At 37.1% G+C, this 268,361-nt stretch overlaps 2 protein-coding genes across 6 annotated transcripts; one reads left to right on the plus strand and one right to left on the minus strand.

Annotated features, from left to right (window-relative positions):
- The first annotated feature begins 54,224 nt into the window (after window positions 1-54,224).
- On the plus strand, window positions 54,225-202,254 carry tox2 (TOX high mobility group box family member 2). 5 transcript variants are annotated; one of them, XM_088608239.1, is made up of 10 exons: window positions 54,225-54,870; window positions 117,467-117,562; window positions 131,709-131,768; window positions 154,984-155,229; window positions 174,841-175,077; window positions 184,690-184,917; window positions 192,478-192,558; window positions 197,698-198,090; window positions 198,857-198,993; window positions 200,700-202,254. In XM_088608239.1, the coding sequence occupies exons 1-10, from the start codon at window positions 54,766-54,768 to the stop codon at window positions 200,737-200,739; spliced, it is 1,623 nt and encodes a 540-aa protein (XP_088464365.1). In that variant the 5' UTR covers window positions 54,225-54,765; the 3' UTR covers window positions 200,740-202,254. The 5 variants fall into 5 exon arrangements, with proteins under 5 accessions (XP_088464365.1, XP_088464368.1, XP_088464366.1 ...); XM_088608238.1 differs by having other exon boundaries at window positions 54,226-54,870; window positions 200,697-202,254; XM_088608242.1 differs by lacking the exon at window positions 174,841-175,077 and having other exon boundaries at window positions 200,697-202,254.
- Window positions 202,255-223,263: 21,009 nt separating this feature from the next.
- LOC148647999 (large neutral amino acids transporter small subunit 1-like) lies at window positions 223,264-261,922 on the minus strand. The gene is made up of 11 exons (XM_088607733.1): window positions 261,522-261,922; window positions 257,643-258,089; window positions 256,960-257,085; window positions 239,515-239,620; window positions 238,938-238,982; window positions 237,483-237,606; window positions 236,604-236,707; window positions 235,671-235,767; window positions 226,914-227,063; window positions 226,265-226,439; window positions 223,264-225,619 (listed from the first exon to the last, which is right to left on the minus strand). The coding sequence occupies exons 1-11, from the start codon at window positions 261,589-261,591 to the stop codon at window positions 225,552-225,554; spliced, it is 1,512 nt and encodes a 503-aa protein (XP_088463859.1). The 5' UTR covers window positions 261,592-261,922; the 3' UTR covers window positions 223,264-225,551.
- Between the last annotated feature and the right edge of the window lie 6,439 nt (window positions 261,923-268,361).

Below are 268,361 nucleotides of genomic sequence, written 5' to 3' on the forward strand. Positions count from 1 at the left end.
AGTGATGCTCCTAGGTATTGATAGTTTGTAAAGACTACATGGGAGTCTAAAGTAGCCAGATAAGGAGACTTTTAAGGAGACTTTACTAGAAATTAACAAAGTTTTGGGGAGCTTTGGATTTCCTTAGCACACCCTTTATAGTCTCCACTGGATATCATTCTCAATTTATGTATCCTTGTGAATAGAAGGGTCATTTCAGTAGTTTGGTTAGATCCTAATGAATGCAAGAGGAGATGAATACATATATAAAGATTTGGGGGGGCTCACCTAGCTAATGGACAGGGGGATGCGAGAGAGATACACGAAAGAACATCCCTTGCATTAGACTTATACGTGTTGGAGAACAGAAGTATGTGAGGTTAGGATCTAACCCTCATCCCAAATTTCTGTTATAATGTTATAATTCCATAAAGTACTCTCCCATACAGAGTGCTGTTCTACTCTCATTTCTATTTAAAATTCCTAACACTGTAAAAACCGGGGAGCCAGCGGGTAGGTATCTACTTTAATGTACATATGTAATCCACAAATGCTCTAATAGTATTTCTTACTATTATAAAGAGTTCAGCTGTTAATACAGTTAATAGTTTGGGTGAGAAGAAATCACTTAGTATCCTAAATATCAGTATCTTCAAAAACTCAATCACTAGAACTCAAGATCTGCTATATACAGTATGAGCAACCAATTTGAAGTGTTGTGGCAACTAATTGATCTCTTTGAGCAATCAAAATTTAACTGATTAATCTTTTTTGGGAGTTCTTCATTATTAACATCATTGGTTCCTCTCCACACATCCATAAAGTTGGTACTGTTAATACCACAAAATACAGACCAGGATTAATTATTAGCTTAAAACAAAATCACTGAACTTTTAGCAGAGAATCAACATACAGTAGAACTATGTTTGTAAAAAGTGAGAAGAAGCCGAATAAACCAAATTCCAAAAGCTTTTGTACTGTAGTGCACATTTTGTTTTATGTCATAATGTGACATGGGAAAAAAATCTTTTATATTATTTTTAAGCTTTAAAAAATAGGGAAATATAATATAATATAACTCCAAACTAGAACTAAAATAAGTCTTTACGATGTGTGCGGGGAGTTGCCACTGAATCTGGGGCCCATTATGGTATAGACAGGATGGCTAGTAGCTTTATTCATCAGAGCCCATAATGCTATTTATTTTAGACACAGTACATAAGAGCTCTGTTTTTTATCTTTATTAATTATTAAGAGTAATCTTGTTTCATTCCTTGCCAAAGTTAACAGCTAAAGTTACCTGATTATTTACCGGTCACCATTGGCTCATTTGAACAAGGATTCTCAAGGGACCATGGAATGAACAGAGGGTTAACAGTTCTCATTTGTTTCAACAAGGGAACAAATACAGAAGGAACCTGTTTTGTATGTTGATGGTTTCCTTTGGGAAATATGTGCCACTTAGCATTGTTGTGTTTCTTACAGGAAATGTGATTATCAGAGCCAGTAACCTGCAGAAAATGAGTGCAACAGTACAGTAATAAGCACAATGCACACAATAGACACTTCCTTTAATAAAAGTTTATCAGTGGCACCTTGCATTTCCCCCTTTGTGCAGGAATTTGTTTTTGAGGATGCAAATATTAAATTACAGTAAGAAGGCACATATAATTATCCATTGAATACTTTCATGTAATACTGTTAATACAAAGAAGGCAATACTTTGCAGAAGGGGTAGGTAACCTTGGGTTGTCAGGACTGCTTGAAACAATCTCTTTAACATTGCTAATATTATGTATTTAGCAGAATCCTTTGGTTATATTCTGAAATACAGTTTCTTAATTCAGAATATTGAGATATTTAAAGAAAACACATACTGTCTGCACCAACTATACAAATACCCTCCCTGTACCATATACAGGCAAGTGTCATGGTGCTCTTGTTGTTCTTCCAGAGCCCTGTAGATAATTCTTAAGAAAACTAACATACAGTACTGTAGTAGTGCAATACTGTACATCTGTATATCTTCTGTAGAAGTACCACTCTTGCACAGGAGCAACACTTGTACACCCCCATGCTCCTATTGCCTCCTTTCTAACTTACATGTAATATTGTGTGTATTCTGTACTATAGGCTTCTCTGCTATTTCTGCTTGGGTTGGCCAATGCCACAAACTATTTCAGGAAAACACAGTTTATAAAAAAGACTTCTGATAGCTGAATGAGAGGAAGTCAGATGAGGATGTTCTGTATATCAGTGCTGCACAGACTGCTTCTTCAATGGACTTTTTAGTACAGTGTGACATTAATTTACTTCCCCTACCCCCTTCCTGGCAATCAATTTTTCATACTGTTTGTACTCTTTGAAACTAATGAAAAAAATTACTGTTACACAACTAGTTAAATGGTGAACATTTTCTTCTATGTGCACATCATGATGCTTGCATTCTTTAGTAATAAAAAAACATTTTTAAAACATTTAGAAGTCCTATTCTCTGACTAATAAATGCCTAATTTATACCTTATAACCGAAAGTTATATAGCATTTATTACTGACAAAAGGTATGCACTGCAGGTACTGACAAAACCTTTATAGATTTATTATCCATAATTGGCATTACTTACATTATTTTGGGTACCTGGCACAGTCATACTGACATGATAATCATCCCTTGTACCACCTACAGATATTTCCTCAAAGTGAAACAACAGTAATACACCAAGACACCTCTCTCAGCATAACCCTGTCAGTTTCTATGCCATGGACTGATTTCTGGTTATTGACGTGGAGATATGTAAGTTTGGAAACAATAGGGATATTGTGGAGTGAATGATCAAACTGGATGCAGATAAGTATTTGAACCATTGCTGAATTCACTGACCTACGAATGAGTGTAACACATATGCATTCAATCTTCACGCAATGCAATGCTTAATTCTTAATTCAAAGAATTACTGTATTATCATCATATGTAGACTCTTTTGTTTATATGGAAAAGTACTCAATTACCTAACATAAGAGTAACATAAGTTTCACTAGGAATAATATCAGTCAAGAATTAAGTGTACTGAAAGGCTTATGGAGTGTTTTAGTCAAAATTTGGCTTAACCCTCTTGACTGAGGGCTAATGCGCTGGCCATAGGATGAGGAGTCTAGGACCCCCAAAAAAGAAGCAAGCAGGATCCCAAACCACCAACGCAGAATTAGGGAAAGCATAGAGAAGGGGAGAGAAGTGTGAAGTGTTCTGTGATATATATCTTGAACTGTGGGTCATTGCAGCAGTTGGATAGGGTATCTGTGTAGGTTTATGTAAGCCAGCGGCTGAATTGCTTAATGAGATAGGCATGCCTTGATGAGCTGCTGAGGAGGCAGCTTCAATCCAGAAGGAACGGCCAAGATTGCTCAGCAGCAAATCCAGATTTTGCGAGAACTTCTTACAGATTATAGAGAATGCAGTTAGAAAGACAGTACAGGACTTTGCATTACCAAAAAGAGGATAAGTGGGCTGAAGATAATGGAGTGGAGCTTCTTAAGGGCTGATGGACGTAGACTTAAATGGTCTACTATTACTATTACCTGTCATACCTGGATCTTAATTTATATTAGAGGAGAGGTGGAAGGATTGAAAACATTTCTAGGAGGTACAGTATGAACTGAGGGTGAGAGGTGCAGCTCCATATAGAACAGTATTTTAAGTCAGCTGGAGGTAGTGATGGTGATTTAGAAGAATACAAGATCTGAAAGGGGAGGAGCTGCACAGGGATCCTTTTAGCATCCAGGGCTAAGATCTTGAACTTGGGAAACGAGAAAGAGAAATCAGCAATAAAATAAACCAGGACGTGAGCTGCATCAATTAAAATGATTCTTAAGAGAAAGTCTTTGAGATGACTGAGGAATTTCATAAGTTGAAAGTGCCTCCTTTGTTGATTTTAATGGTAACACTATCTGAATGGATAAGGTCCCATTCAGATAATGACTGTTTCCAATTGTGTCCCTAAAAAGAAGCAGCAATGGAAATTGGAAACTGTTTGGATAAAGTGGAGGAATGATAAGAATGAGAGATGAAGGTAAACAAAAACCCAAGATGTTGCTAACCACTGACTTTGATAATAGCCCCCTAGGCAAAAGGACTATGACTGTCAAAAACTCTTTGGAAAGAACAAAACTCCTGAAAAAAACAACCCTTTATGTTGAAAGGTGGCTCCTTCCTGATTTACCAAGAAAAAAATTACTGGATTGATTTTGTCAGGGAACTGATCAGTAGAATAGGAGGATACTTATGCGTAACTGTGAATCCTGCAGAATGTGGAGTAGCACAGGGACAATCCAAAACACATAATCCAGGGGCTTGGTCGATTGGAGAAGCAATGAGTCCAGTAACCAGGGAAATCCAAGAAACAAAATCCAAGGAGCGTGGTCAAAAAGGCAGGAGCAAAGATAAGGAACCAGGAGATCAGTCAAAAAGGTTAGAACCACACACAAGAGAATACTTTGGGAGGCTTCTCAATAGTGAACATAGGTTGGTGTGTGAGGGAACTTTAAATACTGAAGGGAAAGGGACATGGTTGGATAATACTGTAGGTCTGGGAGTGAGAATTTGTGGAACCTGGTGCATGTGGGAACGTGATGGGTTAAATTATGAATGAGATTGTGAAACAGTGCGTTTAGGAATGTAATGATGTTTGCGAGGGAGAGTGTGGGCCGTGACAGATTTAATAAATGAAATATATCTAATAGAAGAATTAGCATTTTTACTATAAAGATGATAGATAAATAAATTTGTTAGGAAAAAGTCATGTGTCTGTGCATGATATTTATATGCAATATTGCACTGTGCAAATGTGGTCTGTGTACAACATTTCTGTGATTTATTTCTAATATACTGTATTTCTATCTTATCTTAAAATTAAATTATCTAACAATCTCTACATCACCATACTAATAAAAATGTAGATGTAAAAATAGAAAGTGTTACAGTTTCCACTTTCAAATGTACACTACTGACAAAAAAATGATATTGGAAAAAAATGTTCATAATGTATGTGTTTAACATATAGTTTTGATATTTCATAAAGGTGTATTGGGTCCATTATAGTGTTTTGCTGAACTCATGAGCCAAATTTTGAAAGCCCATATTGTCACAGTCTTATGGCTCTTCACACAGGCTCTAAATCATCCTACCTGTATGCTTGAATACTCATTATCAAGCAAAAACTGGTGTACTTGTGGAAATAGGACAGTGCATCTGCAGTCACACATATTTTCCTCCTGGTAGGCTTTCCTAACTGCATCATCTCTCATCTTGCATTTAGTTCCAGTATTTAACTTAGAAGATTAAAATCTGATCATTTCATCTAGTTCTTTAGATTCAAGCCAGCATGTATTTGCATAATACATTAGTCCATTACATTGCAATACTATATTAAAAGAGAGCACATTTAATATTATTCATTTAAAATATATATTGTGTATGTCAAACTGGTACTAAAAGAAAATTTTGTATATTTTATTACATTTTCCTTGCTCTTGTGGGGGCAAATGGGTTTGAAAGGTGTGCAGTTAATTCATTGATGTTATAGAAGCTTTAACTAAAGCTATTAATTAATTAAATAACAATATGATGACGGTACTTTATGTCATCTCCAGATCAATTACAAGAGTAATTAAAAAATATTATAAAATGCATTTAACTCTCCATGAACAAATCTAACATTCCCAGCATGGTGAGAACATTACATATTTTTATTTACATGTAGCAAACTATCTGTATATTACTGCATTGAGAATTGTCTAAATGCAACTTTCTGAAAAATGAAATTAAATATATTTTGAGGTTAGAGCAGACAGCTGCATCAGTGTGCAGCTGCAAAGGACAAAAACAAATAAAAAATCACAGATTATTACCTTTCACTCTTCACCTCAGATTTCATCAGTGTTCCTTCACGTGAACCCCCAGATATTCTCAACCTTTGTTTCTTCTGCTTTCCCTGCCCCCTCTTTCCCTCTTGTGTGCCTCTCTCTCCACCTGTGCTCTGCCTCTCGTCTTCACATGACTGAGAAAAGGAACATAAAGCAGCTGAAATAATGCATTTGACTCCTTTTTTTGCTTTTCAGTCTGGAATTAACATCTGCTTTTATGGTTTTTACGTATATTCTGTGAACCCATTTGTTCTGATGGAATAAGAAGTTAAGAAAAAGAATGACTGTTGCAGCCTAGACCCTTTCAGATAAGGCTTTTGGTCCCTTTTAGACCCTTGCAGTCTCCATGTTGTGATAAAATGCTCAGGATTGATGGTGCTGGCAATCCTTGTGCTTTTCACTCTCACTCTATTAGTATCACCATCAATATTCTCAACAGGGTGGTAGGTGCCAGATATTCAAAATATGTTCTGTGTTATGTGAGCAGACTATATGAGAGCAACATCACATGAAATAGAAGCTGAAATATGAAAGTTTTGATTTCTGCATTTCGGATAGGGAGATATATCTCATTATATCTCATTTCTAATCAATGCTTACACTAAGAAGACTAAAGAAGAAACAAGGTTTAAGCCTAGGTCTCACACAGAATATCGTTTTATTTTATTTATTCATTTTTAGCCTTTCAGTGAGACATTACAACAAGTATTGTTGACTTTAAATGCATACCATTGTAGCCTGTCAACATTCCCACTATCCCAATGTTTTACCTCCCATTGCTTGAAACAGCCAGGAATTTCAGCAAACAGCCTGTCTAACGGGTTAATTGGACTCACATTTGTTTCTTGGTCTAACAGCAATTGGACAGAATAAAACAACATACTTATTACTATTGTCATAGATGTTCTGGTGGTAGGCTTTGTAGTACATTGAAATGCAAAATTGAGAAATGCAGTACTTTTAGTGTGCTAGTGGTATTCTTTCTCCAATAGGAAACTACTACCCAGGAAATACTAACAGGTATCTTTTTAGTAATCTTCTTCTATATTATTTTTCCTCCATGGTGATGATTTAAAAAAAAAATCAGAACCATATAAGCATAAATGACACTATAAAATAAACAAAATACAATGTAATTAAATTGTTTTCATAATCAACTCCATATGCCTTATCAAGCTATTGAATAGCTTTTAATGTCAAAACTGTTTCTAAGCACAATTTCCTTAACTAGTCAGAATTAAATAACACTGGCAGCAATCCAGTAAACCCAGAAATATGTTGTAATGAGCCTTTTTATAAATGTCTGCTGCTTGATAGAAATTTCTTGTACATATCTCAGAACCACTTAAGTCACTCCTTCACATAACTTTTCACAATTGACTGTGTTTGGTAAAGGTCACAGTTAGTTGTTGCTGTTTTTGTGCATGATATATTAGTTTTGTTGTGTAATTTAAAGTGGCTCATGAATTTACAATATTTTAATATTTTCACATTCCTAAAATTGAAAGCAAATGTGTAAGCAATTATAGTGGAATTCAGTTTTAACTTTCTCTTAATGGGAGAGTCATTCCAAATAGAAAAATGTTTTTTTTTCTTTGCCCAGATTACTTTGTGGTAATCACTGGTCACTGGTGAAAGAAATCTCTAACAGAAGAAGAAATGACCTTAGATTTTTTCAGACAGACTTACATACACAGATACTTTTCTATGCTAATAACAAGCGCCTTGTTAGATTTAATATACTGGATCTTGTGTGTTTTGCCACATTCCATATATTGGTTTGGGATTATTTCAAATCATCAATCAAGTACTGTATATTTAACAAGATATAATCTTGCCCTTTAGACTCCCGTACTTCATTGATTATTTTCAGTACAAATCTCTTCTTCACAGTGTTACCTGTAGCACCCTCTCTTAATCTCACCATCTGGCCACATGCTGCAAACCAGTTTGAATCACTCCTGTGGAGACAAGTCTATTTTCATATTCAATCGTGTTAAAATAGAGATTCAGGGTGCAAAAAAATCATAAGTACCTAAAATATTGTCTCTGTAATGATAATGAAACATTTCTCATGCTATACAGTATATGAAACCTAGAAAAAGGGTGTTAGACCTTGCTATTACGATTAGTGTAAGAACAAAAGTACTGTTTCTTATGGAAATATTTGTTAAAATCTCTCCTTTTGTAGAGGTTATTTTACTTAAACAGAAGAAGCTGCGAGTGTATGAAAGGTTAAGAAGGTAGTGATGTGACTTTATTTGGCATAAGTTAACTGAAGTATAAAGCACTCTGTAGACTAAGCCAAATGGAATTTTATTCAGTCTGATGGAGAAAGTTAGGCCTGAATGAGCAGCAGGTTGCAAGTTTTATTTCATATGGATGTTAAAACTCCTAGAATGCTAAAAGTAGTCTTCCTGTGTCTAGTCTTTACCATTCTGCCTTTTTGTAGACTTTTTATATATTTAAGAAATTCAAAATGTGATCTTACGTTTGGGAAGATTCCCAATTTTATGTAAATATATCCTTTTATTTTCATATTTTCTTATGTCCTTTGAAGCTCTGGGCCAATGGTGGCAGAAACTCAAAGCTACTTCTCCTTTGTTTTTCTGAGCCCAACCCTTTTTCTATCAAACTGTATACATTTTTCAGGCAAAGAAGCACCCTAGCAGTATCCAGTAAAACAAAGAAATTTTTTATCTTCACAAATTAATACAGAGCTACTGTATGCACATCTCCAATCCACTGCCAGGTTAGTCAGAAACCATCACACCAGCTGAACAGAAATCCATGAAAAGCTACTCCCTAGCTTTTAGCCTTGAAAAACTTGAGAGTGATAATTTATAAAAGAAATTAATAGTATTTTATTTATGTAGTTCAGGTGGGTAGCTGTGTCAGCATGTGTAGGCTGCAAAGGAACAAGTAATAGGTTTATTCTATGCTGAAAAAAAGAAGAAAGAAAACACAACGTTTCGGCTGTGGAGCCTTCTTCAGGTGTGAGCATTTTATTTATGGTTCAGGTGAATAAACACAGTAAATGCATAGAAATGTTTAACAAGTGTGGTTCCATTTGTATTTTTATTGTTCTAAATGAACTTTTAACCATTTCCCATCGATATGAAAAAATCTAAGAAAATGTTTCTTTAAAATCTATAGCATTTTTATCTTATGGTAAATAAACAGTGTCAATGAAAGAGAGTAATAAGGAAGTATGAATAAAACATTTGAATCTTGAAGCTTCTCATCCTCTGTCAGACCATTAAGAGTCCCTCTTTTGTTGAGTTTTTTTGCTTTTTAAATTCAGCGTCTTTATCTTGGACAAAACTCCACAGGGCTTTTTGCAGATTGTTAAATACAACTTTGAAAGCTGAATAGGAAATTACCCAGTACAGATTGTTTTGTGGAGGGCCTGTGTTTATCTAAATTACCTCAGTCTGTTTCTTCCCAGAGTGAAAACTGCTCTGATTTCTGCGGTTCAAGATTGCCCTTAATTGCTTGCGTCAATGGAACATAATTGTCCGTGCAGAAATTTTCAATACATAGAATGGTTATTATTCCAATACTTTGTTAATATATTGTACACCCAGACAAGAAAGCACGTCCTAAGTGGTGTACCTGGGGATTTTAATCTTTTCTTGTGTGTTTTGTGATGGTGGAAGTGAAGGAAAGATTTTACAGCTGTGTTAAGAAGGCTGAGGAGTTTATCCACTTCATTAGGTCTGGTAAGTGCATAAAGAGTAGTTCCCCTACACAAAGACTGATTCTCTGAACCTGATTAGTGGTTTGGATCACACTCTGATATGTTATGGGGAATTTCAGGTTATTCGCTTCGTAAGTTGGATACCTTTTTCTCTACTCAGGCTTTGCAGCAGTTTGCTATCATCAAAGATCCAAATCTTTAACTATCTCTTCTGACACAAATAGCAATCCCAGAACTTGCTGGTGGTTTTCTGATTGTCAGGGGTTTCTTTTGCCTACTGTACCTATTGTTGTAACAGAAGAAATAAGGTTCTTGATCCCGAGATGAAGTGAAACAGATGAGTTTATTGCATGCAAGGAACAATAAAGCCGAAGTCTTGTTTCCCGCAAGAAACAACAAAACCGAAGTATTGTTCGCCGTACTGGTACAAACTTTTGGGTTATATACAGTTTTCTTCTCCGTTTCTGACGTCACTCGGTCTGATGGTAAAGAGGGGGGTTCATGGTATTTGGCCAGTTTACGATGTTCTGGGCAAATGGTCAGTTTAACATTACACCCAGGGGGGTTCCTAGCTGGCATCTGCAATCCTTATCAGTTAACCCCCTTTCCTGCCATAAACCCCAGCTTGTGACTTGGAAGTCTAAACCCCCTACAGAAAAGATTAAATTCAAACCCCCGTCTTCACATCTTTCTTCATTCCCCCCTTATAAAATATGGCATACGTCAGTGTAGCCTATTTTTATACATACAATGTCAGGGCAGATCTTTCCTTTCTTGGCGAACAGGTATGTATTGCCATGACATTGTACGTTCCACGGTTATGGCAAGATGTGATACATGTTTTTGTGCACGTGATGATTACAATTATACATATAAACAATACTACTCCTACAGATAAACACTATAAAAAGGTTCCACCCCAGGCCCCAAACACAGACTTTACCCAAAACCCAATTCCCCAATTTTCAGTATAATAGTCCTGATATTTCTGTCCCTCATTGTAAATGTGTTGGGCCAGATCTGAGATGTGCTCAGAATTATCAGGAATATATGTGCAGCATTCAGTGCCAATTACTGCACAAGTTCCTCCTTGGGCCGCCAGTACATAATCTAAAGCTAGTCGGTTCTGCATGGCCACTGTTCTGAGGGCTACCATCTCATCATTAACAGCCTTCAGACTAGATGAGGTAGACTTTGCTAATTCTTCTAAAGTCGAGGCCATTTGAATTAACTCTCGACTCAGAAAGTTCATGCCGGCTTGTGGAAATATTATACCTAAATAATATTCCCAATCAGCCAATTTTCTTTGTGGTCTGTGGCTAGGTCCGAAGGGGCTGTGGGTTTGAACACGGATATGAGGAACCACATATCCTAAATAACATGAGCCAGACCACTGGGCTGGCAGCCATGGGTAGGCTCGTTTTCCACAAATGAAATATGTTCCGTTTGGCGCTCCCCATGCCTCTGAAAATAAGAAGCTTATACCGAATTGTGGGGTGTGCCGATCCCATCCTGGAATTTGGGAGGTAGAGGTGGATATATTTGCAGCGCTGGTAAGGTTGCAACGACTCCATCCAACCAAGTGCAGACCAATTAGTGTGCTGAAAACATATGTTTCCCTCACGTTCCTTATTGAGAGTCAGGTATGGTGGTGTATGGCTTCTGTTATATTTAGGAGCGTAAGAGCCTGTGAAACTCGTGGGCTCTAAGCCTCGCTCCTGTAGATATTGTAATGTTGTGCAGGTTAAAGTCGTGTTATGGCAACCCCCCATAGTTTGTCATATTAAAATCTCCTAAATTATCCCTCCAAATGATCATGCCTATGACTTCCTCGCGACGCCAAGTAATGGCTCCCATAGGAAGTCCTCCCTGTACATATTTGGGTAATGCGGCACACACCCAGTAGGCACTTTGGTTGGTTTTCTTAGCTGTCAGATAGGAGAGGCCTAAAAAGGAATTAATTCCATGTTCTCCTTTGTGGGAGAGATGATCATTAATTCCTGCGGAACATAGTCCTACAGCAACAATTATTGTTATAAACAGAAATGATTTCATTCTGAGTCTGTAAATGGGGATGAGGCTCGTCGGCAGTGTGGCGCGTGGATCCAGCGATCTTTTCCTTCCACTCGAACCACAGACTCGGTTGTCAACAGGATCTGGATCCCACCTGGGCTGGAGAACCTGTGAAGGAAATTTCCTGATCCACACCCACTCTCCTGGGATGAGGTTGTGCCCTCCTTCAGGTGGTGGTCCCCACGCCTCCAGGACCTGCTCGCGGGCTCCTTGGGTGGCCTCTGTCAGCTACTTGCAATAATACAAAGGAATGGTTGATCCCTCTGAGGAAACCCCAGTCTCAGCACCTGTAAGAGAACTTGTTTCAAATTATTAAAGGCGGCTTTTGCTGCAGGAACCAAGGCAATCTTGTCCTTGTACTGCACTCCCCCCTTAAGCAGATCTGTTAAGAGTTGTGCTCACCCTGCAAAAAACATATTACCCAGGCCCTGTTAAAATTCCACAATGCTAGACACAAAAGGGCCTTATCATAACTGCTTCTATTAGACACTCTAAAGCTGAAGCAACTCAGACTTGTGGGTTTCCTCGTCAGGGGAAGCACTCAGAATACCATCAACATACTGAGTGATCACAGCCAGTTGAAGCCACGTGATACCCTGTTCTGCATAGTCATTCTTTGTAATGCATAATATTTCAACCCAATAGATCTGGGATCAAACCACCCATTAAAATCTGGTACTCGGCAAGTAAAACTTGCTGTCCCAATACTCCTGTGGCCTCCTGCCATCTTCCCCTATACATTGCTCTATAGTACACTGTTGAACAGAGGAGTGAAACAAGCATGACAGTAGTGCTCCAGTATCCCCTAACAGAGAAACCACCACTCCATTAACAGTACATTTTTAACCACTGGACTGGGACAGACTTAGGGAGGCTACAAGGGATTTACAGGATCTAATCGTTAGGTAAACAGATTTTCTCACAAGACGTTATTCTCCCCAGTCTCGATTCTAAACCTACAGCGTTTCAGCATGTCTGGTTTCGAGACATTCGAATAAAACCAAATTGTTTCCACTATTGCAACTAATTGTATAAATTACAATTTATAATAATTTCTAATAATACAAAAACTGTTTAACTACTTTTACGTCCACCTGTACTGTACTTATACGTTTCAGACGCTCTTATATTTTCCAATCTCCTTAAGTTGATTTTCGTCAAGTCTCTTTAGTTACGTCTCTAGCCAGTCCCGCTGGCTAAACACACTCACACCGTCATTTAGTAGACCAAAACTCACAGTTACACACATACATGCCGGCACACAAATTCATAAAACACACATACACATCGAGAATATATTTTTCTCTTCGTAATACAATGTGCTGTATTCTTGTTTTACTTCTACATGAATCATTTTAATTCCTGAAGCGCACTCCAGGTTCGCTGCATTTCCAATTTCGGGTGCGGTACTTTAGCCCACCGGTCAATATCTTACGGTTTTGGATTTGATCGTATGGGGGAAATCAGGGAAGGTAGGTGCGATTGCAGACCCCCTCGACGGGGTGCGAGACAGTGTTAGAGTGGCGCTGTCATCAACGGCACCAGCCCCTGCTACATCAAGTCCTTTCCCACTTCGAGTGAGAGTACAGACCTGCGGGCGCCCTCCCTCTAACAGGGGAGACCCTGATCCGTCTTTATCACACTCATACCAAGTGTTATCCCAATCAGACCCCCCTTCTCCATATGGCCACTGAGGGAATTGATCCCAATTTTTTTCGTTTCCTGCCTGTTTGTTCCCCTGTGGGAGAGCAGGATATAACTTAGTCGCCGGCTGTAGCACATTAACCAGTGCAGCGTGACCAGGAGTTAATTCCTTCTTTAATTTCTCATTCTCCTGTACTGCCTCTTTTAGCTTTTTTTTCTATACTCTTTCGTAGCGAATAAAGTATATTTTCCCCGTAAACACACTTTTCAGTCACATCCCAATTTCTTTCTTTTTCGTCATGTATCTGCCACTACTGGTGCCGGCCGTGCACCAGGGTGGGAGCTACATGCTTGTGCTTTTGCCAATCAATACTCATATATGCTTTCTTTACAGGCGTCTTCGCCCCAAATTCCCTCTGACAAACTCAGCTTTTTCCATATTTTTCTCCTTCTTTTCCGTCAACTTACACTTTTCCGATATTTAAACGGACCCTTCCACCACTTTCTCAAACCATCAGTTAGCGCACATGTTCGGTCTCTTTAAGATTTACTTTTGTCGTGTGTGTGAGGTAACAGCTCATTCAGTAGGGGGATGTTTTCACTTGGAAAAACCTGTGCATTCCTGCACTCATTCAGCTAAGGGCGTCTGTTACCTCCAGATCTAAATGCCTCTCCGAGACTTTAGAGAGGACTTACACCGCACTGTTCACAGGTAAGAAACGAGACCTCGAAAACCCCCTTTCTTGATCAGTAATTCACCATCCCCAGAACGCCAGCATCGCTGCTTTTGCCCCGGGGTGGACTTACGCACTGAGCTCAATCAGGGCGATTCTCGGGTCTCAACGTCCCCCAAATCCTGCCACTTAATGCCCCGCTCCCCACTATGAGGTGCGCCCATGCCAGTGTCGCGCGTGTGTATATGTATTTCACAAACAAGGAAAACACCAAAAACATACATGCATATATCTCCTCCACTCCTGCTTCCTTTAAAACAAAAAAAAACCACGCCACGCCAATCTGTGCACGATCAAGGCGTAGCTAATTTCAGGACCCCGGGCGTAATTAAAGCCCACACCAATCCTGGATTATACGTGCATTTAATTCACCACTCAGCTCCAGAACCCCGGGCGCAATTAAGGCCCACACCGATCCCGAGCCACAGAACTCCGGGTGCAATTAAGACCCACACCAGTTCTGACCTTCAGAACTCCGGGTGCAACTAAGACCCACACCAGTCCTGAACTACGTGCATTTAATGCACCACTTGCTCTAGAACCCCGGGCGCAATTAAGGCCCACACCGATTCAGAGCCTCAGAACTCCGGGTGCAATTAAGACCCAAACCAGTTCTGACCTTCAGAACTCCGGGTGCAATTAAGACCCACACCAGTCCTGAACTTCACGGTAAGGGTCCAAAACCCGTTCAAAACTCCACGCGCAATTAAGGCATACACCAGCTTCGAACGCCTGTACACAATACCGCGGAACCCCTGCCAGACCAAATTCTGGGCTTACAGCAAACAACCCATTACGTACACCGGTGCCTTCCCCGGGCCAGAGGAATTCAGAAACTCACGTTTACTCCGTCATCTCGGGCGATTCTCGCAGGGAGCAGAGATTTCCCAATCGGTCAGAGAGATTCGGGACTTTTAAATAAAAGAGGAGTCCTTACCTCTTAGTTATGTGTGCGCTGACCGTCTCTCCTGCCGATGGGAAGTTCTGCGCCTTCTGGAGCATCCGCCGACTACGCCAAATTTGTTGTAACAGAAGAAATAAGGTTCTTGATCCCGAGATGAAGTGAAACAGATGAGTTTATTGCATGCAAGGAACAATAAAGCCGAAGTCTTGTTTCCCGCAAGAAACAACAAAACCGAAGTATTGTTCGCCGTACTGGTACAAACTTTTGGGTTATATACAGTTTTCTTCTCCGTTTCTGACGTCACTCGGTCTGATGGTAAAGAGGGGGGTTCATGGTATTTGGCCAGTTTACGATGTTCTGGGCAAATGGTCAGTTTAACATTACACCCAGGGGGGTTCCTAGCTGGCATCTGCAATCCTTATCAGTTAACCCCCTTTCCTGCCATAAACCCCAGCTTGTGACTTGGAAGTCTAAACCCCCTACAGAAAAGATTAAATTCAAACCCCCGTCTTCACATCTTTCTTCACTATGGAAACCCCAACATCACGCACTGCATTTGTAATTTGCAAGCAATTGATATTTTATTTGATTCTGGGCCCAGGTCCGTAGAGTCAATGCAAAAACCAAACCCTGTCAGCACTTCTCAAGAAATCTATTAATACAGAAATTGTTTTTAAAATAAAGTTCCTTGGAATTTGGAATACATAAGTGGAAGCTGGATTTCAGCAGTACATCAAAACCTCTGTTTCTTAATTTTAGAGTGAAAAACATGTAATGAGATCAGTATTTCCCAGATAATGTCAAGATTAATAGCAACTAGCACATTGATCTCATCAAGAAGAATAAATGTTGATTTATCTTGTTCTTTTGAATAGAATTATTCTCTGCATGGGTAATCTGCACAGGACTGAAGATTTACTGTCAGTAGTTGCTGAATTTAATTAAGTCCTTACGGTCCTTAATCCAGCATTAGTTTTGTGTATCCTGAAGTTAGAAATATCTCTTCACCTGAAAGAAGAGTTAAGTTGATCTATTTAAGGTTTTAATTATTTCTTCCCATAGCCTTCGGTTATTGACCATTTAAAGAGTCGTAGACATCAAGCTGGATGCCAAAATGCAAGGGTTGGGCACATTTGAATTACGTGGTGCAAATCACTAGAATGATACACATCACCTGGTTGTTTGAGATCCCAAATATGCATCCCTGGATTTTTCTTATGAACAATTGAGTATTTCACATTGTCTAACCATAATGATTTTTATGATTTTCTCCAATTTCCTTCACGGGATCAATAAAGTATCTATTTATCTATGATCTATACTTGAAACTCAGCCCTGTCCCGTAAAAAAGCAATGTTATATATATATATATTATATATATAATATTATATGTTATATAGATATTTACTATACAATTGCTAATAATGATAAGGACACATAGAATAGTGGCAGTGAACGTAAATTGAAAGTTTGATACATAACTTCATTAGAACAAAGGATTTAACTGTAGATTTAAATCAGCAGGTTCCTTTTGTATTGTTTAATTATTTTTGAGTTAATAGTTATGAAAGGTAATTAGCATGACTATGATAAAATTATTTGACACCAAATGAATGGGTATTATAAAGATGAAAAATCAGACATAAAGAAAATGTAACAAATGCAGGCTGACATCAGAACTTTTGTTTGTCTTAAAAATTCCAAAGGATGAAAAAAGGCTAAAATGACTAAAATCCTAAACTTAAATATAGAGTATCATGAAGCAGAATCAGCTGCTTGATGGTCAATCTACTACATACTCTGAATTTTGAGATGAGAATGTTTCTTTGTAGATCAATATACTGTACAGTATATTTGCAGAATTACTCCTCACATTTGAAGACTTAATAATATGTTTAGGAATAATATATTATATTTGTTTTGCCTAACTTTTTCTGTAATTTAATTTATTGTGTCTTAGTAAGTTCCAAAAATTCCAAAAACATTTTCTTTTGTCTCCCTGACATTCCTATTGATTTTACAAATGTTGCCATCAAGTCAAATAACCTTGTGCACATTGTGATAACAAAATACATTGACTATATTCTTTAAAACAAAAGGCTACTTCATTCTGCTTCTTGGTGGTTATAATGAGTGAAGGCCAATTTCCAGAGAAGAGTATAAGGGAGTTGTTTTTAAAGAAGTGCAGAACAAAGAATTAAGACAAAAAGAGAAAAAGAAACCAACCTAATGACAAATCACCTTGTGAACCGCAGATATTATTTTTTCTAAAAAAAATCTGTGTTTTACAACATCAAAAGATCAGGTATTTTGTTAACACATGACTCAGATCTTTCTCTCTGCATCCCTATGCCTCTTTTTCTTGTGTTTTGGTAGTTTTGAAGCCTGATACAAGTATATGTTCCAGTTTAGCTTCAGACTTAGTGTACAGAAAGTGTGGTTAGGAACTTTGAAAGTAGTGAAAGGATGTTTTCCTTTCTTTATAACAGACACACTCACACCAATATGAAATACAGTAGCAACAATTTAAAAAATATCTTAATAAGTAGAGTTAGTTTACCATATCATTCTATAACAAGAATGCTAAAGTCAATCATACAAATTGCATACTTTTAAGGTCAATCGAAAAGGGGACAATCAAAAAGAATGTTAAGTTATGCAGACCACTGAAGCTAAGCACGTATGAGCCTGGCCAATACCTGGATGGATACCTCCTGGGAAAGCTCAGGTTGCTTCTGGAAGAGATGTTAGTGGAGCCAGCAGGGGACGCTCACCCTGCAATCTGTATGTGTCCTAATGCACCGGTATAGAGATGGGAAGAACATACTGTTAAAGGTCGCCATCCTTTGGATGAGATGCAAAACCAAGGTCCTTACTTTCTATACTTTCTTGATTAAAAATTCCAGGGGTTTCTCGAAAAGAGTAGACATATTTACTTCAGTGTCCTGGCCACATTTGCCCTTGAAATTTACCAATCATGTCTTTATAATCCCCATCTATGAATTAACTTCATGACTTTGATCTCCTCCCCACTGAGAGTTGGTGTGTGGGCTGCAAATTGGTGGTGGTAGAGGGGAGTCCCCATTATCTGTGAAGCGCTTTGAGTGGAGTGTCCTGAAAAGTGCTATATAAGAGAAATGAACTATTATTATTATTATTATTATTATTATTATTATTATTATTATTATTATTATTATTATTATCATTATTATTATTATTATTATTATTTTATTTTATTTATTTATTTTAATGAAAACCAAAGGAAAAGAGAGAACCTCAAAGGACCAGGTAAAAAGTATTTATACAGTACCTAGATATCAGGAGAATTAGATAGAAGCCACTGTACCAGCCCATGATAATGGATTATTGGAATAACAAAAGCATGACTAATAGAAAGTGATGGTGAAGATCCAAATGGATCTGCATTGGGATTATTACTAGGATGAAGTTCATCACTGTGAAAATATCTGGAAGATGTTATTTAGGGTTGATAACATAGAGGGTTACAATCAGATACCAAAAACATAAACATTAGTTATATCATGAAAAACAGTAAACCTGGAGAAACTATGAAAAAGACTTGAGTGTCATGTTGACATTTCATTTTCACACATCTTCCAGATACTGTGCAGACACTGCTTATCGACTGCGCCATTCTGTGCCTCGAGTTTGACAGGGACAGATGGTATGGCTGTCTACTTCTAACATCTCATTAAGACAGTCTTCTCGCAAGCTGGGTCCTCGTTATATCAGAGCTTTTCTCATTTTATTACAGATTACTTCAATTTCCTACCATTTAGCACTACCCCCCATCCTCAGACTTCACCCCACCTTCCATGTTTCTCTACTGAAACCGTTTCATCGATCTCCTCTTTCACACCCCACTCCCCCCCCCCGGCTCATTGATGGATTACGTGCTTACACAGTCAACAAGATTTTACCAGATTCTCACTGGCATCGTGGGGCTCTTTAGTACTTGGTTGATTGGGAAGGATATGGTCCGGAAGAAAGATCCTGGGTGACCAAAAAGACTATCCTCGATAACACCTTCATTCAGGATTTTCATTGTCAGTTTCCCAATTGTCCTTCTAGGGTGTCCAGAGCCGCCCCTTGGGGGGGGGGGGCGGTAATGTTACATCACGCACTATCCCTTTAAGAAGGTGTAGACCTTTCCGGAACACTTAACCACTCACCTTTCCCCTGTCATCACCACACCCCTGGCACTTCACTATCAGGAAGTTCTCTTCATTCACTCCCTGTTCAGTATTCTGGTAGTTTTACTCCTGATACTCGGTACTCATTTGTTGGGGTTTGGATTCTGGTTTTTGACTGCTTTTCTCTCTGACCCTGCTTTTGGATTTCTCTTCTGGCTGTTGTCATGGGTATTGCATCTTTCGGCCTTCGGACTTTCTGGATTATAATGACTTTTGGTTTACAACTTTTGCTTGGCGATTTTTGCTTACAGCACTCCTTTGGATTTTTTGGCTTTGGAAATTTTGGCTTGGACTTTGGAATACGTTTCTCTGTCTTGGTTCACTTCTCTCCATAGGATCCTCATTAAACTCCCTGGCTATTGTAACAATGTTAGGACAGATATAGCTTTATAAAAATATTCCTTGCACTGTTTTCATATTTTGTTGCTTTAAACATTGCAGACATGACACTCTATACTTTCAAAACAAAACACAAAAATAAGTAAATCTATAAGTAATAACAATGTCAATGTGATAATTGCATAAGTATTCAAATTTGCTGTAGCGAACTTAAATTAATTTTGTCACAAAAATAACTTTGATGAAGCACACAGCTAAGCAGTCTCTGTGTGAAATTATGGTGGTTTCACAATAAATACACCTATTTCTTGAAGGTTCCTCAGTCAGGAACCTTTTTAAGCAAAGGTTGTTAAGAAAAGGTTCAACCATGAAGACCAAGGTGCTTTCAAAACAAGTCAAGAATAAAGTTATATAAAAGCACAAATCAGGAGAAATGTATAAAATCTTTGAGTAATGTGAAAAAGGTCCCTAAAATGGTCTAGAATTTCACATTTAAACAAGATGATGATCCAGAGCACATGGCCAGATCTACACTGGAGTGGCTTAGGAATAAGAAAGTTAATATCCTTCAGTGGCCCAGTCAATGTCCTGCCTTGAATCCTATTAAGAATGTCTAGGAAGACCTTAAAACGGTCGTCCATAAGGAATTCCCAAGCATGGGCACAAATTGTAGCAAGCTAATGTGCAAAGTTACTAGAGATTTAGTCAAAATGATGCATGGCTATAATTGCTGCCAAAGGTGCTTCCAGCAAATATTGAGTTCACAGATCTGAAAACTTAAACAATCAACAGTGTTATTTTTTATCACAGCCTTAAGTCTTGAGTTTGTGACATTTTGTATTTTCACAAAAAATGGGACTCCATCTGAAGTGTCTGAATAATTAAAAGTATATTGTTAATTCTGTAGAATTTAAATAAAGAGGTGTGATGTTAAAATTGTACATACTAATAATACCTAAGATCATACAGGTCTTGTCACTATATTCTAAAATATATTTCTACTCTGAAATTAGTCTAATGAAGATCTGAGAACAATTCTGTCTTTAAAGCCCTACTATAACAGGTTAAAAACTTATATTTTTAGTCTTTATCACTGTTGACTGTGAGGAGACCTGATGTAAATATTGTAGATCCTCAAGAACATCAGCAAAGTCAACCCAGTGGAGCTGGATTTAATCACAACAGCAAAACGAGTGAGAGGACACACATACAGTACAAGGACATGAATTTAAAACTAGGGGCAAGACGCACTTCTTTACACAGAGGGTTTTAGGAGCTTGAAAAAAGCTACCCAGCCATGTTGCTGAAGCTGTTACGCTTTTAATATGTGATCTGGATTAGATCATTGTATCATTTAGCTTGTTGGCAACAAAACTACAGATGAGTTGAATGACCACCTCTTTTTGTGAGTATTCTTATGTTCTAGTGTGGTCTGTCAGAAGAATGGTATTATCTTGTTTTTTTGCATTCCAGCAAACAATGCACTAGAATTTGAGATGGCTGAAATGTTTAATATAAAGCACTGAATATTTATATTTGTATGGCTAAACCCATTTTTGGTCATAGATTATGGAGGTACCAATTCTTCATACTCTACATGCTTTTCTTTTTGTATGTATGTATGTCAGCCAGTTGTTAGTAGCTCATTAAAATTTCAGCCCTGAAGTAGAACACCTCCTTTAAGTGGGAAATCTTCATTTTTAATATTTACAAAGGAAAATTTATATTAAAACATGATACTAATAACTTCTCTACTTTTGTGTTTTTAAAGTAAATTGAATGATTGTGCGAGATAATCTGGGTATTTTTTGTTCTGTTGTTTGCTTTCTATTAAAAAAATGTTTTATATGTAGACTTAGTAATATGAAAGAAGTCAATATCCATTGATAGATTCTCTGTGAATCCTTCACAGTGGTGTCTAGAAAAGGTGTAAATTCAGTCAATTTTTCATACTTGGAGAATATTACGGTTGCTTTCATTCTGGGATGATTTTAAGAACTCTGTAATATGAACAAGATTTGCAAAGAACTTACTTTCATTGTATTCAGTTAATCAGAGTAAAGGGTGATTTTTTAAAAGGCTCTTTGTGTATCAAGGAGCTCAGAAAGCCTCTAACTGCTTTTTTTCCACAAGATAAAAAGAAGGTCCTAAATTAATACAGAGTACTGTATTTCAGACTCACTGCTACTTAGATCTTTTGAACAGACCACTTAATTTCCTGTGTTAAATTAATAGCAAATGGCAGTGCGCCCTACAAGAAACTGAATACTGAGAGCATTTCTCTTATTGAAAGGCATTCTCCTGATGAAGAAATCCAAATTGTCTAGAGTTGCATTATCCCAAGGGTCTTATTTTGTAGCTGCTGCCATGTTGTTTTTAAGGAAGTGAAAGCTAGGATAATTTGAAACCAGATTTTTTAAAAATTCAATTTAAACCAGTTTCTGTGTTATACTGTATATCCTGTTGAAATATAAACCTTTAGCTAGCAAGCTTCCTCTAAAAACAGTGATTTTTTTAATTAAATGGAGGACTTATTTAAGGTTTTAGAGCTAGAAGGTTCCAGAACCAATAATTAAAATTTCAAGAGAGTTCTGCCACGGGGTTCTAGTTGACTTCACAATTTGTAGTTATTTCAATTGCCAATTGTCTCAAGAACAAGGGGCAACATATTCTCATTATTGAAGATCACAGGCTTGGCAAGGTCATCTTAAGATCAGACATAACAGTAGCGTGCCTTGTGCTCCTGTGCAGTAACTGCTAATTTATTCACAACCACTTCATTATAAACTATACATCTGGCCTTTAGTTACTTAAATAGATATACAGTATAGTCATCCAGAGTCTACAACAGTACTAAATCTTTAAGCAAAGAAAGCCAAATAATATATTCTCTTCTTTACTGTGGTGTAAAGACAATGGCCAAGACAGTGCCTTCATTATGTCTAACATATACAGTAGCTGTCAACAGAATGTACATTTCATCATGAGCAACTACAGTATGTGATGCACAAAACTTTGTCATGTTTAAAATTAATGTCACTGCTCCTTCTCCAAAAGCAAACTTTATATTTTTTACCCAGAATTCCCACCTTGCTTCCGTGTCTGTGTGTTTAGGATAAGAACATAAGAATTGTTACAGTGAACTTAGCCAATTGTTTGGTAACAGTAGCTAATTGATATGACCATTCCATCTTGAAGAACACCATGGTAACCATGGCTTCATCAACATGGTTGAGCGGCTTGTTCCAGATCCTCATCACACTTTGTGCAAAGAAGTGCATGCAGATTAAATGTATTTTCTTTTTGTGGCCTCAATTTAATGTTACACTGTTAATATTGTATTCACTTCAATGTTCACCATGTATTTCAGGATTTATAAATACTTTGATCAAGTCTTCTTGTTATCTTCTCTTTTCAAGATAAAAGAGGTTAACCTTTTTTAGTTTGTATAGGACATACTGTAAGATATGATCACTTTATTGGCCATATACAAATTCTTGGATTAGGAATTTGTCTTTTTGCATACCTCAACTTGCTCTGCATGAGACATACAGACATGTAGAGAAGCTTGGGGTGAGAGCGCAGGGTCAGCCATTTATACGGCACCCCTGGAGCAGTTGGGGTTAAGGGCCTTACTCAGTGTCACAGATGTTGGAAGGGACGAACTGTGAAATGGCAGGAGAGTGGAAAAAGGCCCTATGCAAAGCGGCGGAACGGGGAGATAGCCCGGGCTCAGCAGCGCAAAGAGTTCTGGAATTGCCGTATAGAAACCTGTGCCCTCAGCCCACGGACAGAGTGGCGACCTGGTGCTAGCGGGTCTCAGGACATCTGAACGTCAATGCTGAGCGAAGGTGAATGAGTGACCCGGAAATATACAGTATAGCCCCAGAGGGAGAGACACCAGAAGGACAGCAAAGCACAGGAAACTAGGGACAGGACAGAGTAGGAGCGCCCTCTGGTGCAGAGGGCGTGACACTCGGGGGCCCAATGGAGTAGGATTTCTCCAAAAACCAGCAACCTTCCAGCCACAGGCGCAGATCCTTAGCCACAGAGCCACTGCACTGCCTAAGGCACATCACTTTAAGCCCCAGTAATGTTCTGGATGCTCTTCTCTGGATAAATTTTAGAGCAGCATTTTATTGTTTGCAAAATGGTGATTAAAACTGTATACAAAATTCTTAATGATTTCTCACTATACAAGGTTAATATAAAATAATTTGATTTAAATCCTATATTTTAAAATATGTATGCTAACATTCTAATTGCTTTCCCAAATATTCTAGAGGAGGTGAATGTGTCAACATAAACACATACTCTCATCAGCTCATTATTTCCCATTTAGCATTTATAATTTATGTTTTCATTTAATACTTTGTAGTTGACTACATTAGACATCATCTTCCAAGTGTTTACCTGATCTTGATTTTTGTCAGAATCATTCGAAATAATTTTGTTTGATAATACCTCTGTTTTGGTATCATCTACCATCTTTCAGTAACTAACAGTATCTAACAGTTAACAGTTACAAGTATTCCAGAATCCAGATAATTTACTGTATATAAAATAAGAATAGTCTTCTTCCAATCTATTAATCAACTGCCAACCCAAATATGTGGGTTTTCCCAAATTCTCATTATTTGAGAATTAAGCTTTTATAAGGAATTTTGTCAAAAGCCTTCTGCAAATTAAAATCCACTATGTCGTATTTTCTGTGTGTGTCTGTATTGGATGCACAAGAGAGAGTCAAGGTTACTGGAATATTTGTGCCTTCTTTCATTTGTACTCCATGTTTTCACCCTGCTTTATTTTCATTACCCCGCAGTGGACATTGCTTAGTTGTATGAAATGTCTCTTGACTATTTTTGATTGGTGGTGTTGGTTACTCTCACAAAACATTTTTATACTTCCAAGAAAAGTACAGCAGAAGGATATATTGCAGGACTTAAATATGAGCTTTAATGGATTGTGTGTAATTTGCAGAGTGATATTAAAAGTAGCGTAGTAAATCCCTAAAAAAACAAAGGGTACAATTAGACGGGAAAAAATCCTGGGAGACTGAAGAATCCTCCTGTAAATCACCATTTGGTTAAACTTAGATTATATGATTAAACTTGATTATATGTTGCATAATTCACCCTACAATTGAAATCCTCTGTAATGCCATTGGGTAATTAGAAACACTTCAGATTGTAACAGCAGCGTTTCTATTGTGCTACTAACATGTTTATTTTGTTTCTAAAAGTTTTTAAAAGGTCAAGTCCCCCACAAAACAAAGCTGCCAATGGATTGGTATTCATTGTGAATGAAAAATAAGAATCTAAAAATGAGTGTGTAATCTTTTACTACAATAATATGTAAACCTTTAGAGAGAGATATTGGTTTATAGTTTAATTGTCATTTGTAATGCATATAGACAGTATCTATGCATTATCTACATTATCAGAATAGCATTCCTATTATGTTGCATAATTTCAGGCACAAACTAGTTAGCTTCAACTGGATTTAAAGGTAAAAAAAAATCATACCAGCCTGAATTAGTTTTAGACAGTGTGGCCTTACCTGTTGAGCTACACTGTTGATGTAAAAGTAAGAAAAGGGTTCTGCTTTTATCCCACCTGCAAGGAACCCTCCAAAAAACTAAATTATACTTTTGATTTTTCTATTCCACATTTAGCTACTGCTGAGGCCACATTCTAAAGGCCCCTGTAATTAACTCTAGAAGAGGGTGACAGACCTGAACTTCTGTAGAAAGTGAGTTCAAAACAGCTGAAATGTAAATTTCCATAAATGTATATCTCTGAAAAAACCTTGGAGGAAGTGGGGGATGTAAGGTCTTTGGTGCACATGGCATGCAGGTCATTGCTCCCCTTTTTCTCTCTGTAACAAAGAACAAAGGAGTTAGTATGTGGAGCTGGAATAATGGGGGTACTGTGGCATTTTGCAACTTTTGTCCCACTTGGGAGTTTGTTATTTGACAGTTTTTGTTCAGGACATAAGAAAGATGTGTTAAAACTGATTTTTCTAGTTCTGAGTTTGAGAGACCAAACAGGTCAGCCCAGCAGCAATTTTAGCAGGTAGCCCCCCACTCCACTGCCATATTTTGGCCAGCCTTCTGCAGCGGTCCAAAGGGGTGATTCTTAGATATGCCCTGCACAGTGTTTCCTGCTGTAGAGATTTAAACAGGTCTTGTCAAATACAGATTAAGCTGTCCCCGGGCATCTTTAATTAAATGAGCTCTCTTGGCATGTACTGTAGAGCAGCCTTGGTGTGACAAGTTAATTCTGCCACACGTTCTGAGACTCTCCTTACCAAGTGTAACATCCCTTGGTTCATTTGACAGCAAACGTCTGAATCTGGGGAGAAAAAAAAGTTGCTGACACATAACAGGTTGAGCTTAGAATGGCTGGTCTTCAAAAAAAAAATCATCTACTGTTTTGCACAAAGGCTGTTGCAATATATTGTACCACACTAATACTACTTATCTATATCAAAAAACATTCATGGGGAAATAAGACGTTCTACAAAATATTTCTAACCTTGCCTTACCTTGCTCAATACCAATAATAAATGCTAAATGCTTTTTTCTAGGCATAGTATCAAGTATCAAGTATTATTTTTTTAGTAGCTGCAGGAAGAAAAAAAACAAGGTTAGAAAAGGCATTTACTTATTTAAGACTTATAAGCTGTGACAAAGGTAATACATATTTTTGTAACTGAGAAAGATCCCACTCCTCCATGCGTTGTAATCATTTACTATTACACAACTATACAATCCTTCGGGGCAGGTCTGTGAGGTGCCCACTAGTTGGTCATAGAGTGGGTACATTTTTTTCAGTACTACAACTACAAAAGAACCATTGAGGATGAAGATAATTGTATCCAAGAAAAAATTGTAAACCTCCTAACAATAAAACAGAAATGACTGAGGTACTAAATAAGTATTTCACTCAGGTGTTCAGTAAGGAAAAACAACATGCCTCAGGCAGCAGAAGGTGTCATGTCCCATTGCTGTGATGGAGATGGTCTGTTTTCATAAGGTGCTCTGCTCTGGGTGAGCTGAATGAACCAGGAAACAGAGCATACACGGAGATGCTCAGCAGGCACCAGCATAGTGCTGCAGCTATCAGGGGTAAATTGGCAGAGCATGATGCAGGCAAACACAGTTAAGGGTCAGTGGTCAGAAACTAGTGATGGTCAAAGCCAGAAAGTCACTGTAGCAAACCACAGTGTGAATGTCTGGGCTGCAAGATCAAAGCATGGCAGGGTCCAAGCTGAGATAAATACCGTAGACAGTAACTAGCACAGGTGGTGATTCAAGGGACATGGTTGGGAACAAAGCAATTTCATGAATCCAAGCAAGCATGATACAAGAGACACGAGAATGTAACTTGAGGGGCTCTGAACAACACTCATAGAACAGACTTAATGTCGGACCTTAACTCTTTACCAGATCCCTGAGTATTGTCCACAGGTGATGCAGGTTTCCTGTCAGAATGTGTTTCCATGGTAACTGCCATTGAGTGACAGATTAGTGGATGTGTGTCTGGCTACCAAGGCAAGTGCTAGTATACCGCAGCAGGGGTAAATCTGACAGAAGGACAATGTTCTGCATTGGATAGTATTAGCATACAAGTGGGGAAAGTGTTTTGGGTACAATGATTACTTAAAATTAAGAAATCTTAGTGTTTGGATTGAGAATGGATTATTAAAAAGTGGGTACAGATAAGGGATGAATACAGACATTGGAGTGAAGTAATTAGTGGAGTACTTCATGGATCTGTACTAGGATTGCTTCTCTTCATAATTTATGTCAATTATCTCAATTCTAGAATAGTTATTCACGTTTGCAGATGATAACAAATGGTTACGAATTTGGAGGATTAGGAATCATTGTAGAAGCTGTAAATGAAATTCAAAAAATATTTAGATAAAATTTGCAATTGAGTAAACACATGACAGGTGACATTAAATGTAAACAAGTGCAACATGCTGGCAGTAAACACATAAATAATAAAAACAAAATGTGAAATGCTTAGCTAGAAGAGCCTACGTATGAAAAAGACATAATTTACATCTTCTAGACATTAAAAAAGGCTAACATAATACTAGGATATATAGTTAAAAGCAAATAATTTAAATCAAGGAACATTAAGTTAAAACTGTAAAAAAAGCACTTTAGTAAGACCTCATTTAGAATATTGCATACAATTTTGATCTCTACATTATAGAAAACATATTGGATCTCTGGAATCCATCCAGATAACAGCAATTAGATATTTAAGGGGCTATCATACACTGACAGGCTGAAAGAATTGAACTTTTTATTCTTGAACAGAGAAGACTACCTTGATACATGTATTCAAGATATTCAAAGACATTGACAGAGTTAACCCAGTGGGTTCCTTTCAAATGAACAGTGAAACTAACCAGAGGAGACAAGCAGAAACTGTTTAGAAGTGCATTTAAACCTAAGAACAGAGGGCACTTCTTTTACCCAGAGGATTGTGGGAGTATGTAAAACAAACCATGTCATGTTGTTGAAGCCCATAACCTGGTTTCCTTTAAGAAATAGCTTGATGAGATCCTTGGATCAATTAACTAACACCAAATGGGATAACTGGGCCACATGGCCTTTCTTCATGACTGTTCATATGTTTAGAAATTAATTAGTAGCCCCTGTACTAAAGTTGTACTTTATTTTATTATTGTTACTCATAAAAGTCTCATCCAGATAGCACATAGAAATGTAATATAAAAGAGGCACTAAATACTAATGTTTGACTTTGATTTGTTGGTGCTCAACGTTCTCTGGTGTGTGCATTGTACTTTGCCTGTACAACTGAGATTATCATGTAAATGACTCTTTTAATTTAGGTGAAATAAAAGCAGCACTGGGAGACTACACACTGTATGATTTTATTATACCAGTGTGAAATTTTTCTCTGTGTTTTATAAAGCCTGTGAATATGTTAACTGAAAATAGTCAATCAAGAACTGCAGTTGAAAGTATAATAAAAAATACTCATACAGTATGTATATATTTATACATTTATATTTCCATGCAAAGTGCCTCCTGTGCAATCACACTTTGAGGCAAGCAAACATCTGTGTAGGTGCGAGACTCATATTGTAGGAGCACATGGGCACACTCACAGAAACATTAATGCAAACTGAAGAAAAGAAAAGCTGTGTCCGTTAGTTAACACTTGTGTGTGGGTAGGGTCTTCTTTGTTTTTGTTTTAAATCTGAGAGTGTGCTGCAATGGACTAATGTCCCATTCATGGTGTATCCTGCCTCTATCCCATTGCTTGCCAGGATAGGTTCTGCTTCAATTGCAATCCTGAATTGCATTAAGTGGTTAAAATGGATGGATTTGAGGGTATGGCAGAGCTCAGAATTGTTCACTTACTTTCACATAATCTCAATCACAAAATCTGAACTAAACTACAAAACTAAACATGCTTGATGGCATTACAATTTCTCAAAAAAAACATGGCAAATTGTTTTTGGTTTGTCTGAAGGTCCTTGAACAACTACAATGAATATCAGATTTGATTCACAGTACAGTTTTAACTTTAAAGAATTTTGAAAACACACTTTCTGCTATTCTAAGGAAAAAAAGGGTCATGTAAATTGCAAGATGCATGCTCTTCTACAGATGTTTTAAGAACTCTTCTAGTTCTGCCTACCTTCTGAATTTTAAATTAGTAAGCTGCAGCTGGTTCCAGTGTTGTATTCCACTATACATGCCCACAGTTTTCCATATACTGTAAATGAAATGTGTTTTGAGTGGAGAAATAGACATCACCCAAGCCAGTAGGCACTGCACCAGTCTTTCATTTTTACATTGTATTGTGCTCCTCTCCTGACCCCTCCCCCATGCTTCACCTCATAGTATGAGCAATAGACTAAACTAATTCTTGCCCCCACTCCCCTTTCCCAGCTGTGACAAGCAAGCAGCTGTAATTAATGAGAACTACATGAATAGGTCACTACTGGCCATGAGGCTTTGGGCCCCACCTCATTGTTCTGATCATTTCTCCTCTGTTCTTGTTTAAGCACCTCTGTTCAATGAGGGTTTATTTGAGCGGAATAACCACGCGGTGTTATTTTCCTCATCAGATCATCACCCACAATCCCTCTGGGCAGAGAACACAGTCCTTTGAAGCAGCATTTGCTTAATAAAAAAACACTGATCTGGATCTTCCAGACATCATGTTTCCCACAAGGCTATAGTAATTTAAAGACTGCATTTAGCAGTAGGCTCTACTACACTTGTTTTTTTAAATCCCAGAAGGGATTAATTTCACTAAAGTATGTGGATTATTATACTGTAAAGGCCACTGAATCCATTGTAATGGGCTTCCCTGAGAAACTTAACTTCTGTTCTTTTTTTCATTCTTCTAAAGATATTTAAGGGCACACTTCTTTACATTTAAGTAATGCTTTTCATATCCAGTCCTCATCAAAGCTCTGCCAGAATCATTGAGAAAGGATTTTTAATTGAAATACAAAACACAACACAAATGGAGGCTGTGTAAATGCATGCACAGAACTAGCAAAGTCATCATCATCACTGTAAGGTATTCCCTCAATAATATTATTTGAAGCAATTCATGCCTTTTCTTAGCACATTGGTCTTCAGAGTCTTCTTTAGATTTCCTTGTATAAATATATATAAATACATATTTTGGCTTCCTCTTCAAGACCAAATCATATGTACAACATATGTGCAACACTATGTAAAACATGAAGAGGACATACAGAAATACAAATATTTATTGAAAATACTGTACACTCATACTTTTCTGACATACAGTATTTCCACTGCTTTCTGATTCTGCACTGATTCTAAACTCCTATAATGGCAATAGTAGGCAAATTTAGCTCTCTGTATATGTGCTATATGAAAAAACAGATATAAATATATACATAAAACTATGTATGTATATATTTGTATCTGCTTTTTCATATAGGGAGTATTTGGTGAGTTCATATACTGTAGTACTTGCCACCAATCCACTCTTCAGTGATTCATTTAATCATGCAAAAAACAAGATAACATAATCTGTTACTGTACTTTCATTTATGAAAGTGCTCTGCTTAGCATTGTAAGCTACTATAGCTGTTTTGCAGTACTCTGATCACTCCAGGTGATGCTTGTGTTTTACGGTTCAATTAAAACAGGTTTAGCAGTGAAATTATATATCTAACTAATTTACTCCATATCAGAACTAAATTGAGTCATTAGGAAGCAACATTAGGTTTTAAAACAAGTCTCTATAGGACTGCAGTGAGCACTTTAGAGGTAGGAGGCTGGAGCTGCTCAGTGTTTGCCTTATAATCCTGCTTCTGAGAGGCCTGTGCTGTGCTCACTGATCCAGTGAAGACAACCATGCAAAAGGTAGACTGGAGTCTCATGCCCTGACTTTTTACTTGTGTTAATCTAAACTCTGTGATTAGAGGATTATTATTAGGTGACTGGGAACCCTCCAAACACACAGTTAAAATAGGTGGTCTCAAATGTGCTAAGATATCCACAGTTTCCTTTTGAGCAGCAACCCCTGTAGCATATAGGGTGCATGCAATCTTGCTGTGTCTGTTACACCCTCTACTGAATCAGCTGCCAAATGGGGGCTGTGGGATTGTAATGTAAAAAGAAGGTGATGGCCCAATAAGTGTCTTATTTCAGAGGAGGCATATATATTGTCTTCCCCTCTGAAAGGGGGAGCAAAGTTGTTACACGTAGAAATGAAAAAAAAAAACAATTACAAATTTTGGTTCATCTGTCTGAAGATATTCCTGGACTAGTGCCGCTACTATTGTCATAGGATAACTGTCATGCCTAGGCTGGGAGCAGCTCACATCCTGCTGTTGCCACAGTCGACCAGAGCATTCACACAGGGACTCAGCCTTCCACCAGCCCCATGTGTATGAAATTGGGTTGCTTCTCAATTAGACCAACTGCCTATCAATCCAAACATCTAAGCAGGACATTTAAGGCTGGAGTCTGGCTAGATCGGAACTCTGATATTGATCCCCAACTGCTGTAAGGCTACTACTGTCAGGTCGGGCAGATAGGGTGTATGGATCCTGTGCAGGACTCAGGAGAGAGAAAATACCAATCCAAAACACTAAGCAAAGAACAAAACCAGGAAGCAAGCAAATAGGTCTGTACACGGGAGAGACAACGAGAGGGCAACAATCCAAAACGAAAGGCAAAGTCGAAAACGAGGAGCAGGCTAGAAGATCAAATACCGAAGTGTAGGCTTAGAAGAGAATAACGTGCACTTGGGAGCTATAGGAATATCCGCAAATGTGAGCAGGGAAGTGAGGAAAGAGGAGAACTAAAATAGTGATGGGAGTAAACGGTGATAGGTGTATTACTTGCAGCGTGAGCATTTGTTAAAGAGAATGCGCGTGGGAATGCAAGACGGGACAGAGACACGAGTGGAATGTGTAACAACTGCCTACTGTACATGCTTCTAAAAAGACAACTTTTCTCCTTCACAATTTAAGCACCAATCTACAGTAGTATCCCCTCTCCCTGGAAACCCTCTTGCCAGAACTTCCAATATCCAACCCTACACTGGCCTTGCTGCAGAACCTGCTAGTCCTACTGTCTGTACCCTCCTGGCAGACTCCTTTCAGCAACACTACTGCCTACTTTTCCAGACTGCTCCCCTCCCACTGCCTGCCGTTATTCCTACAGACAGTTCTCATCCTGCAAACTACAGCATTCATTCACTCCAAAACTTCAGCCAGCCTGGTCATTTCTCTTTCTACACCCTACTTGCTGGCTCACCACCATCTCGTCTTTCTGGGATCTCCTGAAGATCCCGAAGTCTTGCACTTGGGTCTTGCACCCAAGTCTTGCACTTGTCTTCTCACTGCAGCATTGCAAATGCAACATTAAGAATAACCAATTCCATCTGAAATACCTATTTTCAGTTCCTTTCTCTGAAGATTTGGCACATAAGGAAGTAATGCTATTTAAATTGCACCAGTGATTTGATTCGCATGTCCCTCTGAGAAAGTCTAAAGATGTTTGCCAAATATTTGAAAGCTCTACTGTAGGCAGTCCCTAATAATAAAACAGTATTCCCCAAAGCCATTTTAATGAAAGTGAGGAAAGATACTGTATATAATAGGTTGCAGAGTTCTTTATACTGCGTTTCTCGAAACAGTGTGTGATGCCACGAGGGGTGTAGTCCTCAAGGGGCTCTCAGTGGGTGATACTTTCCCTGAAGCATTATATAATTCACAGACACTCTTGCCCTTACCAAGATAGTTGACAGAGGAAACCATTTACAAAATGGTGTGTGCCAGCAATCAATGTAAAAAGGTACATCTTCATGCCATATTCCTGCCTATGCAAGTCGATTGTTGAGGCAGAAGAGAGACTGATGCTGACTTGGCGGAAGGGTGAATGCTGACTGAAAACCAGAACTTGAGTGAGTAACTTGAAGTTTTATATGACAGACCAGAGGAAGAACAGACTTGGAGAAAACAATATTTGCTGTGGAATTAGGTTGTGGGTGAGTAAAACCCTTTGTTTTGTTTATCTGTAAATCGTGCTCTGCCTGTGTAGAAGAACAACCTCAGCCTTTAAGTCTTTAAGTTAAGCCAGGAGCTCGGAGAAGAGCTAGGCTTTATTTTAGTTTTATTTTTCCCCATTGTAAATAAGGAAGTTTTATTTTACAAGTTATTTGACTTTGCTAGTTTGTCTTGGGGTGTGTCTCTGGTTTGGACCATGCCTACTTGTGTGCCCAGTGGTGACTGTGCCCCCTGTGACATCACAAGTGGCATATTAGTACATCTTTAGGGTTCAGTTTTGGTTATCCTTCCTTATTAAAATTAATTTCTTAATTTGATATGTTAACCCATTATTGTTCAATGCCGTTTCTGAATAACTATGTTCTTAAGTGCCCAGATATTTTAAGGAACTTTAACTACATTACTTGAGAGTCAGGATTTAAAAATTGATAAATTGATCTAAATATTAGATTTGAACTAGAAAACCTGATCTGTAAAAACAAAGATGAAAATCTTTAAAAATTGCTAGTATTACTAATTCTGGGCAGCTGGAAAAATGAGGATCTGTAGTCCTTTTCTTTGGCATTGTTCATGCATTACTGAAGGAAAAATGTTTAAAACTTAAGCCTAGTGTAATTCTTTATGTATAGCCTTATCTAGTTATGCCTAGTTGACTGTGATAATATTACTTTTAATTTGGCAAAAGTAAACAAACTGAGAGTGAAGAGACATGCTGTACTTAATGAAATGGCTCAACAAAGGGACCCAAATAATGCTTTTCTCTTTACAAAGCAGTTCTTTTTTATCTTTGCAGTTTTGAGGAATTTCTTCTTTGATAAATTGGTATAATTGGTATCTTTATTTTTTCATTTCCTATCTTCTGTCTTTTTTCCTCTAGTGTGGTTTGCTAACAAACTGTTGAAGAAAAGAAAAATTGAATCTGAAAGGGTGTCTCTAGGCCTATTTGGAGGAAATGTGAAGTGGAAGAGTATCAGGTTTGCAAACACCTGAGGCTAGAATGTGCTTCAGAAAAGAGCTTGTGTGATTTTTATTTAGTTCCACCTCACACAATTCCTAGAAAGTCAGCCTGGAGGCATTTTTTCAGAGCCTATCTGCTGAAATTCTTGCTTAAAATCATATGACTAGCAATAAGCTCCACCCACCCTCATATCATCCATTTAAAATATCCCACTTTGCATAGGCATATTTCTGAACATATTGTAGACATTCTGAAATGCAGCTTCCCTGGAATAGAGAGAATTAAGGAAAATATACATTTCCTCTTAACTCTGCTTCTTCTTTTATTCTCACAATTTAGAGTAGGACTTGCAGTGGTGATATGTGACATCCTTAAAGTTGAGCTTCAGGTTTCAGTAGAAGCCCTGGAATTAAAGGTTAATCCGATCACTTTTATGATGGTGATTTGCACCATCAGAAACCAAAAGCAAGAACATTCCACAAAACAGACAGTGAAAAAAAACAAAAGAAATTATAGTGAGGAAAAGCATTATGATCTAAGATGGTGTTTTAAACAGTTCATATTATTCATATTACCACTATAGCACTGCACCACACTAAGAAATGTCCTTACAGCATCTCCCAAGATATTGAATTACCTGTTTCTGCTATTTTATACCCATAGAATCAAAATGCATGTTGAGAACCACTGAAATGTCATTTTTCAGCAACAGCATGATGCTGCAGTTTCTTTGCTGTTGTTCATTAATCTATAATTAATATAAAGTAATCTATTTTGCAAAGTATAAAATGAAAGGTTCATATGAGATTTTATATTAAAGATACAGTATACTATACAGTATATTCTTTTTGTAATATTTTGTAATGGCGTCTGTCTTAAAATGATTCTTGCACTCTGTAATTTAGAGATGTATGTAATGTTTAATCATTTCATCAACATTTATTATTCTATAAAGTAATTTAATGCATCCATCTTTCTAGAGGGATCTGAAACCTTTAATAGACTACTGTGATATATAGAGCTGCTTCATATACTCAGGGTGATCAAGACACAAGATTTTAGGACAGTAATTCTTGCTAAATTGAGAAGTGTGGAGAACATCCTTAGATACCAAGGAAAAAATTGTTCTGACAGGACTGGAGCAATACATTAACAAAGACTGAGAACCTAAAGTTGGCAAAAACATTACATTTTGTGTCAAGCTCTTGAACTTTTATGTTTTGATAAATAAATGAATAGAGGTTGTCATGCAAAAAGCATAAACACGGTATCTTGAAACTAAAGACTATTGTTCGGTTTTTATTTCGTATTCGTATCCAGGCCATCCTGCTACGTTTCACTTATCCATCCACTTCCAATTCAATTTGCAGTGGAGCCAGAGCTTATCCTGATAAACAACATTTAAAAATCAGGATACACCCTACACAAGACACTAGTGCATCACAGGGCAGACAAACATACTCACACTTAAGGCTAGTTGTCCCAGGAGCCAAGAAACAGTATATTTTTGGATTGTAGGAGAAAATCCACTCAAACACAGGGAGAACATACAAACTCCACAGAGATAGCACCCCAGGTCTGTGTTTGAACCCAAGGCCCTGGTAGCACTAACCACTGCACCACTGTGCCACCCTGTTTCACTTCTAATGCATATTGTTTCCTGTATGCTGAGGTTTTTACTGTATATTTAAATACAGTTTGTAAAAAATATTTCCTTTTTTAACAATTTCCAAAATTCTGTTCCTTTTTGTTAGCATTTCAGATCATAGAAAGCAGTCTTCAGCCACTCTATCACAAAAGGAGAGGCCCCACATAAATTTCTTAATCACTCCAGTAATTCAGTCCTTAGGCAGAATGAAAAGAAACACATATGTTTCTTCCCATCTGTATTTAAAGTGCACTGTCTTTCTAGCTAAAAGAAAGTTAAAAATAACACCCTAAAAGATGTTATTGTGCATCACGAACTTTAGAGCACAGAAAAATATAACAAAGAAGAAACCATTGGACCATCTTGTTAGTACTGTAGCTTGCTAATTCAATGATTTCATCTAAGGGTTCATAAATGTGTTCCAATGGCTTCAGATTATTTTTGTCAATGTCAGAATATAAATTTACAGTTCACTTACCTTTACCTTTATAATGTGCTTGGAACTTTTGGAACAATAGCTCTAAGCAAGCATTTTGTACACAGAGACAAGCTGAAGACTGACGATGCAATCAATTGTCTGTATTTGGGCACCTGCCATTGAAGAACAATATTCTCTTAAATCACTCTGTCAGTGCACATATGTCACATGGGACACAGTAATGAAAGCCAGTCATTTTGCTTTACATTTATACTAAATCATTTTAATCTGTTTGCAGGGATTATTGAGATCTTAAGTGGATTTGGATGTTATTCTTAAAATTATTATCATAATCATCTATTGTATTTATAAAGATACTGTACAAAGAGTATATTGGTGCTAGCTGATCTATATATTGCCCATACTTATCTAGATTTAAAATAAAAATAATAATGTTGTACTTGTCATGAAAATATATACAGTAACTAGAACCTATTGAAGTAGGACCTATATTTATACCGCACGTATCCAGCACTACAATATTAGTACTGAATTATATTGTAGAAGTTAATTTAGGTAATCTCAAAATATGTGTTACGGCAAACAAAGGTGACTTGCACCAAACAGCTGCAACAATGAATGCCCTGCTGCAATAAAATAAACAAAGAAAGCCATAAACAAGGAAAACACACCATAAACAAGGGAAAAAACTAAAAGTGTCAAGCAAACTCCTGTTACATGTTAATGTGTGAAGTACTATAGTAACTTTTGTCTCTGTGTATAAGAGCTGGAAACCTTTGCAGTTTGCCTGTTCCGCAGGTCAGGCCCAGCGCGTGCTGCTGTACTTATTGAGGCTCAATAAAACTGAATCGGCACAAGACTGTGTCCTTCTCCTCTGATGAACAATTTCCCACAACACTATATACTGGTCTCAGAATTCTAGATGCCACAATTGTTCTGAGTTCAAAATGTACAATAGGGCCCAAGACTGATGAGACTGTGGCAAAGCTATCATATTCTCATCTCAAAAGAAAGCCGGAATGTTGTCAAGTCAGGATGAGCCTCCAGGAAGTGTGAAGAAACTCAAGGCTTAATAAATGTAGTGGTGTGCAGGAAGGTTACCATCAATCATCACAAGCAGAGTTCTGTAGCAAATCTGCAACACCACCACACTTGACCTCCCCATTGATCTTGGAATGCAGACTTGTGGCCTCCCCAGTCATGGCCTGTCAGTGACGGGGTGTTTGGCTTTAATATCTTGCTGGGTTAAAGTACATGGACGGCAATTAACAGTGCACTGAGTCTAGTTTCCAAAAATTCAATAACACAAATAAATTGTTGTCTTGAGTGAGCATATTGGTTTCTTTCTGTATTTCTCTTTTTGATTTTCAGTTGGTTTTCATTCAGCAGGTTATATGCCTAATCAACTCATTAATAAAATGATTTAGTGTTTATGCAACAGTCAAAGCCACACAAGCACATCATTTTTATTCTTAATTGACCAGTTAAGCAGAATGACACAAACATATCTTAATTCTTTATTTTTCTAAAACTGTGTAAATAAAATAAGTTTACAGTATTTTAATGCTTGCTATATTTAAATATTTACAGTATGTCACGTTAAATAATACATTATTACTTTTAATTAAGGGTTGACAAAAACTGACACTGCTTTCATTATGAGTAAACAAATTTAGTTGTCTATTTGTCTTCTCTAACACTATTTATTTTAATTTATTAACTTGTAAAAGGTGAAATGTCTAAATCAAGTGAGTTTAGAGCCAAGTCTTTATATATTCTCTCTCCTTTGAGAGACACATGGTGCATTATGATAAGATAACTGAGATTTTTCTTTTCTCATTTGTTACTGTTTTAATTGTTTCCTTATCTTATAATTTTGTGCACTTTTGTCCTTTATTAGTAAATTGCTTATTCCTGGGAAGGGCTGCAGTAGCACAGAACCTATTCCAAAAGCACAGGGCACTGCACAGGACTACCTGAGCAGAACTAAAAAAAGCATAGATTCATTTATTTAAATCACAATTGCATATCAATGTAATATAAATTAATGCAATGAAAAACAAAGCAATGCCAATAATGCAGAATAAACCTTCAATATTGTCATATTCTAAATCATTTGCATGCCCTTCTTTTAAATAGAATTTGACTGCTTAGGCTTGTTATTATCATAACCATGTTTTTTCAAATCAGCATATTAACATACGTTTAATGTCTATTATATGAAATGTCTTTTTTTTTTCCAAATTATTTCACCATAACATAATGTTGACATAACATTTTGACATACTGTGAGCACAATAATATGCCTGATTAATTCACTATTAAACCAACATGTCCTCTGGTCCACATACTTCCATAAACTTATGTGAAGGCAGATCAAAGAACGAAAACAATTCCATCATGTAGCATTTCCTTATGCTGCCTGATAAGCCTCTTTGAAAGCATGTCACTCATAACTATTTTTAAAGCTTGTTTAACATGCATGGACACCAAAAATAAGTCAAGTATCAGTAGTTTTGAAGACCGGATGCATTTTTTTCAAGAGGATAATATATATAAATAATTTCATTAAAGAAACTTCAATTAGATAGAATCCATTTTCTGCCACCACTGCTTTGGTTTGAGTGGCAGTTACAAGCCATGGAATGACATTTATTCTTTTTGAAATTTCCTGAAAAATAATTCTATAGCGTTTATGAAGGACATTGTGTCAAAAGAGCATGGATATTGCCAATGAAATAAAGGAAAATGCTCCAGTGGCCCTATAAATAGACTTAAACATTCAAATTAGGGACATTGGTAATTATAATCGTAACAAGTAACTTTGGATAAAAGTATCATTTAAATATACTGTAAGAAACACTTTCTTTAGCCCCGGCGGCCAGCATCCCTGTTATGTGCAGGGGAGGGCGGTGCCGTCACCACACTGCAAACAGATCGTACAACCTGTATATCGGCCGTTCCGTTACACTATATTCATGAATCGTACAGGATCATAGGATGTATAGGCCTGAAGACTTGTCTTGTACAGTGCCCTGATAAAAATCAAATTAATTACACTAATTTTTATAGAATCCCATTTTCGCCAGTGAGGCTTCCATAGTACCTGGATGAAATAGTGCACGGTGGGCTTTAAAAAAAAAGTTTTTATTTAAACACCAGAAATACAAAAAACAGAGACAGAATATGAAATAAGATACAGAAATAGATACTTCACATCCAGAGGAATTCAGAATTATAAAAGCTGAAACTTATACTTTTTACATATTTCCATTGTATGTCCTTTTTTACTTAAAAAGAAGGTCTTCTTTAGCTCAGTTGGCAAGACCTGGGTTCGAGCCAATGCAGTGAGGCACGGACTAGGGTGGGAGCATCAAGGACAAAAGCCCTAGAACCCAAATCCGTTATAATAACAAAAGGACAGACAAATATGGGCTATTTCGAAGTCGCAAATGTGAGATATAAAGTCGCAATTACGAGATATAAAGTCGGAATTCTGAGTTACCATGGCGCGTTTTTTTTACTCCCTGGCGGAAACGGGCTTCCATAGTACTCTGTTATTGGACATAGACAAAGTAATGAAATGGCATGTTTTGTTCCTCAGAACTACAATGTGCATTTTCACAGCAGGATATCAGTTTTATTTTGACAAGAAATGCTAGTTCACAGCACCTCCAAAATGTATTGCTGTCGGGGGACATAGTTTATGTTGCTCACCTGTTCATTATAACCCATGTTCGTGGATTCAGTACTTTATAAAGCTTTATTATACATTATTGTGAATTTCTTTATTTTTTGAAGTGAACTTTAGCTAATTGACATTTTATGTATGTGGTAATAGTTTGTCATGGAATTTGGTTTAGAGCCAAGGCAAGCTCTTAATGAAAGCATTCTTATCTAGTAAAAGAAAAAAGCTTTAGATCCTGGAGGATTTTAAAGCAGTATTACCACACTGAAGCCTGATCTTCAGATCTTTGTAACTTAGCAAGGATGGGCCTAGCCAGTACTGGGAAGGATGAATTTTAAGGAAAAACAGTTTCTTGAATGAGGTTTCCGAATCAAACAGTGAATATTCATATCTCAAGGCTTTAATAGATACAGTATATGGATGTTCTATCTACTGTATTACTATCTTCCTGCATAGTGAACAGCTATACATTAAAATAAAAATCAGGACATCAGGCATGTTTGGACAGCAATGCACAAGTGGTGGCAGTGATGAGTGCTTTGGAATGCTTGTTAGAAAAAGTGTCAATCTGAAGCAGTTTTAAAAAATACTTTAATGGATTTGGAAGAAAAGACATACAATGAGTTCTTCATTTTCTGGGTTCATTTAATCTTGAGCTTATGGCTATTTAAGGAGGTACTAACTTTGGTTTCTTTGCTTTGCCTGTCACTGCCTCAGCCTCCCCAGCACACATATGTCATCATGATTAAAAAAGCAGGGGCAAAAACAAGAACAGAAGAAAAAATTATATCAGCTCTCTTTCACATCAGATTTACTTCTTGAGTCTGTCTTATTTTTTTGCCTTTGCATTTAAAAAACTAAGATGGTGTTTGTTTTGAACAGAGTAAAGGCAGAATTCCAATTTACATAGAATGAGTGAATAAAATAAGTTTTTAGGTAGTGCAGTACAATGTTTTCAATTCTGTAGAGGTGATGCTAAAAACCAACCTAATCTGGGATGAGCTGCATCAGATGGACTTTTGCTAACTCTTACATTGTGTGTTTTAAACATCAGAAACAATGTCTTGAGAATGATAAGACCATGAGGTGGAGAACCTCTGTACTGTATATCTGTGATACACAAGCTTCAGCGAAAAGAGTTTCACTTATTAACTTCAGGACATAATGCAATTTTAATTATCTACCTCACCAAATAGTAATCACCATTTTTCATTTTTATGATAAGGTTAACATTAACACTATTCAATGAGATATTCACATACTATTTGATACTAAAAATGTGGAGAATGTGCTCAATTAAATCATCTAATTTTTATTTAGCATTTTGTTTTTGTGCTTTATTTATGCATGCTTAGAAGGAAAATGTGTTTTGACAAACACCCTGAATTTACATGCTTATATATTATTTATAAAATAATAGATAAATGTAAAATGGTTTTTAAAAATTTTAGAGATCTTCAATACAATGGATATATTTCTTTATCTGTCATCTATCATGTTGAATTTAACTTGTGGTATGATAAAAAGAAGCACATTGCGTATGTTAACACATTTTGCCAGCTGAATGTTTCACAAGTTTATCTTGTAAAAAATATTTCAGCACTGCAGAATCCAGTAGTATCAGCTCACTGCTAATTAGGCATGATTTAAAGAGACTTTCTATTTAACCTGAACACCAAAGCTCTGTTTTTATTGCCTGTTATACAGTAAGTCTTGTTGTTGCTGTGTTTGAAGAAAACAGCTCTAACATTTAGAAACTTTTTGTTTGTGAGCTAACAAGGCCACAGCTCGCATGTGTGTGCTCACAGTCCTAGTTAAATTTAGCATTGATAAGAATCACTACTTAATTTATGAGAAACCTGAAGTATATAAATAAAAACAACGCTTTGTATGGTGTTACAAAACGTGTTAAAAAAAGAGTGATGGTTTCCCACTTCAGTTTCCTGTCTGCACTTTGTCTTGTTCAGTTTTTTCTCACAAAAGCCTTATATATTTTTTCTATGATTTGTGTTAATGTGCTTTACAATTCTAGAATTGCTGTGACCTTATTTTTTCCCTGTACATATTACATTTTAGGTGCAATCCCTGAATAAAACCACTCTTTATGACAGGAACCTCATGCCTTTAGTCTTCAATGAGTACTACTAAGATGTAGACTTTTGTCCTCACAGTAGTGTGGAGCCAACTGCCCACGAAGAGAAAAGCTATACACTGAATGGCATATTATTCTACCCGAGTGACCAGCCCTGTTAATATTAATGTTGTTCTTATTGTTAATTGTAATTTAGGCAATGTACAGTATAAAACTGCAAGCAGCACAATTCTGAATATACTGTACTTCATTGTGCTAGAAGACAGAGAGACTCTTGCTTATGTTTTATTTGAAGGTGACCTGATTTTACTTACAATATATGTACAGTATACAGTATGTACAACTATCCATTTTTCTTACACATACATATACATATACTATATGTACATTTAATACCTATATGTACTGTATGTGAGTGTGTAGGTTTAATATCTGAGATATCATAGTTTTTCATATAAGGAGTAATACTTTGTCAAGCCTGTTTAAGAACATTTTTAAATAGTTTTTTTTTATGAAACTTGATATTCAGGACATAGGATTACTGCCACTGGCTGATATTCTTAAATCAGGTGATATGACCACAGTTTGTATTGTAGGCAATTTAGTATAATTGCTGAAAATGTCCCCAGAGCATTTACTGTATCTAGTGTATGTGTGGGCTGAGCTTCACTCTTTCCATATGACTGGTGTCATGCGGTGGAGTGTCCAGAGAGCTACAGTACAGTGTAAAGGGCATTGGCACAGCCACAGTGTAAGATTCCAGTTTGGCTCATCAGCCTGCACACAACAGGGAGAAAAAACTTCTGCTTTTACAGTATCTGTTACTACACTGTACATGTTCAGTTTGTTGTGTGTGTGGAGGGGAGAAGGGTAACATAGCAATAAAGCCTACAGTAAAGTATTGAAATTCCAATGTATACGATACAGCATGGGAAATTAAAGTTCACATCATGCTTCCTTACCAATCTTTCAACATAAACTTAGCTATCTGTGCCCTACTTTCTTGCATTTTTCATCTTTTATCTCTCAATGCTTTATTATGTGGTGCCAAAGAGCACCACAGTATACCACAGTACATTTTCTTCAGGGAAGTGTGTCTGTATTTACACACAGTTTGGGAATTCAATTTCTGTTTAAAGTGTTCTTAACCACAAAATCCTGTCTAAAAGAAGTATGAGGACAAAAACAAAAATGTATCTCATTTAGTCCTTTTGATGGAAATAAGACAGGTTAAGGTTAAGATCTTTAGGCCAAAAGAACAAAATATTTTTATGTGTTCTAACTCTGTCTCATACAGTGCACTGTATACGAAACAAGAAAAGAAAGATAATTTCAGTCTGCTTTCTTCAGACATCGTTCTCAATCCTTTAAATAAACTCATAGTTAAGATTCAAGATTAGAGCTGCTCATCTGGTTTCAGTTTAGAAGATGACGGGAGGGTTTGGGAGCATAATTCAATTAAAATTGGATGAAGTCTGGGAGGGGAAAGGGATTGGGGAGTGTACAACAATAATCCCAGGACAATTGCTATATGTAAGAGACGGATTGTAATAATGAGTTCTGCTAATTGGATTCAAATATTCAGTCTTCATGGAGTAATGAAAAACATTCCCTAAATTTGATAACAACAATGGATAATTGTAAATTAAGAGTTCAGTTTCAATCAGTTCTTAGAATCACAAATCACACAAAAAATACATTATGGTTTAGAAAATGATTTCTCCACTGGACAAAAAAAGCCTGGCCAGTCATTTAGTAGGCCTGTATGAAAGTTTGGAAGCAGAATTTCTTAATTATTGCTTTAATGGTTTGTTTTTGTTTGTTGCATTTTAAATCCAATGACTCGGTCAGTTGATCTGTAGAGAAGCACGAGCATCTACAGTACATAAACCGCATCAAGCTCAGAGCTGAAAAATAAGCATCTTTTGAACTTTAATTTATACTCTGTTAAGAAGTCAGTTCACTATTTATTTTTTGAGGAACTTTATAAATGTCAGAGCTTGTTTGCTTAGTAGAGTCTTAATGGTTGTTGTCTGCAAAGCTCCTGTTTGAGAGTGACTTATTGACACGATTTATATAACATTTATATAACACTTTCATCCCAAAGGATCTTAAAGTGCTTTACATATACATGGATCTAATTTATACATCACTCAATTAATTGGATTTATAATAACAATATCTTGCATTTCTACAGTTCTTTTCATCATGCATAGCACCCATTTCTTCTACCACTGAAGTCCAGCATCCATCAAACGATGTATAGCAGCACTACTGCACCATGCATGGCAGCTCCAGTGTATAGCACATCATATAGAGAAGTGAGAAATTGCTTCACCACTTGTTTTGGGTGAAAAGTTTAAGGAAGATATGATTGTAAAAAACCTAAAGTAGAACACCTCTACTCTTTCAAACTATTTTATGGTTTTTAATTTTTAAGTATTTAGGACCTCAGATTAACATCTCATCCAAAGAACAGCACCTCCTACAGCCCAGTGTCCTCTGTCACCATACTGGGGAATTGATTTGGAAAATTCTGGTCCAGAAAGAAGAGCTTCTACAGTACTACTGGTCTACCCACACTACTTCCAGATAAGACTAAGGCTAGTCTTGCTTGGCTTTTGAGGTCTGACAAGATCAGGTTATATTGTGGTCCATGAATGTGACCCAGTGAGGGTATGTACAGTATGTGATCAGCTTTTCCTTGATAGCTATTAACAGATATCATCTAATGAAAAAAAAACTAAACTTCCAATGTTTTATATTTATTTTGTACTATATTTTGACATTAAAGAAAATTTGATGAAAGGGCTGCTGTGTTGTTCTAATATAAATGCAAGTCTTTGTAAATTTCGTGGTTTTCCAGATTATGATATCTTCGAACATAGGACCATTTCACAAAAAAACCTATTAGTGTATGAACTTCAGCAATGCTATCACTCTGATACAGATGGAAAAAGCACATTGTGTTTCTAGAGGTGTTTATTAGAGGTTTCTAACTTTTCGATGTTTTAGCATTTGTGACGTTAGACCTTGAGTCAGTGCCTATCACACTTCTGTTACTTTTTGCTCTAGTTATTTGTTCTAGTTTATAACAAAAGTTTATTTTGGCAAAAAATGTATTTCTAATAGTTTTAGCTTCATTTTCCTTACATACTGTATACTTCTTTTTATAACGGTTTCCCTTCCCCATTATGCTTAACCATACCTCTTCACTAATGTTGTTCATTACTGAAGTTTACTCTGCTTGTAGAATAATATAGCATCAAAACATTCTGCTATCTTAGAAACTCTAGACAAAAGTGCATGAGGAGTTTCAACAACACCTCAGCTCAGCTGTGCAGTGCTGTTAATTTATATTTTTTTCATTTTTATTGACCATAGAATATAAATTGATTGCCATACCATCTGTATTTCCCACATGCAGTATGATATCGTGGTGCTTCACGGTTTTCTGTTTTTCATCCTTAATATTCCCCTTTACCAGATGCAGCTTTTATTGTAGCAATAAAATGAAAGTGTATTTGTTCTACTAATTGCCAAAGAGGTTCAGTAATTAAAGGATAATAAAGCTTTAGTAGTAATTAGTTTCTGTTGTTTGGTTGCAGTCCATCAATTGTTCTTTAATAATTCTGATCATTAGCATTCAGTAGGCAGTTTTGTCAGTGCTAAGGGATGTTGGGATAGGACCACTACATAAGCACTACACATTCCATTCCCATGAAGGCATCGTATCCAGCCACCAGTTAACCCTGCACTTTCTCTCTGTGTCGTTGCAGCTCCAGCAGGTGATCTTGAGCTCCTCTTCTCAGGCTTCTTGTGAGCTCCATCTGTGACTTTTATTTAACAAATTCACACTGTATGATGAGTCCTGCCATACTGTGTAATAACCACCTTGAAATAAGCTGGATCTGAGGGGCAACAGTGTGCAAACTGTGAGGAAAATTCACTCCACCACATAAAGAACGTGATATACAGAACACTACCAGCAACAGAATATCAACTGTTTCTTTTTTCACCTCTTCTCTTCCTCAAGGACACAGTTTCACAACACAGAAAGGATTTTTTTTTCACTGAATGAGCTGGTAAGTAAGGTACAGCAACAGAAAAGAAGAGAGATGACATTGAATGTGAAGACTTCTGTAGTTACCTTGTTGGCCCTGGAGGTCAAAGGCAGAGCATTCTGTGTTCTATATGAGTTGGACTGGGCCATAGAACACATTTTCTGAATTGAAAAATCAATGATAAAATAAACCTAAACCAATAATTGAAAATAAACCACCCCGAGCTCAGCTGTGTCTACACAGGGCTGCCTGCACTTTGTAAGGACCATCATCTGTGCTTCATAGTAACACATGATGGAATCTAGTGTCCAGAAAAATGATCTACCAATTTAGAATTTTCTTATGGCCACAAAGCAGACAATGTGTTGCTATAAAATGTCATATGTTTTTGACATTTGAAAGAAGAAAGGAAGAAATTAAAGAAAGGAAGAAGAAAGGAAAGATTATATTTTACACACAATAAGTGGTTCATCAGTATGAAAGTTAGTGTGTAAAATTTGATTTCAATATGTATCTACAATTTACATACTATTGAGTATGTAGTGACAACTACAAACTTATGAGTGAAACAAGGACACAATAGTACAATAGAAGTCAAATTAATTTAGGATGGAGGATAGGAAATACTCTCTCACTCAATGAGTTGTAGAGTTGTGGGTACTGGGAACAGCCTTCTTAGCCATGTGGTTGAGGCACAGGCTGAAAATGGTGAAATGAAATTTTACTTTCCTTAGCTTCTGTATGAGATGAGCAAGATGAGCTGAACGGTTTCTTCTTGATTGAAACCTTGATTGCAACCTTTCTTATTTTCTTAAGAGGATATTCAGTGTAAACAAATAGCAAAATAAAACCATTACATACAACTGTAGAGATTTGGATTAAACAGTCAATTTGCATGATCATGTCATGAGAGGGTTGTCTGAATTGTAGTAAACCATGTGAACCTGAAACCAGCACTGCACTGAGATGGTGTCAAGTAGTTGGAGTTAGTTCTGAATGAAAGCCACTTAATTGGTAAACACCTGTCAAATAAGACACAGTTGGACTGATTGAGTAATTACTACTTTGAGGGAGTTAAGTTCCTTGTAAGGGAAAGAGGCTGTCAGGATAGGTTGTGTGTGGAATTAGACAGACCTCTGGACTAATTAAGAGGCTTATAAGAACATCTCAGAGGAAAAGGGTTCCAGTCTGGTGTGCTTGTGCGTGTGCGTGTGCTTGTGCAGTAGCAACAGATGGTGCTTATTTACAGGGCTGTTGGATTCAGCAAGCTAGAGATGCTGAGAAAATATACAGAAATACAAATTCAATGGCATTGAAGTGTGCTGTCAAGGAAAAGTGTTGACCATCTGAACCGGGGATGACTAGAGGTGTTGGCACTTGAAGTGGGGCATTGCTTGGTAGCTAAGAGAGGAGTCTAGATACTGTAGCACAGGTTGATTCCTGAGTACTTCCTGGGCCTTACCATCAGCAGATAGATAGTTAGTCATGGTGATAAAAACAAAGATGAGGCTACTGCTGTGTAAGAGATGCAAGTGCTGATTACAGAGAGGTGTCCCTGGCCAAATAGGATAAACTGGATAGTTAGTTTTGCACTCTGCATGTGTGACTTCTCATAGCATTTTTTAATATATAGATATGTATAAAACATGGTAAGTGTCCTGGAGACCCCCAGATTTCTAAAATCAGTTCGTAACTTTGTAAGAACAAAATCTTATTATGCTTTTAGCTGTGATGTTATTGCTTGCCTATTTCTTCACAGGATAGGGAGTTAAATATGAGTTGTGAATCCTAATTCATAACATGTCAAACATCATTACTATTGAACACTGTCTCATGATGTAAAACGCCATCAATGAAAGGGGAATGGGTTAAACAACCCTTGTTAAATGTTTTACTGTATGTATTTCAAATCCACTGAGGCCCCTTATTAGATAAAAGATATCTGCAGTTTAGTTGTGAGGGATGAAAAAAGACCTTATCATATGTACTTTGGAGAATATTAAATTATTAGTCAGCTGCTTCAGAGTCACACCTGGACAACTGCTTTCTCTGATTGCATGCCTTGATCTTTTTTCCTTCTTAATGCTTTTGTTAAGAAATTCCTTTTTAGTTTTTTACTAGGATTTGTTTGTTTTGCTGTCTAGGTTATGAACTGGTACAGTCTCTCCATACCAAAAGGGAATGTTTAAATTCTGGAGTTGATTGGATCTGTCAAAACAACCATTTGCAGGAGCTGCTTGTGTGTTTACCTACCTGCCTCTCACTATGCCTCACGGGTTACACTTTACAGAACTAAACCAGTCTCAACTTGGCATTTATGCGACAAAGGTGCTCAGTTGTACAATTTCAGGTGGTTTTTGTCAAAGCAGGTCAAAACAGAATCAACATACAGTATCCCAAACAGTGAGTCATGGTTATTTATGTTATAATGGTACTTTTAAAAAATTACAAATGAGAGGAAGCTATTTGGTCCATTTCTTGTTTGCTTACCACTAGTTTATTGATCTTAGGATCTTGCCTTCCTCTTTCTTTGAAGACTGGGCAGTTTGCTTTAGGCAACCAAAAGAAGTGCCTCCTTTTTTCCACTGCTAAATGCAAGTTAGCTTCCACTTTAATATGGTCCTTGAACCTGAGGCAGTGTTCTGGATTGACTTTGAATTCTAGGTCAAATTCAACATTAGAGAGTGATTAAAGAACAACTGAGCTCAAACCCATTGCATCGTCAATTTCTTTTGACCAAATTTTGTGGAAAATGCCATTCCTAATTCATTGAGTGCAAAGAATGCAGTTTACACACATGGAAAACAGTTACTTTTCCATAAAAAGAACATGTAGATTCAAAGACTGAACAATTAGTGGCATGTGATCCACGATAGTAGTGAATAACTCCCACAATGGTCAATGTATTCTACATACTGTACTGGTAAACTCAGTTAAAGCTATTCTTTAAAAGTGACTTGTTTTTCTCAGGTTAACAAGGTAATACATTGGTAATGTAAGTGTCAGTCTAACAGACAGACACATTTAAAGGCACTCAATGCATGAACAATATGCTGGAACATTTTTCCTCTCTTCTGTATGTCATGCAAGTTCTCTGACAGCTGAGCTATCAGTCTTTCCCACATAGCACCCAAACAATTTCTGCCTGCTTTAATGACAAATGTGCAGCTGTTTCAGATTAAGCAATTAAGGATTGTTGGTATAAAATAAGGTCTGCCCTGATTTGAAAATCCACTTGCCAAAATTAATTTCTGCTGCTGGTGTCTGGTATTTCAAACTGAGAAGGATACTGCACAGAGTGTTTAGTGTGTGTTTTCACTGCTGATGCACAACATTGAAAAATATATATCATTACTAGGGTCGTAGACAGAGGCAGGAGAAGAAACTTAATGTTCAGACTGCTTGGATTCCTGTGACAGAGTGTTGGAGAATGAGAATTGGGCTTATAGTAAGACCTAAATCTGACTTTTTCCTAGTAAGTTGAAAGCTTCCCCCCCCACGTACAAAAAAGTAACAGGCTACAGGAAAATAGTTAAGGCTGTGACAAAAAAATATAATGATTTTCCAAAGAAACCATTTGCTAAAACTTTCAAAAAACATAATATTTTTATACCTAACTTATAAATTGCTGGTAAAACTTTGATATGCTTAATGAATATATATTGGAAATCCGTCTTTTCTTCTTTAAATTAATGTTTCATTAATGTTAATGTTTCATAACTTCCTCACAAAGATGACTTGTGATGAACTAAACACATTCTTCATTACATTGTATTTATACAGTCATTGCCTCCCCGATCGTATGTGAACACAGGCTGGCTGTTTTCACAGGTACTGGGTTGTGGCATAGATTAATATGTTTTAGATTTTATCCACAGACATCTGAAAGAGACAAAAGTTTGATGCTGGATTCTCTGCTTGTTCTTCGCTGGGCTTTACATCAGAAAATGACCATATAATTATTGTTTTCAGCCTGTGCAGGTGGTAACTGAGGTCAGGTTCAAATGAGATCCTTCAGTATTCCATTAATTTTCTAAAGAGAATGTTCTTTAGTTAGGATGAATCCACATGGTGGTGCAGGAAATGCCCAGGGACCATCTAACATTTTTTTAACTAGGGAATCCATAGCTTTGTGGAGAGATGACAGACGTGTATGGCTGTAGGTGATTGTGTTAAAAAATTAGTCTTCCCTACCAGTGAGACGGGTTTTCTGGATAATTCACTGATTGACTCATACATACTGTATATACACATAATATTGATTTATTTTGTTGACAGTTTTATACTTTTAACAGCTGGGGTATTTTACCAGAGCAATCTGGTTGAAAAATCTTGCTCAGGGATATAACACCTTCCCACTTGGAATTGAAACCCACAACCTTCGGGTTATAGGTCCCAAGTCCCTGACTACTACTCCCTCAATACAGAGTTATATGTAAAATTAGAATAATTCCTGTATTTTCTTTTGTTGAGTTGTGCACAGTAGCATTTGTTGTATTTACTCTAAAATCTTCTTCATAATACGATAACCATATTAAACACACAGAACGAAAAATAACTCACTTCGCCCTCAGGACATGCTTGAATTAAATCTTTTTTTTTCTATTTCATCAGCACTTTCAAGAAAAAAAACTTTAAAACTTTGAATAAATGAATTGATCCATTCCTAGCTCCTGCTGAAATTCCCATTTCTGTTTGATTCTGCAGTCAATTGGAGAATCTGCCATTACCAAAAACAAAATTGTAAGCACAATGAAACATTTTAGATTTGCCTATGTGAATCTTTTTTGTATCCAGAGTAAAGTTAACATATTCTGCAATACAGGATTTCAGCAGAATGTATCTCACCAACATTTCAGTATTTTTCAGTGTACTTTTTGTGCAATAATATTTTTGTTAAAACAAAATGAAAGAGGATTCTAAATAAATAACAATTCTGCATCCACAATTAAATATGCAGGCTCCACATTTATCAACTGGCCTTCACAGAATTTATATATGGCCATGTTATTGTTGCATATATTAGTAGCTGCATTATTTTCCATTTTTGAAATAAATCTCTGAGCATAATCATGATTACTATAGTGTGTATTGTTAAAAGTGGATAAATATGTCCCAAATGAAAAATACTACATAAAAATAATGGTAATAATTTTACAATGCACTCACAAAGAATTATTTCAACTTTAGAAAGTGTGATTAGTAGCAGGAATAATTTTTCCTCTAAAGCAGTGTTTTCCAAACATTTTCTGTGAAAGACACATTTTTAATGTCCCAAACATTTTGCTGCCCACTTAATTATTTTAAAATAATAAGGACTAATATTGCAACTAGATTATAATTTTAATGAGAAACATTTGATTTCACTTTTTTAACTAGAATTTCAATGTGAGATGTTACTTTTTACAATGAGAAAACTTGAATATTTGGTTCAAAGCTAGAAACAGTTACACAAGGCTCCTGATCCAGACTTTTTGATGTGATCTCTTCTGATTATTTTGAACACTTGAGACCTCGCCCTTGCACACAATTTGGGAATCACTGCTCTAAGAAACTTTTTTCTCTTTATTAAATGCCCTTTAACTTTCAGCACCAATAATTTATTATTACTTTCCATAGAGTTCGAAATGTTTCTATTCTGGAAGCCCACATATCATTTAACCATGCTGTGTAACATGGGGTTATATGGGATATGGGGTTAATGTGTTGTGGCATGTGTACTAGAATATACTAGAGTCTGTACTAGGGGATTCTGAGATAGTTTTTTACTGAGATGCTATATAGGGTAGGTTGGATGCTGTTCACCTATAGTCTATTGGAATTTGTGTCCCGTGAGTAGCCAGGCAGGAGCTATAATGGAACAAATAAAGGTTTATTCCATGCTGAAAAGAGATGAAAAGAAACGTTTCGGCTGTGGAGCCTTCTTTGGGTCAGAGCTATAATGTTCTGACTCCCTGTTAATCTTTACATTGCATTGGAAGCAAGCTGGAGCACCACATTAGATGAAAATTATAGTCTTTTTGACATGTACCATTCTGCCAAATGTTTGTAAATCTCATAAAGAAACTGAAAAAGGATCCAGAAGCACGTAAATGCACTACCAATACCAGCAGCTCCTGAATTCTTTTTTTTTATTGGCCAATTATTCAGTCCAGAATCTTCTACCTTCATCAAGGTAGAACAATAACATGCACATAATGAGACCTTTACACAACACAACAATAGCTGTAAATTGAAAACGTACAGTATATGAATTATAATATAATTATATTATAATCTTATCACTATGCACATCCCCAGATATATTTACACAGCCCAAATCCAATAAAACTTGTAATAAACATTGTTCTATAACCATATAAAAGCCCAAATAAATGAATCAAAAGTTAAGACCTTTAAGTTTGTAAAGGATGCAAATAATTAGTTATGAAACAATTAGTTATTACAGGGATAATTCTCTTTTAGATAATTCTAATTTTGTTCAACTACAATTACAAAACTACATTGTTCAAGCAGTTTGAAAATGTATTAATTCCTATACATCAAGGTGAGACTTCATCTGTCAATCACACAACAAATTATCACACATTCAATTCAATTATACTCACTATTTCTAGATCTTTTCAACTACTCCAGAACGTACCCTTTCAAAGTCGGAAAAGATTTTGAAAAGGTAAATTTGAACCAAAAATCTGATGACTACAGTCTGTGGCTATGCAGTTGCCCTATGCAGGAAAAAAGAACACTCCCACAGTTTGGTTTCCGGACAACTACAGTACGTTCAACCAGTCCTTGGCTGAAACAGTTCAGTAAAATCACTTGCTGAAACTGCAAGTGTAAAAAACATCTCCCATACATGAACGCTCTAAGGTGACTTTTGTCCAGATGGAAGAACACATTAGATATCTGGGCAAAAATATTTGAAGAAACAGTATATGGCATGTAAAAGAAGGGAATTTTGGCACTATTAACTTTGTTTTTGATTTTATTTTGTTTTTACTTACTGTTTGCAAACATCTTACAAATAAATTGCAATCACATTCTCACTCTCTCTACACACAATGTGAACATACAGTATAGAAACGGTGATAATAACTGACGTCTTATTTGACAGGGACACAACACCAAAATGTGTAGAGATTTATATGCTTTAAACTGTTGATGGTGAAAGGTTTGGAAATCTATGCAATTGGGTAAAAGAGCTTGTGGTTCCTTTGGGCATTAGCCCAGAAGGTTTTATTCATGTCATGTCTTCCCATGCAGACTTTCCACATATATATATATACTGCATATATATATATATGCAGTATACAGTATGTGTGTTAGGATGTTTGATTTGAACCCCTGGCTCAGCCATGTCTACAATTGCCTGATCTGCATAGCCCAGAGAAGAAACTCATTATACCAGAATGTCAGTTCCTCACTGCAGGAAGTGTAAACACTCTTGAGAGTATTAAGTCTTGTCTTCTTTTTGGTTGTATATACAGTAATTCAATACCTTTAGTCATTTTTTATAATTATTGAAGCACATAAAAGAAAACATGTTTCACAAAATTAAGTTGCTGCTAAATGTTTTTACGACCTGTTTTTGAATAGGAGGTTACTGATAATGGAATTGGCTTTTGAATTAATGGGTTTGCTGATTGCCATTAAAACCAGGAATTACTTAAGCTTTTATTCTGATGCAAAGGGGGTTCAGAAGATTCAACAAAATCTTGCTGGAAACTGAACAAGATCAAAACCCAGTCCTGATGTATCCTTAGCAAAGCCTGAAAAGTGGCTATTGAAATGAAGGACAAAACAGTAAACAAAAGTGCAACACTGAGAGCCCATCTCAGGGAAGCCAATGTTATCTAAGTACCAAATATTTTGACCACTTCTTTATGAAGTGACAGAAAAAAGGCATAATAGTAACATCATATATAGTATATGGGCGTGCTTATATTTAGAGAGAGTGACTAATCATTCTTTCTATGTGCATGTTTGCCTGCACACACATTACTGTATATTCGTCCTGAGAATGTCTTGTTAAACCTGCAAAATGAAGTAAAGAAGCCCACCCTTCAACTTAATGGCAACAATGAAAACGACTATTACCCTGAATACACACTGCAGCCCGCGTTTTCTCCTGGGCGGCTGTACAAACTGCACTACAGTAGTGTTCGGCTAATGTGAATCGCACAATAACAGAAACTGGAGCAGTTGCCAAGGCAGCGAGCTCCCCTCCCCCTTCGGCTCTGTGTTCCCTCTATTATCAGCAGAGGTCGCATGGCATTTAGCATGGAGAGGAACAGTCGAAAAGAGACTCTCTCCTGAGCTGAACGCATGGATAAGCACTGCTGCATGACAAAGCTAAGAGGGAGTGCGAACGTAGCGGGAAAATAGAAACGCAGAGCCGACAGACTGGGGGAAAAGACGAAAGAAAATCAAATCTTATTAAAGGAAAGTAAAAAGTTAATGTGCACTTGGGACTACAGCAACTAACACATTTGATTAATATTGTCTTGTTACTTTTTTTTATAAAGGACTGGAATATTTTACTTTTTTCCTACAACACATTTCTTGGCATCTTTTAATACAATACAGGATCCAGTTTATAAATTAAAAAAGTCGATTGAGCATCAGTCGTGCAAGCTTGTTGGTGCTGAAGTTAGAACGCGAACGGATGTGAGGAAAGGGTGCACTGAAAGACTCAACCCCTTTTCTCTTTCTCTCCGTCTGTTTCTTTTTTGTTCGGTTAAACAATAGAGAGTGAGAGAGAGAGTCACAGACATTGAACCTGCTTTCATGCCGTCAGTCTTGCGGACTCTGAGATGGACGTGAGATTTTATCCAGCACCCCCTTCTAGCGTGGGTTCATGTTCATTACCAACTGATCCAAGTTGCCTGAGCTCTTTGGACTATTATCACTGCAACAAGGTAATTAGGAACTAATGCGTTTATATATTAATTGTACAGTATCGGTGTATTTAACCTGTTTCCACCATCTTTCAATAACGTGTCACATTTTGCAACTCGTGTCAGTGCTGGTGCGCTGCTACTTTGACTTGTTTTTAATTGTAGGTGTTTTCCTTCTTTCTGCAGCCTGGTACCGCACGGTAGTCCAACATGCTGACCGGGTTCTCGGTTCCAGTCGGAACCGTTTAGATACTGTTCATCTTTGCAGCCGAATGCGACACTTCGTTTGCTTCTTTCCAAATGAGACAGGGCTAGAATTCCCAAACTTTTCTGTTTCCCTCTCCTCGAAGGAATTCTAGCAACCGAGAAGGGCACAACCAATTGGTTTGCAGCAACCCCTGCTACGCTGTTACCTCCTCCAAAAAGAGGAGCACTTTTAGTAGGTGGAACATAAAAAAAAACGAAATCGTAGAAGTGTAACCGAACCTAGTGGTTATACAGTGTATGAGTTTATGAAAACAGAACCTCTACGATTTAAGAATAGTTATATATATTCCTTAAAAGTCAATTAAAAGGATGTAGATTTTGATAGAGCAAATGAAAATTAGTTTCTAACTCCGCATAGGAACCATTGCACTAGATGCATGTAGCAGTAACTCCATATAACTTAATGGACGCTGTTTGCGCTTTTGTTTTGATCTTTCTGTAAAAGCACCAGACATAAATAGTAACTTAACAATAAACATAAAACCACGCAGCAATTACAGAGTAGCTGAGTACTACAATTTCAGAAACCCGCTAAGTCAGTGAAACATCCATTTCGATTGACTTTCCTGACAAATGGTTTTGTTCCATGCTGAAAGCAGGTTCCATGAAGTACTACTTAATCTTTTTATATTTTTGTAAGCTCTTTCAGGCATAGATTACTGCTAAAAATCCGGTTTAAAATCTGCTTACTTATTGGTTTGCTGGGTTCTATGGTATTTTGATTTAAATACACATTTCAGGGACTTGAAATGTTTAAAGTCATTTAAATTTTATTTCGACTTGATATCAATTCTCTCGATTACTCTGCAGCTATTAGCAAATGTGGAGACTATGAATGATATGGGCTCTCAAAAGTGATTTTGTTATCTGTAAATATAAATATCATTTATAAGTTGCCATAAGTCAAGTACAGGGTATAAACAATAGAAAGAAGTACCCAGCTATTTGCATTTAGGAAAATAATTCAGGCAGTAGCATCTTCTAGCTCACTTCTAAGGCTTTTTTCATTGTATAATTATCGATCGGGAAAGACACAAATCAATAAATAAAAGGTTAAGATTCAGTAGTGTATCTTTTTCCACTGCTATATTTTCCAAATATTATATACAGTACCATTCATTGCACTGTGTACACAAGACATTGTATTTATAGGTTCTTATGTCCTGTGAAAAGGGTAAAAATACAGATATGCAGGTTTGCATAATGTACGCTTTGCAAGCACACGAATGCACAAAACAGTACATTTTACCGAATGTATGCGTTTTCAGTCGATATTAACGGGAGTTGTGTTGTATGTGGTTTGATTTTTGTCTCTGTCACTGTATTGTAACAGCACCTGTTGTCAGACGTTAGTCGTGTAGCAGTTTTAAATTTTATACTCCAAAGATTTTGAAGCAATTCCAGGACACAGTCTGAAAACTCCTGGAAGCTGAGGTAACTTTGTATCAGTGTCGTCGTTTATTTTTATCTTTTGTGTTTTTTCGTAAAAGGGTGTCTTTGCCTCAGCGCCTCATAGAAGCTCACTAGTCATAACATAGCAATTGTGTTATAACCTAGTTTTGTTTTCCTGTTTAAACTTTAATGTGCAATGAGGAAAATTGTATTCGAACCGTCGAGAGTGCGTTCAGTATTGCTGACTCTACGAGCACACAGACACATCATCACTTGATCGTTGTAGGTTAAAACAAGTATAAAACAAGTACAGTATAGGGCATCACTTACAGTAACTACACAGCAGGACATTTTCATGTGTGTTTTACAACCTAATATCTATCGGACATATTTTCCAAACTGCAAATATTTATAATAGCTTTACCTTTGGAATGTATTGGAACACAAAATGACTGGTACTCGTTTTTATGCAGGAATGAACATTGCTACTGAGAATGGCTACCAGCGTTTTGGCACTTGTATCACACTGAGTGTGAACACTGTTCTCTTCAATGGGACGATGATGTTTCATGAAGGGTTGGTAGTGTGTCTGTTACATATAAGTACATGGTCATTTGCAAATGCATATAAAATGTTCACTTGTTTCATCTGATTAAGGATAAAATGTTGTCACCTTGCCTTCTGCACGAGCAATCAGAGTATACAAGAAAGTTCAGAAAAACAGGTATTATAGAAGGCACAGTGGAAGTGCAGCATTGCTTATCTGTAGACAGCACTTAACATTGGGAGTAAATATGAATTTGTGTCCAGTGAGAACTAACTTGTCTGCATCAAGAGTAAAAAACGGGGTTTCTGTTGGAAGACAGTGGTCAGATTTTATTTGCTGTAAAATGAAGATGCTTAACTGAACAAATGCAGCAGTAGCAAAACCTTTTAACACTGTGTAATTTAATTTAATTTATTTGCCATGTAGGCAGTGTGTTTATATAGTCATTGTGTTACTTGTTTTTGTTTTGTTTTCTCCCAGCAATTAATTTATAATTTTGGAGCTCATTGTGCCATTACTGCATTGTTGCGATGCTTCATGTTGTGTTCACGTTGCAGCAGATTAATTATAGTTGAGGGCTATTGTGAGTTAATTAAAGGTCTGCGAAAAGGCAAGGTCAGTTACTGGGTTAACAATGAGTTGATATTTAGCAAATATTTTACATTTACGATTTCTGTACTGGATTCTTCAGTTACAAAATTGTTTGCTGTTTGAAGGAGGGGTATCATATATATTGATGGATTGATTGTGAACTCGGAGATTTGCATAAGTTAACATTCTGTGTAGACTTAATTATGTGTGTAATTGTCAAGGTTTTGTCTATTAATCTTTCTGTGATTCAAAATTATAACCTTGCTCTGCAGAAATTCAACAATCAAGTCACATTTTTTATTTAACATTCACTGATGTTGCACACTTAATCTTCAGTTATCCAGTAATCAATCTTACTATTGGCTTTCAATTAAAAAGTGCTTATATACAGTACCTTATCAAAAGTTTTTTTCTTGTACAAAGCACTTATGAGTTCTGTTTTGCTGTCAAGCACAGCAGAAGAACAAAATTAAAAAATGTCACTGTAATGCAGTGTTAGGTTGTTGTCTTAAGTTTATGGGTTTGAAAGAGTAATAAGGTATGGTGCAGTGTACATACAGAAATGCTAATTCTGAAACTTAAACTGCAGCTCAACAAATGCTTCAGACCACCAAATTTGTGTTGGAAGAAGGATGGTTTTACATGGCAGTCTACATAATCGGTTGAATGTCACTGTCAATTGTAAGCCAGTTATACCAATAATTATTTACTGTTGACTAAGAGCCTGTGACTAAATTCATTTGTGGTCTATTTTAAATGATAGGTTATATAAAAAAAGCCTACTCATATTTATCTTTCAAATCTTGAAATAATATATTCAGTATATTGTATTCTAGAAAAACTATTTTTCAGTGGCATGATAGTATTGTCAGATTCGCTATGTGACAAATGGATTATTTTAAATTGAAATTCTTTGGCTTTATAATGAATTCAAACCTGTAATTACTCTGGTTTTTGAAACAGTGCGGGCACAAGATTTCTACTGAATATAAATTGTTTAAATGTTAAGGGAATAAACAATTTCTTTACTGATGTTTGTTCAAGATTCTGATTTTATCCAAATAATTTGCAAAATTGTCTAAATTTAATTTATTAATTTGGATGTGTATGTTCTTGTTTGTGAAGTATGCTGACAGAGACTGAGCCAGAGGACATAAACTACCTCACTTTGCTTTTACTTTTCAGTAATTTCTGAAGAGAAATGTTTTCTTAACTGGCTTAGAGTGATACTACAGGTGGGACTCTATCTGTCAGCACTACAAAGAAAAAGCACAGCTATGAAACATAATTTTAAAGAACCCAAAATAAATTGGATGTCAAGCGGTTGCTTCACGAATCCAGCATGGAAATGTGGTCCTCAGTTGGATTCTGCGCACGCACCTCATGCATATTTAATATGACAGGACAATATATTGGTGTTGCGTTGAATCAGTTATGCAGGAATCTGAAGGCTTGTTGAAATTATTTCAGAAGTAGAGTGGTTGCAGTCTACACATTTCAGTATTTTTCCATTTGGGGGTTGGAATATCTGTTCACTGTGGGGAATAAAATCAAGTTATTTTGAATTGTTAGGTAAAGACTTTTTTCATCACATTGCTGGTGTCATGTGCATTATAGAAAGATTGCTTTCCTTAGCATTTCCTTTACTTTTGTGTGCAGTTTGTTTTAATCTGTTTAGCTATGCATCTGTATGTAAATTTAAATGTGTGCAAATGACACAAGTAGGGCGCTGCGGAAATTATAAGATCATAACCTTAGTGACATTATCATTTAAATTCTAAGACTAAAGACATAGAAGGGTTAATTTTGCCCAGCTGTTATGAATGGACAGTCAAAGTCCATCTTGCATTTGCTTCCCTTAAGTCTGTACCATGGAAATTAAATTAATTTTATTCAGAACTCCCTGTTGTGTTATAATGTGTATGCACCATTGTTCTGAGTGTTTCTTGTTTGGAGATTGCAACAGTTGTCAGAGCATATTTCTGCTGATGATATTAATAACAAATGATTGCAGAAAGCTTACATTGATTTGTAAAAGTTATGAGTTTTCTAAAGTTCTTTTCATATGTCATGTTTGATATTATATAGGACTAATTAAAGAAGCCAGACAATTTACTTTGCCCATGTTCCATGAATATGATTAACAAAAGATCTGATTCCATAGGGGAAAATTTAGCTAAAATTATTTTATGTGATGAAAAGAAAACACTACACCGAGTTTTAAAAATGTGATTGTCTTATGTTTATGTAGTGGTAGTCTCACAAAGCACACTTCAGATTGTCTAAGATTTGAAAATCTCTTTCATTTGATCATAAAATGCACTGATCCTATCCTTTAGACATATGGCTACCTAGTTACAGCATCATTGAAATGTTCCCTTCTGGGAACAAATCTCTTTGTTTTTCATTAGAACAATAGTTATTTGTTAAAACATAAGGCTGGTTTCACTGGTGTGGCATAGCTTCACTGAAAAAGAGAAGAAAAAAACATCCTCATTGTTGATATTCATAGATAGGTAAACTGAAGCAATCTGTGTATTTTATTGCTCTTTAAGAAATCACATGTAGTGTTGCATTGCAGCTATCACTATATAACTTTAAACTTGGACTGTTTTAAAAATCTACTTTTCCATTCAGGGCAAAGGGTATGGACTCAATTTAAATTCAGTCATATTCTTACTCCTCAAGAAATTAACATTTAACTTTTTGTAACGGTAATTTAATTTAGTCAACTCTTCAACTGATGCCTACTGTTTATTGTAAATTAATCAGGCTAAAATATCTTGTGTGGGTACTGGTGTAATGCATTTGTACTTCCCTTTTTCATTGCTCCCCTAGATAGACATTTACAGTAAATTAGAATGAGCTCAGAAGTATAAATGACTGGGCTTGTTCTGTTTTTCAGATGTAACATTTTGCTGGAAAGAAAAGAGTGCCACATGTATGAAGCAAAATCACTGAGAACTTTTAATGAGATCTTCAGTGTCAGGCCACATGAATCTTTCTTGTTTATTAAAATATTAAGAGTTTAGCAGAATAATTCATCAAATGAGTTAAAAAGTGCTTTTGCTTGTGGCATGAATGAAGTCATTAAATATTACTAAACGCCTCCACTGAGGCACATACAAGTAAAAGTAGAGCTGGATCATTAGGGTTTGTGTTAAAAAGGTTGGTTAAGGCCTTTTATATCTGTTTGTTATCTTTAAAAGACCTTAAGACCATCATATTAGGAATGCAACTGAAAGTTTAATGGAATTTAATAAATCTGCTGGGGAACGACAGGGAAGTTTGTAAGAAGTCTAGGGTGACTTGTAGTCCATGTGTATTCACGGGGAATCTCTGGAATGTGGCTTCATTGAATGAAAAACAAAATATGCTGATGCCTTTATACAATATTAACTGTGCTAATTGTTCTCCGAGCGGTTCTCAGCTTCCCAGCAAGTTTAATTAGGCATCAATGACAGATGAAACTGAAAGCGATCTAACTGCATATATATCGCTGCTAAAGCAGTTACGCTCCTCTGTGCAGTTTTGCATGGCTTCTGAAGTTTTGTGCATGAAAGCTTAGTCGCAGTGAAGTCTGAGTCATTTTTACTTGGCAGAGATTTAGTGTAATCTCTTTCAAGCTTCAATATATCTTGCATTGATGAGCGAGATATTGTGCCTTCAGTATATGCACTGTGTGTGCTTGTGCTGAAGGCCATTTCTCCATAAGTGCATGTTTTGGTGAAAGAATATTTGCTGAATGCATTATGACTTGTGCATATCCCTGGGCAGAATTGCATTGCTTAAATGAAGTCAGAATGAGGAGATGCTCCTATTTTTTATTTCTTTCATCAGCCTTGGAAAATCTTTAACATACTGTAAGTGTCTTCTGTCATCTATCTTAAGTGGGAATTAAAAAAAAGTTTTTAATTTTTATTGTTATTTTAACATTAGAGATGTTACACACAATGTGTGGGACACATTCTGCATTAATTAAAAACTGGAAGGTACAATATTTAAAGTTGGTCATTAATTTAGCTTTTTTACATTTTACAGTGGCATAGATTTTAGGGCGATTATGTGGTAATTATGTTACATTCACATAATTGTTGTGTTATAGGAAGTGAATGAAAATCCCTTTATTTTTGTTTTGCTCATTTCTTGGAATACCAGTTAAGAGGTTGTGTTTTTTCACAAGAAAAGGAAAAAAACATTTTCAGTGCAAATAATTAAGAAATAAATTGCAGGCACGTATTTAATTATTGTCAGGATAGCCATCTGTGCAATCCTGTCTATATAAATCAATATATTTTTCAGATACTTTAATTCAGATGAATAGTTGACTTTGCTATCACTGGTCTATAAATGCATTTTATATAAATGCATTTATTTTGGATTGTGCATTTCAAAGCTGAAAATTGATTGCTACCTAACATACACACATCTAAGGGTGTTAGGGTAAAAAAAATGAGCAATGATTTTTTGAGGTAACTCAAATTTATAACTTCAGAAACAGGGGCAGGATGGGTGACTTATGTCTGTGGCCCTCAAGAGAGAGTAAACCAATTTTTAGCACTGTATTTGACAGCAGAAAGTGTTACATGTGTTAGACATATCTAAGCAGATGAAACCTACAGGCATGTTTTAAACTGCTATGTCTGGGTCTCTCTCAGGGGTTAATTGGATTACATCAGTTAAGAGCTATGTATTATATATGCACAGCTCCCATCGTCAGAGAAAGGAACAAAGACACAATACAGCACTCCTTTTTTAGATATTGAATGATGGAATGTTTCCCATTGTGAATTGAGCGAGCCTGCTGAATTTCATTATAAATGTGCCTGTTTTAGAGTGCTTGAAACAACTAGTATTGTTAATGGTTATCTGTAAAGTATTTGCCATGCCAGGAAAGGAACCTGTCTAATAAGTGCAAAGTTAAAATGCAATATAACTTTTAATTGTATAACTTTTAACTTTGCATACAATTTTAATTGCATATAAAATGCAATGAGAATACTTCATACATGTTCATATGTTATTATTACCTAATGTTCATTCACATATATTCTTCCTATCTGGGACTGCTTAGAAGAAAATGTTGTGTATACCATAGTTTGGGCAACATGGCAGTCAATATTATTTATACATTTAAATTTAAAAAGCTAAGAATTTGTTTTGTTTATAATATCTAACAGCGGAATGCAATATAATAAGTTAAATGTTAACCCAAATCCTAAAATACATCTATTTTGTTCATGTGAATTAACAAGTTTGAGAAAGATAGATATTAGAGAACCTGCTGTTTCTGAGGGCATAAAGTACCCCTCTCTTTTTCAGATGTCTGCAGTGTCAGTGCTGTCTTTAACTAGGGTGAAGAATTACTGGGGTCCTCTAAAAAACAAGCCTGAAAAAGCTTTTCATCCAAGAAAAATGGCAAGAAAAAATTGTGTAAAAATTTAGACTGATAAGATTTAGAGGGCAGGCTGTCCTTTTAATTCATGTGCCTACAGTTTCCTGACACTGCAAAATAAGGGTCAGAGTCGGTTGTGGGATATTTGCCTTTGTTTCTGAAGTGAAAATAATACACATTGTAAATATTTCATTTTAGTACAGATTATGTTAAATGTATTTCCCCCAGCTTGTCAGTTTTTAATTTTAAGATGTTCTGGCACATTTGGCGCATTTAATTATCCATTGTCTTCTGTTTCAGAACATGGTCAGTTGCAGTCTCTTACTTCTTTGGAGTCTTTTCTTGTAGCGTTTACAGATCATTTTATTTTGAAAGCAGAGCTTAAAAAAGACGTCGTTACAAAATAATTGAAAAATCCTATTTTGACGTATAAAATTAGAATTTCTGGTAGTCAGTCATGTATTATTTTTATTAGAACTTTTCCTCCCAGTGATATGAAAGTAATGTTGAATGAAGTTTTCAGCATAAAACAGAATGAAAATTTAAAATTCATATCAATGACTAGGCCTAGCAGTGGGCTGGGGAGGGAGGCAAGTTGCTGTATGAATTACAGGTGTTTCTCCTGGGGAGAAAGCTAGGAGCCCAGTTTCAGGCCCCTTGTACGATTTATTTTATAGTTTTATGAAGAATTTAGACATACTCATTTTGTCTATTACTTTAATTATTTAATGAGCTGAAAATTACCTGTAACATTACAGGACACCCCTGAAAATCGATCTATTTTTTCTTTTAGTAAAACCAGATCTGTCACCGAGGCAGGTTTGCCTTTGGCAGAGTTTCCATCACTAAACCAGCAGAAACGTATTCTCTCTGTACATCTGTGCTGGTAGAATAATATTTTACACATCTGGGAGAACTGCATCACCGAAGTGCTCAAAATTAAAAGTCTGTCCTGTGACAGTTAACTATGAAATCTCCACAGGCTTCACCTCACAGACAGATCTGACAAACAGTACATAATGTTTTTGTAACATACAGGTGAACTGTATATATCTGTTAAACTTTGCATGAATTCTTTAGTTTACTATTTACTTATTTTTATTTTCTTTCAACCTGTCATGTTAAACAACCCCTTCTAATGAATAATTTGGTTTGAAAGTTTTCTTTATAATGGACATTAGTTACAGAAAGTGTCTCTTCATTCCTTCTCTGTAAATATCTGATGATATTGGCTTGGCATTGGGCTTTCCAACATTTGTTTGGCCCATATTATAATAATATGTGTATTATATTGCACCTTGAAGCAGTGAAACAATCCTTGTTTGCTTTTTTTTTCGTAATGTAGAAAAATATGTAAGGAACAGCATCATGTTTTTACTAAAGAAGGGGGTAAGAGTTGTTTGGGGTTGTTAATGTGATATGATGGAGTATCACAAGAGTAATGATGGAATGTGCTTTGCATTACCCATCCTGATGCACAGTATATAGTAAGATCTTACGTGATTATGCAGTTGAAAGGTAATAGGAAATGTACTTGATAAGGAGAATGAAAATATTAACATAGAACCACAATTTATTTATATTTAATACAGAAATGTGTAATGTAGCATCTTTGACTTTTGTCCTGTTGATAATAAAATAATTTAAAGCAATATTTTAAGAGGGGTTTAGCTAGCTTTCAGGAGCTTCATACAAAAGTCTGTGGTATATATTAATAACTAAGTATAAATGGGACTGAAAAATACATTGTTTGCTAACTTAATTTTAATGTAAATTGTAGTTTAATACAGTAAAACATTTAGCTCAGTACACATTCTTTTTCAATAGTTATGCCTTTATTAGGTATTAGAATCACTTGCATAGGGTGGGAAAACATATTACATCTATGCTTTCGGTTCGCATGTAAATCAGAACTGTAGATCCTTAATCACATTAAATGATGGTGAAGAGGAGAAACTTGAAAGAGCGCTTTTTTCAGGTACAGTTTATAAGACAATGTCAGAACCACAGGACGGCTTCTTTGTGGGCTGTAAGTACAGTAGGAGGCAGATGGAGAGTGAGCAGGAGGTGCAACACTAGTAGGTCATGTGGTGATTCAAAAGCTCCAGCCTTCAGAGGTGTCGGGCGACCAGTGGGGCAGTCAAACCTGAAGATAAATTCTGAGATCAGATTCTGCTTATTATAGTAATGGGAAGGAGATGAGACAACACAAACTTAAACATAATGTTAGTAGATATCTGAAGCTCCAGATGAATTTTCAAGTATTCCTCATTTATAGGTAATTAATGTTACCAGGTTGTGACAGATTCCCTAGTTATCTGGGTATGTCGGATGGATAAAGATCAATTTTCAATTTCTGGTGTGCTTTCAGATATGTTTTTATATATTTATCCAGCCATGGAAATATTTTAATTAAGAACTGTGAACTTTTTGTTTCTGTTATTTGTCCGTCTTCAAATAAGAATTACTGCAGTAATGAGAACATGGCTAACAATTTTTTTGAAAATGTGTCTTTGAGATATATTCTTATATACAGTAAATATATTTATGCAAAAAAACAACTGAAGATGTTAAATGTGTTTGTAGAGAGAAAACCTTACCTCTGTTCCATTTTGTTTTTAATAACTGGATTTCCCAATATTTCTAGGAAAAATGGAGGTGGTAAAATGTCTCTGTCCTTCAGAAACGTGATGCTCTGGCCTGGGCCTTTTGAAAATAGATGTTCCAACACAGCCGTGGTATGTGCACAAAAATGTTAATTAAGTGGAAATAATCAGGCCTAGGCTTACATAGTGTGCTAGTGTTGGCTGCACTCATTTGTATAGTTTGCTGACGTGGGAAAGTAAGAGGCTGTATGGTATTGTTTCCAGTGGAAATGCTATGGACATGGAAAATTAAAAGCTTTAGCACTTGTCTACTTCCATCCAAAGATCAATATACCAAGTTATTAAATTAAGCGATATTCATTACGTGTATGTTAAGGGTTTACTTATGGTTGTTTCCAGATTTCTTCCCTTTGAAAAACTCATTTATCTCAGAAAGTGTAGGTTTACATCACGATTTTTCAAAATTTCTCAATAAGAAATGCGTTAAATGTAAGAAAAGGAACACCAAATATATTCTGTATCAATGAGTTGACAAAAATACTTATATTTCTTAATACATAATACTGAAAAATATTCAGAAACATGTTAAAAATGTAAATTTAATGTTGTGACATTGTTTAGTTGTTGTTGTAGTTTCGCACAGCCTCAGAAAGTTGAAAAACCTGTTGAAAATCACTTGATTTGTGCTAGGTTTCATATTAGGTTGAGCACAGAAACTAAACAATCAGATCCATGACAACATAGTTAGAGTTACTACACCACTAGGAACAGTAGGAAAACTAGGAAAAGACCCAAGTGAATAATTAGAAAAGTGGTTTGGGATTATATCTGTTGCTCTGTCACCCAGTGACAACTGGCAATCTTCCAAAAAAGCTCTGGCCTGACCATGATACAGTGTATCCAAAACTACCATTTAACATGGCTACATGGACACACAGTTTTCACTGTATTCAGCATAACTGCCCTACATGTATATATTGCACACACCATGGACACATAACAGCTCTACTCATATTGAGTTTTATTCAATTTAAAAAAATGTAACCTCAATTTTGTGATTTTTGTGTTTTTGTGAATTTTGTGATTTTTGTGATTCTTGTGATTTTTCTGTAATACTAGCAGTATGATAAGGACAGAAAGACTAAACTCATTTTAAGAAGATTGTCATCCTTTCTGTGAAGAATAAAAATGGATCTGTTCTGCTTTAAGGTTGTTTTACATTGTTTGGTCTTGGTGTCCTAGTTAGGGAAAGCTATTTTAGATAAAACCTGGTGCCTTCTGCTATGAAGTTCAAGTTTGGTCACAAATGAAATTCATAATACATTTCCAATACAACAAAACTGCAATACAAATTCAGTGACCAAATGGTTAAAAGAGCATAAAAGTTAGTGTTATATATTGGTTATCACTGTCTCTACAACATTTGTGGTATGAGCTAAGCGAAGCAGATCACTAGTGCAGACTGCATAACCTGGGGGTGAAAGAGTTCTTGCATGGATGTGCGGTAACTTTATATCTTTCTTGCACGTAACACTATACCGATTGCTGAAGTATGGATACATTTAAAGAACATTATTTTAAAATGAGGTATTTTATTAGTATTTTTCACATTCTGTTTATACATGCAGTATTGAAAGTCATACAAGTCTTTAGGTTTTGATTTATTTGTATGGTAAGATACAGTATTTACACCTGGAGTTTTATGCTTAATTTTGGAACATCAAGACTTTCAATGCATGTGCTATTATATTCTGTTTATAGTAAAACCAATTAATTTTCATTTTAATATATTTGTTTATGGATTTATATTTCCAAAACTTTTCCACATACAAAATTGTCCTATAATGATTGTTGTGTGTTTTTGCTGTTCTTGTCTAAGGATAATCTACCAGAGTAAGGAAACTAAAATACAGACTTGCCTTTGCTACCAGATCTAGCAAGCATGGCCTCTTCCTGTTATTAATCAAGCCTCACTATATGGGTCAAAGCTCTCTATTTATGTTTGAAGTTATGATGCCAAAAGGTCACCGGAACAAAATCAGGTTGCCTGCAGCAGATTATATTTTTAAATTAGTGAAATGTACTGTGCTGCACTTTGGGAGTAGTTGCTCTGAAACTAGACAGGACACCAACCATTACAACTCTGTCACTAGCCACTAAAATATAAATGTGCATTTTCCACATACTTCACTGGACTGATTCAAAAACTGCTGTGTTCTGTTATTTAATGGTGTGTGCTCATGAAGAAGAAAGGATGAAGAGGTGACCCTTCTGTGGTTGCAACCTAATCAGAGTGTAGTTTGTTGAGAATGCCTTGAGGCAAAATTAAGAGAAGTGGTGGGCTGGATGAAAGGTAATACTTTTCTCGCTATTTCATCTGGAGTTAAAAATCTTTCAGAAGCCAATTTACAGGCTGCATGAGAGAACTACAAAGGTAGTCTAAAGTGGACCAGACCTGTTGAGGCCTTTGTATTTTATATATATTTTTTTTTGATTCTTTGTGATGAAGTTCACACTGGTACCTTTCAGCACATACAGTATGCTCTTTTCATAGAAGAAGCTGTTTTCAACAATGTGTCTTCCTTAACATGGGTACCTTCAATCCAAGGTGTTGGAATCACAGTGAACTGGCATGCCATGGAGCCCTAGAATTGTATAAATATATAGTTTTGGTAGTGATCAGAAGTGAGCTGAGGAGTGATTCATTAAGTTGTTGGGACTGTCAGTTTTAATTTTCGATGATTGCTTCTAGATATTTTTTTTCTGTGATGCTAAAAAAGAAGTACCCCAAACTGTAGAATTTATAACGTCATTGAAAAAGGAACATATGTTGTTAAATTTAAAATTTAATTACATTGTAGCTTTGAATTAAAAGGGAGATCCAGTGAAAATCAAAATCAGAAGTAAAATACCCTAAACTATACTGTAGATCAGAACATATTAAGTTCTCAGACGAGCTGTGTTTGTGTGAAAATGCTAACTTTGCACTTTCAGTGAACACCCTAGGACTGACGGTGATCAGGAGCAATTCACTAAGTTTAATCTTGGGTCTTCCCAAGGGGTAGATGAATTTTACCACATACAGTATACAACAGTAAGGTAAATAAGTACATCTCTAACCTATTTTGAGAATGCGTTGTGAATTCTGATTATTATAAAGATGTCAGAAATACACCAAAATACATTCCAACATGTGACAACACAAACATGGTCATTGATACCTTACAAAATAAATAATTAAATTCTGAATGTTTAAAGGTTAAGTAAAAATAGGTAGTAACATACTTTCAAAACCACACGAGAGCTGATCCAGGCATCAGAAGATCAGCATCATTTACTGCCATCATAAGATGTGCAGTTTGCTTTTCATTCTTGTGATTCACAGTTTTAAGACAGGATTTAGTCATCGCAAACTAACACTTTCCTTTTTGTTACCAGATATGCTTATTCAGAAGGTTCACGTTATTAGAACGAATTAGAACTGATGGTTAGCCCAAACAAATACAGTTGTTTGACAGATTTAACAAAACCTTGGTTACTAGCCAGTACTTTTGATATTTGTAAAATTCAGTCAGCATTATATGGAATTATGTGCTTTCTCTATGAATTGGAGAGCTTATTTCTTACTCATGTTTCTTCTCAATTCCTGTACGTGGTTTACATCTCTGTACTTGGATTTGTGGGTGTTATTTGTCTTTAAAATAGTATAGTAACTAAATTGTGTTCTTCCTGGTTTTATGTTCACTGTAAATATAATGTTATTCTAACCACCCAACCACAGAAGGAACTGTTTTTATGACAGATTCAACACTGTCCTTTGCTCTAAATAACAAAAATAAACCATCCTAAAACTTTGCATTCTTATATGTGAGGAGATTGTATTTTGATGTTTTTCTGAGCTTCCAACAATAATTATATTGTGCTATAAATTTTCTAAATTAGTATCCAATGATTTCTGTTTACTTACTCATGATCAAACATACTGTATACTGTACAGTACATACAGAAATATACACCTGCCTTTCAGTCAAAGTAGGAATGCAAAATATTTTTCAAAATATATCAATATCACCTAGATTTTCAAATACGTTTTTGTAGTAGCAGCCTATGTGTTATTGTTGAGGAAACCTACAGAGAACAAGAAAAAACAAAGAATAGAAATGGAATTTCATTTTTGATTTTTTTTTTCCTGGTAATAACCCAGCTTGAATGATGGCACCATCTTTACATTATGAGCCAGGGAATAAATCTTGTGCTGTCATGTTAGTTGTCACAGGGGAAAACAACACAGGGGGACTGGTCACAAATAACAGCTGGCTTATTAATTCATTTGTGCATTTCTGATAACTGGCAATCATGTTCCACAGCAAGTACAAGTTGTTTTGGGTAAAACCATTGTGATCCATGTGGAAACGTGAAGCCCTCCTGTGTTTTCTGAGGAGACTGGGGTTGAAGGAAAATGAATGAAAAACTCTGGGACTGAGTCAAATGCATTTCCAGTACATGCACACTACCTCTGCCTCTGCACTTACACAGAGACCACAGAGTTGTTTCTCAGACATGAGAGGAGACCTCCTCATTCCCCATCATATTTTTACTAATTGCAGTTGTTGGGTAAATTTGACCAGTGAAAGCATTTTCACTCTGCTACTTCTACCATGTAGGCAGAAGATGTTGTTGAACAGTATTGTCACCCAATGTGAGAGTGAGAAAATTAAGTCACTGGGGTTGACTATGTGTAACAGTGAGTGGTAAAGCACCATAGCTCAAACAAGTTTGGTCTGTTTTTTTAGCTTTTAATGTTATTAAAAGCTGATTTTTATCATAAGCTCAGAAAAACTATAAAAGGAACCATCAATTTTTTTTCAGCTGCTGGTTGTATATCAGAGTGTGATGTTTTTAGAATATCTTTACCTTCTTCCCGTAAAGTGGTCCACTGCCTTTTTTCCTGTATGCCACAGTACGAGGCAACTGAATCATGGCCTAAGTCATTTGTGAGCCTGACGATGAAAGTCAAAGGTCAAAGTAGATCCTGGCAGAAGCTGTTGCTCACACTACCGGTTTAACATGTAATAATAATTGCTTACACTTATATAGCGCTTTTCTGGACACTCCACTCAAAACGCTTTACAGGTAATGGGAACTCCCCTCCACCACCACCAGTGTGCAGCCCCACCTGGATGATGCGACGGCAGCCATAGTGCGCCAGAACCCTCACCACACATCAGCTCTCAGTGGGGAGGAGAACAGAGTAATGAAGCCAGTTCATAGATGGGGATTATTAGGAGGTCGTGACTGGTAAGGGCCAATTGGAAATTTGGCCAGGAAGCTGGTGTTACACCCCTGTTCTTTTCGAGAAACGCCCTGGGATTTTTAAGAGCCACAGAAGGTCAGGATCTCAGTTTTACATCTCATCTGAATGACGGTGCCTTTTTTTAAAGTATAGTATTCCTGTCACTAAACAGGGGCATTAGGACACACATAGACTGCAGGGTGAGCGCCCCCTGCTGGCCCTGAGTACCTTTTGGTAGTCTACACGACACAACAAAGACATGAACAAAGGCTTCTTTGTGCTAGTTTTGAGTGTAAAAGGGACAATGCAGGAAGAATACATTTGTGCTTAGGAGATTGCTTAAACAGTTTACAGAGCTGATAAGATTGAAACTATACAAAAATAATTGTGTATTAGCCAGTTAAAACTCAAATGAACAATCGAGGCATTGCATCTCCTTCTGTGCAAGTTCTACAGCGGTGAGAAAAAAAAGATAGCTGTGTGCTAATTAGATGGCCTGGCAGAGGGAAATTGCTGCCTGTTGCTTTGAGTAGGCTGCCACTTTGCATTGCTTTTGGCATAATTAAGGCTGTGAGTCCGTTCCAGTGCGGCTCACAGTCAGTGAGAATGGGATTCCAGCGGGGTACTGCTTGGGCTCCAGTATAACCCGCGGCAAAGTGCTTTGCAAACTTTGCCAGTACCTACTGTTTGCCTTACCCCTGGGCACAGCATTTAAGGGTTGATTATGTTTGTTAATAGTTTCAAGTGCTAAGAAGTTAAACACTTCATTTGTTGGAATTTGAATATTATTAATTTTCTGCATCCTGATTGAAATGGCTGTGTTTCTTTTATTAACTTAAATTCTTCTTCCTTGGTCCATACTTATTTTAATTGAGAGGTTAAAAGCAACATGTTATAATAATTTAGCTGTCAGAAGGAGTGTTTCTAATAAGCTGAAATTTGTCTTATATTTGATTCCTCTTTTGGAAAATTATAATAGAAATAATAAGAAATGCCAGGCCCCTTGGAAATCATAGTACAATTTGTGTAGGCTGTACCTTTTACAGTATGTTGTAGTGGGTGTTTTGTATTGGTTTATGTGTGAAAACAAACTCACACTTCCTGTTGTACATAGTAATGTTATAAGAAAAACCTGCCTGTGGCAGCAGAAAACTAGCTGTTATTAGATGATCTGCTTGCCGCTCTTAAGGTACTAACCCCTTCTTCTAATTCAGGGTCACGGGGAAGCCTGAGCTTATCCTGGCCAGCAGCAGGTGCAAAGAACAGTACACACTGGATGGGATGCCAGGGCGAGTTAAAAAACTGAAAAACTTACCAGACTATCAATACAAATTTATTTTTATTCCTTCTAGTGTTGATGATTATTTCTTTGACAGGATGTTATACATGCAGAGAAGTCAATCTAAGTTTATATTTTCAGCATAATCACATGACTCTGCTGGCCAACAGGTTTTCACAACTTGAGCCAAACAGCTCTTGGGAGGCTACTAGCTCAGCACGTTTTCACTGCACTGTACTATTTCCTTGGGCAGAGGCTTCTATGCTTTCAAATTCAACCAATGGCTCATTTTTGCACAATCCCTCTTCCATTCAGAATAATTAATTGAAATCCAGAGCAAGTGACAGGTAGTCAATGCTACATTTTTTATATTGTCATCTGATAATATTTTTGTTTCCTCTTAATTTTTTAACATTAAGACAATAAAGTCAGATAACCCACTTCAAAATAATAACTTCTTTGCTGAGTAGTATTTCTAATATTAACAATCATTAATACTGTTATGTAAATACTGTTAAATACAAATACTGTTAAGGCATGAGACCTTCAGACATTAAAGATACTAATTTCAAGAGACAGTATGGCACTAATACGGTCATTTGAGACAAAATAGGCCCACTCTGTGTACTATATTACAAAAACAGACAGCACTTGTTCCCCCTGTTCTTCTAGGTCCTGAATTTACTGGTCTGTAGGTTAATTTTTTTAATTTCTTATTGCAGAAAGGCTGTCCATGATGTTTTTCTTGGTAATTTGGGAATGATAACTTAAAAGGCTAAAAAACTCACCCAGAACTTTCACATTTTTTCTAATAAACATACACATCATTTACTGGTCTTCAGTTTTGGTTTAAAATACTATTTGCATGTATACCCACCTTCTCTTCAGCTCTGTGTTCAGTTTCTACATGGTAATGTGGTTAATGCTTTAAAGTAGCACAGACCAGTCTGGTTTATTTTAGGTGCATGAGTAATCATTTCCTAGCTAATGTCAAAAACAACCCACAAACATACTCATGGCAAGAAAAAGAAATTAAGTATACTGTCCTGTTTAAGGCATTTCTTTATTTAGCTTCTCAGTTTAGAGACTCTAAAACAACACTTGTTAGAGTCTATTGCCAGCAGTCATGTCATGCTGCAACTCCACACCAGGCAGCCCACTGGAGCACAGCAGGTGTGAGCCTGGTCAGTACCTGGATGGGAGACTCCTGGGAAAAACTAAAGTTGCTGCTGGAAGAGGTGTTAGAGGGGCGTGTCCTAATGCCCCGTATAGTGACGGGGACACTATACTGTAAAAGGTGCTGTCCTTTGGATGAGATGTAAATCAAGGTCTCTGTTGTCATTAAAAATCCTAGGGCTTTTCTAAAAAAAAATCTTATTATCTTTATCAAAGGCAAATGCCAGTTAATTAACTATACCTGTTGACTACATCCAGTCAGACATCTAAGCTTCTTATTCTGCCTTCCCATTTCAGAACCAGCTCATGTAGACTGCATTCACTAGTGCAACTACAGAGGATTAAGCTCACAGTACCTTCCTGCTTGGGAGATTATATGAGGCAGCAAATAGTTAAATTGTGATTAAAAGAAGAACTGGAAGATGTTTCTTTAGAAAGATCCATCAAACTCAGTTTCATGTCATTTGGACCTAAACCACACTAAAAGTGCAAAAAAAGAATAAGTAAATGCTTGCTTTGATGTCATTATGTGAGCCGGAACACATCTGCTGTTTTTTCTTCTCTGACAGAGGATATTGGAGTATATAACAGCTTAGGCGATGCCTATTTTTCTGTTACCTTTTTTTTACATTTCACCCTCTCAAGATTTCAAATCTGTGGCAGTTGTTGAAGCTCTTACTCCTTCCCGCATAATGTAATTTAGAGCAGTAATGACCAAATTAATGTTTTCTTAAAAACAGCTTAGGCAGAACCCCAGTTAAAAAGAGGACATATTGTAGTTAATTCCCTGACTGAGAAACGGACAAAGGCTTTTTGAATTTTTTTATGTTCTTATCAGATGACCTTATACAGGTTGACTTGCAATCCAAATATCATATTTGTCCTTGTAAATTTCATAGATTTAATTTACAGTAAACATTACAGTACTTGTACTACAAACTAATAAAATTAATTATAGCTTTTAGCTTCAATTACAATACAAGAATTATTTAACTCCACTAGTAAAAGAGCATTTTTGTTATATGTTTATGTAAAGAGATGTGCTGTCTGAGTAACCTTTGTATGCTGAAATTAATTTCATTCTTAGTGAAGCTTAGATTAACTTAAAACTAGGAAATGTAATTTTAGACATTGAAGTCACAGAAAAAGACTGATAACAGAAGAGCATGTTTGTCACTCTCGGAGTTCTGTAAAATTGCTATAATTTATCCTTCACTGTTAACACATTATGTTTCTACTTAAAATAGTTAAGCACCTTTTATTACTCAGAATTTGGCTAAAACAACACTCTAGGAACACAGGAGATGATAATTTAGGTTATCTTATGTGTTGCAGAACAGTTGAACAAATCTGGCACCACAGGTATAACAAAGTAATCTTCCTGGAGACAAAAAAAAGTGCCTGGCGACATTTTAGTGACAAATATTTAGCTGCACAGCATTTGGCTATTAAATATCGCTCACACAATCTGAGCATAGGACAAGCTGTTCGAAACATTTAAAACATTACAGGGTAAAGAGAATTTAGAAAATGGATGGATGGATTTTTTCATAAATTAAATTCATTAGGGGGAAAAACAAAATAAAATTAAAAATGTCAATGTCCTATTATGAAGTGAGTGAGTTTATTCTCAATGTAATCATGTTACTTTAGAATAAGAAGAAATGAAGAGTTGACTGTAAAACACATAGAAGGAATGAAAGATCAAATGCCTAGAAATAAATAACATTTCTTTTTCACACTAAGTATATGATTTTATTTTATCCTGTAAAATAAAAGAAAATGAAATGGAACAGTAAAAATATTCTCATCACCCCCGCCTTCCATAATTCAGTTTTAAGAGCGGATAATTTTATTGACTGTTCATTAAAATGCGGTCCTGACTATTTAGTCAGTCAAAAATCACCTGCCATTGGTCTTAAGGGTAGGAGTGTCACCCCCGGTGTCCTGGACAAATTCCACACTGGGATTGAGCAATCTGGCCTCCCTAAAATTCCCTGTTCAGTCATTTGGTGAAGCAGTTTCTCACTTCTCCACCTCTTTTGCTGTGTAGTTGGGCTGCTGGCACAGAATGACTGCTTCAGCGGTAGATGTAGTTGGTCCCCTAATATATGTGTAGTGCTTTGGGATGAAAAGCACTGTAGAAATGCAAGGAATTATTTTATTCGTGAATAGTCTTATTTTATCTCAGGCTATGTTGGAGCTCCAAACTGCCATTCTTGCGGATTCCTCTCAGTCTTTTCAGAAAGGTGATAAACAAACAGTGGAAAGAGACTTATGGAGAAAAATAAATAGGCAAAAAATCCAGCTGGTAGGTGTATTACAAGGGAAAGAGATTCAGTGAGCCTGGGCAAACAAGAGCTGTTGTCTTAGCTTCATGAGGCATGTCCTGTGCAAACAGCAGTATAGATGGCAGCTCCCATTCTGGCTTAGGAGCCAACATTTCCAACACAGTACAGCTTTCAGGACACCATTTACAGAGCTCACTGTCATCCACTATGTGTTTGCAAGGAGATGAGCAAAGAAATTAATAATGTGCGCCAACAGAAAAGAAAATCTGTAAAATGTCTCCGAGAGAGGGGTTTAACCCTTTCACAGACAGGGCAGTACATCAGTTCTTCTCTCTCACGGCTCTTCTGCCGTGGCCTAAAGCGGAAACAAAGAGCTCTGGTTGTGAGCAAATCTAATGTCGTTTGCCTTCCCTGAAAGTGTCTTGTCATGAGGCACTCTAGCCAGCCCACATCTGAGTTCTGGGAATCCCAGCCCACATATAGAAAACGAATCTTGTATAAAAACTCTATCCTATGTGTAAAATTTAGTTTATTGAGGCATTCAGATGTCTTTCTCTGCAAGATGTCAGATTTGGCAATTCATTTATTTGTTCATTCAATAGTTTTCTGTGCAATACTGGGGCCTACGATACCTACATTTCATTTTCTGTCTTTAGGGTGGAGTTATCAGGCTGTTTGTTTCTGTGACATAATGTGTTCACAGATAAGTCACAAGAAGAGATGATAGATATCTAGGTCTAATTTGATCTTATATCTCTGTCAGGTGGAGTCCCTTTTTAAGTAGCTGGTTTCTGAATAGCTGTGTAAAGACAAAATGGACAGAAATGGGTTGAGGCCAGTTTGCATACTTTTGAGGCTGCTATCTGCCATATTGCACAGTTCAGCAGCATAACTAAGTTCCGTGTGAAAAGATTACTCAAAGCTCAACATTATAACACACCTGAGACCACAGTGCTCCACTGAATTTTATAGCCCCAGCAGTGGCAGTGAGTCATTGAAAAGGGGAGGTTTTCATGAAATCAGAAATTAACAGTAAATCTTGAACAGCTAGAAATTCACCAAGCTGGAAATTCTTTTCCAGGAAAATGTAACTCCATTGGAAGTATTATTAATATACAGTACATTTGCAGACACAAGAATTGGAATATTGTATACCACACAAGGTAATTAACTAAGACCTCTTAAGTGTAGTGAACCATCATTCGTTCTACCAGTTGTTAGATATGATATTTCACTGAATGAACTAAATAAAGAAGCATGCATCCCAACTGTTATTGACAGTTTTGGTGTTAAGGCAAAACATCAGTGTTTGAAGCTGAATTCAAAGCTGGTCAAAAGCCGTAATCCATATTGCTTAGTAAAATATGTAAAATATTAAAAAGTAACACAATTCCATCATATTTTTTTCTGAAGTTTTATTGATGAAGATCTCATCATACCTTAACATCATTGGACACAAGAAAAAAGCCTCCAAAAACATAGGCTAACCTTGGCTAATCAGTAGCATAAACTATAAACATGCTGTTTAGAAACCATTGTTTTATAATAATAATAATAATAATAATAATAATAATAATAATAATAATAATAATAATAATAATTGCTTACACTTACAGTATATAGCGCTTTTCTGGACACTCCACGCAAAGCACTTTACAGGTAATGGGGACTCCCCTCCACCACCACCAATGTGCAGCATCCACCTGGATGATGCGACGGCAGCCATAGTGCGCCAGAATGCTCACCACACATCAGTTATTAGTGGGGAGGAGAACAGAGTGATGTAGCCAATTCATAGAGGGGGATTATTAGGAGGCCATGATTGGTAAGGGCCAATTGGAAATTTGGCCAGGACACCGGGGTTACACCCCTACTCTTTCGAGAAGCGCCCTGGGATTTTTAATGACCACAGAGAGTCAGGACCTCGGTTTTACGTCTCATCCAAAGGATGGCGCCTGTTTACAGTATAGTGTCCCCGTCACTATACTGGGGCATTAGGACCCACATAGACCGCAGGGTGAGCACCCCCTGCTGGCCCCACTAACACCAGTTGAAAATAATTTTTTGGACATTTCAGATGGTCTGTAGCTAGACACCTTAGGTTTGGGGTGGAATTATTGCTGAGGTAGTCTTGGTGCCAGTCATTTGGTCTAGACTTCTGTCACTCCCAGCTTAGTAGCATTCAGCTAAGCAGTCATTCTATTAAACATTGATATTAAACAAGAACTGAACTGACTCTTAACAGTTCCACACTTATTGAGAACATTTCTTAATAAATCTCTGTCTTTCCTGATGTGTAAGGTTACAAATAATGTACAAGGAGTAATTACTCCTTTTTTAGAAGTTAAAATGACAAAATAAAAATGAACATGTTTGAGCCAAAAAACAGACTGTTCTCTGTGGTATTTAATTAGTAGAGAAAAAATGTTTTAAAGTTTTTGCATTTTTATGTTAGAGAAATACATCGGAAACAAATACTGTATGTCGCTGTTTTAATTGAAGACATTTCAGAAACAGCAATTATTTTAAAACAGATGTTTCCATCTTCTTCTGGTAGCTTGGTAAATTCATGTTAATCTTTTTATAGAATTGTTAATAACAAAGCCCACAACAGTAAAAAACCGCTTGCATTGCCTGAGGGCAGAATCATGTGACTCCAGCCTGCAGTACTTGGCATCAAAATACAATCAGCACATCACAGTGCTGGAAGAAAGTACTCTAGGAATCACTGGTCAGAAGAAAATAGTGGCATTTCCATTCTTTCTTTTATCTCCTGTCCTGATGCACATGATAGAATTAATTAAACCTTCATCTTGGAATTAAAATCACTCATATCATTTTAGTTTATTGTACCTTGAGAATCAGGTGGTACAAAGGAAAGAGTAGACAGAGAGAGTGCTTCACCAGCAGAAGACACAGGCACAATTTCAGGTAGTGTTCCTCTTCACCTTGTCCTTAATGCACTTGCAGTTGGGGTGCAGTATGTCACAACAAGGTGAGTCATGAAGTAGTAATTCCTCCTGTCTTCTGTTTATCTACAAAGCATTTCTCTGAGGTCTGTGTTGTCTTGTGGAATCAGAGAAAGCATATGTGATAATATCTCTGTGTAATGGCTATTTTAGTATGGATATCTTACATCCCTCAGAGTTCCTTTGCAAGGATTGTTCAATGCTATTGTAGAGAGCATTGATCCTTTTGTAATTATTAAAAATTGTATCATGGGCCTGGTAAGGAGGTTGTGTCAGAAATACACGAAACATGGCAATAAACCTTCTCATCATCGGTGTGACAATATGGTACAACCCATTCCTGATTTTCTGTAGGCTTGGCATGTATCAGTCAGAGGCACAGGATACTAGAGATACTATGCTGTTGCACTGCAAGTAGCTTTACTAAGACAGAAGAGGTCCAAAAAGCTTTCATGAAATTTACAGGCCAAATATATTATGACACGTTATGTAATACCAAGAAATACCAAGACAAGATTATCTGTTTCAGGTGTTTCATCCTAACAATTTTTTTTCTCTTAAGGCTTTGTTTTAATTTCTGTCAGGACACAAAAAATGTACATGTATCCAGTTCATATTGGTGGTTTTTCTGCTTTGGAGTCAAACTGAAGGATACCAAAGTGCAATGAAAAACCTGCAGCAAGGAGCCCTGTGTGTGGACATTGTCAAAGTGAATGCCTGTAAAAAAAATCCTGTCATTCCTTAGTTTATGAGTATTTGTAAAGCTGCAATATGGGTCCTGAGATAATGCTGTAGGAGGTGTGTAGTTTATCCATGGGTTGAATGGCTGGTCTTTTAGACATGAAAGTGGCCTATTATGAGAACTGTCTAGCTATAGGTAAAGATCAGAAAAAGACTGTGCCACTACATTTCGCATGTAAAAAAGGAGAGTTGTCTATGTTGTTTTGTTTCTGTTGTTTCTACTGTACTTGCTGTATTGGTACTCTGTTGACTAGGATTATTTTTTTTATCTTTAAATATCAGTTATTCCAGAAAAATAGCAGTAAACTATTTTATCTTGCATTAGAAATTGTGTGTACTGTATAAGGTGTGTTAGTGGTAGAACAGTATAATTGTTTGTGTTATTAGATCAGATCGCTTCTTGGCTGTGCAGCAGTTAAGTTCACTCCTACCAATCAGTGCTCAAACATGCTTTAATGCCTCTTTTCATTTAGCCAGTATGCCAAACAACTTTCTGAACACCAGCAATGACGCAGAGCTATGTAGATCATGTATGAGAGGATATTTAAGAATTGTGAAACCTAATAAAAGGAAATGCTTATGATTCAGAGTTTTTTGTTTTGAGGTTGTACCTAGTTTCCTGGTTTCAATACATTATTTGATATTAAGCCAAGTTTCAGAGAACAACAACAGACACATCTTGTACTCTATTAAAAATGGTGTCAGTACAAAATGTTTTGAGGCTAGCTTCTATTACCACAGAAATATTCATATCAGTCCTTCCCAGAGGAAATATCAGCATTCTCTTGTGTATGACGGTTTCTGTCTATCTGCTAATCTGTTGATGTTAAAAACATAGGTGTTAACTGCATATCTGGGCTGGTGAGGCAGTGGTCTGTGTGTTTGTTTGTTGAGGTGAGTGTGTAATATGCATTTTGGCATGTTTAGTGTTAACTGAGTGCTGTACTGTTTAAAGATCCTGTCATCAATACACTGGAGAACACAAGCTAAAAACTATCTTAACAGAACTATATTGTGCAGTGGCTTAATACAGAACATTGCCACTGTAGTAAAGAGTGGACCTCCTGTTCATTAAAAAGGGCATGCTGTTGTTGTAGTTTAAACTCTCAGCACTACAGTGACATTGTTGTAATGGAAAATACTGTTCTGAGTGGCTCAGCATGATCAGTTGTAAACAAGGCAAATGCTTGTAATAATATAGGTCATGTAATATTAAGTGAACTTCAGTTGCACCATCAGAAGAGAAAGCAATGTTTTATTAAATAAGATAAAGTCATCTGCATCTTGAGTTACACACAGCTTTGTAGGTAATTAGATGAGCTGCCACATGCTTGGTTCCATGAAGAATAACTTTTTTTTCCCCACATGCAAAGCTGTTGTTGTGCCCCATGCTTTTGTATGGATTACAACTTCTGATGTCCATGAAAAAGGAAACAAAAATGTTTTTGTAGCTTTTAGGAGATTGTGCTCTGAATGTGCTGTTTTTTAATTAAACGATACAGTATCTAAAGATCACAACCACCTTTCAGTGATAACAGTCTTATTTAATTAAAGAGTATTGGCAGACAGTTGCTCAACAACATGTATGCTTTAATAGTTTTTTAATTAGATTTTGCAAATACTAATTAGTGTGTTTTGACAAAAGTATACACAGTGTGTTTGCCAAAAACAGAACAGTTTGCTATCATATGGAATTTGTTCTTTTTTTTCCCTGTTTGTTTTCTTAATAGCATGCTGGGTTCCCATCATGCATCATTACCTTAGTCTATCATTGAAAACACTTGCTTGAATTGGAACATGTTTGAAAATTGCTTTTATTTTCTGCTCTTTTTGTATATAAATCTAATGTGTGATTTTTCCCCCAAGATGATGTCTTCTTAAGTACATTTATTTTAAAAATGTACAAAATCAGGGCAGGTTTGTTTTTTAAACCTAAAACGTTTTTTCTTCATTCTGTTTTTCCTCAAGTGGTGGGTGGAACTTGTGGAGGAAGGGAGGTAGGAGCCTTTGGCTCAGAGCTACACTCACTAGCCAAAACATTAGGCACCCCTAGTTTAATGCATAGAGTCTGTCACTAGCAGGGAATGTTTGGTTGTCTTGTCTCTGCTAAAATCAATCCCCAGATCTCAATCCATGTACAAAAAAGGTGGAACACACCATTACCCTTACCACAGGCTCAACAAAAGAAGATCCAGTGAAAATAATTGGATAGGATTAGGCTGTAAATATTTCTGTACTTTGTGGGATCCAACATAAGTCATGTTCAAGCTGCTCCTACTGCTCAGAGAGGTCCAAAATGGTTTTTGGTGTCATAATGCAAATCACTGAGTTCTGCTTGAGGAAACCTAAAAAATGCCCTGTGAAAAGACTAGGGGAAACTATATTGATGCAGTGTCAATCTCAGGCAGTTTCCCCTTCCTCATACCTGCAAGAGCACTTGACAGTGTTATATGGCAAGAAACTAACAGTCCTACTGCTGGTACCTAGAATTAGGTAGGCTGGTACCTAGTATAAATACTGCTGGTACCTAGAATTTTCAGAAATGCCTAACTTTATTTCCCTGATACTCAGCTGTCTAGCAGTGGTTGAAAGATGTAGTGTACATGAAATCTGGGATTTATAGGAGCCATCATTCGCAGTGTGAATAAACAGAGCCTTTTCTACTCAAGAGATGTTGACACATGGATTTACCATCTATCTATGGTGATCAGTGCAAGGGAGAGATTCAAGCCAACAGTTTTATCTGTTGTATTGTGAAAGAACAGACTGTTCCCAATGTAAAATGACAAAAGGAAGATGTTGTAACATCTTAATTTCCGAACAGTGTAACTAATATTAAAGATTGCACCACAGCTGGGTTATATTTTTATACTTCAATAGGCTTGGCAGATTAAATTGCCACTGATGTGAATTAATTAGGATGCAAGAAAATACTGTATGAGAATAATGTCTTCCCATTTCATGAGAACCCTACTCGTTTTCATCGACCTGGACTACCACATCGAGTTAGAAAATCAGGAACTGGAAGCCCAAAAGCTTCCACATCACAGTTTTCTTCCCTAGCTCAACACAATTATTTTTGACACAAGATTTCCGAATTACAGAATAAAATAACCTGACATTTTTGCTAATATTTCCTACAGGCATGATCCTTAGAGCCAGTCTTCTTTCAAAGCCTGCAAAGTAGTGTTTGGCTTTTATGCTGAAACTCCCAAAGCTTATAATGCAGAGAAAGTTTAGTGTTCTAGTTTTGTATATGCTGAGAGGCATTATAAACACATCAAATGCCATTGTTTTTACACTCTTTTGTTCTAATGTCACCCAGTATACAAAGAAGTAACACATAAGGTCATGAACGTCACTGTAGCTGTCAAAATGTCAACATGTTTATGTTATATCTTGTTTTTTAAATTTTTCCTAAGCAGGGGTGATAATTAACTGATTGCTACTTAGAGAGCAACATCGCAGTAAAGTGAATTTCATTACTTAATTTGAAAAAACATGTTCAAAACATTACTTAGGTAATCTTCCTCCTGATTTCCAGTGGAGATAAAATATTAACATAATCCTAATAGCAATGTGGAAACCAAGCCAATAAAATTGTTTTCAAACTGCCTATGGGTTAAAATGAAGTGGTGTTTCTATAAAAATATCTATCTGTAAAAAAGCTGCATTTCCTTATCCCCTCTATGCAAAATGAAAGCCAACTCCAGTGTGACACCATATTGTACATCTCACAACAGAACAGAATAATTAAGCAATTTAATACCCTTGAGCGTACGAGTCAACAGAGCTGAGACCTATCAAACACTAATTGTCTTGCATTTTTATTTCTAATGGAATGGGGCCGAAGGGAATATCAGTTTTAATGATGTGCAGTCGTGATGGTTTTTTAAGCATGCATCTAGTTCTCATAGATCTGTTTGGAGATAAGATCAGCAGAGCCTTGCTTTTTCATACTAAGCTATACCAACCCCCAGTCTCCCCTTAAAATATCATCTAAATAGATTAGCACAGATAGCTGTAATTTCATCATCCTTCATAATGAGATTGGCTTCCTCTTTTTCCGCATTTACTGTAACTCTATCTCTGATTTCTAAAGGAATTCTCCAATATATACAGTATATATATTCAGCTGAAATCTGCCCAACCCATTTATGGAACACAGCTGAGAATCCTCTGTGGACTAGTATCTTTTGCAGACAGCATTGCTAAGAAAAGAGAAACATTGAAACATTTCTAGATTTTTTTATTTGGGGAAAGAGAAGCAGGTGAGGGATCCTCATTGCTTATAGATCATATGTAAACTGCATTACTTAGAATTGCTAGGCTTGAATTAGCAATTGGACGTCATTGTCCCATGCGTGGTGAGGAATGGTACTCTTTTTATTATTACATTTGTGCATGTTTTTCCAAAAGTGTGCTGCTTATTCCTCACATAATCTTGAAGTCTTTTAAGCACTCCTCTGCTGAAAGCGCTAAAACACAAGTAGCTTTCTTGTCTAAATAACAGTATTTTTACAACTTGATGCTCTCAGCTACACAAGTTCTGAATTAATTCAAACCAAAAAGAGGTTCTTTGTACAGTCAAGGTCTGACCCAGTCCTTCATTTGCTAGTCCAAGTTGGTTATGATAAACCTTTGTTAATTTTAAAACTGTTATGTTATGGAATACATCATCCATTTTGATAACCAACTGGACTGGAGTGTGTTGAGCCACTGCTCAGCTAAAGGCTAGAAGAGTCAGACGATGAAACAAAAGTGTCTCTGACTTGAAGATATGGCTGAGTGCTCTCGCAGCATAAATATGCATTTTAAAAAAACATGATGATAAACACCGTCTGAGAGGCCATGAAGCGCATTTGTGATTGTTTGTTTTTGAAGAGGTTGAATGTTGGGGTATGTTTGATTCACAGAGAGGTAAAATTAAAGTAAAGTCATTTGTAAAATGGGTATCCAGCCCTGTAAAACCACATTATAATTTGGTAGGCTATTAATGAAGTCTTTTTCCATTTTTAATTTTTTTTTAAAGCCAAAATTACTGTTTTATAAATGGCTGGGTCTGGAGTCTATGAAATAACTCACTTTTTATGATTATATTCTGTCCAAGATTAAATAAACTCACTCATTTACTGACCTCCTTACATTCAAACTGGTACCAGAGATGAGCTTTTGGCTTAGGTATCCTTGGAAACAATTAGGCCCTGGGTTGAAAGTGCCTCTTTAGCTGCAGTGACTATTTACTCTGCACTTTTCATGGATATTTCATGAATAATTTGAAACTCCTGTTCAAGCCTTATTTCTTAGATTATAGCTCAACATTTGTATTGGTGTGTTTTGTTACAATTTTTGAAAATAAAATCACACAAAGTACAACAAACACCAAAAAAACCTACAAAAATGGGAGCTCACACAATATAATGGAGAAAAGGTGGGATTTAAACAAACCCTGAAGACAGGAATTCCGTCAACACTGTCAAAATATAATCTGTATTTTTTTTTCTTTATCCCTTCCATCACAACAAGTTGCCACAGAGCACTTCATAAACATGTAAAACTCCTGCTTTATTTACAGATATGGGTGAATTTTTAATACAACAATTCTGAGAGCATACATAAGATCATAAAAAACATAGGTGATGTGCTGTGAAAATGTAGAAAAACTAAAGCTGGTAAACAAGCAAAACAATACATTTGCCCATGTTTTACCAGAAATCATTTTAATTCTTGGCAATGCTTCAGGCAGACTGGAGCTTATCCCAGAAGCACAAGGGAAAAGACAGTACCCTACGCTTGTACAGGAGTCCACTCCATCACAGGACATGCAAACGCACACAGTGACGACTTAGAGTCCAATTAACCTAACCAGAGAGATGGATGGACACTACAGCTCCCAGAAAAACCCAGACAAATGTAAAATAAACTCATGTAAACTCCACACAGAGAAGATCCTCTAGTCTGGAATCAAACCTGTATGGAAAAAACACTAACTGCCATGTTAAAGTGCCCACAAATCTAAACTCCTTTTTAATATTTTTAATTAAGCAATGCTAAACCAAACCACAATTATTTTGATTCAAAAAGCATTTGGTGATGAATCATCTCTGAGAGGGCAAGTAAACATGTCATTGACTTACAAAATTCAAGAAAGTGGAAGCAAGACACCAGGCACTTAATTGATTGCCGAACTGCTCTCATGAGGGAAATATATTTATAATTCCTATTAGAATCACTTACCAAAAACAAAACAAAACCAAAAAACACCTTTATTATATATTTATGTTTTTGTACTTTTCTCAGTTTTAAATGATTATGATCTACAGATGCTTGGAAAAAATAAATGGCAACATGTCAATGGGAATTCAGAGTTCTGCTAGAGGAAGGAAAGGTTTTGAATGGTTAAGTGCACTACGGTGATAATGACATTGCTCTCTCAGGTCTATTCCTGCTGTTTGCCTTTAGGGAAACACAGTTTACCTTTATCTGTCATTTTACAGCTGTCCTGATATAAATATGAGCACTGGCTGATTATAAAATACAGTGGTTAATGATCTGAAAAGTACACTTAGGCTTGATATAAAAATCCTGCCATTTGACTGGCTACAGCTTACCTTAGGGTACAGCACACAACTCTGAACAGAAATTATTTTTGCTTTATTCTAGCTTGCAAAATAAGGGCATCTGCTATTGATTGAAGTAATGGCTTAATGTTCTTGCTACAATAAGCTGTTCACCACCAAACTCCATAGTGGATCAAAAGGTCTCCTGTCATTTATAACACTTGTGTTATCATGATCTTGTGAAATGCATTGTTTTTTAAGAGTGCAGTAGCTTCATATTGTTGTCACGGATTTCTATGGGTAAGTTGAGTGAATCCCCCATCAGAAAGATATTAAATTTAAGCAAAAAACCTACATCTGCTTACGTTTTTTTAATTTTTGAAAAAAAAAATGGAATATATTTTTTAGATTTTATTTGAGAGGGATCTTTAATCCTTTTCTGATGTGCATGTCTTTAAAAATTATTGATCTAATTATAAGTATCACCGGGATGTTTCAGTTGCATGGCATTTTAGAATTTTCGGATATAGTATTTATTAGAAATAAAATAGTGGTCATAGTATACATTTATCAATGCATATACAGATTATAGTTAGACACAGACATTAAAAAATATATGATATAGCTGCTGCCTCACAGCTCTTGGGTCCTGGATTTAATTCTAACCTCAGTGGAGTTTGCATGTTTTTCTTGTATTTCCATCCACCTCCCAAAGGCATGCTGTCTATGTTTATTGATGTGTCTCTATTGTCCCTCTGTGAGCACCTTGGAATGGGCTGGCACTCTCTCTATTGTGTAGTCCTGACTTGCATCTTGTGCTTCCAGGATAAGCTCTGATAATGGATGGATTGGTTTCCTTCTTCGACCTGGTAATACTGCACAGATCATGATCAAAAGATTTGCAATATCTTGGCAATCGATTGCCGAAAACACCCTGGATGGAAAACCAGTCCATTGCAGGGTACACACAGACACAAACACACACCAGGGCACATTTTACCAGAAGCCAATTAACCTACAGTACCAGCATGTTTTTAGACTGTGGGAGGAAACCCACATGAACATGGGGAGAACATACAAACTCCATGCAGATAGCACCCACCCCAGAAATTGTCAATGCTCGCCACCCCCACTGTGAAATCTTATTCTTGACAAGAGGCCAAAACATTTCAATTGTGTTGTACTATATTGGAGACAATGAGGTAATACATGAAAAAGAGAGGTTTATATGTGCATTATACAACTACAGTATATACCAAATTCAAGATGAAACTCTGGGCTTTAAGGGTTGCATAGCTCTGACAGCTGTAATCACACTTGGAAAATTAATGACTTTATATTTGGTTTACAAACTATCCTGGGATTTATCTCAGGCAAAAAACAGAAAATTAATGCAGTGATATTAAAAGCAAAAATATCCATGTTCAGCTAGAGGAGGTTTTGTTGTGCCTGGATATGTAAAGATTTATTGAAAAAAGAGCACATTTTAAAGAAGTGATACTGTTTGTGTCCCTTAATTTGTTTAAAGTAGGGAATGACTGCTAAGGCAGGTGTGTTTATTAGTTGTTGTTTTTATTCTTTTTTGCAGTAAATTGTTTTTTCTGCTGTTTATTTTGTAAGCAGTATCACTTGGGTCATATCACCAAGACAACACTTGTGTGCCAGACATGGGAAATTGTATTAAGCAAATCCTTTACATCATCTTCTTAAAAAAGAAAACAACAGGATCTGTATGCAAACCTGACTGAAAAAGTGAAGAAAAGGCTGTCTTAGACTTGCTGGTGTTTTTGAAGTCTTTTACAAAGTCAAGGACAGACTTTTACTTTTGCAGAATAGTAATTAGTAATAGTCATTAGTAATGTAGGATAATGGGATATACTGTAGTCTGCATGCTTTTCAGATTCCTACTTCATTTTGACTATCTGTAAAAAATCCTTTAAACTGACAGGCCTCAGCAAATATAATGTGAAATGTGTAGTTAGTGTGCATTGTTAGTGTTCTGTTAAGATATATGAGTATGTTTGCTCAAGGCTTATTATCGAACACCAAAACAAACATGACCGCTCTTAATGACACTGTTTGCCTGGCAAAGGTAAAGACAGCTGGTAGCTCAGCCTGTAATGACAATGCCTCTTGGAAACAGGGATCAAAGTGTAACCCTTTCTTTCTTCCACATTTTCATTACTGTTTTGGAAGGAAAAGGCATAGAGATATAGGCATGATTTTCTGGCAGCCTCTCCGAAATGTGCAGATTAATCAAAACCAAATAATTTGGTGGTCACTGATGATGATGCACATCATCCTGCAGTTGCTTTACTTACCATGCTGTTTGGAGAGTACATTTGGGCCTTTAAGGTTGCCATAGTGATCCTTGCACTGGCGAGGTGATGCTAAAGAGAATTTAAGGCCACAGTATGTCTTTGTGAGAAACATTGGTGTGTTTATGTCCCTCCCCTTTTTTAGTGTCAAAGGAAATTAACGTTAGATTAATATAAAGAGAACTGGTCCCCATGTCTCATGAGTTTCGAGTGTCTTATAGTCTACAATATAATCACATTTGTGTGTAATACAGATAATACAACTCCAAATGCATAAACCTCCATCTGTGCTGAGATTCTCGCTTAGAACTTAGATTAAGAGTGTGTGGGCTGGGTAAAATGAATGGAGATATGAGTTTGTCGTCCACGGCACAGTGCCTGTACATATCATTTGGCTTACTTCTGTTTGTCCAGTACTTTCATATTGGTTGTTTTTTCATGCATCTTCTGTGTGATTTTATTTTGTGTATTTTAAGCCATTTTTACCCTAATAACTGACTCCATCCAGTAAAAATATCTCAGAAAAGATTTCTTCAGAACTTGACTGCCAAGAACCGTGAAAAGGAAACACGTTCACAAAGCTGAATAATAGCAAAAATATCTTCGAAAAAAAACTTCTCTAATCTGAGATGGAGGAAGTGAAGTGGGGGCATATATTAGCATTGTATCAGCCAAATATTTTTGTACTCAGCAAAGGAAATATTCAGCTTGGTTTGACACCAATAAGATTTCCCTCTAGACTTCCCAGCCATCAGCTTTGACAAGTCTTTTTCCGAAGAAGTTATTATTGGTATAAGTAGTTAGTGTAGAGAATGAAGAAGCCAAAACAGTAACAGAAAATTGCACAGCAAGTACAGTATGATGTTCTACAAGTTAGAAGTGATGTAAGTGTAAAAGAAGCATACTACTACTTTAAGCCACTGCGGTTCGAGAAATGCAGAGGTAGAGACCTAAAGGAAACTGAGAGCTGAGACTTGGTTATCTAAGTCTTTTATCTCTAGATATTAAAGATATATAAGATATTAAAGAGCTAGACTTTGCATTTTTTGTTAGGGATGAAAACAAAATACAGTTTATTTGTCATTTGGCTAGCATTGCAGCGGTTAACCGAATGTGAGCTGCTGGCTGGCTTTTTATATTTACTGTTAGCTGGTTTCTCTGTCTTTCACGTTAAGCCTCATTGCACTTTTGTACACTTGCTTAGTCAGTTGCTTATTGTTCTTCAAATACAGGTTCAGCACACTGACACCTGGGTTGTGAGATCCTCCCTGTCTCTGGGAAAGATCTTAATGTTAATTCTGTAACATTTTCTTAGGAAATGCCATATTTGTACAGTTTAGTGTTGCTAATTTAGGCTGTTGTGAACTGAAATGTGTCTCTAGCTGCTCTCTTGCAGTGTCTTTCTGATGTGGGTTGCTTTGCAGAGGAGCACTGCATCTGAAACAATTATCAGATCAATTTCATTATTAAACGTGCTGTGTAAGAGTATGTCAATGACATAGCTTTCAAGGGCAGTGCTGTCAAAGAGAGGCTGTCTTTGTGCAACAGTAGGGGGCTGTTGAGCTGGCACGCTCATGTTAACATTTAAAGCGTGTGTAAATAATCCTGGATTCCATGTCAAGTAACACCTAATTAGCAAAATCTTGTTTGATAAACTTAGGAGCTTGGAGGTTAGTGTGATGCTGAGCTGCATGTTGTAAACCTTGGAAAATGCTTAATTGGAAATATATGTACTGTGTAAGACTGTACTTTAAGGTGTATGGTGCCCTCCTTTTTAAATTAGAGATCACTGAAGGAATGTGTACCAAACATGTTACATTTTGACCATGGCAACCGCTATGTTGTGAACAGCGTGGGTGTCCGTAAAGTGTATCGTACAATAAAACGGATGGTGTTTTTGTATATTTTTTCTCTTGTAGTTAACTGCAGACCCCCAGCCACATACTCAAAGGCCTCTCATTCATTTCCTTTCTAAGTGCAGGATTGCAGTGAGTACAGGGTGGTACAGCCCTTTCCTCCTCTTGTCAAACTGCAAGGAGGAAATAGTTTAACCCTGTGCCTGCTGGTGGCACAGTGGGGAGGATGGGGTGTGGTGGAGCTCTTCCATGTTAGCACCCATTGGCAGAGAAGTGCCAAGACATTAGAGTATGTTCTAGGCAACACATTGAATCTCTAGGGATATATCTGTTTTGTTGGTTTGGCACTTATCCTTTTCAGTATTTACCCACACACAAAACAAAACTGGTACACATATTTATGTGTTATAACCCTTTTTATTTATTTTTTGTTGTCTTTAATCAAGATTAAGTCCTTTCATAGTTCACTTAGTTCTGCTTTTAGTGATGGGAATAAAGATTGAACTCATTTGTAGTTGTGACAGGCACTTGACTGGTCCTTGAAGAACATTGTACTTGGTTGTATGTGTGGAGTCTATATTCATTTATAATTATGAATAGTGGGAACAGAAAGCTCATATTTCTCTTTAAGAATAATAATTCTCTTTTCTATTGCATTCTTAATGTCAGAAACACCACATCGCTCTTTCCAATAAAAATACAATTAACAAAAGAGGAGAGGCAAACAAGATTAAACCCAAATAGTAAATCAAATGCAGTTAGCTCATTTAAAATAACAGGGCACAGACTAGTCAAAGAAATATTCTAAATGGTGCTTTTTGACAGTGTCTCCACTTGTATTATTTTCTAAAAATTGGTTTTGTTTGTATAATTCTCTAACAGTCATATCTATCTAGACTGCTATGATTCATGATGAAGTGGAATTGCTTTCCAGTTAAACTACATGTTAATGATGTAGAGTGTCAGGCTGGTGAGTCTGAAGAGTCATGCTAGTGCGAAGTTCCTATCCCATGTACATCACCCTGTGAGGCTGTAAGGGGCAGGACTACCTGAACAATCTGAGCTAGAACAAAAGAACAGCCACTTGTTATTTCTTATATACATGTTACTGTCTGTCCCCTTTGATTTACTTGTAAAACCTTGAATTCAGGGAGAACACAGACCTAATTCTAGTTTTGATAATAACACAACAAGACTAGTTAATCCTTTAAGTGGTCCTATTTAAGTGAGACAAAACTCACTTCAAATCTTCAGAAACTTATTTTGTGAGTTTTTAATGCAGTGTCTAATGCAGGGATCACTATTGTCTTTTTATAACATCAAAATATCAACGTCAAACTTTCTCCTTTTAAGTCTGTGCTCCATAGAACAAAAATAATGATTGTCTTTATGCCCCAGTTTCTCACAATGCCCACGGTGGTGACATACTTATGTTTAGTGGTTTGCATGAGGTATTGTTTTTTTTTTTAAACTACCGATACAGCACTGTAGTAGTATGCATACTGTACTGGCTTAGAATGTCTTGCATCTTTTCTGATTTGAAAAGTAAGGCTTCTATTTTAGGGAGGAAAAGAAAGGGCCCTTTATTTACGCAGTACAGTGATATGTGAGAATGGAGGCTGAAGACAAAACCGTCTTTGAATTGGGTATTAAATTCTAAATCTTCTTTAATTAATGAAAACAGACTTTAACCCTGTTAGGACACACCCTAATGAATGAGTGATGCTGAAAAAACACCCAAATTGTGTTTTGAGAAGGGAAATTGTAATTCATGTGGGAGAAGGTTTGAAAAAATAAATAAAAGGCCATATTAAAATTTTATGAATAGGGCTCAGTACATGCCATGTATTGGCTGTTGCTTGACATTAAAATACACCTCACTGTTTTTTTCTGTGCTGGAAAAATACCGAGCCTTTACAATAGCAATATTGAAATGTGGAGTTCTTTTTATCACTTGGTAATTCTTCTGGATAGTAAAGTACAGTAGCTACTTCATGCTCGAGAAAGATATTGATCTTGGGACGTGTTCAAACACCAATAAAAAAATACTGGGAATATTTTTCGGAAGGAATTTTACATGACACTACTTCTTACCCGTAGTAATGAGTCTTAAGGGAAATCGTTTAAAGAGCAGCTCCTACTGCGTTGTGCTGTGGTAAATTGTTTTTGAATGTTTACTGAGCTCACAGAGCCCATTACTGACTTGTCAACTCAGGCCCATTACCACTTATAGCTTAAGTAATGCTAGTGTTCATTTCTTTGTACCTTTTGTGCACAATTTATTTTTCTCTTGTGAAAGAAATACGTTGCTTTTTTCACTCCTAGTTCCAGCTCAAGGATTTGTAGATACATGTAAATTAAAATACTATTGATGCTTTATCATAACATTAAAAAATAATAAAGTGACCCTTGAAAAAGAGGGTTTTAAAGAAGATATTGTGAAAAATATACAGGGTTTACATGAAATTATAATATCCTCTTTCTGGCTGACAGAGCTCGGTTTGTTTCATAGGGGCGTATTGATTTGGCACGACTACAGCAAAAGTAGCCATGCTTTCATAGAAAAAATAAAAAATGTGTTGGGATTATATTCTTTCATCTAATCCAAATGTGCTTGGAAAGAAGTAGAAATGGGCCATTCCTAGTGGTTGGGCGGTGGAGTGCCCCAAGTTACTGCTGATCCGTAGAAGTTTATCTCCATAGGGAGCAAGCAGGATTCTACCATGGCAATGTTCACAGTGACTCTGTATTTGGGATTCTGTTTCTGATACTGATACTGTGTTGATGTTTTCATTTCAAAGATAGAAAAAGTCATAAAAACGCTTAAGGCACTTCAAGGTGAATGGTATACTAATTGAGGATTATCGTGTTAATAACTTTGGCTGGTGGTTTATCAAGGAATAAACCCCATCTGAGACTGTCCCGGGCTGATTTACATAATAGGATATTTGGTTGAAATTGCAGAACTAAATGGCCGTGACAACATGCAATGGGCCTCTAACTGTCACAGATTGATTGAGTTATTAAACTAATCTGCTGTGATTAAAAATGCAAATTTCTCAAAATCATTTGTGAGTTTACATGTTTTTATTTTAACTGATTTAATTACACGGAAAATGAACCAAGAACCCTGTGAATGAATTTTTTCTGCCGATTGCCACACTTTAATGAATATAAATTAATTCTAAGCAGCAAGGGAATGCAATTAGATTATTTTATTGAAAGAAACCTAAAGCTAAATTCAGGGGAAAGAAAAAAATGATGTACTGAAAAGATGTGTTCTGTTTTCAAATTATGTTTGATTCACAGAAACCCTTTGCAGTTTACAGAGACGAAAGCCTGCCCTAGACCAGACTGGCCTTTTTAATTTAGGAATCAACTAATTTCCTCTTAATAGAGACAGGCTCTAGCGTCTAGGGGCTTTTGCATGTAATTTACAGCCCAACATAAAAATTTAGTTACAATGAATCTGTATCTTATTTTGGGAAAGGCAAACATTTAAGATGCCTGGTATTGCTTGATCTTTCACCTTTTTAAAGGGTGTATTGTTGGAAAGGGTGAAATTTTTTAAAGTCCTTTCTTTAAGACGAGGCTAAATTAAACTTAGCTGTAAATGCCAATAAGTATTCTGTCCTGCTGTCCTTTACTTCCAACAAAATGCTTTGCTTAAACTCTCATGAACATGAGCCGATGGATAAGATTATATTATATACAGTACATATGTAGCAGAGTAAGAAGCAGGAGTGTTATTGCATATTTTTTAAATTAATACAGTCCTATGAAATAAAAATATCAATCATATTTAACAACTGAAAAATCACAACATGATATTCATACTCAGCTCAACATGCATTATTCAGGCAGTTACAGTACATCTTTATCACTAGTAATATTTGATAGAGTTTTTAACCATGTGATACTTAAACCTTTGAAGTTGATTTTGTTTTATATTATGCCTATAGTATGTATTTATGCCTGTCATGTAATACAACATTTTATATTATGTGCTGAAGCATAGTGGTTTTAATAATTCTTGGGATAAGGTTATTAAAGGCCTTTGATAAACAGAGGAGAAATTAAATGCACTTCGCTTACCAAGTGAACCTCCCCATCTTCAACAAAAAACAAAGTTATTAAGAGATAAATCTATTGACAGCTGTTGTATTTGAGTGTTATCCCCCACAGATAGCCAGGTTCAGGCTGGTTCCTGTTTGCCTTTTTATGTTTTTATTGCCAACATTTTGCCCTTTTATTAGTGTACAAACCACAGCATTTATGTAATGGCACTCTAAACCTAGTCACTTGCAGCCAACGCCCTATCTGTCGATCTTGTTTCTAACGCTTCTTCCACAATCCATTTGTGATACAGGAACCACTTGCACAAATCTGTATAGATTTAGAAGAAGTGTGATTATGATAAAATCCATTGGTTTCCATGGCAAGGTCAAACAAAATCTACTCTTTTTCAACAGGACAAGTTATTTTATTGTTAGCTGTACACACCGTCAGTCCGTCAGATTCTTTATTTTTTTGTGTTACACCCAGTCAGCAACACCTGAACACTCCAGGCCTTCTGGTCATCCTAAATATAACAGAAACTTGTCTGCTGTTAACTGGTCATGGTTTTCAATATATTAAATCTTAGTTTCCTTCCAAAATATAGTTAAGATATAGAGTCCGTCTATCCATCCATTAACAGAAGCTGCTTATTTGTGGTAAGGGTTGTGTCCATGCTGAGCCTGAAGCACAACATGTAAAATCACACATCTTGCAAAGGACATATACTGTAACTCAGATTGGGGCACCTTTGATGGCAGCAATAAGCCTGCTCCAAATAGGAATCTCACTCCGTACAATACGTTACATCTTATACTTGTTTGTGGAAGAGTGAAGCTTTTTGATGCTGCTACATTCCTGATGGACAGCTTTATCAGTTCATTGACATCTTTGATTGTCTCAATCATTCAATTACTGTCTCAGGAGTTCTTTTTCATGCATTAAGATTCTCAGCTTCTCCTTCTATGAACAAGTTAACTTTCACAGCAAAGAGAGCTTAGTATTGGATTGTTGGAATATTTCTAAAACCATTTTTTACATGGAGTTGTATTTTTTAGTTTTATGCCTGCTCTATAAACTTACTGCACTGTACAAAGAGCTTGTATTTTTGAGGCCTGTGCTTGTGGAATTGTATAACTAGTGCAACATTTTTTCTTTCTATGACACATGGTTAAGCTGGCCATCTGCAGTTTTCCATTAGCTCATTGAGTTCTACTGAATAATGGTCAAACCTTCATTTAAGTCATTACACATGAATAAACTAAATAAATGGAGCAAAGTTGTAGCACATAAAAATACAATGGTGAAATTAATTTACTACTTATTATTACTGATGGGAAAGTGACATATTTTTGTCAAAAACATAATAATTTTTTATTCCAGCTTTTTTTGTCTCTGTTCTATAACTGTACAAAATCAAATTATACTGTTGAGAGTCTTCCTTGCATGCCAACATCTGTTTCAAGCATCTTTCGTGGAATCGTTCCTGGAAGATCGGACACACACCAGAAAGCACAGGGGGAGCTGAAATACAGTAGCATGATGTAGGTTGGGGGTATGATCTGGTATCAATAATAACACTGTTGATCATGATTATGGAAGTGAATCCATTAATAGGATAATATGGCTGTTCTTAGGGCACAAACCCGCCAGGTCTCGTGGACTCTCAGGGACTCATCCTTGGCACAAATGATCACTTGCTGACTTGCTTGGGCATCCTTAAAGTCAGGGAGGGAAGCTAAGCAGGGGCTCAGTGATTTTGTTTTAAAGAGTACAGGTGTTAACTATGGTGTCTAGACTGAGCTCTACCGGCTTGCATAGTCAGACTTCTCTAAACTTCCCTCTTCATTCAATTAATGTAGCAGTTTCTCAGTTCTCCACCTGACTCAATATGTAGAGGAGCTGCTGACACATTATGGCTGCTATACATGGACCCCTTCTATATGTAAAACACATTGGGATCCTTTGGGATGAAAAGCATTATATAAATTCAATGAATTATTTAACTATCTGTCATCAAAAGCACAAGATGTTGAATGACGGGTCATGTCAAAAAATGAAGGATGAATGAATGATTCAGTCCATTAACATATAAAAAAATGAAGTAGATGAGCGATAAAGGTTAGCGCTAGATTTACAAAGTAAACTCTGCAGAGCCACTGCAGAGAGGCTAAGGCACTTTAGAGAGAGCTAATGTGAGAACAGAGGCCCTCTTATTATAGAGCTATAATGAGATTGGAGTGCATATTGGCAGTAATGTGTGCAAGGTCTCGCTTCTGACAGCGTAGCCATTTCGGATGACAACCCATCTATGGGTATAAGTTGAAGAATGCAGTTAAATGGGTGAGAACACACTAACAGTGGCTAACAGTATTTTGAATTAAATACACACAACACATATCTTTGTCATTAGTGACATTCATGCAGCAGCTATTGGGGAAGTGAGTGATTCATTTAATCAAAGTGTTATTGCAGAATAGACTGAAAGTGTGATAAACTCATTTACTTTTTCAGTAGTTAAGAGGAGAGGATAACCTAGGTTTGCAATAGACTATGTTAAGGAAGCTGAATTTTTGCACTAACTTACCCTTTTGGCAGTGAGTCCTTATAAGCTTACAAGTGGCTGTATACATTTCAAACTTATCTTTAGTTGATATTTCTATTGTTTTATTTCTACTGATTTCAGAATTGCAACTGAAAGACTTCATATTGCTGACTTGTGTTCCTTTGGCTTTTTCAACTGGTAAATTACCAGATGTTATCTTGTGAGAAAATTATAATCAGTCAGTGCTTTTATGTACAGTATGCTCTAAAAGTATTTTACATTACTATTTTGAACTGAATGGTCAACTATGAATTGAATATGAATTGATATAACTAAAATTGGAACTTTCAGTTTCATTATGAATATTACACATATCTGTTTGTCTTCTTTCTTTGAAATTAATTTACAGAGTTAGGTGACTTGTCCATTAAAAAAGGGTAATTGGTAAAGCAATTAATGGTTGAATCAATGCAAAATTTTACTTTCCATTATAGCTGTAAGGTTTAGAAAGCACAATCAGTTGTAATGTATTTGAACTAAGTATCAAAATATATCTTTTTAATTAAATGGGCTGTTTTATACTTACAATGTATACGTACTACATTTCTGGTATGTAGAACCTGATGGGGTTTTTTTTATTTTCTCATTGGGAAAACAGAAAATAATGAAATTTCTTTACACTTGAGGATTTTAATAACTAGCAATCTGTTTTTACTGCAGAGTTTTCACTCTGTTGCTCAAGCTGTGGAATACTGTGCCATAATGAACGATTGTCTTTTGGAAACAGGAGGTTCATGCAATAAAAAGGAGCTGCAGCTTCAGAGTTATTAAAATGCCATATTTAAGAAGTTTTGATGAGAGAGAAGACACAAGTATGTTATTTATGCCTCCTTACAAACAAAGACCACTCAATATTGACTAAATGGAGTCAGAATGCCAAAGGGGCAGAGTTCAATTATTCTACAAGTTTATGAAGCCAGCACAATAAATATGGCAGACTGGTTCTTTTTATTCTAACGGTAACTTCATTTTAATTAATAGCACCATCTCACAGTACATTGCAGTTCTCAGATGTTTTTCTCTACTTTTGGGGGATATAACAGAATCATTGCAGCGTACCGTACTGTACACAGTATGTGCAATGACTGCACCTCCTGATGCGCTGTTTGTGAGAAATGCTAAAAAGATAGGATTTCGTTGACAACATTATGTAACAAAGCACAGCTCCAACAGATTTTGCATATTACAAGGTGCGGCAGTATAATTATTTCTTTTATTTAAAAACAAGTCCTTCTTTTTGGAAGATGGAACATGGTTTGAGAGCATGATCTGATTTCTGCAATGTCTCAACTCAGAAATTTTCTTTTAGGTTATTGTTTTGGAGTGCATTTGTATTGATATTATGAAGGCTATTTATTTAGCAATCTGACCTTTTAGAGAGCATTCTGATGAATTATACCACAACTGACTTTCTTTACCAAGTCTACAAAATCAGGCCCGCAGTGCTAAAGGTTAAATGTGAGAGGAGATGTGGAGAAGACTCTTTCAATTTAAGAATTTCGAATTTGCTATGGACTTTTGATTTTCTGTGAGAGGAGAAATACCAACAGAAAAATATTTTAAAATGTGAAATCTTTTTCTCCAGCTTTGCTCTAAATGTTTTGCATTTTTACTGTAGATCACAGAGCTTTGCACCATGCTCTTAATCCTCTATACCTCTGATGTTGCTATTTGTTAAGTGTTTATTTTTTTACTCTTCGGTAGATAATCATTATTTTTCCTAGTGTTTGTGAAAAAGTCAAACGTCTATGGCAATTGTGGCATCTTCGATGCCTTTCCTTTGATATTTGCAAAGATGCAAAGAGGCATCATAGGAAGGCTACATTCAAGTGGACAAGCGTAACTGAGCTTAATCTTTCAGGGATGTGAAACAAGTCTTTCTCCAAATGGCACTTGAAAACATGTCTTTCTGACATAGAGTGGAGAGGGTATTTTTGTCAATTGATGGGGATTTGCAGGGGAATACAATATTAAGATTTTCCATATGCTTACTGACCCAATGAAAAAAGGACAGCACAACACTGAACCTAACAACTGTTACAGTGCACCATTCTCTCCAAATCACTTGCAAGCACATCATTGTACAGTATGTCAGATTTTATAAACGATTCATTTTGGGAGATATATTCCTATGACAGGTATTTAGTTATATTATTAATAATATATACTAATAATATTTGGAAAGTCACAAATATCTGTGAAGGTAATTAACACTTTGAAAACAAAGCAGAAAGTCCTGTAGAAATCATTAAACATGATAGAGATTCAAGTTTTTATTTTATTCCATCCTCATGAGTATTTTACACCTGCAATTGGCAGTCAGGATGGAACACTGGGTGTGGCCTTATGTTCTTCTCTCTTCTTTTGGCTGTTATATATTACTTTTGTTTACCCACACTGCACCACTTTTAGCTGTTTTTATCATTCTTCACTAAATTTAATTCAGGACCTGTGTGTACTAAAAAACTGTGCCCTGCTGATAATTACTTAATTTATACTTAATTTGTACAAAACACAGAATTCTACATCGAGGGCTAATGACTGAACTCTAGCATTCATTTACACAGGCCTACTGGCATATGGAACAGCACCCTCCACACTTCCTTTTCCTGCACTCTCAAGGGTTCTGGCTGATCAACACTGACCTTTAACCCTTCAATGACCTCAACTTGTCATTATTAACCTGCTACACTAAACCCTCTGAGCCTCTCTGTCTCTTCTTCATTGAAGGGTTTAATTTATGACATTATCTAGCTGGAAGCAGTTGAGACACTGGCCCACCCACAAATAACTGACAGAACAGATTGCCACCACAGATTCTGTAAACCAATTTCAGCTTTTATGCCTCTGGAATTGCATGCATCCACAGCAAGATTTGTTTCCCCTTAACCTATTAAAGTGACTGAGTGACTGCACAGACGTTAAAAGAATGGTGAAAATAATTGTTTTCCTCTTTTATTTATTTAATTTTATTATTAAAGTCTGTTATGGAGAATGAGTATTCCTGCACTCAGACTGCCTCTTCTTAAGACTAAACAGGAGCTATGGAAGTTTTATGGTTACCTAAAATTTAATATGGATGTCCACTAATTAATATGCACAATACTAATTTAATATGCTTTGAATCTTTGGTACTTACGACATTTGGAAATCTACTTATCTTTCATGTCTGTGCAGTTAAAATTCATGTCCACTCCCCCCAAAAATCATTAAGCAGTAGTTCTATCCACCTAACAGGTATGCTGAAGTGTTCTTCTTCTGCTGGTAAGTCTGACCATGGGGAATCTCTGGACATAATGGGCTTCAAATCCTGTTTTTCCATACCAAATCTAACAGAATCCAGTTAGGCCACCTGGCAAATTATAGTATAATACAGGGACCTCTTGCAGACACCAACAGCATGGAAGGAAGGAATGCGCCAAGTAAATCTCCGAAGATACTGATGGCTTTAAGAGATGATCCTTAAGAATTATAACAGCAAGACATCAGTAGTGTCCTTTATTGCAGAATAACTTTGAATAAATCTTTGTTAAATAATTAAATATATTTGGATAAAATGCATACTGTATATTTCATACATGATTTGAGGTATAGCTTTCACACTTATTTGGTAAAACCCTCTTGACTACTGAATGCTACAGATAATGTAGTCAGTCACCATGGATGGTCATCGGCCATTAGTCAGCGTTATACACCACTACAGTAGCACAGCTCATTCAAACATAACCAATCCAATGTCGTGTTGCAACTACTGTGTCTCTATCAATTTGCATCGCTGGCTGCTGTCCGTGATCCTGCTTGGAAGTGCCTGTGCACATGCATTACAATGAGAGCCCAACGTGTAAAAACAAGAGCAAACGGGCAATGAAAACAAGAGAGGGGGGAGGAAAGAAAGAGCAACTTGAATGAGATCAGCTCAGCAGAGGTTTACAGAGAAAAGGAGCTGTTTGAAATGCTGTAGAACTAGCTGAGAACATAAATGTCAAAGTTAAAATGGCAGGAAATGTGTCAGTGACAAGGAAAAAGCTGTCAGTGGTATTCTAGAGTGGAAAGTAAAAATAGGGCATTGGGTAAGAAAGCAGGAAATCAGTGGACTGTGGCTTCTACTAGGAATTTCTTCTGGAGACCAGAGATAAGAGACTTAACTCTTTCCTGTCTGAACGTTCAGTTTTGTTCTTGTTCTTTAAGGGATAAGTGTAACTGATAAATATTTTTGAGTGTTTTCTTACTTTTTTTTGAGAAAACAGTGTCACACATTGCACAGGAGGAGCTACCTACCATTCTACATGTGTTTGTCAGACAGTTTATCTGACACTTTCACATGAAAAATTAAGATTAATTGAATAAATGGACAAGAATAAACTGAAATGTTCAGAAATATGGTAATGGCAGTGTGTTCGTTCCTTAAGTTAATAAATGTTCTTCTCTCTCACAAATAATTGAATCTTTTTAGACTTGAAGTCAAGAAGCAGACCTGATTCAAGAATTCTGAATCCTCAGTTTTTAACAAAGTCACCCAAAGACACACAAAGACTCCTTCCGAATCAGCTACATGAACTAGCAGACACAAGTGGGAATTGCAGTGAAGTGCATTTCAACCCTAGAACAGCAGGTGCTTTGTTTTACAAAGGTTGTGAAAACCTGGAATAAATCTACCCAGCCATGTTGCTGAAGCTTGAAAGTCTGGCATTTTTCAAGAAGTGGCTGGATAAGATCCTCGGATCGCTCTTGCTTGTAACCAGTGTTATGTCGTTAATGGATGGCTTTAACCTGCTTGGAAGCTTGTAACTTCCAGCTGCTAGTAGGATTGCCCTCACAGTTGTCCCATAGGACTAGCCTGAAAAACAGTATGAGGTGTTGCGACAACTTGCAGTGAGGCTTTTAAACTCTTTGACTAGCCACTGTCTTGAATCTAGTGAATATAGAATTCTTCTGACCTCATTTCTTTGGGCCTTATTATTTCCAGTGCACATATACATAATTACTGTTTTAGTAGGGTACATAATGGATATAAGCATATAAAATGATGTGATCATTTTCACATCAACACCCGGCTTTATTGTGTCCCCACAGTTTGCTCTCCCACTGGATAGTCTTTTGAACTCATGATTGCTCAGCTCAAGAATTCAAGATAGATATAGTAGATATACTGTATCTGGTTGATTCAAAAGCAGATCATTTAAAGGTTTGGACATCACTACTATGGTTTCTTGTATTTTATGTATCTTTTGGCTGCATGGCATCATGAGCTTATGTCAAGAGAGAAAGATAATTTTTTTTGGTTTAGTTTATACCCTTTTAACCCCATCATATATTTGACAGGAAACTTAGGAAAAGCTTTTTCTTCCTGTTTCAGTTTGTTTTCCTCAACACACAGCTAATTTGCTTGACCAAATATGCATGTGCTTGGTAAGATATATTTTGGAATAAAGCAATCTCTGCTGACACCTAACTGATCCCGTGTTATGTGGGTGGGTGTGTGTGGCATGCATATATTTGAAAGGCCAGTATCTTCTTCTTGTTCTTATGATGCTTCAAGATGATGTTCTGAGAAAGTCAACTTCTTTGTTAAGATGTGTACAAATCTATCCACATGTATGGTTTTATGTATAGTTTTTGCTGTTAATTTAGAACTGGGCCGCTCAACCATTGGACCTTCCAATCCACTCCACTGCAGTGCTTTGATAGACCAGCTTCCTGTTCATTTTATTGATCATGATAATTCTCATTTATAGAACTGAAAATCTGGTGGAAGCAAACTTCTGCAAAGAAATGGATTGCCACAGGTTGACTGGCAACTCCCAACATATTGGGAGCCTTGTATGTATTTTATTTACCCCTACCTCTCCCAATACTATCACCAATACTGTCTACTAGGAAGTGGGGCTTTATTACATCACAACAGATAAATGAAAATATGATAGGAGGGTTTCTACAGTGCCTGCTTAATCTGCCCCTGTGGCATGCCATTACCCGCCTAATAAGAGCTGTCTGCAGGCTGCAGGCAGTAAATGGAGGGGCTGCCTCTAACGGACCCTGACAGGCTCATTAGAGAGCTGGCACAGAGCTGTGTGACTCCCGACACTCTCTCTCCTCCTTAAGTGTGGAACAAGGCTGCTGCTGACCCCTTCGCGTCATCCATGAGGGAAGGCAATTTGGGGAAAGAAATAAAGATTAAGAAGAAATATATGCAGATGCATTAGTGTTTTCAGTGGGCATGGGTGGGAGGTGAACAATGCATTCATTGTGAAACAAGAAGTACCTCATTCTCAATGAAAGCTGGCTCAAAAAAATCAAGATGTGCCATTTTAATGTGCCCGTCATACTCACACAGATGCTCCCTGTTCTCAGATATGATAGTTGCAGAAGAAACTGAACTAAACAGGATCAAAAGGCAGGGCTTCCAGAAGTTTTCTTCAGTATAGTCTCATTTAGACATGAGCAACGTTTTGCAATTTGCTTTTTGCAGACACAATATGTACATTGTCAGCTAGAAAAGTGGTTTGTTGAATCTTTACACTGAGAAAAATTAAATTGTTGTAACACCTTTTCAATCACATATTGCTTTAGCTTTTTAAGTCTCTAAAACAAAGTTTGTAAACAAATATATGTTTTGTCTGTTCTAGAGAGAGGGATATATTGGATCAATTGATTGAGCATTAAATTGTGTTTAATGAATGTAAAATGACATAATATATAAATTAGTCTAAACATAGAAAGTTCAGTATATCTGCCATTGTTGAATTTGTAAGTGGTATACTCACTGAAAAGAATTATTTAAACTCTGCTTTCTTGCATAGACAGTTAAGTTTGTTCGGTGGAATTTATTACACAAAGAATTTCTTTAGAGGTTTGGCATTCTTCTCATGACAATTTCACTACAAATTTAAAAACAAAAACATGCAAGAAACATAAAACAGAGTTCTGAATAACTCAGGGGTACAGATGAGGCCGAACATACAGAGGTTAGGAAGATGCCCAGGTGCCCAATCAAGAGTGGTCCTCTCGTCTCTCCTCTGAGTTCTCTGACTTGCAAGCCTCAGACATTTTCTGGAGTCCAAGCTCTTCATGCTTCTTTATGCCCCTTCAATACAGTAGGCTGCGGGCCTGTGGTCACAGGAAACATTGACTGTGTGTTTGTGAAGATAATGTCTGCAGGCTGGTGCTCCTGGGGCTCCCCCAACAGACACCAAAGCAAACATTACATTTACCGGTAGCTGAGCTCTTAAATCGAAAAGCAAATCTCTCTGTAGCAGCTTAGAGAACAATAGAGCAAAAAAATCATATTTAAGCTTTTTGATGTGGAAGTAACAATGGAGGGAAGGAGTGTGAGCATTAAAATCCTAGGCTGTGGGCCATTTATCTTATCGTTAACCACTATGAGTTTCTTATTGAAGTCAAGGTACTTGTAAGGCCCGTCCCTTCAATCTGTTTATCATCTTGAATGTTACAAATTTATGAAGTTTGTTCATGTGTGTTCTTTAATATATTTTAATGCAGGCATGCATTTTCTCTTTATTTAAATGTCTTCTGTTTAATTATTATTTTTTAATTACCTTTTGTGTAATTGTACTCTATCTGCCTGCAAATTGTGTCACCTGGAACCTAATTTATTACCTTTATTCGTTTCTAGAGGAATTTCTGGTGAATTATATGATTTACAGTGTATATGAAGAACTGGAACTCATTTTGTCCTCAGAATAATGCCTGAAAATCATTTTACCGTGATCTACAAAGTTCTGCAGACAAGCAGACTGTTCACATCAGTTTAATTCAAAAATACAACTTAATGCAGCTCACTTGTCTCTGTTCTGAAGAAGGCAGCACGTGTTTCCTGGAGGCTTTGTGTGTATACATAGATAAACTGCCTGCACTTATCATCTTAGACCCATACTCCTGATGGCATTTTAGAATTGGAAGATCACATCTTTTTGGCAGATTTTGTCACTGTAACAGAATCTAGTGCAAATTCTGTCATTGGTTGGGTTGCAATTGCACAAGTGAAAAGATGAATCATTTGTCGTGGTTTTTAATGCAGCTGATAAAGACTCTCACTAGTTCCTGTTTGTAGATTTTAAAAATGAGGATGTTTACTGGGGCTCTGCAATCTCAGTACTTTCATTACGTAATTCTGGTACTCTGTGGACAGCGAGTCAGCTGGCACATTCTCCAAGCGGCTGACTGAGGGTGTAAGGACTATATTTGGAGGTGATGAATAGCTCTTCAAAGGAGATACCTCCCAGGCAAAGCACTGCATTTCTTACTCTTACTGAAACAGTAAAATAAAATTGTGGCACAGCCCAGATGTTCTGGATGCAAAACAATATGCGTGTCTTCTTGTCCAGCTAAACCACTGTACTGCATTTATCCATGTATCCAAGTTAAGAAAGCTGCTCTGCCCAGCTACTGTTTACCCACAAACAACTTTCAGCAACTTTCAGTTTGCACACATTTCCATCAAAATAATAAGACAGAAAAATAACTGATTACAGATCAATTATTTAAGTTCAGTTTGGGGCCTTTTGTGTTTTAATTTTACAGTGAACCTCTATAGTACACAAAAGGCCAATGATCCTCATACAGGACTAGGGAATTAGAACAGGAGAAATGAAACCTGAAGAATGTGTGCTGTTGCACACTTTTCAGCTTTAATCCCACACAACTTTGTCTTCAGACAGATATGATCAAGGACTTGCATGTCAGCTGGGGTGAGCACATTCCTACTGTTGCTTTTCCATCTTTCTTTTTTACCCCCCAGGTTTATCTAATGATGTGCAGCTGTCTTATTAAAGAATTACTAAGATTCAAACTACAGAAACTTCTAGACTCTGTAGACAAGTCTCTGAGGTGAGATGTGAAAAATAAAACAAGTGCAATTCGAGTTCTTCAGTGTTTGTTACGAGAAAATTCCTTAGCATGCTGTGTCGCAAATAATTATGGGAAGGAAAAAGGGTGGATACTGCAAATAGTGCAATGTAGATATCTTGCTTTTGTGTAAAAATGAAATGTAGCCTAATACAGCATTATACTGATGTTCTACAGTTTCACTGGTCGTCAGGCAGCCCATAAGAAAGTGCGGTACTGAATCAAGGCCTGTATATGTACAGGCAGTGATGCCGTTATAGAGTTCTAAAAATGTAGTGAATATCATTGCAGATTTCACATGACTAGATCACAGAAAATCAAGTTTTATTTAATGAAGGTAAATCATATTGACAGATGCACATTATCTGCTAATTGTCTCCATGGATATGTAGATGGCCTGAAAAAATGCTTCTTCCGTTTTGTTTTGTTTCCTCTCCCCAGTAAAGTAGGTAGATCCCCAAGAAAACAATTTGTGCTAATGTGTTATTTTATTTTTGTTTAAAAAACACAAATTAAAACCTGTACTAATAGCTAAAAGATTATTAGCAAGATTTCTACTTTATAATCACCTACAATGCTGAGAATTTATACTGAGAAATTTGCATCATTTTTGGGTAGTTTAGGATATTTTCTTTGACTTGTTGAACTCTCACAATATCAGTGTGATGAACCCCCCTCAGAGTCTTTCACAGCACCGTGCGATATTAAATTAGAAGTTGCAGTGCAATATCAGTCAATTGGACTAAGGTAAAACTTAGATTTTTGATCCCCATTTATTTTTATTTCTTTTCAGTCATCTTCATATTCCAATCATCTTTATACTTATACTTTTTAAATAAGAAACAATTTACATATTAGTAGCCCATGAACTGTTAATCGTGACTCAGAGTGACTTTACAGTTGTAGCATTTGTCATCAAGGTCTAGCCACAGAGCATGCATTATTGCTACAGAAGTTAGTTGCTTGGTAGACTCTTCAGCTGGGAGGTCACTGTGCAGTCAGTCACATGAGAACTTTTCCCACTCCTTATCTTATCAGCCCTCTGGAATATAAGGGACAGGGAAAGTATAATTAACTGTGTGCTGTCTGCCTGGCCCAGCTGCCGTCATACACAGTTCTCACAGAAATGTTTCAGTCCTCATGTAGCAGTGGTTTATCCAGGCCCCTCTTTCAGTGCTTCTGGTTTCACAATCTGAAGCAGCACCTCAGCAGTCCTGGGGCCAGGTGAGGCGTATGGACACAGAACTTGTGTTTTAGCTGCTGGAAGGATCCCACGGCAGCAGGAGCAGCAGCAGGAGCACAAGCTGCCAGCCTGTCCCCGATAAGCCGTGGGTTCCACTGAGGCCGTTCCTCTGCTCTCTGTTTACACATCTCCCATAGTTTCAGCTTTTGTTGATGTTTGAGTCAACAGCACCAGTAATTTGTAGTGTTGTACAACACGAGACATCTGCTTTTGAAATCTCACGGCAGAGGCAGGCAGTCAGGTCGGGAGAGAAGACTGAATGTGTGCCTCCGAGTAGCAGCCATGCCTTTCTGATGGATGCTGATGCCACGCAAGCAGTCAGCTCCTATTTAAGCAAGTGTTGGTGCATCAAAATTACAAAGACGCAAGTCTCTTTTGAACAATTTTGTCAAAGAGTGAATTTGCAAAACTGTCACAACAAAGCTAATAATTACAGTTATATTAACACACTGAAACTTGGAACTCGCTAGTGAGTAAGTGGTTTAACACATATTAAATTTGTCTCAAAAATCTGTTAAAGTGTTTGGATAGATTCGACTAATTTACACTTTGACACTTACTGTTGCCTACTGTGAATAAGAGCTAGCAAATAATGTCAAAATAAAAAGCTCTTTCATTGCAGTACAGGGCATGAGAAAACGGAATGAGGTAAAGTACATTTGAATTTGCTCACCAGTTTTTTTCCTGTCACTGGAGGAAAAATCAAGATGATTTAAAGAATAATGCAGTGAATTACATTGCATCAATGTGGAAGACATTGTAAATAATATGCTGTCCAAAAACTCTACAGCTATCTATGAGCTATTTTACTGCTCTGAGCTATTTTACACTGCAATGGTGAAAGGAAAATTTGGCTATGCTGTTAGTACATATGCAGCTGTTGTTCTTTCACAGAAAATATACCCTATGATGTTTTATGTGTCCAATTTAATTTAAGAGTCATTAATAGATTTGTATATGTGAATTACTTAATGAATGTGTACAGTAATTTTGTACAAAAGATACTATGATAGAAACATTTTGCATAGTGCACTGTTTCGATAGAGACACAGTAACACCCGGCTTTAAAAATAATTTGGAATACTTTCTCCCCCATTGTACAGCAGGTTGAATGGTTCTTATTCTATTTTTGATTGGCATGTTTTCAGGATCTTGTTTTCTTGCTTTCTTGTAAGCTTGTTGTCAGGATCTTTGTGCAAGTAGCTTCGCTGCCCTGGTCTATGTGTACCTGACTATTTTCCTCAAAGATAAGCTCCTGTGTGTGGCAGTGGCCATAAAAGCTATGTAGAGCCTGTGTGCTCTTCGGTATTTGTCTCCATTTCAGGGTCCTATCCACTGTCCTAATCCTAACAATAGCACACAGCCCAGAGTCTGGCATAGGTGCCAGTAGAAGCTGCTCTCTGTGAAGATTTCTAGTGCAGCCCATGTGCTAAGAGTCTTGTGTTTCTGGGCAAATCACTTGTGTGGTGCTGCACTCTGTGTAGTTTTGTGTGAGATCCTTTCAAATGCGATCAGATTCCGTGACAGGCCTTACTAATCTGACAGCGTGTGCACAGCACTCCCTTTTCTGGCACCACGATGAATGAGATGAAAGCTGCCCCAGCAGGTAAGGCCTTGCTTGCATATGGCTCTAATGTTCTGCCAAACAGAATCCAATATCCTTTATTATTTCTAGTAATAGCAAGTGGAATTTATAGCTTCCCTGTGGGCCAAGTACAATAGCTTCCCTCTAGAAGGCCAGCTAACACTATTCTTCTTCACAGCAATGGCAGAAAGTCAAAACCCAGGCATTGTGAAATTTAGATTTTGCTAAGAATGACACAAAGAGCAGATGGCATTAAGTAGATAGGAAAAAAACTGGGTTGTTCCTATCTGATGGAAATAAAAAACATACAAATAGCAGATTACTTTAATGCAGGGCTAAGACAGATCTGGAGAACTAATCCCTAAGTCTGTTTGCGACAAACATACAGTACAGTAGTGTGCTTTATAAATAAAACGTGTTTAGGTCAGAATACCTACATGAAAACTATCTAGGAATGAAATCATTGCAATAAAGTTTGAATTTATCCCTTTTTTGAAACCACTTTGGAACATGCATTATATGACTTTAGATACAGTATTATAAAATGTAACAGTGCAGTAATGTGGTGAAATCCAAACTGATTGCTAACACATCAACATCGTGCTGTTTTTGGAATATTAGATACAGCAAATAAAAAGAAACAAAAACTTTAATGTGCACGGTTTAAATCCATTTCCACAGTCTTCTTATTCTGTCCCCCTTAAGTGAATTAACATACAGATTATATGTTTTTTAATTAAATAGAGCATGCTTAAGTAATGTACTTCCTTCCTACACATTTTCGACAGCCTTACACAACCTAACCTAGTCAGCCTTGTTTCAAAATTGACTAGGCGTAGAAGTTCAGTGGCAATTTCTATTGTTAAGTCATACTAATTGCACTGAATTGCTACATTAAAATTGATTAATTCCATGCTTGGTTGCCATCTGTGAACAATCTCTGGTCTCCTGGCAAAAGGAAGTCTGCAACCAAAAGTCAGTTGACTAACAAGGCTAACCAAACATTTCCTGGTTACCTGCAAGATAAAGGCCTTCATTGAAAGCCTTCAGGAAAGCATGAAGGTGTGTTTGCCCTAATGTTGGGCTTCTTGAAAATTGATACACTTCCCCCTATCATCTCCTCTGGGAGTTAGCTCCGTGTGCAGAGCATGCATGGCCTTTGCACAGAAGAGTGATTTTTCCATCCTTGTGCTCCAACAAAGGGGATGCAAAGCATATGCAAATAGGAATCCCAGGATGCATTCCTCTTTCCAACAGATCTTTCTAATGGAATGTCTGCCTTTTCCCCTTTCCCTTCTGCCAGTTCCCTTCCCAAGCAGCAACTATCCAGGAAATACTAATACATATAATATTATGAAGATTAAAATACTCCCTCTCTACCTTGAGGATTCTTTCTCTTTGTGTAATACTGTCCCAACAAATAGTTCCATTGCTCACCTATGGTCTTTCATTTGCCAGAATTTTAAATGTTTTATGCAACAATGTTTTCAGAATCTACTGCTTCAAGTCTCATTAGTTCATTAACAAAAAAATAAGAAGTGACACTGTATAGCATTATAATTGGGTTACAAGTGTTTCACTGTAAAGGGATCACCGAGCACTCTGAATGCAACCCATTACCCAGCTTGACTCAATAGTTTGAAATTTCTGAAGCCTTTGCAGAATTACAGTTACTTCACTCTCAGCAGGAAAGCAGGGATGCCAGTAGCCAGATCCCTCACAGCAGATTGCAAAGCTAAATTACTTTAGCACTGCGTTTGGCTTTCAACAAAAAGACCCTTAGGCCATGGTTAGGAAATGTCTGTGCAGATAAATGTGGAGAATTTTTACATCCAATGAATGGACAGACACTTTCACAGCTCCAGAATTGGTGTATAAGAGCTACAGTAGGTGTTTTGAAGCTCACGGTTCCTGGAGAAACCGTTGCATTCCTTCAGCAAGGCAAAAACTACATTAAAATATAAGTATTTATCAGATTATTACTGGGCCTTATTAGTGTCTGGCAAAATGCTCCTGAATTAGAGCAATGTGTTTGGGCATTGATGATTATTTGAAATAGGTATTCTGTTATTTGTCATTTTAATTATAATTGTTATTATATCTCTTACAGCTGTGGTGAAGTTTTATTGGGGATAGAACTGTCACAAACATTTGGACACTGGCCAGGTGCAATGGGAAGTGTAAAAAGTATGTTTTTGCATTCTCTGGGGAATTAACACAATAGTGTTTTATAGCAATGTAAAAGGTTTTGTTTTAAAGATTTTTCCTCCTGTTGGGGGGGTTGAATGTTCTTATATTCAGACTTTGAGAGTTCTGAGCTAATCATCTGGAATATGTAGTAGGAGAGCCAAATTGCCCATTGTAACGTAACTAATCCAGGAATTATTTGAAGCAAAAGGCCAGTGAAGCAGTAGAACTCTGTCTGAAAATGAGCGCTGACAAAGTTAACATTTGGATTTCCTTATTTAGTCTTTGAAATACAACATTTTCTTTGTTAATTCAGACCTTTAATAACGTCCAATATATTATTTTTTATTTAATGTTTGTTTGTTAAATAGGAATTATTCTTCTGTAAAATACCACTTTTGTGTTATTTGGCTGTCTTTAACAGACATACTTTCTTAGAGCTTCTTAGCTTTAGAACTTGCAGGTTTCACTGAGCTGGTGAAAGGTACTAGAGCATTTTGAGACAATGCTTATAGAAGTGCGCCTTGATAGATATCAGTATAAACAGATTGTTAGATTTGAAAAATTCTTAAATTGCCAATGATGGGTATTATAATGTTTTCCTTATAATGTAGGTGTGCAGCAGAAAATGTTGTAATAAAAAGTGAAGCTTATTTTTACCTGAAGACAATTTCTTTTTTTAATTCAGGGTCTTCCTACAGTGAAGAAGGACTTAATTACACTCTGTGAAACTCTCTCTTATTCTTTACTGGGTTTACAAAATGTTGCTTTTACAAAATCTATGTTTATGATAAGACTTTGATACTTTAATCTTCACAAAGCATTTGTTCATTTGCATTTGTTTACAGTGCTGTTTTTTTCTGTATATCACATTTATTGATTTCCAAGATTTATGTATTTTGTTGTTGCCTTACTTTTCTCCTCTAGTGTACTGTATTTTCCTGTTAAGAAAACCCTGCAATATGCGATTCAAGCTCTTGCCTTCTACTCATGTGGAACAATGTCATAGTGACGGTGCTACCGTGAGTTGAAGGTGAATTAATGCACAGTGTCATGGGCATTCAGGAGCTCTCTGGTTGTTCATTTCCTTCATTCTATACATCCGTGTGTGAAAATAAGGTGCTGCACTAAGGAGAAGCTAAATTCTTTTAATGCCGAAATGCCCTGAAACAAATGATTTAAAAATATATATATTTAAACCCAGTGTACAACAATAAAAACGTCCTTCTTCAGATTTTTTGTTTCACTTCAGTTGAAAAAAGGAAGAAAGAATCATGCTAATTCTTATAAATGTACATTTTTCTGTGCCTGATTTTGTTTCTTCACCAAATTAGCAATGTATTATCTTTACTGCTTTTCTTTTAAGGAGCTATAAATCTTTTTAACACATGTACCTTGAAGCTTCATGTTCTGTATGTTCAGTTCTGAGATTCCACTTGTTACGCTGCTCCATTGTGAGAAAGCTATATGGATGAAAGAATTAGGAACAGGGTATTGAAGCGTAGTTCAGGACCCTATGCAGACGGTATAATCTGGAAGTAAGTGGAGAAGGAAAACAGGGAAAAGACGTAGACATCAGGACAGGGTGACAGACAGGGGGGCGTGACAGCTGTGATCCAGTGCTAGGTGGGACGTGGCGAAGGCAAACAAATACAGACAGTCCAAAAGGGGGAATCTGGGGTGCAGTCCAGAGTCCAGGAACCGGGGAATACATCCGAGACAAACAAGGTTAAAAACCGGAACGGGATCTGGAACAGAAACAGGGAATAAAAACCAGGGTAACGAGGCCAAGCACTCTGAGCCCCGGACTCAGATGTTCAGAACGCCGTGATGAAGCCTATGCCGTCAGGTCTCTCCTGGACCAGCTGGTAGGCGGGCTTCCGGGTGTCCATCTCCCAATGCTGAATGCCAGGAATAGCGGGAGCACCAAGGTTTAATATTGACAGACAAAACAGGGGGCAGGTGCACGTAATCAACAAAAATACGAAAGGGCCGGAGCCCCCTTAAGAGGAGGGATGACGATTGTGACAGGTATTGTCTCAGTCTTTCAATGGTGGCATTTTTGGTTGACATCATTACTTGAACAGAAAATTGGAGATGTATTAATGGCATAAGCTCATAATATTCTCACCCTAGACATTGCTTTCCAATGGCCAGCAGCATTGACTGGTCTCTACTTATTACAAGATTTCCCTACTCCTGGAAAAACTGGAGGTAATGTGACCTGGATTCCTGAAGCAGCATTCTCCATTTGAAACTGAACCACCTGTTAGATGCTATTGAGTTTGCAGCATGTCAAAAGATGAATGTCTTCATGGGTAGCTAGGTCAGAGGAGTCTGTCTGCAATATTTACAAAAGGTAATTTTTAATATTAAAATACTGGTGTATGAGAAGGTCTATAGTATTGGAAACTTCAATGGATTCAGTTTTTGATTAAATTAGCTTGGCCTGAAGCACTCTGAATAAGTGTGCTTTCAAGAAAAGGTTAAAATAGGGATGTGAAAAATGGAGCACAGATAAAAGATTCACACAAGACAAGACAAGATTCAGTCACATGAAGGAAGCGGAGAACAGTAGGTGAACTTACATTTTTGGAAGGCGAGTATAATTTGAAGGAGTAAGTTATTTTGAGCTCTGTCAAATGCCTTGACATTTTTTAAATGGCTGGTTCTTTTGGAGAATTTCTGCCTGAATTACAAGTTTTAGCACATTGACTATTAAGTATTAAAGTATTCAAAATGCTCTTCGCATCTTTTTTTTCAGTCACTTCATAGCTGCATTTTAGAAGGCACAATTATATAACCTACACAATTTTGTGGTGATATGTGTAAATAAAGTAAATAAAAGGCAACATATTTTTAAAATCATAACATGTGATAAACATCGATGGTGAGGGGTTTAATGTTAAAAGGGGTGTTTCATTCTTAAAATTCCTACTCAACTGAATTGTATTTTATTATTGTTATTATAGAGTGTAAGAAATATTAACTGGGACAACAGTATTAATTTGAAATTAAAGTTTAACAAGGTCCACCTTTCAGACTTATGTTATAAGAACATGCAGTTACTATGAGTTATGGAAAATGGATGTTAATTAGCTCACTTTAAAAATGCTGAAAGAGGTGAAACCATCTAAAGAGATGGTTCCAATTCTGTCTTGCATGTAGAAATTTCAAGTCAACAAACGCAGACATTTTTTTATAAAATAGTTTTCCATTTTTTATGTCTACTACTAGACTGATTAAACTACTACTATAAATTATATTTCTGCTTCCTGTGTCATCTGTCTCTATGTACTTTCAGCACTATTTAGTCTAGATTATGGTGTCGGTCTAGCCACATTAGAAAATCCTGTCCTGTGGTAAGGACTAAAGTGTACTATTGCAGATTGTATTTTCTTCAGATTTTTGATCAAACACCAATGAAACCTACTTTACTAGAAGCCCATTCCTCTATTACAAATGCCCTAGCTTTCTGCTATTTTCTAAGTGTCATTTTCTGTTGACAGAGCACAAGAAATCTGTGAAGAAAGGAACAGGCTAGGTTTCTGTTTCACAGTAATGGGAGGTGGTTGCATATTTTAATAGATGCAGTAATTGTTCAGATAAGAGATGATGGAGCTGTTTTTGTTTCAGCCTGGAAAGAATGAGATGGCAATGACAGGGCGCATGGTAAATGACCAGCCAGCTCGCAGACTGCATGCCTCCCAGGGGAGTCCTGCTGGCAAAGACATCTGCTCCATGCCAGCGTTAAGTGCAGAGGCCTATTAAATATAGTGCTACAGTGAGCTTGTTTACATTATCTTGTGCTGGGCTAATTCATCATTGGCTCTCATTCGGCATTTACAGTTTGTAGCTTAGTCTGCATATTGTGCTGATGTCCGTTTATATGGCCGTTCACTTCTTAGCCCTTTGGCATTTTTCTTTCCTTATTTATTTTGTTGTCACTGACACCTTTGGATTTCAGAGCTTTTGATCATGGCAATTTTGTTTGAGCATTAAAGGATGTGAAATGGCATGATCCAGAAGAAATGTCCTTATTTGAACTATTTGGCAGAGTAATGGTACAGTATCTGAGGGCTTGAAATGCACTGCACTATGCATTTGTCATATCAAATCAAGATCTTGGAGGTATATTTTACGTTTTCCTTTTCCATTTGTTTGAAACGGGCATGTTTGCATGCACACGAAACCCACTTCTGGTTCCCCAGACAGTCTGTATAAGCGGGATTGTCTAGGCAGTGTGAGAAGTGAGAAAACTGTAGCTTAATAAGTACACCTAGTGGGGCAATAAAAGTGAGCCTGAACCAGTTTGTTTTTGATTAGATTCAATATGTCAATAATTTAAATTCAGGATGAAAAACAAATATCATACTGAAACAAACTGAAATCTCTGCACTGCTCAGTTCCTTTCCTAATCTCAGTTTCTGCTTCTTTGTGCTTACATCTAGTCGAAATCCTGTTGTGACCAGCACTGCAGTTGCATTTTCCAGAAGAGTCACAAAGCATTTCTTGCTGTTAATCTTAATTTACTTTAATTTACAGTAAGTGTGTGACTGGCAGGAAGAATCTCCCAAATGGTGGTGCACAATTGTTTGAGCACTGATTTTGACACTGATAACCATGACATCTTAATTTCTCGTCTTGATACTGTTTCTGACATTGATCTTAAATGTTTCCTTACTGATAGCTGACATGTTGGGTTACAGTTCTGAACCTGGGTTCATTACATTCCTAAGACCTCAATACTGGGCCCCCTTCTATTCAGCATTTACATGTTCCAACATGGTCAGCTGTCACATGGTCTGAAGTATGATTTCTAAACAAGTGATACTTAAATCTACGTCCATTCTAAACCTGACACTGAAGTGCCTCTCTCTGCACTTTCTAATTGCATTTCTGACATAAAAACCTGGATGACTCAAACTCCATCATTTAAACTGTGACAAGAAGTCGTGCTTCTTGGCACCTCTCATAAACTATGTAAAGAACTTGGAGGTGATATTTGATCTGGCTTGGCATTTGCCCCACAAATGTGCATCATTCTTCCATTTCACCTTATGTTGTCTGGTTGCTGAAAACCTGGTCAACACAGGTTTGACCCCTCTAGAATTTATTACTGCAACTCCTTACTCACTGAGATATCTAAATCCACATTGAACAAACTTCAGTATGTCCATTTTCGGCAGCCAGAATCCTGACCAGGTCCCATGCAAGTGATCACATCACTCCTGTCCTGGAGTCCTTGCACTGGCTTCCTATCAGGTTTTTTGTCGACTTCAAAGTCCTCATGCTCACCAATAAGGCTCTACAAGGCTTGCACCTTGGTACTTATCTGACATATTATCTTCCTCTCTTCACCTCACAACATTCATTTGTCTAAGTCTGGTCTCCTATTTTCCCCCAAGCTCATCTAAATAATACTGTTGCTATGCCCTAAAACTCTGGAATTCTTTCTATTCCCACGGATATCACCTTACCTTAATGCTTTTAGATCCAGACTCAAAACTGTCTTCATCAGAAAGGCTTTAATTTAATTAATGCCTCTATCTGCCCATTTGCATCTTTTACTACATTCTAAACCCTTGTTTGTAATTGTTCCTATGTTGTTATCTCCTCATCTATATTTCTTACTATAAAGTGTTTTGAGAAGTTACTGTTAAAGGCACTATTTAAAATAAAGTTTATTATTATTTATTATTAGTTGGCATGTGGTTACTGTCCTCACCTCAGAGCTGATTATGGGATATATACAGCTGTGTGGTCTGTGACAGGTTAGAGAATGTCAGAGAATGTTAGAGAATGTCAGAGGTGGCTCACCTGTGTGCAATCATGGGATCCTTTGCTGCCAAACTGAGATGTAGAAAACACACAGCTAGCTATTCCAAATCAGGTGGATGTGGCAAAAATAACTGGCAAAAATATAAATAATGCACATGAATATGTTTGTCAACATAATCAAGGCCTAATACTGGAAGGACCTGTAGGAAGAACAGGTGAAGGTTCGTATTTGGCCTTTGTGTGTAATATAGGGAACCTAATCTCTACCTGAAATAAAAGAGGTTTGACTAAGCAAAAGCTGTATAGCACTGTATGTGAAACAAAATGTTATGTGTAGAATAGGAGGAGATGTAGGAATAAGGCTGTCATGTGGAGAGAAGCTAACTGAATCTTTTCAATGGACTGAAGGCGACCTCATCTGTTGGTCTGTAACGAGACTTCAGCTTCTCTCTCTGGCGCAGGACTGTAGCATGAGATCTTTAGTCTGTCACTCATCAGCTTTCCTAGCTGCACTCCTAACAGCTTGTGTTTTCCAAAACAAACAACTTGAATCAGATGGTACCGCACACTGATGACTGGGTGCACAGCAGCGATAATAGAAGAAACTGCCATTTATTGAGAGACAGTGGGAACAGTTTTTCATTAAGTTAAATGTTGTCAAAGTGTCTCTGTTCTCTTGGGCTAAAGACATCACACCTTGATTTTTTTATGTGATCCATGGTATTTTGTGTAATTAATTAGATATGAAAATGTACAGTATCTCTTGGTAAAACTTGTGGACCTATGGTGTATAAACCTTTGCCATTTAAAATCATTTTGATAGAGAAAACCTCATCAGGCCTGCCTCACTGTTTTCCAGGACACTGCAAAGTTCTGAGAGTTTGTGCTGTTTTTTTTTTTCAAATAGTTTGTGGCCAAGTGTCACAGCTTCGCAACGCCAGGAGTTTTATTTCAAATACCCGATGTCATTGAGACTGAAGTCCCCCCTCTTTCTCTTTTTCTCTTTCTCCACAGACCAGATACGGCGCAGGTGAGCGCGGTGTTAGGCTCCTTCACAGCGCGCTGCCAATGTGCCCCAACCCTGACGGGAAAAGACTGCCCGCTGCCGGGGTGAGAATGTAGTTAAGTTCCCCTGCCTCCTAAAGCAGTCCAGTGCTGTGCCTCTGTGCCTGAACAGCGGTTCTGTAGTTGTGATCTGGGCTTCACTTCAAATGTGAAGTGTCCGAAACCTGTGGCCACATCGCCAGCACAGCTCTGATTTCTTGTAGACTTACAACATGCCTGACACTCCCTAAGCTTTCCTTCAGGACCTCAGCTCAGCCCCTTGAGATTCTTTTAATATTAAATTAGAAGCAAAAGAGGAAGCTCACCCCCTCACTGTATTTTTTGCTGTGTTTTACCCACATAAACCAACATTAGTGACATCATATAGAACCTGGAAATCCCACCACCTTTGTCTGGTTACTTGGTGTTTTTGTGTTATCTGCATTATCTATAAACACGTCTGTCAGTATGCTCTGGCTTTCTTTCAGAAAACAAACTGAGTGTGTTGGTGAAAGCCCTGGTGGAACGAGGAACCATTTTTTTATGAATGGCTTTCAGATGAGCGCGTCCGGTCTCATCTGCGTTTCTCACATTTGGGTGTTTTTTTTCTTTTTTGTTTGGTGCACATGAGTTGCTTACTCATGTCCATTTTACAGAAGCATTCATCATCTTTCGTCTTCCTTCTCCCTTCTGTCGGGGTCACTGGGGGAGATAGGAGATTAATCTGGTCCACACTTGATGACATTTAGTTTACATGTACAGCAGATCTACCAGTTTATTTTTTAAAACAATGTTCCCTTTCCCTCTTGGATATATAGAAACACAGTTCTGTTTGTGGGTTTAAGTAGTTGTTTGAGACCTTGCTTTTGACAACTGATGACAGTTGATAGTATTTGATAAATCAAACAATCATCAGACAGCCTTTTAATATATTTGTTTTGGTTTTATAGTGTCTTCAGTAGTCTGCCACAGCTGAAAGATGCTGCATGAGTTCAGTGTCTGTTGTAATGGTAAAGAGGTACCCAACCGAATACTGAATAACAACACTCTGTAAATAGCTGGAATATAGTACCTAGAAATGAATAATAGGAACCTACAGTGAAAATGTGTGCACAATGGTAATTCACATTTGTGTAAAGTTTACTCTACTCTTAAAGAACACTCTTGTATCAAATGCTATCTAAATGGTCGAGCTTATGTCCAAAACAGATTAAACATGTTGGCAATTAAGGTTTTTTTTGGGGGGTTGACTATGAATCATGTTTACTTTGTATTGTTTTTCCAATTTGTAGTTATATGGAGAATTAATGCAAAGAAATGAAAAACTGAGGGGGTTAAGCAGCGCTTTTCCTTTGAATTGGCTCTCTATTTAACTGCTCTGTAGAACACAGACCAGCATTTATTTTATCCATCTCTCTGCTCCCTGCTTTTGGACCTTGTTTAAATAGTACAGTATTGTAAAGGATTTCTTTTTTAAATTACAATAGAGATCTTATTGATATTCTGAACCTCATGTCCTGAATCATTTATCAAATGGACGGTTGTTAACAAAGCATGGCCACAAAACTCATCCTGTTTTGGAGCCAAGTATGATCTGTTATTTAGCCTGATACTGCAATGCATTTCTATTAAAAAATTCTGTACAAAACTTTAAAGTTTTAAAGTAAACATTAGGAAGCATCCCTTTATATATTTTAAATCAGTTAAGATGTGAGCCGTTTACGTTGCACCTTGACTTCTGTTTTGTGGCTGTTTATCTCTCACAATGCTGAAATGTAAACAAAATACCTATTGATAGAAAAAAACTAAAAAGAGATCTGTGACAATGTGGACACAAGACCGTGCCCAACTCAGTAAAGGTCACTTATTAAATATTTTCTACATATGGGAACCAAACAGCAAGGCATTATTAGGAAATAAGTATTGTGGATTTTTAATTGTTCTTTTTCTTAGACGTGAAACTTTACACAGCTGTTGGAAGATTTTTGTATCTCCTGAAACAAAAGACAAAAAAACTTAAAAACAAGAAAGAGACAGAAATAAACATGCCTGCTTCCTTTACTGTAATTATTTATATTTGACACTGTCAGAATAACTGAACTACAGTGTTTTTTTTTCGTTCTGTGAAGAAAAGCAACAGAACTGTAGATTGCATTAAGATAACCAATTATATGCTAAAGGAAACCAGAACTTTTTCCATTGCTGTTATCAGATGTTGTGGTGAGCACAGGCAATGCGCAGTAACTCACAGCCCTATTACATTCACTCTGCCCTTTATCGTGTGATCTCTGTTTACCATATTCAGTTAAAAGTGGGTTATTTTCTACATCCGCTCTCCTGCCAAAGTAACCTCACTCAACTCATGCAGTCTCCTTTTTTGCAGCTTTTTGCAAAGGTGTTCACTGTTGCTGTTTGAAAGGATGTTGTTTTATAGTTCCTTAGAATTGTGAAGTTGTAGTAGCTGAGTCCCAGAGCTCCGCTGACTAGTTTGTATTTCCCCACACACAGTCCCTGACAGCTAGGTTGGGAAGGGGTGTGAAGAGAGTCAGTCCTCAGTCTCATTCATACCTCTTTGCGCTGGGATGACTTGGAGTGTGGGTGGTACTGTGACATCGCTCCATCTTACTGGGCTCCACACATCAGGTGAACAGATATAGTTTTCAGAACTGGCAGTTGTTGTGGCCTGTGCTGTGTTATTTCGTTTTACAGTAGCTTCCTCTCAGTCATTTAAAATGAAAAGGTGGGTAATTTCTTTCTTAAGGAAGGGTTACAGCTGTGTGAACGAAGAGCATTTATTTATTTCAGGTTTAACAAAATTTGAAAGATCCAGGATGTCCAAATACGTTATAAGCATTTCCTAAATATTATTGTGCTTCTAAGGGATTTTAAATTATTTTATATTTGACCAACATCTGTATTTTCTGTTAAACTGGAAAATCCTTATAAGTTAGTGATCTATTTGCAAAATAAATTATATAATATGTAGCCTCTCTATTAGCAGGGATTGTTTCATTATTGAAAGTCATATCCCTTATGTGCTGTTTGATGGAAACCTTACATTTACTCCACATATAGAGAATAGATTAGATATGAATTCAATGTGCATTTAATAACACATGCCTTTTAAATGTCTTGGACCTGTTTCAATTCCCTGTTAGTGTGAGACCTTCATAAAACCTATTGGATTGAATTAACTCTCCTTTGCACATCTTGGTTTTACAATTACATTACTCTTTCTGCTTTCTCTATCACACATAGAAAAGTGTAGTGCTTATGGCAATATATACTGTTTCTTAAAATAATTGCTAGTCTTGAAAATAAGACATTTCTACTAATGCTACATGTGAGCAGTGGTCTGTGGTGAATGGACGTTATTGTAATAGCTGAGATTTTGGACACAAATTTCTGAGGTTGAAATGAGAAAGGTGACAAAAGAGTGAGAATTTGCTGTTTGTGAATATGCAGCAGACTTGAGGACGCTGGTTCAACACATAGAACCTGATCATGAAGTGCACTCTTCTCTGTCAGCAGAGGCATTCCAGTCACTGGCTGCTGTCCTGCCATGTTGTGGCAGTAAAGAAGTGGACTGCATGATGCTATTGAGTTAATGACATGAGGATAAGTTCAGTCCCTCAGACATTATGATGACGACATAAAACCCACAACTAACACTGATCCTAGCACACTTTTAAACCCTGGCCACAGAATCTAATTTTACATTTTATATAACTTTTGCATGAGTTGTAATGTTTGCTTTTGGAATAGCTTCAGCAGGTAGAATGGAAACCTTTCTTATGTTTGATATGTTTTAATTATTTCAGCCTGAAGTCCCTTCAGCTTTTAACCTTTCACTTTTCTGTATCCCTGGCTGCACAGCACTAGGAAGATATTTGGGTTAATCCCATTTCCTTTCCCTCAGGAAGCTGGTGCTGGAATGAAGTCTGGCAGTATTGGGGACTTTAATATAAACTTTACACTTATGAGTGTTTACTGTATTTGTGCTTTTTTTTCCAGTCGTACCATTTACTTTGCCACAGTTTCACATGCTTGGTATCACATGTTACCATTCCACTCTGTGCTTTATTACATATTATGGATATTTTACCTTGTTATATCACAGCACATTCTTCTAAGGGAATTACGATCTTTAACAATACCCATAATCTAACAATTATAGCATCTTTCATGGTCATCATGTCATTTTATGACGCATAACATATTATTTTTGTTTGATCGAACAAAAGAGACAGATACAAATGTAAATTAAACAAGCTGGAGTATAAGAGTGAGATGCTCAGATGTTTTTCCATAGCCTGGGACCATCAGAACAGAGAGCATTGGATCCCGGTGTTCACAGCCTCATCTGGCAACTGCAAGAACTGAAAATAACTGTTTTTATAAATAATTTACTTTTCCCACTGTCCAGAGTTTGTAAGACACTGATGGATAAGCACAGCTAGGGTAAGTCCCTCAGTCAGTTAAATTCTCTGCACATAGAAACTTTGTCTACACAACTTTACTGAACATCATCTGGCAGCTTAAACTGTTAACAGCTGTACACTAAGCATCGAGTTTGTGTCACAAATGAAGTCTGTAGTTGGAATAAAAAAGGATCCACAAAAGCAAAGAAAATTCCCCTTTTACCAATATTGCAATCATTCCTACAGTATATAAATATGATGAGAACAACAGAGCTGAGTACAATGTATATAATGAGTAATATCCCCTATGGACTGACTAGTAATATTAAGAGAACAAACTGTCTGGTGAATGAAGCATTTGGCTTGATATTGCCGTGTTTGTTGTTTTTAATTCTAATTTAGGTAGAATGTGAGGATGGTACTGTAGTTGGGAATTGGGGATGGGTGGTGCAGTGGTCAAACCCTTAGAAACGTTTGACAAGCAGCTGTAAATTAACAGACCTGGTCTTGCTTTAACCTCTGAAGTATTTTGTTTTGAGCTTGTTCAGGATGGTACCTGACTGAGTCACCAAACACCCCTCTAGCTGACTGGGAGGTCTGACCATTCAAGCACAGAACAGGACCAGTTTTCCTTATCTAACAGCAGTATAGATAAAGCTGCTGTGGCTTGGTGTTTAATGGGCCTGTGTACTGCATAATCTGACTTAATAAAACCTTGGATCAAGTCAGCAGGATTGCTGTTATTTGCTTAGGGCGTGTTAACATCAGAACTGTCACTATTTAGTCACACTTTCCTGTGAACTGGCTTGTATCCCAGAAATGCATTCCTGAAAAATTCAGTGTCTTTGCGTGAATGACAAGTAATGTTGCTTATATTAATTATAAATGTATTTGTTTCACGTTGCATGCAGGACCTACAGAGTTCATTAAGTTATGTTATGTGACATTTGGGAGGGCATAACCAAGTTACCACATACTGGGCAAAATAAATATTATATGAGACCCATTTTGTACAGAACAGCGCCTTTTAGTTCTGCTCTGTAAGTATATTATATACAGTATAGAGGGAACAATAGCAGTAGTGGCTTTTTAAAGTTTCAAGAAATCCCTTTTTCTCTTACAAAACAAAAAAACAATCTGTCTATAAAAAGGCCGATTTTTTACCCTGTCACAGTTCAACATGAATTTTTCAAGAAACAGATTTTAATGCTCCACATTCTCTTCTATATAAGCTCTAGTTTAGAAACTGCAACACAAAAACTGTGCTAAGTTACTAGATTGAAAAATAGTGAACTGTGAGTGTGCCACAATGGATTCGGTATAAAACTTTAATCATTATTTAGTGGCCTCTCAGCTAATTCATTACAGCATCAACATTTCAACAGTAAATACTGTATGAACTTAGCCTCATAGGTTTCAGAAGTCTGCTTTGAAAAGAATTACAGAACAGTACTAGTATGCTTGATCTGGGCCATGAAAAAAGCTGTATGAAGAGAGAATTTAATTTGCTTCTGAAAGAGAGTGAAGAGTTTAATCGCCTTGTTTTTTGCACATACAGTAAAAACTTTCTAATTTAGTCCTAGGTAATGCCTTCTCCAATTCAGGGAGAGCAATAGAAAACAACACCTGTGTTTCATGATAATATTTACTTTGTGAGGGAATAAACACAAACTTTTATTGAACTTCTTTCAACAGATCATTAAGTTTAGCTATCAATCTAAATGAACTTTTCCTCACCCTTTTGTTTGAGAAAGGGGAACTGGTTTTCCATATGCATATTATTTTGTTCATAGATACAAGTAGAAAACAATTTGCAGTTCTGAATGTCAAAGTTATTTTTACCTAAAATCATGTTGTAAAGATAGATATTTGCCCTGCATGGCTGTACCATTATGAGTGTGGCATAGTAAAATATTCAGCTGCTGGAAGCAAATTCATGTTGTGTTGGTGAAAGACAACAGCCAAACTCAGTTGTGGGTAAATTTACAATTACATTAGGTGTCTTCTCAGAATTCTGATTAGTCATTAGTCCATTTCCAATGGTGCTTTGATACTTCGCTGCAGAACAAAGCTGTACAGTAAAACTGTAAAAAAAAACAGTAAAGCTTGAAGACTGTCTTTGTTTGAAAGTTGACAGTTAAAGCTTTGGCACTGGGTGAACATTTAAGAGCAAGGAAGTCAAATAAAACTGCAATATTATGATGCCTCATATTTTAATACAATGGGTATTAAGTGATTTCCTTGGAGAGGAGATATGAATGTTTATGGTAACCAACCACACAAAAAGTCTGCTCCAGTTCTTCTGCTGATCGCCATTCATACTTTTCTATTTTAATGAGACATTGCTCATTGAAAAACGACGAGTTCTGCATAAAGAGTTTTTAATTAATCTGTCTGGAAATTAAAATAAAACAACAGCCCTGTCCTATAAAGGTTTAAATATTAGAAGAAATAGGCTGTGGCTGAGAATGGGTTCAAATGAATCATCTACTTCCAAATGGAATGACACATAATTCCTTAAAAAAGAACCAAAAACAAACAGTTACATGACGTGTTGTTTACCTACTGATTGCTGCCCTCATTATAAACTGGAGAAAGGGACCTTAACAAACCTGTGGAAAAAACCTCAGTACACAATATGTGTTTAAAACACAGGAGCTTTTCTCTGGACCACAGAATTAGTCAAACAGATCAAAACAAGTTATACATTTAACAAATATTTAAAATAATGTAAGAGCCATTCAAATCATTTATTAAATGCAAAGTATATTTGTAGGAACCTATGTTAATATATTTATATATATTTAATATATTAAGTCTGTTTCATTTTTTTCCTCCAACCAATTAAAAGATTAATTTGCTTAGTACAGAAACAGTATGTGCAATAAACCCTTTTCAGGTTTTCAAGTGTGGTTTAATCACATTTTATCTTTGCAATTACTAAATTAATTAAATCAGTTACTGGAACTGTAAAGAATATATAAATTTAAAAAAGACTGATTTACATGAATAGATAATGCTTAAAAAGAGAAAGAAAATTAGTTAAATGTCCCTTGAAATTTGTCCTCTTTTAGCAAGATTTTTATTTGAAACTCACAAATGAAAACCTAGTGAAGAAAAAGCTCTGAAAAACCTACCATCTATCTATTAGTGCACTGTAAATATTACATGAGTCCCAGATTCACTTAGTAGTTAGTATTACTTCCACAGTGTGGGTATATTATTTTAAAACAAGGCATGACCTAGTTCCAGCTAGCTTCTTCCATCACGACAATCTGTGTAATCTCAGACTGCAGTCCCCGCTGAACAATTACAATGCAAAGCAATCCAAATGGAGATGTTTGTAGAAAACAACATGTGTGTAATTAAGGCTTAATGAGCCCTTGTCTGTCTGGAATGTGCAATTAGATTTGTAATAGAAAGTGCTGCTCAAATGCCAGGGATGCATAGAAAAAGGAGCACAGATGAAAGGTAATTTTTCATGGAAAACAAAATAATGGTTGTGCTGATAGCATATGGGCAAGGATGGGGTGTTGTTGTCAAAACAGGAGACACAAGGGGATACTCCCCCAGCTCCTGCCACTGGGGATTAAGGTTTGTTGGCAGTCATGCTAAGGGGCACAGAAACTTGGACAGCTCACTGGCCTTCAAAATGTAATATTTAAGAACTTATCGGATCCAAACTGAATTTATTATCACATTCGTCAGAACAGTTGTGAGATATCCTTATCCATGGGTTTTGCATTGCAATATCATTCTTCTGAATTGATTTCAGGAATAATGATTATGAGATTGTCAGAAATCTCAGACAGAAGTGCCAGAAATGCTGACTAGTGTGAGTGAAGTACCTTTCTCAAGATACTACAGCAGTGCCCCACCTAGGGTTTCAACATACAACTTACCAGTTATGAGTCTAGAGGCCTGAATTTTGCATTTTGAATTTCTTTTGCCTCTCTACCCTGTGAACTGAGTTGGTTGTGGGAGTGTGTATACAGGTATGACATTCATTTCGGTTATCAATGTAATTAAAACCAATGTCAACCTAATGTTATCAATTTGGAACACTGCTGTATATATTTGTGATCACACTTCCATACAGTGTGCACTGTTACTTTTATTACCTAAAGATCATTACTACCGTTACTTTGTTTATTTCCGTAAATGAACCTGATTTTGAAACTGACTCCTATCCAGAAGTGTAGCTGTATCTTTTCTTGAAGGTGGTCAAAGTTGCAACAAGGACAAGACCAGCATCTTGACTCTTCCGCCTTCTGAGGAACAGCATCTTCACACCTTTTAACCTCAGGTTTTCAGCAGTGGGAGTTGTTGAAGCTAAATAACATTCAAAAGTTATCTGGTGCTGTTCCTACTGAAAGCGAAGAGCAGAAAATACTTTTTAAAATGAAAAAAATCAGGGAAAAAATGACCAGAAAGAGAACAGCTCAAACATACCATGCTGTTTGTGAACTACAAGGCTGTACATCGAATATAACTCTATTGTAAGCTTTTTTTTCTCACACTGCCCTTGGAATTCACTATTGTGTGGTGCATGATATAATGCTGAAGGTTTTAATAGATTTAATGGAATCCAGAGACAAGGTTTAGTGGCCTTTATATCAAGAGACCACTTTATGACAGACAGTCTATGAGGGGCATCGCTTAAATAAATGAAACACTTGATGTATTCTGAAAGCAGAGGTCACACTGAGAAACAGAAAAGGGATGCAGTTTTGAAATGGAAAGTCCCATCAGCTGAAATAATGTCCAGTAACAGAAAGCTTTTTTCTCTTTATGTTGCCTGTGCAACCATTGAAGAAATGTAAAGAAATAAGTAATTTACCTTTAACATGTGATTTTATTCCTCATTTCTTCTTAAATAAATAAAAACAGGTAAACTAAGCTAAGCCTGTTACTGTACATGTTCTTAATATATAAACAGGAGAAACTGTTGGATGATCATTTTGAGTTTGTGCCAAAATTTTATATTCCAAATATATCTTCTATATTTGGCATGGAAATGTTTTGCACTTTGTATTTCAAATCATGCTTATCAAACAATCACCCAAAATGAATTCAGTTAGCATTATGCCATGCTTATTTATTATCTCAGCTATAGTAGTTCCAGTATTTGTAAGAATAATTACAGGGTTTTACTCAGTGCAAGACTGCGAATAAAAAAAAGACATTGGTTTAAGCAGCACCCTGTTATTCCTTTCACAAGCATGCTTGAACATGTTTACTATCAAACTGCCCTTTGCATTGGCTTTCTAATTCTGCAGAGATTTCAGGAGATTACTTTGCCAGAGCAGAAAAAACAAGACTTGTGTTATGCCACACTCCTCACTATCTTCACTTATGTCAAGCTTTAGATCATGAATGGCTTTCTGAGAGCTCCCTCTGGTTGTTGCTGAATTACTCCTGTTCAGCTTACAGCAACAATCTGATTGTATGGATTGCGTTATTCCGCAGGACAGGCAATCCTAAGGTTATGGGTAAGGTCTTGTCTCTAGTTGTGTCTTGCCCAGAGGATATTAATTGCTCTTCTAATATTGCACTTAGTTAGTTGCCCTGTTCAAATATCCATCCATTTTCTAATTACTTCATCCAACAGTTCAGTGTTACAGGGGACCTGAAGCCTATCCCAACAAGCAGTGGGCACAAGGCAAGGTATACTAGTCCATCGCAGGTCACACACAAACACACACACACACACACACACACACACACACACACACACACACTCATACTTGGGCTATTTTCCAGGACTCTAATGAGCTTATCAGTATGTTTTAGGACTATGGGAGGAAACCAGAGCACCCAGAGAAAACCCATGCAAACACGGGGAGAACAAACATACTCCATGCTGATAACACACCAGGTCAGGAATTGAACTCAGGGCTGTGCCACTGTGTCTTCCTTGTTCAAATATCTGTATTGTAAAAACTATACACCATGGAGCATAAAGATTTGGTAACCATAGATGGAACCAAGGGAGATACCTTTCAATGGACAAGGACTATACACACCATAGGGCGTATACTCACCATTGCTCACTAGATTGCTGCAAATGCCTATTAGCATGGTGGCCTCTGGTGTGTATTTTCCATGAGAGTCTGTTCTCCATTGTCCCTTTTGCATCTATGCCAGATTTTATTGCAACATGGTGCACAGATGTGCAAACAGGCCACACCACTTTATATACACCCTACAGTATGTACAGTATGAGAAGTGGGGTTCTGAATAGACTATGTAATAATTGCAACATAACTTAATTAGTTAAAATAAGTTAATTTTAAACATAAAGAAATCCAAAATACCTTTACAAGTAATTCAATATTTTCCCTGGGTGGTACATCAAATGGGTATTTTGTAATCCATTCATTTTGTAATTCATCTAATTCAGGGTCATGGAGGAGCCAGAGCCTATCCCAGCAAGCAACAGGCAAAGGTGATATATAGCCTGGGTGGGACATGAGTCCACTGCAGGGCTCACACAGATACACTCACACCAGGGCCAGTTTTTACCAGAAGCCAATTAACCTGGACTGTGGGAGGAAACCAGCGTACCTGGTAAAAACAGGGAGAATACTGTATACAACCTACACACATAGCCATGTTTTAATTCTGAACATATTATTAAAAGAACCATTTTTCCTATTTTGTTCTGAGTGGTATTCAAAATTCAGTTATCAAAATATACATGAACATACATTGGATGTTTATAGATCTGATACTAAAATATGGTTATGCAGAATGAGTTGAATACTGCTGACCTTGGGGCTACCTCATGCACTTGCGGTACAGGCTCTGCTGTACAAGATTATTGCTAATCGTGAACTGGAAGTCTAGCAGTAAGCAATCTGAACCTTTTTAAAATTGCAGCCTGTGAAAAACTAGTGCATTTTTTAAATTTTTAAATTTCCAGTAACAGGCAGATATAATCTACTTTTTGCCTTTTTTTAAAGCAGAATTATGCTTCTCAGTATTGTGTCAGCGGGAGATGTTCATAATTCATAAAAGAATACTGGTATTATTGGAAGTTTGGGATTGGCACTGTGCTACACAGTGTTTAGGGAATACTGCTGTTTCCCATGGATAGACCTCTTTCCTGTTTTCTTGTTGTTTACTGTGCACTGAAAACCCCAGAAGTCTCCCGAAGTAGAGTAAATTTTTAGGTATGTATCAAAGATATGCTGATAGTCATTGGAGGTGTGGAGTTGGGAGGGGCTCATGTGTTGCTATTGTGTATCTGTTGCCAGGATCTCAATGACAACATGTCCCACCAACTTATCACTTCTGGTGGCTTCAGTTTATGCAAAACCAATTCTATTTATATCTTCTGCACTGTGCTTTTGTAGTTTTGCAAACCAGAGTGTTAGGTGTCAGATGTGCGTCAGTAGTTAGAATAAGCCTCTTGTTGCTACCAGTATAGCTTTTGTTTGCTGCCTTTTGTTTAGCATTCTCTCATTGTGTCTTTGACTGGTGCTCTGTGCTGTTCATTTATTTAGCTGTGCAGTTTTTTACTTTTCTGAATGTGTGATCCCACAATGGATTGTGAAGCCTGTGTATGTGGAACAGTCCTTTGCTCTAAAGAACTAATGTGTTGTAGGCCTTACTGATATGGGAGAAACATAATACTGTATATGTAACTTTATTTTGGATCTCATTGCCGACTTTCCAGAAGAATTGGATATTTCTCATTTTTACAGTTTTTGTTTTAAGCCTGAAACAATGCAAATAAGAAGCGAGTTAAGTTTTTGTTTACATTCTGTGGTATTGTACAAGTTCCAGTGTTACAGTATCACAAATTATACATGTTTCATAGTTATTACAAACCATCACCCCTAAGCGCTTCAAGTCTGTTTTTTTTGACAGAGCAATCTCTTTTAGAAATATGGACTCATTTTCTCCCCTTCTTGAAAAGTGTCTTCATTGTTTTTGATTTCCATAAATTATCTTGACAAACCTTAATCCAAGCCATGAACTCGGCAGTACAATGCCAACCAATATTAGTAGTAAAATAGCACTGACTGATATACACAGTTATATCAGGATGAGAAGATCGTTGGTAAAGTTATACAAATTATAAAAGTACTTTGTATGGCTAAGAGTTAAATATTTGTTCAGTGTGCAGATTATATTCTTCCTTTTATCTTTGAAAGTGATTTAGAGATTAAGGAAGAGAGATGTGGTGTTAACACAGTTCTCATAGTGGCTGTCAGCAGAAGAAGAGATTTGAAGAAGTGAGTGCCGCAACAAGATTACTCCATTGTTTGATCATTGGAGTTCCTTCCCCTCCACAACATTTTCTTTCTTTTCAATATGCAAAACAAATTCTTTCTTATTACATAAACTGTGAATGCTATTTAATGATACAATTGGTTTTAGTTTATTCATTTTGCTTGCAAACGCTGGCTTAAAGCTGTCAAGATTTTTCACCATGTTCAATACTGTAGGAGGCAGGACTATGGGATTCAAATTCAGCATCTGTCTGTGTTTACGAAACCGTCGGTTTTGATGCTTTTAGCGATAGCAGCCCATCACAGGAAATCAATGTTGGTATTTGACTTGGATGAGTGACAATTAGACCTCAGGATCAGAGAGAGGAAAGTACATTGGTAACTCAGTATAACATTAGTATTAGAAGTTGTAGCAGTGTTAGTAGCAATATTAATCAGAGTGTAGGATGTTTACCAATACAGGCTCCATGACAGCAAGGACTTTTGTGATTGTAAATTCTTTTTTTAGCTCTTTTAAGAGTTTGCATAACAAACGCTTATCTGCCGTCAATAAATATCAGGTAGATCATAGATTTTATTTTCCTTTACTGTATGGAAGAAATTTTTCTGAGACGGACTAATGGATCCTTACAAAATGATAAGGAGGAGATAATAAAGAATATTTATCTATAAAAGAATATGAAGACTAGGGACAGTGGATGATGAAGTTAGGCAAAACCAGTAATAACTTCTCATTTTATCACAAACAGCAACTGACAAGCTTAAGAGGTTGTAAAATGTGTTTTGTAAAAAAATAAAAGGCTGAATAGTGAAACTGATTATCAAAAAAGAGCTGATTGTTAGCAAGAGCATTTTCTTTCACAAACCACATGACAGTGCAGCTGGCTTAGCTGAATTTGTATTTTTTCTCTGTAGGGCAGTCATGAAGGAGAATCCCAAAGAAGATTAAGACTGACTTTTTGACACCTCAATGAGGTTATAATCCCCCCCCCCATATCTTTTTAGCAAGCTGCCAGTAACAGCAGCCAGTTCCCTTTTCAGGGTCAGTGTGCTTAAGCCTTCTGAACTGTTGCAGATCAGGGCTTTTCTTTCTCACTCTGTACTCCTGCCATGAGCCGCACACACCAGCGCAAATTGGCCCTCATGTTTGTCTTCCCCCTTCCTGCTCCTGGTCACACTCTGGTGTTTTCAGGACTACCCGAGTGAGAAAGTGTTGAAATCCTGTGGCCTTCCTGACTCTACACCTCTCAGGGCCACAGTGTCTCTGCCTGGCATGATTAATGGGCTGAATCAGCTGGCCTTCTCACCTACTCTTGTGAGAGACAAGGCACTAGAGCCCCCGTGCAATCCTGTTGGGCAAACTGCTGTTCATTATCCAGCCTGACCAATCTAATTAGATCTCGTTCTAATGAACTCTAATTGCTGACATCTATGAGAGCAATTGAGGTTGAGAAGATGTGGCAAAGTAATTGGATTCATGTTTAGGCTTTTTCTTTCACCTTTCCTATAAACCGAACGTCATATATACATTATTTTTATTTCTGTTTACAGTTTGATGGTGACAACATGTACATGAATGAAAATAACCAGGAATTTCTCTCTCCAAATCAGGTGAGTTCTGCAACTTTCTCAGCTGTTTTATGTACACATTAAAGCCTTGCAGGCCACTGGGCAGACAGACAAGTTAAATAGGTATTGGATCTAGGGAATCACTGCAGTACAGAAGATCACATGGTGTTTAAACACAGCAGTGCCACCTTGGAAGGGGGCAGGTTTCCCAGCTGGAGAGAACACATGGTTTGGTAAAGGATATTTATTTCTCTATGGGCTTCAAAATTTGTTTATATTGTTTTAAGACTTACAACAAGAGGGAAGCCCATGATTTATAATTGTAACTGTCAATTATAATTTTCTTCTACTTATATTATATGCCTTTGTTTCAGTTGGGTTGTGTCTGTTTGAAGCTGACCTAATCCCACAAGGTAGAAAGCTGATGTTGGAAAAAGTTTGAACATAAGGAAGGTTACAAAGGAGAGAAAGCTATTCATTCTGTCTTCTTCCTCCAATTGCTTATGGCTTATTGATCCAAGGATGTCATTGACTGCTTCTTATGTAATCCCCAGTGAATTCTGACTGTCCAGCGATGGTTGGGTAGCTTGTTCTGAAACCTATAACTGTTTGTGTAAAGAAGTACTGTACCTCCTGCTTTAGTTTCTTAAATAACCTTATACTTACCCCTATACTTGTTGCCCTCTGGATTTGAAGTTTGATCAGTTTGCTATCAGTAATCTGAATACATGAGTAATTGATTTTATTAACATTGACACCTAGAATCTGCTACCGAGTGTCTACAGGGTTAAGTTGTGCTTTGATTTGAAGGTTGGACAACTACAAACCAAAGGAATCAGACACACCTCTAATAAGGAGTTCTTCTGCAATCTCCAAGCACAGAAAAGACATGACTTTTAAAGACATCATTTTCTTAAAGTCTCAGGTCTAAGATAAATTCTCACAGGCTGACTTAGACTAAGGTGACTAAGGAATGTATTTTACTCTAATTAATTGTCAGACACGTTGACTTTTTAGGTGTGAAGCACTATGTTTTAACAAAGTGTTAATTTGTGCTATATCTTAGAAAAGAAAGTGTATCCTGAATGGCAGGGGAAACACTGCTCATCCATCATCAATGAGCTACTTATTCCTGATAAGAATCGTGGCGCCCAGAGCCTGTCCCAGAAGCTCAGGGCAAATTACACCTTGGAGGGGATACAAGTGGGTTGCAGGGCATAATAATAATAAGTGCTTACACTTATATAGCGCTTTTCTGGTCACTCCAATCCAAGAGCTTTACAGGTAATGGGGACTCCCCTCCACCACCACCAATGTGCAGCCCCACCATGATGATGCGACAGCAGCCATAGTGCATCAGATCGCTCACCACACATCAGCTATCAGTGGAGAGGAGAACAGAGTAATGAATGCAATTCATAGATGGTATCAGTAGTATGAATACATTATTAAGAGGCCATGGTTGGTAAGGGCCAATGGGAAATTTGGCCAGGACACCAGTGACACCCATACTCTTTTCTAGAAACGCCCTGGGATTTTTATTGACCACAGAGAGTCAGGACCTTGGTTTTATGTCTCATCCGAAGGACGGCAGTGTGTCCCTGTTTCACTATACTGAGGCATTAGGACCCACATGCAGGGAGAGCACCCCCTGCTGGCCCCACTAACTCCTCTTCCAGCAGCAACCTTAGTTTTTTCCAGGAGGTCTCCCATCCAGGTACGGGCCAGGTTCACACCTGCTGAGCTTCAGTGGGTTACTAGTTGTGAGTTGCAGGGTGATATGGCTGCACACAGGGAACATTTAAGTTCTTTTAGAACCTAATTTAGAGATTTATATTATCATAGAAAACATGTATTTGAAAGGTGAGTGACTACTGTAGGATCTGACAAAAACCATGCTCACCCACTGTACCATGGTCTGTCTAGAATTGAACCCAGGACCGCAGGGCTAGCCACCATACAACCATTCCATGCAAGCAGAAAAAGTAGTGTTAAAATGTAATTTTTCCTGTCCCTTTTTATTTCACTTATCAAATCCTTAAAAACGTTTAAGAAACTACAGCCCGGATGTAAACAAAGTATTAAGCTGTTAAAACAGCCACTTGAATGAGAGAGATCATTCACACCAACCTTCAGTGGTAAAGAAGGTTTAGAGTGCACAAATTTTATTGGATGTGGGTGTTTTAAAAAATTCTAAAGACATGTTTATAAGTAAAACAAATTTACATGTCAGGAGGACATTCAATTGAGATAAATGTGTGCTCTTTAAATCTAAAGTATGCATTTGATTTTTTCTAAGTAAACAGCTAGTTTCTTAGCTGGGGGGTGTCCTTTAATATCTATCCAATTATTTTGTCGTTCAAACAAAACAGAGAAAGCAAACATCCAATAAATAATGACATAACCCTAGGATTAAGACTAGATCATTTATAAAATGTGCATCCTTGACATCTGTATGCCTTAATAATAAGACAAATTAATGATTCCGAGGAAAGTTTACTGGGATTCTGTCCAAGATTTTCTAAGCAAAAGAAGGGTAACGCAATGAGGCATTTCACTAGTTCTTTGTGAAGACTGAAGCAAGGCAACACTATATTTACTCTGCTTCCATGTTTTATGTGCTAATTTATGTTCAAGGGACAAAGCAATTTTGCTTAATTACTTTGATATACATTGACATACTCACATCTTGTAATGTTAATGTATATTGTACCTTTGATATTCACTGCAATTGACAAAGTGATTAAAAAACCTAGCTTTTTAATTTTCTTTTTTCCGTATTCCTCATTTACCCTTTAGTACCAGTTTTACCATCTCGTAGCCTCATCGAGTCAGATCTCAGAAGCTAAGCAATATTGGGTCAGTACTGCGATTGCAGACCTTTAAAGAAAACCAGATGGCTATTATAAGTGGAGTCTGTGGACCACATCTGGTGGGGCTCTTCACTCTGGACTAGATTTTTTAAACCAATGGTTCTGCACCATGACCAGGGACACTATGGTGTTAGAGATGCTTTCAGAGGGACATTAAACCAGCATCCTGTTGTTTGTGTATCTTGGGTAAATTCCTATCTGGACACGTACAATCTAGCCTCAGTAATATCCTCCTTTATTTCAATTGGCAAAATAATATCACAGCTCTTCACCTGATCTGCTGACTAGTGGGGCTTCTGGTGCAGAACAGGTGCTATGCATCACCCAAGTGGTTTCAGTGGTGGATGAAAAAGTTCTCCTGTATGTATGTAGATGGCTCTGGGATCCTTTGAAATGAAAAGCACTGTATAAATGCAAGTGTTTAGTGTCAAATAATATTATTGTGTTGGGCTATCGGCTCAACATCACGGACTGTGGGGTTCCTGTGTCAAATTGCTTATTAGGATTAGAAGGACTCAAGGCATTTTTCCAATACTGTCATGAATCACAGCTGAGTGGTCACAATTTTGAACAAATACTTCTACTATGCTTCTATTTTAAATAAGGTCCAGCCACACACTTCTGTTACAAACAGATACAATGTATGCCGTGCTTGCCAGCTTAGAGCTTGCCTAGGGCCTATTTCCTGTGTAGCAGCAACTAATATACCTAGCTGACCACTTCCCTGGACTTGACAAGTTTTATTTAATTTTTATTGTTATATTCAAAATTACCTATTTTTCTCTATATTTGTGTAATTAGAAAATGTTGGTTGTGTTGTCTGGGCCTACATGGAGAAAACGTGCAAGGGCAGACAGGCTCCTCTGACCCGATCATCTCTTGACCTCTTGACACTCCAAGTGCTGCAGAAAAATACTGCAGTGAGAGGAGAGATTCACCCCTCACTGATGTCAGCATAAGCTAGGAGCCTGCAGGTGTCATGATTTTATTGAGAGCTGAAAGGGCCCTGGCTCGCTAATCCCAAACTGACCCCTGGTGGCACTGAGCCAGTTGCGCATCCCATACTTGGAGATTCCTGGTTAATGTTGGCTTGTGACATAACAGGGTTATTTTTTAAGCATTCCGTTTTCAGTCCTTTTGCCCTTATATTTTTTTAAATTATTTGTAACTGAAGGATTTTTATCATCACAAAGATTTGTATGACTTGCAGTCTTTAATTTAAAGTCTGGATATACACAGTTTTGGGTGTTTTTTGGAACATGCAATATAAATGCAGTGAGCAGGTGTCTGTAAAACATGGAGAATGTCATGTGAACCAGCTCTCCTTCAGTACTGCAAGAGAAGCCGTTCCTGGAGCTGTGCTTTCTTTTTATGTTGGGTTTAACACATAAATGATCTTGATTGAGAAATTATTGAAAAGAAATACATTTGATTGGAAAATCTAGCAGATAACATCTAAGTAAGCAGATAAGTAATTGATAAATGGCTGTGGCACCTATGCATTGTGCTTAAATATATTATGTTTTATAATCTGTCACATAACCCACAGAATCTACACTACATACAATTTGAACAGTGCTTGGTAATGGGTATGCTGTTTAACAGTATGGCTCAGAATTGCCTTTCTGTACCCTGGGACAGTGTGCAAATTCTTTATGGTTTGCTTTAAGACTCTCAGCATTTGACAGGTGTCTTCCCCACTCTCCCGCCTGCGACCCTGCGCAGACACGCCTGCCAGAGCCACTGAGCTCTGCTGAGTTCAGCTGCAAATGCATCTGACAACAAAACTGCAAGGAAGATCTCAAACTTACCTTATGTCAACATATAGTACAGTAGTAAAAACTGTATATTATATTTATATAACTATTTATAAAAAATAGCAAGGACTGTTTCTTTCACCTCACCCTATCTGTTTATGCAACTGAAGAATACCCAGATAGTATATTATGATTTTCTTGCAGTTTTTTTATTCTTATTCCTTATTCTTTTTTTCCCTTTTGTAGCTCTTGTGCTCTTTGCATCAACTGAAATCTGCCTTTGCATCTCTACAGGAAACGGGGAACAATTTGGTCTTAACCTGAATTTTCAAATCAGCATAAATTAAAAAATTGACAGTCTTGAAAAAGTCTTCAGAAGCAGTGTTCCTGTCTTATTTTTTAGTCTTATTTTAGTGATTTATTTTTTAATATATTTTATGTATGGTACTAAAAGTGTAGTAGGAGTTAAAAACTTTAATAGTCTCATTATTATATTATGACTAGCAGTACTTATAGTCTAGTTAAATTATAGTGTCCCCCTTTATCATTCATTTGGGTCAGCGTGGCTGCTGGGTGCCCTGTTCACCAGGGCCTGTGTGGTTTCTCTAGTGTGAAGGACCAAGGTTAGTGAGCAGGGCTCGGACCAGTCCCCTTCTCTGAGACTCGGAGACCTGAAGGACCTGACCTGTCCTTCTTTCAGGCATATCACGTCAGACATGGAGGTGCTATGCTCCTCTGGGCCTCAAAATATGGCACCAATCTTTGTTTTCCCACATGGGGGAACTAAAACAGTTTTAAAGCCACTGTACTGTGACTTCAGATATTCATTGAAACTTGAAATTTAAAATCTGATATAAAGGGTGGAAATGCAGGCCGTTCACATAATTAATGATAATGATAAATCCAATTTGGAAGTTTGATTGCAGCATTTTATTTTTATTTTATCATTTGATTTGGTACTTTTTTGTTCTTTTCATATGTACAGTGCCTTGCGAAAGTATTCGGCCCCCTTGAACTTTTCAACCTTTTGCCACATTTCAGGCTTCAAACATAAAGATATAAATTTTTTATTTTATGTGAAGAATCACCAACAAGTGGGACACAATTGTGAAGTGGAACGAAATCTATTGGATTTTTGAAACTTTTTTAACTAATAAAAAAATGAAAAGTGGGGCGTGCAAAATTATTCGGCCCCCTTGCGTTAATACTTTGTAGAGCCACCTTTTGCTGCGATTACAGCTGCAAGTCGCTTGGGGTATGTCTCTCAGTTTTGCACATCGAGAGACTGAAATTCTTGCCCATTCTTCCTTGCAAAACAGCTCGAGCTCAGTGAGGTTGGATGGAGAGCGTTTGTGAACAGCAGTTTTCAGCTCTTTCCATAGATTCTCGATTGGATTCAGGTCTGGACTTTGACTTGGCCATTCAAACACCTGGATACGTTTATTTGTGAACCATTCCTTTGTAGATTTTGCTGTATGTTTGGGATCATTGTCTTGTTGGAAGATAAATCTCCGTCCCAGTTTCAGGTCTTTTGCAGACTCCAACAGGTTTTCATCCAGAATGGTCCTGTATTTGGCTGCATCCATCTTCCCCTCAATTTTAACCATCTTCCCTGTCCCTGCTGAAGAAAAGCAGGCCCAAACCATGATGCTGCCACCACCATGTTTGACAGTGGGGATGGTGTGTTGAGGGTGATGAGCTGTGTTGCTTTTACGCCAAACATATCGTTTTGCATTGTGGCCAAAAAGTTCGATTTTGGTTTCATCTGTCCAGAGCACCTTTTTCCACATGTTTGGGGTGTCTCCCAGGTGGCTTGTGGCAAACTTTAGACGAGACTTTTTATGGATATCTTTGAGAAATGGCTTTCTTCTTGCCACTCTTCCATAAAGGCCAGATTTGTGCAGTGTAAGACTGATTGTTGTCCTATGGACAGACTCTCCCACCTCAGCTGTAGTTCTCTGCAGTTCATCCAGAGTGATCATGGGCCTCTTGGCTGCATCTCTGATCAGTCTTCTCCTTGTCTGAGCTGAAAGTTTAGAGGGACGGCCAGGTCTTGGTAGATTTGCAGTGGTCTGATACTCCTTCCATTTCAAGATGATCGCTTGCACAGTGCTCCTTGGGATGTTTGAAGCTTGGGAAATCTTTTTGTATCCAAATCCGGCTTTAAACTTCTCCACAACAGTATTACGGACCTGCCTGGTGTGTTCCTTGGTCTTCATGATGCTTTCTGCGCTTTCAACAGAACCTTGAGACTATCACAGAGCAGGTGCATTTATACAGAGACTTGATTACACACAGGTGGATTCTATTTATCACCATCAGTCATTTAGGACAACATTGGATCATTCAGAGATCCTCGCTGAACTTCTGGAGTGAGTTTGCTGCACTGAAAGTAAAGGGGCCGAATAATTTTGCACGCCCCACTTTTCATTTTTTTATTAGTTAAAAAAGTTTCAAAAATCCAATAGATTTCGTTCCACTTCACAATTGTGTCCCACTTGTTGGTGATTCTTCACATAAAATAAAAAATTTATATCTTTATGTTTGAAGCCTGAAATGTGGCAAAAGGTTGAAAAGTTCAAGGGGGCCGAATACTTTCGCAAGGCACTGTAATCAACTGATTGAACATGTCTATAGACAAACTGCCTTCAAAGTACTAACATTCCTTTAGTTCATTCTCACTGCATTCCATGAACTAAAGTATATTAAAAAAGTATATTAAAGCTATACAGTCTGTTTCACACACAGAGTTGTTTTGAGTGACCCCGTGGTGTGATTTTTAAAAGCCTGCAAAATTGAAACGTTTCAGTTTTCTTCCACTGGCAGGAGTCCTTATGTCAAGTGAAGGCATGCAGTGATGAAACCTAACCTTTGTCTTTAACACCTGTCTTGCATGTCAGGTGTCTCTGTCTCTTTACTAAATGAGTTGTATATGTGTTTCTTTTGCAAAATATAATTTAAAACTACATGTTAATTATCATTACAACAGTACAGCAACTGTGTCTGAAACCTGTGCTTTTATATGTTCCTATAAAACTCAGAAGCCAAAAGGAAATATACCTTATGAAGTATCAATGGAGGGCCAGAATAAATAATTACTTGCTTGAGTTTTTATTTGTTGATCTATTTATTCATTTATTTGTTTATCCCTGCACTTTGTTTTTGAGACTTTGTTTTGACTATACAGAATCTACCCCTCCTCCCACTCTCTTTCATCAAGTAGTTGGCAGGAAGAGGAGTTTTTTGGATAGTCTGAGAATCTGGAAATGAATCCTTTTTTTCTGCTTGACAAAGTCAAATTCCTTATCCAATAAACAGCCAAGGCTTTGGATTGGATTGGTGGATTGACTGCTCATCCATAGAGTAAGCAGTTGGAGCTGTTAAAAATACCTCATGAACCCTCTGTTCCTTTCAGAGTGAAAAGATAGGAGTGTTCTACCTTCAGCAATGAGTTCTCCAGGGTTGCAGTCAATTCCTGTTTTTCAATTCCATCTCCCAATTCCAATTCCCTGAATGTACAAAAAGGAATTGCTTTGAATGAGGGAATTGAAGAACTGGAATTGAAGCCAACCCTGGACCCTTAGCTTGAGCTGGAAACCTCTTTGATGTACTGTACGATTGCTTGAGACAACTACAGGATACCATCTCTGTGACAATTACTTTTTTTGTGTGCAGTCAATTTTCTTTCTTAATCTTTAAAAAATACTTGCAAGTATTACTTTCAAACATTCTCTTTGGACCACCTATTGTATTAAGTCCCCAGTTGTATCCACATAAACCAGATTCCATGTTCTAAATTCAGTCTAGTGTGACTGTCAGGAAGCCCTCTGATTAGGACAAAAATCATTGGTTTATCTTGCTGATTAAAGAAATTCTGCACCGTGTTCGAGCCCTGTCGCATGGGTCTGTCTCTGTCCTTTCCCCCACTGTTTTGCATTATATCAGAATTCCTAGACATGATTTACAACTTCCTCTAGCTGTCTGTAGTCGATTACGCCTGTCTGGCATAGTAGCATTACAGGTTTCACATCTAAGTAATTTTTTTTCAAACCATAAATAAACGTCAAGACTTCAGACGGATTTCCATTGCTAATAGGCTGGAGGAGAGCAAACTTAAATGGTTGTTTGTTTCAACAGCTAGTCAGTTAGTTTTGAGACTGTATTTGTTTTTAATGTCTGTCTAAACTGTTGTTCCTTCACATTGTTTTTTCAGAGACCTTTATTACTGTACCTCAAAGAGCTTCTGTACAAATGTACAAAGCTGGCTTCACAGAGCTCTCAATGTCTGCTCCTGTGATGGCCATGTCTGGCTCGGAGACTGAAGGCATGAGACAAAGTAAACTCTAGCCTTTCTACTCATTATAATAGGAAACATAAGAACTTGTAAGAAATGTAACACAGGAGAAAAGGCCAATCTTGTTTAGAATGTGAGTTCTTAAGTGGTCTTATGCTTAAGTGGTGTCATGGTCTGCACAGGAACATGTCAGGACTTGATTTTTTTAACATATCTAAAAAATGTGTAATAGTCACCTCACTATAGTTTTGGAAACAATATAATTTTTATTTAAACTGCAGTGTATGATATACATTTCCCATTTTGGTGAACATAACTAACCGTTGCTTGGGAATGATCAAATACTTTTCTTTTTTTTATATTTGCAATGGTCTAATTATGAATATTGAAAAACTCCCATTAGTTTTTTGAAGAGATTTAAGTAACAGAGTTTCAATATAGAGAATTAAGTAGCAGTCTAGCAGATAAATACATGTGTATGTACATAGATTCAAAAAAAAGTAAACTTTTATAGCAAAACTTTAAAATGTTATTTTCTTATGCAGTTTGATATTCAGCAGCAACCAATTCTATGTATTCTAAAAAGATGTCCTCATGGATTAATGTTATTTTGTAATGTAACTGAGGATTTAAAGATAAATAATATAAGACTATAAAGAATTCCCCACTTACACTTAGTAGTGTTAATGCCTGGCAAATGGGGGCAAAGAGCAGAGAAAAGGGTGCATCATTGGAAGAGCATTAAGAATATAGTACACTGCCTAAGCCAGTAGTAAATAATAGAGTCAGGAGTTCAAGCCCCAGATGTGCTCATCCCCTCTTCCTCCAGTGAAACTAAAACACACACATTTACAGAACCTGCTTCATGCAATGATACCATACAGTTACCAGAGGCTACTGTCCTTCTCACATGCCAACAGTCAGCATGCGGTTTTCATCATAGGTATATAACAGTTTACAGAAGCTTCTGAGAAAGCAGACTGTACTTGTACCAAGCATCTTTTCAGTGAACGTGTTAGTCAAGCTGATTCTCATATTTCCCTTTGTTTTTGGAAGTGGTTTAATGTAATTAATGATTATGAGATCTGTAACACCTCAGATTGTTTTGCCCTTAGGTATACAGGCAAAAATGGCTTTTGTTTGTAACAGCTCCCACTGTATGAAATACAGAAAGCCTGTGAATAATACAGAAATTGAACTATTTGAAGTGGCGCTAAAAATTCATAAACTCTCTCCTGTTGATCTCATTTTATATTGGCTTGTAATTGCATTGCCTGCTAAACGAAAAGTAATGTGCCTGTGAAAGCTACATAAAAGCCAGCAGAGCTAAAACTTGCCAACGAATGGTGTTACAAGAGCCCTCTACAGAACGAAAGAAGTGCCCTCTATAAAAATACTGCAGAACATTATGGAATATTAATGCTTGGTGTTAAAAATTTTTTATCATGCATCCTGTTTAAGTCATTTTAAGTGAGGCAAAAACTCTAATTAAAGTGTTTTACAATAATGGAAAACAGACTTTATTTTACTGCAGTACTGTATCTCATACCTTACCTGTTATATAAGAGCATATTCATAGCACAGTTTTCCAGTGTATGATAAATCATATCCTGACAGCTTGATGGAAGAGGTGCTGGCCTGTCCTTGCAAGCTTTCTTTTGCAGAGTTATTGACAGAGAAGTTTGATGTACTTAAACAAGGGGAAGGTCCTGTTTGTTCAGGTGATTCATGTTCAGTGTAGGCCCATAAAGTCACAGTGTGTAGGATCTATGCAAGGGAACCCTTGTTGTGCACAGTTTGTGTAGCAAAGACAACCTTCTGAAGAGATTGGGGGCATTATAACACACCATTAAGTAATATCTAGCATGTGCCTGGCATGCTAAATCAATGTTTAATACAAATTGTATTTCTATATTATATAATATTGATTCATGTTTACATCTGTCTCTGATCATGTTTAAACCTAAAATTAATTAATACTCTGCCCAGAGGTTTCTTTCTTGATGTTCTTGTTTCATTTTTAGACCTTTTATTTGAAAGATTTGAACTGCATTTTGTTCCACTCCAGTGTTCACCAATAATGACCTGTTAGTGCAGACAGTTGTACCACAGTGAACCTCCTCTCTAAGTGGAATCAAAGTGCCATTATGCCAGGAAGAGAGACTGTAGGTCTTATTTATTATTTGATAAACCCCCATGTAACCCCCGATGATGTACAATAGATGGCTTGTGCAGCTCTGCAGTGTGCCATTTCAAATTAGTCACTAAGGGCAGCTGTATCTTTGCAAAATGCATTAGTACGCCACTCAGAACTCATATTGCCCAGGGTTAAACACAAATTATATCATTTCTGTCATCCAATCAAATCAGAGTGACCCCCAACCCCAGAAATGACTGAAATGCATAATGAAATATGACATCTCACAAAGCCCCTGATTTTAATCTAAGCTGACATCTGATCAAATGAAGGTGACCTTTTGACCTTGGAGATGAGTGAAGTGTGCACTGTGGCATGGAGAGAGAGAGATCACAACAGGATGTTGTTCACTAGGGCTATTGTTTTATCTCCTCAAAGAAAGGCTCTTGTTGCAAGTAAAAGGTTTCTTAGAGAAAAGGAATGGATAAAGTTTGAGACATTTGGACTGCTGCTGCAAGATGCTGTTTCAGATTCATCCAATATTTATGTCCAGACAAAAGGGCAGAGCTCGTAACAAAGAGCTGCAGTGTTGCGCTAACTTGTCGATGGTAGTTTTTCTTTTTAAGTAAGCATTTTCTAAGGAATCACAAAGACTGTTTATGTTACACCAAAACAATTAAATTATACTGTTTGATCAAAAGCTGCATTACAACTGAGTATGATTATGTCCATCTTGCAAAAGTGAAAAGTATTTTCCTTTGTTTTAGTGTTTCAATTCTCTGAGAGCTGAGCCTCAGTTCAATATCACTCTGGATGAAAAATGACAGTCTCTGAGATCTCAATTGCAAATAATTATTAGTATAAAACAAAACTGAGCTGACACCCCCTCTGCAAACAAAAGTCAGTCCCAACAAAGGTCGGAACAAAAAACCCTGTTCTGATTTTACCTGTGCACACAACAACAGGAATGTATCTGTGAAAAGATCTTGTTCACATCAAATGAACTGCTCTGCTTCCTGTGCCGAAAGAATCAGATGCTGGCTGCCAGGGCTTTGAGAATCAGCAAGAAGGACTGGCCTTTGAATCATATGATGATTATGATTTTTGGAAGCAGAATTAATGTGGCTTTAAATGGTGTCCCAGGATATCTCATCGGTAATGTTCAAAATAGTTATATTCAAAATAGTTATGGTTGTGAAGGGTTTGAAGCCTCTAACAGAAATAAAGCATTACTCTCTTTTTTAAGTCCATATAAACCATATATCTACTGTACCACACCACAGTCAAATGTATCATTCCTTAAAGCTGTAGGAGACATAGGCTTTTGTCTATTTCGATTTCAGTCTCTCATGTATACAGTTCTTGACAGCATTTATATCTATACCCAGAAACATATCAAGCTCGGCAGTTTCCTACAGAGATGTGTTCAAGAGATTGAAAAAATCATATTTTAATGTTTTAAGGGCATGAGCTGAGGCTAAAGTAATTTGTTTGCCTGAAATATTAGTTTTAAAATATGTCTCCCTAGTTCGTCATCTCATAACCCAAATATACAAATTCAGATTTTTTTTCCAATACATTTAAGTTACTCTTTGTTTTGTTCTCTGCAGAAGATGAAACCGCGACACAATAATACTTATTAACAAACTTACACACATCTTGTAGTTCCAGTTAAAATCCCTATATCATAACAATATCCATTTTTTCCTTTGCAACAAATCTAAGCTATTGTTGTCTGAACAACCAAGGAAAGCACCAGAACATATTAATATCCTTGACGTGGCATGATAAGCCCTTCAGGTTTATTGAACTTTGAGAAGCACAATGGGGAAGATAGGATGCCAGACTCTATCTATCTATTAGTGGTTTCCTCACTTTTGCAAAGGCTTGTCTCTGCCGGGTAGTTTCTGAGCTGTAATTTTGGGTAAAAACAACACAGATCCCTCAAATGGGAAAATGAATCAGGATCACCTGCTTTCTTTCAGAAGGAGCCATCTACCAGGGTAGAAACAACCTTGAAATAAAAATACCTGATGAGTCACAGCCTCCAGAAGATTGATCTCCATAAATCAAAAGTCCTGTGGCCTTAATTATGACACCACTTACTTAGGGATTAATTTTTCCAGAGTTGTTGTTCTCACTTCCCACTATATAAATCAGGACCAGTTAATCAGATCTTGTGTTCCAGACTCGTTTACTACATTTAATTTAGTAACTTTCTATCCCTTTTTTCATCCTAGACCAAGTCCTTTTTTAGGACTGTTTACTAAATAGTTAACATCTGAGTGTTTAAGTCCACACCAATTGCAAGAAGCTATAGTGTCACCGTTCCCATCACAGTTTTTACAAGCATCACCTACTGGTGAAGAATCTTCTTTTTCCACATTTCTGTTACCTCTGATGGCTTGACAACACAAAAATAAACATTAGGGAGATGAAGATGAGCAAAAAGGGTGGCAGGAAGTACAAGGTCTAGCTTCAGGTTTTCAGGGACACTAGGCGCATGATGACCTTGTCCTAAGATACTGCATAAATCTGCTATTGAGCTGGCTTGAAGAAAGGTCAGTACATGTTGTTGAATGTCTTAAAATTGTAATCTTGAAATAAAAAACACTAGTCCTCTGTGGTCATGTATGTTAGATAATGATATGAGAACATTTACATTTTCAAAGCCAAAGAGAATAAATAAAGCTCACACTCTGGGATCCTGAAGTAATGATTTACTCATTAGCGATTCATCATTCACTCCCTCGTAAAAGCTTACTGGTTTATAATGCGGTGAATGCAGATGAAAGTATATTGAAGTACAGTGAAATCCAGGTGGTTGTATAATGAATTACAGAGAGAGTCTGTAAATTTTGAGAAACTGAAAAAGTAAAGTGTGTGCTAAAAGCATAGTATGACTACTGCAAAGATCGTCCTTTACAGACCATCATAATGTTTTATTTATGCACTATGGTAAAGTTTGTGCCTCAGTACAGCGGTAATGTGTTCATTGCTGCTACCCTAGATCTCTGCAGTCCTAAGCTCAATTCCAGTTTATGCTGCCTGTCTATCTATAAATTGGCGACATCACTCTGTTCTCCTCCCCACTGAGATCTGATGTGTAGTGAGCGTTCTGGCGCACTATGGCTGCTGTCGCATCATCCAAGTGGATGCTACACATTGGTGGAGTGGAATCCCCATTACCTCTATAGCGCTTTGAGTGGAGTGTCCAGAGAAGTGCTGTATAAATGTAAGGAATTATTATTATGCCCTGCAACACACTTGCATCCCCTCCAAGGTGTAGGCAATTATAAACAATTATTTACCTGCTCCTCACCATGTTTAAAAGAGATTTTGGCAGGTGCTCCACTATCCACTTTTCTCCCATCTTCTCATGACATACAAATAAAGTTTGATTGCTCTAAAACGTCACTTTCCAGGGCAGGGTTTCAAGTGAATTTCATACTTGGGGCAATTTGTTACCAATTCAGACTGTAGGACAAAATGAAGAAATAGAAATACTTATACTTGGCACACTTTTTCATGATCTTTCTAAAGTTTATTACAATTTCAGTTAAGAGCCCATTTACAATTAGATGTGAACACAATTGTAATGTGGTTTAGGTTCCTAATGTACTGCAAGTTGAGATGGAAAGTTAAGAAGTTGATTGATAAACCCAGTCAAGCTCTCAAATGAAAACAACACAGCAGTGATTATAATGTAATAATCTTTAATGGTGTACCAGCAGCATGGACCAACTTTGAAGACTTGTAACTTACACATACATGTACCTTGGACAAGAATGCAGAGGAGCCATAGGCATACATGAGTTTTAGATTTCCCAAATGCAAATGGCATCAGAGTTAGAGGGGGATAAATAATGCATTCTCTTTGTTGCGCAGATGAAGTTGGGGCACAAAGTGTACAATGGCAGTAACTCGACACCACTGTCAGTGCTGCTCCAGAGAGCCTTTTGTGGTCTTATTTCAGACATGGAATGGTAAGAAATGAAACTCTAAAATACTGCACAGACCCTTAATGAGGGTGAGCAGAGGGACTGAAGGACTGGTCAGGCTGCACTGAAAATGAAGGGTAGGAGAGAGAGGACAGATTGAAGGGTAAACAAAACTAGCTCTGAAAGTTAGTCATAGGAGAAATCAGCCTTTGAGAATGGTAATTTCACTGCTCACATCTTAATTGTATGATATAGAAATAAATGTATAATTACATTAAAATTCAGTGTTAGTCCTTCAGAATGAATTGACATTTAGTTTTGGAATCATTGCTAAAGCACAACCTATTGTGTTCTGTTGGATTTCTATTTGCCACTGGTGTTGTGTTACTGTAAGCTAATGATAACAATTTGGAGTTATGTGGCATCTTTTACTCAGAAGGATCCCAACATTTTTTCATAGGTAAAAGAGAATCTTTGCTTCATCTATGCTATGGAAGTCATGGTTTTAATCCATTCCTGGATTGCAGTTTTTGCTAGTACGAGCCAGAGCCGGCCTTTAAGAAATAGTATCATGGTGAATGTTCTCAGTAAGCTCTAAGCTTTCTCGTGGTTTATGCAGTACTTTTACATTTACTTTGGTTTCCCATAGTGTGTGTTGTGGTTTTACTTCTTCCTCATTCCACTGTGTGTTACTGTTCGTAGCCCAATGGGGACGGTGCAAGACTTACCTCATACTGAGGAAGAACATTGTGTTCCAGGCACAAACCAACAGGAAGTGACGCAGCTGACTTGCGTTGTTGGGTTTAAAGTGGCTTTTCATTATCAAGGATAATGGGCATCTGCCTCTTCCTCTTTTGTCAGGATCATTTGGCACTCTCTTTCAGCCAACGATTGAAACAGCAGAATCTGGCCGTTGTCTTTCTGAAGGAAAAAAGTGTTTATCTGTCTGAGATACTGTACCATGCTATTCCAATAATTAACTGGTTGGCTAAGAAAATGTCTACATCCACACTGATTTAATTTTCTAAAGGTGTCTTATTCAATCTATAATTTTAAATATACATATTCCCTATTTTTGTTTTCACCTGTCACTCTTGTTAGATGATAATATGGGCTTCTCACAGTTGTAGAAACAAATTTGGCTGACTGGTTTGACTACAGCTTAAATATTGTTCATGCTGGATTGAAGTGCATTGAGAGCATCTACATTCATTCTCCTGGCATCATAGGGTCCTGTCTTGATATTATTTCCATAGAGCTATTGACAACTCGGATACATAGCATGGTTCCAGTGGAGGATCAGTATGATAGGGAGTGACTGGAGATGGCTGAAAGGGATTGTGTGGGGGAAATGGTTTTGTTCATTTTAATGTATTTCTTCTTATATTTGGGGGAGGGAATTACAGGTGTTGGTAAGGTGAAGGTTCACAGGTGTTGAATTAAGCCTGGTGTGTTAATAAACCTTCCCACACCCCTCCTCCAAAGTCAACACTGGACCTGCAGGGTTGGCAGCCTGATCTTTGGGATAATTCATGAGATGTTATTTTGTCTTTAAAAAACATCAGACAGATGAGAATGGATGAAGCACTTTTAGCCTGGCAAGATACGTACATACCGCTTTGAAACCTGAAATGAGGAAATTACAGTTAACATACTGTTCCTCCAGTTTGGGTGTAAGCATAAATTATAATCTGCCACAGCCCTCTGGGAGAGAGATACAGTATGTGCATATTGGGCACAAAACAAATTTGTCACCCTTTACAAAGTGTGTATTTTTTACCATTTGCAATGTGTTTATTTCAGTACTGAACTGTAGAATACAGAGTGGAAATCTGGAGGTGTTTAGCAGCTCTTTGACAGTTCAGTAGTTTAGGGCCTTTTTGGAGAGTTTTCAGTTTACGTTCTGGGCTTTATTCTTTCTCCTGCCTTTTGCTAGATAAGAGGCAGGGAGAGAAGCCCACACATAAAAGGTTACTAGATTCTGAACAGCTTTTCTAGATGTTGTGCTTAAATAAATGAATAAACATTTGCTGTAGTAAAACATGGTTAAATCAATTAAGTATAATAAGGCACAGTAAAATCATGGTAAAATTATGGTAAAGCATGGTGAAGTGGGTCAAAGCATAAACTGAGTCATGCAAAAGTAATATAAATGTCCTATATATCTATCATGTACTCACTCCCACCTTGTGCCCCGTGCTTCCGGCTTGCATGGGAGACTTGTCATGACCCTCAGCAGGACTTTGACTACACATCTAATGAAAACTGTAAAAGCATTGCACATGCTTTGTGTGGGATTTGCACAAATTACATATGTACAGTAAACACCTTTGCTAATGTAGCAATATGCAGTACAAGGCATGGAAAAGCACAAGGAAAATTTATTTTTTTGCTTGTGTGCCCTGGAATTTACAGAAGGTCCAGAAAACGTGCATCTTCCTACTTTTGTCCTTGCTTTGTTTAACCTTAGCTACAGTATGGTAATTTGATTTCATTAGTAAACAGCTATGATGTAAATTTAAATATCTTTATGCTCGGTATTCTTTTTCATATTTTCTATTATGTTTTTGGTAATTGCATTTTTGTCATTAAATGCTCACATAGCTGGATGACCTTCATCTTGTGTAATAACTCCACACATAGATATTTTCATCAATTTTTTACATAACCATGTAGTAAATCCATCTACCATGTAGTAGATGATGTTTTAAAAAAATGTAATGTACTTCTTCAGTGTCAGTTTTACATACCACAGTAGGTGTGACAATCACTTTTTAGTATCAGATACAATCTCTTCTTCTCTTCTGTGAGAGAGTCATCCGTCTGGAGTGAAGTGACCTCCGCCCAGCATGCAGGCAGAGAGGGTCTTTTTTAAAAACTCAAATCAGATCAATTTGAATCTGACATTTAAGAGAAATGCCATTGAGTGGGTGATGCTGGGGAACCGGTCTGTCACAGGCTTCAAGAATAAAATAACTAACCCTGTTTTTGGAAAGAGACCGAGATAAACTCTATCTGAAAGTAAAGGTGGGAGTCTATAAAATTCCAAAATATATTATTCTGGTTTTTAATTGGCTTTACTGTAATGTTATAAGTACTGGAATGTGCAATGTGCTGATGTTTTCTAGGTTGTGGATATATTTCACAACCTAGAAATTAGCATAAGGAAATTTAATCTGCACTTTAGGTAAATGAAAGAATAGTGAATCGTTCGAAGTGTGCAAGCCTCCATTTGATTTTTTTTAGTGCACATGTAAAACCAGATTTAAAAATTTACAAAAGTATCCTTTAACAAGCAGCAGCTGTAGCTGTTACCAGTTTATGGGACACTTTTATTTATTGTATGACAGGAAGCTATTTAAATGGGCTGGTATTTACTAGCATGATTGTCATTGGTGGATCACATAGCCACATGGGTGTAAGGACTGATTTCTATCTTTTTTATTAGTTTATCTACAATAGAAGAAATGTTACATTTGTTTTTAATTTTTTTACAGTTTTTAAAATTATCAGTTGATATACGTTATTTTCAAACTGACCAACATAGATAATTGAGTTAAATAGTTTTTTGAGAACGATCCCTTTGTCTTAATTATGAGAGATAGGTCGTTTTTGCAGACAAAAGGAAAATCTACACCATTCTCAGATATGTCCAGTTCATTAATCCATTTAATCACCACATTAAATCTTACTGACTCTATCAGAAAATTAAAATAAGGAGTTACAAAATCTGAATTTTATCATGTCAGATAGGTCTATATTTTGACAGATTTTTCCCACACCTAGTACTCCCCAAAATAGTGAATGCCTTTTTCTGTTGTTGTACAGCACAGTATTTGATCATATGTTCAAATGGAAAGTGATATTCTTCAAGTGAAAATCTATTAAGTGGCTTAAAACAAATGTGGTAGAAGAGTTTGTGACTGAAAGAAAAGGTGAGCATTAGTCATCCCAGTGCCATTCTGTCTCATGTTTTCTCATTCAAGCTGCACTCCCTGCTCATGTCTGGATAACCGTAATACTGGGGCTTGTGTCAAAAAGGCATTTGTTGGAGCTGGGTTCAAAAGGGACGGTGTCACTCAGGAATAATTCTTAATGTGGACTTGTATTTTCCTGCCGTTGAGTGTCATTCTTAACCCACTCAGCTAGAGTATGTCAAGAGTGGACAGTGAAAGTAGACTGACATCCAGTTGTCAATCACTGCACAATATTTACAATTTACTGGAGTTGGAGTTGGATTTATTTAAATCATACAGGGCAATTTTCTTTTAGATTTATCATGCAATTTAATGCTGCTTAGAAGTGGAGTAGGCAATGTGCAAGAAGATCAGTTTTTTAATCTTATATTTACAAAATTGGTTAAAAAGAAACGCTGACCATACACTAAAAACCACACGTGCAGAAATTCCCCAAATACACAAGACAATTTTAGTAAGTCAATTTATGCAATCATGGAGCGGAAAGCGAATTCCATGCAAGCCATCAGATTATTATCTGGGCATTTACTCTAACATCAATGCAAGGAGACACTTCTTAATGTCCATACTGCTCCCTCATACAAATTGTCTTGTCCTGTACATAATTGTGACAGAAGGTGTTTGGAAGATTTCAGCAGTCCAAAAAGCTAAATAACTTTTATGGAATAATTTCTAAAGGTTTACCATGGTATATGGTAAAAGCAGAGTATAATTCTGATTTAATTATATATATATATCATATGATATAATCAGGTAAAATATATAGGAAAGCACAAGACCATCAAGACAGACCATGTAGATGTACGGTAAAGCAAGATACACACTGTAGGAAACACTAAAAACACCTTGCATAAACATGGAAAAGCTAAAAAAAGCCATTCAATTTTATCATGGCCTTTATTGATTAATATTATTGTATTGATTTATTTAAAAATAAAGGCATTTTTAAAAAAGGACTGTAGTATAGTACTTAAAAATTCAAAAGCAAGAGCTAGGGGAAAGCAAGGCTTGTTTCTTGGGAATCTGAAATGATTGCAGGGGCTTGTTTTTTTACTCGTTCCTTGTGTCATTGTAGTACTCTAAGAATGAATGATTAAAAAAGGTCCTGGGCCTTTTGATTTTAAATCTATAAAAAAATAAAGAAATTCAGTTCTTGACATTTCATTTTGATCCCCTTTTTGGTACATAGGCAATTGTATCCTGCATAAAACTCAAGCATATGAATTATTTATTTAGAAAATATTCAACTCGAAACATCCTTGAGATTTGCATCTTATCTTCAAGGGCATCCTGCAAGCAGTGCAGTCTTAACATTTGACAAATCCAGTACTCTTCATAATATATGAAGAGTCTTTTATAGGTAATTAAAAGTGGAATAAGCAATCTGTTTTTATTTTTTTCTTATTTAATTCTTACATGGTGATGTGGTTCATAGTGCATTGCAGTAGCAGACAATTTGCATAGTTAAATAAGGATCAATTACTTAAATAGCTCCTCTGATTGGTTGTGAATGTGTGAAAAGAAGATGCTACAAGGACTCACCGTTATATGAAATAACAAAGTTGATTAGAACTGTGTCAAACTGACACCTTCAACTACAGCATGAATCCTTTTATTCTCCATGCATTTATTTCAGGAATCACATTTCCATAAACTCATCATAAATGCAGCCCCCTTCACACGTGTACTGCATCTCTCTCATCAACAAAGCTGTTACGTTCTGACTGCTCAGAAGCAAAAGCTGTAAATTCAGTTTAAAACCTGTTTTAGTTTGAAGTCCTGACAATTTGATTTGTTTGGAAACTACTTAAAAGAAACTACTTAAAAGGCTGCACTTTAAAATCTCTCATCCCCAACGATGGTATTTTCTTTTTTGGTGTCTAACATTGCTTTTTTTATTTGTTAACTGATTACTGATTAAGTACATCATTTATGCAATACTATTGCTCAAACAAACACAGAGGTGTCTCCCTCAAAGCACCGGTCCACCCATATCTTCTTGTCGAAATGTCCTCCTCTGATTTCAGTACTTCTCTTTGTGCGATAAAGTCACAGGGTATGCACCATTCCATAACATTTTTGGTCTGAATCTGCCTCCGTTTAGGTGCCTGGAATGTGGCATTGATAGAGAGTGCAAAATGATCTTGTGGGATTTTGTTTTTGAAAACGAAGAGCCCAGGAAAAGGGAAGCTGTTGCTCACTTTTTCTCTCCATATAGAAGACATAATCTTGACAAATGTCTTTTTTATTGTGGCAAATCATGGCTAACCACATGCTTTTCACATTACCAAATCCTGGCAAAGTCAGAACCCCATGCCAGAAAAATAATGGGTCTAATAATACAATTGTATTGTGAAAAAAGAAAGAGATGTTGAGTTCCCAAAGTCCACTGACAGGGAGTCACTTCACACAATGCTCCAAATGTTTACAACAGACAATTTAGTTTCCTTCCAACAATTATGAGGTAAATTGAATCTCAGGAAATGTTCGTTTTCTCGTCCATTAGACGAAACAATAACAGTATCCTTGAAGGTTTACAAAAACATCTGTCTTCAAAAGGACAATCTAGAAAATTAATCTCTACAACATGACAAAGCACAGGCAAAGTACATCCAATCAAAGCAATTGAGTTCTCCATTTCTGTTAGCATGCAAGGATATTAAAAACCATTTCTAAAGTGGTTTTTACTTGCTATAATTGTTTATACACAAGTCAATTTTTGGATAATTATTAAATGTTTTTTGAACTGCTCCTGTTCAAACCAAAGGCAAAGGCCCTTTTTAATTGTATACGTATATTATTTATAAAATGTTAAACATGTAATCTTAATATTAATTGTTACCTTATTTGTTGGATATCCCATGATCAAAAGCTTTGCTCTTTGCCTCCTTGATCATTCACCTAATTGTAATAGCATGTTTTGAGGAGCTAGCATCATTACATCTTAACATACTGTAAAACACAGTGGAAAGTTGTGTGTACTGTAAAATAAATAAAAGGTCAGTATGTTAACTGTGTGCTTTTTAGATCATGAAAAAAAATCCTTCTGTTTTGAAGCCCTGTTTTTTTGCTTTTGTAAAATGAAAGAGAAAATGGAAAACTCTGAAAAACGTTTTTTGCTGTTTATGTGCTAAAAGTATTTGTTTGCAAGATAAATGGCTGTTCTGGTGAAGAAGATGACAGCCTACACGAAGATGATATTGAATTGATTTCTGAAATGTTGCAGAACTGACTGTTTGATATATACCGCAAGACATGAATCATAAAAATTCTATTAAAAACCTCTTGAATGGCTGACACCAGAATATTATTTGTGATGATTAATTCGACTCAGTCATTATGAACGGAGTCAAGTCAGATTGCTTCTGACAAAATTGCTTTTCATTCCCCATTGAATACCCCCAGTATGCATTTTGAGAGTACAGAATCATATTTCTCAGCACACCTCTATGTTGAGGTAGTTGTAGATGATAATAGAGAAATGCTTGGAAGTGGTGATTTTTAAAACAAAAAAGAAATCAAGTTACTTTGTCTTAGGAATTATAGGGTTGTTAATGCTTACTGTTGCCCTTATTGTTTCCCTTTTCTATGCTTTTAAGTTTTTTGTTATGTTTTATTGTCATACAGGGATTTTCCCCTGAATTTCTCTGAGTTGTAACTGGTAAACTGTACATGGTGCTGAATCATATATGTAAGCTATGTGAGAATGAGAAACTGCGCAAAGTACAGTAAATCATGTATGCATGTGGGAAGGGATAGATTTTAATCTTCATTACAAACAGAACTGTGTTTTTGGTCAGGTATGTTAATGGCCTGCTTTCTTTACAGCACAAGCCTGACTTCCCAGTACCCTGAAGTGAAAATGATACGTAGTTCTGTGCAAACGGGAAATTCACAAATATTTATGTTGAATTCCTGGGATTTTCTGTGTTTTCAGGACCCTCTAAAATGGGTATTTTACAGAATCATATTTCCCTCAGTTTTTCATTCTCTAAAAATAACTGAACCCACAATATTTACACTGTGATATTACTTGTGGCGAAACTGTTTTTCATTAACCACTGTATACAGTAGTTGCATTATTCTGCTTTACGATTTTTTGGGTTGACTAGGAACCTTGTGATTTCAGTCTTGATGAGACACATTTACTGTTTACTATGCTTCTTACAAAACAGTCCAATCTGCTTGTCCCAAAGAGGAACTGCAGCGTTTATAAGGTATAATCCTGTATGTTGGTTGAATTGCTAGAAAGTCATTTTTTGTTTCTTTGCTCTTCAGAACTACTCCAGTCAGGGTGGTGGTGGAGGTGATGAGGACTACGAGATCCCCCCCATCACTCCTCCAAATCTCCCTGACCCCTCCCTGCTCCACCTCATGGACCCAGAGTCTGGCTACCACTCCCTATGCCACTCACTGCCACCCAATGGCCTGCTGAATCCCTACTCCTACCCAGAACTGCCAGCCATCATGATGTCCAACATGCTTGGGCAAGATGGACATCTGCTCTCCAGCCAAATGCCTTCTGTAAGTCAGTTTGGTTTACCCCCCTGTCTAGGCACAGTGTTATGTCTGTAGTGACTGATGTGTCTGAATGAACCCAGGCAGCAAAAGGAAACCAGGGACACAATTTCCTGAGATCCTCTTCTCATACAATTCATGCCTTTGGCAGGACTTTGATTGTATCAGTACTTTAATTGCTCAGCTCATCCTGCTGCAGTAAGTCACTTCCATAGCTTAGGAACAAAGGACTTGCAACAGAAAGTATGATGTCCCTGTCTTTGCATGTAGCTGTGTGCAACATTTGTACTTGGTAGAAAAGATTAATACAGCTAAAAAACCTTCCTCTGTAGCTTATTAACCTCTTATGCATAGATTGTGTTTGGACAGGGATTCACATCAGAGGAATGTTGTTTAAAACGCTTTGAGTCTTTTGAAGAAAGGGGCAATATCAATACTGCAAGATTATCTCCTTCTTGTTTCATGGGGAGCAATGGTTTCAGGATTTTATCCCTAAAATCAGTAACAGCTCCAACTCAAGAGAGAACTAACCTTTGATTTCATTTTGCATCAATGGGAGATTGCTTACTGGTTTGCCTTGTGACAACCACTCTGACATGAGTTGAAGGGATAAAATATATGCTAAACAGGAAGCTGAATTTTGTAGTAAATTTGTAACTGTGAGTATCACCTCTTTTAATAACATTTAAATTAAATTAGACAAATTCAGGAGTTGTTTAATCATAGTGGATATATTAGCACAGTAAAAGATATTTTAAAACGACTACCGTAATATGAAAAAAGATCTCTGGGTAGTAAGAAACTACCAAAACAGTCTGAATCTTATTTGTTTTAATTAACCTAGAAGACCTGCTATCACCTAAATGGCAGTGTACACCTGCTTTTCAATCCCTTCAAAACATACAGTAAGTTAGGACCTGAATTTAATATGAAAACTGCTACAATATTTTGTGGAAGTTCTACGATATTTTCAGACAGGAGTTTTTTTCAGATAGTATCACTGAAATCTCAAGCTGTTGTTGAATAACCTTTAATAATCAAAACAGTGCATCTTTGATTAATCAAAATTTGTTTTTTTAATTGGTTGAAAAATACATTTACCTGTAAACTAGTTTGTGTGTAATTCAGGACTATTTTTCATTATTTTTGATATTTCAATCTGTAGCTTATTTTTATTTGATACTTAAATCCTTATTAGGCTTTCTCCATAATACTGTAATGCTAAATTTGTTTTGGACTGTTTTGGACTTTTGCTCCACGGAAATCTTTAGGTCAGAGCATCAGTTTAATCTTGAGTACTTGTTTTTTTCTTCTCCATACACTGTAAAAAAAGAGTACATGAAATTTTCAATTGGAAAAAATCCATTAGACGTCATCTGCCCAGCATCAGGCATTCTTCACTTGACAGGCTGGGAAATTAGGTATTATGCCAGTACACTGCAGCAATAAGATCTGTTTTTATCAGGCAGATTCATCACTAGAGTTTGGAAAAAAAGAGTCAGAGAAGGCTGAAGAGTAAAGAAAATGTTCAAATGTAAAATTCTTGATGAAGAATGTTGACGGTCTCTTGATAGATGAGAAAAGAATAAGTACGTTTATTATATATATATATTAATTACTGCTTTGTCAATATGTATTTCAATGATAATAATAACCCCCAAGTGGCTTCTATACTGTATGCATCCCTCCAGTATTTATGCAACAGACATGTTTTCACGGTTCAGGTACTGGCTGTGACACAGCTGACATTGGTAGTCAAAGCCTGTGATTACATACATTTTTGACTAGATTAATTCTGTGATTAAAGGGGATGTAATTCTCATTGGTTTGGTATATTTTTTTTTTTCAAAACAATAAAAAAATAATTAAAACTTTCAAACAATATTAAGTAGAAAAATTCAGGAATAAAATGTCTTATACCTTAATTTGATCATTAATCATGCAGCCAAGTTACTTAGATCAGTTTCTGGGGGTGTATTGAGTTTATGTAAGAATAGTACAGGATTTGGGGTAGGAAAAAAAATAAACATATACAGGGAGAAACTGAATCTCTAAAAGATCTCAAAGTTCTCAATTCCTATGGCTCAGTACAAGGTGTTTTCAGATGTGCAACGGGATGCTTTCCATTTTAACCTCAACGACCAGCTCAGTGTGCAGAACTGGATCAATTATGACAGACTTGCATACAGCCAGCTAATGCAATGGTTCAGTTTTGTGTGATCAGAGACAGAGGATGGTGCTGTTGAGAACTCTGTTTTAACTAAAGTGGAAACAAAGGGGAGGGTAACGACCTGAATTTGGAAAAGCTGGAGAATGCACTTTTCCCTGAAGTGTGGCAGTGAATTGATCTAATCCCTTTTTTTTCTTTTTAGTAAGTGGCTGTATATCTTAAAGCATATAATTACACACATGTGCATTTCTTCCTGAGAATTTTGAATAAAACATTATTTATGCACCACCATTTTACCTTCTTTGTGATTTGAACAAAAACAAATCAAGCAGCAGTCCAGGTACTGTAGGTGCTTAAAATTAGGAACATAAAATATAAATAAATCCAACCTTTCTTCAGAAATTGTTTAATGTTTCAGATTGCCTCTTTTTCAGACATGACAACTATTTAGATTGAAAGCTATAATTGCTGGAATTTTCCTAATTCAAGACCATTTCAAATCCATTTGTCCCTGTCACACTCATTGTTTTGTGCTTTTTTATGCTGTTGGGATAAACTTGGTGCCCAACTGCAAGCTGTTTTTAATGTACACAGCTTTGAGTGATATTATTTGCCAGCCTCCTGTTCTTCCCGCTAAACTTGTAAATGCTATGACAGCTCCCTGAGGTTCCAAAGGCATTAGATGTTTAATATCCATATTCAGGTAGTGCATGTCACATAGATGTGATCGGACTAGACACACGTCTTTGTTAATGGTTTAGGCAGGGTGTATTACAGTTGCTTTGTTTTTTCTATACCTTATTAGTGACTGTATATTTATGCTTTCATTATTTTCTCAAAGAATATACCTGAATGTTGAAAATAAGCATAACAAGGAGAGAAACTGAGACTGAGTGAAAACACCCATTTATAGACCTGTCAGGCAAATAATAGACATGAACTGCAAGGCTTTTATCCAGGTTTTAGCCATTTACAGAATTAGTGGATTAATTACAGTATACTTTATTCTGTATTTTATTTAGGGTCAGTCAGTTAAATACAGTCACTGTCATTTACAGTGATGAGAAGGAGACCCATTTATACAGCAGGGCATTTTGGAGCAATTTGAGCGAAGTACCGTGCTCAAGGATAGCACAGTAGCATCACACATAGGATTAACCCAAGACCTTACAGTCTGGACTCCAGAGCCCTAATGACTGTATTCAATTCCATTTTAGATGGAACAGCACTCTCCCGTGCAAATTATCTTTAAACATATACAGTAGCTATTTATTTCCAGATTTGTATACTGCAGTGTACAGATTCAAAATTGAGTCCATCTTATCTTTTTTAAACTCATCAATTTAAGAAGTGAGAAAAAGCTTTAATTAGCCCAAGGCTTGATTGGATCCTGTCACGTCCCAGTGTGTGGTCTGTGTGTGTTTTTTGTTATGTTCCACACTGCTGACCTTTGATTGTTCTCCCTCCCCCATTGGTCCACTATTACACCACTGTTCCGTATGACATCATCATCAATCAGCCTGTCAGCCAATCAGACTGCATCTTATTCAGTATATAACATTGAGGTTTTCAGGAAGGAGAGGCCTTTCGTTTGACTTCAGTCCTGCTTGGTTTTGCTTTGCTTCATTTCGCTTTGGTTATTTTTGTGTGTATGTATTTCGTATAGCTTCGGCTTTGTTGTTTTGTTGGTTTCTGTTTGTTTCTTTGTACTTTTGTTTGTTTGTGTTTATCCTTGTTTTGCCATTACCTTGCCCTAACGTGTTACATGTTCAACCTTTTTGTTCCTTTGTACCCTGTTCCTGTTGATTACTCTCATTTTCTGTTATTTGTATTCCTAGTTCACTTGTGTTTTTGTGTGAACTTTTGTGTATAAGGTTAGTTTAGGTTGTTGGGTACATTCTACACACTTAGTTGATTTTGTATTAGTAAAACTAGTTTAGTACGGGTGAGTGCCGTTTGTCTTGTATGGTTTTTGGTAGTCAGTGGAGGTTAGCTAGGGCGTTGAAGACGCCGAAGACTGTGTGTTTCGGGTTTTCTTTTGTAGTCAGGTTAGCTTTCCCTCACTTTCCTAGCCAGCTCCATTTTGTTTGTTACAAAATCACTTTTGCACCCACCTTTGTTATCACGCTTCCTAGTACCTTACCAGAAGCCACCTGCTTCCAGAAGAATTATCCTAAATGTTACACCCCTTTACCTCTAGACGCTTGGGGTCGTAACAGATCCATAATTCAATAATAAATAAATTATGGCTCCATAATTAAGACCTTGAATATCCTTTGGTTTTGGCCTGGAATGCTGGAAGGCCATGAAAAATACTGAAAAAATAACTGCAGATGTAGCCTTCTTGGTTTACCAAGGAACTCAGAGAGCAAAGGTTCTCATTGATCTTGCAGGTTGTAACCCAGATGTTACTGGTTTGGGTTTGGGTCATTTCACTAACTGACTGTGACCAGATCTCCCTAAACACAACTGGCAGAGCGCCTCCAGGGTAAAATAGGGACTTTCCCTTTCAACTAACCTTGATGACAGACTCAGGACAGTAGGATTTAAACCCTTGATGCTACTGAGATTTCAGTTTATCAGATAACTGTATATATATAATTAATGTACCACAAACCCTTGGCCTGAAGAGGGAGGAAGAATTATTTATCCCCAGTGGTTTATTTTCTCTCACTGGGGGGTTATGTTTTTCTCTCTTCTGCCCACATTGTATACAATATTGTCTGCTCCTGTACAATTCTGTACAGAGCTCTGTGAAAAACTGTTGCAAAAGACACCATAGCAAATACTGTAAAATGATCGTTTGGTTATGCTCATCTGATTTTGTGCACCACCCTTAAACTGAAGTGGAAACACTAAGGAAGATTGAACGTAAGGTGTTTTCTGCAACTAGCCACAGGTCCTTCATTTTTGTCTTTGACCTTCATTGCACTGTCAATATAAGTGAGACATTTAAAATGCTGAACAATTCCAGTGTTTGCTTTCTTCTCTTGCATCTGCCTGTACCCTTAGTTCACCAGCGTAATTTTTCATCTCTTCCTGTATACCAAGAAATGTATTGCATTTAAGAGCTTGGAAACAAGTTTCTTCTCTATTATGTTTTCCATCTGAAGCCATATACTACTCTTACCATATAAATGATTACTTGATATGACATGAAAATGCCTAATAGAGAGCATGCACACAACCCTGGCAAGCAAATAGCAATCTTCTAATCATAGATTTGACCAAAATAAATAATAGATCACTGTGTAAATTATTCATCGTTATATACTTTCATCTGATTTAAATATGACTTTGTGTTATAAATATTCATACTTAAATATGTTCACCCATCAGATAGAGATAGGAATTTATTTTTGCCCAAATTATCTAAATTTAATTAGATCTAATGTGTATTCCAGATTGAAGTGCTTTACATAAGTTAGAACGTAATTAGAAAATGAACTCTGAAAATTAAACGAGAACATAATAATTACTTGATAAAATAAAAAAGAATGAACAACAACCACAACAGCCACAACCGTAAATGAAACCATCGATATTGCAGCCGTGTACTACAGTACATGTTCGTGTATGCACTTTTTCAAAAGAAAGATAAGTTCAGAGCCCTGGAGAGATAAATTGAAATATCGATGATGTAACTGCCACTGCTAAGAGATCTGTTCTGCCCTGTGAAGGGAAAAGAGAGCCTTGTCTGTTTCTCCTTATCCCATATAACTTTTCACTTGCAACAGACTGTTTGTTGAAGTTAGCACCTTTATGAATTCCTACCATGGTTAATATCTACTCTTGTGTGTATTTATTTTAATGTTTTTTTATATTGTTTTACTACACTTGTACAGTACCAATGGTGCACTTTCATTTACCCCAGTTTACTGTCTTTTTGTGCTATTCTTTGCCATGTCCCTCTGCGTTTTTGCCACGGTTTCACTGTTTCACAACACTTTTTACCCTGCTTTTCCAATTTTGATTATTTTTAAAAGATAGTTGTGAATAGGAATTATAAGGTATGTTTAACAGCTATGAACTAAAAGGCTGAGCATTATACTGAATCATTTCAACTCATTTACATAATTGCAGTTAGGACTTCAGGTGTGCCTAATTGTGAAATAAATTGTTCTCTGTCAACAAAAGCAGCATCATAGCGTCTTATTCCTATGGGTTCTAAGTAAAAGCCTGGTTTTCATACAGAAAGCACACTGTGCAGTCAGACATACACACCTTTGACAGATACAGGGCCATTCAAGTGAACGAAGCTTTCTGAACAGTGAAAATTATAAGCTCCGAATTTTTCAGATCCTTGAGACGCAGATCTACAGTACATCACACCTATATCTTTCAGAAGTTGTAAGAGTTACTCTGACACATGAAAGTATTTTTGTAGAGCCTAGTTTCCATGTTTGAGACAAGGTCCCAATTAGAATTTCTATATTTTTTATCTGCTGACTAAACTTGCACATTCTGCCAGAGTTGATCCTGTGGGTGGGGGTTTGGCCTCTCTGACTTACAAAAATGTGAGGCATGCCTTCGCAGAATCGAAGGAGAGAAAGTCACAAAGTTGCCTCAGTTCCTACAGTTTTCTGTATTGTTTCTTTTTTGTGTAGGTGTCATTTTATACATGCCACATGCATGTACTATAAGTATATAACCTAACGAGACTTGTTATTAGTAGTTTATTCATTCATTTATTCAAGACATTTCTTGATGGGTTTCAAGGAATTTGCTTCAACAGTGTGGACAGAACATTAGACACTCAAAAGACAAACTAAATGCTGTTTGCAGATGGATATTCACATCATTTAAATTTCTATGTGTTTTCAGGGCTTTGTTTCTCTTGGTCCTAAAGTTGTCCTTCATATTAATTTTGTTAAAACCTTTAAAGATTTTAAATACTTGAATAAATTCCACTGCTGTTCTCTCTGTTAAAGACTGAAAAGATAAATTTCCTTTTATTTTTCTGTTGTAAAAACAGTGTGAGGTGTATTAAATAGAAATCATAATAAAGGTGATTTTTATTTTATTATATGGTGAAGCACAAAGTATTGTAAATTGTGATATAAACTATGGAAAACCAAGGGAAGAAAAGTAAATGTGGTAGTAGAACACAAGACATTGCAAATTTACAGGCATTCCATATTTTGGCTTATCAAAACATAGAAATATTTCTTCAGTGAACTTTTACATCCAGTTCTATTTTACATTTATTGTGATAGACATGTATGTATAGAAATTAAGGTCATGCTACCATATGAAATAGTCTTTTTTCCTAACAGAACTGCATTAGTAGAATTACAGTCTCTCATATTAACTACCAGGCAGTGTGGTTTAGACAAATGTTTCACTGATGAAAGCCAAAGATTTATTCAGTATTTTGTGCTGGGTTTATCCATTTGATATAAAATCGAGTTAGGGATTACGGGCACTGGGTGAAAAAAAAACACATTTTTTAATATCCTCATCCTTCTGTTGCTGATGGAAAAAGCATTTTATTGGGGATAGTTTATAATAAATGAATGTATTTATATTGCTACTACGCGAGAAAGGAAGAGAGGAAAAATGCAACTCTTTTTTTTATTTTTTCTGTGTGTAATAGGCCAATAAAAACTCTGTGAAAGAGAACTCTGGTTTTTAAACAGCTTTCTTTTCACCTTTGCAATTATTTATTTTCAAATAGTCCTTCAGGGTAATGTTCCATTTTCTTATTTCACACCCCCTTTTCTCATAAATGAACCGTCATCGCAATAAATCATTGCACAAACAGAGACTTGCGCAAACCCTGAAAGGTCTAAAGATTTATGTAACACATTCATGTTTTCCACTTTCTCATTTTAGTACTCCTCTGGTAAAGCCTGGCTAATAAAAGCTGCTATTAATATTTCTTGTTGCTTAGCAACCAGAGGCAGCAAGTAATAGCTTTCTCTGGAAAAATAGATGACCGATAAGGAAAAATTCAATTCTTTTATTATCTCTAGGGAAAAGGGGGCCTTATTTCTGCTGCAATATGATATAAAACTGTGTAGCTGTATATTGAGAAATATTTTAAAGAAATGGAAGTTATTTTCAATTTCATTATGTCAAAAGGACTTTTCATTTCTCTTGTAGAACTCATCTTCTTTATTAAAAAAAAGTCAATTAGCTTTAAGATTAGGCTAATAAAAGGATAAGGTACGAGTTTAATTTATTTTTTTAATCATATAGGGTACTGTGGATGGTGTGGAATAACAAATGCAAGCAGGTGAAAAAATCATATTTTTATGTTTTGCACTAGGTAAGAATGTTTCAGCCAGCCTTTAATATTTCACTGCATTTCAAAAAGAGCTATGGGCTAAAACATCAAGATGTTTACTGTTGCCTCTTTATAAATGTCATAATTTGTACAGTACAGAGAAAGTCTGAATAAATATATTAATGATGACTTGATACTACTAACTACTTGTGCTTGATAATGCATAATTCCAGAGATAGTGTGCTAAAACGTTTTGGACATTGTCATTTCTAAAGTTCACACTAAAGCTAGCTATGCTTCATCAAATCAACATATTTTGATCAGATAACAATCCTGCCAGTACCCCTCCAGCAACATATTCCATTTTTTTCTTGCACAAAACAGGCTGCATACTGTAGTTCTTGTTATTGATCCACATTGCAGGTCTATTTGGCTGTGCAAAGCTCTAGCATTCGGACAGTGAAGAAAAAATGCAGCATGGTTGATATATAAGATGCATTCTAATATAACTTCACAGTCTTTATTTTATTTCTGCTATTGTGTGAGCTCTAAACTATATTAACGTCTGTAAAAGATCCCAACATAAACTTGACTGCATCAGACAAGATATATAGTTTCTAGGGACAGTGTTACGATGATAGAAGGCTGTATGCTACATTTTGCCAAAGGCTTGTTCAGATTATCACTCAATAAAATCCTGTCTGTATCAGGCTGTGTTGTCTTACTGAGCTGTTTTACATGTACATGCCAAGCAGTTCAGCCCCTGTATTCTCTAAAATTCAGGTCCTTCCAAAATGTTTTTGACATAGAGCAAGTCCACTTTAGGTTAATTGCACAGATGCTGTAGGACCTTTCCAAAGTGACATTCTTGCCTTCTATCAGGTTGTGTGGGTTTTGTAAAGGCTTGTATCAGGCATAGCCAACCTCTGGTCCTTGAGGGCCAAAGGATCTTTTTGTTCTTCATCTCCAGTTGGATTACCATTATAACTTAACTGAACTTAAATTAAATTTTGGACTAACTCAACCCTTGTCTGGTTTTATGTCAACTGTACATTTTTCTATTATCCTGTCTCCTACTAAGCATTCTCTGCACCATTTCTGATTGTTGCTGGTTTCCACAGCAACAAATTGCTCTTGCAATAAATGGCTTCTGAGCAAATTTCTGTCCCAGTTGAATGTGAGCTGTTCCGAGGTTTTGGGAATGCAGATATCAGAGTTGCACCTCAGCAATGTCTCCTGAGCCAAATGTCAGAGATCAATGCTAATTTGCTTCCCCTGAGTAGCACTCAGAAATCTTTCTTTTTCCCTTTTTTACAACATTTGAATGCCAAATAACAGAATATGCCAAATAACGGAATAGCAGAATGAGAAGTAGAGCTCAAATATAAAGATATAGAAATGTACATAAAAAGAGGATAATGGAAGTGATAGAAACCTCTCCTTTAGCCCTCTATTCTCTCTGCCTCAGTTTCTGAGGTGTAAGAATGTAAGAAAGCTTTCAAATGAGAGGAGGTCACTCAGCCCATCGAGCCTCATTTGCTTGCTGTTATCAGCACTCATGGTCTTCTTTCTCCATCCTTCTCATTCCCACAGAACTAACCTGCATATGAAAGTTCATTTTCTCACATTAAGTCATTACAGGTACAAACTACTTAATCTGGTCTCCTGGAATTAGAAGTTAACAGATGTATTGAAATAATATCCCAAGTATTATTGTTGACAGCAGTGACAAGTAGCTGTTTTAAAATTAGAGAGAAATTATTAACAATTTATTATTTTATTTTTTTCTAAATGAAAAAGCTAGGAAATAAAAAACAAATGCCTGTTTTTATTTAAAAATCTACTTGAGTTCCTCTTAACTATGGGTTGCACTTCCCAGCAGTGAGCCCGTTTGATGATGTTGAAGAAGAAAGACTAGAAGAGTGGCTGTATTGAGAAAGCAGGTATAAATTAATTGCTAACATGACTCACTAACTGCAAAAAAAGGTGTAGGAAGAACTTTTATAGTATGAGATAGCGAATTGATTGCAAAATACATCCACATTTAATCTCTAACTAACAATTGTATCTTCTCTGGGTGTACTTTTTTAAGCAGTAGCGAACATGTCATATTATGCAAACCTCAGATCCTATCTGTTGTAAAATTCCAAGCAGTGTATGATGCAGTTCTTTGAAAGAGTGGATGCAGTGACAATACCAGTAATGAGGAGCCTGGGAATGCAGATAGGTGTGTTGAGACTTAAAAATTGAAATCAAAAGTGTCATCTGCATTTCCATGATGTGGATTGGATTTGAAAATGCTCTGTTTAAAATGAGATGGCCAAATTACAAGGTTCAGAGAAGAAGCAGGTATGTGCTATACACTTAGGGATTTGTAAGATCACAGTCAGCTCAAGCTGACTAGATTTTTTTCCTGGTAATGTTTCGAAAATTTAAAATCCCAACATATAAAGAGGTTCACTTTTATATTGTGGCAGCATCTAATCACAGACTCACCAATATCAAGGTTCTAAAACATAGTATTATAATTCATTGTATTCCATAGAATTTATAAGTATGGCCTGTTGGGAGATCCATGTCTATTATGTTAAATATTATAGGATTTATGAGTACAATCGAAAAATCCAGCTCTGTTCCTTAGAGTTTAAAGATTGTCAATTATGTCTCTTCTCTATTTCATTGCATTTTTTCGTACCTTGAGAGATGAGATGCATTTAAGTGGATGCGGTCCCTAGTGGTGTTGGACTTCTGTCTCAAAGCACACTTCTTTTGTGTGCAAAGTATTAGAGTGTGGTCATCTTATTTCTACAGAAGCCAAAAACTGGCTATGCCACCATATCGAATGTATGGAAGCTTTCAGAAGATCACCATGCAAAATGTATGCTCTCCTAACCACAGCTGTTTGCACAAATGGGCTGATTTTGACTGCAGGAAGAGAAAAAAAAATGCAGAACGTGGTTTCTCAGTGTTTCTCCGCCACAGATTACATTTCAGAACTTAGTTAATAAGAAATTTTAAAGCCTTTCAGTTTGAATCACCATGACCACTGTAACACTTTCCCACAGCAGCGGGCTCAATTGTCACAAAAGCCAAACTGTCAAACAAAATGGAGTCTGCCTAAACAACAGGTACAGCAGCTTGTTCAAAGAAGCTGTTGTCCTAAATAGACACTTTTTTAGTTTCTGGAATTGAAATAAAGCAACATTTGCTGTATACAATCAGGTTTTGGGAGACTCATCTTGTTCAGTTCACAAGAGGCAGTGATCTGAGTTTCTTGATTGATCCTCTAGCAAACTAAGGATAAATATTACCTCTGCTGCAGAACTAGCTTTAATGGTATTTGTTAAGAAAGCCTCTTGCTGAACCAGTCCCACCAAAGGACTGTGATTCAAAAAGTAAAAAAAAATCAAGATAAAACCATAAAATGGGTACTTTCCAGTCTGAAGTTTTATTGAAAACCTTCAAAGAAGTATCTACTGGAAATGAAGAATCTTAATGTCAAAAGCAAGCTGACATATCCATCAAGTGTAGCCAAAAGCGCTACTGTATTTTAATTGCACCATTGCCCTTGAACAAAATAGGTATTAAAGAAGCTGGTAGTGTTTCAGTATAAATCAGCTCTGCAGCGCGGGTGAAATGCTATTTTTTTTTCAAATGAGCTTTTGTATTGCACAGAGATGTATGCTTAGCAGTGGCATTTTAGACACGGCAAGAAAAATGTTACATTTTATTGAAAATAAAAGACTAGGAATATGCCATACTGCCTGTATCTCAAAGGGAAAAAGTCTTGCTATATTTTTGTGAGGGTTAATAGGTTAGTATAAATAGGAAGCAGTGAAGTAAAGTATTTAAGGAATGAACATTAAAAACAAATCAGTATTCATTACATTTAATGAATATTCATGACTGTTAATTTAAATTACCTTTGGCAACTGTTGTTAAGACTAATGAATAATTTAAAACAGCATGGCCGAAGAGATTTGAACATTGCATTAGCTGACTGCCAGGGATTAGCTGCAGAGAATAAACAATTAAATCTGGATAGCTGGTTATTAATTTAAAGGAAAAGAAAGGGGTTGACCACTTTCCAAAAATGGAACATGGCATCCACTACTTAACAGCCAATAATATTACATGTTTCAGTTGAAGGCGATCCTAGCTAACAAAGAGTGAAAATGGATTCAAAGATAGAGTACAAAAAGACCAGACTTCCAGATTTGGATTCTTAATTATTTGGATTCTTAATCACGTGGAGCTGTTCTTTTGCTTGTCTGTATGGGATATTCAATTCATAAGTCATTTGTCAAGTCATTTCAAGTTTTTTTTTGCAAAGTCTATTTTGGTGAGTGGTGCTCAGTTACACATTTATACCAGGGCTTTGTGCTGTTGCCCTCTTTCAAAACAAGAGTGGAACAGTTTCAGAAATATCCCCCTTGATAGAAATTATTTAAATAACCCCCAACTTGTTGTCTTGTGAAGAGAGCAAAAAGGGTGGAATGTAAATGTCTCATTAGCTGGAGTTGCTTTGCATTAATCCTTTATGGATATTATCTTTGTTTATCTACAGAAAATAACAATTCTTATTTTTAACAATGAGAATTGAGTTATGACTTGTTATATGTTATGTTTTTCAAGGGTTGTTTATGGAGGGATATTTTAAGAGTGGGTTTCATAAAAACCATTTGTGAAATGATTTTTAATAATGAGAGTTAAATACATAATCTTTGTTGTTGAGAATGTGATATTCAAGGGAAAACAAATATAGAAACTGATATGTGTGGTTCTAGAAAACTAATATTCTGTCTTGTGATTCTTGTTCATTTGCAATGAAAACCAAGTAATTTAACTGATTGTTTCACAGTCAAATTCTAAGGACAGATTTGCTTCCTTTTCTTAGGGGATGGACATTCTGTGGGTCAAAGCAGTACGGATACTGCAAAAGAACTAGCTCTTTTTCTCTGTCTCTTTATCCATCATACTTTGTGTATTGTGTGAGGAAGGAAAAGCTTAGGAGAAGAGGCAGCCTGCTTTTTCTACTGCAAACATGTTTGCCATTCCTTTGAAGGATCAGCGTTCCGAGTCCTCAACACAGCAATAATTAAAGCTGTCATGGCTGGGAGCCTGCAGGGATAATGTTCCATTATTATAGTCATTTGTTTCAATTAAACGCTCTGTGATTTTACAATAGCAACTGTGAACCTGTGTGAGTAAGCTATTACTCTCAACAAGATGTCTCCAAACCAGGCGAAAAGCAGATACCCCAGTTGCTCTGAGGACTTTCTTCACCTTTCCTGTTTGGTTTTGTCTCTAGGACACCATAATTCTGGGTGTGCCCCTCAGTTGAGCAACTGACTGGCAAGCAAACAGGTGTGCCAGGGTAAAAAATAGCTGATGCTACTATCTCTGCTTTCTGAATGACAGATCACTTGGCAGACATTTCAAATTGGGAAGTCTCTGGTAACAGCAAGAGGGGATGACTCTAAAAAGGGCCAAATTACAATTAATTTTGCATCTTAATGTTTTGTTTCATGCAACAGTTCTCGCTGCATGCACAGAGCTTATCTTCTCCGGTACAAAGCTTTCTATGGAACTAGGCCATAAGCCAGGGCCAACAAAGCCAGGATTTTAAAAGCCAATGTGAATGAAATTTTGCTGCGCTGCACAGCCAGTTAGTGTGAAGATTGCTTTTTAATATGAAGTGTTATGCAAGTTTGAGATGAGGAAGATACAGCTTATCGGGGAAGCTGTACAATGTGGTTGTGTTTTCCTGCAGTGGCTAACAGATTTAACAGATGAATTTTTGCCTACAGTTTTTTAGCAAATTTTGCTAATTGATTCTGATGCATTTCTTCAAAGTCTATACCTTTCATTAATTCATTAATTCATTACATCTGACAATTATTCATACTACTTTTAATGTCACTTTTCCTTTTTTCTCAGGTCCTCTGTATATCAGTTGCTTGACTAAATCAAAATGCTTGATTCACCCATTTTTCCTGCTGTAAAAACCCTTTACATTACCGCAGTTTGTCACTGGGTAAAAGTTGGAGGCATGTGGCACCCCAAGACAGTTTCCAATTGACAGTAGTGCAATTGAAGCTTTGTTTTACTTAAGGGTTTACTTTATAAGTGTTTTGTAGTGCCACCTTAGACCAGCATGTGAATATTTATCAGATCATACCATCAGCTTGTGCAGAGTTTGCCAGATAGTGACTTACACCTTCTCAAACTGGCTGTTGCCGTGTCGCCAGAATCCTGTACAATGAAATAAATAGAACAACAGATGTCGTATCTCATCCTTTTGGGAGATATCCATGTAGCAATTTGAAATGGAAATACCCATCAGTGAAGTACTAAATGCAATTATAAAGTATTATTTTAAGCCATTCCAAACTTCCAAACAGTTTCTTTCAGCTGTTACTCTGTTTTTTTAATATTTGTGTTATTTGGTAGTGTTGCTGTTAGTGCCATAAATATATCTCTTTTGGCAGGCCAGGTGTTGCAGGGCAGTCATAGCTGATACTGAAATAATTTCCAAGCTGAAGTCAACAGACCTGTGGAACCTGAATGCAAAAGATCTTACTGTATATCTCATCTCAGGCTCTGTGAACAACATCTCATTGGATGGCCTATTATATACTGTACAGTATGGCTTTCATTTGAGTAAAATAGGCATTCAAATTCTCAAAAATTCAAGGCTGTGAAATGTGTTGCAAAAAGCTCATCACTGTCTTAAATGCAGCTTTCTTGTTTTTTCATCATTTACAGTGCACTCTTTATTGGTTTTTATGTTCCTGAATTAAGATGAATGTGATTCTGTTCTGTTTTGGAGAGAACTAAGGAAGATCAATGCATCATACTCTGTATCTCTCACAAATACAAATCATATAACATTAAAAACAGATGTCAGAAAATCAATTTCACAGCACTGCCATGCAGCTTATCTCAAAGTTTCAGTAAAACATCTGTCATTTAAGATTGGTGTTCCAGGAACTGTTTTTTTTCTCCTAAACATTGTGTTGTCTGAGTCACCTAATTAACATGGAAGTAGGACCATATTCTTTGGATGTTTGTTTTTCAATTATGAAATATTTGCAGAAATGAAACCTGAAACATACAGTACGTTCAAAATTGTTATATGTCTTACATTAATTCCACATGTAATCCAGATGTTTGTTAACTCTGAAATGAAATTAGGAAGCTAAGTGGAAACTAAGCTTTTCTAAATTGAAGTTCCCCTTGTTGATGGATATTAATTTTTTTTTAAATCCTAAATGTTTTTAACATTAGTACAGAGATGGAAGAAAATTATGTTTTTATGTGTCTTGTCAATCATTGGAATTTCATCTGTTGTCATCTCTGTTTTTCTCTTAAAAAGAAGCTATTTAGCTGTGTTTTGTGTTGTCTTGCCAACATTTGCATTTACAATATGTACAGCGAAGCAGTGTTATTAACAATCAGATTAAGAGAGTCATTCTAATAATACCATATCCATTGGGAAAATAACCATTGCTACAAAAGTAGGAATTACATGACAGAAATATTTTTCAATAAATTTAAATTAGAAAAAAATATTTTCTCTCTGTAGGATTCCTTTCCTCATCTAAGAAACTAAATACAAACAAGGTAGTAGGTGCATTGGGCATTAGGTATCATGTTGAAATACTTTAAACAAAACGACAACCTTCTTCAAGAAAAAAAATATAAATTAATATATTTGCTTTATGTGAGTCTGAAATACCTTGTTTCTTGCTCAAATTTAAATTTGAGATGCATCCTTTTTGTAACTCTTGGCCTCCAAAAGTGAAGCTTTGATACCAACACAGAGCAAGTTGCCTTGACTTTAGCTCCCCCTCTGAGGATGATACCATGGAACTATTAGCATACAGTACCTATGGCAACCACCAACCTTTGTAATAGCCTTTCATAATGTTTGTACAGCAGTCACATCACACAGTTTCTCTTAACCCAGAGGAAGTAATGGTCCTGCTCGCTCCTGGTTAAGATAGGAGAGAATTAAAGTAAAACTGTAAGCTGTAGTGCAGCTGAATGAAAAGAAACCACAAAAAGGGCTAAATACTGCATATTTATTGGGATAACTCTTTTTAAAAAGTTATAGTAGCTCTTAGATTAAATATTTTTTTGTAAATAATAATGTGTATTGAGCTGACTTGTTCTGATTTTTCAGAATAATCTGATTCAAAATGAAAATGCTGACCCTTATTGTTGTATTGGTCTTTTATCACAAATGATAGGCAGGCGAACAAGAGACAGACCTTATACTTGCACATGCGTTCGGAGTTCAAAATGGGATGTTTGTGCTTTTTTGAGAAAACCATGTGGAAAATGAAACAGCACTCTATTAAGTCTATTAAGTGCAACTCTGAGCATATTGAGGTAACGTGGTAATGAGCTGTCACGTGCCAAGATATGGTTTCTCCCACTGGATCAGAGAGAAAACTAATTTAATATTATTCGTAAAAATATATTCATTGAAATTAATTAAAAGGCAGAAATGTAGCCTTAATTGTAATGTGCTGTGTGAAGATAAATAAGGACAAATGATACCGAAACAGTCATTCTCTTTCTTTAGATTTTGTAAAGCCAGTGTGAGAGATAGGCAGACATTCATAGAGTTTAACTGAATATTAAAAAACAAAGAAAGTTATTATAACAAATAAACAGCCTAAGCAAGTTAACAAACAATAAAAAGAACAAATTCATAATATTTTTTACTCTTTCTTTCTTTCTACCATTAAGGAATTAGTCAACAGTAATATATTGTACAACAAAGAAACAAAAATAAATTTTCACTTCGTAATAACATTTAATTTCACATTTAAAATGAAAACAAAAACAGAAATTGATTCAAAATCCACTCAAAATAAACTAATATAACATAAAAATAAAAATAAATCTTCAAACTTCGTCCTGTACAGAGACAAGCTTCTATAATACTTTATATTAACATCATATGTGACATTCCAAAATTTCTAATTGCGTTTATTTGATGAGAAGCTGATTCTGATGGATAGGTCTTTTCTGGTTCCTACGCCCTGTATTTTGTACAATTCACTTTATTACACACAGCATAGTAATGTATCATTCAGTGGCTTGTCATAAAAATATAAATCTTAAAAAAGAATTGTGTTAAAAAAGAAAGATTCATAGAGAAACGTCATACAATACCAGTATAGGCAATCATAGAATATGTTGGAAGAGAAATTATATCAAACGTTAAAATGGCGTAAAGAAAACCTGAAGAAACAAAAATGAAAAGGGGGGCTCACTTTGTGGATTTTTTATTTCCCTAACAATACATACAATTCACCCATTCATAATTCCTTTATGTCTTTAAAACACTACTGCAGTCAGCTCCCCAACAAATACTTCATTATGTGAAAAATGTCCCTTTCAGATTGTTCTGGGTGTACCTGGCTCCTTCATTTTTAAAAACATAGTAAGCTCCGATTAGGGGGTGAGTATTGCGCCCCGAGGCTGTTGCTATGGAAATAGCCCAGCTCTAGCAATGATAGCCCATTCATGTTTGATTAATTGGTTTTTCAATGCTCCTTGGTTTGTGAAACCCCTTAAAGGGCAACGCCACACAAAATGGAAAATTAATGGAAAACATTTCTTTAGCCACTTCAACATGTGGAGTGATGGTGTTTTAAATTATTATTTAAATGTTGGTGGTTCTTTTTTTCAAGGGGAGGGTTAGCTCAGTAATTTGAAATGCAGAAAAAAATGCCTTTGTTTAAGAGGTCTTTTGTTGCCAACCACAAAGGAAAAAGAAAATGTAATGTTCTGTACTTGTTTTTAATAATGCCATGTTTTTTTGTTTTTGTTGTTTTCATTTGTTATACTACATTTTATTCTAGCAACCCATTGGGACCAATTAAAATGACTGTACAGCCAGGGCTGAAATTCAGATGCCTTACCAGTGTTTATTATGATCTGATCTACTGGGGCTATCCAACTTGATCCTGTTAGCACGGTGTTAATCTCATTAGAGTTTTTGCTTATGAATGTTTTACTAGATTAACAAATACCAGACCACAGCTTTGTGTTTTGTCCTGATTAGTGTAGGTACTCCACTTGGCATCTACGAATGTGACAGCTACACAAGAAATGCTTTACATTTTTATTTTGTCAAGGCAAAGAATTGAATGTTGTCTTTCATTAACAGCTGCTAACAGATGACAGTAGCTCAGTTCACACTTAGCAGTGTGCAAAAAGGTATCCAAAGCACTCAGACAAGCACCCAGAAATAACTGCAAAGTCTTAAATCCTTCATTGTCTTAGATAAAATAATTCAGTGTAAAGAAGTTGATCTGTATTCCATATGACTGATAGATGCATCCCTCATCCTCACCTGGATCCTCATGTGAGATTGTATGGGGTTTCTAAGTCTTTTGCTCAGACTGTGCACAAAAACAACAATCCGTAAAGAAACAGCGTAGTAGAATGTGCAGAACGTAATTCAAAAGACTTTTAAGGATAGACCCCCTTTTCTGATTTGCTTTTTATTTTACTGGGCAACCAGAGAATTGGATTGGCGTAGATGTTAGAAGAAGGACACTGATTGCCAAAGCTCTTTTAGGCATTGTGTTCAGAATAATACAGGTCAGGTAATACTGAAAGTGCCTTCCACATCCTCATTTAAAAAAATAATTGTGATCTATTGATCATTCTTTAGACGGGCTGTGCATTCTAAGAGATTATTAGCTATACATTTTTAAATCCAAAAAACTCTATTAGTGACACAGTGGAGTTGTGTATTGGCAGTCTGGGTTTGCCTTTTGAGAACTAAGACAGGAAAAAAATGGAAGTGAGCCAAGGGAAGCTCACCACCATAGTATATAGTTATGTTTCAACACAGCTTTTGAATGTAGAAGTAGTTGCTCCACATTGAAGTACAATGACCGTAAGTTGTAGTTCTGGGTGGAAGCCTGGATATGAGAGTTGGTTCTTCGTCCTGGGGAGAGTGGGGAAACTGGGCCAAAACTCGCTTCCAGCCAGCTGCTGCTGTGCTACAGCAGGACCAGCAGCACATACAGTATGTAGGGGAGTCAGTTCTTCTTGAACCCCATAATGTAAACCCCTTGTCTCCTGGCGAAAGGGAGAAGAAAAGGAGATTTTACATCTGTCAGTAGTTATAAAATAGGCAATTGGGAATGAAAAATTTTTTAAAGTTCCTCTTCTTTTCTTATCCCAGATCCAGGAGATGACTCACCCTGACGGCTCACATTATGACGGCGCCCATCAGGGCCCACTGATAAACAGAACACCTAGGATACTGTCACATCACATGAGCGCTCTGTCCCAGCTGAACTCTCAGGTTGGCCTGCGAAGTGCCGTAACCCATGGTTCCCCCTCACCTCCAGGAAGTAAATCAGCCACACCCTCCCCCTCCAGCTCTGCCCAGGAAGAGGATACTGATTCCCATTCCAAGGTACCAGTGGGAACGGGAGAGGGGGGGCTGGGTGGTTGGGGAAGGGATATGCAGGAACTGTGCAGCTTAGGGCACAAAGGCTTTACTTAACAGTCCTTCTCAAAAAACAAACAATAGATATGTCCTAATAAAGTATACAAATAAGGAACAAGTAATAGGTTTATTCCATGCTGAAAAAAAGAAGAAAGAAAACACAACGTTGTGTTTTCTTTCTTCTTTTTTTCAGCGTGGAATAAACCTACAGTATTACTTGTTCCTTTGCAGCTTACGCATGCTGACGCAGCTACCCACCTGAACTACTAAAGTACACAAATAGGTTGATTTAGGAAATATAGCCAACTAAATGAAAAAATGGGACTCTAATTTGAGCCAGTCTGTCTTTTCATTGAAATTAGTGATTTCCATGAGATCCAGTTTATGCATGTGTTCCCTTTAGATATTTCCTCCTATGTTGGTACTGTATATCCGATTCCCTCTGTTAATTCCAGAAAGAGTTGATGTTAAATAAGCACATCTCTTTTGTGGGAACAAATAAGTCTTCAACTGTTCACTCATGTTTCTGCCCTTTTGTTTGTTGGTTTTTGCAATTCACCCTATGGTTAAAAGATGTGCTTCTCCAAGGCCAGTGGAGTGTGTCAGTGTATAGCACCAAGAGACAAGAGGATAGCAGCTGAAGTGTTAACGACAACCTTTTATTTCCAAACAATATGAAAACAACATGAAAACATCCGGAGATTGGGAAATGAAAAGAGTAACTAGAGAAAACCTTAACTTCATTGTATACAACTCATGGATGTTTGTCTCTTTTTCACAAGCTCATTGATCCAGTTACCAATACAAATGCTAGCAGCTCTTTTGTGCAATGAAACTTGTGTTCTAGTAACACTTATTTGTAAGAGATAGATTGTCTAACAGAAGTATATCTCTTTTGCTCTTTACAAGCTCATCCACCGAGCGAGTTAGAGAAGTGGTGGAATTATCCGTCATCTAGGGAGTGGCACTGAGCTGAGTGGTGCTCAGAACCCACAAACAGCTGAGATCGAGCTGTGTCAGGGGCAAGGAAAGCTGTACTTATCAGTTCACACATAAAAATGTTATCTGTGAACCAAAATGGGGGGTAAAAGCAGTAGATTGTATGGCTACCATCATGCTTGAGTCATGCTTTAATCACAAACAAAATTAACTCTAGTAGCTATGCCTGTGCCTTAAATTAGCGCAACGCAGTTTAAGTATAGATGTGTGGCAGTGTACATGAGAAGGATGTATCTGGAAATTTCAATGGCTTCTTATGCAGGTAGTGAGCAAAAATAGAACCAACTAGGTAAAAGATGGACACCAAGTATAGTATAATGAAAGAAAGGGCTTCCACAAAGGTGCAACTCATGTGATTACTAAGCAAATAACATCCCAGCATGCTTAGGATCATGTATGAAAATGCTGGGCAGGCTTGGTTGCCTAAAATTATGGCTAGCATGACTGCAAGAAGAGACATCAGTGACGTTGAAAATGTGGTGATTGCTGGGTCAGGAGGTTCAGTGACCAAAGATATCTCAATCTTGCTGATGTTTCATGAATGAAGATGTCTAAGGTGATGTCAACACAGAACTCTGAGCGAAAGACATCATCAGCGAAGGACAACAGTGAGTGGAAGATGATTCTCCAGTACAAACAAGAAACTAGATCATTTGACAGTGAATATTAAATTTGCTAAACTTGGTGGTGGTGGTGGCCCAGTACTTTATTAAGTGACTTTGCATTGATGTTTCCATTTTATGTCCACTATCTGTACTTTTCTTTTACAATATACATCAGAAAGAATGTGTTTCAGTAGCCAGGTAGATCGTGAAGGATCTTGTGCAGAGTAGTGAAACCGTGTTCTAAAGCCGTAAACCAGAATCCAGTCTAAAAGTTCAAAACCGAATGATTAACACCAGCAAAAGTACCAAAGCACAAACCAAAGTTGTAAACTAGGGAGCCAGAAAGCCGAAGAGTCCAAATACCAATACAAGCGTAAACCAAAACAACAAGCCGAAAAGCGAAATCCAAGAATCTAGGTCCAAGGTGAAGAGCAATCCAAAAGCCAGGAGAAATGAGACAAAATGAGACGAGGAAAAAGCATTGAGTACTTCCAGAAATACTGAGCAATAGGAAAATGACGAAACTTCCTAAAATAGAGAAAGACAAAGAATGCGAGGATTGAAAGAGACAGGTGAGTGGTCAGGTATTTTGGAAAGGTCTACTCCTTCTTAAAGGGGCCGTATGAGAAGCTGGAAACGTAACAGAATCTACTAAGATTCTTCCTTTCCTACAGGATATTTCAGTGTCCTGGTAGCTGTGTCCTTGCCATTGTGTTGCTGGTGGGGTGAGCTTTATTCTTGGGTTCTCAAAGGCTGTGTGCTTAAGTTTCCTTATGACATTTCATTGTATCTCCTCCTCTTGTAATTGGTTATGCTTTAAACAAGTGCCTGTTTTGAAAAGCACAAACAAAAAGAGTGCCTTTATTTGTTTGTTTTTTGGAGGAAATGGGTGGGACACATTTTCTAGGCACTGGTTTATTTGTTATTCAGCTTGTATCTGTCAAGGATTTATTCACAAAATTTACCCAAGGTAACAATCACTCATTTCATACCTTACTTCATACTTCTTCTGCTCATTTCTGGTGTTTTCTAAAATCTACATTGTGGATAAGAGCCTTCTGTGGAAGAGTGAGCCATTTCCATTAGTGAGGAGCACAGACAGAAAGCTTTACCGCTAAAAGTAAAGAGATCTTCTTCAGTTATAGTTGGCTTCTGTAGGCAGCGTTCAACCGGTCAGAAAGCATGCCACCACTCGAGCATGTACTTTCTTAACAAATCCAAAACTTAGTCTTTCATAGATATAAAGGCAAGAAGTCTAATTGCTTCATGGAAATCTTAGCTTCTATGCCTCTTGTGTAGTATACAACCGTTTTTTTTCTTTTAAAGTAAATTGTTCTGGGGACCTTCTTGCTAGGAACTTTGCATAAAATGATTGAGCTACAAAATATTCCTTATGCAAACCCAGCCCTTTGCTGATGTTTTGACAGTCTGTTTTAAAGTACCTGCAATGCAGCTAAGCTAAAGTGTTGGTTCCTTTTACTACTGGAGAGGGCTATGGGAACACTGCCATCTAATGGTCACCTCATGTGACTGCTGTTATTAAGAATTTACTTGGTGCCCTGGATGTCATTGGTTCGATCCTTTCTGGTGGTTTGCTTTCTTTCTGCTAGACCCATTTTAGTCCTCTTAAAGCCACAGTTAACCTTTTCTTGATGGCACCGTTGAAGAGTTTCACCATTAAGTGGCTTTTTCATGATCCGTTCTGCACTATCCGTTGTGAAAATATTTTGATTTTATTTTGATTTATTTTATTTTTCCATACTGCTCAAAATCCAATTATCCTAGCTCCTCTCAACTGGGAGGAACTAGTTTCTCGTCCCGTTTTCTTTAATAGCAATACAGTGCTTTAGCTGTCAAAATACATGTGAGTCTTGTAATAAAATGCGATCTATTCAAAACCCTTCATTATCACAGGGAGTGTGTTCAGAAGTCTTCCTGTCATCATTTCCAAAACAGTCAATTGATTAGTTGAAGGGAAGGGACTGTACTGCACTGCCTGGCACTAAATCACATTCATCGGTCACACAGTCGAGGAATAATGGGTATCCAATTAAAACACAACTGCAAGTAAGGATTCTGTAGTCATAGTGGCATCTTTAGCTAGTGGTTCCCATATTTCAAGAAAGCACTAATACTGGTTTTTCAAAGCTTTTAAAAATAATGTATTGTGCTTGATCAACCACAGTTAAGTAGAGTAGAAGCTAGTAGTGCTGAGTTAAAATGTGGACAGAGTTTCTCCTCAGTTTACCTGCAGTGATCATAAACAGCTATTTGGGAGGTTCCTGTTAATCTGAGTGACTCGGTGTCAGTATTAGACGGTGTGAACAACTGTTAGCTAAGGGAAACTGAGCAACAGAACCAGTAAGAAGTGAAGGTGAGGAGCTGTGGAAAAAACTTAGTCTGGATGCCATCTTTGTTCTTGGGTAAATTAGTTTAATTCAGATTATTTAAAAAATTTACAATGTATCACTTATGAACAGTGGAACAGGAGGAACCAAACTTGGATTAACTACTTGGAAGTTGTAGCTCTGATGTTGCTTACCTTGAGATGTCTTTATTGCTTTGTTTGACTTGTGTTTCATTGTTGTTTATCTAGTGTGAAGGCAGCAACCAGCATTACTAAAAAGGGAAAAATTTAAAATGTCAAATTACACTTCACAAATTGTATAACATAACATCACTTTATTAGCCCTATACAATTTCTTGATTTAGAAATTCATCTTTTCACATACCCCAGCTTGCTCTCCATGAGACATAGACATGGAGAGAAGCTTGGGGTCAGAGCACAGGGTTGGCCATTGTACTGCACCCCTGGAACAGGTGGGTCTTCTCAGGGGCCCAACAGAGTAGGATTCCTCTGCCAGCTGCAGGATTTGAACCAGCAACCTTCTAGCCACGGGCACAGATCCTTAGAAACAGAGCCACCGCTCCATGGGAAGGGGCTTCTGCACTTTGAAGGTTATATTTCATGTTTCCTATAGGTTTCATTTTTCTAATAATTTGCAATATGGTAAAAACACTCAAAAACAGTGGAAAATATCAATCTTACTGTTTTTTTTCTTTTTTTTAAATGATGTAAAAATATGAGCTTTGTTTTGTTTTAGGAATCCTAACTCTTAAAATACTTGAACATTTCTCATCATCTGTGTACAGTACATATATGCATATACAATTCTGCTTGCAAAACTCAAGTGTCATATTTTCAAGAAAATTGCCTTTTTTCCTGACAGATGTCATGTAGTGATATGCTTTGCAATGTATAAATACAAATGATTATTGCCAGAGATTATTTTGCCTTTCAATGTCATTCCATCCAGCACCTTTCAATTTATTCAGCGTTCACATCAAAGCAAGAAGGAACAGATGTCGTTTCAAACACTTTTTGCCTCATTGCATAAAACTGGGAACTGATTATTTTTTAATGAAACTGCACAGTCTGAAGAAAAAAAGATATTACTAGTGGGAGAAATGGAAACAGCATGAAGTTCATCTTTCTTTCTATTTTTTTCCATTAATTTCTGGGAGAGACAGAGAGGTAGACAGAGACAGAACGAGACAGAGATAGACAGGGAGAATAAAGATGGACAGAAACACAGAAGAAAAGAGAAGAAAGGAAACATAACGTTTTGGTTGTGGAGCCTTCTTCGGGTGTCGAAGAAATCAATAACCTCATATTTTCTAAAAAGTCCTAATTACCTCTAACTAAAATTATTTTGTCCAAAAAAACATAATGATAATTGCCACAAGTTTCCTTGTGAGTAAACAGTGAGAAAATTACCTATCTAATTCATTCACTTCAGAGATAGGCAGATAGGCTTCCTAAAGAGGAGCAACTTTATCTGCAATGTTTTTGGCTTTCTGAACAATAGTTCCAAGCAACTTGAGAACTATAAAGTCAGAACTATAAAAATGCTACATTCAGTATCAAATGTTTATACTTATATATAAAATACCTAAAAAATATTTTTTATATATCACTTCTGTGGTGCTTCCTCTTAAATATCTTTTAAATATTATTGTTGATGAAAAAGCTTAAAAGATGTATGTAAATCTAGGCTAGTGTATTCTTCCAGTTTCTTCCAGCTAAAAATATTTAATGGTATATGTATATAAGGAAACCGCATCATACTAGGAGAAAATAATTTGAGAAGGTTTGAATATCTGGACTTCTATGCTTTGTTAGGAAGGAAATGCCTTAACACAGCAAGTATGCTATTGAAAGTTTGATAAAAACAGACTGTGGCAGTCTGTTTTGCTAGGCTTTAGTTGCTGTGTTTTGAGTATTTATCCTACAGGTGAATTGGTTTTCATCACCCAGGAAGAAACTGTGTGGAGCAAGTCTGTAAAGCTGACAAGAAGTTGGTGTGGTTGGCCGTTGATATGCAAATGATTCATTTATTTGTCAATGTGGGAATGATGGCAACAACACAGGGCAGGAGGATGACATTTTCTTTGGCTGCAGGTTTGGGAATGCAGATCAGCATGTGCCACAGAGTAGCAGAGCTTCCAAAATAATGGCTTGGTGTGTTCTGCTGTAGATCTTGGTATTCTGTTTTTAATAACATGGATAACAATAAAAACACATGGAGCACAGTGACTCCTTCATCTATCAAATGGGAAAAAGAAAGCAAGGAATTAGGAGATCAAGATACCTGTCATGATAATAATTCTGCAGAAGGATTAGGAGTCTGTTTGTGCTATGATAGAGGTTTTGAAGTGCTCCTGTTCTTTCTGTAAAGGGACCAGGCTCAGTTCTGAAATCTGAACAGGAGGGTCTAAACTCTGTTTACTGGACTCATTTTCTGTGAAAGGCACCTAAAGAGGTGTGGATATAGTGTTTTATATTGTAACATTTTCTCTCTGGGATCATGTTTGGATCCCCTAGAGCGGCAGCATAACACATACAGGGAGTCAACAAAACTCTGGGAATTGGTCTCATTGCGGTATTATAAATGACAACAAAATATGTTTGCCAGTTTGATCCTGCTCCTACGAAATGCAGTTTTCCAAAGACATAAAAGTTATCTTGATGAACAGGATCCCAAGCTATACGCACATCAGCTGTGCTCTAGGCAGGTAGTTGCTTCTTATTTTGAAAGAACATCAAGTTAACAGTTAGTTTAAACAGAATTATTTTTCTATACAAGCTATTATGCTGACAGTTTCTGTCTGTGTGCGTGTGCACTTCTATATCAACCATTTCATTTTCATTTCCCTCTCTTTTAAATAATGCAAATGGTTTCTTTTTAGAATATTTCAGTGTTTTAGAAACGAAACAGATTTGAAAGCTTGCTTCAGATATCAACTCATGTAGCACTGATTCTAATGGGATGTAAAAGAAGACACTGCAATCCAGCAGCATTAAACAATCAATTTTTCACTAAATATTTGATTTGACTTTCCCTAGAAATGGTTTTTATGCTCTTTTAGCTCTGCTCAGCAACAGTAAAAGTAATTTCCATAAAATATCACTCAGCACGTTATGTTACTTCTCTTTCAAAATATAATTTAAGCTTTAAATACAGCACAACCTTTTTATTTAATTCAGAAACCATATCCCATTTGTATATTTCTTTATTTTCCCCATCGATCTTGCCTTAATTAAAAATATATATTGTGCAGAAAGTAATGTTTTTAAGTTTATAACAAAATATAAATATGCACTGTGGATATATGAACATCTGATTTCAGAGTGAGCTTGTATTATTGTATTATATATAATCTCGTAATAAATTGTGATCTGGATTGTTATTTAAAGCCCATATACTGTATTCAAACATACTGTAAATTCCTAACACATACATAAAAAAAGGAAAGAAACATACCAGGATAGATCCCTCTCTTTCAACATTTGTGAACATTGACAGAATGGATAGAGCAAAATTATCCTGACTGTGAGGTTTAGTAACCCCAAGGTAATGATAAACCAGGATAAACAACACACGGTTTCTGGTGGCATCACCACATAAAACAGGTCTTACAAAAGGAACATTTGCTTTGTCTTAATCAAATGTGAACGATAAACTATAGATGATATGCATTCATGATTTGCTTTAAGCAAAAATAAAAATTAAAGCTGCAAAACAGTGGATATGGCAAAATGAAGAATTGCTTCAGCTAACGTTTACACAGCTTCCTGGATGCAATTAAAACATAAAAGAGGCCATTTATGTAGTGAGACAATATACTTGCAAGAAACTAGTTACCTTTAAACCGCGTTTGCATGCATCACCATTCTGTGCCTCTTGCTGTATGTTTTTCAGCCTAAATAATATGGTTTATTGTACTGAGTGTAATGTGAGCTCAGAGATTTAGCATCACTGCTCAGCAAAAATATGCACCATGTTCTGAATTGAGTTTTTTGCCCCTGAGACTTTGAATTATAAAATTTAATGCAGACTTTGTGGGGTAAAAAGGTCACAGAACATTTGATATTCATGTGAACCGTGCTTCGAAATATTCAGAGATGCAGTTAGTCATTGTCTTAGAAACAAATATGTCAGTTTATGGCTGAATGCATTAATCAGTGTGCATTTAGAATTTGTTTGAATATGCTTGTTATCGTATACATTTACATCTCTTATGAGAAAGTCTCTGAGCATCACTAATCACTGTGAAATCTGTTCTACTGTGCAACAAACAGGGTATAAAAATACCCATGGTTTTCCTTTTTAGTCCCCTGAATGTGATTTGATTGTGGGAAATTTATATTAAAATTTACTGAAAATAAAGGTGCTGCATTTACAACCTCCTACAATAAAATTAATAGTTTCAAGACAGTAAAGAGGTGTTATAGAACCTTCAGAAGGTAAATACTACATGAAACTCCTAAAAGAATCATTAAGTAAATTAAAGGAAATGGGCACTAGACTGCCCATATCAACCCTTTTCACATCAAAAGGTGTGGAGTGAGGTTTCTGGCCCTTTGAAAGCCTCAGTCCCTGCAGAGCACGTTCTCTGTGAAAAAGCCCAGCCCCACTGGTGTTAAACAATGATTATGAGGCAGTGGTTTATGGGAGAAAACATTGCTCTAATGCCTGATGTTATAGTTGCTTGGCAGTCAGTTGCAGCTCCTTGTCTTAAGCCGTTTCATAAGAAGAGTTGATATCTTAGCATTTACACAAGGCTGTGAGGTTTAAAGGCCTTCTTGGCAGCCTGTTCTCTCTTCCCATTACTGTCCTCTTCAATCCTTCCCACTTGACTGCTTGTCAACATGGAATCACTTACTTTTCTGGAGCTTGAAAATTATGATTGTTTTTTTTTTGTTATTGTCTGATATTTATTTTTAACTAAAAATCCTCTAGATGTTATGTACTGTATCCTGAGATACTGTAAATGTATCCTCTACATATTTCACATTACCTATTATTATTACCAGTACTTTTAAACTTGTCTTTCCTTGGCAGATGTTCTCATTAAACATGCCTGAGCATCTTCAGAAAGTTAGAGAATTAAATTTTCACTAAAATAAAACATCGTTTTCAAGGTTAGCTATTATAAAATAAGATTCTTTATTACTCTGACTATTGTTGTTGCAAGTAGAGCTGTGTGGCATGATTATTGGATTTTTCAAAATGTGTTTTCAGTAAAGAGTGCTTCTGTATGTCTTGAGTTGTTTTAAACCATTCAATTCAAGATCTACTGCAAGAACATGAGTTGATTGATCAACCCACTGAGAAAAGACACAAGAATTCTTTACATAATCATTGTTGTGAAACTGTTTTTATTAGGTTTAATCATATGCAAAACATTCTTTAACTAAAATAGTCATTTCCACTTCGGTGCATGATTAGAATAACCTGACACCTGACAAACAGGAAAATCACTGTGATTCATTTTATCTCCTGCTAAACTGAATGTGATAAATCAAATAATTGTTTCAGCTCCAGCTTTAAGACAAAAGAGTTTTTAAAACATATTTTTCCAGTAACTTAGCAAGATTTCCTTCAAATCTGAGGACCTGTATGTCTTCCAGATTACTGGAGAGAAAAGGCCATCATCAGAGATGATCAAGAAGCCCAAACCACAGAAGAAAAAGAAGAAGAAGGATCCCAATGAGCCACAGAAGCCAGTCTCGGCTTATGCACTCTTCTTCAGGGACACACAGGCCGCCATCAAGGGCCAGAACCCCAACGCCACCTTTGGAGACGTCTCCAAGATCGTGGCCTCCATGTGGGACAGCCTGGGGGAGGAGCAGAAACAGGTGAGAACCCCTTACTGTATGTGATATCAGCAAATTTTCTATAAAGAGCCAGGAGCAGAGCGCAGTAGGCAACCAGAATGGAGCTTTTTGTGTTTGGAGTGGTTGTGTGTGCTGCATCACGGAGTGGGCAAAATCTCTGCAGGATGTATAAACTATTGCCAGCACATCCCTTTTCTTGGGAATAACTTTGACATTTGCTCATTTGGCTCTTCATTGCATGTGACTCCTATCTGTTTGAAGACTTGAAGAAGAGCCACACAAAATAAAAGTGTTTATAGATTTTTACTTACCAGCCACAGTGTCACCTAGCACCTTTAAAGATACTGTGATGTGGAAACTCTGCTTCAACAGCTACCACCTTTACCACACCTTATGAATGGAAAATGAGGCCGTTACATGTTGCTTACTGTTCATTTGGGGTTTCAGTGTACTGTATTTCTATGTGATGCGTTAAGAAAACTCGACGAAATTAATGTTTTAAGATGACTCTGTATTTAGTCTTTTGAGAATCTAGTTTTGTATGTGGATGAAATACAAACATTCTAAAATTGCAGGCCCCTCTCATGTCCTTTGAAACAGTGGACTCTTGACTTCTGTAAGGTGTTAAACAGAATAACCCAGCTCTGTCTGCATCTACTTACCATGACTCAGTGGCACAGATCCTGTTACAGCAGGTGATAGCACAAACTTCTGTGAGACTACACCATGAGAGACTGTTGGTATGGTGGAAATCCCCACTCTATGGGGAGCGGGGCTGTATCTCTTGAGCTTGTTCCAAGTACAAGAATGATCATGATTAAATCCCAACAGTGATGGAGCTGCACTCATCTATTTTTTTACTTATTTCTGTGAAATTCAGCTATAGCTGCAACGCCTAACATCCGTCCCTTAGGTCAGGATTTTCTCTGTTTATCAGCAAGATATTTTGAGCAAATGTCTTAGGGACCACATTTAAGAACACTAGCAGTTTGGAAGTTAGTGACAAACCTAAACAAGTTTCGCTGTCCTTACTGAAAAGACCTGTACATCACTTCCTTGCTGTGACAACTTTAGAATACGTCAAAAAAACATTAGTAGCCAGCACATGCTGACTCCAGAATTTCATTACATTTTCAGCCAAAACAGTTAGGCTTACTGTATCCCATTTTTAGACCAACTACCAGCTCTTTTGCATTAAGCTTAAATGAAAGTATGTGTGGAAATCTAATGAGGTAGCTCTGTATTTTAACATAATTGTTTATTGGACAACTCTGAAAGGGGAAAAAATATCCCTGGGCTCTCATTATAAGTTGTGTAAAACTTTTCATTTTCTCTTAATTATTGTTAAAAACAGGTGCGATACCTAGTTATACATGTCTAAATACAGAGTACCAGATAGATGGTGTAGATTAAATAGACAGGGAGGTATAGAAAAAGGTACAGGCAGGGAGACAAAAGGGTGTAGGTGTTTGGTATGTTCTGTTTTTATTTATCAACAGATTGCACTGGGAAATAAAACAATTGAACTTCCTGACAAGGTGTAGTGGTTGCGTTAATCCTTGGTTTTAATTTTCAAAGTGAATGTCCCCCAGTCTGATATTACTGCTTGGTTGTGGCTGTGGTTGTGTCGTTAATTTGGCCTCCCCTCAGCCGGCTCTTCACAATGAATCTTCATTTTGTTCCCTGACACCCTCGAATGTGAATTCCTCATTTCCTGTCTTTTTATTTATATCTGTTGCCTGGCGATTTGATCATGCTGAGGAATACAAGATTAGCAATTGCCTCGTCCTTGAATTCGCCTCAAGGACACCTGTTCAGGAAGTGCTGTTATTGTTTTTGTTCCTTAACCCCTTAAGTTCGGGGAGGGTGGGGGGGAGGGGGTTTGAATTCACTCTCTGCACGAATATCCATTCTCTGCCGTAGAATATCAGCATGCTAACTCAGCACATAACCTCCGCAAATAATAGGACCAGCTTCTTATTCAAGGCTAATTGCATAGTTTAAGCATGTTGTTTCCTAACTGGTGAATATTTATAATAGCAGTTCTTTTGGATTTCTTGTCATTGACATTTGAGCTCAGCAAGTATAAATATAAATGCAAGATGATATGCAATTTATACAGCCATAGGTCTTTGTCAGAAATTGCACATTATCATGGGAAAAATAAGTAACAGTGATTTAAACATTGGATTTATAAAGAACAACCTGGAACGGGAAGAAAAGACTTAAATCGAAAAATATTTTAAATTGTAGCCAAAGGCAGCAGTATTGATAATAAAACTTCAGCACCCACACTATAATTCCTATGCTAAATCAGCAGTCCCTTTTCTTTTGCATTGTGGAGATAAATACTTATTGGTTTGGTTTAATTTTTTTTTTTCTGAAAAAGTTAAAAATATGAATTTGTTAGTCTCTGTGTTTTGAGAAATGATGTTTCTTTTTTATACTAATAACAGTGCAAACTACAGAAACCACATGCACACTGCTCTAACTTAACACTGTTACCCGATAAAAACAGCCCCTGCATGCTTTTTGCAAGTTTCATTCATGACCTCAATTGCTCTGTGGTCAAGGTGACAACTATTGATGTTAGAACAGTGGGTTAAAAGACATATTCACATAGATGAGAGCCATCACCCAGAGCAGAGTGTGTGTTTAGCTGATTAAGGTGTGGGGATTTAAACTATAGCTTTTGGTTTCTTTATTAAAAGTGTGCCAATAATCCCCTTGAAATTTTAGGGTGAAAATTTTATTTAAAAAAAATAAAATTGTAAAACCTTATTTTATTAAAATGAGTATATGTTGTTTCTCTTTGAAAGAACAAAAAAGAAGAGTGAGCCTTCACTTTTTCCCATTATTTGATATTGTTAAACCTTTAAATGTATATAAGATTTGCTACAGTATTAAATAATAATATCTCATGTGTGTTTTAGATTCTTGAACCCAATCTAACCAGTTGGTGTGAATTTAAATAAAGCAGACACAGTAGAGTATGCAGAGTCTGTTAAGTTTATAAAAATGTGAGCATGGCAAATGTGCTTAGGCATTATCCTAAATGCAGGATATAACATTTTTTACATTGTCAGATACCACTTTACCTGATGAAATTTGTAAGCTTTAAAAAGCATGAGAAAGACCTTGAGATCATTTAATAAATGCCTACTGTTGGCCTGAAGCTAATATTGTGTTAGAAACTGATGGGCTGACAGCCTCTTCTTAGCTGTTATTGTACTCTTCAGATCTCCTATTCTTATTGTATAACTTCTCAGGAACATTAGAATGATTTGCACTTTCTGTCTAATAATCAGATGCCTTTTCTGAACTATATTCTGAGTAACAAATCTTACATCCATATTACGATGGGAAATAGTTAACATTGATTGATTTTTATGTGCCCTTGTTTTAAAATAATGTATGCCTTTTTAATTTTATTCAAATAACTATTAGCAGGAATGCATTAACAAATCTCTTTTAAATAAAATAAAATAAAAAGCAGAGCAGTTATCTTGATTACACATTATTACTAGAACAATATTGATATGTATCTGCTATTTATTTCAAACTTAAAAATACATGAAAAGTGTTTGGGGGAAATGTATTTGTACAAGATGGTAAATAGACAACTAGGTATGCCTGTAAGAGATTAAGACCTTGGAATACATGTAACTTGGAATAAAGGAACCTCAGTTTTGCTTATTCTTTAGGAATTCTTATTTTCTTTCAAGGATGATTTATGTTCATTTTATAAAAAAAATTGTAATACTGTATCTATAAAATGGGCTTTTTTCACATAGCTATAAATTGAAATGTATTCCTGATATAAAGATAATAATAACAATCATTTTGAAAACATAGTATAATAATTAATGCCATTTTCCCTTGCGCTAGGATGCTGATGGCTGCAAGCTCTGAAAAGAAGAGACAATGTCATATTTACTCAAAGAGGGTTCTAGCTCATTTCTTCAAATGGCTGGAAATGGAAATGATTCATGAGTGCAGTGAAGGATGGACTATTGAGATGAGGGAGCATCAGTGCTGTAATGAAGAGGGAATGCTGCTATAATGGCTTATAAGCCCTGTGTTAACCCCTTTGAGTCCGGGCTTGTGCATTTCCTCAGGATGTGGTGCTGGGATCTGTGATCACACTCGATGAGGAGAAAAAGCAGAAAATCTCTTAAAATATAATTCCATATACCTGAAGGGAGAATCAACAAAATGTATTATGTATATTATGTATTAATGAATTAAATGCATAACAGCTTATCTGTAGGTACAGCCCTTGTTCAAGGCTCACTTTGTAATCTATTTTGGTTGCTCCCCCAGCTGTCAGTGACAGACAAATCTCTGGTGGAGTGGCAGTATGTGTATATGGAACAGCTAAAGGCTTAAAGGAAAGGAAAGGTGTGGGTGTTTATATGCTCTTAAATTGATATTGTTGTATGTTGGGGTCTTGTATTTGACATCATATATACGTACTTTATATAGCGCTGTTTCACCTGTATGTATTTTAAGAAGAATTACATTTAAATTCACAGAGCTGCTATCTAAGCCTCATACGTGGCTGACCTAGCAAAAGTGCTTCAGACATTGTGGGGTCAAGCCAGGGCCATGTCACTAGGCTGTTCTCAGGATTCTCGAGCGGCACACAACTGGCTCAGCACCACTAGAGGAAAGGCTGGGATTAGCCAGACAGAGCTCTTTTGGCTTCTTGATAAATGATAAATGGCTGGGTCAGAAGATCCAGTCTGTACTTTCTCATTCTCCCCATGTGAAGAATCCAAGTTCCTAATTGGGTGGCTGTACTTGCTTATTCAATTTACCATCTAGTGCTAGACCTATGTCTGGTTAATATCCTCTGAAAAGCTCTATATGTTTGACAACAGCTACACATCCCTAATTAGAGCACCATTTGCCTTGGGACTCCATCCAGGCAATTTCATATCCTTTACAAGAAGGCACAGATCTGAATGGTAACCATAAAAATGTACTGGTCTTCAGCAGAGGATCCTGCTACCGCAAGCACTGTGAGCTCAGGGTGAAACCAAATCCCCACAGAGACACAAAAAGGCAAAAAAAAAATGTTTCTACTCCTGCAAAATAATTACACTGTTAATTTCTGCTGTGTTGTTTTCTCTGGCAGATCTGTTACTCTGAGTTAGATTAACAATAAAAACTGAAGAATGAAACTGTTGATAGAATTCTGACGCAGTGGATTATGTCAAAGTGTGTTTCACTCAGTGCCTTAAAAAATCCTTAGCATGGCTGTACAGTAAAATAGAGAACAATGAAGAGTGAAATGACTCTGCATTATAATGAGAATTCAGAGCTTTATATTTATTTTACCATTTTTATTGTATCAGTATTCAGGTATCATGTTGTACCTTTACTTTTTAAATATACAATATGTATTATTAATAATAACTCACAAAACTGCTAGGTACTGCTAGGATGTTGAGGATCTGTCCTATAAACAAATCATTTTTTTCCAAAAAGTATCATATATTGAATTGCAAAGCAGAATATTTGCTCAGACTTTTGAATATTTTGTTTAATTAATGAGGTAATCTATCCCTTGTGGACTTGGTGTTAATGATTTTAGATAGCTTTGGTCTCACCAAGTAATTATTTAAAAGTTTTTTTATTATTTAAATTTCCTGAAATTGAATTAGGAAAAAAATATGTGCCACCGAAGACAGTAAATATGCATTTTCATGTACTCTATAAAAGGGTAATAAAAGGCTCATTATTTTGTTTTACCTTTTGCTCAATGCAATTGTTTTATCCATTCATAATATTAATAAGCACTTTTTCAAGACCTTTGTATCATTTTATTTTTTCAAGCACTTAAATTCCCTGGGGATCAGGTTTCAGGGTGTTTTTGTATTATTTATCTCTCACTGCGACAGGGCGGGAAACATTCTGCAGGACTGAGATGGACTAGATACTGAAGCAGTGCACTGGTGGACACAGCACATTATAAAGTGGGCGATGAAAAGGGAGGGGAGCACTATGCAGTGCTGAGATACAGGACTTTCTAAACCGATCACATACTGTATAGTACAAACTAAAGGTCTCGCTCTAACTAGCTGTGCTTGAATTTCATAAAGAGGTCACTTGGGCTTTAACAAAAAAGAACTCCCTTTTTCCTACCATGACAGTTTCATAGACCTCTCTTTTTTCTGTTTAGCTGGGTGAAGAGAAAAGGTTTTTCCCCAAAGTGTACCTGCTGTAACCGGGCACCCCCCTATAAGTTTTTCACAATTCCCCCCCTAATTGCTTGGCTCATGTCAGCAGGGTTTGGAGTTATTGTCTTCTTTAATTAACTGGTTATCAAACAAGCACATTTCATTAAGGTACAATTACCAGCTAATTCTGCTGGGACACCCCCATGTCAGGATTACGACCACAACATATGCTACTTACAGCTTAGTTATTTTTAATACATCCCCGACCTCCAGACTCTGACAGCTTCAATTGCTAATGAATCCACTCACTTTGGAATAATTAGAAATCCTTAGGCATGGTAATTTATTTAAAAATATCCGTCGTTCTGTGAATCATTAGCTGTGTTAAATGAATTTGAAATTAAAACGGCTGGGAGTACTTTGGAGTTCATTAAAAGGCAGTGTGCTTCTATCAATATTTAAGTGGAGAGACTTTAGGTCACTGGTTTTATTTGAAAATATTAATACCATGTTCTAAGACAATAAAAAACAGATCAAAGATGAAAACTGCCCTCTTCAAGGTCTTCCCTCATTCCCTCATTCCTCTCTCACTGTTTTTCCCTTCTAGAAAAAACAAAAACCACCCAGGAAAAGAATGAATAGACTTTACTAGGAATAAGTCGCTTTTCCCTAAAGTGACTCTGGGGATATGTGTCCAAGAATAATGAAAAGTTTGGTAGTTTTGTAAATAAATTTGTTATCTTTATTTTTGTAACAAAGCCTCAAATCTAAACTATATCCAGTCTTTATGTCTGCAGAATGGTAGAAATGTCTTGATTTTTAGTTATTTTGAAAGATCGCTTTCAAAATGCTTAATAAATCCCCAAAATAATAAATCTGAATTACTTATTTTTACATTTTAAATCAGTTTTATCAGACTTCAATTCACAATCTAAAGTTAATCTAAAAGGAAAGGATTCATGCACATGCCAACATAGGTGCTGACGGTCCTGCTTAAGCACCTCGAGCTTCAGAATACCTGAAGGGTGAACTGCTGTATGTTATGTAAAAGAAACCTATACTTGACCAGAATGGTGATGGGTAGCATGTAGGGGGAGCCAGGAGAGATGCTAAGTCTGTGCCACTTGACAGCAGATGGAATCCTGGAGATAGTCAAGGGTGGTGTGGAGGGACCTGGGCCTGTAGTGTGTCATTGTCCAGGCTGGTGAAGGGGACCCTGTGTGATAGTTGTAAAGACTGATAGTGTTTGTCCAGGTTGGTGTGGGCAGACCAGGATCTGGGATGTGTGATTTTCCAGGCTTGTGCAGGCAGACCAGGGCTTGCAGTGTGTTATTGTCCAGGCTGATGTTCAGTCTGATCTTCACCTTCATCATTGTTGTTTTGTTTCACTTTGCAGGCCTACAAGAGGAAAACAGAAGCTGCAAAGAAGGAGTACCTGAAGGCTCTGGCAGCGTACAGAGCCAGTCTGGTTTCCAAGGTAACAGGTTGTTTCTTTGATACACAGGGGTCAGTGCAGATATGACTGTGATAAATTAGATGAATAATTTCTTTCCAATCCAGAGGGGGGTGCAGCCCAATGTTAAATGTGCTGCACAATGCTACTTTAAAATTAGGCTCCCTGCCCGGTCACAAGGAATAAAAGTCTTTATTATATTCCACAAGTATAAATTAACCTACATGAAGTCACTTTTAATACCAGTTTCAATTGAGATATAAAATATCACCAGTTACACTGGTCTATGTTTACACCTCAAGGTTCAGCTACTGCTGTTACTGCTTTGAAAATAGTGCATTGGAATAAATATTCTATCTGCTAGCACCTGGAATGAAATAGTTCCTTAGAATAATAACAAACTGTAAAATCATCCAGGAATGAAAATAGGCAGATTCTTGTGTGCATTGTACAGTATTTCACCACAAATGCATTGCTGTTTTCAGCTTTGTAATAATACAGAAGAACAGAGGTATGTTGTGTGGTACCCTGCTAAACAGCATGCTAAAAAAATCCTGATATTTATTAAATAAAAATGTAAATTGCTGTGAAACAGTTTGAACTCACTTAGTGTATAAATACATAATCAGTATTAATTCCTGTCATAAAATTGATAAACCTTCTCCAAATTCTCCAAATCTTTCAATGGCAAATGCTCCATACAAAATCATAGTATATGAATCTCAGAGACTTTATTCAACAATAAACTAAAGACATACAGTACTATTCAGACCCATTTTTTCATTCTGCTTTTGTACTGAAACTGAGCATTTCCTACAGTATTTTAAAATGTCTAAACAGGGATCCCAGGACTTTAAATATACAGATGCACTATTTATAACTTTTTTATGACAGGTGCTTTGTTATTGTTTTGTCTGGCATTTATGTTGTAATCAATTAGTGGGTGTAAATAATTGAATAAAGGTTAAAATTATAAATAAGAAAATCAATCAAATCAATATCAATATCCTGACACAAGCTTGCTATGCAAGCAATTTTTAAAAAGTAACAATTAATACATTATCTGTTGTCAGGGAAAAATGAGCACCACTCCGCACATGTTGTCTTTGTTTCTGTATCACTGTGTGGTAACGAAGAAATAACAAGGTGGTAAAAAAAGGACAAACAATAATTTATTAATACAAAACACACATTCACTACTAATACACTACAGATATTTACAATACAGTAAGTATCAGGTCCTGCCTTCTACAGACAAGGGAAAATAGAACTCGACCTGGCAACTTAGCCATACATACAATACAAAAAGAAAAGAGGAAAATAGGACAGCCAAAGTGTGCCGGAACGCCCACCACACATATGTTATCAGTAGGAAGGAGAACAGTGTGGTGAAGCTACAGTAGTTTATATATGGGTATTATTACTTTGATGCTCAATAAATGGGAGCCTATTTCCATGTTCAAAATATTGAATTCATAACAAAATGAGAGATTGCTTTAAGCCTGGTGGATACCACAAATAAGAATAGGAATTTTATAGAGATAAATCAAAAGTCCCTTACTTAAGACTTGGATTCAATCATTTTAATGCTCCGATTACCTGGAGATTGTGAGGTTCCAATGAAGCTGCCCATTTTTCTGCTTCTGTTCCTTCTGTCCTATCACTCTTTCCCTATGTCTCTACGCTCTTTTTTTGTGTCTCATAGCCTGCTTTGCCTGTGTCTCATCCCACATGGAGGCTAGTTAGAAAATATTACAATGGTCTGGTTATGTTTGACTGTTTAAAGGACAGTCAACCAAACACAGCTATGCAAACACTCAGAATGCCCATTGTTATAACTCATGAACAGAGTAATATGATGTGAAATGCAAACATTTGGATGCCTCCAGCATGCAACAATATAAATATGCTGAAGTTATGGATGTTCCTGCCCTAAAAATAAAAAGGTGATTTAATTAAGGCCTTCTTTGCCCTTCATGGTTCTTTCATGTCTATACATTATTAATTGTGAAGCCTAACACTACCGCTTCTGCATCTGCTCAGCTGAAGGAATAGTGAGACTATGCTCTCCTATTACCAGCATATGATGTCTTGATTTATGTTGAAAGGTCAGGGCGTTGTTGTTTACTGCTCTAAGAGACAAAGTGGAAGCAAAATAAATGCAGCATCCAACGAAATCAATGGAATCACAGTGCAGAGCTGTGTAAAAATGATTTATTGATGGTGCACATTAAGGTAATCTATAAGGAATAAGGTAATATATGAATTGACCAAGGCTATGGTACATGTTTATAAACATAAAAAGTATTGCTGTACCAGCTAAGCAACCCCAATATACTCCATGGGCAGATTACTTGTCTAACTAATTTACTGTGGAGTGGGCAGTTTGCCAACAGGGGAAACAACAACATACTGTATGCCTCACATTCCCTACATTTCTGAGGCATACTGTATGTGTTGCATCTTAAGAAGATCATAATCTGGGTTAGCATGGCAGCGTACCGTTTTCTCTGACTTTTCTGGTTTCATCCCACCTCCCAAAGCCTGACAAGGTTAATAGTTTTCTCTAAATTGTCTCTGTCCTGTTGTGTCTGTTCCTTTGCTATGGATTGGCATTCAGTTCGTCACATAGGCCTGCCTTGTGGCACTGTGCTTCCAGTTGCCTGGGTTTCCAGATTGCCTTGAACATTACCAGGAAGAACTGAACCTCAGTACTTTCAGAACATAAATTCCACGGATGAGGGAGGGTCTTCTTTCAGTTCTATCTGTATGCCATAGTCAGTATGGGCTGTACTGGAAAGAGGTACCTCAGGTATGAAAATGCCTGCTGGCAAAGCACATTTTAAAGTAAAAGACTTAAAAGAAGGAAAAGGAATCCAGGAGAGATTTCATATGCAATACCAGTTGAGAAAAACAAGAAAAAGGAGACCCAGCAGAAACAAGCGTTCAGGTAGGAGGCGTAGTTGAGGGAATACTAGTAAAGTAGTGATATCGTCAATTATGTTGTACAAAAACTCTAAAAAACTTTAAAGTTAGACTTTATCCATCAATTGGTGATGTGGAGCAGGTAACTAGGATTGTTTTGGTTATTATCTGTGATATGAGAGAATATGCAATGGGACTTTGTATTTAAAGTACTCCTATATTAATGGGAGCATTCCTATATCAATCAGGTACTCCTATATCAAGTACTCTTTCATCCATTAAGGATATCAATCAGGTACTCCTCTTTACCCCCCTGCGATTGTGTAGTTGATCAAGTTATTATTAATTTTTCAGATCATGCTTTAATCCAAAGTAACTTACAATTGTATATTTGAAGTACTTTGCTCAAGGATACAACAGCAACACCCCAGTGCGGATTTGGACCCACAATCATTCAGTCTTGAGTCCTGGGCCCTAATCACACCTTCTGAGTCAAGTGTGCGAAAATGAAGTTGAATATGTGTTTAGGGGGGTTATTAAGAGTGAAAAAAGATCATGCTTCAACAAACAGAATAGACTGATGAAATTAATAGTTTGACTTGTTCACAAGAAGTGATCACATCTGTGTATTTAATTACACATCTGTGTATTTAATGTGATCACATCTGTGTATTTAAACTGTAGTTTTGCAGTTTTCCTTGTGCAGACCTCACAGTACTTTACTGTACTTTGGAAACTCATTTCTTTTTCCTTCAGCTACCCAAAAAAATGGAATTGCAGCATCTCTGTGCTTTTTTCCCTTTCCCTCCCTCTCTGACTCTCTCTCTTTCTTTTAAATCTTCTACACCCCAAAAAACAAGAGCCATGATTACAGACTGAATGGTTTATTCATCAGCGTGTTCCCAGGGCAGTATTTATTAAGAATGAATCTCATCTGTCATTTTACGTAATTAAATATTCTGTCAAATCTGTAATTCAAATATGTGATTGATGTTTCTGTAAATTGGCAGGCATTTAAAGTATTGTGAAGAAAAAATAATAAGAAGAAACTAAAACTGGTGCACCTTATGGGAATCATTTGAAGGAATTAAATTTTTTTTGAATAATATAAATTTGAAACAGATTCTATGTTGCTCTTGCTGTGTTAATAAAATTAAGGTAGAGTATGGATAGACTTTTAAAGCGTTTAAAAATATATTTTCTGTAGGGATGGGAATTTCAATCTATTGAAAGCTGATTGAATGCTATTTTTTCTCCAATCAAATGTTCTGTATGCATCTGGTGTCTTATCACATGCAAGGGCTGCTTAATAATTTGTGCTCCACAGTAAACAAATACAGCTTGATTACCACACTTTATCTGAATGTGGCATTGTAAAGCAAGTAGCAGTAGTAAATCAGTTCAGTCCAAAATTCTAAAAAACAGCGTCTGTCTTATCAAACACTTATTTAACTGTGTATCTGTTCACACATGCAAGAGCCTTGTTCTGGTGTTGACATGCGATGCTTATGACTAATGCAGCATTCTAATGCAAATATCTATTTTCATAATTAACCACATTCCTCTAGCACCACAGGACAAAAAGAAAGATGCTATGATTTTGCACATGTTGCCTTTTTCTACTATTTCTACTTTTCTACTATTTAGAATGTTAATGTCCAGATGACCTATTTTGGCATTCATCTCATTCTTAGCCCTGAAAATCCTGTCTTGCTCCCAAACGTACAAATTCACACCTCCATTCATTCAGCTAGGTACAGTATCTATTGATTATATCAGTGGCCTTGCACAATTCATACAAATGAGGTCCATTACAAGATAACTATCATCGATAGATCTGGTTAACAACTGTGACAGATAAAAAATGAGGAGAAGAGGCTTCATAGTGTTATTTAAAGTAATATATGTAGTCCTAATGGTCTAGCATATTAAATGCTTTGATAAATTAATTCAGTTCAGTGTCTAGTCCCATGCCATTGAAGCAAAAGAAGTATCTAATGGATGCACAAATTGTGCTTTACAACATGCAGTGCATCTTAACATCGGTATCAGGATGTGTCACTTACAGCAATGTATTAAAGAATGGCATGGGCCTTGTGTCACTTCTTACTCGGTTTGAACTTAGCCAGTGCAACAGCTGTTCCACTGAGTGAATAAAGATGTAATTACAGAGTTGAACAGAAGTCTCCCTTCTAGAACTTTTTAAATGTTCTCTATATTTGCCTTCTTTATCTGTAGAGCTATAGCGACCAGGTGGAAACGAAAAGTGCCCAAACAAGCCAGGCTTCGCACATGATGCCGCCGAAACAGCCCATGTACAGCGTGCCACACCAGCCCTCCTCCACGTACCTGGGCCCGGGATCCTTCCCCCTCTCAGACCTGCAGAGCTATGGTGGCCCATCACACCACAGCCTGCCCAGGACTCTGAGCCAGTCCCAGATGTTGCCCAGCATTAGTGCCTCACCCCCATCCACTTTCCAGATCAGCCCACCACTCCACCAACAGCTCTCCCTGCACCAGACCTCCCTCCTCAACCAGCCAATCCGCATGCAGCAGGTCCAATCACAGCCAATCATCTCCCACCAGATGGGGCTACAGGCTCCTCTTCACTCACCTCCCCCAGGCCAGCAGGTAAGTCTGGTGTGTTCAAAACAGTGCCAACTGGTTCTCCTGTTACCACTTCTGCTTTTTTAATTGCTTAGGCCTCTCATGCAGTGGCTTACCCTGCGTCAGGACAAAAAAGGTTTGAAGACAGATTTTGCTTTATGAAGGTGTTTAATCAGGAGAAAATCCATAGATATAAAAAAAAAACATTTCCAGGGGTATCCTGGGGCAATCCGTTTAAAGTTTAGAACAAATATTGAAGAATGTTGTTGACACCAGCTTTTGCAGTTTTCCTGGTACAGTCCCTATTCTTCAAATAGATCTTTATTTTTTTTTATTTGGATCTTATCTTTTCTGACATACCAGTCCTACTGTATATATTACCAACTTCAAATGCACCTTTGTAGAATATTAGTTACAACAAATGATGCACAGCCAGAAATAAAGACAATACACATTACAGCTTTGACCTTTTACAGCAGCTTCCTCAGAATACCACAAGCAAATAAACAACAAAATATTCTCCTGTTAAGTTATGTGCATGCATGAGCTCTGGATCATTCACCTGCTCACAATTTGCATGTTCTAAATACAGACTGAGTGTAATTTAAACCACTGCTGTCATGCTGTAGAATATTTCACACTTTAGCTTGAGGGCTAAGGGGAACACTTAAATCTGAAGTAGAGAGATGGGAGTACTGCAGATGCAGTGTAGTTGGTACCACTTTAAAAAAAGGACAAATTTTTTTAAAGATTATGGAGGCTGATGGAAAGCTTTTTCTCTTTCTCTTAGGGCTTCTCTCACATCCAGTCAGAGTATCAGAACAGTGTTGGCTCTCAGTCTCCAGGATCCTCTAATCCAGTGGGAGGACAGAATCCAGAATGGGACAATGAATACTGCAATAGGGAGTGTGGAGTCAACCACTGCAGGTGAGTCCCTCAGCTTATTGGAGTGAGTGAGATGTGCAGCTGAAATTGAGTTAAACAGGCCAGTGATACAAGGCCATTGTAATTTCTTCTCAATACAGCCAACCAGATATCTTTGGGGTGTTTTTCCTAATTCTGGATCCTGAGATAACCTCTGTATCCTCTCCTCTGGTTTTCATTTCAGCCAAACCTTGTCAGTCTAGCCCTTTAAGCTCTTAAATTGAACTGTTTGTTTTATATTAATAAATCTACCCAAATTCTTAATAAAAGAGAAAGGTCAGAAATGAGCATGAACACAGTGCTAGGTGTATGGTCTTCCCACCAGTATCTAAACAGCATTAATTGACAATAAATAAGAGTCAGTTCGAAAAGATGTAGGAAAGTAAGAATTTTAAAATAAGTTGAAATAGAGTTCTGATCTGTTGTTTGGAAATGATACAGACAAAGGAGATTATTAATTAGATTAACTCATGAGTTCAGAAAATACATATAAATCAATTAATTGTCTCAGTAAGCTTAATTGATTAAGAGCTCAGCTTGAATTAAATGAATGAAAGCAAAAGAGATTGGGATACTCCAGAACTAGGATTGGAAAACATTGTCTTACAGAATGATGAACTCTCTTTTTACAAACTCCTGCCCTCTAAGTTTACAGTGACCCTGTTTGATCAGAGTCTTGTCTATCACAGAATATGTAATACATCTCTTCAGATCACTCTTAGCACTCTAAAACCTAATAATCCTTACCACATACTTAACATATCCGATCCCTGATCACATCTGTGACATTTTTAAAAATATTTGTGATATTTGTAAAAGCATCTTTCTTAAGACAAACTCCTGTACATTGGCAGCACAAAGAAAGACGTTTATTTGCTTGGGTAAGACCCAGGGAGGGAAAGGACTGAATTTCAGTATTTATTTAACAGTTCAGATGACAAAATACTTCTGTTTGGTGACATCCACACAGACAACAGCTGAAGGTTCCATTGGCCCTTACCAATCATGGCCTTCTAATAATCCCCATCTATGAATTGGCTTCATCACTCTGCTCTCCTCCCCACTAATAGCTGATGTGTGGTGAGAGTACTGGCGCACTATGGCTGCCATCCCATCATCCAGGTGGGGCTGCACAGTAGTGGTGGTGGAGGGGTGTCCCCATTACCTGTAAAGCGCTTTGAGTGGAGTGTCCAAAAAAGCGCTATATAAGTGTAAGCAATTATTATTATTATTATTATTATTATTATTATTATTATTATTATTATTAAGGTCTTTGCTGTCAGTGACACATGGAAAGAAGGTTCTACACTACCATAACAGTTTTAAGGTTTACTAGATTGTGCTTCAATTAGGAAAAAGGGGCAGGGTTGATTTATATTTCTCATGTACTATTGCCGATTTTACCGTCCTTTAACTGGTATTCCACAGAAGTTGTGTCTCAGGGAAGCAAGGTGTTTATTCTTCCATAGTGCAGAAGTCCTTCAATTGCCTTTTTTGCTTTTATTTATTGGATAATTTAAAAGGTGAATGGCTTCGAAACATCACAGCCTAGCTGAAGAAGCTGTCCTCAGCCATTGATCACTATATATCCCAGCAAGGTGATCACCAAGTTAGCCACAAAAAGGCTAAAATGACTCAGTCTGTATGCAGCTGTCATTTAATGTTTCCCAGTCAACATTAATTCCTTTGTCCCATTCTTTTTTCAGCAGCAGCATGATACCAAGGGATAAGCCACTCTACCTCACTTGAAGCTGAAGCAGGTCTACAAGACAGGACACCAGGGAGCCCCCCCCCAACACCACCCCAACCCACATTATTACTATTTTTGTTGTGTTTTTTAGAAGGATTTCAAGCAAGTCCGACTGACTACTAGTGAGCCTATTTTGCCAAGCACTTAGAAGTACGGGCCTCAACTAGAGCCTGAGTCATAGCACTCCTCTTAACCTAAAAAATAAAATTAAAAAACTATGGGCCTACTTTTTTGAGGCATCGTTCAGCTTTAATCTATGAAGACAATAAAGTTCTTCTTTTTTTGATTGCTTTTCAATTGTTTTATTTATTTTTTGTTGTCATTGTTGCTTGCCACAAGCTCTGTTATGGACAAATCCTGTAGGGACTTTAACGCTTGTAGATTCGACGCCTGCTTTGGTGTCACCTGAACGCAGCAGGCTCTGTATATGCCACATGGTGTAAGAGGGCAGTGAGAAACTGAGTGCATAGGTGCTGCACTGAATTGCAAAAATAAATAATAGTAACAAGAAAGAAATCAAGCTTTTTGTATCATAATAGACCTGTCAAGGTTTTTCTGATCTGTCACAGTGTGATTGTATATATCACTGCTAGGGATCAAATTGAGAATCTTGAAGTCCAGATGTTTCCTTTACATAATACTGTAGCTGTATTTCCTGATTTTTTTATCTTTATTTTTTGTAAATTTGAATTTAATGCAAATGTTTTCAATGAAGGATTTAACACACTAAATCTTGCATTAAAAACTGTGCTCACTGGTGCGTTTTACCCAGGAAAAGACTATATAAGATTTAGTGTCCTGACAGTATGAAGGGATTTGGATAAAAAAAGACTCACCTTGTTTCTCAGACCACATGTCTTGAGGGGTCTGTCTATAAAGAACAGACTTCTGCTCCATGTTTAGTTGCTTTCCCAGTCAGGTTGATATTCCAGTCCCCAACATGACTTGTACAGGTGAAATTGCTAAATGTGAAATGTTACTAAAGATAAACATAACAGTGGGTTTATAGTTTTCAAGTAGTTTTACTAGGTGTTTTAGAATTGTGTTGAACTCATCCTTCTGAATACTTTTTTGTGGAAAAAAATGCATTTACTTTTAAGACATACATTTTATATTCACCGTAGCACACTTTTATGGTTTTAAGGAACTTATTAGGGGGAAGACATTGAGGTTGTGTATAAACCTGCCAAATGTACTTCTTTTATTTGTAAAGCCAGTGATGGAAGATTTTTTTATCTGTTCTATTGCATTATTATATTATTTTCAGCCATTTGCCCAAGTTCTATTTAATTTTTTTTCGACTGGTTCCTATCTATTTATGAACGATTATGAAGTAACTGTTTTTTTTGGCTTGTTTTTACAAAGGTGCATTCTTTTTTAAATTTTGTTTGGTTATTATTATTTTTGCATTCTCTTGGTGCTGGGGTTTTCTTTGGGCACCAGCGCGTCCATTTTGTGTCACAATGCTTCTTTTATTTTCATTTGTCTGTAATAAAATGTTTAAAGTGAATAAATGTTTTGTGTTTAATTTTGTTTTTTAGTGTTTCTAGAGAAATGGAATGGCATGTATTCTTGTGTGGCGTTTCTTACTATTTAAAGAGTCCTGTCAGATTAAAATGAACATACTTGGTTTATGTTAATGTTACTGTAATACAACACAGCAAACACAAAATAAAGCAGACATTGCAAGGTCCAAAGGTATGTCCTGGAAGCGTCTGATGACTTCAACCATGAAGAAGGTAAATTTTTATGCAGTGGGTGCTGAAGGACAAGGGGAAAACTGGAACACCACCTTTTTTTAATATGCTCACTTTAACTTTGCAGCCAATTAGATCAAGACTGGTGAGTCTGTCCTGGAAACCCAGCACAAAGAGGGACTAAGAACACACAACTCCTCTTCCCTTCGACACTGTGCAAAGACAACCAACCACCACAGAGAATGGTACAATTTTAGGACAGCCAATTAAACCTAGATCACCCAGAGAAAACTTGTATTAACACAGGGAGAATATAATGGAGAGAAATACCCAGGACCCTCAGAATGTGAGAGGGCAAAGATAAATATCACACTGCCCTGTGTTACATCAGGGTTGCATTAATACAACTAATGTGTAGTTGTAACACTTTTGACACAGAAGTACTGAGATCTGAAGAAATCTATAGCTCATAAATTGCACCCTGTTCTGATTCCTGTTTTGTGAATTGCACACTTCTGCTGCATTCAGTTGGAACCTGTCATGCATGCCTCTACCAGCTGTATGTTGTGGGGAATACAAAATGAAGAAGAAGAAGAACAAAAAACATCCTGGACACTGAAGACAAGAAGCCATTGAAACAGAAGATGGACAGAATGGCTAAGAGCTGTCCTCAACAGTCATAACTGAGCTGTGTTGGATGTCTAACATTCCCGCATGTTGCTCCAAAAAGCCCATTAGGAGGATCCCCGTAATGGGTGCACTCAGACAAGCTGTTCATTGTCTCCAGGTCCTTTCATGAGTTTTTTTTTTTATTCCAGACGTGAGATCTTATAGCGGCCCCTGAATCTCACAGTGTAGTTCTAACTCAGTCCTTTAATTTAAGGAATCAGAAATTTGGCAAGGATTAAAAGGCATCTGGTCTCTTCCTTGGCAAAGAAAACATTTATTTAATGAAAACTGGTTCTTCCCTGCTTTTCCTGGGGCCTTCCAGCAGCTCATGTTTTCAGTCTTCACCTTCTGAAAGCAGAACCAAATTATGTTATTATAATAGCAGATGCCTACATTTTGATTTCATATTTCATTACTCATTTTAATGAATATTTGTTTTGCTTGTTTAATATTAATGAACAAAATTAGTTTAATAAATAGTTAATTTCCCTCTGTCAAAAAACGTGCAAATTTAAAACAGAAGTGATTCATTCTGCTCTTCTTCTGATTGTAGCTGGTTTTATAGTAAATGATATGTCTTGATGAGCATTTATAACAAGAATTTAATTGTTTAGATTTTTCTTCTATGGTATGACATTTCCACACTGTATAGAACAAAGATCTATAGAACAGAATCTTATGTATTTTTATCTTTTTATTCACCCTTTATTTAAAACAGAACCATTGGAAATAAAAAGCAAATTGGAAACAAAGAAAATCTTGACAGAAACAGCCTTTGTGCTTCAGAAAGAGGTAATCATTAAAATAGGTTGTATATTTTCCCATCTTTATTTTGACATTTTCAAATAAAATATTTTATTTTGTGGTGGCTGAATCAAGATTTATCTTTATATTTGTGATTTATATATAGTGTGTATGCAACCAAAGCATTTGTATATCTTATTTAGGTTACTTTGACATTGGAATTGTTCAATATTATGCTGTGGGGATCAAAGATAATATCACAAAGAAATGACTTATTTTTGTATCATATCAAAACAGACACCTACTGACTTTCATAAGTTATGTGAGAGAAAGGTGCTATACCTGGAATTTTATGAAGAGATCCCCCCCCCTCCTCCCCTCCAAAAAAGGAAACTGTGGGTGTTAATAAAAGCTTCCTTTCAGGATCAATGCATTTTTGTAAGTTTGATCTCTGGGGCTGTGCCAAAGATAATGAACCTAAACCTTACGCAGAAAAAGACATTGAGGTTCAGGTTATTAAAAACTGGAATGATACATGGCATCTAGATTTTATTTCAAGAGCTGCAGCAAATATTGCTGCAAGAGATCCAGTATCACTGAGCAAGATAATGACCTATTTTGACAAACCTCAGTTTTGTGTTGTAAATTATGCGCTGGCAGAACACAAAATGATTACCATTAAATTAATGCTTACCAACACCAAGCGCAGCCTCACAGGAAACAGTTCCTATTAATCCAGTAGCGTTTATGCATCAGGTTAATAATTTTGATGTCATTTGTGAGAGCAATTACATTGTATTTTGTTTATAAAAATATGTTTAATGATTAGTGTGTATCAAAAGAAAAAAAATGTAAATGGCAGATTTATTGAAAAAGATTGCAATGGGTATTGCATCCATCCATTCATTTCCTAACTGCTTCATCCAATTCAGGGTTGCAGAGTACAAGGTGTGATACAGACTGGATGGGACGGCAGGCACACATACAGGCAGACACTAATATATGCATCACACCAGGGCCACCTTGGACCATGGGAGGAAGCCCACTTGAACATGGGAGAACATACTAACTCTACACAGATAGCACACCAGATCTGGAACTGAGCCCAGGGCCCCAGTGCGGTGAGGCTAACCACTACTACAACACACAATACAAATCTGAGCCCTGTGAAGTCTTGTGAAATCCAAAGGCTCCTGAGTGGAACTTTTTTGCATTTCTGCATTGGCATGTTACTTCTGCCATAGTTTTACTGTGCTTACAGTGTGAACTTTTCTTTGCCATTGTCACTCATGATTCTAACATTACTATGCTTAATATGCGTTTTGTATGCTTTACTACGATTAATTCAGCTTCCACTAAAATGTAACACTTGTGCACATGGCCTATAAATAGCCTAATGTAATCTCCAGAAAAAAGTACTGCACACATATTGTAATAGTAGATGCATAATGTTTTTTTTCTTCACTGTTAATCCACAGTAATTCACCATCATCCTTACTCACTTTCATCTTGAGTTCAAACATCAAGATTCGAACATGGCACACCTCTCTCCCAGATCAGGTAAGGAAGTCACAGGTTCTGTGCGGGAATACACATGCAATTCAGCAATGACTGCTCAGTTTACTGTGCCTCATTGGACCTAATAAGAAGCATGAATTGCAAACTGGGAAACAGAATGCAATGCTTTGGTGACCTTCTGCTCAGAATGTGCTAGATTTTAGGTTTGTAGTTGAAGAGTACAGTCCTGATGATCAGTAATATCCCAGAGATTGTTGCAGGACTGGAATTATGGAATGGAAAGAACAAGTGCTTATTGAGTTGGCTGATGTGCAAAGACTTGTTTTTATGTAGATGTCTGTAACGGATACTGGTGCTAATCTTACAACGTCAATAATTTGATGAGCATTTTGAAATTCTTGGTCCACTGCCTCATAACTTATAATGAGTTATGAGAATAACTGCACACTGTACAAGTGTGTCATGCAGCAAACTGAGACTGTTGGTTCTCAGTTTTTTACCATAATCTCCTGAGATATGAAATATGTAAAACTCTTCCGAAAACTGTGGAGCCTGCCTGCAGACATCGAAAATTTGATTCCTCTCACCTTTCAACAACCATAACATAGCAACAACAAAAGTAAGCATTATACTTAGACTGTTGTCACATCTTAAATGTTTTTAATCTAAGAAAACGAATAAACGTTAAAGTTCTTAGCAACCTCAGACAACTGAAAAGCAGATAATTGGGGATTTGGCACATTAAGGTTGATATTTTAATTTGTGAAATCCACATACACATCATTAACAGGCTTTCTAGCCCACTTATTAAAAGATCTGATGGAAATCTAATGAATAATGTGCTAAAATCATCCACTGTCTACCCACTGGACAGTGTATATGAACAAAAGGCAAAAGATAATACTCTAACTCAGGTCTTAATCTAAAATTTAGATGCAAATAACACACTTGGTTAATTTGATAGTCACAAACTTAATTCACACTAGCAAAGAGAAACATAAAGTACTGAAAACATCAGGACTGAAACAATTTTCCATCTATAGATTCACTCAAAACTGACCTAAATTAGCAGTGGTTGTCAGCAACTTTCACGCATTGATTTAATCTGCTCTTGTAATTGTTTTATCATTACTCATCTACAAAGAAGGGTGCTTGCAGCATTGCAGCATGTTGCAGTAATAATCAGGTTCAGCATTCGCTTATATTCATTTTGAATTTTGTGCTTAGATAATTAGCTTGGAAACCAAACAAATACTGCATGACACACTTGTACAGTGTGCAAATTGCTGTTTTTGAAAAATTATCCCAGTAAACATGACATGAGTGATCCAAAATGAGTGGCATGTTCCAATTTACAGCATACTGTACCGTGTTATCAACTGAGTATTCATAGCTCTGTAGCATACAGCCTATTCAGATATAAAGTGAGGAATTCTCTTGCTTATTGTTTTGTTGAAGAATTGTTCTGACTGCACCTTCTTCTTTGTATGTTTAATTCATGTGGTGCAGCCTTCTCTTTCTGTATAAAATTGACAGACAAATCATTATTTAACAACTGGAATCCCAAAGTGCCTCTCTAGGATATGACACACATCACATGAAAATCCATGCTATTACAGTGGAGGGTCCCATAAAAGTTAAGTATCTGAGGGTTCTGGAAAGCCAATGAAAGCAAAGTTAGACAGGCGTTTTTGACAGTTACAGCAGAGCCCCATCAAGAGGTTTTCCCATCAAGGGTTTTTCATAGCCTCCTATTGTTTGTCTCATGATTCTTCATTGTTAATATTTGAACATTTTAGCACAAACAGCCATCAGAAGGGAGGACCACAATGGTTTTAATTAACATTTCCAGAATTATTCTCCCAAACTGTAGGTTAGAGCTCTACAAAGAGGAGGAATGCTGAAAATGGGAAATAAAAACTGCACGTCACCTCTGGTATTTATTGAAATTGCAGCTATTGTTATTATTCACTAATGATGAACATAGCATTCATTTGTTTTTAGCACATGTATACTCTCCTTCGAATAACAGTAAATTATTAGGATGCAAAGCCTGACTGGGGTGAGAGTAATTAACTTGAAGATCTTTCATTAACAAAAAGTCTTATTTTATCTACTTCATCACATCATTCATTTACAGCTAGAGGTGTCCCCAGGATACAAGACTGGTAGAGAGATAGAGACGTTGTTTGAAAACTTGAAGGCAGCAGTGCAGCTGGAATTTTCATCCCATTCTAAAATGATAAGTTAAAAACTATCAATCAAAACTTATTAAGAATAAACTTATTCTTGCTGGATCATTACTATTTGATTTCTCTGGTCAAGAAGTCCATGTTGCATGGAGGAAAATGTACAGTATCTCTAGTCTTGCCAATAATTGACAAAAAAAAACAGTCAAAGGCATTTGCAAACAAGAGGGTGCCTCTTGACCCACCTAGACTGTTTTGGTAGTTCATAGCTAATTCACCCAAAGATCTCATCCAGCTATTTCTTGAATGTGAGGCAGGTATTGTATATAGAAGTGATTTAATCCTGTGATCAGTTTTTTTTTTTTTGGCATTGTGCTGGGAGGCTCACAAGTGTGCTTTGTGAACTCAGCATGAAAAGTCGTTCCACCTCAGAGGTTTTGCAACCTGTGGTGTAACGTGCAAAGGTCACACTTTTACAGTAAACCTTTTTTGTTCTTGTTCCTAATTCTACTGTGTTGTGGTTGTGTGATCTACCAGCAATGGTTTCTGTGTTAAGACTCTTAGAACACAGTAAGCACGTGACTTGGCGCAGGCTCCCCAGCCGCCCACCTGTCGTGGGCAGGGTCAAGAGTAATTCAGGCCTCTGTCCCCTTCTTGGGGCTCTGGAACAAAGAAACATGTCAGTTGCAGCTCATTTTCTGTGGTAGAAACAGCACAGGAAACACGTAGGCGGTTTTGACAAGAAAAAGGTTTCACGTTCTGGTTATCAGAGTATCGTTTTCTCTCATTGATGTTTAAGTTTAGAGGCCGCAAGAAGTAAAATGTCTCAAATGTTTTGAGCTCCCTCCGTCAGAAATTAAAATTGTGTGCATTTTCAGATTCTTTATTAATATGAAGGAAATCTTTTATATTTAATAGTAGTAGCATGGGTGTGGTTAAAGCAGGCATGAACTAAAAACTAAAGAAAATATGGTAATAGTATCCATTAATTAATAAAATGTGAATTTGGGGTTTTAATTGCAATCAACATGTAAGTGTCTTAAGTAAAATATATTTTCTAAATATACAATTTTACATTGTTAAAATGCCTTAAATATAAATTCATTTAATACCAGTTACATGTATCTTGGAAAGAAGGATGAACACATTGCTGTATTTTAATTAACATGTTTTTTAATTGCAGATGTAAATATTATAACTGAGCTATCAATGTAATTAAAATCATCATTAGCTAAATTGGAATCAATTGATCCTTTCCAAATTTTTCCTTGTGAGTTTTAAAAAATCTCCCACAATTAAAAATGAATTATAATCTGAAATAACAACTGTGTAGATGGTAACGTTTACATATAGCATTGTCTACATGGATAGGTTTAATTGTTTGAATGCTTTGGCCCAAATTCTTGCTAAGGCAGAGCATCAAAGTGATTTAAATCAGTTAGTTAGTTTGTTGAGGGAACAACCTCTTGGCCATAGGGAAAATGTTACTAGAACCCGAAAAGAGCCTGTGAATCTGCATAACACCAATACAGAATCCTACAATTGCAGAATTTATGGTGACCTTGCTGAAAGTGGACCAGGTTGGATCTGATGTAAACTTGGTTGTGCTCAAGGGATTAAATCATAGTGTTTGAGATGTCTTGATGAGCAGCAGAAGACTGCACCAATTCTAAAGGATCTGGAGCTGAAACTGGCCTTAATATAGAGGTGGGAACAAGTGACGAATCACGCTATCTGTTGATGAGAAGAGGGTCAGAAGGGAAGGCCAAATGAGATGAATGTTATCGGTATTAAGAACAGGGAGGTTCAAAATTATTGAATGTGAAGAATTAAATTAGAAGTGAAAACTTAGTAGAGAGCAAAGGGTGTGGTTTTCTGATGAATGGTTATCTGGAAGAGGGTGAGACAGGGTACAGAGGAACAGTTACTGAGTTACTCCTGAACAGAATCAAGCCACTTCCGGACTACTGAGTAGCGGAGGAAAGCTATGACCACCAGAGAAAAGCTAAAGGTTAATCCTCAGAGAAGAAAGTGAGCAAAGAGTTTATGGTGTAGGAAAAGATTGGAAGCAAGGACAGAGATATTTATTTATAGGTGTGGAGAGATGCAGCAGTACACATTAAACAGGAAGCATGGAAGTCATTGCTGGGGCCAGAGGTACTGTGGGCAGGAGTGGGGAAGTGAAAATCTGGAAGCTGAGCCAGTGCACTGGCAGTTCAGAGACTATGAGATGAAGGAGACAAATTGAGAGCCAGGGGTGGGGCAACAGGAAATGGGAACTAAAGTGGATCTGAATGGGAAAGCGCCTCATCTTCTGAACCAGGCTGGGGATATTTGCCATGCCAGACGAAGGCAAGGAGAGCGAATTCTCAGCAGGTTGAATGCCAAAGTGAGCAATGAGGTGCAGAGGAGTAATGATGATGGAGGAGTGGATCTTTAAGAGATATGACATTTCTATACTTGTGAAGTGGGCAAAGTTAAGATTTGGATTTTGATTTCCTTACAATGAAACACTTTAAACAGCTGCTTTCAGGTTAGGCTGCAGGCAACTAGGCATTTAGCTTGCACCTAATAAAACAATCTAGCCAGCTTTTGAACCATTTTCTTTATTTGAATCATGCTCAGTCATCAAGAAAATTATTTTCTTTATGTTATAATTAATAATAAAGCCCAGACATTGAAACAGAAGTCAACACAAGTCCAAATCATTTTTATTTTATGATTTTAAAAATCAAGGTTTTCTCAACAACAAGATTTTAATATGCTGTTTAGGGTAAATATGTTTTCTTAAGTTATTAAAGAGCTCAGTCTACATGTTCCCCAATTTTTTGTTTTTTGGGCACACATGTCAAGAATATTTATCATTTATTTCCAGTAAGAGCTTTGTGTTGTCTATACAATATATATGTTTATATTAAAAAAGACTTCCACTGGGTTTCCTTTCTATTCAGTGTATTTTTAAAGAGACAGGTCAATTTCCTGTACTTTTATTGTTCTGTGAGATTAATAGCTCATTGTGTTCAAACATTACAACAATGGTAAGAGTTTATCATCTCAGGGGGGAAATTAGTAATAATAAAAAAAGCTGCACACAATGGGAAATTTCAATTTCACACTGGGTTGTAGGTTTCCAAAAAGTGAAGACTAAAAAGTGGAAAGCCATGGAGTGCCTTTACTATAATGTGAATTTGTGATGTTCTCACTCACACACATTGAAAACCAAGCACCTACTGTGAAACAGAAATGTTTTCCAGTAGTTTCCTGATTTGACACTGACTTTTCCAGGCAGTACAAAGCTCTGCCTGAGACTCCACTAATGTTCTCTCTGCTTTGGCTTAGTATGCCAAATCATTCTACTGAGAGTATGCTGGGAGACATACTGGGAGACATCCAGGATGCAATCAGTTATTAACCATACTAGAAGAGATATAACAGTATTTTTCTCTTTTGTTATGTTGCTTTTTTCTATATCTGCTTATTTTCTTCATAGGTGTATTTTTACCTAATAGTGCCATGTTGCAGTGTCTCTTTGTAATATGAATGATTGTATATGTTTTTTCCTGTTTTAAATAATTTTTGGTCACAGTAGCCATATTTTAATTACTAATCTAGCACACCCACCAATACATCCTTGTGTAGGAACAGTTGCACCAGTCACCAGTGAGGGAAAACAGCAGATAGATTTTTGAGGTTAGCAAGAAGTTAGAGCATTAACTGGGCACAGTGTATCAGAGCTCTGTGTTTTCTTTTCCTTTCTGTTAAATACACATCTTCACAGTATTTTCGCAATATATTCATTTTTTGCTAGATTTCCATTCAAATCAGAGTAGGTGGACACCAGAAGAAGGCTCCACAGCTGAAATATTGTGTTTCTTTTCTTCTCTTTTCAGCATGGAATAAACGTATTTCTTGTTCCTTTGCAGCCTACGCATGCTGACACAGCTCCCTACTTGAACTACTTCAGCCTACGTCTGCTGCGACCCACTATGCCTTCCGCTAAATCTTTTTTCTAGATTTCTTCGTCATTCCTTCTCCTCCTCCTTGGGCTACTTGCCCCCCCTCTCTCACCAAACCAGCATTCTGTCTCTTTACAGCGATCTGTTCCAAGACCAGGCTTTCTAGCCACCACCTATTCCTTTACAGATGTCATCCTTACAATATCATTCTTAAAGGATTTAGTCTGAAATTTAACACTTTTTTCTTTTAACTCTGACACCACCCAGAGTAACACTCAGAGACTTCTACAAAAAAATTTGAGGAAACTAATGCTTTCTACCATTTTCTCTGTCGAAAAACAGAGACAACAATATCAAATAAGCTAAGGAATTTTTACGGCTAGCAGTACCACATCAACTTCCCTCTAGAACCAACCTCATCAGATCCCTCAACTCCAAACTTTACAGTACCAGTTCCTCACTGCAGAGAAGGATAAGAAACTAAATCATCTTCTACCAAAAAAAAAACCTTAAACACCCCCACTACCTCCACTAATCCTAACACACACCTGAAGAAGGCTCCACAGTTGAAAAGTTGTTTCTTTTCTTCTCGTTTCAGCGTGGAATATACTTTGCAGTTGTGACGCATTCTCCCTGCTGGGATAACGTATCATCTATGGCTTAGAAACCAATGAACAGGCACATGCTTATCCAGGTTATACAAGAGAAATACTGTAGGACAGAATCTCACAAGATAACATATGAAAACTAGTATCAAAGATGTACAGCATGTACTGCTTCTAAAAGCAATCTCACACACTAGTAACCTCTGACTTTCAAAACAGATTCTCTGTTGATCCACATTTTAATTAAGAAAATGAATTAACTTATGTCGTGTCTGTTTAATAACATGCTAATACACCTTCTTAGAAATAAATGTAAATCTTTAAAACATCTTACTGCAATGTCACCAATTCTATTTTTCAAAGTGCTAGACATTATTTACTGAAGTTAAGTATCAGTTCTAAAAACAAGTTGTAAAACCACCCAATAACCTAGAATTGAAAGAAATGGTGGCATTGATATGAAGATATCATGTGCTCTATTTTTTTTTCAAAGTTTCTAACTCACTGACTGAAGTGTTTTTGTGTGCTCTGGAGTACATGCCCATAGTTACACCAGAAACCACCGCTCAGCATGATCTGTGTACAAACATCAGCATAGATAATAGCTGAAGCATCCCTTCATGATGATCCACATGGTGCTTGATGTGGTGCTTGTAATTTCTATGTTCATGTTTGTTCATTAAACAAGTACTCAAAATCTTCAAAGACACTGATAAAGTAAACTCAGTGGATTTCTTCAGCATCAAGTGAGACTTAAATACTTGCTGAAATGTGCTTAAAACAAAGAACAGGAGGAACTTTACTAAGGATTGTGGGAGAACGGAACAAGTTAAACAGACCTGTCATTGAAAGTAGCACCTTTGCTAAAATGACTCCATGAATTCCTGTGCTCAATGCTCAATTTGTTGCTAACTACAAAAAGGACTAGATGGGTTGAATAGCCTCCTCTCATTTGCAACTATCATTTTGAAGAAATACAAAAGCAACTTCCAGAAATCCTGAAAACAAAGCTGAATTGCATATTGCTTTATGTCTGTAACACACATTTGTTTGTTTAGAGCAAATGTTTGTTGAACCCTTCCAATTGGTTCATCTATCCAGGCCCTCATTCTCTGATTGCACATGCTCAGAATACAACACTCAGGATCTAGAGCAGCTTCTTGGTTAAAAGTTGTAATTAACCTCTGTTCAACTAATTAAAGGTGCATATGCAGATTAGTTAAGTGCGATTCTCAACATTGTCATGATATAATAGCAGCACAGACGGTACCCCTTGAGTCTTGGGTAGTGAGACTGAGCTGATATTTACACATTCACATAAAACTTCATGGGTTGCTATTTCAGCATGCCACTGGCCTCCTGCAGTCTTCATTGCTTTAACCTGTCTTGCTGAATGCCCTAGCTCAGTTCTCAATTTCTTGTCTTTTAACATAAAACCAACAACACACCGAGCAGCTACTTCTGAAGTGCAAAAGAAATTTCTGGAAAAGAGAGGATGCTTTCTGTATCTGGGGGGCCTCAAGAGAGTCGGTTATCAAACCCGATTACCAGAGATCACTTTCAATTGTCTGTTGTTATCACAGCTATGCTTCCAGCCAGCTAATAACTTGTTTTGTTTCTTGTCAGATGATAATTGCTCCCCATTTACATTAATGATGATCTTTTCTCTTTATGTGGCATCCCATCATTCTTTTACTGTACTCAAAATATTGTACTTCGGTTTTGTCAAACTCAAAGAACAAATCATGGCCTTGTAATAAGGTGATTCAGAACACCACCCAGGACACAGTGTGAAACATTAGCAGTATAGAAAGATTAAGCAGTGTTGAGAGGTCTCATGGGCTCCTTTTAGGCAAATCACTCATGATAATTTCTGTTCCATCCCATATTTCAACCCTTTCTGAAACTTAACCTTTTTTATATGTACCTCTGATTCCTATATCCCAATGCCTATAAAGGGGCATCAGTTATGCATTACTTAATGTTTACTACTCAAATATCTGTATTGTTTCTGCTGTGCATTCTTAACCTTTGATCAAGGCCTTTGTTCTTCTTTTTGCTTGACCAAATAACTTTGTTGTACAGTATGTCTAATAATTATATTAATTGTTTACACTTATGTACAGTAGCATGTTTCTATTGTATTACTCTTGCTTTGCACTGATATTGCATTGCACTGATATTCTAATTTCTGCAAGTTGTACTGTAACATTAGATTTACTGCATCAATCATCTTATCACACTATGTAACTTTGTTACAGATGACAACAAAATTGTTACACCTTATTGTAAAAGAGTGATAATATTGCATGTATGCAGCCTTGGATAAATATTTTGGCTGAACAAATGTATCAATCTTGGCTCCTCTTAGTAAATTGAAGACACTCAGGCTTATAAAAAAGCATGTAGAATATGAATTGTTCTTAGTTTAATTAGCACCCATAAACATCAAAGGTCATGGCACTGCTAGCAATCAGCCATATGTCAGGCCAGACCGAGTTTTCAGGAACAGTTATATGTCACAAGTGTGACATGTGGTGGGGTGGGGGCACAACCCAGAACAGAGCAATTCACTATAAAAAATATTTTGTCATTAAATTCTTTTGGGGCAAGATACATTGGTATGTCCTTATGCTTTTGAACAGTTTCTTTCTTACTCCATATCTCCCTACAGTCACCACCCTCAGTTTAACCTAAGCAGTACGTTTTGTTATTTCCAGAAACTTCACAAAGAGAACATGTCTGAGCTCCTGAACAAATGCTGACCTGGAAATACTGTACATGGCCCTCTTTATATCTGTGGTAGGATCACCATTATAAAAATGAAAACATTTATTCTATTATAACAAGTTTTAATTAGAGGGGTGACCCAAATGTCTAGCTGGTAAACTTTAATCTTAAATCTTACTGTGGATTGGTATTGTTTAATTTTAAATAATTGCTACTGGATCTTCAAGTTGAGGTACATAAGACATATTTAAATCTGATGCCTAGGCTCCATAGTACCACATTGAGGAGACATTAAATATAAATAAATATTACTTACACTTATAATACATTTTTAAGTATTTTACATACATGTGGGGTCTTATGTTATCCATTATTGAAGTGCAGTCCCACTTGTGTGACACACAGCAGCCATTGTGCACCAGCAGCTCCACTGCTGCAAATCAAGTGGAGAAATGAGAAGCTACTTTGTCAACTGAATTCAGAGAGATAACCCTCTTAAGGAAGGCACCTCCAATAGCACAGTATGCTGGAGCACTGGTTGGGTTCTCTACTATCACCCCTTACCAGCAGGAAACTGGGTTTCTTTAAGGTCTCCTATCCCATTACTGATCAGACTTGAAGATCTGAGAAGATTGAACTAGAAGGTAGTAAACCATTTGGATTTTTGGATTTTCTGATCTTTTGTGTTCTACTCGAAAACCCAACACTCTTTAACTCCAAATGATCTTTTAGAGGAAAGTTAACTGTTTCACAAGCTTTCCATTTGGAATAATTTTCTCATGCTAATTGACTCTCATTCTCTTACCTGCCCACTTTGGCCCTGAAGAAATGTTCACACACATATCTATAACAATAATGGTCTAAACACTTTCTAGGATGTTAAACATCTCTATGAGGGAATTAATCTAAAACGTCTGTATTTAAAGAAGATCATCATGTGTGGGAGACATCTATGATTGCATGCAAATTCCTGAGATGAAGTATTGTTTCCTAATTATTTTAGTTTAACAATATTTCAGCAAAATAAGTGTATTAATCAATATGGTTTTAAAGTAAATATAGCTCTGATTACGACAGTGCTTCTTCACAGCTCTTGCATTAGTCTATGTAGGTACATTTACAGTACATAAGACGTGTGAATGATGTGATAGTGTTGATAAAAGGTCCTGAACATTTTTCAAGGGGCTAAATGCGTATGATGGCAAAATTCCTCATTCTACTGCCCACTGGTTGTAGGCGGGTTAGGGGAGCTGTGGAACACTGTTTCAGTATTGTTACTTATTAACACTAAGAAACTAGACTGCTTGAAATGATTAGCTCATTTTGTTACTGAAAAGCACTCTGCCTACATTAATTGATATGTTGTATTTAGGCTTACTGTATATGCACACACATTGTGCATGCCTGATTAACTTGAGTGTTTATATATGTAATTAATAAATAACACACTAGCTGTCTTGGGCTGTGGCTGGTGTTAAATGGGTTAACATATAAAAATATTGTATTGGGTATTTGCATTATGCGCAAGTGTGAAAAAATGTCATTAGGGCTGTTAACCACATACCCAAGAGAAATTTCATAATTACATTTTATCTCACCCCATGTACAACTTGTAAATTCACAAAAAATCCTCCTCTCAACAGGAAAAGGTGTTTTTATCACAGTATCAAATTAATCTCAACAGCTCAGTAAGAAAACAGATACGTTGTTTGTTTCAAACAAGATTGTCTTAACATTGTCGCCTCTGTGGCTGACATATTGAAGCAAGAACAAATACAAAAAGACAAGAGGTACAGTAAACGTGTTTCCTTTTTTTGTTCAATATACTAGAGCCAGCATTGTCATTTTGTTTGTACATAGTAAAACATAGTCCAATTAAGACAAGAAATAAAAAGAAATCTGTGCAAATACATACAGATTTTGATTTTATGTTATTTTTTCCTTCAGAAATATAACACTAACACTATATAACTCTGTGGCCTGTACAAATATCGCATTATACTCTGAAGTTTCTTACAGATCATTTTGGCATTCACAAAGTTTTCAATAAGTAAATTAATGCAATTAATCTGTACTTTGACATTGATACAATCAGACTGCTTCATCTTCATCCCCTTAACCTTCTTATACAACCACAGGGCTGTTCTCAAGTTGTAAGTGCTTTTAATGTTTTTTCAACAGCCTGCCTCCTAAACATTTTAAAAACCAGGAATTCTATCAAGGCAGTGCTCAAAATTCAGATCACAGCTGCCTCCTTCAGCAATATGTGGCTACTTTAAAATTCATAACTGCATTTCAACATATAAGGGTTTTGATGGAATGTTTCCAGTAAGCTTACTTGAGCAAAAATACAATTGGCTTCTGGTGTACTTAATAACCTTAACCTTCCTCTTTAATGTACACATTAAGAAAAAAGGCAACTCTGAAGGAAATACCTTAGCATGAAATGACTAGTTATAATTCAACTCCTCGTGCTGAGAGCTAAGAAAACTCACAATTAAATTAGCTTTTCCTTTCCACGAGATTTATGTATAATAATACTAATCATCATCATCATCAAAGGTTTCTAAATTGTAGCATTTTACTGTATTGTGTAATTTAGCTCCCTTACAGATACAAATTTGAATATTTATTGTACTGATCAAACTGTCGGTGAATTCAACTCCAACCTTATACAACATTTTAGAACACACACAGTATATCATGATGTGGAAATGGAGATTAATGGAAATGTAAACTGATTTTGGTTGATTTCAATAAATGTGAGGACACAGATATGTCTCTTTGATATGTCTTTGACATATCTCTCTCAATATCTCCGATATGTACCTGGAATGTACAATACGCTGCCTGGACACCTGGAGCTTTAGATGATGTGTTGTAGTTTTGTCATCTGACAAAAGGTGGCACTAGATCACTGTCCAATAAATTAGGTCACCTCTAAGGAATGGTATCCTTGGAGATACACCCAACTGTCCCTTTTCAAGAGTGAATTGCAAGGATTAAATGAGTGAAGATGTGAGTGGAGAAAGAGAGCCCCCTGGTGCTCCAACTCAAGATTCATAATTAAAATTATCCACACAAGTAGGTTAGTGTGTTGAACAGGAGGAAAAAGGCTTACTTCCATCTATTTTATCTTAGTTCCTACTAGACATGTTATTTGTAAATATACGATGATGATTGCTATAATTTAACATAGTGATTTTAATCCAAAATCACTTTACATATAGGAGGAGACCCATTATATTCACCCTGAAGTGTAGCCCTGAAGTGTAGCCTGGGTGCACCTAGATGTCACTCAGCAGCCATTCTGCACCCATTCAGCAACTCCACTGCACATCTGTAGAAAAGAGAAATTATTCAACGAATTAAAGTGGAACTGTAGAGAGATAGATTCTGCAAGTCCAGAGCAGAGGATACCTGTATAAGTTAACCCTCCCACACTTACAAACAATAAGAGAAGGAAAATTAAAATTTATACGAAATATGATCTAACATTTGCCAATACAATACACCTTTTTGCAGACATTAGTTATTTTTCATCACATGGCATTTACAATTGAAACTACGAATCTTGTAATTTAGGCACTGCTTCTGCTAGCTGTGAAATGGCTCCATCTGTAGGGATCAGAATAATATAGCAGGTAAAATAAACAACATCTTGTCCTACAATTTATTTTTGTTTGCCTCCTGACTCTTAAAGAATTCAGTTTTTAATTTATCAAAGCCCTGTTACAGAGACAAGAAAACATTATTTTTGTATGGGTCTTTTAAACATTTTATCACAAGACTCCTAGTCCTCCTACTTTATGGATCTTTATGGATCTTCCTCGCTCTTGCAATATTAAACGACAGTGCTAAATTGTTCATCCATGTGTCTGCCCAATTTTCGAACTGCTTTTTTCAATTCAAGATTGCAGGGCCTGGAGCCTTTCCCAAGAAGCAATGGGAAGAAGCCAGGGTACACTCTGGATGGGATGCCAGTCAGAATGGTTTAATCACTAATTATTATATAATTTTATAATTATACATATATTGAGAAAGATGGTTAGGTACTAGAGCCCCATGGCCCAGATGAGAATCAAACAAAAAAAAACTCTCTCATTCTGAGTTGTGAGTCCCTCTACTGCACAGCTTAATGAATGGCTCAAATTCCAGCTGCACTTTATCTTAAGTGGGTGGTTAAATGGATGGTGGAGATTTAGCTACAGTACCTGTAACATTTCACCTTAACATCCTCTCATAGGCCTGATGATACAATATTGGCCTCTAGACTTTGGCTTGAAGTCTATTGGAACAGCAGGTGACTTCCAGAATTAGGGCAAGTACAGCTAACTAGTTCGGCTAAAGCAGAAATGACAAGCATTAATCTAGCCATCAAAGTTGATCTGTTATCAAAGCTAAAGTATGTTACTTTTGAATGGTCCCAGTTTAAAGTAAACTGATATTGAACTCAAGCTGAGAGCCATAATATCTGGTATATCTGACAGTGCCTTGCAATAGTCTTCAGAGCCTTGTGTAGTTTTCACATTTTGTTTCTATAAAACTAAATTAGCTTTAGTGCACAAAATTACAAAGTTGGTTCTGTTTGTGTGTAATAAATAGTGGATCATATTATTTTTCAAAGAAGACACCTGTCTTAGCAAAGTCCCTCTTTCAGGTAGTGTATTTTAAGCATGGTTTCTGCAATGATGTCCAAGGATCTTTCAGAACAATACAGGATAAAATTGTAGAAAAGTACAGAACAGGAAAAAGATTCAAAATTCCAAAGCACTGAATATCACTTTGGTTAATATGAAGTTGATCTTTAAGATGAAAATTGCATCACACCACCCAGACACTGCTTAGATCTGGCTGTCCCAACTCACTGAGCATCTGGGCAAAGAGGAAAATGGTAAGGAATGCCACTGTGAAGTGTGAGTGTGAAGTGTCACTGTGAGTTCAATGACTGAGAGAAAAGGAGTCAACAATAACAATCACAACACAATACCGCAGTGTAGAAAACCCTCCTTAAATCCTGCATGGAGTCTGCAATAAAGCACATAGTGTAAACGTGGCAAAATGTGGTCAGACATGACAAAATTCGATCTTATGGTCCAAGTATCCAAGTGTTATGGTTTGGCAAAAACCCAATATACGGTATTGCATTTCTCAGTCACAGATTCCTATTGTAAATCCTGTCAATACTGTCAATTCTACACAATCATTCCTATTGTCAAGCATGGCAGTGGCACCATCTTGTTATACTGTAGTTCTGCTTCTCTTCAGCAGAGACTGGGAAGCTTCTTAATACTGATGTGAACATAAATAGAGTAAAGTACTGACTTTGATTATAGGGAAACATGTTGAATTAATCTAATTATTTTACCCGAACACCGGGACAAAAATTAAAAAAATTAACAGGATAAAGATCTATACTGGAGTGGCTTAAGAATAAGAAAGTGAATGTCCTTTAGTGTCCCAGTACAAGTCCTGACTTGAATCATCAAGTCATGAATCATCAAGTCAAGTCGCCTATCATGAATCTGTAGAGTGGATAACAGCTGTCCAAGATACTAGAGAGCATGAATATGTCTGACACGAAAATTAGGCAAAAAGTCCATCATTTGTGTAAAGTTGGTTGAGACTTTCCCAGAAAGAAGACCAGCCTGGAAAACAGTAGTTGAGAGAAACAAGTTTCATTAGTCAGGTCAAGAAAGTGACAAAGTGAACCTGGTAATCACTGTTCATCCAGTGGACAGTGAAAGAAACAACTCTGTGAAAAGCTGCAATATTAATAGATGAAACAGATTGCTTGTGTCTAGTTATTCATTGGTTAGTGTATTACTGTCTGATCTCATTGGTTAATTATTTTTTTCACAGAGGATGATTAGCAGTTGAAAAGCTCATTTGGTTGCTTGGAAATTCAACGGGTTTCTTGGCAGTTCATCAGATCATAAGAGAATGCCATGAGGTGATATAAATCCATTGATGGAGTCCTAACTAAAGTTCTGGAGAAATGAAGGCAGCCAAACTAATTAGGCGCACCTGGTGCAACTTTCACCAGCTTTCAAGCCAAGTTTTTGCTAAATTCAATAAACGATTCTACCATCACACAAACTTTATTATTTATTTTATTTATTTATTGCTGTCATTCCTCGTGAAATGTCATAATGAGTTACTGAATTTCCTATCAGTTTTTGCAGAAACAGTGCTACACAACATTTATTAATATTTTTTTGATTTGCATCAGATCATTCACTTAGTTGCAGTTTTTAGTTTAGCACGTAAGCATGCCCTTAATAAAAGTCTCCGGAGAGTCCCACAGATCCGTAACAAAGGAAATATGGGTGGACTAATTACTCACAGTAGGACTTCTCTAACGAGATAGCTTTAATCTCTTCTGCCATCATGCTTGTTGATGAGGTGTCCAGGCCATGATGTTTTTCCATTTTAAATGGAAGGTACTGCAATGAGTTTAAGGTACAGAGAGGAAAACTGCACTGACTGGGAAGAGTTGCTTCTCCTGGTTGATATGATTTTTTTGTAAATTTATTTCGTTTTTGAAGCTCTTCACTTTCATAGAATTGTTTCATCCTGGAAAGAAAACTATCAGTGACTTCAGTGACCACTGATGCACTCAAGTAATTTCCACAACTAAACACCTTTAACATGTGACACAAAACTAATGTGAATAACACATTAATTGCAAAAGAAGACATATTATGGCCCTCTTAATCTTGGTGCATATATTGATACACTCATATCATTCAATGCTGGTGAAATGGTGAAATTGTTGAATATCTGAAATTCAAAATATAGATTGTTCTCTGGCTAAATGCTTATAAAGACTACGTTTTATGTTAGTTGATAGGGAACAAGTAAAATACTTATAATAAAGAGATTTATTTTCATGATGTTCACAATTAACTTCAGTTTATCTGTTTTCTTCACTACTCCACTATACAGTACAAAATTAATCTCCATCATATTTATAATATAAAAACATTGTTCACACACTGTTAACACACACAATTCAATCAACATAAGGAGAAATTAGTATCAAAATGAATAAAAATATGACAAATCACCAGGCACTGGAGCAGGACTGAAGCAACACTTAGAGTGACAATGAGGCAAATTACCACCTATTATTGTCAAGCATTGCCTCCTTTGAGTGATATCTGTTGGGCTGACTTACAGTGTGACAATCCTCTGAGTCTTGATGGTCTTGGCACACCGTTGAGAGCTACCAGAGGCTAGGACAGGCAAGCTTACTGAATCAAAGGGGTCAATGCTCACTATTTGTGTTCTTATTGAGGGAGATTTGAGAAATTTGAAAGAGGTATTTAATATATTCTCTAAATCCTCACACCAAGGTACTTCCAAATTTCCTATTCTGAAGCTGGCTGGTGAGTTTGTCATTGAGTACAGAGGAAATGTGTCAGCACTGGGAGATGGAATCTTGATTATTATATTTTAACAACAGATAAGACAAAGAAAAGCCAAGTAACAATAGCCTCTGTGAGCATAATGATAAAAGAGGGACAAAACTGGATCTTTGATTAATTCTAGATCTGCAGGGCGGAAATCAAAGCCATTCTACATTCTCAGCACAGATTGTTTGGCTCTTTTAATCTACAGAGGTGTTTTTTTAAGACTGTAATTGTTCATATTCCTTAAAATACAAAGGACTAAAAGGTCATAATTATTTGTTATTATGAATCATCATGTTCTATGACAAGTCTTAGAAGAATAAATCAATTGACTTCCATTCCATGCATGCCTTCCCTATATGACGACCAATAAACATGATGTGTTCTGTGACTGGAGGACTGGAGACTCAAAGTCAGTTGCTTTGTAATGTGGTGGATAATTTAATATGCCGCTAAACCCCTGTAAAGTATTACATAAAATTAAATAAACATATTAATATATAAATATACAAATCCTGATATATAAAAAGTAGTTGCATACAAAGTAGTTTACATTTGGAAGGTAGGAGGAGGGTTGTGTTGTATTTGAGCTATTGCACAATAGCCTACTTAGGGTTAAGTCACTTGCTTACTTGTGTCCTGCACTTGTGAGGACTGCATTCCCTCAACAGACCGTAATTTTCATACATAATAATTTATGTATGTGCGTATACTGTAGATCCTATTCATATGTAGTTGTGTAGCAATATGTGATGGTGATTAGATGGCTATCAAAAAATGTATGGCTATTCTGAATTTGAATGTGTGTCTGAATATATGTCTTTTTACAAATATAGGAAACTACAGACTGCATTTTCCTAATGCTTTCTAATGTGTCTTAAATGCTTTGGGGAGTTCGGGTGCATACACAAATATGCCTAACAAATCAGCCAGGATATTGTACTTGCTTTGTAAGAAACACAGATTTGAAGCTGATAATACAGACAGACAAGACAGTAACTTTTAGACCAGAAAGTTTTTAATGCCTGTCACACCCACAGACATCAAGTGGACAACTGCACAACTTTGTACTTTAGTCGATTTACAGAATGTACAACACAAGCCTTGGCTAAAATAAAAGTAAATAACATTTGCACTTACAAATAGACAAAATTGGTCATAATCTGAAATCAGTAAAGGCTCCCCAAAGAAACATTCCTATTTTAATAGTTCTGTAATAGTGGCTTTAAATCAAGGTCAGGACGTCTGTAACACTTATTAATATAATAACTGGTTAAACTTTATGACAGACACTAGTTGCCACAGGATTCATATTCACAAAAAAAAAATTAAATAATTTATATACAGTGCTTCTATTGCTTCTTTGCTCTTTTTAACAGCTTTTAAGAAACAGTGTGCTCTAAAGCTAATTTGTAGAGATGCTGCCATGGATATATTTTAGGGACTTAACCATAAAATAGTTACAAAATGTTGAAAATGTACTATCTTTTAGTAAAAAAATGACCAAAAAACTCTTACTTTTGAAAGTTTCAAAAATGGATTGTAAGAGCACTAATATAAATAATTGTATCCACTGTCTAGTTTACTGAAGGAGATGGTGATGGCTGGTAAATGCTAAATGCTAAATTTTATGTAATACTTTACATATGCTAAATGCTTCCCTCTCTAAGAGTAACATTCATTAACAGCTGCAGGACACAGCAGGGAGATACATTTTTGAGATTTGTATTTTTAGTAGGGACAAGGTAGGTTGGATCCATATTCAAAGACAGATTTTCTATTTCAGCTGAGTGGTGAAATTTTAAACAGATGTTGTGTCACAAAATACACAGTGTTACTAGAGTAAGGTTATCACACTTAGATAAAAGTGCAAGGAAATGTTTCATTTATTTTATCATTGCATATTGTTGTTTAAAATTTGTTCTGATTCCACACATCAAAATTGTATTGGCTATGTTTGCAATACCACTGTAAATCCAGCTGAAATCTGCTTCCTTATCCTTTTCCCTCTCTCCTTTTGCTGTTAACATATACATGCAAATGAAGGTTATTTGTTGCAAAGCTTGGTTAGAAATTTGTGGACCTGCTGTATATATTTGTAAATACTTCATCTATCATTGAAGTGAAACTACCATTGTGGGCAGCGTCATTACACAACAGATCAACCCCTGAGTGGAATTTAGCCAAAACAATGCTACTCTTTCAAATTGTAATGGGATCTTTAATGACCTACAGTAGCAGTTATGACTTCAGTTTGATCTTCCTCAGCAGATCTCACCTGAAGCACCATACCCCCTACAACACAATGTCCCTGGACACTGGACACTGACACTGAAATGCTGGTACAATGGGAAGAGCACCCTGGTCAACCAGCATCACTTACAGCAGTAACCTGGATTTTAGAGAACTGAACTGACAAGGACCAGCTTTCCTTAGCTTATGAGATCTGACAAGTTTAGGCTCAAAGGTAAAGTGGTATCCATGCTTTTGCACCAAATAGCTAATATAATACTGTACAATATTTTTATAATCCAGCCTTTTTAAAATGTAACACTCACTGCACTGTGCATATGAACAACCAATTGGCTTAAATATGTTTTTTTAGCAACACTGCAAGGTCAATACTTAGCTTCCTCCTGCAGAAATAGATCTGCAATCAAGTGTTAGAAAAAAACACTTTCTCTGATTGTGTGGCTAGCTGAAGAAAGCACTTTGAAGGGAGCTACTAATTTTGTTTTGAGTTGGATTCTAAAAGTTTCGCCAACCTCATTTTTGGAACTTTAATGATGAATTTACTATTGGGTGTTTTCAGTTTAACCATGGTTTTATCACAGTGAAGGAAACCACAGCAAATCTATGGTAAAACCACAGGGAAATTGTGAAAAATCAATGGAATTTTTACCAGCATTATATTGAAAAGGCTACATCTCTAAAAGAAGGTGCATAGCAATTTGCACTATGCACTATTGTTGCAGTTACAGAACAGAAACTGGGGGAATGTATTTGCAGTTCACTTGTTACATTTTGTACAGCAGCAGTGTTCAGCTATCATCCTTGATAGACATGGCACAGCCTGATGCTCAAATAAAATGTTTATGAACTGGACCCAGCTCTAATGAAGTATGTTAATTAACAAGATACTGGTTAAGACACTGAAAGGTGCCTCTGCAGTCAACAATGCTGAGATCTTGACACTCGAGGTCTACAGGCTTAAAAAACACTTTAAACATGAATGGAAACATACAGAACTCCAGACTCCAGCACCGACTCTCTCTCGCTTTAGAATTCTCAGTCAGCTTCTCTTTTCTCCTCAGGGACAGACATTAAAATCTTCTGGCAGAATAAGGTGAAAATTTCTGTGAGAAAAGAGAGGGAAATGACACCTCTATAGTAACCCATTCTCAGCACTTCTACTGAAATGTCAGTCAGTTTCTTCTATCTGCAAGATGATCACTGAATCCTGAATGCACATATCCAATTACCTTTTCATGTAGCATAGCAGACCCTTCACAAAATTCTGTCATCTGAAGGGATTTTGTCATTTTTATCTTTGTTAATTTGCAATGGTTTTAATCCATTCATTTATTCTAATATACTGTTTATCAGATCTAAAAGACAACAACTATGAGAGTCATGAAATGCACACTTATGCCCCTAACCAATACACCATAATTGGGGAAACATGTTCTATATTTATTGGACAATTATTCAATTTGAACAATGAGGTGCCTAAATCCCTTAGCTACAGAAGCTATGCTACTGGAAGTGAAACAGGACAGCAGATGAGTCACTCCCTGGAACTTCTAAATAGTGTTTAGACCTCCTGTGAAAAGGAGGTGGATTTGAGAAGTGCTTGGAGATTGTTTAAGAAATGGCAGATTAAATTTAAGGTGCAACTACATGAACAACACATTTGGTCTTTCAAAGAAACAAACCAAGGGAAGAGAACAGTGCAGCTGTATTTCCTGTCCACACGATATGTGAAGGTATCTAGGACTCACCTATGACCTTTTCTATGACGTGAGGCTTCTTCCACTTGTATCCCAGGAAATAAAAGGGAACACCAGTCAGAATGATGCCCATTCCAATCAGGCACTCGAAAGGAGCTGCCCAGAATGACACAGCAATCATGAAGACACAGCCCAGGACAAACACCAATGGTACCACTATGATGATCTGAAAACAGATGAAATCAAAAGAAGAAAATCTGTCACGTTCCTCAGACTGTGAAGCAAAATCCATACACATTTTTGTTTTTCTTCATAAGATGAGAAAAGCTCTGTTGATGAATTTTACCATTGCCTTCACATTCCAGTATGCTTTCATTTTAATAAAGAGTTTTGGATTATATTTTAAAGTCTTGGGTTGAATGGAAAAAACATTAAAATCTTTTAATATTGCATTACAAACTATATACAGTAGGTGGGCATAGCATAGCTTAAAAACTATGCTTTCATTCTTCATGTCAAATACAGTGAAATACTGAGTTTTTCATAATTCAATACATTTAGCAATGACAAAATTAAACTGTATTTGGAATTGAAGTGTTGACTGTGAAACATACAGCAAAATAAGGCTTAATTATTCTTAGATAAATCATGTGCCAACTTTTCCCATAGTTTGCCCACAGTGAGCAGTTAGAACACTCACCTTGACAGGCCTGTTCAGTTCAGGTTTCTTCCAGCGCAGCCAAACCATCCCAGCAATGGCCATACCCACACACAACCAGGTGAAGAAGCTGAAGAGGTTGATTACTGAGAAGATGTCATTTGAGCAGGCATACAACATGGACAAGAAACACTGTGTAGAGAAATATGGAAAAAAGGAAGATTACAATGACAATTCTCAGAACAGTTTTTATTTTTCTAAAATAAGTAATACATTAAAATACTTTAAGTTATAGAGACACTAAAATACTGCTGTATAAAGACAAGTGTTATTCTTAGAATACTAAGACAATTCTTACCACTTCCCTTCCCTCTTGCTCTTATCATTATCATTCACTTAAACTAGCCTATGTGTATCATCTCTTAAGGCGCACTACTGTTCATTTTTCCAACCGTACTTCTTCCATAGCACCTGCACTGTGTTAAACTGGACACCAACAGCACGGTGGAACTACAAATGTTGCACCTGCGCCTGGAGTAATAGAATGTCTTTTTATAATGACTTCCTGTTATCAAATAGACCTCCAATGTGTCACCAGCACCATACTGTCTATAGGCTCATGAATCGTATTGGATTCAGCAAGGCTCTGCAAATCATGCCCTGTCATCATCATTACTCTCACTACTCTGTCCTCTTTCACTCAGTCCTATATCCATAGCTCACACTCACACTTTCATATGAGTGCTTTATTCTCTACAGATTATGAACCTTCTTAGACCTCCCACCTGGGTTTCCATTTGTAATCAATTGTTTCAAAACCTCAGGGCCTTAGAATACATGTGTTTTGTAAGCCATACTTATTGATATTAGGGTGTTTGTGTACTAATTTCTTGCTAATAAGTAAGATGCATGCATTTCCCACTTGTAACATGCCTGAGTAATGGGGCATCTGCATTCCTTGTGTCACCACAATTGCTAAGAGTTGCACAGACATGGCAATAAAACCATTAGGTGATGAACAAAGCAGACCTGGTGATTCTCAATTCAAGAGAAGAGATTCCCCAGCACCAGAGAAAAGGTCATATTCTGGAGTCACTACTTAGCATGGAATGCAAGGACGAACTTTTGTAAAGCTTCAGTTTCAAGAAACTGTGCAACCATATCTTAAAATCATCCAAATATATACAGTATCCTATATACCACGAACACCATATTTGACCACCCTGTTGATATTAAATGAAGATAGTAGTTCAGGTGGGTAGCTGCGTCAGCATGCGTAGGCAGCAAATGAACAAGTAATAGGTTTATTCCATGCTGAAAAAAAGAAGAAAGAGAACACAACGTTTCGGCCATGGAGCCTTCTTCAGGTGTGAGAGAGACAGGGCAGTAGGCAAAGGTAAAGTAGCGGGAGAACAAAGGTTGGGAGGGAGTAGGAGTGAGAGGTGGGAGCAGGGGACAGAAAGAGAGGCCAATCAAGAGGTGTGAAGTCAGAATGGGTGCAGAGAGGTGTGAAATGAAACTTCCAATGAATGGAGAAAATTTAAAAGAACAGTAGTCTGTCGTTAAGAGAAGGGAGAATGTGTGATCCTAGCTGCAGAATAATTTTGGTTTCGGTGGTCTTTCTGATGTATGAGTTCGGAAAACCATCTTTGAGAACACAGATGGAGAGATTAGAGTGGTCGTGGCCGTCAGAGGTGAAATGAGAAACAATGGGCTTGGAGAGATCTTTAATCTTCACAGCCCTGATGTGTTCTCTGAAGCGGTCTCCGAGTCTCCTTCCTGTTTCTCTAATGTAGATGGCTGGGCATTTACTGCAAGAGATACAGTAAATAAGGTTGCTGGAGGTACAAGATGCTGTCTGGGTGATCCGGAATTGTCCTGAGGGGCCTTGAATGAGTGGGGTGGTGGATGTGTACTTGCAGGTGATACAGCGAGCTCTGTTGCAGGGGAAAGTGCCTTGTGTGGATGGTTGTTGAGGGCGGTCAAGGGAGCTGTGAACAAGGAGGTTACGCAGATTACGCAGGTTACGCAGATCTTAAATGAACATGTCCTATGGTTATACTCAAAATAAACATAACAAACTGCATTAAACCTCAAGATGGTCAAAAGCCCATATATATCACTTTTTGGTCTTAATTGCAAGTTATAACAAAACACATGAAATGGGCAGAATTATGACTGCAACAAGCATTATTGAAAATGTTGATAATAAAACAGGTTATTCTGATCCTTTCACATCGATTGAGGGTCCAGGTGGAAACTTGGAAAACTGAGTCACCCCTCTAGTGGGGAAATGTGGTACAACCTCCTCTCATTCCTTGTAAAGAAAATCCAAATTTTAATTCTGAATTTTGACTCAATAAATCCTTCATCCTTCATTCCTTATTGGTAAAAGACTACAGTACTGAAAAACTGGATTTGATGCCACATCACATACTACATTCTTTTACAAAAGGGTAAACTCAAATTTATTTAAAATTGAATCCATCTAAAATACAATTTGAAGGCATCACTTCACAAATTAGTGAGCTGTGCTTTTTGGATATCAAGTAAATAGGCCCAAAATGAGAAGTTCTCATATATGACAAGAATATTAAACCTGTGTGTATTACTTAGAAAGAAGTTATGAGTTTTCCCAAATTCTGAACATTTTATCCTGTCTCTCTAGATAGAGGCAATACTCCTGCAGGAGAGATACAGAAATACAGAGATACATAGATTTGAATTGGCCAACCAGAACCCTGGCAGAGGGTTTGTTTGAGGCTAATTCAAGGCTAATAAATAGGGAAAGCCAAAAACCACAATTTGGAAGTTAGGTCCAGGAAGTTACACCTGGGAGGACAAGAGGATTGGAAGTTTGAAAGATTACATCAAGTTAAGCCTAAGAGGACTGGACGTCAAAACCCAAGGAAGACAGACAAAGGAGAAGAAGTAGCAAAGAGCTCAACTGGACATGGGAAGCAAAGTCCGATACACTACTCCAACCTCTCTAGCCAGCAGCCCATCTACTTGCAGTCCACTGCTCCTGAGCAGAGTCACAGCACTCCTTGGCCAGCAAATCCCCACGGATCAGGTGATGCCTGCTTCCCCGCTACCCATGACATGAACAATAGAGACACACCAAGCTTTCTAGACTGCATACTTCCTAAAGAAATAGTTTGCATTTATGTACTTGGGTTCAATCTTTGCTAATGATAGAGTGAGATAAAATGTTTATCTTGAAAGAATTTAATGTAACATGATGACTTTTGCTTCGAATTAGAATTCAAGTTTATTAGCACTGTTCTATGCCTTTGCAACTTGCACTTTTTCTAATATTTCTAATATTTCCGACCATTTCTTTATCTCTTTCCATAAGCCTTTTATTTGTACTATTTCATCCTAATAAACTTGTCTATTTTAATAAAACAAATCAGTCTGTTTTTAATTCATGCAAATCAACCTCACTTCTATCTTGAATTCAGGTTGTTAAGAATTGTGTTAATTATCACATTTGCTCTACTGTGTTTCAGCGAACATGGTCATGTTCTCTTGTTGTTTCAGTAACTTCTAGGACACATGGTATGGGTCTTGACTTCGAAAGTGCTTATAACAGGGTCTAAAGTTTAGTCACATCTGCTATTCCCCCATATACATACAGAATATAGTTTCAGGCAACCCTCCTAAACCATCTGATCTACAATTTCTAACGCTGGTTTTTCCATTTTTCAGAAATCACAGTATTGCTTCCTCTGCATACTGAAACACTTTTTCAAATCATTATTCTCCAGAGCATTGCAGCCTCCCCTTTCATTCATTCAGTGAGTATCTGCAATCTTTTCAAAAACTCCCTCTTCTTGCTACTGATTGCACTAATCTCAGACAGACAGCCATCACATGTGAACCACTAATTATAAAAAAATCCATCAGTAAGTGACTTGCTGCTGTGTCTTACACCACCTTGACAAAACACTGACAAAGCAGACTTCAGCACCAGCTGTTGCTGGATATTTCCTGGTGCAGCTTCACTGCAGCATCACAATTGTAGCTTTTCATTTCCTTGTTATTTTGAACTTTACAAATTCACAAATTCACTATAAGCATGTTTACCATTTCAATTAATAATTTTGTCTCAGTATTAAGTGGTCCTCATTCCTTCCCCTTTCTCAAAACCTTCCTAAGAGCAAAATGTTAACAACAGTTTACAACCTCTTTGAAATGTTACTAAGTATTCTTACTACCTTCTATACCCCTTGTACATCCAATCTGCTAACCATATCCTCATTCATAGTCTTAGATTCCTTAACTTAAGAGTTCTGCTTCAACATTATGGGATCTGTTTTGCCTCTTTTTGGGGTCCTGAAAGCCTCCTCATTATGGGTAGGTGATGATGTCTATAATGAATATTGTTGTTCTCCTCAACCAGGTGAGTATTGCCAAAAATGATTACTAATCTGAACCTCCCTTCTTCCCTTTTTTAACTATGTCTGAATTATTAAAATAGAGTTTGAAATAAATGTCCTGTATGAAGTCAAACTTTATTATCACCCACTTCTGCCTACCTGCATATAAACATGCTGTTTTAAATTTACTTATTTGCATGTTTCGTAACCCTCCCTCCACTCCATCTTCACCCTTACAGAAGCTCTTTCGTTAAAGGGAGGGCTTCAATAACCTTGTTTTATGCACAAATAGGCATTCTCCTCAGCCAGGCACTTTATGCCAGTAAAATTCACTAATTCAAATCATGCATCTTTTTTGTCTTATGGTGTTATTTAACACCATACTGTATGTAGAGAGGACTTAAAAATACTTGTTGGCTGCCCACAACTTTTTCCTAGGAACCATCCCTCTACCCCAACTTCACCATTGAAAAAACTCCCTGGTTCATTCCTCTTAAATAAGGGGGGTTGTGACAACTCCAACCTTTAACCGAGATAATCTTTTACTAAATTAATTACTTAAGTATTAAGTACACTGTTTCTGTTTGGTGGCCTGATTCATTATGATTAGAATATGATCAAACTACAGAAAATGAAGTTTTTTTTCCAAACTACTTAATGGAGTTTATAACAGTAGTATAGGTGGGAGGTTAGATCCTAATCTTGCACTAATCTCAGAGTGTCCTAATCCTAACACTTCTGCTCGCTTTCATATGTAAATCTTGCACCCAGGAAAAAGACAAGGCTATAGAACCCCTGTCTTCAATGAAAGATATGTAAAGGAGCTGTTTTGCTTCGCTTATCTCTCTGGCATCCTCCCATACTGTATACAGTACACCCTTGCAGCAAACTCCCTCGTTCAATCCTCACAATAGTAAGGGGGTTTGGGCATCTTATTATTTTATACAGGCTGCCATTCCTTCAGGTGAGCGAGCCACACCAAATACTTAATACATATTTTATCTATCACATCCATTGGGATCTAAACGAACTTCTGAAACAAGAAATGAACACAAGAAAACAGGGATGTCATTTTACACTTGAACTAAAGGAGCTGTGTATAAGAACCTGTGTTCAGCAATAGACTTCTCTGTTCATGCTTGTTTATTGAAAATGGAGGTGGTCATTTGTGATATTCCTGTGTCTAGTATCACAGAGTTTCACACTTCTGCCATATACAATTACTTTGCTGTTTGCAATACTCAAGACATCGTTACTGTAAGTGTCATATGGCATTGTCATCAGGGCTCTGGAAGGTTGTGTTCAGGTCCCAGGTGAGGCTCTGTTGTTTTACCTGTGAGCCAAGTACAGTCCTCCTATTGTTCCAGTAAAATGTCCAAGTGTTTAAATGGGTAAATGTTGATTTGGTTAACTGTATTAGCCATCTAAATTAATAATAATGGTGTTTTTTATGTTTGTAAATAAAAGGTGTTGTGGTAGGAGAAGAAGAACATATGTACATAGATGATATCATTCTGTATCTGGCAGAAAATCCATCAGTTCCAGTAGTAATGGAAGATAGAATATGGAAAAATATCTGAATATAATATATAGGAAAAACAGTGGGTCAAATCGTACCTCAAGATATTAAATCCAAATTTAGGTTTAGATGGGACCACAAACCTTAATACCTTTTTCCTAAGTATTAAGGTTTTAGTGTTATAATTCCCAAAAAATTATCAGACTTCAATACTTCAATAAATATAATTTTAAGGTACTGGAAAATAAACTTATATAGAAAGAGAATTTATATAGATGGAATTTGTTACCCATAACAATCACGGGAAGAGCTGAAGCCATAAAAATGAATGTTCTTTCAAGATTTGTGTTCCCTTTTCAAACATTACCAATGATTATACCTCCAAATGTTTTTAAACAATGGGATAAATTTATGAGTAGATTTATTTTATATGGAATCGGAGGAAACCAAGGGTTAGGCTTAAGATAATTAAGCAATCTAAAGAAATGGGTGGATTGGCATTATCAAAAGCAAAAATAAAACCCAATTTGACATGGATGGATAAGGACTGGAGAGAGATGAATGAATAAAGAGAGAGACAGAAATTCAGTAGATAGAACGATCAATTACTGCAGTCCCCTTTTGTCAAAATTAGATAATTATTCAAAACGTTTGGGAAATATATGTATTCAAAATACAGTACTATACAAGCATGGATTTCTGTTTGTAAAAATATACACATACTTAAATTAAAAGTGATCCAAATCTTAAACCAAATACATTAATTGACACTTTTATGTTATGAGCACATAGAGGACTGATTAGATATCATCAAATAATCACAGATAAAGTAATAGACTCATTTGAGAATTTATCTAAAATATTTAATTCCCCTAGTTCTCAGTTATTTTAACTATTTGCAAATTATAAGTTATATTACAAATATTCAGGGAATCAATAAAACATTTGATGAAATACATCCTTATTTTCTAGCAAAATGTATGATGAATCTAATGTTAAGAATGTGTTTGGTAGTTTATTGGTAGATGAATTAAAAGTAGGAGAATTTAAAGTTATATTCAATAGGAAAATGAGCTAAAAATGAGCTACAAGCAGAATTTATTTCTAATGCTTGGAATGATACTTTTCAGAATAATTTTAAGACAACTAATTATTGGTTTTGGAAGAAATATGCATGGAAAATTCAGATGAGATTTTTTAAAGACCCTAAATAGAACAAACACAACTGCTTGTTGGTGAAATAATGGGGAGACTAAAGACATCACAGCCATGTTTTACTCCATGGGTGTTGCTTTCTGAAATAGATAAATAACTTCTTTAAAATAGTAAGAATAACCCCTTTAAAACAAATAACAATGACAAATAACAAACCACAAGCAGTAAAGGACAATTACAGAAGTTTATCAAATTGAATGAATAACATAGAATAAGGGATCAGAATAAAGTTTTTGAAGATAGATAGGAGAAAATGTGAAGGCTTAATATATTCTGAAGTGGTATTTTATAAATAATTAAAGATAAAGGTAATAATTGTTCAATTGAATTACTACTTTATGAGTGTAAATTAAGTTTTACAACTAAAATATTTCTATAAATATAAATGTCACTCTAAGAAATAATATATAAATAAATATATTAATATATATATATACTTTTTCAGATGTATTGATTATGCATTATTATAATTAATCATTCCTTATACTTATACATAGTATATATATAGCGTTTTCTGGACACTCCACTCAACACTTTTACATGTAATTTGTATTCCCCTCCACCACCAATGTGCAGCCCCACCTGGATGATGCGACATGAGCCAAAGTGCGTCAGAACGCTCACCACACACCAGCTCTCAGTGGGAAGGAGAACAAAGTGATGAAGCCAGTTCAGAGATGGGGATTATTAGGAGGCCATGATTGGTAAGGGCCAATGGGAAATGTGGCCAGGACACCTGTCACAATTTTAAGCCCTTCCTCTTAAGGACGCTCTGGCTCTTCTTTGTTTGTCTTTGATTTTTTGCACCTGGGCTCAGCTTTGGAGGATGGACGCCCAGAAACCTGCCTACAAGCGAGTCCAGGAAAGCCTCGATGGCATAGGCTTCGCAATGGCGTCCTGACCATCTGGGTCCAGAGCTTGGAGCGCCTGGCCCTGTTACCCATTTTTAATCCCCCGACCCTTCGCTGGATCCCGCTCCAGCTTTTAACTTCTGTCATGTCTGTCTTGGTTTGGATTACCCGGTTCTGGACTTTTGCATTCTCTTGATTTTCCTACGGACTCGTTATGGACTTGTTTGCCTTGGACCATGCCCCCCCGAGCACCAGCACACTGTCGACACGCCCCCCTGTTCTTCTTCAAGCCCCGATCCTAGTCTTTTTTCCCTGTGTTTGTCTCACTCCCCTCCAGATTCTGCCATCTATATAGGGTCTTGAAAGATGCTTTGTGACAACACCAGGGTAACACCCTACTCCCTGGGATCACCATAGAAAGTCAGGACCTTGGTTTTATTTTTTATCCGAAGGACGGCACCTTTTTTACAGTAAAGTGTCCCTGTCACTATAGTGGGGTATTAGGACCCACACAGACTGCAGGGTGAGCCCCACCTGCTGGCCCCATTAACACCTCTTCCAGCAGCAACCTTAGCTTTGAGGTCTCCCATCCAGGCACTGACCAGGCTCACACTTGGTGAACTTCAATGGGTTGCCAGCTGTGAGTTACAGGGTGATATGGCTGCTGGCCAATATATTTGTAAACCCTTCTTGTTTTGGAGGGTGTGAAAGGGGATTTTTCTTTTTCTTGTGTGTGTATACTGTATTTTATATGTTTTAACTCTATCATTTATTATTTTAATTGTAAAATATTGGATTGTAACAAAAATGATTGAGTAACAGTGTGACTCACAGTTACGATGAGAGAAGGAACAGGTGTAAAGAGATCTGTGTGAACCAGCCCGAGGGCGGCGGGAAGGTGGCCTTCTCGAGCACCTGCATAGAACAGCCTACAACAAACACAAAGACACATCATAATGTGTGCAGGAATTCCCTTTACACCACACTGCACTGAATGACTATCAAAAGAGTAGTAATTAGTAAAATCGAATCAAACTAGTAACTGTCCATTCATTTTCAGAATTCTGTTTAGGAAGGGTCCTGGCTACTCAGAGCATTAGGCAGAACTACTCTCTGAACGGGACACCAATCTATTGCAGAACATGGGACATGCAGGACAATCTAGAGATATAATTAATCTCAGGGGGTGGGAGGAAACCAGACAACCTGGAGAAAACCCTATAAAAAGTCCCTACGGAAAACACAAAATTAATAAACTATTTCAGATACTGGGTTAGGGAATGCCAAAGATAAATTGCCATATTTTTAATAATAAAAATAATAATAATAATTTCTTACACTTACATAATACTTTTCTGGACATTCCACTCAAAGCGCTTTACAGTAATGGAGAGTTCCCTCCACCACCACCAGTGTGTAGCCCTAGTGTGTGCTTAGGTTCAGTGGGTTGCCACTTGTGATTTGCAGGGTTATATGGCTGCTGAATTTTGTGTTCAACAGAATGTAGTGGTGTAGTGGTCAACAGAGAACAAAGTGTTTCGATATTTTAGGTTTTTATAGGGCAGAAATATCATGATAAAACAGAGAACACTTTTCATGTGAATCACTCATTTATCCAACAGGTTTCATTAGTAAATATCTGCTGACTGTTCTTGAGCAGCTGAAATTTCCAGCTGAAAGTCTGGCCATATTTTAACAATATATACTGAAACCAGGTCCAGTAATGTGGAAGTGTTTGTAGTGTGAGGCTGCTGGAAATTCTCACCTGGCCGAGGTAAAGAGGCTGCCATTGACCGCCCCAAAACACGACAAGCCCACAAAGACTGGAATGAGCCAAGACACCACCCCCAAATGATATTCACCAAAAATCTGCAAAAGAAACATTAGCTATATACATTGACAGAGAAACTGAGAAACATGGACAAACATAAGTCTAGTAATTTTTTTAAGTCAAGGTTTTCTTTGATGTTGTTTGTTATTTACCGTTAAATCAGTTTTTCTGACAACACATAATTCTTAAAATCAACAGGTTAAGGTCCTTGTTTAACCCATTTTTTTGCACATTTAGAATAATTTTTGATGGAACTGTCCAAAGCTGGAACATTTCCACCAATTCCATTTTGGAAAAAAAAAGGTGATACCTGCCAGACAAAGCCACTCAGCAGAGGGAACTTTAAGTGTTAAGTGGCCTATTTAAACAACTGAATTGCACAAACTGTGTACCTTGGAACAACGTTTTGAACTGGGTATGCATACAAATAGGATCATGTTTCCTTGGACAATGACAGATATGCATTAGCTCAGCATGAATATCAGTTAGTTGCCCTCGATAGTTTACATTCATCCTCTGGAGTGGTTGTCTGTTAGCCTTCTGAAGTACACAGTTGTTGTCCACAGGAATATGTGTTTCAATATACCACATGTCATTGCTCCATAGTGCATAGTTCTCAAAATACTCAGAACAGTATCAGAATACATACTGTACAGAATAGGTCAATTCACCACACAAGCACCCCACACTCCTTTGCATCTTAAAGTGTGAAGATTTCATTTTATTCTTTTTCCTGAATCATCCATGATTTGCTCCCTGTACCCAGTCAAAATCAATTACCTTTAGAATATTGCTGTATGTAAAAAGCCTTACCACAGCCACTGCCTCAGTCTCTACCATCTCATAGGGGGATATGGTGGTGAAATATGCCAAGTTGGTCAGGACATACACAATAGTCACAATTGGCATTGATATTATAATGGCCAGCGGCAGATTCCTAGAAGGCAGATGTAAAGATTAATGCAACTCTTTTTTTTAATTATTGCAGAATTTCCTTCAAAACACATTGATGAAGTTACTGGTATCAATTAAATCAGATCTTTCTAATTGTCAGTTTTACAGTATTAAAAGGGTAACAGAGTAATAGCTATATGCCTTTCTTAACATTTTTACATGCAAATATCAAGCAAAAAGTGTAAATGAACAAAAGGAGAAAAAATCTGTGCTCCTTCTTACACCTTCAGCTAAATATTTTTTAGGTAAACCTTCTAAACGTTTTTGCACATGAAGTACTGTATATATAAGAATACATTAATATACTGTGTAATATATTATGGAAGAAAAATGTTTTTTTAGGTCAGGGTATAGATGATAGTATGCATTGTAGGAATAGCTGTATAAATCTGTGGGTCTGAGCTGCTATTTATGGCTGCTATTTATAGCTCAGAGAGAAACCCTTTGATCTATATGTATGTAGTTCTTTTGCAAAAACCTATTTGTTTCCCATTATTAAAAAAACTCCCTATGGTGCAGTCAGTCTGATTAATTATTGGCACTGCATCCTTCTTTTCACTGGTTTCTGAACAGCATCTATACTGTAGAACCCATGATTCCATCAAGATCTGACATACTGCCGAAACTGGGGTCTAGAGAACAAGCCTTTGGGAGCTCTGCTAGATAATACAATTACTTTTGTCCAGTATGCCTTGTACTGCAAGTATTAACTGTATATCAATGTGTGCCTCTCCAAATTACTGAGTCACCTCAGACTAAGGTAATGGGATGCACCACCAGTTTCTGAATGCAGAAAGGAGCTCTACCAACTTACAATGTGTAAATTATTTTGACTTAGGAACTCAAATGTAATGCAAAACTACTATCCCAAAGGAATTATATATTTAAATTGTATATGTGGTTTTCAGATCCAGCAACTCTTTGTTGAGACATAAAACACTTGCAGATTGCAAGTGGAATCTCATCTCAGTCTCTTAAAATATGTAAATATATTTCCCTCCGTGTTTATGCATCTACCTCTATGCACAAAGATTAAAAGGTTAAAATTGCAAAAATGTCTCCAACTCTTCAAGAAAACTCAATTCCACAGTGAAAGCAACAAGGCATTGCTATATGTGTGAAGTGAACTGTACATCTTTTTGAAATATAAAGTGAATTTACAAGTGGCATGACTTTGTTTTAAAAGCTCCATAGGATATAAAGCACTGTCATTTTTTTCAGAACGATAACTTAGAAAGGGAAGAGTACAGACTTAATACAAAAACATTCTTTGCTGAATGTATGGTGTCTTCAAACACAATGAAATTCTTTTACCTTTCAGGGTTGACCATTTCCTCGGTTACATAATTTAAATAATTCCTAAAAGCAAGTGAGAAAGATATAAAGCATTAATTAACTTTGTGTAGGTACAATACAGTATAATGAAAAATGTAATAACTTCTATAAAAAATATTTTTTTGACTGAATATAGTTAATTTTGCTTCTGGTAAATGAGAATTGTTTTACAATTGTGTTACCAGTGCTTAGTTTAATGAAGTCAATCATCAAAATCCTCAAAGATGGAGTCGGAGTCACGTGCAGGTTCATATTGAACCGTGTAACTAATTCATAGAAGCTGAGGAGAAAACCATTTTACAGATTTTTCATCTTTTGCTGACTCTTAATACAACACAAGACAAAAAAATCCCAAAATGAAATGGAAAAACATGGAGAAAGTTTTCCTGCTTCCCAGCTTTCATTTTTTTCTCTTATATGCCCCTAAAGAACCCAAAAGCAATGGTAATGGTAATTTACCAGAATAATTTAAATAACCTGAATACTCATACCGTATCTTACAATGAAGGTGATGAGGCTGAGTCACCTCACTTCATGTTTAAATCAAGTAGCTTACCAGCCTCCAAATGCAAAGAGCCCACTGTACAGGGCCAAGACAATGTTGTCCACTCCGGTCTTGCTGCCTTCGAACACCTGGTCCTTCTTCAAGTACTGGACATCCCCTGTTTGGACAAGGAGCAACAATGAACTACTGACATGACTGCTGCTGAAGAATGTTTCAGGGAGATGCTGTGTTAACCGTTTTAAAGTCAACAATAATAATAATAAATTCCTTAGACTTATATACCACAACTGGCAACCCACTGAAGCTAAGCAGGTGTGAGCCTGGTCAGTACCTGGATGGGAGACCTCCTGGGAAAAACTAAGGTTGCTGCTGGAAGAGGTGTTAGTGGGGCCAGCAGGGGGTGCTCACCCTGCGGTCCATGTGAGTCCTAATGCCCCAGTATAGTGACGGGAACACTATACCATAAAACAGGCGCTGTCCTTCGGATGAGACTTTAAACCGAAGTCCTGACTCTGTGGTCATTAAAAATCCCAGGGCGTTTCACGAAAACAGTAGAGGTGTAACCCCAGCGTCCTGGCCAAATTTCCCATTGGCCTTTACCAATCATGGCCTCCTAATAATCCCCCTCTATGAACTGGCTACATTACTCTGCTCTCCTCCCCACTGATAACTGATGTGTGGTGAGCGTTCTGGCGCACTATGGCTGCCGTCGCATCATCTAGGTGGATGCTGCACATTGGTGGTGGTGGAGGGGAGTCCCTATTACCTGTAAAGCGCTTTGAGTGGAGTATCCAGAAAAGCGCTATATAAGTGTAAGCAATTATTATTATTATTACTTTTCTCGACATCCGCTCTCGTCAAGAGCTTTACAGGCAATTGTATCGCCACCTGTAGGAAGCAATGGTATCCGTAGTGCTCCAGTACACTCTCCAAACACTAGCTCTCAGTGGGGAGGAGAACAGAGTGATGAAAGCCAGTTCATAGATGCAGATTATTAGGAGGCCGTGATTGTCAAAGGCCAGAGGGAAAATTGGCAAGGACACCAGGGTAACGCCCTTACTCTTTTTGAGAAACACCCTGGGATTTTTAATCACCATAGGAAGTCAGGACTTCCACTATGCTGGGGCATTACGACCCACACAGACTGCAAGGTGAGCACCACCTACTGGCCTCACTAATACTTGTTCCAACAGGAACCTTAGCTTTCCTAGGAGGTCTCCCATCCAGGTACTGACCAGGCTCACACCTGCTTTCAGTTGGTTGCTAGTTGTGAGTGGCAGGGTTTGAATCTATATGCGTAACACCTTTTAAAACATGTATGAACATTTTAAATGCTTTTGAATTTAAAAATAAACAGGAAATACTCAATATAATTAATGAAACTCCAGGGGAAATAAACATTGGGGCATATGGAGTGGGAATTTAGGGAATAAAGAGTGGATAATAGGGAATTTTAGAATTTCTGTTTATTACTGTCCTGCCTACGGCTGCAGAGTAAAGCTGTTTATGAGCTCTTCATAGTATTTTGCAGGTGTCAGACTTCTGAAGACATAACAAAGGAGTTATTGAGAGTACAAAAGCTAAAAAAAGTAACGCAAGAAAATTATGGAATAGGCACTGTGCCCAATGGATCGAAAATCATAGATGAGAAGAGACTTGTGGTAAGAAAAATATCTCAAATGTAATCTGAAGAGTCTAGTCTGCTTTTGTTTTTAAAATTGTGCTTTCAAGTTAAAAAAATATGAAAGACCTTGAACAGCATACAATAGGAGTTGTATCAGAATTGGCATAGTGAAGCAATCTTTCAATCTTTATTAAATTAGGATACTGACATTTTTTTAAAGAATCAACATTTTGAGCTCACATTTAATATATCTCTTCAATCTTTTATTTCTGCTCTACTTCACAAAATGAGGCAAACAAATCACATTAAGACTGCAATTAAATTTAACATTTAACATCACAGCCTGCAAAATTAAGACTGGTTTGGTTGATTTAGATTCAGCTGCATTGCAAAAAAGTTTTATTATAAAGTACAAATTGACCAAGGCACAAATTTTCTTTCAAAGCTTGTTACCCAAGTGTTAAAGTCTCTAGCAATAACGCACAGGGTATCTAGTGCTTATCATCCTGAAAGTCACGGCGCACTTGAAAGCTTTCACCAAACACTGAAATCGATGCTACGAAAGTACTGCTTAGATACAGGTAGAGATTGGGCTGCAGGTGTTCTGCTTGTTTTATTTACTGTGCATGAAACTGTACAAGAATCTCTGGGTTTCTGCCCTGCTGAACTTGTCTTCAGTCACACTGTTAGGGGACCTTTAAAAGCCCTGAAGGAGAGAATTCTTTTGACTCGAACCTTAAAACTAATGTGTTAGTTAGCCTGCTCTCTCGCTAAAGAATCACTGTCAATTGCACAGAAATCCATGAAACATCACTATGACGAGAAAGCTGTCTCTCGCTCTATTCATCCTGGCGATAAAGTTTTGGTTTTATTGCCTATTCCTTGGTCTGCCCTCTCTGCATGTTTTTCTGGTCCATATATTGTCGTAGAAAAACTGAGTGAAACTGATTATGTAATTCGCACTCCTGATAGAAAATGCCAGTGTCGTGTCTGCCACATTAAAATGTTGAAATCCTATCATACCAGAGACAACCCACAGGTAAACTCTACAGATGAGATTTCTAGGCCCACTGTTTCTTTTGTTGTTTGAACCTGTAGGGTTACAGACTCTGCTGGTGTTAATGGCGATGATGAGGATGGTTTGGTGCTGCGCAACACTCCTCAGCAGTGCACTAGGTTGCCAAGTTCTGAAATATTACAGAATTTGCCATCATATCTTACTTATTTGTCTGCACAACAAAGAGAGGACATTGTAAACCTAATTCAAGACTTTTCATCTCTTTTTGGTGATGTTCCTTCCCGTACTACAGTCCTACAGCATGACATAGATGTTAATGGTGCTATTCCTATCAAACAACATGCATACTGTACCATGTTAATACCATCAAAATATCCCTTATGAAAAAAACAGAGCTGTAGTCCATGGAGTTCACTGTGTCTGCTAGTGCCCAAACCCGATGGAACCTTTCGGTTTTGTACAGATTACTGTAAGGTAAATGCAGTTACGGTACCAGACTAATTTCCATTACCTCGCATGGAAGACTGTACTATAGATCTAGGTTCTGCACATTTTGTTAGCAAGTTAGATCTGTTGAAGGGCTATTGGCAGGCACCACTAAACCCGCGTGCCTCAGACATTTCTGCATTCGTGACCCCTGATAATTTCCTACAGTATACTTTTATGGACTTCGGGTTGCGAAACGCACCTGCCACATTTCAAAGGCTTGTTAATTTGATTTTGTCGGATGTACCCAATTGCAATGTATATTTAGACAATCTTGTAGTTAATTCATCAGATTGGTTGGAACATATGACACTTCTTAAAACGGAGTTTGAGCGTCTTGAAAAGGGATAACTGATGCTCAATTTAGCAAACTGTGACTTTGGTAAAACTGGACCCAACATAAACTTCGAAGTATTGCAATGCTAGTAATAAGGCCAAAGCTTCCTTTTCGATTGTTGAATAATTTACTTGGTGTTTATTAAATGTACGGGAAAAATAACAAAGTGGATGGTCAATGCTGTTCTCATCCTCTTGGAGTAACACTGCACCAGCTCCCAGAGCGCTCGTTCGCATCTACCTCTAACTTAAACGGCTAAGTAAAGTCTGGCGCAGCAACAACAGGAGCACTACAAAGAAGAGCTTTCATGCTCTCAAAGGCATGTTAGCATTCATCGGACCATGTAAAAAGGATTTATATGGACTGAGTAAATTAGTGAGGGGGTGAACAACAGTAGTAAAGTTTTTACAAAAACTGTGTTAGTAACCAGCCATTCCTAAAAATCTACGCAACTCATGCCTGGTGGTAGGAATAGGAAACACGGCAATGGCTGAAATTTTAGCCTCCACAGGAGGAACTTGACCCTTTTTGACCTCTTTACCCAAGTGACCTCAGGCAGTTTTTTATTTGGGACATTCTTAGTAATCTTATTCATTGACATTGATTATATTCATATGTACCCTTTTGAAATAAAGGCTTTGCTTTGTTTTGCCCAAACTAGTTCATAAACAAGGCAGGTTTTGACCTGAAATGCTCGTATTTATGAGCACAGACAGAGACCAGAGCTGTAAATTAAGAAAAGCCACAGCAGCACTCCGTTTTCATGCACAGTATTGATACTGGCCCTCATTCTTTCTGTTCTTTCTGTTGCACATGCTAAGCCATGTTCACATAACATTTCATTCACACACTTTTAGCAAAACGACATTTAGCAGACATGGGCTCTTTAAAGCTGTGGCAATTTAAGTGTTTATGTTTTTCTGCTATCTGATCAAGCTGGGGCTTCAAGCTGCTGACGCTCTAGCTGCCTGGTTCCCATGGAAACTCCCGCACGGAGTGAGCAGGATGAGGCCTCAGCTCTCGGCACTGATGGGGAGTTCTGATAAACAATGTTATTATTTTTCCTGTTGTTGTGATTTGGATTTATTGAACCAGTAATCTTGTGGAGCTGTTTGCCATTTTTACTCCAAACAGTGGTTATGTTTTATTGTTTTTTCATAAATGTTGCATAAAGCAAGAGGAGATATTAAATTATTCAATCAAAATGTGTAAGAGTGCATTACAAATAAAGTGAGCAATCCAAATTTCCAATGTAATGGAAATACATGTAAAAGCAATAACACATACTGGATAGGGCTAGTGTAATTCACAGACAGTAACACCTGCAGCGTAGTTTTCAGAAATATATGGTTTAAAATACTCAGCCTGTAATAAGAGTCACACCATGCTCTTAAGTACAGAGTCCTTATATCACTTATATCATGCTAAAAGTAATAAAAGGCAGTAAAGAACAGTCACGTATTCGTAAAGTATAGAGAGGAGAAGTAGCGCATGATCCAATTTATCAACCCATGCCAAGGAAGAGTAAATGAAGAGTATAAAAAGTGGAACAACATGGTAAATGCAGCAAAATTACTGGGCAGATTTGATATGGTAAACTGTCATATAAAGCATGGTGGATCTCCTGAGGCTGTACAAAGAGATGCCAAAGGACAGAGTTATGTGTGTTTCTCCTCTTCTGCAAAGGTTATCAGTCCACAGTATTAAAAAAGTATAAAAAGTATTATGGGCTCAAAGGAAATGGCAAGACAGGTCTTTGAGAACACGGACAGCACCGATCATCCCTCCAGCAGTCACTACATTAGTGAGCAGAAAGATCTGAGAGGGATGTCGCAAGGTGGGAGACAGTGGGAAAACATATGTCACAGTTATCCCTTAAGTCTGCACTTGACGTGATAAACTCTGCCACTTGACAAGCCTCGGAGATAAGCTAGTAACAGAGAAAGCACAACCAGGAGTAGTCTTAAACCCAACCATAGTGTAAGCTTCAACAATATTTAAAGAAGCACGCTCCGCAAAACTTTCTGTAAAATGCCACCTATTCTCAGTTTTAAATGCTCTTCTTTATTGTTTTATAATACTCCACATTTTCGTAAACAAATGGACATGACTCACACAGACAGCTGTTGATTACAACATCAATCAACATCAAAACGAGTCAGAGATGAGTCATTCATCATGTACTCTGTGCAATTAGTTTTTGTATCAAATTTACATGAACAGGTCATCTCTGTATACAACATGAAGCGACTGTGAATGTCTCTTTTGTTTTTGTGAAGATTAATGTTTATTTCATAGATGTTGTCCACAAGTTGTCCACAAACCCTGTCGTGAACAAAAGAAACACTCTGTAAAATGGAAATAAATATAATTAAGACAGTACAGGATAATGTTACACAAAAACTAGGCAACAGTGAATAGAATGGGGTTATGGTGCTATCAGAGTATAGTAGAACAGAGTAGAACAGACTTCCCTTTCCCTTGGAACACTCTCCAGCTCCTCCTAAGGGATTCCCAGGCTGTCAAGAGATATAATCCTGTCCTGGATGCATCCAGTTTGTCCTGGGTCTGCCCCAGAGTCTCTTCACCATACGCCTGAACCACCTCATTCTGACTCCTCTCGATCCAGAGGAGCAGCAACACTACTCCAAGGTCCTCCCAGACCCCCAAGCTCCTCACCCTGTCATGGAGAGTAAGCCCACTTTTTAACCCTATTTAAAAAACGAATTTTCGTGTGAAGCCTTGATCTCCTTCTTTCAGTCATTTCACCAAGCTTGTGACTGTAGGTAAGGAGAGAGATGTAGATCAACCGGGAAACCGAGAGCTTCGTCTGAAAGCTCAGCTCCCACTTCATCCTCAAGGGTCAGTTGCATTAATGCAGTTGCTGCATAAATCCATGGCTTATTCACACAATCTCCTACCCTCACTTGTGAACAAGACCCTGAGGTACTCAAATTCCTCCACTTGTGGCAGCTGTTTCCCCCTTATTGGAGATATCAAGTCACTGTTCTCTGGAAAGAGTTGGAGATTTGGGGGTGCTACCTCTCATCTTGACTGTGTCAAACCCAATTGTGAACCTCTCCAGTGCACACAAGATATCACAGTCAGATGAGGCAAAGAGGACAAAGTCTTCCACAAACAACAGAAATGCAACCCTAAGGTCCCCAAACTGGATACACTCCAGCAGCGCCATGAGGAGAGAAGAGATGAAAGGGAAAGGAGATGAAACAGGAGAGTTAACCCCCACCTTGAAAAACTGAGAATGCAAACACAACACTCCCTCCATAAATACAGGAAACAGATAGCAGGCAACAGAAGCTCCAGCACCCCATACCCTCTGCTGCACCTTCAAAAAGATTCCCAAGGGTATACAGTAACAAGCTCTTCCTTGGATCTTGACCTTGTCATGGTCAAGTGGTTTGCCCCAGGGAGCCTTAGAACTAAGTTACTGAAAGTCTTGTTTCCCTGATAGGATTACCCTTGGCAGAGTTGCCTAGGGCAACACAAAGATTATTAGAAATCTTTAAAACACTTAATTTAAGTGAAATAATATGCCTTGCCATTACACATGATTTTCCAATATTCACCCTTCTTCACATATTACAGGGATTAGTTTGATCATGCAGTTCATTTGGAAAAAAATACTTTTTATACATTATTTGTGTGGTGGCATATTACTACACTAAGAATTCTGTGTTATTAATGATTTCTAATCTTTTTGTTGTCTGGACAAGGTGCTAATACTGCGTTGTGGACCTGATGAAATCTTAACCAATCACCAACTACAATTTCCTGGTTTAAAAGATACCTTCCATCTCGCTCACTCCTCTTCTCTCTCCATCGAATTTGGCAATTTACCAACCATGTGCAGCCATTACCATTCAAGTCAGAACTTTAAATTAATTCAAGACGCTGGGCTGCAAGAGTGCGAGCCCATATGTAACAGAATTCTACACAAGATTCCCTTCAATAGACGACATGTTGTGACTTACTATACAGGTTATTTCACCTGATCGACAAAAATAAGTTAGTTGGACTCTTTAGTCAGCATTCTGAATATCAGAGCATAACTTACAAGATAGACAATCAAAAATGGTACATTAGATATATTTTAACTATTTTAATATATTTTAAATGTTGTTAATTGTTATCTTTGCTGAGTAAACAATCAACCATTTATATCACACCAGATTGATTCAAAAACATATTTTATTATTTTTTCTGGTCTGCTTTGCATATTTTAGTATTATATTAATAAACTGTATAATGTTTATTTAGAATTCCCAGAGTGAAACTGTTATTGTGTTTGATTAATTCCTAACAGCTATCAAAGCACTCTCACAATTTACTGTAACCAATTTCTAATTGTTACAGTAAGTTAAAAACCCTCACTTCACTACACTTGTAATTAATCAAAATCTGGAGTTTTTTAACAGAAGTTGAAAAGGAGGTTGAAATATATCTGGTTGGCTTCTGCATTCTACCACATGCAGTAGCTTCCTGTGCATTTGCATGTCTTTTTTCACATCCCTCGCTTCACTCTGTCTTCATCCTTGCAGTAGTTCCCTGGCTCATTAACTTGCAAAGCGGAATGGGTCTGGACTGGCTGCCATTTTCTCAGACAGGTGAGCTATGCCAAGTTTGAATATGTTGCCAAACCATTTCTTGTGTGAAACCACAACGTGTGTGAGGATGCTTTGAAGCTCAAATTTACCCGTGATTGGAACTTTTCAAGAACCTATCCTAGATTTACTTTGAAAGCTGCTTTGTCTTCATCATGAAGATTTTGCTGGAAGATAGACTAATCAATTATGAGACCCCCCCAGAGACCTCTAGAGACTTTTTGGTTACACCATAGTCTATTTAGATGTGTCTTAGTAAAAGGCACTGAAGAATGAAGAGATAAGAAAGATGCCCGGGAAGTGAGATAATAATATCATTTTCTTATTTTTGTATGTTTTTGCAAACTATGCAGTCTAGTGGCTTGACGTAGGCTTTGTGCTCAAATGTATATAAAGATGCTGCCTGTCCTTGGTCAGTAAGATAAGGGCATGTATTTGTTAAGCTGGATGTACGCCCAGAATATGAAAAGAACTAACTGTTGTCTAGTCTGCAACTTAATATAATATATATATATAATATATATAATATAGATATAATTAATTGGTAGGTGTTTCTGTTTCATCATTTATTTAGAATATGTCATAGTAACTCTTTGTGTTTTAAGGTATAAAGGACCATCTTCAGCTACTTATTTTTTAAGTCTGGTGGTTGCAAGCTAGACTTCCATATGCGTATGAATAGAGACTTCTTCTTCACAGACACCTGAACTTTGTCATTTGTTTGACGCTACAATTTGGCACTGCGAGCAGGGTACTCCCAGCTGAGGGAACTATGACAGAGAGGTGGAGAGGAAAAGCTAGGCGGCCGCTTCTAAAAAGAGGTAATGATTCCTCTTTTCTAAAAAGTCCCTTATCCTCTCCATGTTGCTGTCGAGGGTTTTTCTGAAGCTGAAGCGAGTACAAAAGAAAAATGAGTTTATGGTGTATGTGTTTGTGTTTGTAGACGCCTGTTTTGTGAAGGTGGGGTAGAAAAAGAGGGATTGCTGAAGGAATAGCGTCTCGCCCTGCCCATGCAGAAAAATCCAGGTGTTGTATCCTGATCGGGTGTTGCATCCTGATACGCGGAAACCCGGGTGTTGTATCCTGATACGCGGAAAAATCCAGGTGTTGTATCCTGGTACACGACTGCAGTACGGCTGAGGGTAGTAACTCAAACTTTACTCGCAGAAGAGCTGAGGGTGGTAACTCGATTCAAGTGTGTTATTAAAGCCAGGATTTGGAACCTGGTCCGTGTTCCCGAATTGTGATAGTTCGTCAGTTTGTCTCAACTGGGGGATTCCGCGGGGCATGTGGGAGACGAGAAAATGGTTTGGTGTGAAGAAAAATTAGTGGAGGTGTCTGACTGGGTGTCAGAAAAAAAATAGATTAATGCAAAGTGAAACTTAAAAAGAAATGTGGACTGTCGACGGAATTTAGGCTGAACAGGAATGTAGAAAAGTGTATGAACAATGGGCTAAAAATAAACAGAGAAGGGTTTTATTTTAGAGGAATATTTGAGAACTGAACAGCATATCATAGAAAAAACGGAATGGGATGAGATACAAAAATCCCTGATGGAAAAGCTAAAAGCAATGGCTGAACGAAACGAAGTTATATATGCAGAAAAAGAAAAAGCAAAAGAAGAAATAGAATGCCTTAAGAGAGAATCTGGGAGAAGGGTGGGAATTAGTGTGGAGATTTTTGGAAGAACATTACCCACCAAAAACTGATTGGAAAAAAGCATGTCAGCAGAAGGAAGTGAGGATGTTTCAGATTTTACAGAAAGGTTTATAACTTTATGGATAGTATACTCGGGGTTAGCCGATGAAAAGGAAGTGAATGAAGATACTTACAGTAATAAAACAAATTGGTGGTGGTGGAGGGGAGTCCCCATTACCTGTAAAGCGCTTTGAGTGGAGTGTCCAGAAAAGCGCTATATAAGTGTAAGCAATTATTATTATTATTATTATTATTATTATTATTATTATTATTATTATTATTATTATTATTATTAAGTATAATTATTATTATTAAATTTACTTGAGTGGGTTAAAATCTGATGTTGCCAAGAATGTACAACTATGCTTTCCTGATATTACGGAGAGCGGAGGCGGATTTGATTTAATAACTCACGAAGCATGTATGCAGAGCTGCGAGCGCTGCAAATGGGAGGTAAAAAGTTATAGTGCGACTTTAATATTATACCGAGATATAAGACCCCTTCAAGAAATAATGAGGACTGGACTGGGATAAATCTCCTGATTGTGCATATCCAGATGGGGGTGTGTTAACTAGCCCTGGGGGAAAAGGGGGACAAAACCCCAAAGATAAAACTACTAATAAGCTGGTGCGCAGTTACTAAAAAAAAGCGGCATTTTTTAGAGAAATTGTAAGAAAGAGGCTTGATTAAAGAACATGTCAGAAGCTGTAATGTGAAATAATAGATTTAATCTAGTAAACCCCTTTGTAGCCTTCCTAAATTTATCTCAGGATTTAAATAAAAGTGAAATAATCTTACAGTGTGCAGTGTACAGTGTGCAGTAACTGGGGGACACAGGAGAACAGCTGTCCTGTTTTTAGACTAAAACAGCATAAAGATGTGATATAAAGTTTTCTAACGGGTAACAGGAGGCTAGAGGAGAAAGGGGGGTGTCACGATCACTACTCCTCCTCTTAAGGGCGCTCCAGCCCTTCCTCGTTCTCTTCCATTACCTGCACCTGTTCCCTATTTCCGTTCCACCTTAAAAGCCAGACGCAGACGTCACTCCTGGCTTCTCATTGAATCCCACTTCATGAGAGCCCGGGTCTTGCTGCGTCTGGCTCCATTATGATTTTAACCCTCCGTTCCTGATCCCCCCCCCCCCCCGCCGGTTCCAACCCAGTTCCCGTGGTTTAACCCCCCGCATTGATCGCCTGGTTATGGACTCTCGCTTCTGTCGTGGATTACCCGTTTGGACTTTTACATGGATTGTTCGCCCCGGAATCACTAGCCCTGGAAACTTGCACCCCTTGGGCCCCTCCCTGTCTCCATACCCTCTCCTGCATGGCTTTTCCTCCAGTGTTTCCTCATTTATCCGGATCGTGTTGTCTGCATAGGGCCCAGAAAGAACTGTTCGTGACAGGGGGCAAGGGTTGTGTTTAAAGCAAATACAAGCTGTCACAGTATGCTTGGGAAAAGATGTACAGTTTTAACTACTGATGTGGGTGGGGGACACCCAGACCTATTGGGCTAGGATGCCCTGCAGCATTTATAAGGAATTTCTGTATGAAATAGCATTTTTGTGAACTACCTCAATAGAGCTATGTGATATTGTGATTGTTTTACCTAATGAGGGAATCCATAAGGGCAGGCTACTCCAAGTATTAGATCTTTGGAAGGAAAAAAGGGTATAAAACCAACTACATGATAAAGCCAGGGTGAATTTCTTCTCAGAACGAGCCCGCCTGGTGATGAACTGGCTTAAGGGGGGTAGTGCAGTCTTAAGACAAAATTGCCTTGACCCCTGCAGCAGAAACTGTTTTTAATGATTTGAAACAAGCTTTCTTGCAGGCACTGGCTCTAGACTGGATTCCCTCAGACGGATCATCTGTATGTAAGTGAAAGAAATGGGTTGTGAGCTGCTGTGCTGGCGCAGGAGCATGGAGGTAGGCATCGTCTGGTGGGTTATTATTCAAAACCCCTCAATGCGGTGGCTAAGGGGCCATGTTTATGTGTTGTGCAGGCTACCTGCCTGGCTGTATAAACTGTGAATAATCTGGTGTAGAACCAGCAGACCGAATGAAAAGATTTAATTGAAACTTGTTAATATGCTAAATAGAAAATTGTAGCGATGTATATAGACTCTATATGCCACAATTTTGGATGGCGGTGGAGGAATAGGAATTTCCTCAACATGGCAGGGACTCCAGTTAAGAATGCTGCGTTTGTCTCTGAACTGTTAGAAGCTTTGCAGCTACTGACTGAAGTAGCTGTGGTAAAATGTAAATCACATAATAAAGAAATGTTTCCAGTAACACAAGGGAACAACTTTGCAGATGCAGCTGTCAGGTGAGCAGTCCTGGTAGAGCAGGAGACCCCTGTGAAACCTCCGTTGGGGAAAAGGGGACAGCTACAGGACATTCAGGCTGAGGCCTCTAAAGCAGAGAAATGGACATGGTTAGAAAAGAATGTGGGGCTGCATGATGATTGGGTATGGTACTGCCAGCACACTGGACGTCCTGCATGCCCTCACAGCCTAATGCCCTTTGAAGCCCAACAAATGCACTCTGTCGGACACCCGGGTGTGAGTCAAATGGTGTGCCGGTTACCCAGAACTGGGTGGGGACCTGTTTTGAAGCAGTAGCCACTTCTGTGGTATCTTGATGTGATGCTTATCAAAGGAACTCAACTACAGTTCAGGTGCAGGTGCAACAGCTCAAAAGGCCTGTTCCTGAGGAACCTTTCATGCACTGGCAAATTGACAATTGTAAAGGGAAACCTGGGCTCTTATAATCTGTTTTCCCAGTGGGTTGCTGCCACTGCCTCTGTGTCTACCAAACACTTGATGACAGAGATAAGCCCTCAGTGGGCACTGCCCTGCTGCTTGTATTATGATGAAGGGATGCAATTCACAAGGAAAGTGTGTCTGGCTGTGGTTGCATTGTTTGGGGTGAGATGGACTGATATCACCCTCAGTCTGCTGGAACAGTGGAATGAAGGAACACCATGGGTAGATGTTCTGCCTGCTGTCCTGTGTAGCCTGTGGGCTGGATCAAACAGAACTGTGTAACAGAGCCTGTTTGATATCATCACGGGCCAACTAACAAAAGTTCCTGGAGGGCCAAATCTGGCTAATGGATCATTGAATTTGCTAATTCTCTATTGTAGTATTGTAGATTGTTAATTGAAGCAGTGCATGGGGCTGGTGAACAGGTGCTGGACATTTGGGGACCTCCCGTAGAAGGAAGACACGACCTGATACCTGGCGAGTGGGTGTGGCTGAGGAAGATATACCCTGCCAGATGTTGCAACTCCGCTGGGGAGGGACGATATCAAGTGCAACTGACTACCAATTCTGTCATCTGAGTGACAGGATGATATCGCTGGACCTACGCGTCGCACTGCCACCGAGCCACTGCACCAGAGACTGAGTGAACATTAATTATGTTGTTACTGTTTCTGTGTTTGTTGAGCTTCCTGAGGGGGGCCGACAGTGTGCCTGTTAAGTGTAAGGAGTTTTACTTTGATAAATGGGGATATGGAATCAATACTTTATCAATCAGCCACAAATAATAATCAGAGCTCATGTTGGGTTTGTATTGCTATAAAAGATGCTCATGGGAGTAATCCCCTTTGATAGAGATGATTATTTAGGTTTATTGGCATGGGTAAATAGTTCTGCTTTTAGTCTGAGTGTAACTTAAATGTATTGAATGGAACAAACTGTATGCCCCCTGCTATAAACACAGTTCTAGGCCATCCTCTATTAGGGTGATAGACTGCTGTTTAGGTGAGCGAAGACTAAACAGTACTTGTATTCCAGACAATTCTGAGCACATTAATGACTTAGCACAGCACATTTATGATGAAGAACAATAAAAATATATCATAATTATAATCCAGATGATTGGAGCATTGGTGCGCGGCTACAGTCTGTGCTATGAACATGGGGAGGGTCTCTGGTTCAATACATATTTGTGGGTCTGGTATTATTCATAATGATCATATTGTTAATATCCTGCTTGAAAAACGTGTGTACTAAAGCTGCTGCTTCTGTGCTAATTGTACGCCATGAAGGGAACACAGGGGTCAAGAATGATTTCCTGAGAAAGGTTTCTACATCTCTTATCTAGAGGTAGAACATAATTGGAAGAACAATAAGGTTCTAAGGGAGGACTGAAGAATGAAGAGATAAGAGAGATGCCCGGGAAGTGAGATAATAATATCATTTTCTTATTTTTGTATGTTTTTGCAAACTATGCAGTCTAGTGGCTTGACGTAGGCTTTGTGCTCAAATGTATATAAAGATGCTGCCTGTCCTTGGTCAGTAAGATAAGGGCATGTATTTGGTAAGATGGCTGTACGCCCAGAATATGAAAAGAACTAACTGTTGTCTAGTCTTTAATTTAGATATAATTAATTGGCAGGTGTTGCTGTTTCATCATTTGTTTAGAATATGTCATAGTAGCTCTTTGTGTTTTAAGGTATAAAGGACCATCTTCGGCTACTTATTTTTTAAGTCTGGTGGTCGCAAGCCGGGCTTCATTTGCATATGAATAAAGAGATTTCTTCTTCACAGACACCTGAACTTTGTCATTTGTTTGACACTACAGTATGAATACTTACACGATCATCTATTTTCTGTTATACATTAATAATTAATTTAGGAGGATTTGTAGAATTTTATTGTCACTGATCTTATAGAATGTTTTGTGTTTGTTCAATGGCAAAAACTTCCAAATAAATATAAAGTGATTCTATATTGTAAGAAAGTGAAAAAGTCTAAGAAAGCTAATGCTTTTGATAGCCACTGTAGTTCTAATTAAATATTGCAAGTTGAGTAGATTCTGTAGATAAAAAACAGGCACTCACGTCAGAATTGTATCAACAACAAAAGAATATTATCAAGCAGAGAAAACAGCAGCACTGGAAAGGCAGGTGCAGGCCGCAGTTGAAGAAGTTGATCAACTGGAAAATCAGTCCAGATAAAACGGACCCAGAGCATTGAACTTGCCAGAGACATACTATCAAACAAATTAGTCAATAACAGGAAAGCAACCGTATTTCCAGATCTTATTTATTGTAATCAAACTTGCTTTATTCTAAAAGTTCCCTTCTGGAGAAGATATGAGTTAAATTGAATGAAAATTTGTGTACAAATAATGTAGCAGAATCATGGAATAAGTGCTTGGATATGATATATGATTGTTACGTCCCAGTGTGTGTTTTTTATGTTCCACACTGCTGACCTTTGATAGTTCTCCCTCCCCCATTGGCCCACTATTACACCACTGTTCCATATGACATCATCATCAATCAGCCTCTCAGCCAATAAGACTGCATTTTATTCAGTATATAACATGGAGGTTTTCAGGAAGGACTTTAACTTCGGTCCTGCTTGGTTTCGGTTATTGCCTCACTTTTGGTTATTGCTTTGGCTTTGTTGGTTTGTTGTGTGTGTGTGTGTGTGTGTGTGTGTGTGTGTGTGTGTGTGTGTGTGTGTGTGTGTATATTTTTGTATAGCTTTGGATTTGTTGTTTTGTTGGTTTCTGTTTGTACTTTCATTTGTTTGTGTTTATCCTTGTTTTGCCATTACCTTGCCCTAATGTGTTACATGTTCAACCTTTTGTTCCCTGTTCCTGGTGATTACTTTTGTATTCCTAGTTCACTCGTGTTTTCGTGTGAACTTTTGTGTATAAGGTTAGTTTAGGTTATTGGGTACATTCTATACACTTAGTTGATTTTGTATTAGTAACACTAGTTTAGTATGGGTGAGTGCTGTTTGTCTGGTTTTGGGTAGTCGGTGGAGGTTAGCTAGGGTGTTGAAGACGCTGAAGACCATGTGTTTCGCGTTATCTTTTGTAGTCAAGTTAGCTTTCCCTCACTTTCCTAGCCAGCTCCATTTTGTTTGTTATTCTTTTCTTTGGCACCACTCTAGTTCCTTACTCTGTGTGTTATCGTGTCTTACCAGTCACTTATTCAATTTAAAATCATCACTTTTGCACCCACCTTTTTCACCCTTCCTAGTCCCTCACCAGAACCCACGTGCTTCCAAAAGAATTATCCTAAATGTTACACCCCTTTACCTCTAGACACTTGGGGTCATAACAATGATATTATAATGAAAATGTGTGGTTAATTCAATATATAATTTTAACACAAATGTATTATATTAGAGGTAAAATTAATCAGTTTTGTATTAAAACATCTGTTATATATTACAAGTAAAATAAAAATGATTCACTGATTTATTCCATTTGGGAATGCTGGAAAGTTCTTAGTGTACAGTAGATACAGTTAGAGGGCTGGCTATCTTCCAGTATCAATACCACTAATACTGGTTTTGTCTTTTATTACAAGATAACTCGCATGACCTTTCTTTGAGACACCCATTAGGTTGTGATATAATGTGCTTTAATTTTAAAGAATCTCCTGTTGACACATTGTAGATCAAGTTAGCAAAAATACATTTTTTTAATTATGTAAAGTTAAGAACTGAAGAAAAGTTGAGCAGCAAAAGATGTAGAGCTATACAGAGTCCTTCCCAATGATTCTTTACAGATCCTAGAAACATTTTGCCGGCTTAATGACAATTGCAAAATGAAAAAAAAATGCCACAAAGGTCTCTAGCTCACCCTTTCAGTACTCTAACCCAAACAGAATCAGGACCTGGAGTCTTTCTCTTCTTAATTGTTATAAAAAACAATTTATAAACCTTAAAATCATCAATGTTAATAACACAATCAGCGATACTGCTGCTACAAACATTGATTTTGCTAGTAAAATCATGTACATCAAACCAATTCATCACAAGGCCAGGATCTGATTTTCCACCTGTACTAATGTTCCTGCTTTCCTTCCCATGCCTTCCCACCATTGACTTGATACTCTGCCATGCAGAGCATGAATTACGTTCACTTATTTCACCCTCATCTTTAACTTGATGCCTTAGTTTAGCCAACTTAATGTCTATTTGAACATTCATTTAAGCCTCCCTACTCAAAGCAACATCTCCCTACTGATTTTTTTGTTTAGAATAGACTTGAGAGATTGTGTCAATCAAGGCTTCTTATAATGGGATAGAGTACAAGATTTCAGAGGTATAACAGTATTTTCACAAAAGGTTACATAACTAGTAACTGTATCTGTCAGTTAGTCAAGATTAGAACTTGAATGCTTAATGAATATCCCATTGACTCATAAAACAGTCCTCCAGTTGCTGTACAATTCCTCAGTCCCAACCAGAACCACTCTGTGTTCAACTTTACCTCTCTTCAGGGCAGTTTTGTAGGTTAGAACCAAGTACCCCACACTGTGGGCAGAGGGACCCAGTGGCACTTTAGCAGTGGTTTTGTATACCTCCTTAATTGATCTGTAAAACTTTCAATACTCTATTATCCCTCACTGGACAGGTGACTTTTGTAGGATATATTGGTTAAAATCTGAACAGTCCGGTCATTCTTTCCATGGCCCTAAGGGATGTAGTCCAGACAACAGGTTTGCCTGAAGCTCTACTTACAAGCACTTTGCTTTCTTGCATGTAGTGTTTCTAAGTGAAGGGGTTTCCTGCAGGCTCAGCTGAGGTTCTACTTCCTGCATGCCTGTCTCATTTAGCCAGTCCAATTTCCTTTTGTGTGCATTCGGATGTCTTACCGCAAGAGATGTATATGTTCATGCATTCAGATGTCTTACCTTGAGCATTCTACATGATTATGCATTCAGATGTCTTACCTCCAGCGATCTGTATGAAGCCAAAGATGATGATAATTCCAAGGGCAAGGAGCTTTGATGCAGTGAACAGATCCTGGACCTTGGTGGCAGCCTTCACACTAATGCAGTTCACGAATGTCAGCAGAGCTGTTGAGACAGATGAGGGTGTAGAAAAGGCTACCATGTTTTTACATTCTTTGAGTAGTATTTATATTTTTTAGATGGTATTTTTCAAGGTAATAAAACACATTATACACAATGATACTTCTAAGATGTTTTTGTACCATCCATATATTTTCTAATCGCTTTATCCAGGATCACAGGTTAGTCAGAGCCTACCCCAGCAGGCAGTGGGCACAAGGCAGGGTACACCCTGGATGGGACCCCAGTCCATCACACAGGAGACACACAGACTTAAACCTAGGGATAATTTTCTCAGAAGCCAATTGACCTACTAGTATGTTTTTGGACTGTGGGAGGAAACTGGATCACCCATAGGAAACCCATGCAAATGTGGGGAGAACATAGAAACTCCTTATTTGCAGTAAACATGAAAGAAGAATGAAAATGCAGGTGAGGAAGAGTGAATCAAGGCTATTTTCTTTGTGCATGGTGCTCATGATACTTCACATCACCATGTGCCAGCACTCTAACCTACCTATAGCAGATCACAGGTAAGCCGCAACAGGCCTAGTTTTACTCACTGAGGCAGAGGCAGGCGATGAGTTTGGCAGCCAGGTCTGGCACACCGCAATCAGGATAGAACGGCTTCAGGATGTACGTGGCAAAAACCAAAGACACCACGTACTGAGATGACGGACGGATGATCAGCATCTCCACCCAGAGCTTGAGGAAAGCAGCGAGGCTCCCATACACCTCTAAGATGTAGGTGTAGTCTCCACCCGACTTGGTGATGGTGGTGCCCAGCTCGGCATAACACAGGGCCCCCAGTGTGGAATACACACCACATACCACCCAGATGATGAGGGACAAGCCTACAGAGCCAGCCTGCTTCAGCACCCCCGTGGGCGTGACAAAGATTCCCGAACCGATGATGGTGCCGATGATCATGCCTACTCCGTTGAAAAGGGTGATGTTCCGCTTGAGCTCGATCTTGCTTGTGCTTCCATCAGGACTATTTCCTTCTCTCACTGATTACAACAGAAACAGCAGAAAGACAAAAAGAGTGAGTTGTCACTAAAGGTAGCAGGGCAGGATTGTGTAATTATATCAATCAAGTGATTAATTCAACATAAGATCGATTGAATTATTACTGAAAGGGTCATAATGATATGTTTGCATAGCTTTATGTGAGCTACAGACACATAAGCAGAGATAATCAAAAGTGTTTATTCTGGTGAATTATGAGAGATTTTAACACAACAGAATACAGAATATAAAGAAACAGAAGGTGAAGAAAGGGAACCAGGAGGAAGATAGACAAACAGGATACACGGAGAAAAGAAACACTACCAGCCTTCTCCTCTATGTTTGTGCCCTGCAAGAGGACAGATAGATAGATACTTTATTGATCCCATGAGGGAAATTGCAGTGCAACAGCAGCTTAACACAGACATCACAGTCAAAGTGTAACAAATGATACAATAATAATAATAATACAATACATACAATACAATCAGTACAGTGAGGGGTGTACCACAAGAGTTACTCACAGTCCCGGACACACAAAGAACAAACAAACTAGAACAGAACAGTACACAGAAAAATCGTACTGCACATATGAATATAAATATAGATGTAAATATAGATATAAATATAAATATAAATGTATTGCACGGGTCCCTGGCATATATTGCACAAAAAACGGTTGTAAATGGGAAAAGAAAAAGAACAGATGTAGCAGTAGATGTGTTCAGGCCAGAAAGAGGTCACTGTCAATGTTGCCTCTGCCCAGACATAAGGTGGATGCGTTGTACAGCCTTATGGCAGAAGGCAAGAATGACCTCCTGTAGCGCTCCCTGTCGCACCTTGGATGAATCATTCTATTGCTGAACGTGCTCTTCATTTCTACAAGCCTGACATAGAGGAGATGTTGTCCATGATGGCCTCTAGTTTGGACACCATTCTCCTTTCAGCCACTACCTCCAAGGGGTCCAGGTCAGACCCAATGACAGAGTTTGCTCTCCTGATGAGCTTGTTCAGCCTTTTAGAATCCACTGCTCTAATCCCAGGACCCCAGCATACCACTGTGTAGAAAATGGCGCTCGCTACCACCAACTGATAGAACATATGTAGCATCTTACTACATACATTGAAGGACCTGAGCCTCCTCAAGAAGTAAAGTTGGCTCCGTCCCTTCTTATAGATTTTTCAGAACCTTGTTCTGGAAAATCTTGGAGACCAAGGTTCTGGTTCTTAAGTAATTATAACCTTGTTTTAGGGAGCTTGCTGTCCTATGTATTTTAAGAAATTCTGATTTCCTTTGTTGTTGAATACTAAGGCTACAAACTCTCTCCTAGGTGGTGATGTATCTTTAGAATTTGGAGACAGATTCACATTCACTTTTTTGCATTCATGTTGTAAGAAGGAAGATTTAGTGCTATGTTGGTATTCTTTTATTTAGGATGCAGGGTAATTCTCTTGTTTGGTGAAGGTGTTGCTTAGGGTTTCAGGTTACTGGATTAGCATTCTGTGTTTCTGGGTCTGTAGAACATAGGCCCCTAAGAGACATTGTTTTGTATATAGTGTAATTGGTATATATATTAATATTTTCATGTTGTATGCTGTGCAATGGGTTGATGACTCTGAAATTACTTATCTTTTGCCAAAGCTATCATAAAAACGAATAGAGAATAAAAGTCTCTATTTCACATTAGTTACAGTACTAATTTGCCTCAAATAGTTACCTGCCACTTAGATTGATTTATTCTTTTATTTTATTTTATTTCTGTAGAGTCCATAAAGTTCATAGAAATAGCAGGACATGTTTCCTCCAAGAAATAATTTGAATAATTCTAAGAGCTAAAGCACATGCTTGTTCTTAAGGATGTCTCTGGATCTCAAATCACCAAGACTGAACAAACTTGCCTCTAACAGCTTTTTTAATAATCATTAAAATTAATCCAGGATACACAGTATCCCGTCTTGCACCTATTGCTTGCCAGGATAGATTGAGGCTCCCCCTGACCCTGAAATGGGTGGAAGGAATTATAATTCCTTATCATAAAGCTGCTTATTCTTGCTAAGGGATAACTTGGATCCTGTTCAGAACATTTGGGGTATAAGGTGGGACTATACCCAGGATGGGATGCCAGGCCACAATATACAGTATATTGTGCACATAGAAAATTAAGAACATGCAACTTCCACCGAGAAGGCACTGCAGATCGGAATCTTACACAACAGACAGCAGTGGTAAGTAGAATGCTACCATGCTCACTGATAACAAAAACAAGAATGTGCCTAAGACTGCTTGCTAGAAGGCACAATTTAACATGGCTCAGTAGGGCTTCTTAAACAAAACACCAAAATGTAATCACTCTGTTACTTCATGCTGCAGTTTTATTTTGAAACAATTGACTATTTTCACACTGTTCTTTCACAGGCATTGCACTTCTAATAATATAAGTAATGTAAGTCACCCTGAGTAAGGGCATATGTTCACCAAATTCATATTAATATGAGTTTTTTATATCAAATGGGAAAACTTAGACTGCACATCCAATGGGATCAGACTATAATAATACATAGCTAAAATAGAAGTGTGTCGTGGTGACAGAAAGCATTTCAATTTAATCCATTTCATCCAAAATTTTGTTTATTCATGAATGCCCAGGGAATGAGTCATTTTTCATTTGTACAGTTGGGTTATGGCAATATTTTACACATCAGTGCTATTTTAATTAACAGGCAGGATGCCAAAAGGGAGAGGAGTTGTAACAACAATTGACAGGAATGTATAAGTATATCGCATTTAACATGCAATGAAATTCATTAGTCTGGCCACTGTAATTGTTAAATAAAAGTGGTAGTTATAGGTAAAACATGCGTATAATGTTCATGAGCTTGACTTCTTGGAAAAAAGCCCACCTTGGTTGTATTTAATCTTGATCATGCTAGAATATCATCACTTTGCAGTGACACAGATGTTCAAAATTAAAGCTTCATTTAACATTCACACTATGGATATGTTATAAAAATATTTAGCTGGTTCTACATCATGCTAATATAAATGTCTCAATGTAAATTCACAAACATGCACAGCATACAGTAGTTAATATACTAAAACTCAGTGAGTGGCCTAAAGCACATATTTCTTTTATTTACCCTTTATTAAAGCCAGAGTCTGGGCAACATTTTGCAATCTGAATTCCATTTCTATTTTATAAAGAAAAATTAAGCACATTTTTTATATGTGTAGCACTCAGTGACATTGTTTTTATTTTAATTTTAAGAAAGAAATAGCAAAATTCTGATTAAAAGCTTTTTAATGTCACCTGTGTTAAGTTGTAAAGCAATGCAATACCACACTGCACCATGTCACACTGCTCTGTTCTGTATAGCTGTGCTCCCCTCACTGTGACTCACAGCACTGAAACATATTCACAGTCGCTTCTCCTTACCTTCCATTTCCTCCATCTCTTCCTTCTCCTTCTTCATGCTCTCTCCTCTCCTCGATTTCAGCTCTGTCATCCTGTTGGCTCTTCCAGATCCTATCCTGACTTGGATACGCGCTTATTCTGAGGGAATTCTTGTTTTTTTTTGTTGTTGTTATTTTTTAGAAAAAGATTATCTCAGACCCTGAGAAGAGGCAGCATCAATGTATTCTTTCTCTCTTGCCCTGTGGCAAACAGACAACAGTAATCCTGACACTTATTCATTCCAGGGTTATACCAGCATGCACATATGGCACTCACATCCTTGGAATATATACACCGTGAGGCTGTTTGTGTGTCCTCAATTATTCCTACGAGTGCCACATTGATCAGTGTTTTAAAGGCACAGCCCTCTCTTCAGCGATGCTCTCTTGTGGACAACTAGTAATATGACTCATAATATGCTTCAGGTGCAGAGATAAAGGGAAAAATAAATGTGTCATCTGGTGAAGGAGAGAAAAAGTCTTTTGCATATTTTCTTCAAACAACTTTCATATATTCTTTTCGTACACAGCACAGAAAATGGACCTTCCATAAAAAGAATCTATTAATCTGTTTTTACTTCATGTATTATATAAAAGCTACATGAAATTTTGCAATTCCAATTCACAACCATACAACTTACAAGATACTTCTGCAGTTTTCCTTCAAACAACTGCTTGTATATACCTCTTATACACAAAAGAAAATATGTTAAACTCCTCAGTAAAAGTCTTAGGCTCTGTTACTGTACATCTGAGCAAGTTTTGTTTCCAGTGTAGCGATATTAGGAAAACAGTCAAATGTGAGAGTGCTTTGATGAGCGTTAGGAATCAGACATAATAATTTAAAGTACCACAGATGGATTATAAATATACAATATACAATTTATTGATACAACAACAAAACCTGCATAACAAACGAGTAATAGAGTATAGAATATATTTGTGAATAAATCTTCAGTGATTCAACAGGTTGATTGTTTACTCAGTGAGGACAATGGATAATAACATCAAAGTTAACATATATCAACTATAACATGTTATGGTTTCCTAAAGTTAAATTATATTGTATATTCTCACATACAAATGTGCATTTACTATTGTGAACTAAACTATCAAACATGTTTTTGAATAATAGTTATTTTTGTGATAATCGTGAATAAAGAATATTTATATTCTTTTATTACTCAGAAATCCATTGGCCATACATAAATAACTCTTGCTACCTATTTCAGACAATAGCTTATCTAACAAATAAGACCGATTCTATAGCACCATCTAACTTTAGTAGTGACGATTTCATGAACTTCTTCAATGATAAAATTAACACCATCAGACTTCAAACACAATCAAATAAGCTGCAAAGAAGTCTGGTACAGAAACAATATGAGCACCTCTTTAGTGTTTTTCAATTAGTCAATGAACAAGAACTCAAGAAATTAATTATTAAGACAAAGTCAACCACCTGTCCGCTAGATCCCTTCCCCACTCAGCTAGTCAAAGATTTCCTCGAAGTAACTATAATTAGCATGATGAACAACATGCCCCTTGCATCGGGCGTTGTACCTGATCAATTTAAGGTAGAGGTTGTTAGACCACTCCTTAAGAAGCCAAATTTGGATCCACAAGTTCTTAACAACTACAGGCCTGTCTCAAACATCCCATTTCTATCTTAATTTCTTGAGAGAATAGTTGTGGCCCAACTTCAATCGTATCTGGACTCAAATAATATACTTGAGAAGTTTCAGTCTGGCTTCCGCCCAGGCCACAGCACTGAAACTGCATTAACAAGAGTCGTAAATGATATTCTGTTAGATACTGATGTGGGAAATGCAACAGTGCTTATACTTCTAGATCTTAGTGCTGCCTTTGACATGGTTGACCACTCTGTTTTGTTACACAGGCTTGAGTTTGAGGTTGGCTTATGTGGAACCGTCCTTAAGTGGTTTACTTCATATTTAGCCAATCGTTTTCATTATGTTCAAATATCTAATAATTGTACTGCTTCGTCAATGTCATCAGTTCAATTTGGGGTACCACAGGGATCAGCGCTGGGACCAATATTGTTCTCTCTGTTCCTGCTGCCGCTAGGTAGGATAATACAAAAACATTATATTAACTGTCATTCATATGCTGATAACACTCAAATATACATTTCGCTTACACCTGATGACAACTCTTCTATTATTACTTTAGTTAATTGCATTAATGAAGTAATGAAATGTATGTGTGGAAACCTTAGGTTCTGTTGTTTGGAGGCAACAATACTGATAGGTCTACTATAACTTCAGCACTTAACTCAGAGGATTTAAAAATTTGCCTCAAAGACTCAGCAGACCTAGGCGTCATATTAATTCTCAATAATAATTAATAATTGCTTACACTTATATAGCGCTTTTCTGGACACTCCACTCAAAGCGCTTTACAGGTAATGGGGACTCCCCTCCACCACCACCGATGTGCACCTGGATGATGCAACGGCAGCAATATTGCGCCAGAACGCTCACCACACATCAGCTATTAGTGGGGAGGAGAGCAGAGTAATGAAGCCAATTCATAGAAGGGGATTATTAGGAGGCCATGATTGGTAAGGGCCAATGGGAAATTTAGCCAGGACGGTGGGGTTACACCCCTGCTCTTTTCGAGAAGCGCCCTGGGATTTTTAATGACCACAGAGAGTCAGGACCTCGGTTTTACGTCTTATCCGAAGGACGGCGCCTGTTTACAGTATAGTGTCCCCGTCACTATAATGGGGCATTAGGACCCACACAGACCGCAGGGTGAGCGCCCCCTGCTGGCCCCACTAACACCTCTTCCAGCAGCAACCTTAGTTTTTCCCAGGAGGTCTCCCATCCAGGTACTGACCAGGATCACACCTGCTTAGCTTCAGTGGGTTGCCAGTTGTGAATTGCAGGGTGATATGGCTGCTGGCCGAATATTAGACACAAGGCTCTCATTTAACTCTCATGTTAAAACAGTATCGAAAACATGTTTCCTACAGTTAAGAAATATTGGAAAACCAGGTCAGTTTCTCTTCACTCAAGACACAGAGAAATTAATACAAGCTCTTGTATACAGCAGGTTAGACTACTGCAGTGCCCTACTATCAGGGAGCACCCACCACTCTTTCAACACCTCACAGCGAATACAGAATGCAGCAGCTAGAATTGTTAGTGGGAGTAGAAAGTATGAACAATATAAGCCCCATACTTAGCTCTCTTCATTGGCTTCCTGTCAGGTACAGGTTGGACTTCAAAATCCTTCTACTTACTTACAAGGCTCTCAGAGGTCAAGCACCTGTCTATCTAATGGAACTTACCATCCAAGTTTCCTGCTTAGATCACGGAATGCAGGTCTTCTTCATATTCTACGCATTAATAAAAAAAAACAGTTAGGGGTAAAGTCTTTAGTTACAGGGCTCCTACCTTATGGAACAGTCTCCCACCCCATATTTGCTGAGTCAATCTCAGTATTCAAATCCAGACTGAAGACCTATTACTTCAGCCTAGTCTGCTCACACCTTACATTATAGCCTGCTGCAACCATGGCCGCTGGTGCTGCTGTACATGCCATTGTGTGTTGGTCTCTATGTTGGCCTACCAGGTAGATACATCTGTTCTGACAAAACTATCCTATTCTCCTGAGTTGGATACGCGATCACTGTCATGGATCCAAGAGGGACATTTTGGATATAGATATCGTTTAGGATATTTTGCTGGTCTATAGAGATCTGCATGGAGTACTGACATACAGAAGACATGATGGATGGATGGATAAATACTGTCATTTATTTATTTCCTTTTTTTAAATTATATAATCTTAACATGCCCAAAGGGGTTGGGCAGCCAGTTGACCTTGGACCCCTGAGGTTTCTTTCTCCTTATTAAGGAATTTTTTGGTTCCTCTCCTCCATTGTTTTCTGGTCTTCTGTTCTGCATTCACAAAATGTATGGTTACTTGCATTGTTAAGCGCCTTGGGGCAACCTTGATGTGAAAGGTTCTGTAATATATAAAAATGAATTTAATTGAATTTCATGATGAATCTAAATTACCAGCTAAGACAGAGATGGGCTAGATTTGTCCATCATCTGACTTGGCAGCTCCTTGCTCTGTGCTGGGAGTGTCCTGCTGCAGAGAGGGAAACTTTGGCTACTGTTGCTGAAGACAGCTCTTCAGGGAACTTAACGTCATCCTGAGCTTCGGCATTAAAATAATCCATGCACAGACATCTGCTTGGGTCTTGTAGGAAGTTAGATGGGTTGGAGAAATGTAGTTCGTCGTGGATATACTGTAGCTTTTTACTGAACACCCTGAAAGAGTCCACCTGTCTTATTTTTGTTGATCAGGTGAAAATAACAATTGGTTTATTTAGAAAGCAAATCTTGGGTAGAATTCCATTCTTTACTGACTCCCTCTTTTGGCCAGGCTTCCTGGAAAAAAGTCCTAACTTGGACTGCTTGCTGTCACGTGTCACATGCTGTCACAAGTCAGAGTGCCAGGATAGTTGTAGAAAGAAGAGTTGATAATTGGTTATAATGTCATCAGTTTTAGTTCCTTGTTTGGACGATCATCCTTTTGGTGATTGACAGTGACCTTTGACCCCTTATCTCGGGCAGACAAATGGACTGAGGGGAACCTGGCTGCACCATATATCAATAGGGTCTTTTAGAATAGACCTAACCAGCAGCCATATCACTCTGCAACTCACAACTGACAGCCTACTGAAGTGTGTGAGCCTGGTCAATACCTGGATGGGGGACCTCCTGGGAAAAACTAAGGTTGCTGCTGGAAGAGGTGTTAGTGGGGCCAGCAGGGGCGCTTACCCTGTGGTCCATGTGGGTCCTAATGCCCCAGTTTAGTGACGGGGACACTATACTTAAAAAGGAGCCATCCTTCGGATGAGACATAAATCCGAGGTCCTGACTCTCTGTGGTCATTAAAAATCCCAGGGCGCTTCTCGAAAAGAGCAGGGGTGTAACCCCACCGTCCTGGCTAAATTTCCCATTGGCCCTTACCAATCATGGCCTCCTAATAATCCCCATTTATGAATTGGCTTCATTACTCTGCTCTCCCCACTGATAGCTGATATGTGGTGAGCTTTCTGGTGCACTTTGGCTGCAGTCGCATCATCAAGGTGGGGCTGCACACTGGTGGTGGTGGAGGGGAGTCCCCACTACCTGTAAAGCACTTTGAGTGGAGTGTCCAGAAAAGCACTATATAAGTGTAAGCAATTTTTATTAGTTATTATTACAATGTCCTGGTCTGTGTTCCAGACCTGGAAGATGTTTCTTATCAGTTCTGCCCATTTTAGCTACATTCCTCCGCTTTTACACATAGACCCAAGCAGAAATATTATTAGAAATCTTTAATAACATTAAATTAAGTACAGTATAATAGTATGCCTAGATAAGTAATAAGTAAGGAAATAATAAGTAATAGACAAATCTAGATCCTTGTGAAATAGAAGCAGGCTCACTGAAGCTCATCCTTGTTTCTCAACAGTTTTTTTCTCCTTATCTCCTTATCAGAAACCCTTATCAAAACCGAACTCATTCACAAACTCTCAGAGAATGAATGATTGTGTAAAGATAGACTTTATTTGATATGTCTTCTATCATAAGTATGAATCTTCAAATCTATTGGTTTTGAAACCATTAAAATCTGAATTCTACTAGTTTTGTGGCAGAAGTATTACATTTAAATGTGGCAGCAGGTACTTTCTCCTGCTCTAGCAAAATAAATGATACATTCCGTGCTTAGGCTTGCAGGCAAATCTCTCACACTTTATTCTAATTTGTGTTTTACAGTACTTCACCATGTTTATACTACAGTGTACCATGGATAATTGTTGTAATGAAGAAATGTGAGTGGCGCCAGCCTAAGAAGTGCTACATATACCCTTAGAGCTAAAGAGCTGGATAGCCATTGTCAGGGGTGAACCAAACTGAGCTGTGAGCTGTGCAAGTAGAGTGAGGGAGGTTATTCAGATACTTTTGCATCTGACACAGAGCAGAATAACTGGATTCAGAAGTTCAAACAGAAAGCATAGGATGCCTGTCCAGCAAAGAAACACACCCTACCTGTTGATGCAGCTTATGGCACCAGAAGAGTCTCTGAACAGTTTACAGTCAGACTGTGGGCTGTAAAGAAGTGCATATGCTGCAACTAAAGGCATGCTGACAGCAAGGCAAGTGTGATCCTACACCCTCCCCGAACTCCTCTGCGTTCAGGAAGCTAGCGATGGTCCCTGGTCTGAGCCTGTGAAAGAAGAGGGATGAAAAAGATTGCCTTTGTCATTTTAGTCTGAGTTTCCAAAGGAGGAGGGATGTTTCTGTTGCTGCACTGGCCAAAAGGTCCTGAAGAGGAGATGGAGGTCATAAGTGGGGTGTTTGCCCCTGCGGTGACAAGAAGGCATAAGAGGGGTTATCAGAGGCAAGGGTGCCCAACTCGCAGCTTGCTGGAGAAATCCTGGATCCAGTCCCTGTAGGAAAACATGCGGACCAAGATCTCCTTTAGAGAATGCTTATGGTGGAGGGTATTCAACCAAGGAGAATGATTAATTTCCTCCTGCACTTGTTGTCACTTGTCACTTGTGGACTTTTTATGTGTTCGAAGATCCATGGACCACCTGTTACACGTTTCACACTCGTCTCTGTCCTGTCTCCCATTCCCATGCACGCTGTGTTTAACAAACGCTCACGTAATGTATCTATCACCGTTCACTCCCATCACTATTTTAGTTCCCCTCTTTCCTCACTTTCCCGCTCACTATTGTGGATGCTCCTTGAGCTCCCAAGTGCGTGTTATTTCTTTACTAGTCTACATT

The sequence above is a fragment of the Lepisosteus platostomus genome, chromosome 15 (genome assembly GCF_059453375.1).
Source record: "Lepisosteus platostomus isolate fLepPlt1 chromosome 15, fLepPlt1.hap1, whole genome shotgun sequence".
NCBI classification, from domain to species: domain Eukaryota; kingdom Metazoa; phylum Chordata; class Actinopteri; order Semionotiformes; family Lepisosteidae; genus Lepisosteus; species Lepisosteus platostomus.

Excerpts from the sequence above, each read along its gene's own strand:
- tox2 (XM_088608238.1), top strand. The coding sequence starts at position 54,766 with ATGGACGTGAGATTTTATCCAGCACCCCCTTCTAGCGTGGGTTCATGT. Across the intron at positions 192,559-197,697 it reads GAGCCAGTCTGGTTTCCAAG|AGCTATAGCGACCAGGTGGA; the intron begins GTAACAGGTTGT and ends CTTTATCTGTAG. Across the intron at positions 198,994-200,696 it reads TGTGGAGTCAACCACTGCAG|CAGCAGCATGATACCAAGGG; the intron begins GTGAGTCCCTCA and ends TTCTTTTTTCAG.
- LOC148647999 (XM_088607733.1), bottom strand. The coding sequence starts at position 261,591 with ATGACAGAGCTGAAATCGAGGAGAGGAGAGAGCATGAAGAAGGAGAAG. Across the intron at positions 237,607-238,937 it reads GAAATGGTCAACCCTGAAAG|GAATCTGCCGCTGGCCATTA; the intron begins GTAAAAGAATTT and ends TCTGCCTTCTAG. Across the intron at positions 226,440-226,913 it reads AACTGAACAGGCCTGTCAAG|ATCATCATAGTGGTACCATT; the intron begins GTGAGTGTTCTA and ends ATCTGTTTTCAG.